Source organism: Cupressus sempervirens, chromosome 2, assembly GCF_028749045.1.
Source record: "Cupressus sempervirens isolate cs-2001-9-10 chromosome 2, ASM2874904v1, whole genome shotgun sequence".
In the NCBI taxonomy this organism is placed as follows: Eukaryota; Viridiplantae; Streptophyta; class Pinopsida; order Cupressales; family Cupressaceae; genus Cupressus; species Cupressus sempervirens.
Genome location: NC_143119.1, coordinates 699485096 through 699773453, shown reverse-complemented (window position 1 = coordinate 699773453; position 288358 = coordinate 699485096). Strand labels below are relative to the sequence as shown.

Below are 288358 nucleotides of genomic sequence, written 5' to 3'. Positions count from 1 at the left end.
CATGAAATCCTAGATTTTTTTGTGCAATAATAGGCTCTCTGATTCCTTGCTCTTGTGGTCCTAAACCTTGACCTTGATAATGCCATCGATTGAGCATTTGAACAAGCTGAGGAAACTTTTTGCTTGCAGAAAATGGTAGAAGTGATTTATTAGGTGTATTGCAATGGGGAGATACTATTCTTAATTCTTCTGCTGAGAGAGGGCCACCATGGATGAATGTAAGTGAACCAAGAGGGTAGATTATAAATGGTGGAATAGCTTGGATAGGTGGTAAGATGGAAGCATGGAGCGGGGGAGATGGAAGGATAGGATCTTGATGTAGCTGGTGGGATGACAAGATATCTTGTAGTGGAGGAGATATGGCTCGAGGTTTTGGAGATGGAGGAGATGGTGACTGCACTATGGATGGAAGACATGGTATGATGATATCTTCATTTATGCTTTGGGGGATGTCAACATGCTTTTGGGCAGGATCTTGATAGGATTGGTTTGGAGTGGATGGTGCGATAGGAGGTGAAGGGATGGATTCTTCAAAGGCAGCGGATGGATAGATGGGAGATTCAGTAGTGGAGATGGGTGAGTAGAAGATGGATGCATAAGGGTCATTACGAGAGATTTGGGAAATGCTTGGAGGCGATGTGGATAGGATTTGGAGGGATTTGATAGGTGGTGGGATTTTGATGCTTGCGGGAAGTGGAAGGATTTTAAGCAATTTGATGGATGGTATGGGGATGATAGCTATGGGAGATGGAGGTGATATTATAGATGGTGAAGCTTCATCACTGACTACTTCACATGGTTGGATTAGATGACATGGTCTATTGACTGCTGGAGGCAACTTTTCTTGTATTTCCTCTAGGAGATTCCTTGGAGACTCGTGTGTTGAAGGTGGAGGTGGATTGACAGGAATAGCTAGTGTGATGGGGGTGGAAGATTGGAAGCTTGGTTGATGGGGTGATGGAGGGGAAGCTGGAATATCAGATGGCATGACTAGATAGTTTGGAATAACTCTTGGATTTTGGGGGATGCTTGGGGTAATGTTTCTAAGGCTTTCAATATACCCGTCATAGTCAACAAGATTTTCATCATCATTGGAATAGGAGGTGGCGGGAGCAAGGACAATGCGACCAAACACATCATGATAGGATTGGTACTTCATGCTTTGATGATGAGTTTGATGGGGATGGGGTCTTGCATATGGATGAACACGGAAGCTCATGGTTGGATTTGGATTAAGCACAAATTTTGGATTGGCTGATGAAAGATTTCCTAGGGAGAGTCAAAGCTGTATGACAGACCTAAGGAGGATTGGTTGGAGATTTTTGTCTTTCTTGTGGGTGGAAGACTTTAAGGGTATGCTATCAAAAAGTGAGAGTTTTGTTTTCCTATGTGCAGGATTCATGGTGATTGTGTCAACTTAAGGATAGACTAGTGATCCTATGGCATGACACGAGATTGACCAATTGTGGATCCCAACCTTTAGCTCAAGGTGATGAGGGATACAAGTGACAAAGCTGGATTACCCTAGACAATGCTCTGTCAAAGGGATAACCTTGGTGAGATTGGTTGATTGGTAGGATTGATTGGATAGCAAAATCTAGCAAAGTGACAACAACTCTTTAAAGGCTTGGGTGATTTTGGATTGGGTTGCTAGCTGGCTGGGGGGATGATTTGGATGGACTTTGGATTTGGGATTGTTCTAAGGCAAAGAACTAGATAGATTCGGTTGCATCGGGGGAACTTGGATGATTTTCTGATAAGGCAGTGACTACACTAAGTATGCCTTGAGTTGGGAGATTTCTGCTTTTTTGAGATTTCGACCAAAATTGGCAAACATTCATTCAAAAGCTATGAACAAACAAGCAGACAAAAGTTTTGGAGCAAGCACATCAAACAAACCAACATCCTAGGAAGCTTTCTACAAGGATGAAATTTGGTTTAGCTAGGGAGTCCTCGATATACACAAGGTACGTGAGGCCCAAATTCGTAGATGAAACCAAAAAGATGTCACACAGCCGAGAGGAGCGGTAACCCACTTCTCCTCTTTCACTTCCCAAGGGTATAAAGTTCCTTGAGGCTTAGCCCAAGTGACAAAATTTTGATCCCAAGAGAGGTGTCTTTGGATTCACCTCCTGATCTTTATACTCTGCCAGAACGCTGGAGTTGAGGTCATCCCAAGGGGTGATGAAATCCCCAACCAGGCCTCCTAAAAAGTGTAAAACAAGACCACATACATGATCTTGGGCTTTAAAAGACACGCGTTCATTCCAATTGATGATTTAGATTTTGTAAGCTATGATTGAAGACACTTGTGATTATGGCATACAATGTTCATTCCAATTTGACAGCGTCGTCAGCATAATGAAAGTCGAGAGATCGTCAATATAAGAAATGCGAGCGTCATTGAAAATGCATCCAAACCATGCAATGTTCATTGATTGTTAGGCATTCAAGATTGAGATTTGTTGTTTTAATCATGCATTCATAAAAATAAAAATAAAAACTTGAGTTTAATCCATGGCATTCAAGAGTGATTTTAGCAACATGCATTCAAAGACAAGTGATTAAACATTCAATTTTTTCTTTTGAGCATTCAAGATTGAGATTTTGTGTGTTGTTTTAAGAACTTTGAAGTGCTTTGTTTTAACCTTAGATCATTCAAGATTGTTTTGGACTCAAAAGTGAAAATGACTCTTTGGACTTTGGTTTTCATTCAAGATTTTGTGTTCTAATTTTCATATTTTAAGCCCAAAAATGATATTCCTAGATTGTTTTGATGCATGAAAATCCTAAGAAACATTCAAGATTTTGCAATAAGACATTTGTTTGGAACAAATAACAAAGCTTTTAGGACAATTTTTTGGCAACCATTTAGGACTCTTAGTTTTCATAAGATTTTTAAAAGAACTTTAAAATATTTGCAAATGAGGTTCATTTTATCCTTGATTGATGCTTTGAGTTTCATTTAGATTTTAGTGTGCAGTTAGTGTTGATTTTGAACCTTTTGAAATGGAAACTTGAAGTTCTTTTTAAATTCCCAAAAATGAAGTGTTTCTAACTTTTCATGAATGCATCTAAAACCTTGATGTTGCAAGGATGCAAATGATTAGATTGGTTTAGTTTCACTTGTTAAAAGATTTTTTCTTTTTTGCAAATTTTTAATTTTTTAATGGATTTGAGTATGATTTGGGGGTTCATTTTAAGCACTAAAAAGAAGTGTGTATGATTTTTCTTCCTTAAAAAAAAAATGGCCAAGATCTCCCACAAGAAGAAGAAGAAGAAGTATATGGAATAAGAAGAATATAGACAAGAAGAGGAAGAAGAATTCCAAGTGCTTTGTCCACCTATAAGCTTGAAAAATCTGCAAATACTATGAGATAGACTATGAGTTCCATTGTCTTCTTCATGCTCATGTGGACCTACAAAACCAATTTATACAATCCTACCAATCGTAAAAACAAGAAAAATTAGCCAAAATCAGCAAATGACATACAAAACTTGACTAAAAAAGCTAATGAAGATGACCCATGCGGGGTTCCACCGGGCATGCCAAAATGTATATGAGAAAATGTTAGTATGCTAATAGAAACTAAATTTAAATAAAGCTTCTACAAACTAAAAAAAATTCATAAACTTCAAGATAGACTAAGATGAACTCTCAATTGAGAATATGAGCCATTAATGGACTCTCTCAATGAGAAGCTCTCTTGTTGAGTGGCTTTGTCTAAATGGATAGGATGTATGCTCAATATGCTTCCAAAAGCTTCAATGGATGATTGTGGATTTTTGGTGTGGATAGATGGCTTTAGTATGGATTTGGCTCTCAAAATAGCATTATAACTTTACTTCATGGATTGTGTTAAAATGGCTTGGGAGAGGATTCCTTAAATAGGCAAAGGGCTTGAGGGATCAAGGGCTAGGATGCAAGGATGGGAAAAAGCTCATGGAGGGCTTAGATTGCATGAGAGGAGAGCACATGGATTGTGCTTCCTTATAGCCAATCAAGGAGTGACACATGTCACATGGTGAGAGGATGGAGGAAAGGGGAAGGATGAGTCAACAAAGGAGGCTCAAGGGATAAAATCTTCATAAAGACCCTCATAATGACTTGTAAGAGCAATAAAAGGGCTTGTAAGAGTCATTTATGACCTAGTGGACTTCATAAAGTTTTATGGTTGAGATATTTTGAGGGTGATGAGAGCAATTTCGACTTGGACTTGATTAGGAAGGTTTTAAGCTTGTTTAGGCTTGTGCAAATGATTAGAGGATGGATTAGGATGGTTTAGGATTAGCTTAGGGATAGGCAAGTGGATGGCATTTAATGAGGGTGGGTGAAGGAGGAGATATTTGTTAACTTTGGCTTGGGCTAGTAAGTTTTAACCCATGTTTAGGGAATGTGACAAGGTTAGGAGGGGATTAGGATTAGGTTTAAAGACATCTTCTAGAAGAGTCTAGATTTTGGATGAGGATAAAGACTTTCTAGAATAGTCTAGAATTTCCTAGGATGAGGATGAAGACTTTCTAGAAGAGTCTAGAACTTCTTAGGATGAGGATAAATTAGATTTTTAGGAAATAAATAAAGTTTTATTTATTTCAAGGGTTTGGGTTGAGGAGATATTTATTAAAACTTTTTTAATAAACATGAGGATTAATATTTAATCTTAATTAAATATTTTGAGTTGGGATTAGGGGTAGGAAATGATGGGATTAGCCTTTAATCGAAATTAAAGAAGGATTAGAAGATTTTGGAAGAGGTTATTGGTCATAAGGAAATTGGCCAAGTTTGGGCAAAAAAAATTTTTTTTATTTATTTTAGGATTTTTGGTCAATTTATTAATTAAATAATTAATAAATAAGGAAATAATGTTTAAATAAGATTTAAACATTTTTGGGAGGGATTCCTTAATTAAATATTTTTAATTAAGATAAAGGGATTTAATGGCATAAAAATTAATTAATAAATAATGATGTCATCGGGACTTTTTCAGAAAATAAAAATACTTTATTTTCTAAAGGTTTTTAGGTGTCTACAACATGTGTATGATTGCTTATGTGTTTACATGATTTAGATGTATATGTTTTACATGTTATTTTAGTTTACCCATTGATGTATGAGATGGATGTGTGGTGAAAGTTTTATGAGTCCAAGTTTAAACTAATAATCCACCCCACCCCCACCCCCCCACCCCCCCCAAGAAGTTTACCTTTCCTATTGTAATTCCAACAATAATTTCAATTTCGTGCAATGCTTATATGGACAATACATGATGCCCTTGGGCTAACACATGTTTGCAATATGCTAAATTGTTAACACATATTTTTGGTATGCAATAGTGCTAACACATTTTTGTTGTATGTTTAAGTTGCACATGATAATTATAAATATCAAAATTAACACAAGTCATCCAATTATACACAATCTTGTAGGTCTTCAGACAAAGGGAAAATTTGCATGGCTAGCCTATGGTCCAAAGATGAAATCTCTATTGGAAATATTTAAGACTATGCTAAGTTACTGAGAGGGGAGGGGTGAATCAGTAACTTCTAAAATTTTAACAATTTCAATTCTAATCCAATAAATCATTTAGCACTTAGTTCATCACGTTTGATCTGATTGCATGCATGAGAAACTGAAAACATGAAAGTATCCATAACACTTGAACACAATGATTTGGTGACCCAGAAACCTTCCAAATAGAAAGTAAAAATGGGGTGGGGATGATACACACAAACTTTAGTACTACAGCATAAGTTGACCTGTTAAGGCTTACATTGACCACTTCTGATGATCTACCCTATTAGGAGCAAATAGGACTGCTAGATCCACCTTGTGAGAGGATTTACAAACACACAATGAAGTATGCACTTGATAAAGAGATTTATAAAATATTGTTAGGTCTACCTTGTTAAAGGATTTTGACTAGTTCACTTGTTAGGATGAAGCAATAGATCTTTGATTTGCAACTGAGTTTGCTGATAGAGATTCCTTAGTGTACTGATCACTTTTCTATGATAGATTTGTCACTGCTGCTCCTTATATTGTTATGGTCTTTATAATTCTTTAGTTTTTGCTATCACAACTTGAACTTTTCACATCCACATTACAGTACATATGCTCACACATTCACATTCACTCTCTTTCTTACTCTTTCTTGCATTGGATATGATATAATACATTATATATATACCTATCCAAATTACAAAATTACAGAGTCATCCATGACACAAGTTAACACAAATATTACAAAGTTATCCCACATGAAGATACTTGAGTTTTGAAGATTGACTTGGTGAGGTTCTGATACTCAACATCCACTGTCACTACTCAGTATCATTATGCTCTTGGTAGATGTAGAAGCTCGGCCCATACTGATCTCTTTCAAGTAGTCTTGAACTCAGTCTGCACTATTGACTCGGTAGATATTGTGCAACTCTGCAAACACTGAATCACTTGGTTGTCATAAATTAACTTAGTTAACACTAGCTTCACATCACCTGAACTAAAAACTTAGTAGACATTGCAATGCTCGGTAACCATTGAAAAACTCAGTGAATACTGAAATACATGGTTTGAACTACTAGACTTCACATTGACTGAATCTACTCAGTAACCACTAGGATTAGTCCAAAAGACTCAGTAGCAACTGTAGAACTTAGTAGCTACTGAATTACATGGAAAATGTTGTAGACTATTAAATGAGCTCAGTAGCTATACATAATCTGAATAAGTGTGTGTCACTAATAAGAAACTTGACTGATATGTCAACAATATTGTCATTCAAACAGTTCAGGAAAGTAGGTGTTCAATAAGCATAGGCACTTTCTCCACAAAAATCATAAGTATCAAATTACCAAAAAATATCTTTTCAATGGGAAAGAAGAGACAACATCAAAGTCACGAAGAATGACACCTCACCTATTGAAGTTGGAATACAATAGAATGAATCGTCAAGGTAATGTGATTCCATATGATGGTTTTTATATGAAATTTATATTTGAATATTGTCTTTTGTTTAGTAATGATGTAATTGATGTTTGTGAAGGTCATCAAGGCATTGATGAGAAACTTTTGAAAGGAAAAAAAAAAGCTCTCCTAGATAATTTAGTAGGTTCTCATACTATGAGAACCTCCCAATCATGCATTTTTTTGATGCTATGTATATTAGAAAGAATGTAATAGGAACAATATGAAAAATATTGGATGGAATGTGTGACAAATAAATAATGGTCAAAATTTGTAATGACATTCATAAACCCAATCATGTATTGAAGTTTTTCATTGAATCAAATTGCAATAGAAACTAGATTAATATGAGTGCCCTTCCTTGGTTAATAATGCATCAACAAGTTGATGTCATAAAGAAAGCCATAGAAAAAACTAAATTTCCACAAGATTTGCTGCAAACATAAGCAGTCTCATATCAAAGACAGGTCATTTTGGAATAGGGTTGTAAATGCATGATTGACATACCTTCATCAAGGTAAGTCATGTTCTTCTATATTTATAATATATTTGTCAACCTTCATGTACTTTTCATTGTATTGTTTTATAATATATTGAAAATATCATTTTATTATTTTTATAGTATGTTCTACCTCTATCTCTCCCACACAACTTTAACAATATGAGTGTCAAACAAGTTGTATATGATCTTGGAAAATACATGAGGTTAGAAGTGTTATTTCTTATATTTGTTGTATAAATTTTCTTTTTGCATCTTATTTTTATTTTTCTTTGATTTATTGTATAATTTTTTTTAGTCTCATTTATATTTTTTTCTTGATGAATATCTTCTAGGTGGTTGTCATTTAAAGAAATTGATAAAAAAGACATAAAACATTGGAAGAGAAAAATTTCTCAGCTTTTGTGTGAAATGCAAAAGTGTCTACCTTCAAATTTTTTCAATGCACAAGAAAACTACCTCATGCATCTAGTTGAGGAGATTGAATTGTGTGGACCTAGACCAACTAGGTCAATGTGGATGGTTGAGAGGAACTTGAAAATTTTGAAGAGCTTGGTTTGACAAAGAGCACATCTTAAGGGTTTCATGGTGGAGGGATATATGATATAATAGACTATGGTGTACATTAGCGAATATCTTCCCAAGTTTGCAGAAAAGATTCATGTAGATCACATTTGGGATCCCAACTCCATTAACAGATTCGAAGGGGAGTACTTGATGGGGAAAGGTAGATTGAGGAAAGTGAGAGATAATAATAAGATTTTATTGTAGTTAATTTGTTCTTGTCCATCATCAATATAAGTTATTTCTAAGTGGTCAATTTATTTTATACAACTTCTCATGAGTGGGATGCACTTCATTTGTATATTGCAAACAATCTTGATTAGATGGTGGTATGGATTGAATGATCTCAACAAAATGGTCACTCATTAACATGGGAAAGTGTTGCTTCATTAGTTAAATAAGCTCATTGCAATGAAGATTCCAATGTTACAACAATGGTAATTGATCTAGAAAATTGTTTAAGAGATAGAAAGGTATGTATAATTTTATTTATCATGACCCACATGTTTAATATCAACTCACAGATGGATGCATAATTTTGACATGTTTGAAAAATAGTAGGTCAAGCACCACAAAGCTATGTACTGATGGCCATAAATTTTGCATAAAAATTTTGTTCACGACATGAAGAGAACTTGTGATTTTGGGGTAACTGTAGCCTTTGAGATCACTAATATTTCATCTAGAAACAACATTCATCCTCAACAATCTAAAAATAGGTAATATGGTATTTTGGATGATATAATTGAGTGTGATTTTAATTCCTTCAAAATAGTTATATTCATCATCAAATGGTATAGGCTATGACTGAATCAAAATAATCCTAATAAAATTATTATTGAACATGGTAATGGATTTACAATGATTAATACAAGGTCATTTGAGCTAGTTGGAAATGAGCCCTTTATTCTTCCAAGCCAATTTGAGCAAGTGTTTTACTTTGGCATTTCACATAGATCTAGTTGGTCATTTTCCATTAGACACGATCCAAGAGGAATACTAGTAAAGTATAATGTGATTGAAGAAGAAGATACGAAGAAGTGAAAGATGAAGTAGATGATGATCACAAATGACAATTAGTGGATGAAGAAGATGATGAGGAAGATGATGATGTTCACGATGATGGTGATGGTGATGGTGATGATGGTGATGATGATGATGGTGGCAGTGGTGGTCATGATGGTGATGATGATGGTGGTGGTGGTGGTGGTCGTGATGATGATGATGGCAATGATGATGATGGCAGTGGTGGTGATGGTGATGATGATGATGGCAAGGATGATGATGATGGTCATAGTGACGATGATGATGATGATGATGGTCATGATGATGAGATGGATGAAGAAGATGATCAATGACATGACCAATGGAAATGAATGAGGCATGATCAATGAAATGTAAGAGGTATTGATATATTCAAACAATTTTTAAAAAAATTGTTATATGTTTTCATGATTAATATATTTCATCTTCAAGTCTAATGGAATTGTATACTTTTTTCATTGTGTTTAATTTTAATGATAATAGCAATGGTGATTTATGATATACATGTTGCAAATATGAGTTATGATGCTTAATTATTGGTTTTGATTACTTATAATATATTTTTTATCAGCATGATTCTCACCCTTTGTGGAAATAGGCTAAGGATTGCAGGCATTGTCATCCCTTTTGTTGAGGATCTTGTGTAGCTAGAACACAAAGTAGAGGTAATGAATTAAAAACTATACAATGATTATGATGTATGCATATTGTTCATGTTATGTTCTATGTAATTTGTAGCATAAGTATCATGTAATTTGTAACTAAATTAAGATAAATGATTTACATATGCAAGAAATGATAGCCCTTTGATGAGGATCCTACACAATGACATGGATCAAGAGGTATAAGTTTATTAAATTCTTTCTTTCTCTTTACCTTCAACATCAACTTTAGGCTGACTTCACTAATATTAACCTCATTTTATAGAAAGTATTTTTCTCCTTCAATTGTATCTCTCATTTGATGGGCTACAGATACCACCAAATAGGTATTTGTCAGATCTATTTCCTTCGAGTGAGGAAAATGTTGGAATATAAGAGGATAGTGAGACATGTAGTAAGTCTACAAAAGAGAGATAAACTAGAGGTCAAAAGATTTATTAATCTCATATTGGTTTTGAGAAGGCAGTAAGAAAACACTTAGTCATTATTTAATTGAATTATAGTGCAAGCTGAGTGTTAGTCATTATTTAATTGAATTATAGTGCAAGCTGAGTGACCAGAGCAAGCTGAACAATCAATGTGAGCTGGGCAATCAAAGCATGTTGAGCATAAGGTGCCAAACAATATGTACCAAGTAATATACGTAGTTAGTATTGATCACTAGTATGTTTCAATCAGATAGTGAATATCGAGTCACTCAGGAGCCAAGTAAATAAAGTATGCTGAGTCATTCAGAAAATGAGTTATAGCATTGAAGATACAATGAATGTCAAGCATCAGAGACTTCAATTACTGAGTGAATAGTTTTGGACATAGTTGTTTGTAATGGCACAAACTTCTATGTAAACTATTTTTGGATCAACTAAATGATTTTTTTATGATTCTAGAATATTTATATTACAAATCCCAATGTAGTACATGCAACCAATCAAATTAAGGGATGTTCTAAGTAGAAAAATGGATCAACCACAGCTGTTGATTCTAACCTAACCCTAGCCAACTTTTATTTACTTAAGGAGACAAACCCTAAATAGTTTGCATTGTGAGAAGGAGATGCAAGAGAGATGAATGCCAAGTATAGAGAGAATTCATGGTGGCTATGGACGTTGTGATAATGTTATGAATTGCACAATCAATTAGAGAAGAACAAAAGAAAGCAGAGAGAGGATAGATGAGACATATTTGATTAGAGGGATAAAGTACACACTAGAAATGAGAAGATCTGACATCTAGTAATAGAGTGGTAACCAAAGGATCATGGTGTTGAATCATTTTAACAAGTGATGTAGAGAAACTCTCCTAACAAAGTAGTCATAACAGCTTGTGTAAATCTCTTAACCGAGTGCTAGTTTTGTTGCAAGTTTAAGTCCTCTAACAAGGTACACTTTTAGCAAGGTGTTGAAATCCTTTAACAGGGTGAGACTTAACAGTCTTTGTAAGCCTTTAACAGGGTAGACCTTTCATAGGGTAGATTATAGTTTATGGTCAAACTTCTTGTAACCTTCATTGGCTACACTTTACAATTGCAACAATAAATATTTATGGGTGTCATCCCCACTCCAATTTTACCTTCTCATTGGAAGGTTTTTGGGTAACAAACTTATTGTGTTATGTGTTATTTGTTTCATGTTATGGATGAACATGTATAGTTAGTTATTTCAATTTACATGCTAAATGATGAGATAGATGTGTGGTGAATGTTTTATGGTTAAAGTTTTAAAGTACTGATTCACAACCACACCCCCCCCCCCTCCCCCCTCCTCGCGCAGAGTTTACTTTCCCATTGTTATTTCCAACAATTGGTATCAAAGCCTTGTTCTCTGCAAAGAAAAGTTTTGCAGCTTTCTTAGAAAGATCTTGAAGATGGAGGTCTACAAGTTGGGAAAAGACTATTGAGAACCAAAAGATTGAAATTCAACTTTCTCTACACCAACTCATGGAAGAAAGAGATGAGTTGCAGTGTTCATTGAAGAGAAGGAAAGAGATAGCTATGGAAAAGAATGGTGTCCTAACTAAAGAGGTCAGAAATCTTAAGATATAACAAGAAGTCTAATCAGTATTGCTATGTGAGGTGATTGAGTAGAAAAAGAAAGATGGGGAGGAAAAGATCATGATTGAAGGTGAAAAAGGGTCACTAACCAATAGACTGGAAGAGAAGACATCATAGGTACAAAGGATTTCTAACACGCAACTAGAAACAATGAATCAAGTGATGATTGTCAATCATGAATTGAATGGAAAGGATATTGAGATCACAACCCTAAAGTTAAAAAAATGAACAAATGAGGAATGAACTGAGAAAAGAAAAGGAATTTTCTGAAAGTTTCAACAAACCTAATGAAGCCATCAAATACTTTGAGAGACTAATTAGATCTCCTAGATCTAACAATGATACTACTGGATTGGGATACACCAGTACCGAGGAAGGAGAATCATCTAAAAGTGGTGAACAAAGAAACAACAAAGGTAAGAACTACAAACCCACATGTCATAATTGTGGAAAGTTAGGTCATACAATAAATGTTTGCAGGAGCAACAATGTGAATTAGAACCTTAAGAAAAAATTCAAGGGGTACTATCATAAGTGCAACAAACAAGGACATTAGGCACATGAATGTAGGACCAATACCTTAAGCACACAGAGATTTTAAGGATATTGCCACAATTGTCAGAAGTATGGGCATAAAGCATATAAATGTAGGTATAATGCCAATTGGACATCAAACAAGTAGACAAAGGTATAACACAATGGAAAATCCTACAATTGGGATTACAACACAAGGTACAGTTGTCACTATTGTCAAGAATGTGGACACATTCCTAAGAATTGCATTAGAACACATTTCAAAGGCAACTACAATAGATGGTTGAGGAAGACTACATGCCTTAGCGATTCGAAGACTAGTCATATTAGCACAAATTGTCCAACCAGATCACCAGTGCCGAGTAATGGAAACAGTAAAGGAAAAGTTAAGGTCAATGTTGAGAAGGTCAAAGTGTAGATGAACAAGACATGGAAGAAGAGGGAAGATTGCAACACAATAAGTTTTGGTGAGGTACTTCATCTAATGGATTAGGTGATCACATCGCCTCCAACTAGGCAATCAAAAGGTATGTGTAGGACTGATATTTCAAAGTTAGATTATACATAAGTTCAAGAATCTACATTCTGAAAAGATTATATCTACATGAATTAAGATGAAATGTATTGGAACTTAGAACCTAGAAGAAATCTATAGTTTTGTTAGTTTTCATGTTGTTTCCAAGCATGAAAGGTTTCACAGTGACTACCAAGCGTGAATGGAATTTCAATTTTTGTCAAGTTATAAAGGTATGGTAGTATTGGTTGAGTTTTCTATGTGAACCAAGCGTAGTGGAAATCATGTGTAAGCTAAGTGAGTTGAAAACCCTATAATGACCGAGCTTACAGTTGTGTAAGCATTAAGAATTTATTACTAAATTCATAGAGCAACTTGGAGATAACTTTGAGTTAGTGATGAGTAGCTATTTTGATGATTTTAGAAAATCCATGAAACAGAGACTAAAGATTCCTGTGTCACTAGTGGAGAAACATTACAATGATGATTTCTTGTTAGTGGATGTAGATTATACATATGTGCAAGAAAATATTCCTAGGGTCAGATGGCTTAAGCCCTTGCCATATGAGACCAATGTTGATGAGGCATTTGCAACTATTACAACTCTATTGGTAGAAGAAATAGATAAAAATGCCACCTCATTTGGGAACTATGAGGAAGCCAAGTCCAGAATTACAATTGACTTGAAGACAGCTTCTATAGTAAGAAATAAGAATAAACTTGTGAAGAAGCTAAAGGAGAGATTTGGTGAAGGGGGAGAAGAAGAAGAAGATGAAGAGGAAGAACAAGTCCAAGCCCCTCTGGCAATCACTTAAGGACAAGGAGAAGACGAAGAAGATGAAGAGGAAGAAAAAGTCCAAGCCCCTTTGGCAATCACTCAAGGACAAGGAGAAGATGAAGAAGTAAATGAAGAAGGTATCAAGGGAGAAGAAGTTGAGCAAGAACCCAAGCTTGTTGATGAGAAGAAGAGAAAGGCTAAGGAGCCTGAAGTGGAGAAACCAAAGAAGAAGCTTATGAAAATTTCACAACAAAATCCAATAGTACCTACTACCAAGTCTAGCACAAGGGCATCCACTAAGAAAGTCAAGGTTGTTGAGAAACCTAAAGGAAAGAGGACTATTGCTTCAATAGAGCCAAGCCAGCTAGCTAAAAAGACATATGCAACCAGGAAATACACTCCAGTGGCCAAATAAGATGAGGAGAAGATTGAATCTAATGACATGAGTCAATTCAAGGTGGTAAGCCATAGTCCCTCCTCTAACTTAGATAATTTGTGTGACAATATAAAATCAAATGCAGATTTATTCTGGTTTTGCACACATAGATTTAGATAAGTTAGGAAAGGTTAAACAAGATACTCTAGATGAAACCATATATGTGATGATGGCTACATTCAAATCAACTCCTATTGAGATTGCCAACTCCCTACGTAAAATTCTATATGACTAAGTTGAGCAAAAATGGCAATATAGTTTACACATAGAAAGAAAAATAAGGGAATCCACTCTGGCCCAAGTAATGCTAGAATTAGATAAGAGGAAGATTACCAAAGCTATGGAAAAGCACAAATCAAAATTTTCCCCAAAATATAGAGCTTTCCATTTACTAAATAAGTACATTGAGGATGTGGTGACCAAGAGTACACAAATCTAGAAAACATTCTATGGGTCATCCACTCTTGCAACAAAAGAGATAGGTGAACAACAATTGCAGGAACCTAAACAAGTTGAGAAGTGCCAATAGAACTAGCACAAGAGGTATTAGTAAAGGATGGTAGTGTGGAAGGCACTAAGGAAGTAGTAGCAATAGAAGAGGTCATAGCTAAAGAAGAGAAACGGGAGGAACATGATGTACAAGTGTCAAATGATATTCCTCCACATGTAGACCAAGTGAGTCAACATGACTCAATACAAATCAAGTATGTTCCTGACAATTTTGCTCAGAACATCAATCCTTTGATTGATGATGACTTAAATAAAATACTAAAGATTCCACCGTGGTAGTATAGTTATGCACAAATCCTATATTGGTGAGAACTGATAAAATTGATAAGGCAGAAGTGGCAATAGTAGGGGAGAGACAAATTGACACATCCAATTTGCCCCCTACATCTATAGAGACAAAGGATCAAAGTGAAAGCACTAAACAACTAAATGTTATTAGTGAAACACCAATACAATTGTCTTTAATGCCACCCATTTAAACTAAGAAAGCCTTAGTTATAGTTGAGAAAGATGGAACATAAATCAAATTAGGTTAGGAATATAGTCCTGCACCTACTCTAGAAATTCAAGGTGAAGGTCAACAGGAAGTGAGTCAAGTTGATAGGATTGAAGTATTGAAGGTGACTACTACTCCAGAGGAACAAATTGCTATCTAAACTCTAGTTACCTTACGAGTTTTAGTGACTCCTACCAGTAGTCAAGTTCTTCAGAGGTCGAGCACTCATGCCACACCATTGTAGATATCAAGGCCTAGTGTAGAAATATCAAGGAGCTCAAAAGAAATATCTTATGGAGATGCTATCCTAGATGAGGTGATTGAACTACCCAAGTTCAAGATCTTAGCACAATCACTACTGAGCAGATGAACATTCTACATGAAGCTCTACATAGGAAGAAACAACAAGAGTTGCTAAGAAGGGAGGATAAGTAGAAGCAAGTGCCTCATGACATCATAGACATATTTCTTGATGCTTTCAATTTCCTAGCTACAAATGAAGATAAACTAATTATTGTGCATAAGATTAGTGACGAAGACCTAGATGCAAATACTAAACTATTAGAATGGTCTAAAAGAAAATTTCACACTAAAATACTTGAAAAGATATCTACTGCCCTTATACTACGATAGGTTGATTTAGCAAGCAAAATGGATGATGTGAAAAAGGTGTTAGAGAATACCTTTTCTCTATACACAAAGGTTTGTGATGTGAATTTATCCACACAAGAAGTACAGAGGTCTATTGACCAACTGCAAGGAGATCTAAAATCCATAGGTACAACATTGAAACTATCTCCTAGTCAAAGCCAGACTCATTTTCAAAAGATTACTATCTACTCAAGGTAAGCTAGCCGCACTATAAGCACAAGATGGTAACATTGATTCTACCTTGATCAACATCCAAGCCTTGTTGACCCACATGGAAGTTTTACACAAGGAACTAGCCTATGTTGAAACATTGACGAAGAACTCGTGATGACTTAGTTAACCTTGTTGTCAAGCTAGACATTCAATATTAATCTCTAGAGGTAGTGTGCAACAATTGGGATGCAACATTAAAAATCATGATGGAGATCCATGAATCATTTTTGGATAAACACTCTATTAGTTTACCACCCATGACATAAGTTTCAAAAAGGGGGATAATGAATATAAGGGGATATAGTGTAGAAACAAGGTACATTAAATATACTCAAAAGGAGTATCAGATTCAAATACAAAAATAGAACATTTACTCGGGGAGAGTAATGGAGTAATGGAGGAATGAGGAATAAAAATTAGTCATCCATTTTACAAAATTTTGAAGTTTTGAAATTTTGTATGAGAACTGAGTCATAGATATATATTGTGTAAGTTATGCTCATAATACAAATTGTATATGTATGACAACATGTTTTTTCCACTCATGTCAAACGGGAAGATTGTTAAGCTCCAATTGGTTTTGACAAGGTAGTGAGAAAACACTTAGTCATTATTTAGCAGAATTACAGTGCAAGCCAAATGACCAAAGGAAGCCAAGCAATTAGTGTGAGCCAAGTGACCAAAACATGTCAAGCATAAGGTGCCAAACAATACATGTTGAGTAATATACATAGTCAGTGTCGAGCACCAGTATGTTTTGAGCAAATAGTGAGTGCTGAGTCACTCAGGAGCCGAGTAAATAGAGTATGAAAAGTCATCCAAGAATTGAGTTATATCATTGAAGATATAGTGAATGACAAGCATCAGAGTCTTCAATTGCCAAGTGAACAATTTCAGACATAGTTGTTTGTGTGAGTCTGAAATGTGGGCCTCAGATCCTCACAAACACTTCAACATGGTCATTACCTACAAGATCATCCTGAAATAAACATTGTATTGTTTATCCAAAAACATGGTCATTACCTGCGAGATCATCTTGAAATAAACATTGTATTGTTTATCCAAAAAGTATAATAGAGGGGCCTATTGCCTTCTAACTAGAAGGATTATGCCTTTACTCTCAAAATGAGAAAAGGGCAACCAAACATCTAGAATGAAGGATTTATGCAGCTAAATGAAAGTGCAATTAATCTAGAGGAGATATGCAATTGTTAATCTAAGAAATGAAGAAGCATAGTATGCTAAATGGATGCATATTTAAAATCTAAATGATATTACAATGAAAGAAATAAAGCTATGCAAATGTGAGAAAAGTGAGTAATAATTTCAACATAAGTTCAATGCAAATTCCAAAATTCATCCTCGGTAATAAGGAATGGAGAGCTTCTTTTATAGAATCCAAGAGGTGATTGACGGTCAAGATTAATCAGAATGGACAGTCACAATTGAAGAGGAGAGCTAGTCATAAAGGAAACTTCCTCATGAAAAGGGAGTTAACTAGTTACTTTTGAGTGATAAAAGGAGTTAATTGGTTCCTTTTTTAGTGATAAAAGGAGTTAACTAGTTCCTTTTTGAGTGATAAAAGGAGTTAACTAATTTTTGAGTGATAAAAGGAGCTAACTGATTCCTTTTCGAGTGATAAAAGGAGCTAATTGATTCCTTTTTGAGTGATAAAAGGAGCTAACTGATTCCTTTTCAAGTGATAAAAGGAGTCAACCGATAACCTTTTTGAGAATATTTAATTTAATAAAATAGAAAATTACCTCATAAATGAATAACTTTAACTAATTCAATAATTAAAAAGAGGAGATATCTTATTAAATTAAATGTATTTAATTCCTTTGTATATTAGCTAAAGAGGTAATTTTAATTTAATTAAAGTAGAACACTTATAATTAAGTTAAATTAAATCAATAGGTTTATGTAGCTAATTTGAGTCGATATTTAGGAATTAAATAAATAATATGATTAATGTAGATTAGAATTTTCTACATTTGACACCTAGGTCAAGTAGTGATTATCAGAATTAGAATTGCCTAGTAAACTAGGACTTAGGAATAATTGAATAAACCAAAGTTGGTTAATATGGTAATGTGCCAATTTTGGGGTATTACAGTTTGTAATGGCACAAACTTCTATGTAAACTATTTTTGGGCCAATTGAACAATTGTTTTATGATTCTAGAAGATGTATATTACGAATCCCTATGTAATACATGCAACCAATCAAATTTAGGGATCTTCTAAGAAAAATAAATGGATCAACCGCAACCATTGATTCTAAACTAACCCTAGCCAATTTTTGTTTACTTAAGGAGATAAACCCTAAGCAATTTGCATTACGAAAAGGAGATGCAAGAGAGACAAATGCTAAGTGTAGAGAGGATTCATGGTGGCTATGGAGGTTGTGATAATTTTATGAATTGCATAATCAGTTAGAGGAGAACATAGGAAAGCAGAGAGAGGATAGAGGAGACATATCTGATCAAAAGGATCGGGTACACACTAGGAAATAGAAGATTTGACATCTAGCAACAAAGTGTTAACCAAAGGATCATGTTGTTGAATCATTCTAACAAGTGATGCAGAGAAAATTTCCTAACATAGTAGTCCTAACAGGCTTGTGTAAATCTCTTAATTGACTTCTTTTTCAATTGCAAGTTTAAGTCCTCTAGCAAGGTACACTTTTAGTGAGGTGTTGAAATCCTTTAATGAGGTGAGACTTAACAGTCTTTGTAAGCCTTTAACAGGGCAAACCTTTCATAGGGTGGATCATAATTAATGGTCAAAATTCTTCTAACCTTCATTGGACACACTTTACAGTTGCAATAGTAAATATCTATGGGTGTCATCTCCACTCCAGTTTTACCTTCTCATTGGAGAGTTTTTGGGTAACAAACTTATTGTGTTATGTGTTATTTTTTTCATGCTATGGATGAACATGTGTAGTTAGCTATTTCAGTTTACATGCTAAATGATGAGATGGATGTGTGGTGAATGTCTTATGGTTGAAGTTTTAAAGTATTGATTCACCCCCACACCGACACACCCACCCCCCCCCCCCCCCCCCCCCCACTTAGAGTTTATTTTCCCATTGTTATTTCTAACAAGATTTGGAGAAAATTCAATAAATGCATGCAATTTTTCCTTGCTCTAGGGGGTTCATGTTCTTATGATGATGAGACAAAAGGTGACATCAAGGTTCCCTTGATGTACACACATCTTCAAAAAGAATGGGTACCCAAGGAATTACCTCCATTTAATATATATTTTTGTGTTAACGAGCAGATATATCACATAGCTCCATCATCATTACATGGTTTGGGCCTATTTTCCATGGATGGCATAAAGGTCAGTTATAAAAAGTTGTTGAATTGATGGAGTATATAGGACCTTGCTACAATTACAATAATTAGATGCAAATAGTTCAATATAAAAAAAGTATGTGTATGTATGCATTGCCAGCAAATTATCTATAATGGAAAGAAAATGATCAAAGGAAAAGACTTTTTATGTACATTGATGGAAGTCCAAAAGCAAAAGGGAACATTACACGTTTTATAGATAGTATGCATCTTGGGTCAACTAATAAGTGACTGAATTGCATTTTCGAGGTGCGTGAGGGAAATTGTGCTTTTGTATGTGTGGTAAAATCAATAAGTGCAAGGGAAGAGTTGCTAATAGATTATAATTTGAATCACATAGATACAAAGAAAGTTGGGACTTGTAAGTACTATATATGTAATATTTAAACTAATTACCTCCAATTAATAATGCCAATATACAATATACCATTTTATTAATACATTTTCATTCTAATGTAATATTTAAACTAATTACCTCTAATTAATAATGCCAATATACAATATACCATTTTATTAATACATTTTTATTCTAAGTTGACTATTGCTTTCATTATGTTGATATTTTTATATTTATTCTTTGTCATAGGGCGGCATGGTTCCATTGGATGACAAAGGGAAGGATATTCCTCCCACCCCTTCCTTAGTGAAGGTAAAAATTATTGTAATTGTAATTATACAAAATTTCCTATTATTATATTATTTTCAACAAGGATTTTGAGTTATTTTGAATGTTTTACTGATATTTCTGTCACAATTTGATGATTAGGGAAAGTGAAAAGAACCAATTACACAAGAGAAATTAGTTGTCAATATGGCGGCCACAGTATTATGCGATGATGATATCGCATATACCATTAACCCTATAAATATGTGTAAAAAAAGCCTAAAAAGCATCAATTTGAAAATTCTTGCACTTGTAATGGATCTAAATCTAACCAAGGAGAAAGAGGCGATGAGAAATTAATTGTGTTGCAAAGCACATTGTGTGGAAGTGAGAAATAATGAATCTTTAGATAGTAAAATAATTCAATAAAGCTTTATGTTCTATACTAATTTATGGATCATGAACTAAAATATGTATGTGATCTTACAAAAAAAATTGAGACCTCACTAGGTTGTTAGACATGATGAGGGTACTAGTGCAGTTCCTACAAGTATGTGATTTCAATTTTAAACCATCACAAGGGACATCATCAAAATCACCATATATCACGATTCTCTATTTTAGTCCATTAATAGTCAAAATTCCACCATTATTTTTTTCATGATTATTATTGACAATTTTATAAGAAAGGTGAACTATATTATTGTTGTCATGTTTTTGTAATCTATATTTTAAAAAGACTATACATTGTATATATGATTATTTTTCAAGTCATGATGAAGCACATACACCTCCTTCAACGAGGTTGGCCACCACTATGAGATTTTCGACTCCAGGATCGATAACAAGGAGCATGCAAACATCCACGTCTATTGTGACTAGAGTTGGTAAATCTTTCTTTTTATATATTTTGTTATGTGTTAAATAAGATTTGGTTTGTACTTTCTTGGGTTCATTTGATCATAGTCATTGATTAACCTTGTGCAGTGACAAGTACACCTTCTCATGATAGAATAGATACCAATACTGGTGATGATTTACCATCCTTTCCTAGATTAGTCTATGTTACTTGTACTAGATTATTGGATGGGTCATCGTTGTTGGCCAAGAAAGATATGATTCCCTTAAAATTTCCTAAGCTTCTAGGTACTTTAAAATTATTATTATTTAGAGTGTAATTATAGTTTACTTATTCATAACTCATTTTTGACTAACAATCCCATGATGATTTTGCAAGAAACGATATCTTTATGAAATTCTTTATGATTTAACATTGAAGCTATTTGGGCCCACATTACGTAAAAAGTATGTAGCTTCATGTAATTGGTGGAATATTTTTCCGTTCATCTATTCATTGTAATATATTCAACGCACATAGCTTGACCTAATTTTTAATCTAACAATTTGTTTTTTGTTAAAAGGCGGAATGACCAAGGTCCTAAATTAAAAGATCAACTCATAAAACCTCTAGAGGATCTCTTTGGTCAAAATATTTTTGACATAGCCAAAATTCTTTAGAAAGCTTCCAAACATCTAAATACTACGAGAGACCAATATAGAAGGGCTCTAAAAGTCAACCCAAAGTATGAGCATCCTCCTAAGATTCTAGAGATGGAATGGAATGAAATCATCAAAGATGCAAAAGAGAAAAGACTCAAAGGTAAAGGAATTCAACCACAACCCAACAAAAATAGGTATGTGATAGTATTAATGTAATAATGCACAAACTAGTGATCTTTATATTTATATAATATATTTCAAAATTTACACATATAGGTTACGTGGCACTTCAAAGGCTACATAGACTAAAAGAGATACAGTTGGGCAACACCATCTTGGCTCTAGTGGATATATGAAACTTCATGCATGACTTGTAAGTAGCAATAAATAAAATTTTATACCAATTTTTAATATAAAATTACAAACAAGCAATACATTCAATATTTATGATATTATGCAAAAAAATGTGAGGCTTTTAATTTAATCCAACACCCATAGAAGAGGAAAAAATTGGCTTCAAGCAAGGCTATAAAATCGTGGTTGCTTGCCACCAAATAGATTCTAGTGGCCAAACAGAAGATGTTGGTGCATCAATTCACACATAGGTAAATGGGGCTAATGTTGGTATGTTTGTTGTTGTGCCAAAAGCTTGAGCTATCAATGAACATCACAAACAAGAGACTTACCTAGATCCACGAGAGGTGGTTAAGCCATGTCATGAATCCCGAAAGAGGTGCTGACCACCAAGCCAACAATCTCCCCCTAAGCACCAACTGAGGGTTTTGCATTGACAGAATGAAGGAGACCTCTCAAGATTTGAACCTGTGACCCAAGGCTCTGATACCAAATGTTGGTATGTTTACCGTTGTACTAAAATCTCAAGCTATCAATGAACGTCACAAACAAGAGACTTACCTAGATCCATGAGAGGTGGTTAAGCAATGTCACAAACCCCAAAAGAGGTGATGACCACCAAGTCAACACCTAATGAATAACTCAAATTGAGTACTTGAGAAATAATCTATTTGATGTTAATTTTGAACAATGATAACAATGTGCATGACATTTCACTACAACCTTCTAATCCTAGCATAGATCCTACACATGACGAAGGCCCTGATGTGCATCACAGTGATAGAGGTATATATTCAATTTGTATTGAAAATTAATTATGTAATTATTAATAAGATTCAACATCTTAAATTGCAATTCGTGTAAGCTTTTTGTGAATATTTTAGACTATACAAAACGTCATGGTGATGCAGTGGAGCATGGTGTTAGTGTTGAGCATGTTGAGGTTGGGGTTGAACAAAATGTGATTGTGGATGTGGTACAATTAGTTAAAGAAAAATCTATGTTATGTTATTTTGATTAATGAAATACTTGTAACATTAATAAAAAAACGTTCTGAATTAAACCCATTTATTTGTTATTGTAGGGGACCCCACTTTGATGCATTAGTCTCATGCTCAAAAAAAGATGAGGAAGCATCATGTCATGAGATCAGAACTACAAGAGCTAGACGAGAATGTCGAAGATAGTCATGATGTTCCTATTAGCCTTTACCTACAAAAATCAAAGAAAAATAAAAAGAAGAAATTATTATTAAAAACCTTGTTTGATGATGCAAGAACATTGTCTTAATGAATGTGTTGATGAATTATTGATAAATGTTGTTTATTAATGAATTTTATATCATGTTATTGAATATTTTTATGTGATTATAATGATTGATATGTTCATGAATTATTGATGAATGTTACGTATTAATGAATCTTATGTCATGTTAATGAATGTTATGTGATTATAATGATTCAATGTTATAGTTCTTAAATGGATGAATGAATGAATGAAATATTTAATTAGATGTTAATGGAGAATTTAGAGTGACTATAGGGGGGGTAGAGACCAAATGAGCTTCCACCTTCATGTGGTTGACCTTGTTAAGTAGATAATATTAAAATATTCTCGAAAACAAGTGGAGCTCAAACTAAACTAGTCAACACCTACCCAAAGAGATATTGTTGTTATAGTTATTAATTATAGCTCATCTTCATCATAGGATGACATCTAAACCCACACTAACTATCTATGTTGTACAATCATTCCTTTGACCATACTCCCCTCACTTTATTGTACAACCATAACCTTGGTCACCATTTTTTACTAGTTTGGTTGCACAACCTTGAATTCCAATTTTTTTGTATCATTGGATTACTGTCGATGCTAGTTAGAATTCCACACTGCTCAGAGCAACATTATAGATTAATATGAAGACATGTGGTGAAATACGTAAGCTACATGTGTCACTCACTCCCAAACATGGGTTGTTGAGTTAAACAACTTTTTGCTTATTGTGCCACCTCTCATAACTATTGTTTTGTCATTTCCTAAGTGGGTTATGTAGCAATTGGGTTTCTCACCCTCTATTTTGGCATTTACCAAGTAGGTAAAACCTCCCACCTTCACTGGGGAATGAGAGTAAATGCATCTCTTGATGTAGATGGATTTTTTTTACATAATAATAACTTTAGACTCACCTTCACTAGTTAAGTGATAGCTTGGTGAGAGTATTAGATTCTCTTTAAATCCATTTTTGGTCTCTATTTTTATCTAATTTCATGTCAACTAAGACCAACATTAGATCTTGGTTTGATTTTTGTTTCTTGCACAATATAACAAAATCATCAAGAAAGGAAACTTAGTATTTTTTTCCTTAATTGGATGTTAATTCCAATGGACAAAAGAGACTCAATTGAATAAACTTCAATGGTGTTGTATTTTCACCATGATTTGTCTTGAAGAAGTTGATCCACCTTTGTTTGTTATTAAAAGTAATGCTCACAAAGCTCCAAACCAACACATTTTAAGCCTAGAAGGTGATCCTTGTTGAGCATAAATCTGAGTCCCTTTTTTCTCATGTGATCAAGTCTCTTATGCCAAAGAGCTCACCCACTCTCTACAACTACCAATGCAACTCCCACTTCACCATTACTCTCTAACATATGCAGATTGTGTAATTTATTTCCTTTTTTAGTTACTATGGCTCTCTTGGTCACCTTCCAAACTCCAGAAGAGGAATTGATGTTATAACATTGAGTATAAAGTTGTCCTATGTATATTAAATTTCTTTTTAACTAAGGAAAATTGAACATCTTTTAAGAGCCACTTATTCCCTTTTAGAATTGTAACATCATGTCCCCTTTGTCAAGTATGTAACATGATTTTTCATCACCAAGATAAACTCTCTCAAGATGATCTTCATAGTTTTTGAATGCCACATTATATGAAGTTGCATGAAAATTGGCACCAAAATATAACACCCCTAAATCTACTGAAGATAAAAACACAAATTGTGCCCTAAGTAATTTAGTTGTCAAAAAGCTACCCACTACATTAGTTTTCATTAGTACGTTACTAAAAATAATTTATTCTAGCATGACCACCTACATACACTTACATATATATTTATTTCCACAATAGATAATTATTCTCAAGTAGAAAGTAGTTATATTCAATTTATTATTTTAAAGCACAGTCTGGTACTCTTAAGGATTTGATATCTGCATATTTAGTGGTATGTGTGTGTAGGAAATATGGATCTTGTAGAAGACCAAAGCACTTTTAAAGAGCTTGGTTCTTATTTGAAATCTAATAATTTTCATGTTGCTAACATGAGACCACAACAATTTTCATCCAAGATTGGTGTTGGAGGCTGTGTTCAGAGCCTACTGGGATAGATGGTTATGACCAGCCCTAATATAAGCCTATTATTTCCTATTCATATTTGCATCCTTTGAATACAACATAGTGTAGGTTTCTAGACAATTATGATCATCACTTGTAAACTTGATGCTTCCTATTTATGTTTATGTAAACATCCTATAAAATTATCATTCTTTATTAACAATTATTACATGTATTTTGGTTCCTTTTTTACAGTTCTTTTTATTTTTGTAACAAAAGCCAGATATGGACATATTGACCTCTTGGTATCAGGAACCAAGTAATAAAAATTATCTTGTTTGCATTATTATTGAGGATGTGGAATGTTGCAATTCCACTATACTATCAGAATTTATCATTATGTTAAGGTATCACAATAAGACTTTTTTAGTTCAAATATGAAATCTTACTTTGGCTAGTTGGAAATAGAATTGCCTCACTTATTAATGATTGGGATGTATAAGGTCCTTGATCCATAATATTTATTAGTCTTAGATACATGAATATGATTGTGTAGACCAAATACATGCATATGCAAAAGTGAATGATACATACATTATTTGTTGGAAATAACCATGGGAAAGTAAACTCTGAGAATCAACAATTTAAAACTTTAACCATAAAACATTCACCACACATCCATCTCACAATTTAGTATGTAAAGTGAAATAACTAACTACACATGTTCATCCATAGCATGAAACAAATAACACATAACACAATAAATTTGTTACCCAGAAACCCTCCAGTGAGAAGGTAAAATTGGGATGGGGATGATTGTTAGGATTAAACCACAAACATAAATAACAATTACATGCAAATATAAACAATATTAGAAAATAATATATCACATAGAAAAGAACACAAGACACCAAGGTTTAATGTTGTTCACCCAATCCCTAGGCTATATCCATCAAATAGCAAGTCCGATATTATTATGATCCAATGATTACAACCTTATTACAATTTGTAATACCTTATAGCTCAATATTGCCGTAAGAACTAATTTTCGCATCACCACAATAATACAATCGCTAACCCTAAGCCCTTTTATACAAGTATTTTTACTGCTTTAGCGTTATAATTAATAATTACATGTTGGCCCAAAATCTTGACAAATAGGACCCATAAAAAAATTCAGGGGCTCTGCCACCAAACCCTTGGACAACTAAGGCCTAGTGGCCCCGACTGTATTGGGGGTAGCCACCCCCAAACCCCTGCTCGAGGCCTAGCCTAGCCCTGAACCCCACCGAGGAATTATGGAGTATGTATAGTACTTCCATGATCAGTCACCACAATCTAAAAATCTCCCACTTGGGGACTAATCATGCTCCACACTAAACAACAATGACACCTATAAATCTTCACTACTGTAGCTATAAAGTGTATCCAATTAAGGTTACAATAAGTTTCACCATAAACTATAATCTACCCTATGAAAGGTCTTCCCTGTTAAAGTCTTACAAAGACTATTAGGTTTCACCTTGTTAAAGGATTTCAACACCCTACTAAAAGTGTGCCTTGTTAGAGGACTTAAACTTACAATAAAGAAAGTACTCGGTTAAGATATTTACACAAGCCTATTAGGACTACTCAGTTAGGAGATTTTCTCTACGTCACATGTTAGAATGATTCAACACCATGATCCTTTGGTTAGCACTCTATTGCTAGATGTTAGATCTTCTCTTTCCTAATGTCTACTTGATCATTCTGATCAGATATGTCTCCTCTGACCTCTCTCTACTTTCCTCTGTTCTCTCTAACTGATTCTGCAATTTATAACCTTATCATAACCTCCATAGTCACCATGAATTCCTTCTTTGTACGTAACATTTGTCTCTTTTGCATCTCCTTCTCTATCTTCATGCACATAAACTATTTAGGTTTTGAGTCCTTAAGTAAAAATAGGTGGGCTAGGGTTAGGTAAGAATCAACTGCTAAGGTTGATCCATTTTTCTGCTTAGAACATCCCTTAATTTGATTGGTTGCATGTACTGCATAGGGATTCATAATATACATACATCCTTATCTTCTAGAATCATAAAACAATCATTAAGTTGACCTAAAGATGGTTTACATAGAAGTTTGTGTCATTACAAACAACTATGTCCAAAGCTATTCACTCGACACTTGAAGTCTCTAATGCTCGGCATCCACTATATCTTCAATGTTGTAACTTGGTTTCTAAATGGCTCGACATCCATTGTTTACTCAGCATCTAAATCACTCAGCATGTATAGAATGCTCAACTCGTGAGTGACTTGGCACTAACTATCTACTCGACACATATTGGTGCTCGATACTAAGTATATTACTCGACATGTATTGTCTAGCAACTTATGCTTAGTATGCTTTGATCACTCAGTTTGCACTGAAATTTTACTGAATAATGACTAAGTTTTTTGTCACTACCTTGTCAAAACCAATATGAGATTAACATTATTTACATCATAATGGTTGGTATGATTGAAACTGGATCCATTCATGTATTAATATTATGTTAATTCATCATGGATGAGTATGTGCCACTAAAGACACTGTCTAGATTTCTTCAACCCTAAATAACTTGGGGCATCATTTGTGGTTATCAAGGTATTATAAAGTTCAATTCTAACACCCAACATGCATTTTGAAAGTTAAATGACTCTATAACACTAGAAGGTGTCTTGGGAGAGTTAACTTTTTGAATTTTTAAATTACACATTTCTTAAGTTGGGGGGCATTGTTAATTATGTATATTTTCATTATGTTACAAATTTGGTTTATGTTTCATAGGTAGAATATGTTGCCAAAATGATCAAGGTCACAGGCGTAGTTGTTGTGCCTAGATGTGGCTTCTTTTATGTTATATGATGTATTAGAATGATAATAATTTGGTTCATGGCAAAGGAATCTACATACCTTCCCTTATGGAGCATGAAGAGAAGAGTTGATATAACATGGACAAGCTTGAAGAGTGAAAGATGGCACTCTACATTGTTTCATTTCATACGGGCGAAATCGTCAATAATGATGAGTAAGTAACTAATGATCTTTCCTTCTGTACACTTGTATTTCTCTATTTTCTATATACTTATCTTGGTTTAGTGACACTTCCTAATTTTTCACTTTATAAATCCATTTTCCTACCATTGTTTAGTGAGGAGCAAAGGGTCATGAAGAATATTGTGAATCATGTGTTGAAAGTAATGAAAATTGCACCTTTTGAGGTGGCAGCACATCCTATGGGTCTTAAAGAAGTTGTAACACACTTTGAAATGACAATTAGTGAAAGGAAAACTCATCCCAATCCAATTTTCTTTTTGATATTAGAAACCCATCAAGAAAAAGTAAATTGTATAAATTGTAGATACAACTCCTTCGAGATTTAGGGTTCAAATTCCATGATCAACAAATTAATAATATAGAGCAAGACAAGAAGGTTATATCTAATTATTTGAGATCTATTCGAGTATTTATAATTAAGGATGATGTGGATCATATAGATCAATTAGAAGCTTTATTGCCCTGAAATGTTAGACTTCCATCTGATTGTTTGATCATTGTTACAATAGGAACATATAAGTGTTCAATGCTTGGAATAATTCTTTCATTTATGAAATGAAATCAATGAATAGGGATCATTCCAAGCAACTTCTTTGTTGGCATGCAATCTTACAACCTTTTCCATTATCAATTTTATTTTCAATACTAGGCACTCATCAAAGTTTTGACATACTCTGGTAGACATTTTTGATGAGGAGTGTTATCGATGGCATGGCATCCTCGTCAATATACTCTTTTTCAATACTGAGAACTCGTCAAAGTTTTAACGCAAACAAGTAGATGTTTTGATAAGGAGTGTTGTTGATGACATAGCATCCTCATCAATAACCTCTTTTTTACATACTAGGTGCTCCTCAAAGTTTTGACAAAATTTGGTAGATGTCTCAACAATAAAGGTCATTGATGATGTGGCATGCATGTTGAATCAAATCATTTTTTATGCATCTCTTGCAAGAGTTTGGGCTATTTTCTGATGAGGATATTCATCAATAAATAGATGCACATAGATTTTGGTCAAAACTTTGACAAAATTTTAACGATAAAGACTTTGGTCAAAATTTTGACCAATTGGCATAGAAAAATTGACCAATCCACATCGAAAATTTAGTCCAAATTTAGTAGTGTACCCATAAAAAAGTGACACAAGATATACCCTTGGAAATCTTCATTGAGGGAAAAAGCCAACCTCCAAAAGCATCCATCATCATGTATTATTTAACAAAATACCATTGCAATACAACCGTGGAAGCCTTCAAATCCATAACGATAACCAAGAAATCCATGTGAACAAGCATGAATCCACACATCCCATGCCATGCTTCCAACCTTCACAAATGCTCCCTTGGCTAACCTTTCAAGCTTTGTCTTGCTTGACTTTCTTTTTTTCCTTTGTCATACAACAACTATCCTTGTGGATCCTTATATAGTAGAAAGCTCCCACAAAACCACCATGTAGTATTACATAAACCATGTGTTAAAAAAATGTGCTACCAAACCCCTATTGACCTATATTAATATTGGACATGTAATTCTTTTTCGCAATATTAAATAATTAGACCATATATTATCACAATGTTATAATACAACTCATCAAGTATATCCCATGGGAATATTTACACGTTGCACGTTCATCTAGGTGCATCATTACATAATAAAATAAAATAAAATAATCTAACAATATTATGCAATGTGTGCAACACCCATAATCTCAACAACATTGCCATCATAAATACTGTAAAGCCTTATGATCAGTGTACAACACAAACTCCTTAGGAATAAAATAATGTCTCCTCTTCTTCAAAGCTTGAACAACAACATAAAAATCCCAAGATCATACAAATAATACTTCATTTTAGCATCATTCAACTTCTCACTAAAGAAAGCAACAGGTTTATCATTCTGATGCAACACAACTCCAATTGCACTACCACTTGCATCACATTCAACTTGAAATACTTTACTAAAATTTGGCAAAGCTAACACGAGCAATTCAATAACCCTTTGTTTCAAAGTCTCAAAACTCTTATCAACACCACATGTCCACTTGAAATCATTTTTATCTCCTCTCATTGTCTCAGTCATAACATTACAAATTGAACTAATTTTTTTGATGAGCTTCCTATAGAAACTTGCTATATCATTAAATGATATTTCCTCATTCACATTCTTATTTGTAGTCCACTCAAGAATTTCTTGAAAATTTTCAAGATTCATTTTGAAACCATCAAAAAAATTACAAATCCTAAATACACAATTTCCTCCTTCATGAATGAACAATTCTTCAAATTAAACAACAACTTCTCCTCTTTTAATCTCTATAACACTTGCCTAATATGCTCAAGATGTTCTTCCTTCAGTCTTACTGAACCTCAAAATATCATCCAAATAGGCAATCACAAACTTACCAAAGAATTTCTTCAAGACTTCATTCATCAATCTCATGAAAGTACTCTATGCATTAGTCAAACCAAAAGGCATAACCAACCATTCATATAAACCTTCTTTTATCTTGAAATAAATCTTCCACTCATCACCTTCTCAAATTCTGATATGATGATACCCACTTTTCAAACCAATCTTTGTAATATATCTTTCTCCACTCAAAAAATCCATTATATTATCCATCCTTTGCATAGGAAACACATATTTCACGATTATCTAGACAATAGCTCTCAAATCAGTACACATTCTCCACTCACCATTCTTCTTAGATGCCAATACACTAGATACGACACATGGAATCAAACTTTCTCTGATCATACCTTTTTGCAACAATTCTTGGACTTTCCTACTAAGTTTTACATTCTTGGTAGGTGTCAATCTATAAGGTGATTTGTTCAACAAACTAGCTCTAGGAATCAGGTCCATAAAATGAGTTATACTCCTTATTGGTGGTAAACCATCAGGTACATTCTCTAAAATAATCCCTTGATACTCAATGAGAAACTTTTGAACTTTTTTTGGAGCTCAATCAACACTAGCATTACTTATTGCACTAGGAATCACAACAAAACAAACTCTCTCTTTCTTCATATCTTTCACAAATTGATTTTCATTAACCATGTAAACCCGTACTATGGTACAATGATTTTCATTAGGTTAATCTATCAAAGGTAACAAGACTTTCTTTTTTTCATTCACCCAAATAGTATATTGATTCAATCTACCATCATGCAATACTTGTCTATCATACTACCGAGGTCTATCCAAAAGTATATCACAACAATCCATAGGAATAATATCACACAAAACTTCATCATAGTAATTCCTAATCTTGTATTTCATAAGGCATTGTTCACTTACCAACAACTTACCCTCATCCTTGATCCAAGCAACTTGATAGGGTTTAGGATGTCTAATCCTTTGCAACTACAATTTGCTAACTAGCTTTTCTAATGTCATTTTTTTAAAGCTACCATTGTCAATAATCACCTTACAATACTTTCTTCCAATCTTGCATCTGGTCTTGAAAATTCTTCTTCTTAGGAGGATTTCTTCATCAGTTTTCTCACTACATAAAGTTCTCCTCACCATCAAATTTTCACCTCTTTTAGGTCCCTTTGGTGGACTTGCATATTCTCCATGGACAACACCATTTCTACTACTACCTTTATTTTTCTTACATTTAAAGGCTTTATGCCCCTCTTCACCCAATTTGAAATAGGTTCCATGAAATCCTCCTCTTTGATAACCACCTTGGTAAGAACTACCACCTTTCCACTCAGTCTTGCCTTTCTCATCACCCTTCCACTCAGTTTTATCCTTATCTTGCACAATATTGTCAAATCTGGCATTTTCTCCATAAGGTCTACCTCTGCCTATTTGAAATCCTCCTCCTCTACCTCTTTGTAAGTTATTCATGCTTCTTTGTTAGGATTTCCTTAGCTTTCAAGGCATATTGGTATGCTTCTTCCACACTATTCAATTTCACAAAACTGATCTCATCTTGAATTGTAGTCCACAAACTATTTAGATACCTAGCTACTTTCTCTACCTCATCATCCACATGTCTAGATCTAATGTCCAATCTATAAAACTCCTCAATATTCTCTTTCACACTCATATCCTTTTGCCTCAAATTCTGCATCTTCCTTATCAAGTTGACTTGGTAATCAACATGGAGGAATTCTTCTTCAATTTGTTTACCATCTTCACCCATGTTTTGATATTCTCTTTCCTTTTCCTTTATCTATTAATTTACAAATGTTCACACCAAAGTGAAGCATGGCCCTTCAACTTGGTGACTACTATTTTCACTTTCCTATTATCAGGGGTGCCTTCAAATTCAAAGCACTTCTCCATCTCAAATATCCAATCCAACAGAGTGTTGGTGTCCAACCTTCCATCATAATTAGTAACCTCAACATCAGGCTTAGAATGTACCCTAAATAAAAATCTTAATAATCTTTCCTCACCATATTCCACCTCAAGTTTAGGGTTTGCATTTGGTGCTCCTTCATCATCACTAGCATCATCAAGATGTACTCCTCTCCTTTGGGTTATATCAATAACATCAAGTCTAGCTGTAATTAGTGTCAACATGTCCATAATCATATTATCAATGTTTTCTCTACCATGAACCATTTTGACAACAGGTTCCTACAAAACTGTGACCCTCTTTAAGTTATAAGTCAAATCTAAGATCTGCTACCCTATAGCAAAATTCACTTAGGGTTCTACACGATCCAATCTCTACGATGATGAAGTCTTACTCTGATACCACTTTTCATATGGAAGTATGGTAACTAGGGCCAAATGCTCACCCAATTACCATTTAACCTCGCTGAGTTCACATAATGGAAGCAATCACAAAGAGACAGTGCTAGAAATGTGAGAGAACCAACAATCTTTCATTAATTCATTGAAATTTCATCATACATACCTAGTTGTGAGGCCTTTCAGGTTACGACCAATTCAAAGATTGAAACACAAAAATATTCTCCATCTTGCAATATCTATTATCTACTATTCAGATTCTAACTCCATACTAACTACTTACTTCTAAACCTAGACTGGGAGACCCTATTTATACTTTCCAAAATGAATTACAAAAGATTCAAAAGATTCTAGATCATTATATGGAGAAGGTTGACCAAATAATGGTCTACACACATCTCAATGATCAATCTAAAATATTAAACCATAACCATGAATTACATACACAAGTTGGCTCACAAATAAGAACCAAAAGTACAACTCAATGAAAGAAGAACAAGACATCATCAAACAACAACAACAAAGAGTCACCAAGGCACTCAACGAACACTGGACGAAAAACCACTCAGTGAAAGAAGAACCTTGAGCCACTTGGTGAACGAAGTCAAAAACACCTTCATCAAGCCAATTAACAATGAAGACACTAAACATGTTCACAATGATAACCAAGAACATATCTATCAAGCAGGATTGTAATGCAACCTAGGATGCTCTTGCATCAGGGTAATACATTTGTGATAGACCTCCATATACAATCACATGACATATCGACCTTATTTGATGGAGTTCTTATGGATTTGATGCAAAGTAGAATGGATAAATGAACCAATGACCATTCACTAACCACCTTGCCAAAGTATGCACATGGAAGCCAACACAAATATGGAAGAAAAAATAGGATATAAATTGATTCCAAATGCAGTCTCATAACATACCAAGCATAAGGCCTACTTGGTTGCAATCATAAATAGCTAAAATATAATATAGAAGCTTAAAATATTAGGCTTACATAGTTATACTTATGAAATCTTTCTTTTACTATCCTCAATACCACCCATTGTAATACTAGATCTCAAATTATATATCCAACAAGACCACAAGTTGACTTGTTAGACAATTTATTACAAAATATAGGTCCTACCCCAAAGGAGAAATTAGAGACCAAGCATTAAAGAAAACTAACTCTAGCAGGGACAAGATAGGTCCATACATGATTCAAGATGAGATCCCCATGGTTTGGAAAGCCTTGATATCATAAAAACCTCACAGAAGCAAATAACCACACATTACTCGATGTGCCAGGAAATAAGCATGCCTTGAGAAAAGAGAAGGATAACTCCTACAAGGAGTAGAATTAATTTTTGCGAACATAGGATAAGGATCCATTATAGGTCTTTATCAAGAATCAAATTGTGCAGAAAGAACACGTACAAAAAGGGCCATTCTACGAACAATATACATGGACAAATAACAAGAAATACTTTTGGTTGATGCAAAATTGTCAAAGGATCCAAGATGCTCATGCATTAGGATTTGGATCTTGACCTATATGTTGTAATACAATTCTTTATTATAGAGATTGGTGATCCAATAAGCCAACTTGTAGTTGTTGATCTTGTATATAACTAGGGTAGCAGTTCTTATTGCTGGAAATATAAGGAAGGCAAGGTTACTGAGAGGGGAGGGGTGAATCAAGAACCAATAAAACTTTATCTTACTTCACCAATTAATCCTTCATATAATATTCTGATCTAATTGCATGCATGAAAGAATGAAAGCAAATAAACATTCATAACAATTTGACACAAGATATGGTGACCCAGAAAACTTCCAATTAGAAAGTAAAACTAGGGTGGGGATGATACCCACAAGCTTTAGTATTTCAATATAAAGTTAACCTGTTAAGGCTTACAATTGACTACTTTTGGTGAGCTGCCCTGTTAGGAGCAATAAGGACTGTGAGGTCCACCTTCCAAAATGATTTACAAACATACAATGAAGTATGCACTTGGTTAAGAAATTTAGCAAAGACTGTTAAGTCTACCTCATTAAAGCATTTGGTTGATGCACCTTTTAGGATGAACTAGTGGCTTATCTCAAATCAACAGCTCTGATTTGCTAGTTGAGATTCCTTGTATTGCAATAATCACCTGACTATGATAGATAAAACTATGTTGTCCCTTATACTGCTTGTAGCCTTCTTTAATCTGTACTTTTGTTTTTTATATTCTCTTCTCATACATTTTATGGATATGATACAATACATTACATACGCACCAATCTAAATTACAACTTACTGGAGCTAGCTATAATACCAATTTCATCATAATTCACAAAGTTGGCCCAACTGCTATAACTTGGGTTCTTAAGACAAACTTGGCAATGCTCTGATACATGACAAATATTGTCAATTCTCGACAATCTTTGGCACTCAGTTGAACTTGAAGCTCGGTCCATACTACTAACTTCCAAGTAGCTTGAACTCGATTAGCACTATGTGACTTGGTAGCAACTGGATCACTAGGTTGACACTACATGACTTGGTCAACACTAGATCCACTTCGTTAACCCTATGAGTTTGGTAGATATTGTTGGACTTGGTTAACACTACAATCTTCTTCACTTCCACTAACTAGCTCAGTATCCTCTGCTACGTTCAGTTTGCACTGAACTTCATCTCTAAAGATGGGTAAAAAATGTGCAGCTTGACAAACACTCAAGACTGACTCAGGTTCTCGGTAGACATTGTATTCTAACTACTTAGCTCGAGAACAACTAAATCACTTGGTTAACACTGCAAATTGAATGATAAGCTTGGTAGCAACTGTAGAGCTTAGTAGCAATGTAACCAATTTGACTAAGTGTTGAGTCATTGATAGACAAATTGACCTTAATGTCAACAATTTGATCAAAACACTTATCAAAAAAAAAATTTGATCAGTCAAAAATGTAAGTCAAAACTTCCTTTGCCATCATTCTGTGTCTTCAACTTGGTTTTGACTTCCATTTGCTGTGTCTCAGTAACATACTCTATTTTTCTAATTTTTCAAAATTACTTTTGTAAAAGTATTTTCTGCTTATTCATACTACACTATACTGCTCCCCCATACATATATCTCCCTTATGTACATATACATGCATTATAGTATACTTCTCCTTTTTTACATATTACTTCTTCTCATTCTTATTCATATAATATACACTTCTCATTTCTCCCCCTTTTTGACATAAATGTCAAAGGTGTATAATATCTATATGTTAATACCAAAATGTGACAAGAACTCAGAATGTACCTTTAGAATAAGTACCATTGTCTTGTCCCAATTTTCTTGTAGCACATTACTTGCATGCAATACAATTTGAACTTCTACTGATAATTATATCATGTGATCAGCTATGGAGAAGTTTTATCATAGATGAGTGTCTTTGCATATGTAATGTGCTTCTACAATGCATCCATGTTTGGAAGAATCATGCCTTGGATTTTTGTAAGTGTGGCCCTGATCCTGGCTTCTTCCTTCAATAATTCTACCTGTAGATCTGTTATATATCTAATCTTTGAATAATTTGTAGAACTATGGCTTGGGTCAAGTGATAGTTGGTGTGCACTTGCCTTCATGTCTTTATCTATCTTGGACAATTTATCCTTTATCTCCTTTGTGAAGATAGACATGTCACTCGACAAATAATGATACAACATTGTTAACAGATGTTTCTAGTGTACCAAGAATAGTAGCTAACTCTACTTGATCTATTGCAATTATTTGTGCAACTTTTTCTTATACTTTGTTCTCAAATTTCCTTTCTACTCTCTAAAGTAGCTTCTCCTGTCCATCCAAGGCTTCATTGAATGTTTGGACGATTGCTACTAATTGATCAAGAATAGGTTGAGTTCCATCAACCTCAATACTCAGAGCATCAACAAATATGCTCTTTATGTCTTTAAAAATTTGATTTTCTTTCTTCTTTTCTTCTCTAAGCTTTTGCTGCTTAGCTCTCTTCTTCAGTAGTTCTCTCGTGGTATTCATTTGATTAGGGGTGAGGGTAGAGATATCCCAATTTGGAATAACTATATCCTCATCCATCTCAATGGCTTCTACTTCTTTGCTCTTTCCCTTCAAAATGGTGGAAACAATTTGTTTTCCCTTATCTAAGACTTCAGTACTCGATTGAGACTGTTTCTCAACCATCATTATATTAGCTATAGATACGTGTGGAACGGAAATAATTGTGGAAACTAGTGGACTAGCAACAAATGTTGAAAAATCACTAACAACAAAAATACCTTGTTGCTACTCAACATATGAAGTGTTGGGCAATTTTGTCAATGTGACATTTAGCTGAAAAGATTTAGAGCTTGGTTGGATGCTTGGTATAGCAGTTGTATCTACAACCAACTTGGTAGAAGCTATCTTTGACCTAGATTGAACTAAGGTTGTGCTTGGAGAGTGATGAAATGAGGCCATAATTGCTACTACATTTTTCTTTGCATAAGTCTCCTCAATACCTTGTATCTCTGAAAGACTTCCTCTAGTAGCTTCCTATTCTTCCTCCTCATCATCCAGATTGACATCATCAATTTCATCATCTTTTATTTCTATGTTCTCGTCCTCATCTTCATCATTTTTGACATCAACATGAACAAGAAAGTCACTAGGTTGATGCAACTTGTAAATGTTCTTCCATGTTGTTGTAGGTGCCTTCGAGTAAAAGTACAAAGTTGTGTCACCTTTCAGGCAGACTTATCAAAACGACTCAATTTGAGTATTTATACCTAAAAAAAAATTTTGTTCAAACATATGATCTAGATAAATTCATTCTAGCTAAGTTATATATGGTCTCACACTTATCCAATTAGAAATGTCTATTAAATGCATGTTTTATACTAGTTTGTATTCAATTATTCAATTACTAGAGAAAGAAAATTATTTATGAAAAATGATGTTTCAATAACTCTTAATATATTTTTATGGTATTTTTTAAAAAACATATAAACACTATTTTATAGAGATCAAAGTCAAGAATATTCTCATATAGAGTTTATAGTGTTTTAATTAAATATAGAATATTGTGGTTAAAAATTTCTACAAGCACGTATCTTAACACTTGACAATATGTTGATTTTGAGAAGGAGAAAAATATTAAATGATATTAAAAAAATTTGAAAATTATATGATGTTGTAGAGGAGAGAGTCCTCTTCCAGGATATATAATTTTTCTTCTGGTTAGAATACATTTGTTTTCAAAAATGTGATGGGAGATGAAAACTGTTGATATTAGGTGAGTTGAAATTTGAATCATTATAAAAGAGAAAATATAGGTCTACGGACAATTTTTATTTTTGATTGTTCTAGCTATATATGTTATCTATAACATAGTCTGAGATCAAAGGGAAATAAGCTTATTTGCACATAGTTTTGTGGTGGGAACTAGACCCCTAATTTTTAGTGCTTTTCAGAAACTAAAAAATCATCTATAAAAATTAGGAAAATGTATCAATTCTTATTCCAAATAATTATTAAAAATTGTAATTCTAAACTTCATCCATTTCTACACTTTTCATCAGTTCACTTTATTTTTTAATTCTAAATAATAATACCAGTATTATGTCATTGAACATGAACAATTATACTTTTGTTAGCCTTTTCCTTTACAAAAGGGTGACACAGGTTTGTGCTTTTACCCCTTCACTACATATTCAATGTCCTTAAGAAGTATCATACAAGTGTTCAACTTGACAGTGAACTTCTTTTCATTCTGCTTCAAGGAATCTTTGGCTTCCTTCTTACTAAGATTAGGCATGAGTTGCTTCAAGGTTTTCTCAAAGATTTCCTTGGTTGTCTTCTTTGCATGCTCCCATCTAGGCATTATTTCTTGCATAAGCTCAGTAGGAATCTGTTGTGCAAGCTCATCAGGTGAGTACTTCTATTTACCTAGCTTGGTCATAACAACATCCTCAATCTGCCTTTTCTCATCTGCATTCTTTGTCTCATACTTAAGGAATTTAAAACATGCCATACCAATTCCTTCTTCCATCCTCTTTAATATTTCCTGAAGTGTAGGTGCAATTCTCTTGAAGATTATCTTCTCGGCTTCATCTTCACCTAACTTCAATTTCTTCCTTGACTTGGCTACCCTTCTTGTGAATACAATAGGGGATGACTTGGCAAGTCTGGTTAAGATAACCTTTCCTTTCTTCTTTTGAGGCTCTTCTTCCTTAGATTTTTCTTCTTCTTCTCCATCCTTTGCATCATCATCTTCAATATCATCACCTTTTCCCTCGGTAATCATTAGAGGGGAACATGCTTTCTTTGTGCCTTTTAGTAGCTTTTCTACTCTTTTTCTTCCTTTATTTACTGCTTGAGATTTTAAGCTCTATTCTTGCCTTAGCTTCATCATATGTATCAAAGTATGTAGCTTTGTGATCCACAAGCTCATTTAGTAGAGCCACTATGATATCCTTGGTGTCATCAATGTTAACCTCATACTCTATAGGCTTAACCCATGCCACTCTAGGTCTGACTACTTGAATATATACTTTATCATAGTCCACCATGAAACATATATCCTCTTTGTAATCTTCTACAAGTTTCTTGGGGATCCTATATCTATTGTTCATCTTCTCCTTGAATGTTTCAAAATAGTTATCCATGATGCTATCAAAATTTTCACCCATCTATGCTATATACTCATTAATCTGATATAAAATAGGAACATCTTTCCTCCATACTGTTGTACCTTTGGAAGGGAAGAATTTCTTAACAAAGAAGAATAAACATGTTAGAAAAGATCCAAACTTGCACGGATTATTCTTTGATCCTCTGATGTTCTCCATGTTTTTGTTGAATTGGTTCAACAACAACCCGACAAGGTTGAAGGATAGGTTATTCTTCACAAACTTGTAAGCAAGATCAATAGCTTGACATGACACGTTGTTTAATATGCTATAACTATATATCTTGTGTACAATAACATGAATGCCAAACTTCAATTCCATGTTAGTTACACTGCTTATCTTCATTCCTCTTTCATCCCACTTGGCAAGAGTTCACTTTTCTAGTTTGACCCGACTTAGGGTTTTGGTTGTCTTAGCTTTATTAAGCATTGGGAGCCCAATTATTCTATGAATCATTTTAATAGTTATCTAAATAGGCTGCTCCAACCATAACTACCCATTGTGTACATAGCTCAGAATATATCTCATCCACTTGACCTGGAAGTCTCTTGGCATATGAGAGATAGGTGTCAAGCCCTTGGTTTCCAAATGCTGATGTTCAGGTTTCAATGCACCATCCACACACAATTCCCTGAATGCCTCATTCACTTCTAGGGTTCTAAGTTCTTGGATTGAGTAGTGATAAAAGGAACAAATGTCATGCATGAGTAATACCTTAGGCAAAATTTGTGACTGTGCACCAACTGGGTTGAGTGCCTCTATAATTGTTGGACTTAACTTGAAATTTGGTGCCTTGCAGTCGACTCCATAGACTAACATTTCAAAACCTTTTTTATTTTTGTTGTTGGAAGATGCCATTTCTTAGTAGGATTACTGAAAACTCAAGAAATCTTCAACAAAAAATAGTCAAATCACTCGCGGGTTCTGAATTCTCTCTTCACAAATAGCTTTAGAAATTCGTGGTTAAACAATGTCTTCAATTTATTCCTTTTAATGAATTTTGTCACCATTAATGCTTCATACTTCATACTCACTTGGTGAAAAGTTGTCTTCCACTTAGTTTACTCTTTAATGCTTGGAAGACATTTATAGCTTGATAGAGTCATAATCACTCGACAGGAACTACCAACTTGAGTCTACAATAATATGTAACCCGACCTTGCTCAATAAGGTCTTGCAACCCGACCTTGCTTGGTAAGGTCTCCTATTTTTCATTATGCTTGGTGATCCTTGTGCATCTTGAATGCTAATTGAATCATTTTGCTTGCTAGTTGGAACTGGTGTTGGATCACTTCTTTTAAATCACAGTTCTAGTGATCTCCGCAAGGAACTAAGTTGAAGTGTTTGGACCACCCAACTCATTGACTTGGGTGTCATTCACTTCATGATCTTGGTTTGCATTCTCTGGAGATTTTGGTACCCATTGCTACCTCATTTGCTTTCTGATATTGTCAGCTTTGGCTTTCTTTTCATCTTCAATTCTACCTATGCTCATATAGTTCTTGACAAGATGTCCAAGTTCTATACAAATAAAACATCTTTTTGTAGTATATCTTTTTCTCATGTGATGTTTCACATAGTTTTCTCCAATGTGCCCAAATTCACCACAGTAGTGACATCTGCACCACTTATTGTAATCCCATCCAAATATTGCTTTCATAATTTGTTCTGTTGGGTTCCATTGCTTGGTTTTGCACTTTGAAGATTTGTGTCCTTGTTTCTTGCAATTGTGACATTTACCTTCAAACTTAGGTTTCTCTTTACATTCACTTGCTCTATGACCATGCTTATTGCAATTGTAACACTTTTCATTGAATTTTGCTTTACCATTACTCCAACATTTGTTTGATGTATGGCCTGTCCTACCATAATAATTGCAAGTAGGTCTTTCATTCTCTTGAGCTCCTTACTGAGAAGATTCACCTTCTTCTGTGTATTCTATTCCAACTTTGCCTTTGTGGACTTTGTTCATTCAATTGATTCACGCTTTCCTAAGGTTTCATAATTCTTTCATAGGTTTGCTTTTCAATGTTGAGATCATTCAACAATCTTTCATTCTTTGATCTTAGATTCATAAGTTCTTCATGGGTGAGTTGATCAATGCAGTCTGCTTGTTGAAGGGATAGTTGCTAGATTTCATTGTTCTTTTCTTCTATATCTTCTTTGGCTTTGCCTTTTTCTTCCACGACTTCACATAATTTGACTGATTGAATTTCTTGTTCTCTTTTCAACTTTCTGACATCTTCTTTAAGATTGGAATTCTTTTCTAATAGATCTTTGATTGTTTCATCAAATTCATCTGAATTTCTTTCAGGATAAATATCTTCAATTCTTTCTTCAGTGTAGAGATTGTCATTCATTCGTATTGCAAGATCTTTCCTTCTTTTCAATGATTGAGTGAATTGCTCCTTTGCTTTCTTGAGTTGTCCAATAGCCAATTCAAGATCTTACTTTTCATTGTCAATAGCCTCATCTAGCTCATATACCTCCATTGCCTTTGATCTTTTCTCAAGTTGTTAAACTTCTAATGTGAGAACCAAATAAGCTCCAATACCAATTATTGGAAATATAAGGTAGGCAAGGTTATTGAGAGGGGAGGGTGAATCGAGAACCAATAAAACTTTATCTTACTTCACCAATTAATCATTCATATAATATTCTAATCTGATTGCATGTATGAAAGAATGAAAGCAAATAAACATTCATAACAATTTGACACAAGATATGGTGACTTAGAAACCTTCCAATTAGAAAGTAAAACTGGGATGAGGATGATACCCACAAGCTTTAGTACTGTAGTATAAAGTTAACCTGTTAAAGCTTACAATTGACCACTTCTAGTGATCTACCCTGTTAGGAGCAATAGGGACTGTGAGGTCCACCTTGCAAAAGGATTTACAAACATACAATTAAGTATGCACTCGGTTAAGAGATTTAGCAAAGATGAGTGCATCACTTTATGGATTTAATGATGAAGACTTTGTATTTTTGGAGGAGAGACAACACTTCAATATGAATTGAAAGTAATTAATAAATAACATATATTAGAATAGAAGAATACAAGATCTTAGCATTTATTAGGTGCATCATACCTTACTATTTTTTCTTTGTGAATTGTTAATCCTCTTCTATTCAAATGATAATGACCTCTTCCATTCACTTAACCATCTCCTTGCTAAATAAATTTTGAGGAAAGTTTATTTTTAAATTACTTATTTAAAATTAGATGTCTTTATAAGCTTTACAAATATTGAAGTATTCTTTTTGAAAAAAATTAAAATGTTCTAGTTCCAAGTGCACACCTACACTTCCCATACTTCTTTATATTTTCCATCAACCTATTTCATAATAGACACGATACAAATTACCTCTCCATAAACCAATAAAAAAAATGTATGATCTCTTAGAAACATTATCTCATAAATAAACCAACCTTTTATTAATAACTCAAAATAAAATTAAACTTCAAAATTAAAAAAAATAAAAATAAAATAAAAATAAATAAATAAAAATAAAATAAATAAATAAATAAATAAATAAATATATATATATATATATATATATATATATATTTTTTTTTTTTTAAAAAATTTTTTTCTCTCCTTAATAACACATTCAGTACACCTATACCAATAATAATCCTACACTCAAAATTACTGCGGGAGATTTAGGTTAGGATATAATGGCTCCGGCCAGCGGTGAACCAGTTGTTTCTGGTGTTCACGCTGCTACTTCGGACTGCCATGGCACCACCACCGAACAAACGCCCGTGCAAGTTTGTCTCGAAGGTTTTCCATGAGGTAATCCTGATATAGTCCTTCCTTTGCAAGAATTTGATGCTGCATGTGACTGGTTAGAACAACATACCTTGATAGGGTATTTTGTTGGTAGGACTCTCCCTGAAGCTATGCTCAGAGAATGGGTCAACAAAAGCTGGACTCCTCATGGAGTCCGCCTTGACGCTGTGCAAAACCTTACCAAAGGTTTTTTTTAATTTTGCTTTGCTAACCCGTCACAAGCAGACGTGGTTTTTACCAACGACCCTTGGTTTGTGTGTTCCTCTCTACTTGTTTTTTAGAAATGGTCCCGAGACTTCTCTGTCTTGGACGATAAAAAGCTTAGGGTTCCTGTTTGGGTCGAATTCCCAGGTCTACCCTTGCCCTGCTGGCCTTTTATTGAGTCTATTGCCCAAGCCCTTGGCAAAGTTGTTACCAAGGAGCCAGAGAAATTTTTTAATGCTCGCCCTCAGCGGCGTGTTTGCATTGAAGTTGATCTTTCTAAAGATCTCAAGGATTCTGTGGAAATCCAGATTGGCACTCAAACTTTCGCACAAAAGGTGCTTTACTTGAACCTACCTAACACCTGTTATAGGTGTCAGTCTATGGAACAGAAGATCAGGGATTGCCCTTTGGCCACACCTAGGGTCAAACCCCAGCCTAAAGTGACGCCTGTCAAGTAGGTCGAAGGAAAAAAAAGAAGAATGGGTTACTGTTGGGTGCAAAGGCAAGCCTGCCTTGAATCCTTTGGCCCCCAAGCCATCCTATGTGGCAGTTACCACAATTCCTCCTGCTTCCACCGAAGTGTCAGCACCTACTAGCGTGGAGACGCCAGCGGCTTCTATTGCACTTGTTTCGGTTTCGCAGGTTTCAATCCCTGCTGGTTCGCAGGGGATTAAGGTAGCCGCTAGGACCTCGTCCTTGGCTGGGGCTCGTTCTCCTCTTGCAGCCTCTTCCATAGTACCACCAACAACAAGGCGTTCTCGCAGTCATCTTGGACGTGCGAAGATATCAGGGGTCAAACGACAGGCTGTAAGTCCAGAGGATTTCCCATCTGACTTTCACCCGGTTTCGACTTTTTTGCAAAATAGTTACTCCTCTCTCAAGGACGAGGATGATATGGAAGAGTTTTCATGAACTTCCTCTCTTGGAATGTTCGAGGTCTTAAAGACCTCTCCAAAAAATTCTATGTCCGAGATACCCGTCATAGACTTGGGAATTTAGATTTTCTTTGCCTACAAGAAGTTAAGATTTCTGGTTTCATGCTTTCTACTACATGCCGCGTCATTTGGCAGGATAGCGTCATGTTTTCTTCTCAGCATGAAGCTGGCCGAGGTGGTGTAGTTACTCTCCTGTCACCTCACCTTCATTCCGCTATTATTTCGCACGATTTTTGACCCCACACACCGTATTATTTGGCTTTTGCTTTCCATTAACAATCATTCTTTTGGAGTCATTAATGTTTATGCCTCCAATGATGTTGTGGAAAGGGCACAAATGTGGGTTTGGCTTGTTGACAACTTGCCGCCAGCTACTTGGGTCCTGTGTGGGGACTTCAATATGGTTGAAGTGGCCTCTGATAAAGATGGCATTCTGCCTTTCTGTTGGACAACTGGGGAAAGAGAAGCCTGGTTTAACATGCGTCATAAATTGGGCCTTTTTGATCCCAATACTAGCCGCCGTCATGATAATGGGGCTTGGCACACTTGGTCCAATTTTCGAGCTGGTCCTGACCGCATATTGAAACGTCTTGATCGTGCTATGATCTCGGTGCAATCTTTTTTTTACTTTTCTGAAGATCGTGATCTACCTATCATTCCCCTGACAGATGTGACGTTGTTAGACCACTATCCCATTTATTTTGGCATTTCTTGGCAAACAGTTGTTCCCAAAGTGGTCAAGTCTCAATTCTTCCTCAACACGTCTATGCTATTGCATGCCTCCACCATCTCCCACATACAACGTGTCTGAATTTTGGAACCACGTCCACATTCCCATCGAGGTTGGATTCAATGGTGGAATGACGCCATTACTAGAACGGCTCATTTTTTGCGCATCTACGGGCGTCAGCTGGCAATTTTCAGAAAACGGTCTTATGAAGCCAACACCCTTGCCCTCAAAAAAACCTCAGAAGCGCTCACCTTCAACCCCTTTGATGTGGATCGTCAATTTCAGCTTGCCAAGCTTCGCCATGAAAAGCAAATTGCTGATAACTATGCTGCTCAAGGAGCTCAAATCAAAGCCCGTCTCCACTGGCTAGAGGTGGGCGACAAAGCCTCGAAGGAGTTCTTCCAAGCTCTCCGAGCCCGTCATACTAATGTTGGGATTAAAAAGATAAAACAGGAAACTAATGTTCTTTCCAGTCTGCCAGACATCCTGCAAGCTTTTGTTCTTCACTATGAGAACGTTTTTGCTTCGCAGGGCCATTCAATTGCTCAGGAGGAGGCTCTCAGAAAGTGTATTACTGTTACTCCAAACTGCCTCACGGTTGAGCAACGCGCTTTCTGTGAGCAACTTCTTTCCCTCCGAGATCTTAAAGAGGTAGTTTACTCCATGGCAGATGACAAATCCCTTGGGTGTGATGGATTTCCTTGTGAATTTTACAAACATCTTTGGGAGCAAATTGGTCCTGATCTGCACAAAGTCTATCTTGAAGCATACCATTCTAAAAGCTTAGGAGTGATCATAAATAAAGGCAATATTAAATTCATACCTAAAGCTGGTGATCCCGAGGACATCTGCAACTGGAGGCCCATCACCCTCCTGAATGTGTCTTATAAGATCATTGCTAAGGCGCTCTCTCTCAAAATTCGCCATATGCTTCCTCTAATTGTGCGGCCTGAACAAACTGGCTTCATCAAATCCAGGTATATTCTTAACAACATCATTGCTGTCTGGGAAGGTATGGAATGGGCCCGTAAGTCCCAGCAACAGGCTATCTTTTTAAAAATAGATTTTGCTAAAGCCTATGATCGCATTGAATGGCCTTTCATTTTGGCTATGCTTCAGGCTCTAGGTTTTGGTCCCAATTTCCTTCAGTCTGTAGAGATGCTCTTTGGTGACGCTAATGCTTGCATCACCATCAATAATTCGCAATCTAAAGCTTTTGGACTTTTTCGTTCCATCAGACAAGGTTGTCCGTTAGCTCCAGCGCTTTATGTCCTTATTGCTGAAGGTTTTGGTTATTTACTTGCTCACTCTGTCTCTTCAGGACTGGTCCGTGGCATTTCCTTGCTTGATTCTTCCTCCCAGTTAGTCAATGGTCATTTTGCTGATGATTCTTTTCTTACTCTTCTTGAAGATGAAGAAAACATAAAAAAATATTTTAAATTGTCTTGACACTTTTTGTCAAGCCTCTAGCTCTGCCATTCAATGGCATAAAACGCTCTGCTACCGACAGTCTTTTTTGCCAGTTCCACCTTGGCTCAACCAATTCCAATGGAAATGGGTTACTCATGGAGAATTTTTTCGCTTTCTTGGCATTCCCTTTGCTTTCCAGGCTTCCCCTGTGGAACTTTGGAATGCTATGCTTACAAAGATTAGCAAAAAGCTTGATTATTGGATCACTAAGCCGCTTTCTCTTGCTAGTAAATTCCAGATTTGTTCTAAGATTTTGGCTGCCACCCATGTGTATTACTCTTCTTGTTGGGCTCCCTCAAAAGCTTCCTATCTCAAATTAGAACATTTACTCAGAGATTTTCTTTGGGCCTCTGGTTCTGACCATCATGGTTTTCACAGAGTTGCTTGGGATTTCTGTTGTCTCCCAAGGGAATCTGGGGGTCTCGGCCTGCTTTCCACTCGAAAGCAAGGCCTTGCCCTCTGTACTAAATGGATTATCAGAGCTATTTCTAGAGATGAAGCCTGAAAAATTCTTGTCAGGCATTGCATCTCTTCAGGCTTCCCTGCTAATAGACCGGCGTGGAAGGGGATTAGTTTTCAGACCCTTCTCACTATGCATGAACTAGTGGTCATACAGGGCTCTTTTGTTATAAAGAGCATCTGGAAAGCTTGGGAAGCTGTTAAACCTTGGCTTCGTTGGGCTGGTGATGAGTTTCGCAATGGGCTGTCCTTAAATCAACAGAACATTTGGTGGTCTCCCCTGTTTGCCTTCCAGGGTATTCCTCTTGCCAAGACTCAAGGTGCCAGTGCTCTGCGTTTCTTTAAACGTGGCATTCGCACTACTAAGGACATTTTTTCAAGAGTCACCATGAATTTCAGGTCATGGGAGGATATGCAAGTTCAATACCGCCTTGTTCGTGCCGATCGCCAGACTTATGACCTTCTGTTGTCTTCAATCCTTGTGCACTTACTTCATAAAGTGGAGATTCAGTCTGTTCGACCTTGGTGGTATGATTGGAAGTGGTTTCCTGCCACTCCATTTACCAATTATAAGCCCAATATGGGATACAAATGGCTTTTGCCCCACCTTCCGATGGTGGACACGCTTAATCAACGGTGGCATTTGCATTCTTTTCTTTCTCAATTGAGAAAACGGTTTGACACCATTTGGAGTGCCATTACAGAACCTAAGATTGCTCACTTTGCTTGGTGCCTTGCCTTCCAAGGTCTTCCCTTGGGGCCTCGGCTCAAGCACATTGGGGTTCCTGATCCCAGATGCCCCTTCTGTGGCCAACCTGAGTCCTTTTTGCATATTTTTTGGTTTTGCAAGTGTGCTCAGAATTATTGGCACTGGATTCATGATTTTTTCAAGCTTTTCAAGCCCGAACCTTTTTCATGGCACATGATCCTACTGGGTGATTCCCCTAGATTTCCTCGAAAGTTTTCTCAGATTTGGCATACTTTCAGGATGGAAATTTTGTTTTCTCTATGGAAAGATAGGAATGCAGTTTTATTCACTCATAATTTTTTGGATGTTAACATTGCAATGTACACTAAGGCATGCATTTGTAACAATGTCATTATGCAGATACAGGTGCAAGCTAATAAAGTTGCCCTGGAGGTTGCCCACTTATAGGAATTGTTAAATCACTGGGGTAATGCTCCTTGTACCATTGCCAGAGTTATTGGCACTGGATTCATGATTTTTTCAAGCTTTTCAGGCTCGAACCTTTTTCATGGCACATGATCCTGCTGGGTGATTCCCCTAGATTTCCTCGGAAGTTTTCTCAGATTTGGCATACTTTCAGGATGGAAATTTTGTTTTCTCTATGGAAAGATAGGAATGCAGTTTTATTCACTCATAATTTTTTGGATGTTAACATTGCAATGTACACTAAGGCATTCATTTGTAACAATGTCATTATGCAGATACAGGTGCAAGCTAATAAAGTTGCCCTGGAGGTTGCCCACTTATAGGAATTGTTAAATCACTGGGGTAATGCTCCTTGTACCATTGCCAGAGTGCCTCCGGATGCCTCGGCTAATGCCTCCTCGTCTTGTGGTCGCCGTTTCAGATGCCAGTCCTCTGGCCGCCATTCACATACGCCGCGCTCCCAGGGTCCCTACCACCGCTCTCCCAGTGGTGGTCATGGCGGTTGGAGGCGCCGCTCTGCTTCCCCACCACGTGGTGGTTCTGGCTGGTCCTCGGCTCCCCCCCTGGGCGGGCTTCTGGCCGATCTCCGGCTCCTCCTCCTAGACGGGCGCACTCTGGCAAGTTTCCCCGGCTGGCCTTGGCAATTTCTCCTCCGCGGCCAGACAAGAAGGATGTGGAGACTGCAACTACCCTAGATCTTGCAGATGCTGCTGATGGCTGGACTGTTCCTAGTCCTCCTCACAATCCGACTGATGCGTGGGGATTTCCTGATAAAGATGATCCTTCTCCCTCTGCTAGTACTGCCTTGGCAACATGAGGTTGTTTAAAATGTTTTTTTTTGATCAATAGTTTATAATTTTTGGCTGCGGCCATGTTGTTTTTTTCGGCTTCGGCCGATTGAACTCATTCGCGGGGTGATCTTGTATCCCCCGGCCTTTTTTTGTGAATTGTAATCTTAGTAAATTTTATTAATTGAAAAGGACTATTCATCAAAAAAATTACCCTGCAATTCATGGCCTATTTGTCAATTTGGATTCCACATAATTTATTTAAAAATTAAAAAGTTAATAATAAATAATTATTTGACTGAGCTCACCTACGCAGTGAAATACCTCGGCCCTGAAATCTATATGGTAAATCCATGGATAAACGTATATATATTATATTGTTGTAATTGAATTACCTGTTCGAGTATGATATTATCCCCAACAACCATTCCAATGCTACCATCGAACATGCACAATTCAACGAGATCTTACACCCTTTCCCACCTTAAAGGGAAGATACTTGGACTCTGTTCGTCGGGCTGCTTTGAAATCGGGTATTATTATTATTGTTCTTTCGGCTTCGCTTGGTGACCAGTTTACTTTATTCTTAAGCTTGTAAAGATTTTCCTTGTACTTAGTTTTTGCAATTATGGTTCAGGGCGCCTGACCAGCGAATCCCATTAAGAAAGTTTAATCTTTATTTCTGTTTTAATGGCAGAAATTAATTGATGCGGGACTTAGCATTATTGCTAATGAATTTCTGCATTGCAGCCCGTTCCAGCTATATTAGCTATAATTTATCAAAGTAGGGTTTTTTTGACCTTTCAAAGCTTTAGAGACAGGTATGTTCCCCGACACAGTTAAATCTATAATGCAATTCATTTCAATCGGCGCATTCATTTGTACGTGAAGTGCCAATTTATTTTTACATCATTTGCATGCCAATTTGCAGCCTGTAGATTCTGATGTTTTATGACAATTAGTAGATAACACGTTTTTCACGCCGAATCCAAAGGCTATTCATATTAACTTTCCAATTATGATCTACATATGCATTGTTTGTAGTGAGCTCTTGGATTTTAGTATGTTAATTAGAGTGGCCGTCTGTATAAATGGGCAGAGAACCCGTTTTGACTCTTCAAGTTTTGTGAGACAGTGACACCCTTTGAATAGAACCCTTTATATCTGTGAAGCTTGTGGGTAGTAAAGACCATAATAGATTATGACATGCTGGAATTATCTATATTTAGGCTTGAAAAAGGCAGGTCCTGGTCTTGTGGATTATTTCACACTGTGCATGAATTTCTACTTGTACATTTGTTCTTGAAAGAGTTATTTTCTCCTGGTATCTGTCTCTTTGATCTCATCTCATTTGAATTTTTGGGATGAATTACTTCCAGTTTTATCATTGCTTGCAGTCATGGAAATTTATGTTACTTGATCAACAATTGTTTACAACCGTGTCTTGTAGTCTCGCAGTATGCAGGTGACTTAATAGCGTTAAATTGTCATATATCTCCATAAGGCATTCACAATGTGATTTTATGGTCTCTCAGTATGCAAGTGACTTAATAGTGTTAATTTAAGTGTCATATATCTCCGTAGGGCATTCACAAAATGGTTTTATGGAAATTAACCCTTGAGTAAAATATGTACTTTGTAATAGGTTCTGACTAAGGGTTGATATTTGTTGTATGCAGAAAGAATAAAAGGAGTATACAATGGGGGTAACTTCAAATAGCAGCAGTAGTGAAGGACTTCAACTTTGTGTCTTTGATATGAGAAGAGGGCAGGAGGAGGGTCATGAGCTCGATAAGATTCTTTTTTTCTTCCCTGCCAGCTGTCCTCTTACAAGTCAGCTTTCCGTCATTGGACTCAGTGAGGGACTGATTACATTCACCAGGTTGGTAATTTTTATGGTCCCAATCCAAGCTTTTCTATCCTATGCTATAACATGTAAAGTTTAGAAGAGCTGTGTTGTTGTATCATTCCATTTTAACTTGTAGATGGTTTGATATCTGTTATTGTAGGGAAAATTTAAATAAGATGCTTTGATAAGCTGTTGGGATCAGTTTTTATCATACTTTTAACCAAGGAACTTATAATTTATTTCAATTCTTCCTTTGAACATGAGGAAAGGGTGTAAACCATAAAGGAAAACGCTAAATAGTAAACTCTCCAAAATCGCCTTGTAGAGAGTTAGATACATCATACAACATAGAATACCATGTGGCTTGACTTTGTTAATGTTTTAGCCCAGAAATAGAGATAAACAACAATAAAAGAGCATAAACAATACACAAAACACTCAATACATTTATCCTGGGAAAAACCTTCCACTGGAAGGGAAAAACCCAGCCACACCAGCAAAAATGTCTTTTATTGATCATAAAAATATTAAAGTACATCGCTTTCCACTTGGTCCATTTACAATATGCCAAGCAGTCATATAAATAGATTGCATAAGACTCTTCATCTTACATACGAAGATCGTTTGAGTCCCAAAAATAAGATCCTTCATATTTTCACATATTCAACACTTCACATTTCCATTCGCATGCCTCTTCGCATGATGTATGACTCATGTCTTTTTGCATAATATTAGCTTACATATAATCACAAATATCTCTTTCAGCTGAAGATAACCATAATGGTCATAACAAACATATTTCTATCTCATAAAATCAGAGATAAAGATCTCTATCTCAGCTAAAAACTTCAAGACTCCCTCTTTGCAAGAGAGAAATCTTTAGTCAGGCATGCACACATAGCTGCAACCAAAGATGATAAATTCACGTAACATATATTATCTCAGCATAACATAATCCACCATAGTTACATCATAAACACATACAATAGAGTCACACACATGACTTTCACCATGCTTGCTTGCAGAGGGTAGAACAAAGACTTTTATCTCAAAACTTCTCCTAGAGAAGGATACACTTCCACCACACCTACTCGCAAAGGGTGGAATGAAAACTTTTACTTCAAACTTCTCCTATAGAAGAATGCATTTCCAACATGTCTACTTGCAAAGGGTGGAATGGGAGCTTTCACCTCAAACTTCTCCCAGAGAAGAATGCATTAATCACTGAGATTTTCTCTTAACAGAGACTCTCTTTCAACAGGAACAACTTTACACACCATAAAAAAAGAAGTTGATTCCAAGCATTTTATTGTCACACAAGTTTCACAAAGGGTTGGACATCTCCCTCTATCAAATAACCTCCCTATGAAGCTGAATAGTCTCTCTCTAAACACGATCTTCCTCTTCTAATGAAGATAATGTGCCACCAATTTAGTATCAAGTCTGCAAACAACATTGCAAAATCTCTCACTATCCCATTGCACCTTGCAACCAAGAGAGATTTATAACATTCATAAGATCAACTTATCATAGATATCAAGGCAAAGATATACTCTCTTTCTAGTTAGATACAAAGTTATACAATACTTATCTCTTTGAAGTCTGATCTCAACACACATACATAATAAAGTGTAGCCCAACATTCATATGAACAAAATGTGTTACTCAATAAGTATTACAATAATAGATAATTGTCTATTATTAGTTAATGGTAATCTATTGTAAATATCTAGTTAGCTTTAGTTAGCTTTCGCATTTTTAGCTTTATCTGTTAGAATATAATATTTCTGTTCTTTTTGATAGTTTCCTAAGGAAACATTGCTTTATTCTTTTGTATATATAGACCTCTCAGTCTCTGTTAATAACAAGCAAGTATTTACCAATCACTTCCGAAATATGGTATTAGAGCCTAGACTTCAAATTTTTTCGAACTTTTTATAATTTCTTTCAAAATTATTTGCTCAAAAAAATAAATTTGGAATTCTTTTTAAAGTCTTTTACGTGTTTTGTAATACCTAGTCACGGCTAGGGTTTCAGAGACAAAGATTTGCGAATTTGTCTGAAAAAGAGGTGTATTTTTCTTGGTTTTTTCTAAAAATTGAAAATTTGCAAATTAGTGATTTCTTGGGGCGTTTTTGGTGTTGTTTCCTCAGCCTCTCTACGGTCTCAGTAAAAACGCCTCTGTTTTGAATAAAATCAGTCATTTTTCTACCTGCAAAACACTTTTTTTCTGCAATTTCAACCATTAATAGCCCTTTGTGGGCTCAACAAAAATTTTGATCATAGATTCTTGGTGGGTTTTTCAAGAGCTCAACTGGGTTGTCCAATTTTTTTGGGTGCCTCGTTTTTCATGCCTCAATTTTCGAGCCAGCGGATCTAGAAAACAACAACATATTCCTTTTGGATTTTTCGAGCTCTCATTTGGGTCACCCTTGGAATTTTCTGGGTCTTCCATTTTTTTGTCTCGAAGAACATGCCTTCACAGATTTTCACAATGTTTCATTGAAAACGGTACCATGACATCTTTGACAAACATTCTTCTCGAGCTCAACTCCAAATTCAATGATCGAAATTATGGGACTTGGAAGCAGCAGATTATCGCAATTTTTGAATTTCGGAACACCGATCAACTTGTTTAGGGTGTTGCAAAGCATCCGACTTCTCTTGGTCCCGATCAAGATACATGGGATCTGAATAATCGAGAGGCAGTGATGCTTCTCAAATTATCCATGGCTGATGATCAGCTTTCTCAGATTCCATTCGGCAAGACAGCTGCCGAGATCTGGACACATCTCAAAGGTCTTCATGAGACTTCTAACAAAAGCAGAGCCTTCTTTTTGAAGAACACTCTATTTGCTATTGTCATGGATGAGCGAACCTCGCTCTAGGCACACCTGAATAGGATTTAGGAAATCCATGATCAGTTGCTTGCCATCGATCGCAAGATGGAGGAAGAGGACATTGTGGTTATCACTCTTCGGAGTTTACCAAAATCCTATGAGTATTTTATCGAGACTCTCAACATTACATCTTCAGGTGTTGATTTGAAGTTCACTGATCTTTGCACCCTGCTGCTTCAGCAAAATCAGTGGAAACAACAGTTCGGTAGCATCTCCAATTCCACCTCCATAGAGCAAGCCTTTGCTGCAAAATCCTTTCAAAAGGATAAAGGCTAGTTTCAGTAGCCATCTCAGTAGAAGTCTTTTGCTCCAGCATTAGATGGGTCTCGAAAGAAGAACATTCAATGCAACTACTGCCATAAGTTTGGACACATGAAGGTTGAATGTTGGAAACGCTTAGCTGCACAGTCTAAGCAATTAGGTTCGCAACCCAAAGCGAACAATGCATAGCACATTGAGCAGGAGGGAAACTGAGGCAGAAGCACCCGAAGTAAAGGGGAAGAGGAAGTGAAGGAAGCCGAAGACACTGAGGCAGAAAGAAGTGTCGGAGGACGCTGCACGATGGTGTGGGAAACCTTCCACGATCCAATCCTAGCAGTTCGGGAACACAAGAAGTTGGTTTAGGACAAATAGGAAGAATCATGTTGCAGAAACAAAAACTACCCAAGTTTATTGGTGACGAGAAGGAAGATCCTGTCAGACATTGCCATACGTGCGAAACTATCTAGACGATAAATGGGGTTACTGATTAAGACGAATGAGTTCACCAATTTCTTGCAACCCTATGGGGTGTTGCCATTGACTGGTATTCAGACATGGTCAAAACGAAAATAGGTTCATGGGAAGATTTGATAAAAGAATTCCACGCAGAATTTGAACTGCTCCTGGATGATAATGAGATCGTCACAAAAGTCTACAGTGCTAAACAAGGGAGGAAGGAAATTGTTCGAGCCTACAATAGAAGGTTGAAGGAATTGCTCGGAAGATGGAAACTCAACTGACGAATGAATTGAAGAAGATGGTTCGTTGACGGATTGAACACATCTCTGAGAAGAAAAATGAGGATAGTACTGCCGACGTTGTATAATGATGTGTATGATAGAGCTATGAATTTGGAAAGTGAAAGTAAAACATTAAAGAAGAAGAAGAAAAGTAAGTCATTGCATGAGAGTGATGAATCATCAGATGAGGAGAGTAACAACGATGATGAATCTAGTAAAAAGGTGCAAGCATTACAAAAGGATACGACACACATGATGTTGGAGTTCAAAACGATGAAAAGAGGCACAGGGTGGAGTGACGAAGGAGAATAGTGGAGCACAAAGTGCAGAGAAAGCAAGCATACAAAAGGAGCGTGTTCGAAAAAATCATTATGTGACATCTGCCAGGTGATGGGCCATTCCACCAAGGACTGCCCATATAACTTAAAGATGAGAGAACCACAAGTGCTTTTCACCCAGGAACAACCATCTACCTCTAGGGCAGCCACCACCAATCAACAAACAAACAATGCATCATCTAGTGGGTTTCGAAATAACCAGCGAGGAGGAAGAGGAGGTAATTAGAACAAAAGCCGGATACAATACGACTTGAAGGGTCGGCCGATGATTCAGTGTAGGGTGTGCAACTAGTGGGGCCACTTTGCCCGAGACTGCGAGAACAACACACCATAGAACTTGTGTCAATAGTGTGGCCTCAGAGATCATAAAGAAGCGAATTGCTTGAAGCCTCGTGTCAACCTTCTCAACATTGAAGACAAATAAGTACTTGTAGTCACTGGTAATTAGGTGAAATAAGCTGTGTACCCTGATCCCTGTACAAAGAAGTAGAGAGTACGGGAGGCAAAAGAGGAAATAAAGAATGCAATGAAAGGAAGGGGGATTCACGTGTGGCTATAAGTACCTCCGGACAAACAGAGGCCAAGAATAACATACTAGGGCAGATATTGCAAATGGAGGTTCTAATTAAAATACAAGACCTCCACACCTTACCCTAGTTGAAGATGACATTACTGAATACCTGCACCGGACAACCAAGTACCAGCACCGTGCAACAGTCAAACGTTTTGGGAGGATTAGTGGTAGACCCCATGTTACTTGCATTGAACAATGGACGATACCCCGCCATTGTTGAGATGGGTATCCTCGGGACAATCCTCACCGATACTGTAGTGGATGTTGGGCTGGGGGTAAATGTGCTTCTGGAGTAGACATGGAAGAAACCTGGGAAGCCTACCTTGTGGACCCCACTTTCAACTTACTTGGTGCAGATCAACATGTAATTAAACCTTTGCGAACATTCGTTGTGATTCCGTTGAAAAAGATGGGATATGATGCCATTCTTGGAAGGGGATGGCTAGTAGCAGCAAGGGCAAACCATAATTGGAAGAAAAACACGCTTCCATTAGAGAGCGGCGGAAGGAAGTTTGTTATCGACCTTCGTACACAAATGGTGAGTGAGGAGATGGCTTCAAAATTTGAATCTGACGGAGTCTCGTAGAATGGACGAGGGAAGAGAGCGGATGGAGCCTAATGATGAAGGCATGTTAGAACTTGAAGGATGTTCATAACATGACTTGGATTCCTTGAACGAACTCTTCCATTGGCAAATGGAAGATTACAAGTTATTTTCGAGTTGAAATATGCTAGGAGTGGAAGGAATGGATGGAGAAGATAAGGATGTGTTTCCATCGGAGTTTGGGGAATACAAAGAAGGAAAAGTGCAAGTGAATGAAAGTCTTGCTCACAACTTTGATGCAGGGAAACCAATCAAGTACGAAGAGCCATCCATACAGGTCACGAATCTCAGGGATGAAGAGAATCTACGCAACATCTGGGTTGGTGATGATTGGGATCTTGTGTTGAAAGTGGAAGCATTCAAAATCTTCATAGAGTAAAAAGATGTGTTTGCCTGGAGTTACAAGGACCTGGAGGTTTGTTGCCCAAGTTTCAGTTCATATCTTTTTGCTCTAGGGTTTTGAGTCAAGTCAAGTATCAATATCTTGAGTCTAAGTCTAGATTGCCCACAGGATGGCCTTTCTTCTCATCATTTTTTTGAGCTAACTTGATGCGGGAAACCATATGAGCAATGCACCAGTCCAATGGCTAGGTGATTAGGTTTTGGAGGGTTTGTTATGCGTTTCCCTGATGAGAAGAAGGTTTGGATATCTTAATGATACATCTTTCTTTTTTCTTAATCATGTTGGAGACAACGATTCATGCTATGTTGCAATTTTCATGAAAGACATTGCAGATGATCAAGATAGAATGCAAGAGAAGCAAATAAATCATTAGAAATGGTGAAAGAACCTGGTCGAAGGTCCCTATCAAAAGGAAGGATACATTTAAAAGAGATCATAGGCATATTCAGAGTAAACAGTAGTGGAGAACATCGAAGACCGAAGCTAAAAGATGATATGCAGATCGTGAGAACCAGCTAGAAACAATATTAGTTGAATTCGATGTCTAAATGGCGAAGAACATGGTCAAAGGTGGCGAAAACTAAGTTGAAATCGAATTGATGGTCCAAAACACATCTGAACGTCCATGTCATTGAGTTGAATAGTCAAGTCAACTTGGACATAAGACCTTTTTCACAGCCGTTAGATCTTAAAAGATCTATGCTTGTCGTTATGTCACTATGGAGAGTTGTACGAAGAATAACTAAAGCAACATAACGACGATTGGACACGTGGAACAGATGGACCCATACTGCAAAGGAAATCAGTGAGTTAAGAACTTTAAATTATAGCCGTCAGATCAAAAGAACATCCACGGTCGTTGCTATATCATTATAAAAAGTTGCTCTATCAATAGTCATGGCAAGATAACAACAAGTTGACACCTGTCTGCAGGACCCAATTGAGGTGGGACCTTCTTTGAGTCATAAGCAGTAATCAAAGAACACAATGAAGATCGTCGATTTTAGGAAAGATCTACGGCTGTTGTTATGTCACCATTGAAAGTTGCTTGATCGATAATCATGGCGACGTAGCAACAAAGCAACGTAGCAACAAAGCACCATAATTCAAAATCGTTGTGACTGTTGAGATACAAATTATATGGATTTGGCGCTAACAACAAAATATGAAGGAAAAGAAGAGTTTAACAAGGTTTTCTGAAGCCGCATGAAGATGAACGGTTTCCAGGTGTTCTTAGAGCTGCCATGGGATTAGGACATCGCTAGGAATGACATCACATGTCTATACCATGTTGAAGATTAGATATTTTTCATATTTTCTTTCTATTTTGTGACTGTTGCTCTACCAGAAATGAGGGATGACAGAAAACTATAAATGTAACCTCATTTGACAATATAGAGGTCGACAAACTTGATGGTGAATTGATTTGTATTGCCATTTACCCTATTTGCTTGTCATCTTTTGTGGCACATGCATAGAGTAGTTTTGCATTAAGAATTGAAAGACAATCATGTATGACTCTGTGAATAATCAAATGAATTCCATTTCACTTTGATGTTTGCAATATAGTGATTCCATTTACTTTCTTCATATATGGTTCTGTTTCTTCTCTTGTTAGCTTCATAACATGTTAGATAGTTTCATTGGGAAATGAAAGATAAATGTGTATGAATCTATTAGTTATTGGTTGGATTTCATTTCATTCATGGCTGATAGTGAAAGCAATTCGATTTGCCCTCATGTGCATATCTCCTTCATTCCTCTTCTGCATTTAGATGGTTAATCTGCATTTAGAATAGAAGCAAGGGTTAGAAATATCAAGATAATCTACTACAGTCATTCCATTAAGTGTGATAGGTTATTCAAATCCCTCTTGCTTGAATTGTTTGTGCCTACAAACAATTTGGTTATCCTTTACTGTTCTTAGGTTAAGAGCTTATAATGTTAAAACTTCTGATCTCATAAAAACATATTCATCGCATATCATTACAAATCATAGGGAGTTGTACCTAATAATTCAGAGGGTAGTGATAGAATACATACACTGACCCATTTGTCTCTCCAAACATTGGGTATCAAAGAGTCAGGTTATAAAATCTAATAGGAAGACAAACTGTTAAACAACAAGGTTGTACCACTAGAGTTGTGCGTGCACCATATACCCCTAGTGCTTGGAGCCGTACTTGTGCGGAAGAGACCATATAGGATGAACAAGAATTATGCAGCCAGGGTTGATGAAGAGATCCAACACACGCTTGAGGTAGGAATCATATTTAGAGTTAAGACAAGCAAATGGGTCTCACCCATTGTGGTATCGTTAAAGGAGGTTAACTAGATTAGGATCTGTGTTGATTTCCACTACTTGAATGTTTGCACTACAAAGGACCCCTTCCCTATTCTGTTCATGGATACAATACTTGAAGAAGTTGCTGGACACGAAATGTACTCATTTATGGACAGGTTCTTTGGTTATAACCAGATATCAATCGTGGATGAGGACAAGTTGAAGACCACTTTTGTGGTAGAGGATGACATCTATGCATATAACCAGATGCTGCCCTTCGGTTCGTGCAATACGCCAGCAACCTTCCAAAGAATAATTCTTCATATCTTTGATAAAATGTTCGTAGGAAACTTGTGCACATTCTTGGATGATTGGTCTATTTTCAGTGGACAAGACACATTTGGCAGCACTCGGGGAGTGCATGGAAAGGTATCGTCAGGCCAGGCTGGTGCTGAACCCAAAGAAGTTTAGATTCGTGGTACCCTAGAGTAAGCTATTGGGGCACATTGTATGTAAGATGTGACTCAAAATTGATCCAAACAAGGTATGCATGATAGTAGAGACAGAAGCGCCAACCTACGTTAGTGGAGTCAAATCCTTTTTAGGACACATTGGATATCACAAAAGGTCCATAAAAAACTTTGCTCAAGTTTCATGCCCCCTCGAAAGTCTGACAAGAAAAGGGGAACCCTATGTTTGGGGTACAGAGCAAGAAACCTCCTTTAAGGAATTGAAGATGAAATTGCTAGGGGTACCAATCCTGGCATACACAAACTGGGATAAAGAGTTTCACGTGCATGTGGACGCGTCTAACTTTGCAATTGACACAACACTTGCATAGACGGGTGATCATGGCTTGGATAATCCTATCTATTTTGCTAGTAGATTGTTCTCGAGGGCGAAGAAGCGCCACAACACAATGGAGTGGGAGGCTCTAGGAATGGTGTACACTGTACAAAAGTTCAAACTTAATTTGTTGGCAACGCCCTTAACATTCTACGTAGACGACCAAGCATTGATGTATGTAGTGAACAAACCCAACATTCAGGGGAGGGTGAGTAGATGGTTGTTGCTACTCCAGGAGTTTACATTCACCATTGTGGTGCGACCGAGGAAGAGCCATGTTATAGCCGATCAACTATCTTGGATCAGGTTAGGGGAACCGCCGGAAGGAGTCAATGATGACTTCCTAGATGTGCATTTATTGCGTATAGCCATCCTTCTAGAGTGGTACGAAAGCATTAGTGAATATCTATCCACTTCACAATATCCCAGGAAGATGCCACCAAGCGAACGACGAAAGTTGGTACTGAGGAGTAGAACATTTTCATTGATTAATGGTTTGTTGTATAAGATGGGGCCAGACTTGAGAAGATGTGTCATGGAGGAGGAAGTACAAAGTGTCCTTCAAAAAGCTCACAAAGGTCTGACAAGAGGGCATATGAGACCAGGCACGATGACAAGGGCTATGATGGGCTACATTGTACAATGATGCCAGAGTGGGTGGTTAGCTGTGAACACTTGTTAGTGCATGGGTAAACCCTTGAAACAAGATTTTATGCCGCTCAATCCATCACATGCCCAAGACTTGTTCAAACAATGGGGTATAGATTTCATGGAGCCCCTTAAGCCAAGTAGGGCTTGGAGATGCCGCTATGTTGTGGTAGCAATTGAGTATTTGAGGAAGTGGGTGGAGGCATGAGTGTTGCCCAACAATTTGGCCATAAGCACGACAAAGTTTATTTATGAGCAGATCTTCACACGTTATGACATCCCTATTCAATTGACCAGTGACAGGAGAGGTCACTTCGTCAATCATGTGATTCGACTGCTCACAATCGAGTTCAAAAATTTTCACTCCCTGTTGAGCCTGTATAATCCGAGGGCCAATGGCCAAGGGGAGACAACGAAAAAAATCTTGGTGTTAGTCATCTCCAAGTCATGCGGGGTGGAGCAAGCCATTTGGGAAGAGAATTTGCCATTAACATTTTGGGCGTACCACATAACATACAAAATTAGAACAAGACAAACACCGTTCCAACTAATGCTCGGGCAAGAAGCGGTAGTGCCGGCAGAATTTATGGTTCCAAGCCTTCCGATAACGATTGAAAATAGACTTGGCAACATGCAAAGTCTTCGAGAGAGATTGTATAGGCTGAACAAGCTAGACTAACGAAGGCTAATGGCGCAATGGGCAATGGAAGTAGCACAAACTCGTCGTAAAGCATGGCATGATAAACATCTGAAGTGGACAAGGTTTCAACCTGAATAGTTGGTGCTAAAGTACAATTGGCGTAATGAGAATAAACCTAGGAAGTTTAAGGTGAAATGGTTAGGACCCTACAAAATATAGGTTGGCGAAAATGGAGCCATTAAGCTGTGAACTCTCGATGGATGGGAGATAGTGGATCCAGTTAATGGTTTGAAATTGAAGATCTACCATAAGAGGAACGAGGGTTGTAGAGTTAACATTAGTCACCTAGAAGAGGGGAGTACTTAGATTCAAAAAGAATAAAATAAAAAATATTAAAATAATAAATAAATAAAAAATAATTTGAAAAAAAAGAGAGGTAGAGTCACTGAATGGTGATTGTTACTAGACGGTGAAGTCACCTCATTGGTGATTGTCACTAGATGGTGATTGTCATTGTCGGCAAAGACCACCCATGGATACCAAATAAAAACACGTAGAGGAGGGAAGGAGTTCACCACAGGGGACATAGTTGGGGCATGAAAGGCCTACAAACATATTTCGATAGGCCGTGGGGGAAGATTGCAGAAACACAAGCACACCGAAGGAAACGTGAAATCCATCCTTCTATGGACAACACAAGTAGAACCCGCAGAGAAGGAAAAATACAAGTACAAGCCGCAAAGAAGGAGCTAGCTATCAGGCATCAAGGCCTGTGGAGGAGTTAGCTGTCGGAGAAGGAACAGGTTGCATTCAAAGAAACCAAACCCCACAACAGGAAAGCAAAGCTATACAACCATTGAAAGAATCAGTTATTGCAAGAAACAACCAAAGAAAGACGGTTATGGATTTAGCCAGAAAGTGAACCACTTCTTGGAAAATGAAGTTACATACAGTGTTGCCAAGTTTGAGCTCCAGGATGACCAATAATGCTTAGATTTTGCCTTCAGGCATAAAAGTTCCAGGCAAAATGGACATAGGCAAATAGACGATGAGACCGAGAGTGTCTACAACCCTTGTCGAAGAGCACGTGATGCCATAGACAATAATGTTTGAAGGCTTTAATGGTTTGGATTGCCGGAGATGGTGGTTCGAGAGTGCAGCAACACCAGATAACTAGGTTATTAATTATAACATTAGGCATGTGGCTGATTCAGATGTTGATATTGTGCATCGAGGATTTGAAGGTCCTCTCCAAGCAATGAATGAGACCTTCGATAGCGTCTCCATGAAGAGCACAATATCGTACATGGACCATCGGGTAGTAGTTTCTTTCACACCATCAAAATTTAGGTGAGTTTTTGGCTTACAAACGAAAGGGCATAAAGTGGAATTGAAGTCACAGAAATTGACTCCGAAAGTGAAGGATTTCTACATCCAGCTAATTTGCAGAGATGACCTCACAGAGGTAGAGAGGGAGTTGCTTAACAAGGCTTAACAAAATAGGGGGATAAAGAGTTTGTTTATTAGAGAGGGGCATTGGAGATGCTTGATGGACTTGGTCAAAAGTCGGCTAACAGGCTCCAGCCGTGCATGTGACATTTCCTTTTAGCAGGCCTCCGTCATGAATACCTTGCTAGGAGGAAAGGTTTATGACTGGGGCACATTATTATTGGAGTGCACGTATGAATTTATGACCCTTCAGCACATGACGTTCTATATGCCACACCACGCGATTAGATTGCTTATAGATGCCATGGTTAACCAGGTGCCACATGACATTTTGGCAAGAGAGGTCAAAGTAGTACCTGTGGTACTAGACGAGCCCCTATTATGAGATGGTAACATTTGGACACGCTAGGAGGTCAAAAAGCAACATGTCAGAAGAGGTCCAGATAGGAGATAATAGTCAAGTTAGGTCTTGGGGATACAGATAGGGAGTGCTAGGAGACGTTTGAGGATGAGAATGCCACAAAAGAGGACAAAGATGAGGAGGTGGAGGTGATTTCAGCAACCCCATTGTTATTTCTACGACCTATGTTGGCTACCATGACACATTATACACCCATTGCCACCAATGCCCTTATTTTGGCATTTGGTTAGGTTAGAGAAGCAATAGATATGACTCCACAAACAGTGACAATGGTGAGGGTTCTAAGGGTGGCCAAGACTATAGTGATGGAAGTCACTCTAGTGATAGTATCAACCACGGAGAGCACTTTAGTAGTTGCCGATATGCCTCAGACAGACGTAGATTTGGTCGAAAATGTGACAAAAGAAGTTGGGGAGATTGCAAGTGATGGGTCATAGGAGTAGGTCTGGCTGGAGGTGATTGGGTTGGATGTTATGGTGATTGTGGATGCTGCATTATTGGCTGATCTAGTAGGAGGTAGTCCTGAGGTGAGCATGGATGTAAGTATTCCAAAAAAGGAACGTCATACACCAATAAGACAAAGCAGTTCATCGGGCTGTGCCAGTGCATACTTGGCACGACGGCTACTTCCACTTGTAGCACGAGGACCTTCTATCCAATCCCCTATGAGAGAGGACCTCCATTTAGAGGCAATGTTGTTGGACAATGATGTCCCTGGAGACGTAGAGGCACCTTTGCTAGGAGAGATGGGAGAATAGAGTAGAGTAGCACTAGGAGGGGAAGTAGAGACTATGGTGCAGACAGAGGATGAAATTGTAGTAGAGGATAGGAGGGATAAGGATGTACATGCATACCTCCATGCTATCACTGAGGTAGTGGATAGAGGTAGGTTGCTTGCAGAGATGGTGCTTGCAGTGTGACAAGAGGAGGCTAGGGAGGAGGCTTGGGCACTAGTAGAGAAATCTCAGGAGGAAATAGCTACCCGACTAGCCACTTAACAGACCGCTTGGGAAGCAGTGTGTAGTATTGGTAGCGCAGCTAGAGGCAGCCATGTAGGGTAAGAGTGTGGTGGAACAGTAGCTGATAGAGGCAATGAAGGAAAAGGAGGTAGCAAAGGTAGCATATGATAAAGAGGCTGAATTACAAGAAGTCACATTAATGCTAAAGGATGTAGTCGAGGAGAATTTGCAGATATGAGCAGATCGAAATATTTGCACTAAGCAAGTGTACCAGTTGTAAAGGAAACTGAATGCTTCTATGTCCCAACCAGCAGCTCTAGGGACTCTTCCTTCCAACTCTTCTTAGCTTGTTTTTTCATATATGTATTCAACATTGTCCCTATTTTGTATCTGTTGTCAGGAGATGACTTTCTTTTTGGGGGGGATGATGTTGTCGGGAATAATTGCAAACCTTTGGGAATAGTTATTTGTTAAGCGTGTAAGTTGTCCGGTATTGAATGTAGTTGGAACGCGACGGTTGAGTTGCAACTCTTTGGATACTATATATACATCCACTTGAGCGGCATTAGGGATGAATCAAAAGTACGTTGTCTTATATTGTATGGACATGAACATTAATGGAAGCAGTAGTACAGTTTTATGAAACTTAGTGTTACATTCTTTATTTTTCTATTGTGCACTAAATGCGTGTACTCGTGACGGTAAAAAATCATGTTCAGTAATCTTGAAATCCATTTCTGATTTGCATACACATTGATAAGTGGAAGGTATTTTTCATAGCAAGTCCCGGTGCTTCACCTCTGTGAGCATCAACTAGATGCAATGATTGCTGAGTGTTCCATTCCTTCTTGTGAGAGATGGGCTCTTGTGAACCACTACATGAAACATGGATCAATGAGTGTGACTCAAAAACTACACAATTGAATCCTAATAGCAAGATCAGATTGCATACACAAAAATAAGATTTATATTGCAATAGTTTTGTTTCATTTTCAACATTTGGGGTCATATTTCTGGTTAAAATGGGAACATTTCCATAGGGGTTTTGTAGATTTGTGAATAAGATTGTAAACGTTTCAACCTTGTTTAGATAGTGAGAAATTTAATGGATTTGGGTTGGAAATATTTAATTTGAAAATCTTTCCAATGATGAGATGCCATCCAGAATGTTTGATGAAGATTGATTAAAGCTTGACAAGAAGACACAAGTAATCATTCAGTTATAACTTGCGGATTTCACCCTCTATAATTTTCATACAAGTTATGGAAGAGGATGGATGATATTTAAAAAACCAAAAGTTAGTCTAATAAGTTGTATCTAAAAAGATGGTTGTATTCATAAAAAATGAAGGACGATGATTATGTTGCAGATAATTTGAACACTTAAAATTTGCTTTTAAATCAGTTTACAACTGTAGATGTCAAACTAGAAGAGAAAAACAAAGCATCTCATTACTTTTTTCACTACCAAAATCTTGAGAAGATATAATTGTTGTCATCAGTGGTAGTGGTATAAATACCAAGACAGATAACATCATTGCTAAATGTGTCTCAAAAGAAATGGAAAGGAAGTCCATGAATGTTGGATCCCAAGATCCCTTGTATGTTTGTGGAAGCTCCAAATAGAGAGGGCCTAAAGGGGACAAGAAAAAGGACAATTCTAAAGAATGTTTTAAAACCACTAGGAGGAGCAACGTGTTGAAATTGTGGTAAGAGAGGGCATGTGAAGAAGGCATGTAAAAACAAGAAAGAGTTCAAATCCCCCTGTAGAAAAGTCCTTGGATTATATCGATCTAACATTTTTAGTAATAATGTTTGGCTTATTGATTCATGTTGCTCCTACTACATTAATCCTTAGAAGGAAATGTGTTTTACATATTCAACTTACAATGGAGGAGACATTTTCTTTGGTGATATCAACATTAAGTATAACATATCATTGGTAAGAGAATGATAAACTTGTTTTTCAAATTCCAAACCGTTAAAAAACTAGATGATGTTTTGCATATTTTAGGACTTGCAATAACTTTTTTTTTGTATCCAAGTTGAGTGATTTTGTAATGCTTGTGACTTTTGAGAAGTCTGGTTGCAGCATTGTAAGAGAGAATTTGGTGGATGCTAAACGATCTCAAATTGGGAGTTTTTTAGTGCTAATGCCTCCACTTTATGTAATCCTACCAATGTGAATGGCATTGAAAATGCATGCATATTGTGGTACAATAGATTGGGTCACATAAGTGAAGGTGGTCTTAGGACCATTCTCAATGAAAGTTGGTTGACTGTCTTTTTGGTTATTTTCTTGGTATTGAGTTTTTCATCATCATTGTATGTTTGGAAAACAAAATAGATCATCATTTCCTAAAAAATTATTGGAGACCATTCATTTAGATGTGTCAGACTTTTGGATGTTGACTCTTTGGATTTATTTTCATGTATGTTAAATCTAAGGTTTTTACAAAGTCTAAAAAATCTAAAGTCTTAGCAGAAAAACAAATAGATTTTAAGATAAGGATATTGAGACCTATTGATCCTGGTCAATATTCTGGTGGGACACAAGGTGAATACAGCTTTTAATATTGACTTTCTTATGCAATTACAAATTTGAAAAGATTACCAAATCTGAAATAAACATGTGATTGCACCATTCAACATGAATACAAAATTATGATATCAAAAGAGACACCAGATTTACATGGACAAACCCTTTCAGGAGAAAACTCCACTAGAGAACAAGGGCAAGTATATTATTAATCTTCAAAAAAGAGATTAGAGCAATTTACATGTCACTTCACTCCTCTGACTAGCCCCAGAACTAGTTGGAAACATCAAAGAGACTGTGATGAAACAATTGTTAAGGAATGTTAGATCAGAGGTAGAAGATTACCTTAAGTAATTGCCAGACAATGACATATCTGATTGCTCTAATTCTGATATCAATCACAGCAGAGGTATACATTAAATGTTTTGTATAAATTCCTGATATCTTACTTGTCTCTTGCTCTTTCAATGAATATTACTGATGCTACTTTAGTATTTGCAGGTTGACATATATATGTGCAGATTGATAGTAGTAACATTTATTGTGTGATGTGTTTCCAAACGATCATATCACTTAATATATATAAATATTGAATGGTTGTGTCTCATGTAGAGACATCAAAGGGCATGTAGGGTCATGTCTCTTCATGAGACTACTCTTAGCCATTAGTTATTATCCTTAACCACATCCGGCAGTTATGTGCTTCAAAGAGTCCGATCATTATCGGCATATGATATTTCTCAATAGCCGATCTCAGTCAGTGATATGTCACGATGAAGTAGTTCATGACAACAGTAAATAACCAAATCATATTCACAGTATGATTGCTGCTTTATTACAGAGATTTGAATAAGATTGAATCAGTTTGTACAGTTAATTCAGATACATATATGTGTATATAAAAATATGTGTGTGTGTGTGTGTGTGTGTGTGTGAGAGCAATAATCAGATACATGATATCCGAACGATGCTACAAATTCAACACTCCCTCTTAGCGAGGGAGGATATGATTATCTCACAAAATGATGATCTAGATTCTATCAATCTAAAATTCAAATGCTCATCAACACAATTATCTGATATTCGGCACATTCTGGGACAATAACTAGGCATAGTCTATCAGATGTTTCTCTTGATCTTAAGATAACATAGAATCATGATCTCTGGCTCATTCTGGGACTAAGGTAGTCTATTACGATTCTTTTCATTGTAATGAATCCTAGCATGGTATAGGACAACAAGTCCTCATAGTCTTATTATGACAATGGATAAAGAACTTAACAAAAAAACACAAGACAAGTAGTACCATGACTTCCGGCTCATCCCTAGGACAACAATAGAAGTCAATTATGATACTTTTGTTATCACACTATCTGGCACATTTTGGGACAACAATTTAATGAAGTCTATGATAACAGGTCAATCTATTGTTAAGGTCGTCACCTTCCAATAGAGATCTAACATCTCATAAAATGAAAGATCGTCACCTTTCATAAACAACCACATGTGCACAATAGTAACTCTTTAAACAACAATAAAAGTTATATATATTACACAAAACTGAGAGATTATCTCAGGAGTTACAATTATAGTTTTGTCATACCGAGTTTTCTTTTGAAGTATTCCACTTTCAACTTTGCAAGAGGTTTGGTGAATATGTCAGCAGACTGGTCTTCAGTGCTGATGTATTCCAACTTGATGACACCTCTATCTACCGATGTAGTGGATTGACATCTCTATATGCTTTGATCTTGAAATATCCCAAACAGATATTGACCCAATTTTGTACTCAAGATAACATTCAGATCATAAACATATGCAATCGCATTATAAATAAACCAGCAATGTAAACCATAAGAAATATCCCCAATAGATATTTATCCAGCTTCTTCTTGAATATAATATTCATAATTCAAACATATGGAATTTCGTTACAAACCAACAGTATAAAAAACCTAGTAAATTCTCATAAAACTCCCTAAAACATGTTATTGCATTATACAACAGCAATACAATAACCAACATTCAAAATCCAATCTTAAACACAGTTTTACAGCCAGACTGGAACACTAAGAGAGGAACCTTTAAGCACACACGAGACAACTGAAGTGACGTCTCCACGGACAATGGGTTTGCATCCACTATCTGCTAGCATGAGGGGCTACATCCTCACATTGGCTAAAAGTTGAAGCTTTCCGAATAACTCTCGCAAGAGAGAAATTGAAATCTGAATCATAAATCAAGCATACAAATGAAAAAGTCTCTGCTCCTTCTATCCTCACAGCTGTGATTCTTTGACTCCCCTCCTGGCTTTTCGTCTTATCTCTCCTTGTCCTTTTTTTTGCCCACTTTATAATATTAAATTGACCTTCTATATTTTGAGTCCATGCTCTCCAAGTCAATTTTAATATTATATATAATATGTCTTTACTTTTCTAATGTCCCAAAAAGGGGACATTATAGATTTGTTACAGAAGATTGGATTCACTGAGAGTTTGATACAACTTTGATTATCACAATGTATAACTATAGGTTTTAGAGGCTTCCCATAAAGCTCAACCAGTAACTTCGTTAACCATACAGCTTCTCGAGCTCTCATGGATGCTGCTATGTACTTTGCTTCGATGGAACTTAAGGTAACAAAAGATTGCTTCTTACTAAACCGGGATATCATTGTAGATCCAAGAGTAAAACAACATCATGTAGCGCTCTTTGATTAGTAGAACATCCGGCCAAGCTGTAACTCAACTTTGTCATATTTTAGACCAAGTCCAATAGTGCCTCGCAAGTACCTCAAAATGTGCTTTGATGCCATGAGATGAATCTTCTTAGGTTCACACATAAACTGACTTGTGCATTTGTGGCACAACAAATATCAGGACAAGTATTCACTAAGTACATTAATGATCCAATTATCTGTCTATAATATGTAGGATCAATGGCCTCAGACTCATGTGCCTCATCTTTGAGTTTATGAAGATTTGTCTCCATAGGTGTGGATAACAGTTTGTACTCCATCATGCCAAATTTATTCAATATGTCAGCGGTATACTTCCTTTGGTTTAGGAAAATGTATTCTTCCTTTTTGTCTTACTTCTAATCCCAAGAAGTAGTGTAGAAGACCTAAATCTTTCATTTCAAGTTTAGATATAAGGTCTTGCTTACAATTAACAATAAGATGGTCTTCGCTGGTAATCAGAAGATCATCAACATAGAGAACTAGTATTAACATGTCTCCCTCTAATTTCTTGAAGTATATGTTAGGATTTGCTTCATTTCTTGAGTACCCTTATTTGACAAGATAGCTATCCATTCTCTCACACCATGCCCAAGGGGCTTGCTTAAGACCATATAGAGCTTTCTTTAGTTTGCAACTTTGCACACATGTGACTTCTTGTCATGAATAACAAACCATTCTGGCTATTCCAGGTATACTTCTTCATTAATGACTTCGTTTAGGAATTCTGTCTTTACATCTATTTGATGTACCTTCTAACCTTTGGATGCAACTATTGCAATTATGGTTCTGATAGATGTGTAACGAGCAACATGAGGAAATGTTTCATTACAATTAATTCCTTCCTTCTATGAAAATCCTCTTGCCACAAACTTGACCTTGTATTTTTCAATGTTGCCGTTAGGTGCCTATTTTATTTTGAATAACCATCTTGAGGAAACGACTAATTTTTCTTTGGGTTTTGGTACAATGTCCCACACATCATTTTTCAATATAGATTGATATTCCTTAATCATGGCATCCTTCTAGGCTTGGGATTTTAGGGCTTCTTCAATATTAGAAGGTTTAGAATTTGAGGACTCATTTGTGTAACATAACATGAATGATTTCTAGTCTTCTTGGTTTCTCTAAGGATATCATCAGGGGCCACATTGTTTTCTTCTATCATTCTTCTTGCCCATAAGGGCCTTTTCTTATTAAGTGAGTTATCCTTAAGATTAGGTGTTGTGGGTTCATTATCTTCTGTGCAATTCTCCCTCTCAATCATAGTGTTTTCATTATCCTCAGAAATGGGATCATTATTAGGTTCTTCTATATCTTCAGAAGTTTTGTATGCAATATCTTTGTCAAACTTGACATCTCTACTGATTTCAATTCTCCTTGACCCTAGCACGTATACTTTGTAGGCTTTGGAAGAATCACCATAGTCGATAAATATGCCTTTCTATCCTGAGTGTTCTAGTTTAGTTCTCTTCTCCTTAGGAATATGAATATATACAGGACAATCGAAAATTTGTAGGTGACTTAAATTAGGTTTGTTCCCTGAGAAGACTTCTTCAGGTGTTGTGTTTTTTAGAATTGCATGAGGGCATTTGTTTTGAATATATATAGCTGTATTGGATGCTTCGGCCCAGAATTTTGTATGCATATTTTGATCATGCATCATAGCCTTAGCTGCTTCAATAATAGTTCTATTCTTCCTTTCTGCTACTCCATTCTGTTGAGGATTATACGGTACAATATACTCCCTCTTAATCCCAACAGATATGCATAATTCTTTAAAATTCTCAGAGATATATTCTCCTCCATTATCAGTCCTTAGAGTTTTGCTCTTCTTGCCAATTTGATTTTCAAATAAGGCTTTGAATTCTTTGAATTTGGACAGAACCTCATTTGGCTCTTTTAGTTTAAGGAAATATAACCAGATTTTTCTAGAATAATCATCCACAAATATGATGCAGTAAGAGTATCCTCCTAATGAAGGTACTGACATGGGTCTACATAGGTCAGTATGCATGAGTTCAAGGATGCTCTTTGATTTATATTCACTACGATGAAAAGGAGGTTTAGGGTTCTTTCCTAGTGCACATCCTTTACATATTCCTTAATGTTCAGGTTCAATGTTAGGTAAGCCTTTTACAATTTTCTCTATAGAAGGTAAAGCTTGGAAATTTAAGTGCCCCAATCTTCTATGCCAAATCTCATTTGTTTTCCCAATTTCATGGTTTAGGGCTAGATTTGGGGAGTTACAAAGTTTGAATAGGCTCCCTTCTCTAACTCCAATAGGAATAGCATTTTTAATGTTTGAATATTTTGACCAGCGCAAAAGTTTGTTTTCGTGAAACACAATTCGATATCCTTGATCTGCTAGACCGGAAATAGAGATAAGGTTTCTTTTGATTCCAGGAACAAATAGGATGTCTTTTAAGTGCAAGTCAACTCTGGAATTCAGATGTATTGAGCAGGTCCCAATTCCTTTCACAAGATAAGTGGAATTGTCTCCTATAGTTCTTCGGTTGAATGTCCTTCAAGTGTTTCAAACTGATCTCTAAATCTGGTGTATGCCTAGAGGCTCCATTGTCTGGAATCTAGGTGTTTCTATTAGTGTTCAACTCACTTGATAAGGCAAGGAAGAATAATGAGTTTTCCCTTTCTTTGACTTCAACTGTGTTGATCGGATTTTTCTTTCTTTCCAGACAATACATGTGAGTATGTTCAAATTTTTCACATTTGTAACATTGAAGTTTGGATAGGTCTCTTTTCTTATAGTTTGTATTTTTCTTTCCTCTCTTCCTTTTGAATTTACCCTTCTTATTATTTGATTTTGCATGTAATGCTTGAATCTCTTCTTTAAAGTTTATTACTAGATTTGATTGATTGCATAATTTGTTGCAATTACAATCAATATCACCAATGTTTTAATTGCTTCCAAAATCTGCAAGTGTTAGTGTAGTAATAACAGAATTGAATTATATGAAACTTTCAGAATTATCTTCGATCCTTTATGGAGCGCTTGCATTAATAGATTACAATGCCAAGATTACATTGGGCAGATTGGATAAATACCCACGAAAGAGGTGTGGGGATGAATGGCCATGTCTCCCACGGGAGACATGGACATTCATTCACACACCCGTTCGTGGGTAACTAATCGCATAATTAGTTACTGTCATTACCAATCATTTAAATGGTTAACACAGTGTATAAACCAATCATTACATCGGCAACCCAATATAAAGGGTAGATCGACCAAGATCTAAACATCCAAGGAACCAAAGATAATCTTGATCATGCCTTAATGATCTCGAAACTTATATATGTCTTATCGGTTGCAGACTGTGTAAAGTGCAACAACACATACGTATACATATATGCATAACAACATGTGCATCATACTGTTTTGCGTATATACATAAGTATGTGCTTCCTAGTAATATTAGACCGAAGCTACATGCATTAACACTCCCTCTTAGCTAGGGAAGACAAAGTGCATATATATAAGTTCCTTTTATATGAAAAGTAATATCCTCAAGATATATATAAGAAAATCAAGTCTCATGACATTCTTTCTAATGATGGTGTGTATATAGATATCAAGTCACATGAAATCCACCATAAAAGATCATGGTATATCCATAGATATTAAGTCATATAATATCCACCATGAATTTGAACATATTGATCTTCAACAGATATCAAGTCACATGATATCCATCAACATGCTCTTTTAACTATCATGATTTTTTTTTCTTGAATATCAAGTCACATGATATTCATCATGATAGTAATCTAATAATAATAAAGTCGTCACCTTATCTTATTTGAATCAATATTTCATTATAAAAGATTATCTCCTTAAATAATGAACATAGGGTAGGCCCATGAGTCATAGAGTCACACATATGACAAAAGAGTTTACACTTTAAACATCTTTATATAAATAATACAAATTTACAAAGTTGAGACTCAATCTCATAGACTTACATTTCCATCAAGCCAAGTTTCTTTTTGAAATGATCAATTTTCACTTTAGGGAGAGCCCTGGTGAGAATGTTAGCTGTTTGATCACCTGTATTAATATATTCTAATAGCTCTTCTTTCCACCATGTCTCTTATGTAGTGTTAATAAATTTCTATATGCCTGGATCTATCATGAAATACTAGATTTGTAAATAACTTGATACAACTTTGGTTATTACAGTGAATAGTGGTAGGTTTCATAAGTTCACCAAACAAGTTAGAAAGCAACTTCCGAAGCCACACTGCTTCTCTAGCTCCCATAGCTGCTACAATATACTCTGCGTCAATAGAACTTTGAGCAACATAAGCTTGCTTTTTGTAGGTCCAAGAGATCATGGCTGATCCTAAATTGAAGCAGCATCCTGATGTGCTTTTTCGGTCTTTTACACTTCCGGCCCAATCGGAATCAATATATCCATGTAACTCCAAGCTGATATTCTCATATTTAAGTTCATACACAATAGTACCTTGAAAAAACCTCAATATATGCTTCAAAGCAACAGATGAATCTCACGAGGTTCACACATGAACTGACTTAATGCATTCACTGCATAGCAGATATCAGGTCGAGTATTTACAAGATACATTAAGGACCCAATTATCTATCTGTATAAGGTGGGATCAACTAGTCTGGATTCAACACTTGCTTCCTTTAGCTTGTGAAGGTTGGTTTCCATAGATGTAGACATAGGTCGACAGTCCTACATTCCAAATCTTTTCAAAATATCAATAGTATATTTCTTTTGATGTAGAAAGATATTACTAGACTTTTGACGTACTTCCAAACCAAGAAAGTGATGAAGAATTTCTAAATCCTTCATTTTGAATTCATAAGCCAAATCTTTCTTACACTGATTAATGAGATGTTCTTCCCTTGTAATTAGAAGATCATCAACATAAAGAATTAGAATTAGCATATCACCTTTAGTTACCTTAAGTATAGATTTGGATCAACCACGTTCTTGGTGAATCCAGGACTCAAAAGGTACTTGTCAATCCTTTCATACCAGGGCCGAGAAGCCTATTTAATTGCATATAGAGCGTTCTTCAATTTAGAAACATAAGAAGCAACATTGTGAGTTACAAATCCTTCTGGTTGTTCCAAGTATAGTTCTTCCTCTATTTTCCCATTAAGAAAAGTAGTTTTTACATCCATTTTTATGGATTTTCCAACCTTCGGTTGCAGCGATGGCTATTATAGCTCTAATAGAAGTGTACCTGGTAACTGGTGCAAAGGTTTCTTCAAAGTTAATTCCTTCCTTTTGAGAAAAACCTCTAGCCACAAAACGAGCTTTATGTTTTTCAATGTTGCCATCTACAACATACTTAACTTTGAAGAACCATTTTGAAGATGCAATAGATTTTTCCTTAGGTCTTGAAACTATGTCCCAAACATCATTTTTTAGTATAGATTGGTGTTCTGCCACCATGGCGTCTTTCCAAGCTTGATGTTTAAGTGCTTCAGAAGTACTAGAAGGTTTAGAATTCAAGCTCTCACACATGAAAGCGTTATATGTCAATTTTCTAGGTCTCTTGCTTTCTCGGAAGGTTCCTGAAGGGGCTGCGAATCCATCTCCTTCCTGTATTATTTTTCTTGCCCAAAGTGGCCTTTTAGAGTGATCAAGACTCTCTTCTTGTGTCTTTGGAAGGATTTCAGTTTCAGTTGAAGTCTCTTCAGGAAACTCCCTCTGAATCTGAGGAGTAGGAGTCTCTTTTGGAGATACATCAAATGTATCTAGTTCATCAGAGGTTTTGGCTCTTCTGAAAGCAATGTCTTCCTCAAAGATGACATCTCTGCTTAGTTCTATTTATTTTTGTTTAGGAATGTAGACTCGGCATCCTTTTACTGTTTCACTAAAACCAATGAGAATACCCTTTCTTCCAGAAGGTTCTAACTTAGTCCTCTTTTCCTTAGGTACATGAACATATACAGGACATCCAAATATCCTTAGGTGACTGATGTTAGGTTTCTTTCCAGAAAATGCTTCTTCAAGAGTCTTATTGTCCAAATGTGAGTGAGGACATCTATTTTGAATATAGACCGCTGTGTTGGATGCTTCAGCCCAGAAGGACATACTCAAATTTTGATAAAAAAATGATAGCCCGAGTAGCTTCTACGATAGTTCTGCTCTTCCTTTCAGCAACCCCATTTTGTTGAGGATTGTACGGGATTGTGAACTCCCTCTTAATCCTAGTGAGTTTGCAGAACTCTATAAATATTTCAAAAGGATACTCCTTCCCATTAGCTGTTCTTAGAATTTTAATGTTCTTACTGGAAGAGTTCTCAATGATAGTTTTGAATTCTTTAAACTTAGAGAGAATCTCGTCAAATTCTTTGCACTTAAGGAAGTATATCCACGTCTTCCTTGAAAAATCATCAACAAATATCAAATAGTACAAGAATCCTCCTATAGATGGTATAAACATGGGCCCACATAGATCAGAATGTACTAGTTTCAACACCTGTTTAGTTTTGCTCAAACTATGAGGAAATGGCTTTTTAGTGTTTTTCCCTAAGGCACAACCTTTACATGATTCATTGTGAATATGTTTTAACTTGGGCATTCCAGTTACTACCTTCTCCATTGATATTAGGGCACGAAAGTTGATATGACCTAGTCTTCTATGCCATATTTCATTTGAATCAGAGGTCTCATGTATAAGTGCAAGGTTTGTCTTAGCACATAGCTCATATAAGAGTCCTTTTCGTACTCATATTGTTAGAGCCTTCTTAATGGCTGAATTTTTAGGCCATGCTAGTACTGCCCCTTCCATGAATGCAATTTTATAACCATCATCTTCAAGTGTGGATATAGATATTGAATTCCTCTTAATACCTGGTACATAGAGAACTCTAGAAAGTTGAATAGAATTTCCAGATTTCAATTTTATGGTGCATGTCCCAATTCCTTTCACAGAGTGTGCAGAGTCATCACCAACTATAACTTCTTTATCCGTTTCTATTTGCATGCTTTCTAGGTTATCCTAATATCCAGTGATGTGTCTAGAAGACTCGCTATCAACTATTTTATGTATTCCTTTTGGTTGATATCTGGTTGGATAATGCTGAATAGAAGGCATATTTCTCATATTCATTGTCTTCATTTGACTTCTCAGATTTTGCAAAAGATGCTTGAGGTTTAGATCTATTGGGACAATTTATTGCATAATGTCCATATAGATCAAATCTGAAGCATTGGATTGAGACAAGTCTTTCCTCTGTTTGGATTTTCCTTTTTCCATGAAAATTTCTTTTCCTTTTGTTGTTTTTCTTCTTTCCCTTTTTATGAGTATTTGTATTAAGAACTTGAACATCTTCATCTAGGGTTTTGTGTTTTCCATTAATCATTAATCTCGATTCTTTTTGAAGACAATCTAATCTTGAACAATCTAGTTTAGGGATTTTAGACCTAGCACTTACACCTTGTACAAAGGATTCCCAGGATTTTGGAAGTCCTCCTAATGCTATTAAGGATAATTCTTGGTTTTCAATCTCATAACCAAGTGCAGATAATTGATCTCTCAAATCCGTGATTCTTCTCCTTTATTCATGCTTACGCTATTCATTTACCTTTTAAGAGCAAGTTTTCTGCCTGTATTATTAATTATAAATGCATCCTCAAGAGTTCGAAACATATGATATGCTGTGGTATGTTTTGCCACAATAGGTACCATGTGGTCTCGAACAATATCTACAATTATCTTCATAGCCTTTTCATTTTTCTCAATCCATTCTGATTTCTTAGGGTCATCTTTAGGTTCCTCTTTTTCTTCTCTTACAAATGATTCTAATTTGTTTTCTTTTAACATCATTACTCGAAGTTTCCAAGATTCGAAGTTATCAGCTCTTACAAGGTGATGTTTGAATCTCATTGTGTTTTTCATCTTTGTAGAGAGAGAGAGGACTGTTATTTGAAGTAAAATCTGATCCCTAATAAACTTAGTGTGATCTTTCCTTAGCCAAGCTCCGATACCATGTAAAGTTTATTACCAGATTTGATTGATTACTGAATTTGTTGTAGGTACAATCAATATCACCAATGTTTTAATTGCTTCCAGAATCTGCAAGTGTTAGTGCAGTAACAATAGAATTGAATTATATGAAACTTTCAGAATTATCTTTTATCCTTTATGGCGCACTTGCATTAATAGATTACAATACCAAGACTACATCGGGCAGATTGGAGAAATACCCACGGAAGAGGTGTGGGGATGAATGGCCATGTCTCCCACATGAGACATGGACATTCATTCACACACCTGTTTGTGGGTAACTAATCACATAATTAGTTACTGTCATTACCAATCATTTAAATGGTTAACACAGTGTATAAACCAATCATTACATTGGTGGCCCAATATAAAGGGTAGATCGACCAAGATCTAAACATCCAAGGAACCAAAAATAATCTTGATCATGCCTTAATGATCTCGGAATATATATATGTCTTATCGGTTGCAGACTGTGTAAAGTGCAACATCACATATGTATGCATATATGCATAACAGCGTGTGCATCATGCTGTTGTGCATATATACATAAGTATGTGCTTCACAGTAATGTCAGACCGAAGCTACATGTATTAACATCTTCCTCCTTATTGGAGATGATACCTCTTGAGATTAATTGTGACTTTGCTTGAGTGCAATCATTTTTGAGTTGATCAAATTTGGGTAAGAGGGATGACTGATGCATTGGATAAAAGATTCCCATGATAATGGTAGTCTTCTAAGGGCTATTAGAGATAGTTCCACATCATCTACATTATTTCCAATGGTAAAGAGTTGATCCCTTAAGTCAGTTATTTTTGACAAATATGATGAGATTCTATCTCCTTTATCCATTTTGATATTGATGAGTTGCTGTTTTAATGTAAACAATCTGCTGGCATTGTTTATTTCGAATGTATCTTTAATTGTTTTGAACACCTCATAAGTGGTAGTTAATTTTGCTATTGATGGAAGAATATGATCTTTAACCCCATCAATGATAATTTTCTTAGTTTTATTGTTATGCCTTTTCCATGTTGTCTTTTTTGTTATAGGCATTTTATTATTTTCTTCTATAAATGATTGCAATTCGAGTTCTTTAAGTATTGCTATGATTCGAATTTTCTCTCGGACAAAATTAGAAGTGCCTTCCAGTCTATCCTCAACTCTAATATTATTCACCATGATTGATATGTTCAAATGATGTTAGTGATCTTTAAGAGAATTATCACTGTCAGTTTTATAAATGCTTTCTCTACCAACCTGGCTCTGATACCATGTTAAGGAATGGTAGATCAGAGGTAGAAGATTACCTTATAAGTAACTGCCAGACAATGACAGATCTGATTGCTTTAATTCTGATAACAATCACAACAGATGTATAGATTAAATGCTTTGTATAAATTCCTGATATCTTACTTGTCTTTTACTCTTTCAATGAATATTACTGATGCTACTTTAGTATTTGCAGGTTGACATATATATGTGAAGATTGCTGGTAGTAACATGTATTGTGTGATGTGTTTCCAAACAGTCATGTCACTTAATATATATAAATATTGAATGGTTGTGTCTCTACATGAGACTACTCTTAACCATTAGTTATTATTGTTAACCACATTTGGTGGTTATGTGCTTCAAAGAGTCCGATCATTATCGGCATATGATATTTCACAATACCCGATCTCAGTTGGTGATGTGGCACAATGAAGTAGTTCATGATAACAGTAAATAACCGAATCATATTCACAATATGATCACTGCTTTATAACAGAGATTTGAATAAGATCGAATCAGTTTGTACAGTCAATTAAGATACATATGTGTATATATTAATGTGTATATCTATATATATATATATATCTTTCCATATACATATACATGTATATGTATGAGAGCAATAATCAGATACAAGATGTCCGAACGATGCTACAAATTCACCAACAATTATGCCTTGGCTTCAATATATAGCCAAATGGGAGAGGAACATTTGCTGCTGTTTTCCTAAAACAAGGGGTCAAAACCACTTGCGTAAAACCAACGCCTTGTAGAATAAATAGCCAGACATGGTAAAATAATAAAACTTTTTAAGTGACTCCTCCTTGGGCATAAAACCCAAAGTCACTAAGACCATTGACGTTTTGAGTGCTCTATAACTCTCAATGACCATTAAGATCTCCAAATAGGCACCTTTTCTCTATCCAAACTTGGGTGCCTAATGCACGATTCTTCACATCTCAATAAGGACATGGGAAAGGGTGTGCTTTGTCCATTTCAATTTATCTCTATCACCTCTTCATTACCATATCTGGAAAATACAATTATAATTAGCCATAAAGTACAATATATAGTGCTTTTCTCATATGTCCAAGGGAACAATTTCCGAGGAACATGGAGACATGTGAATGGCTTAGGATTGCAAGGTTAATGTCATCTTATCCTAGCATTCGTCGACTTGACATTAATATTGCAATTACATCCAATAGATACATAGAATAAAATCAAGTATAGTGATCAAGGTTGGTGACCTTCCTACATCGAGAGAAGTTTCCCACAGTAATTGGCCTCATAAGAGAATCTGCAACATTGTACAAAGTGTCAACTTTCTCTATCAAGACTCTATCATTCTCAACCATCATTCTTCCACATGGGATAGGGGGAGTCTGGACCTTGTGAGTTTGTGGCTACCATAGGAAGCTCTTGCTAGTAAAACCTTATCTGGAGGTTTTAAATAGATATAGTTTCTGTTATTAGCAATTGGTTGGCTACATGGCCAAATGGAAAAGACAATTGTAGATATTAAATTTCCAGTCCATGTACATAAACTAGAATGCATGCTTCTAGTAAAAATTGAGGATTTTTGGATCAACATTTTAGTTTATCTCTCATATACCATCATTAGGATGAGGATTAAACTGCTATATATTGCAGACTTAGACTCTTTGAAAGGATGAAAAAGAGGGAGAAGTGCAGAAAACAAGAGGTCAAGGAGAGGAAAATGAAAACACTGAAAGCTAAGTTACTGGTTTGAGTTCAGGTTTGAAGAACTAGTTCACTGGTACATCAAAATCTTGAAATGGGGTTTGGGTTTGTTAGTACAAAAAAATGTAATATATATGTATGTATATATATATACACACAGTGTAACCTGGGTGCGCGCACCCAGGTCAAAAACTTGAAGCACTTGGTGCGCGCACGCACCCGAGTACCCCCGCTGGCCAAAAATGCACCGCCGCACCTCGGCTGCACTGGTCGAGCACCTGAATGGTTTGTGGGTGCTCAGGTGCATCATGGGTGCTTGGGTGCTCCCAGGGTGCTCGCGGGGTGCGGCCAGTGGAATGGCCCAAATAGTTTAAAAAAAAAATTCTTTTCTTTTCTTTTTCAATTTTTTTTTTATGCATGCTTAGAGAGCACTTGGGATGATTTCATTCTTATTATTGACATTTGTCATTTTGATGATTGTACTCACTTTGATATGGCTACGATACATTATTTCATTTCACTGTTTCATGCTACTCAGCTCATTGTCATCATGAGCATCTTTATGATATATCATATATGATATTCATATTTGAACAATGAATTTTGAATCTTGCATCTTGAACTAAGTTAATTTGTTAAATGGTCATTGGTATTGGTTATGAAGTTTCAAGTTTCAAGTTTGAACTTATGGTTTGTGAATCACATTTCAATTTTCTTTATTCAACTATATTTGGTATGTTATATAATATATTGAAGTATCATTTCATAATTAGCATTTTCAGTCATATATATTATATATTATGCAACCACCTCCCTCTCCTTCCCCCTGCTCCCCCCCTTCCGCACCTTGCTGCCACACCCCCGTTGTCCCCCCAGCATCCCCAAATTGAGGCCATTTTTTTCCTGCACCCGAAACTCATCCCGACGTCCCCTCGCACCGCTGCACCCCCGCGCCGGGGTAACACTATATGTGTGTGTGTACGTACGTACGTATGCAGCCTAGAAAATTTAATTAAGATTAGAATGCCACACAGTATCATAAAAACAACAAAAACACTATAAACTTGTAATCTTAGCATCATATCCATTAGCAACATCAAAATATTAAAATAATATCGAGTTCAAGTATCATTGTGTAGACTTTCAACAATTAGAACTTCATGCTAAGCTTCAATCATCTAATTGAGTAATATGGAGATGCCTATCTTGTTTTTGTATTATAATACACACACAATTTTGATGGTGTTGTGGATTTGACTTGGTTCTTGAAGGCACAACTGGCAACTCAATGCTTAATATATTTGGTTCAACATTTTAGATTTCTAACTGCATTGATTTGCATCTTTTGCATCCACTTCATATTTTCTTATTTTCCATATAAGTTGGCTTGAATAGTTCATCGGAACATACTCGAATTCAGAGTTTCTAGACTGCCATTTTGTAGGAAATTATTTGGAAAGTAGAGATAAACAGTTTTACTGCTTTGAATACAGGATCTTCTCCCCAGAGGCTCCTTGTGAAGTAATTGATACTGATAAACATTCACATGTACTTTATCAGCCAGAAGCTGACATTTGGATGATATTGGTTAGTGAAAATCATGCACTTCATTTTTTATTTTATTCTTCATTTTCACAAATTCTTAAAGATAGTTTAGATCTATGTATCTATAGAAATTGTTCTTTTTGTCCATTTGTTAACAATTTTGATGTAAGGTTCACTTCTTAGTTCTCTTCATTTAATTTTCTGAAGGCAAAATTTGTTATTTATGCTTATAGATAATCTACTATTTATTGTTATTGGTAGATGAATATAAATTCAATGCTATCAGAGATACGGTTTTGTTACCTGAACTTGAAATTTAGCTTGCAGTAAAAGATACCTCAAATGCTTAAAAATCTGGTCCTCTGTCTTAGGCATTTGAAAATCATGGCAACTATTTGATCAATTTGTCCTAATGCATGAGGTTCCATTGATAATGTAAATATCAATTGCACTACTTATGAATTAATCTTTGGTGGTCTGATGTTCTAGGCATTCATCTATTATAGCAATTGTTAATTGATTTGTGATAATGCATGAAGTTCTATTTACGATGTACATATAAATTGCCAACTTCTGAAATATTTTTACTCTTTGAACAATCCAGATCCCGGTGGTGTGGAGGGCACAACATTGTAAATTGCCGCAATATATTGTGTTATAAGCAGAAACAAGTCATGATAATAACCATGACAATAATAAAATTGCAGAACTAAACAATGGGAGATTGAACATATTACTAGACAAGAATATACAGCATAATATGTATGGGGAGACTATTTATGGTATTTTCTTTCACATAAGAATGCAATGTCACAATTCACTATGTATGTGCCAAAGAGTATCTTGGAATCTGTTTACTCCACTGTTGTGACATATCTTATGGTTTATGAATTAATGATTTAGAATGTATGACTGATTTCCATACGTGATGTCATCTCGTATATTGACATCTTTTCTTAAGGAGGGGGAAGAGGTTTATGGATCTAGAATATGGAGGAAAATTCATTTTGAACTAACTCATCGCTTTTTGCTCCCATACTCTGTCAGAAGAGATCCATTTTTTGAGATGATTATCGTAATGTTGTATAAAAAAAAGGAGAGCATACTCCTTATATAAGCAATTAGAGAAGATCTTTCCATTGAAGCAATGATCGAAAACTATGGACAAAATAAAAAGATACAATCTTAATTAAACAACTTACAAGATAGTTACTGAAAACTAATTAAATGACTGAATTGACCATTATAAGCTAAATATTACAATATTATTTTAATACCCTCAATTAATGGTCATTCTACTAACTATACCAAGTTTATCCAAAAAAATTACATATTTGTGATGATAGATGAACTCTTTGCAGCTAATTCAAGATCTTGAGACTCAAAAATGGTGAGAATGCGATGGTTGCCTTCCATCACGATGTTGGATAACAAAGGCATCCCTCCCATTATCTAGAGACACAAAACATGAGATGAAAATCAACTTCTCAAATACCTTAAGTTGTTATCAATAAAAAATTGGGAAAAACCTTGAAACCTACAATTTATTTTAAAAAAAACATACAAAAATTCTGAATGCCCATGATTTGCTTGAAAGTCTCTCTAAAATCTTCATCGTTTGGAAATTCCACAATTTTTGTGGATATTCAAAATTGCTGTTTGTTGCACCTACAAGTATGGAATTTGCTGTCTTGGGAAGATTATTTCAGTGTATTAGGAGAAAATTGCTTTGTTACCAGAGATACATCTGCTTCACATGTGATGTTGAAATGGTTTCCCCTCCTCTCCTTAAATAGGTGATTGCCAACTTGAAAGGACAGGTCCTTGCAAAGAGACCGACTTGCTTGGGGATTAAAAGCATGTTTTGTTCATCATCCATTAATTAAATTGTGGCCCCTTTATCTCTGATTGGGCTTGGTCTACCAAAAGATGGGAATCACTTGTACGAGTGGATTATTAATCCTAGGAGGATGGTGGATTCAAGGAATTTTCTTGATTTTACTCAAACACCAATCTGGATTTTTGCTCTAGTACTCTATCTCTGTCATTCTTCTCTTTCATTTTCATGTGATTTGGAGGTCTAAAAACAAGTATTGAGCCTTATCTACCTAAGGCACCATCCCTCAACGAATTTTCTCTATGTTTCTCCAAAGTTTAGTCTCAACTTTCTTATTGCATTCGGCTCAATTAATCTCAATCCTCACTATTCAAATCATTTGTCATAATGTTTTAACCTTCATGACCCTTTGGTCTCTATCCCTTCAGTTTAGTTCATGTTTTCACCCTCATAAAGAAAATGGGGAAATAAAGGTGGAGAGAGTATTTCCAATCCTTTACTTGGTTTCAAACTTGGCTTTAACTTAAATTTCAATGTATGCCAAACTGATTTCACCTCAACTGATTTCAACTGTCATTTCAAGTTCTTGTTTATCATCTTCATGTTATTGTTATATGTTGCCTTTCTTATTGCAAATTTTAAAGATCGAATTTTGTATTTCAATCCTAACGAGGACAAGGCGAAAATCATGAGGGTATGAGGATTTTCGTTCTCTCAAATTCACATCTTCATGTAAGTTAATCAACAACTTTATCTCCACTATTGCTTTTATGCTGCTTGTGCTTGCGTTCCCTTCTCTAGTTTCACCTTAGTTTGGTTACCATAATTTCAAGGCGGATTTTGATTATGTTTGAGGATTGTGGAATGTACCAACGCCTAAGGATTTTTTCCTTTCTTACCATCTTATCCAACTCATTATTTTTCTTCATTGGACTTGGCCAGAATTTAATTTTGATCATTATTTCCATGCTTTGATCTCCATTTCAGTTCATTTTATAAGCTTGGAGGATTCAATTTGTGCTTTAATCTCCAGATAGACAAGGGCTGAAATCAATGTTAGGGGAGAACTAATATTTTCTCTCAAACTCAATCTCCACCTCCTCACTTCTCCATTTTTCCACTCTTATTGACCTTTAATGCAAATTTGGGGGCTTAGTTGTGTTTTCGTTACTTTTATACACAAGGTAGAAATTGAGAGGGTGAGAGGATCATCAATACTTGGAGGGTGGCAGAATCTTCCACCTCCAAAGGATTTTTCACTTTGTTTCAAATCTTCCCTCAAAACTGATCTCACTCTTTCATTCACTTTCTCATTTGCAATCTCATTTTCAAAGTTTTGATTCAACCCTATTTGCCTTTAAAATTCATCACATTACCCCTTGATTGAGCTTGTTTTCATTTGATCGAATTGCTCCTTCTTAAAGGTGGAAATTCTATGCTTCAAAGGAATTTTCTCTCATTTTTCTTGCTAGCTTCATTTTAGTTCCTTATTGTTAATGTGTTAGTTCAATCAGGATAAATAATTATTGAAAATAACTGTGTAATATATTTCAATATATTATTGTATAATATATTATTATGTGTTTGATTAGAGTATTTTATTATATATATATAAAATAAAATACTCTAAAACAATATACTAAAATATAATACAATAACAATAATAAATCTGAAGAAAGTCTGATTGAAACTAATTAACTCTGACCGACTACTTGTAATTTGTTTGGTTGTTGGGCATATTAGTTCGTATGTTTGTAAAACATAACACCGGGAGCCACGTCACTGATGGAACGTGACTCCACTGTGTAGTCCCTCCCCATTGGGGATGTGACTCCCCATCAAACTATATGTCCACTGTCAGAGACTCTGCAAAGTATATCGAATGCATCATTATTTTCAGTCTTCAGTGTTTTCTGCAGAGATTGACGAAGTCTAAGTCCACAGTAAAATCATTACTTCAATTAAATTGGATCAGAGTCATCGTAGATAGTCTGCTGAATATATAAATCAGTTTTTACCCTGTTTATCATCAGCATTCACTATTATCATTTAATTGCATAAATATTTCTTATATCAGGAAGTAAGATAAGAATATATTTCACAGATAAGTCTGATAATAATAACATGGTATCAGAGCAGATACATTCCTGAGCCTGTGTTGGGTGTTAAAGCAATTGGATTGCACTGGGCATTTTGGATGAGTTAAGTTCCTTTATGTTGTGCTGGAAGACAAGGGTTCCATTTTGAACACTTCTTTGGCAGTGAAGACTTATTATACATGGAAGATTTGGACGATATTTATGATTGGATACTACAGATCTGTCATTTCTGTGGAATACTCGGAAAAAAAATTAGTGATGAAGGAAAGCTAACGAACTAGGAAGAAAACCTGGCTAAGAAAAATATGCCTGCCATTTTTTGCATTAAAAGTTCACACCTTTAATTCTTATCAACTTTATTATTGATATATATTTTGGTGATTCGGTTATCTTGTCACTATATGCTGAATTAAGGAATGGAAATGAAAGAGAGAAATCTGGGGAAGTGAAACATATATTCGTGTAGATTAGAAGGGGGAACATAGACAAATCTGGGATTGTTCTTACCTTGAGTTACACACGATTCATATTGGTATCATTTTTCATGGTCAAGTATTCATTCCTAGAGGAATTATATTGAATTGTTATTCTTGTACCATGGATTATTGTCTGATATTTGTGGCTCAAATATAAGATCCAGAATAACAATCTCCAGTATGTGATAGTGTGTATCTTTCAATCTATTTCCAATATTGAGATTGACTTGAATTATATTGGTGTTAATTTTTGGAGCCTCTCTCTCTCTCTCTCTCTCTCTCTCTCTGTCTGCTACTAGCAGAATATGCTAACCATCGGGTAGATTAAAAGTCTTCCATGTGGTGGTCATCGGGGATTAAGTAGCAGAATTCATATACTGACATTACATGTTGATTTATACTTTGGAAGAAATGCTAAAGGAAAACCATATACACCTGAACTATATCTCGAGCATGTTTTTGGGTTTTGATGAAATTATATTATTTATCAATGGAATCCTTCGTCAAGGGAAGTATCATCTAAGCATAACAAGTCAAAATAAAAATCCAACTTTATTATTGAAATGGGGATTATTGATAGTGGTTGGCATCTAAGAGTGGAGCAGAGGATATATTCTTTAAAATTATATTTACAATCTGCAAAATTCACATGGTGCACAATTGCGATAGTGATCGGAGATATTGACTTAATTGTTTGAATGGCTTGAGTCAAAAATAACAATAAAAAATTGCATTGATAGATTAAAGATTTCAATTATTTGTGAGCACCTATTTTGATTATGACACTATATTGCGATAATACTAAGTCCCAGGAGGAGCTAGTTCGATATTTGTCAAGGGAAAGATTTGGAGCCAAATTAAGATTTTCTAAAGTTGGACAAGACCCATGTTGGATCCTTTTTTGACATCCAGTGCTATAAGGAGACTACTGTGTGATGATAGAATTGATTTGGAATATTGGAGGATGTACTTCTTCTGAGATTGATGTACATATGTTGACAATAACCAATTAGAAGAAATACTGTGATTTCTTGCATATTTCTCAGGTCTCTTGTTCATTTGAGCCATTTATGGCCTACCTCTGTGATGACTAACGGAAGACTGCTAATGTCTATCTTGATGGTGGCTGTCATTACAATCTACTCTTCAACTCATTAAACTATTGACAATGTATCATAGTATCTTGCCTAGCAGAATATCAAGGCAAGATATTCACCAAATACCTATCATATAACTATACAAACAACATATAGACCGTCAATTTAATGACATCTAACACTTAGTTGTTGATTTGCAAGACAATGTATCAGAATATCAAGGGCAAGATATTCACCAAATACCTATCATATAACTATACAAACAACATATAGACCGTCAATTTAATGACATCTAACACTTAGTTGATTTGCAAGACAATGTATCAGAATATCGAGGGCAAGATATTCACCAAATATTCTAAACACCACAAAAAATATCCATTGCTAAAACAATGATCTCCACAACACCTTCTGGTTACCAAGTTCTTGTCCAGTATGCCCATTAACTTATTACATATCTGGGTATGCTCTACCAGATATAGCACAGCGTCAGCTATCAGCTGAGGGTTGATAAAAAGAATTGGCTGAACTTCACTCTTCCTTGAAACTATATTATCATCAATCATTTTTTTTTTCCTTCTATAACTTGGAGGCCTTGTCTGTGTCATATCTTTCCTTTAAGTTGTTTTTATTCTTCGGATGGAAAATTGATGTACACGGTCGACCATGTACAAACTTTGCATCTCTACATTTTTCTTCATGGTCCAAGTTATTATTCTATTCAGCATTGGACTTTTCATTTCTATTATAAACTACATTGGTGATCAGTTACAAGGTCTATTTATAAGTCATTTTCCTTTTTATAATATCTCTGCATGTTAGTGTTGTCATTAGATAATTGTTACATTTCCTTTTTCCCTATCAATAATATCCAAAATGTTGAAATTTCTATTTTATCTTTACATGCATATTATTCTGAAACAATTGCCATTAAAATCAGCTGCGGATTGTTTCTGCAATCTGGGAAATATTATTAAGTCTGAATAGATATTGTGTTGATTTGGCAGGTGGTTGAAAAGAGTAAAGAATATAAGGAAGTAAGTCGACCCAATGCGCTTAAGTCTGTTCTTAAGGAAGCACATTGCCTTTTTACTATGTTTTTTGGTTCCATAAGGGCATTGCTTGAAAAGCAGCCTAACGGGGCAACTGTAAGGAGCTGCTTACATGCATTTTATACCGATTATTTGTCAGGTGTTTACTCCAAACTTATGACTTCAGTTGTAGTTTTCTTCACTTTTTATTGTCTTTTTTTTTGTATCCACTTTACTAGCTTTCATGGTTAGTTATCAAAGACAAAATAAATGCAGTAATATTTTCTATGCAAAAGTCCAATTTGCATGAACATTTTCTCACTTGAACCATATTTTCAGTGTAATATTACTGCTCTTGCATTGCCTATTGCGCAGTAGGTTAAAAGACATGAGAATGCTGAGTGCGAACCTTGGCTCCTTGTTATTTGTTTAATGAGAAAGTCTTGTGAACCAGATCTTACGATGAGAAAGAAGACTGAGTGAAAACTTTAGCTCGTCACTTATTACATGGGAATTTCTTGTGACTCAGATTTTATAGTTGGGAAGAAATTTCAAATGCCCTCCTTCCGTGAATCATTGGTAGAACGAGGCACTATTCAGATGCTTTCAATCGGAAGAGAGACGGCTCTTGAAGTTCAGGTAATGCTGCATTATAATGATGGATAATTGGTTTAATTTGACATTATTATGATTTAATGTGAATGAATTTGTCATCTAAAAAGGCTAAGTAACAATGTATTATTATGTTTTTATCTTTTTCACTTTGGAATATTTACAATAAAATTTCTTTAACTTTAGTCAATCACAGTACAGATTCACAACACTTTACCATAATTGACAAGAAAACGTAAAACATCAAATGGGACTACAAATCGTCACAGCAGAGATCAAAGCAATACATAAAACACAAGACTTAAGACGACATTTTCAACAGGATAAATCACAAAAACAATATATACAATAGTTATTAGAGTGACTGACTCCAACGACCAATTACACCAGTTCAAATCACACAAACCATGCTCAATGATTGATCCAAGAAATATTGAATCCAGTCACTGCTAGAGCACACCCATTACCAACAAGGGCTCATTATTAGTTCCCCTTCCATACGTTGTCAATCAACACAGTTACATCAACACAGTTACATTTTAAATTTAGACTAATCTGGATAACTATCCCAACAAGCCACACCAAACCAGGTGCAATGATTATTAGCACACTCGTTTTCTCTACAGAGCACCCCTATCTTATTAGATAAAACCTTATTCTTTTGAATAGACACTGTTGATACCCTACTCTTTCTAGTAGACACCATACTTATTGTTAGGAATCATGGTATAAAGTTTAAACTTTCCATGAAACCATATTCTTTTGGATAGAACCTTGCTTTTTGGTAGAGCTTTTAAATAAGCCTTTCATGAAATCTATCATTTTGGACAGACAACATGGAATGAATTTGTTGTGTTGGGAGTAGGGGTGATATTCACATTGCAATCCTTCCAGGCTATTGCGATTGTGGTCTGGTGAAATAGGGCTCACTAGGATAAACTAGAAATTAATCCGATTCACATATGCCCACATTGGAAGATAAAGTCAATTGGCTAAACTTCAGACCTATAGGAAAGAGTTGGGCTCAAATTGGGTGGCAATTATCCTCCCTTTGTGTGGATTGAATTGAATTGACTGATACAACAAAAACTAGGTAAAAGGTATGAAATTGCACATTAATCAATAGAAGAAAGAAAGCTACAGGTCTGATCAAACAATACTGAATACATATTTGGAAGCTAGAGTCAGAAGAATTTGTCACTGAAACTCAGGCTCAAAATAGCAAGACTTATTTGGTTAGCTACATTGTCCTAGCAATGTCCAAATATGATATTGCTCACAGGTTCAGAATCAAATGTTGCTGTGAAGCTTCCACTAAAAAATGTCAGAAAATGTGTTGGGATGATTTGCTAACTGCAGACCAATATCAGTAATTGACAACATGCCAGTCATTTTTTCAGAACCTGGATCTTCCTGCCTTAGTTCCTAGATCTGCAATACTTCACTCATAGATCTGAAAACTGGCACACAAGAGGGAGAAAAATGGCATTTGTGTTGTATAGGGCTTGCCTTAGTTAAGCTCAGAGAGGATTTGACCTTCCCTACATCAATGATGATTAGGAAATAAGATTAATCTAAAATACAATGCTGAATATCAAGATTATGCCTCAAGCTTGATGGTGTTGATGAATGTTAATGCTTTTTGGACAAGATCTTGAAGTGTTGATCAAGAACATGACTATTCAAAACATGAAAGCTCCTTAACATGATGATTATTGCAACTTGCTGCTCCTTTCTGCACAGATATGAAGAATTTTGTCGATAATGCTTGCTCTTAGAAGATTCTTGGATGTATTATGATGAAAATGAATGAGGAGAGGATGCTCTTATTTAGTGTTTTCAAACTATTCAATAAATAATGCTAACCTCCAAGGGTCATATGCAAACATTGAGATCGAATAACAATTGTCTCTCACTGTCTTCAGGCCTAGATCAACCACCATATGGATAGAGATGACCGGATCTGTCGAGTGTGTACTTTAGCAGAGGTTGAGACAGAGACTCACTTTATTTTCCGTTGCCCTATCTATTATGAGATCAGAGGGAGATTTTATTGCCTATTTAGAGATTGTTTCTCTTTCAGCATTCTTCAGTTACATTGATCAGCGGTGCCTTGCACTTGACCTCCGGGAGGCCACCCTACTCCGTGATCATACTCTGTAGTCACTACTTCCTCAGTGTCATACCTCTGATCAGCTCATCATTGCCTTTTTTTCACCCTTGTCAATGCCACGGGGTGTGAAAAAGGCAGTGATTAGCTGATTAGAGGTATGTACCACCATCACCTATCTATCCAGTACCACCACCACCGGTCACTCTAGATATGTGAGACCTCACAACAGTCTTTGTCGGCAGTGACACTCCTCTAGTGGTTCTTAGAGACAGTCCAGGGCTCTTGATCACCTGCAATTATACCGTTCTATGACCAATTTCTTTTTGCCAAGGAAGGATCCCCAGTCCTTGCCTTGGCATTTCTCTTCTTACTTCTTGCTTTCTTTTTTTCAGACATCGTTTGGTGCTCCTGCTTCTGCCAGATCTCTTGGTTGTAAGCTCTCAGTCCCACAGATCCTTTTGTGGTCTTTTGTTGGACATTAATATTATTATCTTATCTTATCTCTCAACCAAAACGGGCACTGGTAGGAAAAAATGGAGTCAAGAAAACCTCCAGCCTTTTTACATTACTGAAATTCTGCTTTATTCTCATTATTAAACTTCTTTTTGAAGCTTGATTGCTTTTTAGATTTACCGCTTTATTATGTCCTCATGATTCCAAAGTTCGAAATCCAAGTCATTAGATGTTTCTTCCTGCATACTTTCTTTAGGCTAAGATCCTTGTAGTAGTAGTGAATCATAAAAATCACATTGAATCAAAAATATTCTTGTAAATAGCTTTTTTCTTAATAAATAGAGAGTATTTTTTTTCTTTAACCACTTTTGAAATTTGAATTTATTTCTTGATAGAGTAAAAATTTAATTCTTAGAAAATTTACTTTTAGCAATGTTTAATACTAAGAGGCACTAAGATTCCTACATAGGCTAAATTTAGAAGAGGAAATACACATCTATGCAATATGATAATATAGAATCAAATTACACTGAAATTAATAGTGAGTGGCTATTTAAAGAGAAGGCCTAAAAGAAAAATGGAAAAACACACCATAACTGAAGACATAAAAAAACCTACTTATCGCGTAGTTCCTACGATAGGATTGTTAATAGTGAGTGGCTATTTAAAGAGAAGGCCTAAAAGAAAAACGGAAAAACACACCATAATTGAAGACATAAAAAAACCTACTTATCGCGTAGTTCCTATGATAGGATTGTTGATCCTTGAGTGATAAGTAAACTAATTGAATATTAACACACCCTATTGTCAATTCCAAAGTGAAATATATTTGATCCCAAAGCTTTTATCTTATATTATTGTGCCGAGGACTTTTACAATTATTGGATTATTGGCTAATTTGGTTGTTCTTTATTAGAGAATCTTCACCTTCTACTCCTTTGTTTGCTAATGTATTTGCTTCCTTATTTCTTTTACTAATGTATTTGCTTCCTTATTTCCTTCTCGATTTATGTGTTTGATGCTCATTTCTTCAAATTTGTCAACTATCTTTAACACTTATTCAAGTTTAGAGTTTAATATCCAATTTGGCGTACTTCTTTTCCTTAGTGCATTTAAAATGATTTGTGAAGCTCCTTCGATAACTAGCTTTCTTATACCCAATTGTAAACTAAGGATTAATCCTTTGATCAGAGCCTCTAAGTTTGCTAGATTATTTGATAGCACCCCTAGAGGCTTGGATCGTTTTATTATCCACAAGTCTTTATTGGAGTGGATAATACAACCTAGTCCTATAGGGCCTGGTTCGCCTCTTAAGGCTCCATCAAAATTTAGTTTAGCCCATCCTTTTGGAGGAGGTTCCCATTTACGTACACCCCTAACTTGTTTATTAGCTTTTTAATAGGTCATAGGTGGGTTAATGAACTTAAACCATTTTTTGCGCATTTTTGTGTCCCACTCAAAAAAAGAGCTTTCTTTGTTATAATTTCTCAAGTTATTGTTTTCTACTTCAATAATGCTTGCTTCTACTTTATTGAGAAACGAAGTTACGTCCATACTTTCATTTGTAAATATTCTTCTATTTCTTTCCTTCCAAATTTCTCATAAAGGTATAGATGGAGATATTTTCCGAAAGTTATTGTAGACCCTACAATGTCCATATTTAGGCCAACTATTTAGAATATTTCTTAAATTATTCAGGAATTCTGTTGACCAATTAAGTTTTTGGCATAACCATTGCCAACACTTCCTAGAAAAGGGACATTGAAACAACAAATTTTCAACCGTCTCAAATTTGTTTTCACATAAAGAGCATCTTGAGGGTCCCTCGAACCCCATCATGGCGAATCTGTCTACTGTTAGAATTCTCTCTTGCTGCAAAGAAAAAATCCAGCCTTGGGTAGACATGATGCATCCCGACAAAGATTTAGAGGCATATCTATCTTTTCCCATTGTTGGGAGTTAATCATTTCATATCCTCTTTTAACACTATAAATCCTACTTTTTGAAGCGCCCCAAATTAATGCAGCCTTCCTATCTTTATGATTAGCTTGTCTATTTTTCAGAAATTGCTCAAAAATTTGTTTATCATGATTTGACAAATTAGTTTCTTCAATGGATTTCCACTTCTAGTCTCTATATTGGTCAGCATTGCTTACTTGTTTATAATCGCTTAGATGACGACCCCACAAGTCAATTAAAGTATTTTTAATTTTAGTTGGGAGATTATAGCTATCAGGTGGAGGAAGTCCATCCCATGAATCTTCCCAGAATAGAGCCTTCTGACCTTGTCCAATATCCCAAGTCAGATTGTTGGTTATAAGAGGACAACATTGCATCATGAAGTGCTGGGTTCTAGATCTTTTTGGCAGATTTCTGGTTCTAAATAATGATAATGGATGTACACTATTTAAATACTTATGGTATAAAATTTTCGCCCATTTGCTTTCATGTTCTTGATACATTATCCAAATTAATTTTGCTCCTAAAGCTTCATTTTTCTAACTCTAGTTCTTCATTCCAAGATCTCCGGACTCTTTAGGCTGGCATATTCTATCCCTTTTTATTAAGGCTTGTTTCTTTTTCCCTTCCATTCCTTGCCAGAAGAAATTCCCTAATTTACTATCTAGATGCCTTTTTACTCCTTTTGGGAGTCATAGACACGACATCAATAAGTAGAGATGGTTGATAAGACTGATTTAATCATAGTCATTCTTCCAGCGTTAGCCATTTTTCTTTCCAACTTTCCAATTTTTTATCTATTTTTTTTTATATGAGTTTCCATTTTTTACTTTCTCTTACACCTTTTCCCATAGTAACAAGGGGATATCCCCCCCTCCCCCCCCCTTTTGCCCCACGTCTATGAGACGGGGACGCATTAGGGACTTGGGTACTCTGTTCTCATGTCACCAGCAACACCACCAGATTCCACCACCTCCACCGAGGATGGGGGGACATCTTAGTGTTGACTATTTGCTGATTCACTATTTATGTTCAATGTTCAATGTTCCAATTTAATGCAATGTTTAAGCATTTACTCTTTTGCATCTTTATATCTTATATTACAATACATCTTTTCATAACTAGCATTTTAACTACCATATTTATAGTATATACAACACCTCCTGTCCCTTGTCACCATCCCTCGTTGTGCCCCCACTGTCCCCAAATTAAGGCCCCTTTGTTCCCTTGTCACAGAAACTTGTCCCCCTCTTTTGCTGAACCCCTCGTCCCCCTAGGGCAGTGTAACTATGCCTTTTTCCAATTGGATACCAAGATATTTACAAGGGAAATTTCCTTTCCTATACCCCATTGTATTGCAGATATTTCTTCCTGATTCAGGAGTGGTGTTAATAAAACAGATCTCTGACTTATTAAGATTTACTTTTTGACTTGACGCTTCCATGTAGGTATTAATAATTTGTTTGAAGTTTTGAGCCTCCTCCATTGTGCTTTCTTCGGGAAGGATTGTATCATCTACAAATTGTTGGTGAGTTATTTTAGGAACTTCCTCTGTTACTGTGATCTTTAATTTTCCCATCCAATTGAGCCTTTTTTATTGCTCTACCAAATGCTTCTTCCATTGTGATAACTAGGAAAGAGGAGATTGGATCTCCCTATCTAATACCTCTAGATATGCTGATGAAACCTTCATGCGTGTCATTAATAAGAAGGGATATTTTGGCAGTTGAAATACAATTATATATCAAGTTAATCCATTGATGAGAAAAATCGAAGGCTTCCATAATCTTGCTTAAAAAACGCCAGTCAACCTTATCATAAGCTTTTTGCATGTCTAGCTTCATTAAATACAAGGTTCCTCATTAATTTGAGCCGAATGTATAAGTTCTTGGATTATTATTGTACCATCAAAGATTGACCTACTTGGGAGGAAGCTGGTTTGTTCTTCTGAGATCAATTTTGATAGGACTCTTTCATCTAGTTAGCTAATGCTGTAGATATTACATAATACTATAGGTTTGAAATCCCCTAGTTTCTCATTATTTTCTTTTTTTTCTATTAATGCTAGAAATGTATTATTGATGTTTAAGAGAGTTCCCAAATTTTTGGTTGCCTCAACGGCCTCCCATAAGTCGTATACTAGAATATTCCAACATTTTTGAAATAAAAATGCTTGGAAGCCATCCAGTCCTGGAGACTTGTCTAGATTGAGACTAAACAATGCCTCTTTAATTTCTTCTAAGGAGAATTTTTTATTTAAATATTTTTTATCTTCTATGGTTAGTAATTTGGGAATAGTACTTGTCATCTTATTCTAAGCTATTAGATTAGAGGAATCATAATTATTTAAAATGTTAGCGTAATAATCAACGGAAGTATTTGCAATTTGACTTGTGTTATCTGTTTTATTTCCAATGTTGTCCTTAATTTTCACTATTCTATTAATATTACTTCTTTTAAGAGTGCTATTATGGAAATTTTTTGTGTTTCTATCCCCTTTTATTAACCATGATTCATGTGATTTATGTTTCCAATATATTTCTTCTTTGGATAAAATGCTTTCATGTTTTGCTAGTAGTTCTTTTTCCTTTATATATGTATCATTATCCATTCCATCATTTATTACTTCTTCATTAAGCTTTTATAGTTTTTCTTCGTTATCTAATTTTTCTTTGAAAATATTGTTAAAATGTTCTTTATTCCATTTTATTCCTTTTCTTTTATTAACTTCAATTTTGCAACAAAACAAAACATTTTAGAACCTTCAAATTTATCCTTAAGCCACCATTGTTCTATAATTTTTTAGGAAACTATCATTTAAGAACGACATTTTCTCGCATTTAAAGGGATTCCTAGCTAGTTTATGTTGTTGTACTAGTTCTAACCTAACTAGGAAATGGTCAAATTCTGCATTAGAGGTATAGTTGTGTTGAAAGAGAAGTTGAATGTGCTTAGATCTCTTTTATGAATAAATCTGTCTAGTCTTTCTGCTATATGGCAGAAACCTATTCTTCTATTGTTCCATGTATATATCCCATTGGAGGCAAGGATGTCAATTAGATTATCTTTTGAAAACCATTCTCTAAAGTCTGTCATAACCTGTGTTACTAAATAAACACCACCATGTTTTTCGTCTAAGTTTAAAATGACTTTGAAATCTTCTCCTATGAAGATATTTTCTGTATTACTTGAATTTATTTGCTGTTTGTATTGGTCCATACACATTTATAAGTATTACTTGAATTTTATTTTTGAAACTTCTGATTTCCCCCCATCCAGTTATTACTAGTTACCAATGTCATGTAATCAATCTTCCTCAGATCCCAAATGATTCCAATTCCTTTAGAGACCCCAACTGATCCTATCATTTCTGTTTTTTGAATTCCCACTTTCTTACCAAATTTCTCTCCCTCTTCTTTATTTAGTTTGGTTTCTTGTATTAGGATGATTTCTGATTCAAATGATGATAAATTGCGCTTTACCAAGTGCTTCTTGTTTAAGAGCATTTAGACCCTTAACATTCCATGATGTAATTTTTAGGGCTCCGTGGGAAGGAACTTCTCCTTCCCTACATTAAATAAATCATTAATCTTTTTTTGATTCCCAGCCATGTCTATGGTTGTTTTGAGCTCCACATGACATTTCCTTTCACGTTTTTTGCTTTGTTTACCGCACTTTGGATGGTCTATACCTTCTATATTTACTGTAATATCTAAATTTTCTATATTAGTACTCACATTTTGTACACTATTTGCTATTGTTACATCTATTTCTTCCTTATGTTCTTGTAGCTCTTGCATTATTTTATCACTTATTACAGATTTTAGAGTTTTAACCTTCAAATTATTAGTGGTATCATTCACATGCTTTTTTGATCCCCACTTCTTTTACCATCAGTATAATCCTTTATTTTTTTGGTGTTAAATGGACTCCAAACTCTTCCCACCACTAGCATGTGTCAACTAAATTCTTCTCCATTTTATCTTTATGCCATCCATTGCATATTTCATCCTGACTCGTTTCCTCATTGATCCTTCTAAAAGTCTCTACTTCTATTGGTACTTGGTTCTGATTTTGCTCCTTTTCTCCTACCATCTCTTGATGCTCGCTTGATTTTTTCTCATCCTCGAATAGTTTTCTTCCTCCTATTGGAGTTTGCCAAACTTAGTATAATTTTTTTTAATTCTTTTTAGCTTTTCCCCTTATCTCATTAGATTCAGTATTGTCCAGTTGTCAATCTATTGCCGTTGTTGGAGGACTTCTCTCATTTATGTTTTCTCCTATTATGCCTACCTTGTTCAATCTCTTTTTGCATTTGCTGGGTCTAGTAGTTTGTTTTCCTTTTTCTTATAAATTGTGACTCTTATTTTCCTCTTTATTGCTGATCGTTTTTGTGTTAAATCATTTTGGGCTGCTGTACTGATCCTTGATTGGTAATAAATCCGGTAAAGGATCCTTATTGTTTTCCTTTATGGTTGCTATTTCATTTTCTACATTGTTCTCTTCATCATCAATAGCCTGAATTATGGGTAATGCACTTTGTTCCATTTCAGTATTGTTTTGATCATAATCAATATCTTGATTTTGCACTATGTTACTAACCATTTTGTCCATGTTCCTTAGATTGTTACTAGTCTCTGTTATAGTAGATTGAATCATATGTACTTTATGCTCCTCTTTCAATAAGATTAATTGATCGCTTATATCATTGTGAATTAAGATATGTCTATATTTATTCACGTTTTCTTTGATATCTTCAATATACATATTTTCTGCAATTCTCACATTGTTGTAATCTACTAATATTCTCCTCAACGTTGTTTTCCTCATTGGCATTTCTTTCATCCCCACTTAAATTATTATGAATATTATCTCTTAGATCTCTATTCGTAGAGTGTTCCTGTCTTGGGTTCTCAGCACTATAATGACAAGGGTTGTTATCATGACATGTATTCAGATCTTCCTCCACTATTTTGCCTTCCTCAATATCCTCTTTTGGAAGGCACATTTTACTCGCTAAATTGGGTTTCAGTAAATTAAGGTGATGCTGATGTGATAGTCCAACTATGGGTTTAACTTGTAGGTACATTTTCCTGAGCAAAGTTTATTTCCTTATCTTTTATCATGCTATCTATTTTTGAGATGATCCAATTTCGGTTAGAGTTTCTGCTAAATTTTTCAAAGCTTAAGTTCTTTTGATCCCTATTAGATTCTAATTCTAGAAGGGTTATGTTGTGGATGTGTCCTTCAAGTTTTGAATATCTTATGTTGTAAAATGATATATTTGTTATAATTTTGATCGGTTTTGCCTCTTGTAAATTAGGTTTCATATTTATTAAAATCTTAACTTCATTTGTTTTCTTAAAATTATCTTCAAAACCTATAAATTCACCAATTGAAAAACTGATGCGCTTCAATATATGAAAATGTAAAAGTTCTACTGGTAATGATCTAATTGTTATCCATGTTAGAAGACATAAATTTTTAATAGAATTTTCGTTGTAGTTAGGACTCCACTTAATAAAACTAACACTATAACCTTTATAAAAACACAGAGGCCTTGAAAGAAATTTATCTTGAACACTCTTACATTTGCAATGGAGGTAAACCAAGCACTTAGATAGGGAAGATATACTTGCCTGCTTGTGGCAAAATTCTTTTATCCATTTTGCTTGATTTGCTTCCTTTGTTTCTGGACCCTTCCAAAATGCAATAACTCCCAAATGCTTTGCGCTTAAACCATCGATCTTCGCTATGCTTGTTGCTAATGATTAGGATATTATCCATATCCCCTTGGTTAAATGCTCGAATGCTCTATCTTACAAATTGTTTTACTAATTCCTTTAGGATGTTGTCTTGCATCAATACTGTTTTTTACTTGGCCCTTATTTCTTTATGGTTTTGCCACTGTTCCTGTGGTTTTGTTGTTAATCTTTTCTTTGTTATGTAGTAATTTTCCTTTTTCATTTGAATACCATTTTTGAACTACCAACTTATAATTTGGTTATGCATCCCATCCATTTTTTCCGTATTTAGTTTTTACAAAGTGGGCTTTCTTTTTTTCAACCTAGGCATCCTTCTCTTGCTTTTGAATGTCATTAATTTTGCCGAATTTTGGTGATTCCTCTTTTATTTGCACTTCCTTACTCGTTGTCAGGTCTTCAGTAATTGTTTGCAAAATATCAAATTTGTTTGCTACTGAAATCGTGTTCTGGAGTGCATATTTTGTTTTGTCGAAGTAACTGGGCTTGTTGTTCGTATTGAAGTTCGCACTTTTTCTTGGTAGAGCCATTTTTTGTTTTTCTTGCTTTTTGCGAATATTGATTGGATATGTGTTGCAAAAATAAATTCCCTTTGTTTTGCAAATTTTGTGGTATTTCACTTCCTAATTTTCTTATTGTTATTTCCAATCATAATAAAATTACTGGTCACTTTTATTCCTTTAGAGAAATACTCAGGGCGAAAAAAATATTGCTTTTGATTGTATTGTTCAATAGTGTCAAATTCTGTGATGGAAAGCTTTTAGCGTCTGAAACCTTAGCTAGCTCTTGTTTCTAATTTTTGAAGGAAATTTGTTACATATGAATATAATCGCTGCCGATAATATTCGTTGCCAAGAGTCGTATAGGTAAAGGTAACTGTCTTGCTTTTTGATTGCTTTGCAAAGTTGCAACTGCAGCTGGGAAATAATTTTTTATTATATCTCCTACTTTGAATGTAGGAAACTTTTACCTTTATCGACAGAAAAATAGAAAATTCACCGCTCGTTTCTAAAATGTTCAAAAAGAATCTCGTAGGAGAGTGGTAACCGATGCAGTGGTTAGTAGAAATGAAGTCTTCAAAACGATGACTATGCGATTTTGTGAAGAGAATATGATGCAATTCATCAAATTTTTCTTCCCATAAGGTTTTTAATCGCAATGGAAGTCTTCAAATTCGGTTTTCTTGCATAAGGTGAGATGTCTTTTTTCTAGTGACCTTTCTCCTCAGATCTTCAATGTGGAAGTTGGGGCTTCTGTTGTGGGAGGAAGATCGATAGACAGATCCAATGAGTGTTATGACTACAGGTCCACGTACCCTCTTTGACTGTGCGACAAAAAAAATTCCCTTCTAAACAAAAAATGAACACTCACTGTGAATGTTGGTAGGCTCGGTTGTCTGTTGTGCTGAACCAATGTTTATGTAGGTCGGGGATTTGGAGCTCTACGAATCGTTGCTGGGGGGTCTTGATTGGGCCTCCAATGTCAGAGATTGTTGATGCGATAGGCAATGTGGAACTTTGCAATATCCACGTGGTTGTGATGGACGACAAGGGATCAAAGGATGGCGAGCAGACAATAGGTACATGCAATATAAAAATGCTAAGGAATTTGGATGATTGGATCTGGACCTAAATTAGCGACTGTGTGACCAGAGGGTTGGGTGAGAGCCTCTACAGTATACCAATTACAATTATATATTTTATGATTATTTTAATAATATTATTATATTAATAATAGATTATCTTATTATTGTTTATTATTATTTATTTAATAAATTCCAATAAATTATTATTATTTTTTGTAAAATTCTATTTTAAAATTGGTACATCGCAATTCATCCTTCCTAAAAATTGTGCCCTCAAGCAATGCTGATTTCATATGATATTTTTTCAATGAGAGTGGCTTCTCTATCCAACTTTAATTTTATTTGAACTTGTAAATTTTGAGTCCAATAACTAAGATTTATGAATTGCAAGGTTTGCAATCTTAGACTAGTTTTCTCTTTTCATCTTGAAAAAATGAACAAGGTCCTATCATTGTTGAGTAACAGGGATTGTTTAATCATCATTTCATTAATAATAACATATTAACAAAAATAATATGTAGACCAATATATATATATTATATACAATAATATATATTATTTAACATGGATAAGTATATATAGGAAATGATGATTTACCAATAACAATAATGTATCTCAGATCGAATCAATCCCACTGAAGCTACAATCTGAACACTCCCTCTTAGCTAGGGAGGATTTGTAGAACACATTATGCTCTCAAGTATATGAAGAGATATCATCTCAACATGATATTCTTGGAATGACATATTTAAGGATATCAACATAAATCCATCAACTTAGATGTTATCTTTCAATATACTCCGAAGTATGATTTAACAAGAAATATCAATCATATGATATTCATCATATGTATATTCTTTTGGTATGTGCATTGGCATCAAATCCTTGATGCCTACCAAAAGAATATGTTATCTCCTAGAAGGATATGAATTATCTGATTTTCGGCACTCTAGGATAACAACTTAACAAGAAATCACATTGTCATGGTCTCTATCATGATAAGTATCATGATCTCCAACACTTCGGGACAACAACTTAATGAAGTCTGTCATGATAACAGGTCTACCATTTATAAGATCATCGCCTTACAATGGTTACCTTCTATTTATATATGCCAATGAAAGATCGCCACCTTTCATTACATATCATATGCGAAATAGTAACCACCATGAACCAAGTTAGAGAGTGGTACAAGAACTTTCACCTCAATTCTCTTTCACAGAGAAGAATACATTATAAGGAATTTCACTTCGAACTTTTCCCTTATAGAGAAGAGATCACAATTCAAATTTCTCCCTTTGAACAACAATCTTGGGAAGTCAAGTCCTCTAGTTACTCCCTTAGAGCTCTCTTCACCTAAGGAAGCCTGTCGAACTCCCTCTGAATCTGATATCAATCTTCTTGACTTTCTGGTGATAAGTCATTACTTCCTCATGATGTATGCAGGGGTATGCCCATCAAAATCATGCAATCACACACATGTATTTTTAGACTCTTAATATCATAGATATTTGCTTCAAGAGCCTCACTTTATCCAGCTTGATCATTGGATGATTTAATGAATTCTAGATAAAAAACTTCTTTGGATCTAGTGTCATATGATCAAGTTTGCACAATAATTGGTAGCATGTGTATAGAATCAACCTCCTTTTCCTGAAAGAACATCCCTAGACACAAAGGAAAAGATCAAGGAAAATGATTCTTATAGTATGTACATAGAATTACCAATAGGAGAGAGACTAAAATGAGTAGATAAATGTAAAAATAAGAATACTTATCTGCACATGAGGGTCCATAGACATTTGAGAATGGAACATCTCCTTCGTAAAGATAGTTCAAATGGGAATGGAACATTTTTATTATTCCCCCCCCCACAATATAAATTCCCACTTATTCCATTGTTTATAAAATTTCGAGTCACTTATGCACCTTCCCCTTTACTTCTATTCGATGGTATTCCATATGGACTTGTAGATTCATCTGATATTATTTTCACTTAACATCATTGTTGATTGTTTAGCTCTATCAGGGGCCTGTTCAACTCTACTGCTGATGTCTACTTGCAAGAAGAGTAAGGTGATGAGTTGAGTTGACTTGTAGACATTCAGGATAATGCTAACCGCATGAGTAATTTCTAATTTACTACACACATTTCTCAAATAAGGTGATTCCAATACGTCACCCACTGCATGTCTTTGTCAGTCTCTATGTAACATTCCATCATGTAAGAGTTGATGTACCCTCAGTGCATTATCGCTTATTTGGAATAATAATGTTTTATTCTTATCTATTAATGATGCACACAACTATATATGCTCACAAACATACCCATTGAAAGTTGATTGCATGATTTGAAAGTTATCAGAGAACATATATTACTCTCATGATATTATATGGATGAAGTAATTTTCCAGACTACTTTAATTTCTTCAATCTTTACACAAATTTATCAAAGGCTTGCCATTTTAGATTTTGTCTTTCACTGCTACATGCATCTTATATTCTTTCTTTCTTAAGTGGACCATAATATATATTTGTTCCATTAAACTCTACTTTCTGCCAAAGCATCTCACAGTGAATTTCCTCTGTAACTAGTCTATCAATGACGTTAGAATTATAGATTATAGATCTTAGGATTTGGTCAGGACACGAGTCCCACTCACTTTCATTTGTCGTATTTTGCAATGAAAATAATAAAGTTTCCAGGTTCAAATCTCATTATAGTAAGTACACGTGAACTGTTTATTTGGTGATAATTTCTTCATATGCATCATGCATCTTCAGCTTCAATGATTTGGTACATTCGTCCCAATTTATAGTGTATTGTTTCACTTATTATATATGTGCGCTTTATAAAATCAACTGCTTCAATCTAACACTCACTGCTGAATGTCTTATTGAAGGGCCCATTAAAGATATTTAAACCTCTGCCTTGATTCCTCAGGAATTAAAATAATCTTTACTGTTCTCTTATATTGATAAGAACAGGGGTCTGAATTATTGTTGTGTTATAATAGTCTCTTCTTATTATTACTTGGGAGTCTGCTTCAAATGGAGGATATATATATATATATATATATTATACATACATACATACATATATGTACATACATAGATACATACATATATGTACATATAGATATATCTATATATATGTATATATGTACTTGTTTGATGCTCTGTATATGCAATCAATTATTAGATGTTCTCTGTAGGTGTTGTGACTGGTTTAAGTCATGTTTTTAAGAGAACTGGTGTTTCACATAAAACCTCTATCTTTATTATTGCCAACTGGATGGAGGAGAGCATGGGAAATATGTTCAGAGGATCAAGCCTTGACAGCGCATGTGGCAGGCATATTGGGACACAATCCATTCAAAATGATACAAGGTAGAGTCAGGAACCCTCGATGGGCAAAAAGATAATATAATTGAATGAAAATAGAAGCTGATATGTAAATATTGATAATGTCATTTATATCAGATAAAATAATCATATACCAGTGCATAATCAAAATTGATTAAGGTAGAAATGGCAGAGTAGTCAACCATCTTGAAGGACAGGATAAGCGACAACAACATACTTTCTAAGCAAACACTCATAAGGCATCAAGCCTTAGATCCCCATGTCAGCTGAGGGAAGGATAATAGTCAGCAGATAAAGATCAATAAACAAGAGCATGCTCAGTCTTGCTCGACGACAAGGGAAGACTGGAGCCAGCCTGTGGGATTAAATAGAGGAGGTTTCTACCACAGGAACAAACATATCATCTTGTCCTTATTGCAACAATCTCACAGTTGACAAAATACAGGTCAGCGACGAAGGACGAGGGTGGAAAGATTCAACACAAGGAATCCATACAAGTAATTAACAGATTGAGAACCACATCCAATCGCAAATAGATGAACAATAAAGAAACTGGTTTTCAACATCAATGGAGGAACATTGAGATGAGATGCAAGGCAATCTCAATCAGTATTAGGAAGGGGAGAACCAGCTAATAAGAGGAAAACTCGAGCATTCAATCTATGAAAAATATATTTAGGCATTACAATTAGGGACTGGGACACTCAATAAACTCTAGACCGCTTTCATTCCAAATTGGCATGATAATATATTTTTCGTGACTGCAGTCCATGTGAGAGTGTTTATTATGAGTGGAGTTGATTGTTTCCCGCCTTCGATGACCAATGCCAAGTGTAGGTAGCATAGAGTATTGGGTCTAACGTATGAATTTGTCCCTCCCTATTTGATTTCTTTTTCTGGTTATTCTTGAGTCCCATAAATAGTTTAACATATTGCAGGTAGCACAACCTGTTATCATTGTCAGGACAATCATATTATGGTCACTGTAGACAAGTCTATGCAGATAGGCACAGCTACCAGTCAAGCCTTTGTACTTCTTACTTGGTTATACGTTGACTATCACTATTTGTGTGTACGCAATGATCTTTCCTACAATGCTCATACTTCCATCTTTGCAATTACGACTTATTAACACAATCTCCTTTGTTTGGTGTGAAAAGTCTCTGAAATCTGAATCTATCTATCACGTCTTTAATTATTTTCTTATATTTGCAGCCTGGCTCTGATACCATGTTGAGTAACAGGGATCGTTTTCTGCTAATGTAATAACACTGCCATTGTTATAGGTGTATTCCAAATGCAGATTTGAATCTTATATAAATGAAGAGACATGTGTTTATGGTTTAATCATCGTTTAATTAATAATAATAAATTAACAAAAATAATAATATGTATAACAATATATATATATATATATTATAATTTATATTATTTAACATGGATAAGTATATATAGGAAATGATGATTTACCAATAACAATAATGTATCTCAGATCGAATCAATCCGATTGAAGCCACAACCTTCAACAATCATCATAGTGATTTGGATTGACCCGATGTACGCAAGTACGCAATAGCTTGTCTCATTGTATGATTTTCAATATAAAACCAAAGTGGAATCACACATACACTTGGAAATATGAAATATACACGAGTATGTAAATACACAAAGCATATACATTGATGTCTGAAGACATGAAGCATACACGGCAGAACATGAATGCATGAAGACACATAGCTTGCACAAAGTATACATATAAATACATGAAGACAAGGAATATACACCCAATGTAACTTTTGTTAGATTTCTTGATTAAACCCTGCAATTTACCATTTGCAATAAGCCATGGTTAGAGAAATGTTTTTAACTTTTATAAAATTTGCTTCTTCATTATGCTTTTGACTATGAACCTTGCAACCACATAGTGAACACAAATGTACATATATCCATATAGACTCATGATACTGGCTAGCTAGATGCAATCCCCTATGCTATTATCATCCTTAATCAATTTGATTCACAGAGATTGAGTTACTATAAGTTAGTTGAAGCCAATCCCATACTTAGCCCAAGAGCGGAACTTTGGCCCACTTGGCCTCTGTGGCAGTTAGTAGACATCCATGCAGGGTGGTCATATTCCAATTCCAAGGCTAGATTTGGGAATGTCAAGGCCTCCACCTTATCCACCCTTTATTTTTGCTCATAAAAAGGTGGTTGGACACTTTTGATTTCCGCACATAATACGTGGAACCAAATTAGTTTTACTCTTTTTGGCTCAAATTTCAGGGTGATTAGATAATGTGGTGTAGTTATTAGAACTAAAATCCATAGGGCCTTAATTACATTGAACTTAATAATCAGATAGGACCCCTATAAGATTAAAATGATACAAGATAAACATAACATTTAAGTACCTAAAGAGGAGTTTGAGATTTAAATTTGGTTGGGACTCATGTTCTTGATTTAAATATTTAATGTAAATACAGAAATGGTTCTAAAAGTGCTTATAGGAAAGGAAAGTCAAAATGAGTGCTAGGAGAGTGTGAAATTGGACTTGTTAATTAATGGAGCACAATTTACTACACTATAGTATGGAATTGAAGTGCATGATCTATATATTGTAGAAATGATTGCAAATATGAATCAATTAAATGGGTACAAATCAGATCTGAAAATGTAAAGTAGAAGATATAATAGGATACATCATGTTCACCAAAATGAAAAGGATAGAAATAGGGACCACCAGGATAAATGTGCAAGGTAGCAATCAAACCTACTCCCATTAACCTTTTCATCAATGAGTAACTCAATTGGCCCAACTTTAAACCAATTGAGTTATTGAGACCTGGGCACAAATGAATAATGTGTACTATTGAGTTATTCCTTTTGATTGAAAGGTTGATAAATGTGATTGGATAAGATTGAACAAGAACTAGGTCTAAAGATGTGAAAGTGAGCAATAATTAGCATAGACAATAAGTTACAGATATTATGCAAACTTTGAATGCAGAACTGTAAAGAAGAAAGAGAAGAATTTGTCATTCAGGTGTAAAAGTGTGAGACACTATCAATAGGCGACATAGTCCAAATCGTGTTTGAAGTAGATATCACAAATGGATTCCAATTCAAGATGTCACTCTGATCCTTCCGTTTAAGTTTTGCTAATATGTGCTGGACTATTTTGGTAATCACAAACTATATTGATAATTGACAGTGTCCAGGCTGCTTTTTCGGGATTTGATTCTCCTTGTCTCATCTCAGCTGCTCTTCCTAGATCTGCAACTCTTTTCTCCTAGATCTGAGAACCTACACACAATAAGAAGAAAAGTTGTGTTTGGATTTATAGGGACTTGTCTTAGTCACGCCCTGGGAGGATTCAACCTTTCCTACAATAATTATGTCTAAGATAAACCTTGAACCTAAGCAAAGAATGTTCCAGTAATTGAACAAAATATAATTTAACAGGAGTGAAAACATTCCAAGATTATATCATAGGCAAATTATGGTTGTAACATAAATAGATATGTCAGGTATAAGAGATTCTAATAGACAAGTTCTAAGTAGTGATGAATATTGAGAAAAATACACAAAAATAAAGCAATAAAACTCAACAACACCATGAAAGAGAATAAATTGCTAATACGATAATACCCGATGATACAATATCAAATATACCATATAAAATCTTAGGGGCTAAGCAAAAATGAGCATTTGATATTATCATAAGTTCATAACACGCTATCATTAAAATCAAATTGTCATGCCATCAGACTTGACAATTCAAGGAGCAATAGGAAGAGAAAAACCATCAGTTTGACACCATTTGTCAAGATTTCCAAGATACATCACCAACTAAAGTTGCAGTGTTAAATATTTCTGTGCCAACTACCAACAAACTCAATGCTAAGAATTTTACCTCTAAATTTTCTTGAATATGTTATAAGATTCACAAGTATCCAGGAAAAAAATCCATTTTGTTAAATATAAATTATTTGACTGTATGAGTTTTATTAAACACAATTGCTACAAAACATAGATCCATGATGTTTTAAGTATTTCTTGAAAAAGAAAAGTTCAGGTTTGGAGGAAGATCAATCATGCTTGAGGAGATTTGACTGAACTGCCTCTTGTTAGTGATAAACCACCATATGTAGTAAAAGATTTACAAAATGAAATGAATTTAAAATGTTTGTTATTTTGTATAAGGCATTTAGATAAGGTGAAAGTGAGGACCAACAAAGGTTATGTCAACTGCATACAAATATCAGAGATGTGCATCCACCAATTGACTAGTGGGAATAATTGATGTGAAAAATCAAATTTTCTTTAGATAAATATCATATTGTTCCTTATTTTAAAGGAAAATATTGTTTATAGCAACACATCAAACAGATAGATGCTAAATTAATAGTTTACTTGCTGCACATGTCATTTCTACCGGCATCGATATTTAAATATGCTATCTAGATTCTAAATGATATTTAAAGATATCTATGCCGGACTTATAACACAATTCTAATTTTTGTTTTCAATTATCCCACGGGAACTTTATCTAGGAATAACAAATTGACAGCCCACGAGTAACCTCAACTGAGCCTCCTATTGACCAATGGCTAATGTGTAACCTCAATTGAGCATTGCATAATCAGCAGCCAATGTGTTTTCTTAAGTGAGCCTTCAATCATTCAATGTTTCATGACCGGCCTCAATTGATTTTTTGGTCATTTAATTGTCCATGAGTATCCTTTGCTGAACTTTATTTGCACTTTACTATAACATTGACAGGATGTCATCAATTAGAAGAGTCACATAGTCTATTTAGTCAAAGAGCTATTGGTCACATATGGGCTTCAATAGAAGAAATGACACTCAAGTACGAGAAATTTAGCACAAACTCCTTTGCCTAACATCACCTTCACGTTGGATGCATTGTTTATTGAGCGATTCCAACAATCCACTTTGTGATGATAGGTCACATAGTGCGATATGACACATTGATACAAATGTAGACACAGACTTGCCATAATCTTTTCAATCGATCTTGTGGAATGTGAGAACCCCATGTTCAATAACAGTACAAGAGAACAGTACAAACACCATGTTTATCACCATCTTTGGTGATACTTTGAAAATTAAGAGATATGATGGCATGACAATTTTTTTAAAGGACATTCTTGTTCTAGGTAGGCATCATTAGATAGAAACCTGTATTTGTGCCTCACGGTGTTTGTAAAACAGTTGGAAAACGCAAATTCAATAACCCAAAATTTTGAGTAGACTCTGGATTTGGCAAAAATGCGCTCAAAGACTCAAATGTAAAATATAATAATATGAAAAATACAGAAATTAATACACTTAGATTAGAGGAAGCAAGTCCATTTTTTATCATCAGTTTGTCATAATTTAAAAGTTACTTCTCATTTGACAGTCTTCCTCCAATACATCCACTTCTACTACTGCTATTGCTCTCTGCAATCCTGCAAGATCTTAAATATGTCTGTGTTACTCCAATGCATCCACCTCTACTGTTCTTGCTCTCATCAGTTCTGCAAGATCTTCATTAGTAAACATGATTATTTTTTGTTATTCAGCAGTCCAATTAAAAGGTGGTTCGATGTTATCCAAGTCGGTGGCATCATGAGCGGAACCCTCCAGCAGTTTGGTTCAAATTCAAAAGTTGTACAAGACAGACAAGATCATTGATGTGCTAAAAGTCAACTGGTTTATATCCTTACTGTGAATACTCACAAATTGGTTGTAACTGTGTTCACACCTAGAAGAAATATAGAGTTGGGACAAAACATAAATCGTTGGCTTCTAACTATTTAGTGTGCTACCACCATGATCGTCCCACCTTAAATATATGAACAGAACATTTAAAAGAATATAGGAGTTAACAACAAGAGTAGAACTTAAAACTTTGAAGTGTAAGCTAAAATTTAATGCAAAAAACGTATAACTCATCAAGGATCTTTTAGATCTCTACATCTGGTGCTAGCCACTCTACACACGAGGTAAGGACTTCCATGATCGCCTTTTCAGTTGTAAATTTATCAAAGGAGTAAATTTTGGGTTTAGGTAGTATGTTAGGGCATGTATGTTTTGGTGGAGATATAGGTATGCATATGTGTATGACTGTGTATACAATGGTGTGGAAACCATCTTCGAATTTAGGGCATGCGAACATGTGGCTCTAGGGCACTTCTGACCGACACACCTTTGTATCAGTTCAAGTGTACATAATTAGTAATATTGAATTGTAAGGAAAATAATCTATGCTGTTGAAAGCTGCTATTTTGTTGTAAGCTTGCTAGCTCTTTTTCTTCAAACAGTCTCACTGATGCGTTTTTTATACTTGCAAACATTTCTGTTTTATTTATTTTTTGTGTGAGTGAAGGACAAAAGGCTTGGGCCATGCCCTTTGATCTTTTAGGGCTTTGGATACTACATTTATTATCTGTTATGTAAAGTTGCTAGTTTTTGCAGTAGGAAACATCCATGAGGTATCATGAGATGTCAGGGAATGCTCCTTTTCTGATTGAAATTCTCTTGCTTGTTTTTTCTTTAAAATGATATGTACTCTACTCCAAGTTCTGGGTTCTCTAGTTCTAGTGACCGAAATGAACTCATAGTGCAGTGTAAAACAATTCCAACAGAATAACACTCAAGCATAAGAACAGTATGAAAATAAAATACATTTAAGGAATTACTTATCAAATGTAAGAGAGAAGCAGAATTTTTTTAGATGTATGCAGTGAGGTGCCGGGTCTTGAGAGTCAGTTTCTGTTATGAATACCTAATTTCTTATTAATTGTATCACAGTAATAGTTTTGTGCTGAGTGAAGTATTATGCTATACAGTTGTATATTCCTTTTCAGTAATTTGACTTTTGGCCTTTTTCATTTTTTCTCAGTCACTTGTCAGGTTTTTGGAATCCTCATCCACTGGAAGTATTGCTCGACACTCGTTAATACTTTTTAATGATTTTCTGGTTTCAACAACTCTTCCTTCGGTATGTTAATGAATTTGCCTACTCTTTCTTATAAGTTTTAACTTTAATTTCACTTTTATGACAGAATGCAACTTTAAGGGCATGCATTATTAAGTGTGAAATGTGATGATATTTGAAGGAATTAACTGAAATCTCCACGAGTACTTGAATGTATTATAGCTTTTTTCAGACTGCATGTTCCTGTGGAATCTTACTTATCTGGAAGGCTGTTAAAATTTTGTATTATAGGGGGACACAACAAATCTGTACACTTATGCAGTATTACGGTTGACTCCAAATGCAATTGCTTCTGGTGCTAGTTCCCGTTCCTATTTGAAGAAAGGAAATCTTGGAGTTCCTGATCCTGTAAGACCCGTGTTTAGTAATGTTGCAACTGTGTCAGAGGAAGTCAGTCCCACCTCCCGTGATACTTCTCCAGTTAGACAAGATCGCAAATTTCAAGTTCCAAGGCCTCTGCAACATGAGAGGTGGTCAAGAGAAAAGGATGGCTTCCTTATGACAGACATTTGGGGTACAGAGATAGGTGGAAGGAGTGCTCTAAGCCCAACTGTTTGGTTACAACAAACAGAGGAACGGATGCATTTGTGTGCATATCAATACAAGAGTCTGACAATCCTCCTCCTAATTCCAGCTGGTTCCTCAGCCAATGGTATGCAGGGTATCTCCATATTGAAGCAGCAACTTCTTGAAAATGTAAGTTCTTATCTAAAATACAAACACAAATTCTGAACGTTAGTATTTAATAAAAAATATCTAAAATACAAACACAAATTGTATTGTAGCTTTACAAGCTGCTTTATCTACATTTTTGTTGATAAAACCTGATACGTGAATAGGGATAGTAAGTAGTGTCTTGCTTCACTTCTGTTGTTGTGTACTATTAAATTAGTAATGTGTCATATTCACAGAGTATTGCCTTTGATGCTTTTTCTGAGTAAAATACAGAAGCTCAAATTTTAATAACATTAATGATTACAGTAGTCATGAACATCTGATTTAATTTTGGCATCCAAATTTTGTGAATTCAAAGAACAGAAATAAACTAACATGGCACACAATATGATATAATCTGAATCATTAGTGAACGAGGATACAGTCATGGTTGCAAATCATAAATATGTTTTTTGTATAAAAATTACATTTGTTCTATGTCGCATGGAATTTTTTTCTCCTTGTAATTACTTAATTGCATTTTGAAAATATAATATGCTAATGCCTATTTATCACAGAGTCTCAAGAGGGGGATGAGGGCACCAGGGTGTAGATTTTGGAATGAGAATGGGATGCTGGTGGGTGTAGGTTTTTGGCTAGATTCCCTAGCAGGGTTGAGAGCTAGTGTGTCACATTCCCTACCATGATATATGGTGGAGACTCACAACCAGGCACAAATTAAGGTCTTCAAAACCACACAAACCCTCATGTGCATTTTTATCAGTGTTTTATGGAAAAACAAGCCATTACTCTTTCTAGAACATGGGAGCGATTTGGAATGAGGCTTAGATGCCTATTTATGAGTTTTTCAGAGTGCTTAAGGTTTGAGTGGGATCCATAGGGACTCCTAGAAGTCTTAGGGATGATTAGGAGACTGTTGGGAGTACCTTAGACACTTGGGAGACGTCTCCAAACCAAGAGGATGTCCCAAAAATGCCCTTGGGTCACCAGTGGAGGTGGTGGAACAATAGGGGGATGTTCCCCCCATGTCCCAAAAAATCCTTATCTCTGGAATGCAATTTTTTTTGGTGGTGGGTTGGGGTGTGGTGGCTGTGTTGCCATGGAGCAAGGATTAAAACTACAATTTAGTACATTCAATTAATTAAAAATGAAAAACTATTATAATCCACTTAGGTAATCAACTACTCCTAGATTAATATTTTGGAAGGGGAACATTTAACTTTTGTTGATATTTTTAGTGCAGGATATTATTTTTCTTATGTTAGTAAGGGAATGTTTATCTTCCAACACATATTTTGAAGCATTCTTAGTTTATATTAGAATGGTTGGGAGGACAAATGACATAATCCTACATATTGCATGTGGCATTCACACCCATCTTTGGGTTGTTCAATATCTCACCCTCTTTTTGGATTATTTGCAGCCTCCTATAACCATTTATTTGTCTTTACCTAAGTTGGCATAACCATGTGTCTGGTATTTACCAAGCAGGCAAAGTTTCTCCCTATTTTGGGCTGTTGGGAGTTATTGTTCCACTTGGAACTATATGCCTCTTGTTTTCTATATGAACAACCCTTACCTTTTCCTATGCTAAGTTCACTAGCTTACTTATTTCCGAGTCCAAGTTCATTGCTAAGAGAGTGTTGAGTTTTGTTGATCTTTGGATCTAGTCTTGCTTTCTTTTAGTCATTTTTTATCTTTGGATGGCTTCACAACTTAATCTAACATGGTATTGGAGCTACCTGTGCGTTGTGGGTTAGCTTTTTTTTGGATTTTGGAGTGATTTTGCCTTTGAGGGCCTGTTTGGCTACTGGGATTTGTTATTCTGGAACTTGTTATTCCAGACCCGTTTGATTCACAAAACTAAAATTGGAATTTGAGTTGAAACTGAAATTTGGATTTTTTTTGATTTGGTCGCAGTTGAATGGTCATGAGAGAGATGGGATTGCCTCATGTTGAGATGCTGATTGAATACTGAGCGATGTTCAAACAACATTTCTTTTGCTTGGAGTAATTTCAACGAAAGGTTCAGACTGAGCTTTTTTTCAGCTTTTGTTTGCTAATCACCTCCATATTGTTGCAAAAATGGCCGACACAGGGTGATAATCCCAAAATCTACTCTTTCTGCTCTCATACGACAATTGCTTCATCCCTTTCCCATACCAAGTACCTGATCACACTTGTAGAAGTTAAATGAAACAAATGAGTCAAAAGCAGGAATCTAATAAGTGTGAAGACATCTATTTAAACTTACTCATGTCCTTGAATAGTCTGTGACAACTCCAAGCTAGCTTTGGCATCTTGAGGAAATGGGTTCTCTTTAGGATCTCTGCAACATTGGATTTTTGCCGGATCTCATCGCATCGGGTGTCTCCAAACAAAGCAGAAGCTCATCTGATGAAATGCAACCTAACCAAAACAGTCCGATCTATTTAAACTTACTCATGTCCTTGAATAGTCTGTGACAACTCCAAGCTAGCTTTGGCATCTCGAGGAAATGGGTTCTCTTTAGGATCTCTGCAACATTGGATTTTTGCCGGATCTCATCGCATCGGGTGTGTCCAAACAAAGCAGAAGCTCATCTGATGAAATGCAACCTAACCAAAACAGTCCGATCTGCTTCTCTCACATTTATAAAACACTGCGTAATTGCTTTGCTCGCATGGGAGGGAGGGGGAAGCCATACACAAATTCCATCCATTGTACGGTAGAAGGTTGGAAACCCACAAGTGGACTTGAAAGTTTGATCAAATATTAAAAAGGGAAATGGGAAGTAGAATTACCAATTCCAATTCCACCTATTTTGGTGAAATATCAAATTCTCATTTTGGGTCTAAAATGGGAATATGAATTCCAATTCCCTATTTTGATTGGTGCACCCAAATTGAGAATTAGAAATTTTAGGAATTTGTTGATTCCTATTCTAGTTCAATTCCCGCAAACAAACGGGGCTTGAAAGAAATCCTAATACTCTCTTGCATCCTATGATGCCTTGAAGAATGAAAAAAGCTTGAAGAAATTATGGGCTCTCAGGGGTGGGGGGTTCCTGTCTCTTGCTTTTAGTAGAGGTATTTTGTGAGCTTCCTAGAGCAAATATGAACTCACTATTGAGTTCACAGAAGATGGGAAAGTCAGAATTACTTGTTTTGTTAACATTGGACACCAGATGCAAATTTTATAGAGGTGTGAACCAAATCTTTTGCCATTAGATCCAGAGGCTAACTTTTCTTTGAGGTATTTTGAGACCAAACAAATTGTTCCATTATGTCTAGAAGGTCCAAAAACCATAAATTCAACTATCAATTTGTTGATTTCAGAGAGAAACAAACTCAGGGCAAAAAAATTCTTAACAGGCAAACCTTTGGCCCACCTGCAATAATAGGTACAGTTATTTAAAAATAAATTAATTTTTTGCATTAAAAAGTATTATTATTCAAAAAAGGGCAGTATTCACATATTTAAAAAATAGTTTGTTAAAAAAATAACGGAAAATAAAAGGACCTGCATTTTGTAGGTCTGTACCCAAAGTTAATGTGGGCCCCTGCATAGCATGCATAGGCCTTGAACCCAAACGTACCCGTGAGTCCCTTTTCATGGGCGTGGGGTGCAGCTTCACCCCCCCCAAACCCAATGCAATTTTAAAACATATTAATACATTTATTTAATTGCCTTTGTCCCTTTGAAGTGCGTGATCTGTACTTGCGACTTGGTCCAACCTTTATGCCCAGATTTTGGTGGTTTTGTCAAATATTGTTCAACTTCTAAACTTGGCAAGAGCTAATTTAAATTTGGTGTTTCCAAAATTTAGTTGTGAACATGGCAGTATTTATATGTAAAATCCCAATCCGTCAGAATTGAAGTTTTCAATTTTGCAACCCCTTGCCATTGAAGTTTGCAATTTTGCAAATCAGATTCTTTACCAAATACCTTTGCAATAATATCCTCCCTTAACTACAAATATAATGTGCAAAATTTCAAAAGGCTTGTTCTTACCCATACAGATGTGTTTTCCCAAGCAACTTTTTTTGTTTGGGGCAGAATTTTGCACTCTTCACAATTGTGGAATCAGATTTTGCTAAGTATTGCCATTTTTCCAGAAAAGTCATTTTCTCATGAGATCTAAAAGACAATCCTTGTATTTTGCAACTTCAAATGGATGTATCTTTCACATACAACCTCAGATCAAGGTGCCTTTCTTTTGAAAGTTGATATTTTTCCATGTGCTACATATTGGTGCTAGTTTGAAATTCTGATTCTGAGATTTTATTAAACTTTCAGTTTTTGAGTCCATATTTAGATATTGTAAGACTCTTTAAAACAATTCCAGCATTGTAAATGCAGTGATTTTTAAAGTGCCACAATTATTTTTTGTTCGTGTGTGTGTGTGTGTGTTTCTCTTGGTGTGTATGTACTACGTGCTTCTGATTTTCTCTCTCGTGCTCATTTATTTTGAATTATGGGTTCTCCTAAATTTCCATTCTCAACCGTACTTAATTATGCTGTTTGGAAAGTTGATACATGGAATAAACTAATGGAAGAGGTTTAAATCATTATGCTGATGGCACAGTTTCACAACCAAGATATTTTAATGATCATAATTTGAAAGTGGAATTGCTTATCAAAAGTTCTATGCCTTTTGGAATGTTCAGAAAGTATATATCTCCTGACCTTATCTTTCGCATTGAAAAGCTTAGTTACCAATTCGGATGTGGATGCGGATATATCTATATATATATACACACACACACATATGTATGTATATATATGTACATATGTATATATATATATACACACACATATATGTACACACACATACTATGTATTTGCAAAGAAATGAAATAAATATACAAAATAAAAACATTTGATAGCTTGAGACTTCACCAATACATATTCAAACACATGGATGTCGGCTGTATAAACACTAGGACACAATTTCCTTGAACTACAGGAGATTGAGCTTATAAAACTAATTCAAATTCCCTAGTCAAACACCAGTGGACTTTGAGGAATACATGTGGGTAACTGGTGGACATTGGGTAATAATCATGTGAGTGGAAATCTGCCAAGAGTGATGATCGCTATGACTTTGGATAGACCAAATCAAATGAAGGCAATTTAAACTTGTGATAGCACATTCCTTATTTTCCCAAACAGCCTTCTTTTTCCGACTGAAAGGTCTGTTGCCAGCAGGAAAGTGGTGGACAGCTCACGCAGTTTGAGCAATGCAAGGAAACCCCAAAACAAGAAATTTCCCATGGTGCAATAGTCTATACAAGAACATAAAGCAGTCAGAATATTGAGTGAATCCCATGCCGTATGCATATATATATTCGCAGAGGCAAACTGAACATTTTGTTGCGGATGCCCCATTCTTTTTTCACCTGATCCATAGACCTCCCATGTACATGCGTATACCAAATCCACACGTACTCAGACATAACAATCCCAGCTGGCTGGGAATGGCTTCCGGCCAGCTTCCCCTCACATCAGCACCCGCCTCTGCTTCCACCAGCACCGGGTTCTGTCTCTGGGGCTACTGCTGACGAATTGGTATCCAAGTTGAAAAGTGTAAGACAATCAAGGAAACTTGGGATAAACTTCACAAATTATATGGTCAAGCTGATAAGTTTATAGGTAACACATACGAAAGTTATCTTCTAAATTTGGATCCTAAATTTTTTAATACAATTCAAGACTATCACTAGAGAAAATGAGCTAAGACCACAATGTGAAGAATGTGGCATTGAGAAGGACACACAGTTTTCAACTTGTTGGGCAAGCTTGATTCTTGTAACATCCATAATTCTATGAAGAAAATAAATAATTTTTTATTACAATTTGCGGAAAATAAAAACTGGCTTATAACTACTTCTCATTTCACAAGAGCATGAATACGTGACAGTTAACTGCCATTTGCAGCTACTAACTACTTTCGCATGAAACTGAAAATTAAGTGATTCAAAATAGTGTACAAGAAACAATTAATTATTTAACAGATAACTGAAACGGACTAGAACCTGCTCATGCTGATCATAACACTTGATCTTTTCCGGATCATTGAAACATCAAGGGTGAAAGGGCATCATTAAGAGTTTTTACCACTCAACCATGGATCTTTTGATTGTGACCGTCACCCGTACAACTTCCAAAGGAAGAAGTCCAACCCTTTCCAGGAGTACATGACTATGGTATCCATTTTCTTGCCATATGAGTCCTGGTGTAGGACCTGCAATTGTCATAGCCAGTCAACCTAATACATTCTTGCCTACTAGGTGACCTTCCTAACTTCATATTGCACTATTGGTCCTAGTGACAAATGTATATTACTTGTAGCGTAGTATCACTTGGACAAGGTTTTGTATGTACAAACAATTACCTTGTGCAACCAATGTCACCACCAATCTTGTTCTGTGGACCTCCAGGTCCGTTTCATCAATAATACAATCAAGATGACAATCAAGATGACTTAAATCTCTATGCTGGTAAGTCTCCAAGAAGAAAATGTTCTACCCATCCCAGGGATGGAATTGGACCAATATGGATAAGAGTTCAGAGATTCAGCCTATTTCAAGTTGCTGTTTCTCATAGCAATTACATTAGATCCAGAGGAACAATATAAAAGGATCGAAGGAGACCCAACAGGGTGGGCCCTATCTAGACTGTATGCATTTTATTTTAATCCTTCAGAATCTGTCCCAACAGAAGTTTTACATCTAACCCATAATTTCTTTAATGAGTACAACTTGGATACTGTTTTTACATGATCCAAAATCCAATAATATTGAATATAAAAAAATAGTTTTTGAACAAACAGTGGTATTGAGATATAATGCCATTATTCAGGAAGCAATTATATGATGACATGCAACAGAGGTATGCATTACTAATGCAAAAACAAACTGTTATGTTCCAGTTATGATTGCATTATGCAGCTAATAGGAAACTCAATGATGAGAGAGATGTCATAATGCAACTAATTAAAAGATATTGATGCAGAGCGAAAAGCTAGAATGTAACTGCTATAACCATAATATAGAATGAAGCCGTCATGCATCTAAACTAAATCTGGAGGCGGAGGATTTGGTATTAGAGTTAAATCTCTCTATTTTTGTTTTTCTCCCTTCCATAGATTTACATCTATTTCTAATGGCCACTCCTCTTCTTTGCTTCCATATTCTCTTTCTGTTCAATATGGAAACTTTCTCTCTCTCTTCAGAATGTTTCTATTTCTCTCTCTTTGTTCATTATAGAAACATTCTTGTGTATACTTGTATATAGATCATTTATGATCTCTGTTTAATAACACATTCGTTATTTTACCATAATATGATATTAGAGCTATTTTAAAAAAAAATAATAGTTTCATTATTGAAATTTCCTGAGTTATGTTTCAAAATAGGTTTTGAAAGTCTTAAATTTTTTCATGAAATTTTAGACTTAAGATTTTCAACATCCTTTTCTTGTGTGTGTTCAATTTTTTTTCTTTGCAGGATTTAAAAAAAAAAACTTGACTAGGTTTTCTGTACTAAGATTGGGCGCCATTTTTGGTTGATTTTTCTGATTTGGTTGAGTGCTTTTTGCAGACATCTTTCTATTTTATGTCTTCCTATAACTGTGCGTGGTTTTTGGTCATGGATTTTGTAACAAATGAATTTTCTTAACCAATTCTGAACTCCTAATGACCTATTGAATAAGTAACTGATTCTATTTCACAAGACGATGACTTCTACTAACCAAATATAACTATGATAAAAGTAACTGTTTCTAGTCTAACTATATTTCATTTTCAGCTGATATAACAAGAATAAAAGGAAATAATAAATTTATATACATTGCTATCAATTTAACCATTTCTAACTGATAACATATTCAACTGAGAATAAAGTAACGACTAACTTTCTTAACTGAATTATATCAACTGAAATATTTATTCAATGTAAATATCAGTATTTACTTTATCTAGAAAACTAAACTGTCTAATTATTCTTCTAAGGGTTAAAAGTAAAAGTGTAAAAGAAACATACAATAATAACGGAAGAATCCCTTTATCTTGTTGTTCAAGCCTCAGCATTGGTGAAAGGAGAAGCAGTGACATAGGCTTAACCTCCCAACCTTGGACCATACTTACCCCCACACATCCTAACTTATTAGAATGGCCCTCCCTACCTCGAGATGGGGCTTGGGATGTTCTTCGGTCCAGTCATCCAAGCTACCAGGTGGTTGAGTGCCCCATCAGTTATACCTATATAACTGACATTTATGGACAAACAAGAGATCTCAAGATTGGCACACATGCTTGAAACTACCTTGGCCAAGGATTTCAGTTGGGTTCGTGAATCCGATCTCCACCACTTGACTTGACAATAGATTCCATTACCGAGACATGCATGAGCTATTAATTATTCAATATTCAAATTTGATTTCATTATTGATTTTTGCAAGTTAATTTCACCTGTTCATCATTCTGTGGCTTCTATGCCTAGGTGAATCCTAGGTGTCTAAAAGATTATGATCACCTTGTTATTATATACATCTTTTCATCATTCCATGGCTTCTTTTCCGGTGAATTCCTCAGTGTTCGTAAGATTATGAGCATTCTGATATTATCTACACCTCTCCATCAATTCTATGGCATCTTTTCGGTGAATTCCTTGGTGTTTCAAGTATTTTGAAATTGTGATAGCATGTGCATTGTTGTGGTTCACACAATCAATCAAGTTTCCTACAGCTATTATTGAAATCATAAATGTTGTATTCACAAGGATATTCAATGAAGATCTTCAAGGTTCTCAATGTAATGCGGGGGACAAACATCAAAATACCATAAACTTATCTCAGTCAGCTAAGGATGGATACTCAAATCGGATTAGAATGGAGTTATGCCCTTGAAAACATATTTGTTTTAATCTCAGCCTATCATTTTATACTGACTATCAACAGACATTATATTCAATGGAAAACGAACTAAGAAATTCAATGACTATGGTATTTCGCTCAACACTGGAAAGAGTAATCTGACTACAGTCGGGCTTGTACTTAGCAGAAACAAAAAAAATAGAATGAGTCATGTGACTTGTGATTTGAATATGGCTTTCTTGCCCTCGGCCAAAACTCGTGTTCACCCGCTAATTGATAATACAGTCACCAATAGAACTAAAGAAAAGTTGGGAAGTCGGGGGTGAGAGAAATACTGAAGGTATCTGGTTGCGAACGTCGAACCTGGCCTAGAATGATTCACAATAGATAGAGAAAAGGAGAGGATAGCAGAATGGAAAGAGGAATTATCCTCTAATCGATTCATGGCTTCTTTAATGGTTGGTCGAGACTCCTTGGATACCATCAGTTTTCAAGATAACCATTTGAATACAACATATTCAAATTTGAAAAGGAGAGAGTTCAAGGGGGAAAAGAAATAAGGAGTTGAAGAGTTATAAACTTATTTTATTATTATAATATGCTCTTATACATGTTCACATAAGCATATTGATGAGGTGACATCATTAGATTATATTATCCAGTTAGTCTTGAAATATGCTGTTCATTAAGTTCATAAAGGCTGCTGGGGCATTGGTTAAACCAAATGGTAATACTGTAAACTCGTAATGTCCTAAGACTTCCTTGGAAAGGATACAAAGACTAGTCCACAGGTTACATTTTGGGACCGCATGAGCTATTAGGGAAACAATATAATTTAAAAAAAAAAAACATAAAATAATCTAAATTAAAATTTAACACATACCTTTAGAGATTGATTATTAAATTTTCTTATCATTATAATAAACACTTAAATACGAACACATAAATATAAAAATGAAATGGCACCAAAAAATTATAAGAATATAAACTAATGATGTCACCTCATCAATATACTTATGTGAACGTGTATAAGAGCATATTATAATAATAAAATAAGTTTATAACTCTTCAACTCCTTATTTCTTTTCCCCCTTTAATTCTCTCCTTTTCAAATTCAATTTTATGTTGTATTCGAATGGTCATCTTGAAAACTGATGGTAGCCGAGGAGTCTCGACCAACCATTAAAGAAGCCATGAATCGATTAGAGGATTATTCCTCTTTCCATTTTTCTATCCTCTCCTTTTCTCTGTTTGCCGTGAATCATTCTAGGCTGGGTTGGATGTTCACAGCCATACCTATAGTATTTCTCTCACCCCCGACTTCCCAACTTTTCTTTAGTTCTACCGGCGATTGTATTATCAATTAGCAGGTGAACAGGAGTTCCGACCGAGGGCAAGAAAGCCATATTCAAATCACAGGTCGCATGACTCATTCTATTTTTTTTTTTCTGCTAAGTACAAGCCCAACTATAGTCGGATTACTCTTTCCAGTGTTGAGCGAAATACCATAGAGTCATTGAATTTCTTAGTTCATTTTCCATTGAATACAATGTCTATTGACAGTCAGTATAAAATGATAGGCTGAGATTAAAACAAATATGTTTTCAAGGGCATAACTCCATTCTAATCCGATTTGAGTGTCCATCCTTAGCCGATTGAGATAAGTTTATGTTATTTTGATGTTTATCCCCTGCATTACATTGAGAACCTTGAAGATCTTCATTGAATATCCTTGTGAATACAACATTTATGATTTCAATAATAGCTGTAGGAAACTTGATTGATTGTGTGAATCAACAACAATGCACATGCTATCACAATTTCAAATACTTGAAACACCAAGGAATTCACCAACAAGATGCCATTGAATTGGTGGAGAGGTGTAGATAATATCAGAATGCTCATAATCTTACGAACACTGAGGAATTCATCCTCAAAGAAGCTATGGAATGGTGAAGAGGTGTATATAATAACAAGGTGATCATAATCTTTCAGACACCTAGGATTCACCTGGGCATAGAAGCCACAAAATGGTGAAGAGGTGGAATTAACTTGCAAAAATCAATAATGAAATCAGATTTGAATATTGAATAAGTAATAGCTCATGCATGTCTCGGTAATAGAATCTGTTGTCAACTCGAGTGGTGGAGATTGGGTTCACCAACCCAACTAAAATCGTTGACGAAGGTAGTTTCAGGCATATGTGCCAATCTTGAAATCTCTTGTTTCTCCGTAGATGTCAGTTATATAGTTATAACTGATGGGGCACTCAACCACCTAGTAGCTTGGATGGCTGGCCTGAAGAACATCCCAAACCCATCTCGAGGTAGGGAGGGCCATTATAATAAGTTAGGATTTGTGGAGATAAGTATGGTCCGAGGTTGGGAGGTTAAGCTTATGTTAATGCTTCTCCTCTCACCAATGTCGAGGCTTGAACAACAAGATAAAGAGATTCTTTTGTTATTACTGTATGTTTCTTTTACACTTTTACTTTTAATCCTTAGAAGAATAATTAGATAGTTTAGTTTTCTAGATAAAGTAAATACTGATATTTACATTGAATAAATATTTCAGTTGATATAATTTAGTTAAGAAAGTTAGTCGTTACTTTATTCTCAGTTGAGTATGTTATCAGTTAGAAATGGTTAAATTGATAGCAATGTATATAAATAACTAACTCATTTCCCATGATCATGAAAAGAAATAATTCGTTAAACTAACAATTATAATCAAATTAAAAATTAGGGCAAAATTTGGGATGTAACAGATTTGGATGGAATTTGCAGAACTTTGTGGCTCTATTCCTACAGACAATGGGATTTTCTGTTTGTCATTTTTTTTCTTGCAAAACTGTGGCCATTTTAATTTGTTTTTCGACCATTTCTGGATGTGTTTTTACAACTTTATTTGGGTGCAATTTTGATTTTCTGCAACCTATGTGTCTTTCTGCAGTGTTAATTTGCGCCATTTTTTGGTTGCCCTTCATAAGAGACCCTCTCCTTGGTCATTTTGACCTTCTTGCTGCTCTACTTCCACCCTTCTACACTCTTTGTCATAGTTTTTTGCCATTATTTCTCTGATTTTGTTTTCTTTTTCAAGCTGGTCAGGGTTTTGTTCGAACCACTTAGTTGTTTTGCTGGAATTGAAATTTGTTTGTAAATTTGTGGTGGGCTTTTCAAGATCTCAACTGGGTCAGTCTCTGTTTTTTCTGGGTGCATCATTTTTCTGTGCCTCAATTTTCAAGCTAGCAGATTCAAAATCTAATTTTAGATTCTTTCTGGGCTTTTCAAGCTCTTTTCTGGATGTGCTTTCATCTTTTAGGGTCTTTGATCAATCTACCTTGAAGTTCGTGCCTTTACAAATATTCACGTTTTTGTGTGTCAAAAACATGTCATGACATCTCTCACCAATCTTCTCCTGCATTGCACTGCATTGCAGTCAATGATTCAATCGGAAGAACTACAACACCTGGAATTAGAGAATGATGATGATCTTTGAGTATAGTCGCCTTGAGGTGCTTGTTTTGCATGTCGAGACTTGTCCTACCACAATCGATGTTACTTAGGAGAAGTTTGATGAGCGTAATTGTGAAGCGGTTATGCTCATTAAGCTTTCAATTACTGATGGTCGATTGACTCAAGTGTCGTCCGACAAGACAACTGTAGAGTTCTAGAATATATTGAAGGATCTCCACAAGACATCAGATAAAAGCAAAGCTTTCTTTATGAAGAATCAACTATTCTCTATTATTATGGATGAACACATGTCCTTATATTCGAGATACAATGGCAGTGCTTAGTACAATTGCACCGATCCTCCATGAAATTCAACATGGTATCAGAGCCTAGTTTATGTACCTGAAAATAACATTGCTATGTAATATCTTGATATTGATTTGGCACGCAATTTTATAAATGCTCAAATGTCCGCCTTCAGGGATACATATTGTTAATATCTATGATGCCTACATTTGGAATCATCTACCCTAAATTATATTTGGGTCTGCACTTAATTTTTTTGGTCATCTTAAGTCTATCCAAAATTTATTGGAAGTATCATGACTGTAATTATGTATTTAAGTGGACGTATGTAATTTGACAATCATTTGACACAATAAAACACATGAAGATATTCAGAACACAATCGGAGAAATTACAGAGATGGGTTCTAATCATTCTACCATTGTCTATAGTGAAAGAATCACTAGTTTCCTAAACCAAGGCATTTGATCATTGTTGCGCTGAATTTTTTGTCTTGTTATATTCAGACCTGGTTGTATTTATTTTGTCTTGCAATGGATCTTCAATATTATTCACAGTTGGTCATATTCATTTGCTTTGGAATTATCGAAATTGTAACTTGATTAAAAATTTGAAAGTGCCTTTATATTCTATTGTAGAAGCATTGTTGGGTATGAAGAAGAAGGTAGTTTGTATAAAGGTGTGATAAAAGCCATGATGAGCAATAGTTTGTGTGGTAGTTTAAATAATAGTTGGTGATTAGAGAATGGTTATATATTCTTCAACTTCCTAATCTGGTAAATTTTTTTTGACTCTTTCTATATGAGGTTGCAGGCTCATTGAAAGTGTGTGTGAGGAGAGTATGAGATTCGTTGGATAGATTTGGATCAAGTAGTTTGTAAGCTTGATGAGAGTGTTGTAAATACACAAAGAGCAACTCCTTATTGGACATTACATGGACGATCTAGAAAGAAGAAAATATTAAAAGATAAGGAACGTAATGCGAACAATGAATTTTAAAATCAGTCTATTAACAAAGGACAACTGGCAATCGATGGATTAGAATCTGGATGTCGAGCTTTAAAGAAGATGGCAAAAATAAATATAAACCCTGCTCAAATGAAGTACTAAAGCTAAAGCCAATAACCATAACTAAAGAAGAAATACGTCAGATCATGTGGCAGATGGGGGTCCAATGTCATCAAAATATTTGATCTTGTGCAGCGGTAAATATTGCCACTCAAAAGCCTACAAAGGAAACACCTTTCCACATTTGCAAAGGCCTTTGATTTATGGTGTATTACCACAATTATCTATAAGAAGAAAACACATGACAAAGTATAGAGCCAAACACCTGAAACATGATTAGATTATTATCATGATGATATGTTATATTCATGACTGTGTTTGTCATTGATGTCAATATAGCAGTTTTCTGTGGTGTCTGATAGAAGAACAACGGAAAGATCAAGTTGGTATGGACAAATTGTTGAGTACTTTCAATAGCGAGGTTAAAGGGAGACACTACTAAGTGTCTAGTATATGTAGCTAACCTCGGAAGCATAAGATATTAAGTCGGGAAGAAGTTATGCAAGTTTCGGTGAAGACTGTTCTGAGATAGAGTTTACAGATGCATGTTCTAGTAAACTTGTTATATCTCTTAGCAGAGTTGTTATTCTAAGAAGCTGAAGTTGAAGATGTGAAGAAGACATTCTGGAGATGATGTAGCTAAGCTCGCTCGTCATAATGATACGTGTACGAAAAGTTATTCAAGTTACAAGGCGGAAGATTAATGTTATCGCTAAGTATAATGTGTTCTAAATATGGTCCTATAATAATTAATTGAGAAGGTGTAATAGCTGACTTAGGGAATTGTTTTATGGATTCGGTATAAAGGAAGGACATATTCTTTTATCACAGCATGGAGAAAGTAAATGATTGTAAGTAGTATGGAGAGCGGAATGCGAAGTTAAGCAAAGCAGAGTGAAGATAAAGGAAACTTCGTTGCCGAGGTTTTATTGTGTGATTCAAAGTTCAATACTTGGATTTGAGGCTCGTGACCTGGTCTACAAGGTTAGACAGTGATTGGTCCGGTTGACAAGACAGAGGAAAGAAGTTAAAGTACAGTACATACAATTATTCTGCAAGGAATAGTTGAGAGATCAATTGGACAGTGAATTCGGTGATCTTGCCCCAAAAGCTGTTTGGACAGTGGGTCCTTCTATCTTCTACAACTCCTAACAGACTTGGAATCTTCTAACAAGGATTCAAAGTCTCCTAATAGGGACTCATATGTACTAAATGTTGTAATAGACTCCTAATAGGGTCCATCCTCTAATAAGGAATATTTATATTAGTACATCATCTTGTGGGCATCATTCCCATTGGGGTTTTTCCTTTGATCAAGGGTTTCCCTAGTTAACATATTTGGTGTAATTGTGTATGTGCATCTTTGTATGGTTGTTGTTTACTTTGGTTGAATGGTTAAGATTATTTAAGGTGGATAAATGTTTTAATTATTGGATAATTGGTCCACCTTCCCCCCTTTCAGTTATCTTGGTGGACTATTGTTTCTAACAATTGGTATCAGAGGGTCAGGTCCTTGAAGGATAAGCTTAATAGCTTTGGGAGATTAGTAGCAAGTTATTTCAGAAAAAATAGTCCTGAGTTTGATGGAGGAAATTTCAACACCTAGAAGGTGGAGCTTCTTGGTAAGAAATCAGAATTGTGTACAGATTTGAGCACTGAGTTTCTGAATAGAGGCACAAGTAAAGACAGATCCAGATCTGAAGAAGACATGGAGATCAAAGAAGGTATTGATCTGCTTATGAAAAGAGAGAAAGAAGGTATGAAATTTTTGCTTGTTGGACATGTAAAGAGTTTGGTCATTTCTCATCTACATGCCCTAAGAGAGTAAGAAAATATAGAAAAAGTTTTCCTTTTGATGAAGATGAAGAATTTAAAGCAAGTATGGAAAGATTCTTGAATGATTGTGATAAAGATAATGAGCTTGAATTGGTTAGGGAAAAGAAAGTAGTAGAAGAGATAGATTTGGTAACTATTATTGATGATGATGAAGAAGAGGATAATTCTGGAATTGATAGACAAAATAACAAAGTATTCTTTGAGACTAACAATGATTTGTAGAATGAGGAGAGCCAAGGTGGGAACAAAGCTCGAAACCTTCAACAGAGCTAAGAGTTGAGATAACAACTCCTACTTCGGGTAAGAATATGACAAAAAATCATCCACCCAAGCAAATCATCGGAAGCAGAGATAAAGGTGTGATGACAAGAAGTAGAATCAATGAAGAACTATGTTTGATATCCCAAGTTGAACCAAAGAATGCAGATGAAGCATGTAAAGATGACTAGTGGGAACAAGCTATGAAAGAGGAATTGGATCAGATAGTAAAGATTGAGACATGGGAGTTGGTCCCCAGACCAGTAGACAAGAATTTGATAGGAACAAAATGGGTATTTAGGAACAAGATGAATGAACAAGGTGAAGTTGTAAGGAACAAAGCAAGATTGGTATGTAAAGGTTACTCATAGCAAGAAGGAATAGACTACGATGAGATCTATGCTCCTATGGCAAGAATAGAAGCAGTAAGGTTATTCTTAGCATATGCAACATATAAAAAATTTAAAGTATATCAGATCGATGTCAAGTCAACATTTCTGAATAGAGAACTTGAAGAAGAGGTATACATAGAACAACCTGAAGGTTGCCTTTTGACAAATGACAAGGACAGTATGCAGATTGAAGAAAACATTGTATGGCTTGAAGCAAGCACCCAGAACTTGGTATGCAAGGTTGGACAAGCATTTATAAAGCTTGGATATAACAAAGGTATGACAGATAGTAATCTATATTGGAAAGAAATTGATGATGGATTGATGATCTTGGTAATGTTTGTTGATGATATCATATTTGGAGGAAATGATGATGATGAAAGTGACAAGTTTGCAGAAGAAATGAAGAAGGAATTTGAAACGAGCATAATAGGATAAATGAAATATTTTCTAGGATTACAAATTGTGCAGGACAAAGAAGGAATCTTTATTTCTCAGGCTAAGTATTTGAAAGATTTATCGAAAAGGTTTGGTTTGGAAACATGTAAGCCTGTTGGAACACTTATGGTAACTGGACACAAGTTATCTACAAAGGATAAGACACCTACTATTGAACTGAAGAAGTACAGATCTATGATTGGAGAATTGTAATATTTGACTCACACAAGGCCGGATATAGCAAATGCAGTTGGAATTGTTGCAAGATTTCAAGCTAACCCCAGAGAAGCACATTATGCAGCAGTCAAAAGGATATTTAGATACCTAAAAGGAACACCAGAGTTCGGATTATGGTATGATAAATTTAATGATTTCACTCTATATGCTTATACTGATGCTAATTGGGCAGGATGTATGGATGTGTAACAACCAGTCTTCCTAGGTTTTAATTAACAACTAACATATTCAAAGAATACAGTTATTTAACCGATAGGCTATTTGTGGGAACTTTGTTCTCAAAAATTAATTTTTTGATGAAAAATTTGCAAGTTGGCCGGGAAAGTTGTCAGTTTGGTCAGAAAATTGAAAATCCTTCAAGTTAATTATTTATCAGCCAGTTTTTATCTCCCTCCACTTTTAACTCTTGTTTTGATATTTATTAGTTGTTATCTCCACTTTTAACTATTGTTTTTCTTTATCTATTTATTAGTTGTGATCTTTTAACTTTTGATTTTTAAAATTGATTTAGATTTTAGTTTTTAAATTTTTTTTTTATATTAGTTTAAGTGTTTCTTTAAATATTATTTTTTAGTTTCTATAATTTATTTAGTCAATAGAATATTTGTTAGACATTTTTTTTTGTAATTCTCTTATTAATTTTTCATAATAGATATATTATGGGTTTTTTTAAATGACTATTTTTTCATATTTGATAAATTTAATTTAAATAAATAATATTTATTAATCTATGATTTTAGTAAATATTTTGTTATTTAAATTAAAAATTATTAATATTCTAATTTGTTCACATAAATTATATTTTAAATATCCACTTTTAACTATTGTTTTTATTTTCTTATTTATTTAAAAAATAATTACTTGCGATCTCGACATTAGATTATGTTATGATCTCTATTTATTAAACTTTTGATTTTTTAAATTGATTTAGGTTTTAGTTTTTAAATTACTTTAAATTATTATTTTTATATTAGTTTAGTTTTTTCTTTAAATATTGTTTTTTCAGTTTCTATAATTTATTTAGTCAATAGAATATTTGTTAGAGATGTCGCTATTTTTCATTTTTAAATTTTTTTTTTATTTCTCTTATTAATTTTTTGTAATAAATTTTTTGATGGGTTTTATTTTTAAATGATTATTTTTTTCATATTTGATAAATTGAATTTAATTGTACAATCTTGAAATTATTGAACAAGTTTTTTAAGCAATATTCAAATTTCCTAAATATTGTAAATTTTATATCTTTTTTTAATCTTCAACTTTTTAATTTTTGTATTTGCATTTAAAACAAACTTATATTTACATTATTTAATATTCATTCTACATTTTTCTGTTAAATCTCATCTCTTATCAGCGCACTCGTTGCATGTACAAAAGCATGCGACTGCTAGTTACTTCAATTTCATAGGAAGATTGTTATATCAGTCATGTTCATGTGAAGAGATTTACCGTTAAAATTAGTTAAACAAAATTTCATAACTAAGAATTGAAATACCATAAATGAATTTACTATGGAAATTAAAATCTACATACAATGGAATTTGAATTGCTTCTACAATCACCTAGATTAGTCCAGAAATACCACTATAACAATATCATATAACAACTAACATCCAATGCCGTTATATCAAAATCAAATGATGATTACCATTAAATACCACTATATAAAATTGGGGCATCACATACCACTGTATCAATTAGGGCATCGATTACCATTGGATCATTTAGGGCTTCAGATACCATTGTATCACTTAGGGTTTCAGTTACCATTGAATCATTTAGGGCATCAGATACCACTGTATCAATTAGGGCTTCAGATACCATTGTATCATTCATTTCCTTCCGATTGCTTAACTGTGGCAATAACATAAGATTAGAAGATATGTACATATTTATTATTCACGTAAATGAAAGATTGATATATCAATCCATCAGATAAATCTATCTCTTGCATCTAAATATAAAATAACTGTAACGATGAAATAACTCAATTAATCTTACCTTAGTGTTGCATATTTATCATAAAAGTAAAAATACTTGTTCTCGACAAACAATTGAATGCATATCTTATCTTTGTCTATTGTACGTTTGACAACTTGGGGAGAGGTGAAACATTGTCAGAGGCTTAACCACCCAACCTCGGACCTTAACTTTTTCCCCACAAAATCTCTAACGAGAAAGGCCCTCCCTACTCGGAATAGACAAGGATCATCTTGTTATCTGTTGAGCATCCTAGTATCCAACCACACCACTCGACTTGACAACAGGAGATAATAACATGATTATGTATGAGATATTAAATGATATTATTCTAGAATTAATGTATCATATCTAATTTTTATTTTCTAAGTCATTGCAGACTCTATCTCACCTCTTCACCCTTTCCATGGCTTTACAACCGGTGCATCCTAGGTGCTCGGATCTCAGAGCAATCAACTCTCTTTGTTGATCCTCAACTAAATTATAAAAATATATATATTTTCCAGCTTATCACAATCTGTGATTTGAAAAAGATATTCTTTAAAACTAGTAGAAATATCATTGATTCATTTTTCCAAATTGTATATTTAAATCGTGATTTTATTGTATCTTCAATAACTCTTTCTTAAGAGGATTCTATCCGATAATTATAACTACAGTTTAGCTGTTATGGAAATCGGAAACCAGTAGGAAATGTTAATAAGTATACAACTATGCTTGGAACATGATTGATTTTGTACTTCTAGCTTTTACAACCTATGATTTGAAAGATTATATTCTTTAATGATTGCAGAATTGTTTGTTTAATTCTAATATCCCTTGGCATAATGGTTTATGGAACCATACTATGGTTACTTGGCTATCACTTGCCATGAACAAGGCTAAATTAAAAGAAGTTCAATCTGTAAAAATCAAACGAGATATTATCATGATAAATGTTGAAACTTGTTGCTATGAAATTCGATGTTTGAAACTTGTTGCTATGAAACTTGTTGAAAGTACAACAGAAGCAGAATATGTTGTAGCAACAAACAATTGTAATCAAGTTGTTTGGATAAAGTAGATGCTGAAGGATATAAGGATAGAATTTAGTGAACCTATTGTCATACATTGTGACAACACAAGCACAGTAAATATGTCTAAAAATCCAATGTTACATTCTAAGACTAAGCAAATTTCTATCAAGTATCACACGTTGAGAGAAAAAGTTCTAGAAAAGGAAATTAGATTGGAGTATGTAAGCACTAAAAAGTAGATTGTAGATATTTTCACTAAGTCTCTTCCCAAAGAGACTTTTGAGTATTTACGAGGTATGCTAGGGGTTATGCCCCTTCCTACATCAGAGTAGATGATGCAAGAGTGCATTAGTCCAGTGTAATAGAGTACTATTGTTTGTCTGGATTGAATGCTGGTGCTTCATGTGTGGGGGAGTATCTATGGTGGATAGAGTCATATGGGACTCTTGTTGTTTTAACAGTGTCTTTGGACACTTGAGTAGGTTAGAGACAGTTGTTGGTTGCTGAAACCTTTGACATTGATGTTAACGGGGGTGAAGTTTAGCATGAAAAACAGTTCGGAAATAGTAAAACAGTTCAGAAATAGTTCGGTAGAAGAGAAATAGTTGAGGAAAAGTACAATGAAAGACAGTTTAGCATGGAAAAGAGTTTGAAAAAGTACAGCATGGAAGAATGATTGATGAAGAGGATTTGAAAAGAAAGGTTGATAGTCTTTTGCAGTTGGTATTCTTGGAACTAGATGTTTTTCATCTATGTTGCCATCAATGCCAAAGAGGGAGATTGTTGGAAGCACGAATGCTGATGATATTCCCATCGGGGAGTATTGTAGAAACATGATTAGATCATTATTATGATGATATGTTACATTCATGACTGTGTTTGTCATCGATGTCAACATAGCAGTTTCTGTGGTATTTTGACAGAAGAATAACAGAAAGATCAAGTTGGTACTGATAGATCATTTACTTTTAGTAGTGAGGTTAAAGGGAGATACTACTAAGTGTCTAGTATATGTAACTAACCTCGGAAGCATAAGATATTAAGTTAGGAAGAAGTTATGCAAGTTTCGGTGAAGACTGTTCTAAGATAGAGTTTATAGAGGCATGTTCTGGTCAACTTGTTATATCTCTTAATAGAGTTGTTATTCTGAGAAATCGAAGTTAAAGATGTGAAGAGGACATTCTGGAGATGATGTAGCTAAGGTCGCTCATCATAATGATACGTGTACGAAAAGATATTCAAGTTACAAGGTGGAAGATTAATGTTATTGCTAAGTGTAACGTGTTCTTAATGTGGTCCTATAATAATTAATTGACAAGGTGGAATAGCCGACTCAGGTAATTGTTTTATGGATTCGGTATAAAGGAAGGACATTTTCCTTTATCATAGTATGGAGAAAGTAAATGATTGTAAGCAACACGAAGAGGGGAATGTGAAGTTAAGCAGAGCAGAGTGAAGGTAAAGGAAACTTCGTTGTCGAGGTTTTATTGTGTGATCCGAAGTTTGATACTTGGATCTGAGGTTTGTGACTTGGTGTACAAGGTCAGACAGTGATTGGTCAGGTTGATAGGACAGGGGAAAGAAGTTAAAGTACAGTACATACAATTATTTTGCAAGGAATAGTCGAGATATCAGTTGGATAGTGAGTTCAGTGATCTTGCCCCAAAAGTTGTTTGGACAGTGGGTCCTTCTGTCTTCTACAACTCCTAACATGGATGACACAACTCCTAACAGGGTTGGAATGTTCTAACAAGGATTCATAGTCTCCTAACAGGGATTCATATGTACTAAATGTTGTAATAAACTCTTAATAGGTTCCATCCCCTAACAAGGAATATTTATATTAGTACATCATCTTGTGGGCATCATTCCCACCGGGGTTTTCCCTTTGATCAATGGTTTCCCTAGTTAACATATCTAGTGTAATTGTGTATGTGCATCTTTGTATGCTTGCTGTTTACTTTGGTTTAATGGTTAAGATTATTTAAGGTGGATAAATGTTTTAGTTATTAGATAACTGATTCACTCCCCCGACCTGCCCCCCCATCTTGGTGCTCTATTGTTTCTAACAGAAACATGTTAAGAGGGTAAGAATATTAAGTTGCATATATGATATGATGAAATTATAAAAAGATTAATATATTTGTATGAATTTATACAATTGAGAATTATAATGTGAACCATGATAATACTGAGAAATTTTTTTATCTTATTTTTTCTTGTTAGTAATAGATACTACTAACATTCTTATTTATACTATAAGAGTTATGTGCCTTGATCTTTTCCACTAAGAGTATTATTGCAAGATGAGGGAGATTAAGATTTAGAGGGAGTTTGACATTTTGTTAGAGGCAACCTTGAAAGAGAGGGAGTAGATAGAGGATACGATTCAACCAATCTTCAATGATCTCAATCATGTTGATTTAGAGGGAGTAAACCATGTTGAGATGGATTCTCCAGTGATCAAATACCTTGCGACTATGTGATTTTAATGGGCCTACCCATTGTGTACATCATGAGGAAGCAACGACTTCCAAAGTGATGTCAATTGTATTTGTAGAAGTTACTATAAGGTGACTATCTTACAATAACTTGTATTATGAGATCAAACAAATTGAGTATATGGTGAATATCTTGCATCTCAACATTATGGAAGGCCATTACTCAAATAGTGTTTGGTGAATACCATTGATATTTTGGGAGGCCAATACTCTTGATATCAGATGCGATATGAAACCTTATTTTGAGTACTAGGTGAATATCAACCATTACTCTTGATATTAGGTGTGATATCAAAACCCTTTTGAGTAGTTGGTGAATATCATTGATATTTTGGGAGACCAATACTCTTGATATCAGATATGATATCGAAACCCTTTTGAGTACTTGGTGAATATCATTGATATTCTAGGAGGCCAATAATCTTGATATCAAATGTGATATCGAACCTTATTTTGAGTACTTGGTGAATATCTTGTGTTGGTATTCTGGAAGAACAATACTCATGATATCGAATGTGATATCAAATGGTGGAAATCTTCTGAGATATCAAATGAGATATCCTTGAAATTGTTATTTGTAATATTACGTTGAAGTAATATTTATTTTTATGTGGTTATCCTTCTAAGCTAAGAGGGAGTGTTGATGTTTGATAGCTTCAGTCAGATAAGTCTATTATACATAGGATATAATTTATATATACGTATGCTCTTTATTTATGAGATATAAGGTTATTGTTATAAGAGAAAAATTAATTAATTAATTATATATATATATATATATATATATATATATATAGTAGTTATTATATTAATTATTTGATTAAATAGACATGTCCTATGAAGGGACATGACTATTCATGGCCTATTCTCTATATAAAAATCTAAGAGGATTTTGCTTTTGGAATATACATACCAAATCCAATGGCAGTGCTTAGTACAAATGCATTGACCCTCCATGAAATTCAACAAATAGCATGATTAAAAAAAAAAAAAAAAAAAAAATATATATATATATATATATATATATATAGAGAGAGAGAGAGAGAGAGAGAGAGAGAGAGAGAGAGAGAGAGTTTTATTGAAATTGATCATCATTCATATCAGATCCTAACACCTCTTGAATGCAAGTATATTATCAATCTGCACTTGCAGATTCCATCTATGAAATTTTGTTTTATGTTCTTCAGATTTTGATCGAGCAATGATCAGATATACATGTGTTTCAACACTATTGTGCATGGCTTATATACATGGAATATATTGTAGGGATATTGGAAATAACACAAGATAGAGAGGGAACATCTAATCAATGATCTTAAAACAATAAGATATAAGATTGCATCAATACTAGGGAAGATGATTATTGGGAGTTCAAATTAATGTGAGTATCCATATATTGGCCAAGATCTCCCACCGCTATGCGTGCTTCTGCTGGAAAAACATTTAGTGAATGGAAATATTTGTGTGTCACATTTCTTTCTCTCTGCCATATGACATATAAGAGCAGTGTTGCATTATGATTTGATTTTTGTTTTTAAAAACAAAATCTCTGGCATGTTAACTAATGGCTGGAGCACATCCTGACTTGTATGTCAGCCGGTTTGTGTAATCTTTAGTAACAAAAGAACTTTGAGCCTAACTCAGTATATGATCTGAAATGGGTAAAAAGGCTTCATGATCCCATAAAATTGTTTCCTTGTACCGATGTATTGACAGTGAAGGTCTTGCTAACATATGAAATATGAGCATCATAATATTACTGTGAAGAGCCATTGCAGTATGAGACACCTAGTCATTTGCTTGTGAAGAAAAGAAAAAAGCTAAAGCTATGCACACAGTACCCTCTAGCATGGAGATGTGAAGTTTGAACAAATAGAGGAATGAGATTATTATTTCAAGTGAATATGAGATCCATTCAACTGTTGTATTTCTACATGAATTCAATTGGTGATTGATTTCTCAACATCACAATGTTTTTGTTTCAGCATGGAGTTTGAATATTCAATTTGATACTCTAGGGGTTGAATATTATCACCCATCCATGAAGTGGCTCTGTCAATCCCTCCATAAATAATATCATTCGCTTGCACTTTGAAACAATCATAGACCATGGCTGAAAGCCTTTGGAACTCACTAATATAACTCTTTAATCCTCGAGATTGCTTTAGTTGAGCCAAGTCACGAAAGTACACCTCGAGATCCTTCCTATCAAATCTCTCAATTAGGGGATCTACGAACTCTAAATAGGAAGTGACTTGCTCATGTCGTAGAGAAACTAACCCATGGTACCACCAGTCATGGGCAGCTCCATCCAAATGTAGCACTCCAAATTTGATAGCGTCCACCTCTGACATAGGACGCATAGCTAGATATGTATTGAGCTTATGGATCCAAGCTCGAGTTGTAACCGTCTTGCTACCATCAGAGTGCTCTAATGTCATCTTACTGGCAACTTGTAACTCTATCTGATGGGGCCTCTGTCTCTTAGGTGCCGGTGTCGCCCTCGAATGCTCCTGCTTCTAAGTCAGGAACCTATCAAAATTTAGATGTTTTTTAATCACTTGTGGTAAAGCATTCCACTTTGCAAAGTGTGCCACCACGTCATCAGCAAAAGGAGCAACCTCAGATTTGACATTGACCGCATCAACCTCAAGTCTCATAAACTTGGGCCTGTGTAACCTATCATGAGTGCGAGTATGTATGTCAGCTATGTCAGCTAACTTGTCTCCATCCTCAACTAAAAGCCGATCAGCATCTCTGTACCTATCACCAACTTGGGTTCTATCCTCAACTTGAGATCTATGAGAACCAACAGAAACATCTTGAGCTCTCTCGCTACTCTGTCCTTGAGCAAGTGCTATCTGCTGCAGAGTGTTAGATAATTGCTGCAGTACACTTGCCATTTATTGCTGTCCGACTGCTGGGTTCCTGAATGTCTGCATAGCCTCTCTGTCAATCTCTACATCAACATCTCTAACTCTTGAACCACTTGAACCACCCAGGCTACCAACAGATCCAAACTGTATCTCAGGCTCACCTTCCCTAGGTGGAGTGGTGCAGCCTTTAAGAGCATAGTGTATATCTAGCACAAATCTCCTATCATCTCCCATGACTATTGAATGCCAAACCAAACAAATGCTACCAACTCTTGAACAATTTTGTTCAAATAATTTTGAGCCCAATTCCTACAAGCTGGCAAGAAACCGCTCTAGTACCACTGTTATAACCCTGCCTGACCCGAGCTACCAAATTCATATGACATTACTGAATTTTAATTGCTATATAGAAATGGCATGTGATGCTCACAATCAGTTATGTTAATGAACATAAATTATATGTATAAATCCACCAGCTGGGTATTGCAGATTTATTAATTCACTCACTAAGATTATATACTCCAGCAAGGGGAACTGGTGAACAATTCCAATTCTCAGCTTAATGATTTAATGCTGTACACTTTCTATACAATTTTGATATTCAATAAAACAATATGCATCTCAAACCAGAAATTCACCAACACCTTATGACATTCTACATAACCTGCTACACCAACACCTTATGACATTCTACATAACCTGCTACAACAGCAGATGAATTGACTACAATTTAATATGTGAAATTTAGCGTGCACTTGTAACTGCTCATACCCAGCTGTTGCACAGGAATGTGCTACGAATTGTACCACCTTTTTCACTCCAAGTCTATGTAAAATTAATTCCCAACGCAAGCCTAATTGCAGCCTTCTTGCACACCTGAGATGGTCGAATTTGAATGTAACCAGAAACTCCAGCTATAGGGAATGCAGGCCTGCTGTAGAACGCAGCCCCTGAAACATATCTCACAGCTCCAATAAATAATCGCCTAGCTTCCAATGATGATGTCTGGAATTGTGAGGAATTGCAGACCTCAAAATGTAAATGCAGGTACTGAAATTTGGTGTCCAGCCTCCCAGATTTGACATCACAACCCCAACATTAATTGTAAACTTCTCTAGACTCAAAACGTGGCTTCCCAAACAGTCACAATGTACTGAATTGTATAGATCGACCCTCTAGAATGAAGCCTCAGAATGATGAAAGGAAACACTGATAAATCCCTTCAGAAAAACAAAGTAATCACCAGTAATAATCTTCTCCTTAGTTATAGTAAATATAGTAGGAGAGAATGGCAAACTGATAAATCCCTTCAGAAAAACAAAGTATCACCAGTAATAATCTTCTCCTTAGTTATAGTAAATACAGTAGGAGAGAATGGCAAATTGTTTACCTCATCACAATTTGCAATACAACCTTCAAATAATTTCTGGAACTCAAACCCTTGTACGTCATCAAGGGCAATGAAATTCAGAAGCTCAGAAAAGCCACAAAGGTAACAAATACAATAAATATTCAAGCATGCTTTTTCCAATGAAATGAGCTCATATTTATAATCCCATGTTGACAAAAGTTTCCCAAAAGAACTTAGCTTTTGAAACTTTTCAACACAACTCTTTTAGTAATATCTCTTAATATCATTATTATAATAAAATATTATTATAATAATGCGACTTTTATAATTAATTAATAAGAGCCAAAGTAATGAGACTTAGACCCGGCCTAGACTCGGCAAGGGTAACTCGACTCATGATTTGGCTCAGACTCGGTAGTGACTCGGCAAAGTGACAATACCCTTGAATTTTTGAGATTTTTTAGAATTTAAAGAATTCCATGCACTTGTTATTGAATAAAGCTTAAAGACACAATAACAATATGAAATAAAAGGTAATTTGATCACATACATAACATACATCGATTACATAAGTACAAAGGTAAACTTAAGATGTATTAAGAAAATTTTGAAAAATAAAATAAAAAATCAGATGTGTCAGATGAGTCAGCCGAGTCAGCCAAGCTAGTCAGCGTGTCAGCCTAATTGAGTCAATTGAGTCAACTAGGCGAGTCAATGAGTTAGCCTAGTTGACTCGCTGGGTCAAGGTCGCAGGTCATTTTGACCTGGTTGAGGTAACTCGACTCGCTGACTTAGATGACTTGCCTGACTCGCGTTGAGTCTCGTGACTCTGGTAAGAACTCATGCAATTAATAACCATATCACTACAGGTGACGACCAACTGCTAGAGCCATCCATTGCATGGCCAAAAAAGACACTGCCAAAAATAGACTTACTAAAAATTGTAAGTCCACAACTGGGACCCACAAATTACCTTGTCATTTGATGAGGATTACTATGATGAACTAACTCCCATCAACTGCAGGTAGATTGTCTACATCTAATAATCCACCTAACAAAAAGAGTTTGGACCTGTACTACCGAATTCCAGTTCAACTCAAGTAAAGACTACCCCAAACTGTAGACCATACAACACAGTCAATCTAGTCTAAGTATCCATAAGAGTCAGCTTGGTCTCTATGTACTAGAAATGATATCAGAAACATTGTCTCTCAACAATGGACAAAGAGCCATAGCCCTTGTTGATGCGAGGTTGAACTGCTGGTCTCAAACTGAAGCGAGGTCTCGAGAACCTAACCCCTAGATAAGTTTATGAGGAAGCAATCCCAATTGCCTCACCCTAGAAAGAAAAGCTCAGGTGAGAGGTCTCAAGGCAATTGAAGACCACCACCTTGGTCTTTCTCAAGTTCACTGTCAATTGTTGTAGATCGCAAGAAAAATCAAGATTGTCAAGGAGTCTTTAGAGCCCTTTTGGAGAGGAGGCCATGAGGACCACATCATCAGTGAAGTGCAAGATAGAGATCAACACTTGGTATGGGTAACACCCGCGCCCGAGGAGGGAATGTGCCTATAGGAACTCCTCCAACTCATCAATGTAGAGTCCACACTCCAAACAAAGTGGAGGATAGAAGGCGGCCTTGCTTCACCCCAATGGTGCTATGGATGAAGCCTAACTTCCCATTAGGGGTTTTGATGTGACTTACCACTATCTCTTAAAGTCTCATGATGGCACTCAAGAGAATCGTTGAGATACCAATATCTTGCAGTCTCTGGAATAAAGTTGTCCTAGGCACTGAGTCGAACACTTTTTGAAATCCACGAAGCAACAATAGACCTTCAATGAGTGATGACATGCTTCCTCAATAATAGCTATGTGTAATGTTTCGAACCCCTATACGAGAGGCATAACTAGCATTAAGCGTGTACTGACTTTAGACTGTACGATGGATTGAGTGAATGTGCCAAAAATTGCCTGTATGGGGTGTTGCAGGGAAATGTCTGGTGGCCGTAGGGTATGGTAGACAGAGCCGTATGGGGAGGTAATATGGAGCATATGGTGGAGGAATGATGGATGGCCGTACAAGGGGAAAATGGGACCGTACAGCTAGAGGGATTATGGTCGTACGGTGATGGCTAGGCTACTGTACAGTGTGTTGGAAGCTGACCATATGGTTAGCGGTGAGATGTACGGATGGGAAAAGACGTACGGTGGTGTAGGAAATGCCCATATGGTGGTGTGGGGGGCGAGAATGCCAAAAGGAGAGGAAGGAGACAATACAGTATGGGGAAAAGAAGTCGTACGGATGATGGACCTGGAGTGTGAGTGTGTATGGATGGTTAATGCCATGGGGAATGGAAGATATTGCAGGTTGCTTCGGTTGTGTATTGAGAGTGATCTGTACAAGTGATTGCCTTTGCCAGAGATACTAATAAAAGCCAGTATATAAGTATAGAATAATAATCACAGATTGATATAGATATAAATATTTGCGAATAATGATGGCACTCCAATTTGCCAGATTTGAGTCGAGTAATACATAGATGGAATAGGGTGAGGGTTGAATCCCACCGAAACTGCATGAGCCAAATAGGGAAGATCTTTCACTTCCGAAATGATGAACAATCCAAAACTCCAATAGGAATTCGCAGTACACAGAAATAATTCAAATTGCATACCTAAAGACTACCTACAAGCCGTGCTTAAATACTTGTCAGGAACTTTCCGAGGGTGTGCAAAGATAGCCAACGACGACACAAACTAGGAAAACAAAATAAAAATGGGTTCGAGATATATTAAATCAATCGGCCCATTAACAATAGTTTGATAATTGATTTATTTTATAACGGGAACATTACACTATGAGAGACAAAATGTTGTCCATGGTCTGCAACTCTGGATGGAAGCTCACTTGTCCTCTAGCCCGAGCATGCCTCTGATCAAGTTTGTAGGAAAGAATGTCATAAGAAACTAGGGCTTCAGAAAGAGAGATTCACTACCACAAAACCAAGGGCCAGTCTCACAATGGTATTTTCATTTTCTACTGAATCACAAAGAGCTATAAATAAAACCCATGCACATAGGTATATGGGTAAAACTGCTGAGAAAAAAGTTTTGTAAATCTTTGTGATCTAAGAATAGAGATCTCCAAGACCTGACCAAAATTTCTAGAACTTACAAATAAGCCCCATCTCTGCAAAGTGTTCTTCATATAAAAAAGACTGTCCACATCTCATTAATGTGAGGCTTTACAATCTTCTTCATCAGATCAGGACCCATTGCACCATGACATTTGATACTGCAACTGGCAACAAGAGTGGATGAAGCAACAAAACTCCTCCCCTGCTTAAAAACAGTAGGGGAAGGAACATAAGCTGGTTGGGTAGCATCCAGTGCAGAATACCAACTTGAGCTGAGGTAAGCACCAAAGTTCAACAGAAGGGAAGCTGCATCTGCTAGATCAGCAAGTGGGAAATGGACAAGGGAAAAAACAACAAGGGTACAACAGGAGCTGCAGAGACATGATCTGGCTGTGAATACCTTTGCAGATCAGGACACACTAAGCCAAGCAAAAAGGCATGAAAATGAAGAATGGGTTGGAGCAGGACAAGAGTAGCCCTTGAACAGCCTTGGGGTAGACTTCGGAGAGACAAATGCAGAAGAAGTAGAGGGATTAGCAAGGAAAAAGATGCAACTGTTATGCCAAAATAAATCTCTGTTGAGATAAGCCAGAACCTGCACTACTGTGCACAGGAGTTTTGGAGACATCAGGCCAAAGTGCACACATACATGCGTGATTATTTGTGTATCATGTCGAGGGGTACACTTTTAAGTTTTATTGTATGACCATTTCTGTTTCCAGTAATGTAGGTCATCATGGAATGATGTTTTCAGGAATTAGAAATATAGGCTCACATACATGTAAATAATCTTCTGGCATAATGGTAAGTCTATATTCTTCTTCTTGATCTTCTATCCTCAGTTGACTAGCTTTAAGCCCAATCCCATCTGAAATCAAATGTCAGATTGATGGCAATGGATGGTGAAGATTTTTATTGAGACTCAATGCCATTTGGTCCACTGATTATGCTTTGAAATTTAGAGAGCTTGAGTGGAAGGATCTCTTTTAAACACAAGCTGGGAAAACATAGTGTTGCCAGAATTGGTCTGAATGATGGCCTTTGTGTATTCGTGGTGGTCTTCCGATGGTTAGTAGTTTTATGATCATTTTTGCAAGCCTGTGCATCTGGTATACCTGAGTTTGTCAGATTTTATCATGGTGGTTTCATGTGTTCTCTAGATCCGTATTCTCTTCCCTTAAAACAATAAAGTTGATGTTTTTTTTTGAGGGTGGTGGGAAGGATTTTTGCATTGTGGAATTCATAGAGATGTGCATGTCATAGTGGTTTGTTGGTTAACAGTTTGTTCACCTGTTCGGATATATAACCTGACTCTTTTAATACCCAATGTTTTGGAGAAACAAAAGGATGTCACCAACAAATGGGTCAGTGTATGTGTTCAATCACTGCCCTCTGAATTACAAGGTGCAACTCCCTAGGACTTACAATGATATGCAATGAATATGTCTTTCTTAGATCAGAAGTTTATGACAAAATAAGCTCTTAACTTGAGAGCAGTAAAGGCTAACCAAATTGCTTGTAGACACAAACAATTTAGGCAAAATAGGTTGGGAAAACCTATCACAACCAATGGAATGAGTACAGTAGATTGTCTTGAAATTTTCTGAGCTTTACTCCTATTCTAAATGCAGATTAATTATCTAAATGCAAATGAGGAAAGGAAAAAGAGATGCACATGAGGGCAAATGGATTTGCTTTAACTATTAGACTTAGGTGAAATGGAATCCAACAAGTTACTAATAGATTCATCCACATTTATTCTTCAATTTCCAATGAAACTACTTTTAACATGCCATGGAACAAACAAGAGGAGAAGCAAAATCGCATGTGAAAAAGTAAATGGAATTACCTATACTGTAAATACCATAGTGAAATGAAATCCACGGGGTGATCACAAGAATCACATGTAATCGTCCTTCAACTCTCAACGCAAAACTAATTCTATGAATTGAATGGGCAACAAAACATGAAGAGCAAATTAGGTAAATGGAATTACAGAGCCAATTCACTATCAAGTTTGCTGACCTTTTCATTATCATCAGAAATTACATTTATAGTTTTCTGTCATTCCTCAGTTTTGGTAATGCAACAGTCACATAATAGAAAGAAAATATGAATAAAATATGAAAATATCTAATCTGTGACATGGTATGGACACGTGGCATCTTTCCTAGCGTTAATCCTGATCTCATGGCACCTCTAAGAACACCTAGCTACCATTTATCTTCATCCGGCCTTTGAAACCCTATGAGAATCTTCATTTTCTTCATATTCTGCTATTGGTGCCAAATCCATATAATTCGGCGAGTTTGAATTTTGGCCATCGATTTTAAATCAATGATCATGATTAAAGCCTTATAACCCTCTTTATTTTTCCCTTGTCACTTCTTCGCAACTGTCATTCACACGATACCTTTACCCGATGCGATGATGCGATGATTGGCTACCTTGCATCTTCGCCAAGGTTTGAGATTTAACTTTTCTTTCACTTGCAATGTTGCGATAGCCTAAACTTTAACCATCATGTTGACCCTTCGCACCATCGCGACTTGAATTTCTTTAGGCCAGAACTGAGTCACGATCATGCGATCTTCAACCTTTGCTGTTTCGCAACTTGAAAATCTTCAACTACATTATTACCCGCGATGATGCGATCACTTCACACTTAACCACCAGATCACCTTTCATAGCACAATTTTGCAAGTTAGCCTTGACATCTATGACACTGCAATGACTGCATTGAGGACTGTTACCATCCATCGCAACCTCACAACCTAAAACCTTGACTCATCTCTTAACCCTGCGAAGCTACGAATGCATGCTTTTTCTCTGTCGCAACACTAACTGCTTGTGAGGATGCGATCTTCAGCTTTCCGTTGCTTCGCTGCCTTAACTCATGATTAACTTTAATTACTTGTGATAGTGCGATTTTGAGCTTTTTGCTGTTTCGCAACCTAAATTATAGGTTAGCCTTATCCTCCTGCGAACTTGCGATAACCTTTGATTTGATCTTCAGCTGACGGTCAGGGATCCATCTCCAAGGACAATTGACTTTTCAACCCATGACATGGAGATTCAGATACATTTTGCATTGTTGATTCGATTTCCATTTTCGCTCTTGCCATCTTTGACCCAATCATCTGCCATTAAATTATAGACTAATATGAACCTTCGTCTCCAACATGCTTTAGAATATAGAACAATGGATCAATAGAAATTACAGACCTCTTCTCATCAGGGAAAGCTTGACTCCACCCAAACCTTAATCACCTAGCCACTTGAATAATCTCATGCTTACATGATTTCCCACCTGGTTTGCTTGATGGGTAGATGAGAAGTTCTTCCTAAAGGTAACTTGGACTCAGACTCAAGACATTGACACATTGACTTGACTGCAATCGTAGAGCAAAAGGGAATGGAACTGAAAATTGGGCTACAATTGGCTTTGTCTGGGGATTAAGCGTGATAATGCTTAAGAGGATCCTAGCAATCTCTGGTTTTGCAAAACAAGGTGACAACTTGGCAACTAAAAAGAACAAACTAATCTAGGAAAGCAAAAACAACTAACTAAGAAAGCGAGCAACTAAACTAAAGCAAACTGCATGAAAGAAAAACCTACATAACTAGCTACTATGTAGGGGTTACCCTCTTTCAATTTTGCATTTGATACAACTTCAAATCCTGCTCATTATAAGAACATGGTAGGTTTTCTCCAGTGGGATATGCCAACTTGAAAGAGTTGTTCTGGTTCACTTGCATGATTTGAAATGGCCCTTTCCACAAAGACTGAAACTTTGAGTGCATTCGTTTTGGTTCATGCCTCTTATCCCATAGCAAAACCAAATCACCTTGCATGAATTTCCTTGGTCTTTCTTTTTTATCAAATAACTTTTTAACTCTCCCTTGATGTTTAGTGATTTTATCGACCATTTCTTCTCTTTCCACCTGCAACTTGGTGAGATACAAAATTCTCTAATCCATCTCTGCATATACCATCTTCAATCACAATCTTTAATTTGCAAGTGGCAAGCTCTAGAGAAAATGGCAAGTTAGGTTCTACTCCATAAACTAACTCAAAAGGTGAGATACCAATAGCTCTTTTAGGTGTGGTCCTATCTTTCTATAAAGCATCATGTATCTTCTTGTGCCAACTTCTCTGATTATCTGAGACCAATTTCTTCAAGATATTAATCAGATTCTTATTGCTAGACTCAGCCTGCTCATTTCCTTGAGGAAAATAATCAGAGGATTGACCAACTCGAATACCATTATCATAGCAAAACTCAACAATTTCTGAGGAAGAAAAATAAGATGCATTATCCATTATCAATTTCATAGGAACTCCAAATCTGACCAATATATGTTCTTTAAAGAACTCACATACTACCTTTGATAAAGTCTTCTTCATAGGTTTGGCTTCCACCCATTTACTGAAATAATCTGTGGTAGTTAGGATATAAGAATGTCCTTGACTAGAAGGGGGCTTAATTGGGCGTATAAAATTTAGACCCCATTGATGAAAAGGAGCTTCAATCACCATTGGCCTAAGAGGCAAGGCAGCTGGTTGAGGTTTACTAGTAAACATCCTACATTTCTCACAATTGGCAACCCACATATATGCACCCCTAAACATACCCAACTAATAATAGCATTGCCTTAAGATTTTGAAAGTAGTAACAATAGAAGAGAAGTATGCTCCACATGCTTCATTATGAAAAAACTTTAGAAGCTTCTCTTGCTGCTCCTTATCAACGCATCTTAGAAATGCACCATCAATAGCTCCTTTATACAAAACATCATCATGAATTAAATACTTTAAGACCTTTGTTTTTAGATCCCTCCTCTGCTTAGTAGTCAATCCATCAGGACACTCACCATATGTCAGAAAGTATGCAATATTTGAAAACCAAGGATCTTGTAGACTTACCATGAGGACCTTTGGAATATCTTCTACTTCATCTTGCTGATCTTCTACCAAGGCTTTACAAAGTGCATTTCCTCTTACAAGTTTGGCTGGCTTGATCTCAATATCATACTCTTGAACCTTTGTGATCCAAGCTCCTCTATTATTGCAACCAACATCTTGTTGTGTCAAAATGCTTTTCACTGCAGAATCTAATACATATATCACTGAATGGGAATGCAACACATAGAACTTGAAATTCTTAAGTGCTCTCACCACTGCCTACACATTTTTCTCCATTTGTGAGTATTTCAATTCTTGATTCTTCAATGGCATACTCATAAAAGCTATTGGGGCTTGTATTCCTTCTTTGTTTTCCTGCATCAATATGGTTGACATAGTATGCTGTGATGCATAGCAATATATGATGAACTCCTTAGTATAGTCTACATGAACAAGAATAGGGGCTTTGGCAATAGCACCTTTGATGTCTTCAAAAGCTCTTTTTCCAATATCACTCCATTTGAAAACTTTATTAACCTTCATCATATCTACTATACACCTAACTATTTTAGAGAAATCAGGCACAAACCTCCTTAAGAAATTTACCTAGCCAAAGAAAGACTTTAGTCCAATTTTGCTCAATAGAAGACTTAATTGTTGAATGGCTTTAACTTTGTTTGGATCAATTTTCACCCCTTCTTGAGAGACAATATGACTAAGTAGTTTGCCTTCTATCGCACAAAATACTGATTTCTTGGGATTTAGTGAGACACCATGATCTCTGCACCTTTGTAGCACTCTTTTTAAGTCTTTGATACGATCTTCTCTTTTCTTAGAAAAGACTGCCAAATCATCAAGGTATACAACAATGTTTTTATCCTTCAAATCACCAAAAGCCAAATTTATTGCACGTTGAAATGTTGCACCTGCATTAATAAAGCCAAAAGGCATCCTACTATATGCAAAAGTACCCCAAGGTGTGGTGAAGGCTGTCTTGAACTGATCTGCCTCATCTACTTGAATCTGATTATACCCTGAAAAACCATCTAACACAGAGATCATCTTTGACCTTGCAACAGTCTGCAAAAGATGATCCATGTTGGTGAGTGCAAAGTTATCTTTCAGAGAAGCCTGATTTAGATTTCTAAAATCCATACAAATCCTTGTCTCTCCATTTTTTTTCCTCACTGGCACAATGTTAGCTACCCTAGTAGAGTGGTGAATAGGATATATGATCCTAGCATGCAACATTTTATCAATCTCCTTAAAGATTGCCCCTTCAACTATAAGGTTGTAGTTCTTTTGTATCTCTCTGAATGGTGCTACTCCTGGCTTTACGGGGATTTCATGTTTGAATTTTCCATCCATGAAAATTTTCAGATCTTTATAGCTCCAAGCAAATACATTTTGATATTCAATGAGTAATTTCTTGATTTCTACCCTCTCCTTTTGTGTGCGACACTTCCCTATGTTTATCCTTTTCGGACTGATTTCTATCCCTATATTTATTCCATCATACTCACCACAAGCCTTTCCTTTCTTATCTCTCTCTCTCTCTCTCTCTCTCTCTCTCTTAATGTATGCATCATGTCTATCAAAAAGCTTTTCCAAAGAAATGAGATGAGGTGGGATTTTGATACCTTTAAATTGGATCATATCTGGCTCTAGTTTCTTTTTTCCATTTGTCAATGGATCATCACTTGAATTAGTGCTTCCTTCAAAATACAGGCCTACAAAAGGTTTTTCTTCTTCAATGAATTGTTGTATGTGTTTGTCATCATCAAATACCTGCCAGGAATCTTCATTATCAGGAACATTAGGCTTGAATAGAACTTCTGCTTTATAGATTTGATCTTTGAAGTCAGGATGTGGTAGGAGCAAAGATGCAGAGATTGCCAAAGAATCAACTCTTGAATTGAATTCTCTTGGTACTGCTATAATTGAAAAAGCATCCAAACTTTCAATTTCATCGCACACCTTATTACGATTATTTTTCAATCTTTGGTTCCTTACTGCATATTGGTTCTTCACTTGCCTTACCACCAATTCTGCATCTCCTTGAGCTTTGAGTATCTTGACCCTTTTTTGTTTTGCTACAATTATGCGAAGGAGAAGGGGTTCATACTCTGTAATGTCAAAACCACTCCTGCACCTGAACCAGCAATTGCACAATTGCCATCAAATTCTTAAGTCCACAACTGTCCATCACCAGTCTCCTCTGATTCTTCTTGAATATTAGGGGTATCAAAAAATATCATATAATTACCAAACTGCATTTCTTGATATAATATTTGAGACCTACTATCATCTGATTTTAGGACAATGACTTTGCTTTTCTTGTTCCCAACTGGGATGATAGCATATGACCAATCTAATTTTATCTCTTCCCCCATGTCCTTGCAAAAACTTCTACTTAGGAGCATTCCATAACTTGCAGGGATATCTGCCACTAGGATGGTGAGTTTTAGCCTTTTAGAAGGATAGGCAGCTAGAGCAACTTGAGCATCCTTTATTTGTCCAAGCAAGGGTACTTGTTTTGCATCCATTGAGTAACAACGGCCAAAAGTTTTAGTCAGGGGTAGACCTAGAGCTTTAGCTATAGAGGCAAGCATCACATTATCAGAAGCCCCTAAGTCTATGGTGCAATTACTCAACCAATTTCCATTAAGATAAGATAATATTATTAATGTCCAACAAGAGACCAACAAGGTTTAATGGGACTGAAATATACAATAGTACAATGGAGAAAAGTAAACTAGTAGGAGCACCCAATGGTGATCGAGAAAGAAAAGAGAAGAGATTGCAACAAGAGGAAAAAGAACAAACAGAAGAAAGAGAGAAGGACCATTGGTCCTTTCTCGGTACAAAGAAATCCTGTATAGAGGGATACAAACTAGGACGAGTAAGGGTTTGGGTCTGGCTCTGCCTTTGCCTCTGTCTCTGCATAACTTCGGGGATAGGGCGTCGTTGTCTAAGGAGCCTGAGCCGAGGTCTAACCGATCTGGTGTGTTCGGGGATAGGCAGGTGGGAACGTTTCCTACACTCGGAAGTGGGCGTGGAAGAAAAGAAGTTCATGATGAGCTGATTCGAGGTCTGGTGTTGTGAGAGCTGAAGTTGTAAGGTGTGATCTTTGAGCTGCGAGGCTTCACGGAGAGACAATGCCAAGCACCTATAGTCTGAATAATTGAAAAATGATGAGAGGGATCTGCAGTCTCTGAATAGGCAATGGAATCTCCCCCTAATCTCATAGTAGTAGGACACCTGAAGATAAAATGGGTCTCCGTCTCCGTCCCAGATAAAGTGCAAAGGCGACACACCCGTTCCTCTCTGATCAGGTGGTGATTTGTTTGGCAACGGAGTCGGTGGGCTCCGACCCTAAAAGACCCCAGGGTGATGTAAGGGGCATGACACTAACGACGACTCAAATATGGGGGGCGAACAATGATACTATCTTGGATCACCAGGAAATGATTTTAGTAGAAGACCATTCGAGGGCATAAACCGCCAGGAGGGCTAATCCAAGTTGTGGAGATGTATTGTCTGTAAATATCGAGTCTGACGTGTTCATTCAGCTTCTGCTGCGAGGGGAGGAGTTGGGCGAGAGCGTCCAACGAAAACTGATACGGCGGAAGATGGTCAATGTCAATCTTTATCGAGTTCAGTAAGACAGTAGCTTGGGTATACTAGGAGCGAGCCCCAGTCATACCGGTCGAGCTGGCTATGTCCCGTGAGGAGTAGTAAGCAAGGTAAGAGTATCTGTGTTGGCCCTCAGATGAGTCCGCGAAGCCTCTGAGACTGTGAATGAACCAAATCAAGTCAAACATGGCGCTGAGCCAGAAAGGATGAGCTCCGAACTTGGCAAAAATAATGTTGTGAGTGAACCGGTGGCATTGGATAATTCAATGGATGAGAAGTGTCTGTACCCGCTTGATTGAAGCCCAGTCCAAGTCAAGAAGAGACAGACCCTAGACCACTGCACCGTAAAGAACTGTGGGTTTGATCAGTGAGTCCATGAGAAAGAGCTTGGACTTAGTGTTCTGGAAGTGGTGTCGGAAGCACTATCTCTCTAGGAGGGCAAGGGATCCCATGCCCTTGGCCACTCTAGGAAGGTGGGCCGGTAAAATGCTGAAACAAGGGCCAGAGAACTTGACCCCCAGATAAGTGTAAGAAGATACAATCTCAATTTGCTGACCTTGAAAGCTGAAGTGAAGATGTGAAGTCTTCAAGCAGTTGAAGACCATGACTTGAGTCTTGCTCAAGTTCACCATCAGTTGGCGCTGGACACAAAACAAAGCAAGTCTATCAATAAGTCTTTGTAGTCCCTCAGGAGAGGAGACCATGAGGACCACATCAACTGTGAACAAGAGAATGGAGATTAGAACCTGGTGCAAATAACAACCGTCATCAGGGAGCGAAGCCTCGTGGAGGAAGGACTCAAGGTCATCAATATAGATGCCAAATAGTGTAGGGGAGAGTGGCCAGCCTTGCTTCACCCTGATGGTGCTGTGTATCAGGTCAAAAAACCCCTCTGGAGTCTTGAATCTGCCAATCACAGTCTCATAGAGTCTCATGATTGCCGTCACAAGAATATCGGGAGTACCAATATCTCAGAGTCTCTAGAAGAGAGCATCAGAACCTGGTGCAAATAACAACCGTCATCACAAAGCGAAGCCTCGTGGAGGAAGGACTCAAGGTCTTCAATATAGATGCCAATTAGTGTAGGGGAGAGTGGGCAGCCCTGCTTCACCTCGATGGTGCTGTGTATCGGGTCCAAAAACCCCTCTGGAGTCTTGAATCTGCCAATCACAGTCTCATAGAGTCTCATGATTGCCATCACAAGAATATCAGGAGTACCAATATCTCTGAGTCTCTAGAAGAGAGCATCAGAACTTGGTGCAAATAACAACCATCATTAGGAAGCGAAGCCTCGTGGAGGAAGGACTCAAGGTCATCAATATAGATGCCGAATCGTGTAGGGGAGAGTGGGCAGCCCTGCTTCACCTCGATGGTGTTGTGTATCGGGTCCAAAAACCCCTCTGGAGTCTTGAATCTGCCAATCACAGTCTCATAGAGTCTCATGATTGCCATCACAAGAATATCAGGAGTACCAATATCTCTGAGTCTCTAGAAGAGAGTCCCCTAGGAATCGAGTCAAACACCTTACGAAAGTCCACAAAGCAACAATAGAATTTTGTAGAACGGTGACGGGCCTTCTCAATGATAGCCCGTAAAGTCAAGATATGATCCATGGTCTGGTAGTTTGCACGAAATCTAGCTTGTCCACTTGCACGGCACTGGCGTCTGTCGATCTGTCTACTAAGGATAATGTTCAGTATTGTGGCATAAAGCTTGGCAAAGGTATGCCCAATCATGATGGTCCTGTAGTTATCGGGGTTAAAGGCCAACCTAGATTTATGAATCAGGTAAATCACATGTCTTGACCAAGAAGCAGGGAAGCCCGTACAAACTGCCATGTTAAAGAGCATTGGAAGAATGGGGCACAGGATCAAAGTAGGAAGCTTGAAAAGATCAGCCTAAAAGCCATCCTCATCGGCCACTCTGCTGCATCTCATGAGTCTAATGGCCTCTCTAGCTAGGGAGGGAGTGAAGAGGTGGCAGTGGGCAGGGGAGGTGGCATGAGTGGGAGGTTGACCAGGGATATCATAGATGACAGTGGCATGTGAAACAAGGGCGTGCGAGTCAAGGGTGGAATACGAGGGAGGATGGCAGGGAAACATAGTATGCCAAAAGGACTTTGGATCGCTGGCTAGTGTATCGCAAAGGGATCTAAACTGGGAAGCCACAAACAAGCTCTTCTTTAAGCGAGTAAGGCGGTGGTAAGAGGAGCGCATCTGTATATATAAGGGGGAGTGGGCAGCGAAGGAGGCATGCAAGAAATGATGGAAGGACTTGCACTTAGCATCAAACCAAAGTTTCATCGGGTAGGATTTACAGCTAGTATGGTCAAGGGGGGAGGAGGTGCGGTGGGCGATGGAGAGGAGGACAGATTCCCAGATACCACCGGCAACCATGTCAAACATGGGTGAGACCTGGGAGGGAGAAGTGAAACGATCTAGGGGGGGGCAGTCGTCTGAGGTGGAGGGTGAAGAGGTAGTCATCTCCATCAGTGAAGTGGAAGGTGGTACGAGGGCACCGGGATAAGGCTGGGGGGGTGAAGCTAATACAAAGGCTAAGGATGGAGTGATCAGCTAGGGGAGGATGAGTGATGGTGAAGCTGGAGATGGGAGAAATGACATAAGAAGGTACGAGGACATAGTCCACCACACTCATGCCACTGCAATGGGGCTAGCAAGTGAAGGACTCAGAGCCCAGGAAGCAGGAGAGTCCATTCATGATTAGTAGGTTAGAAGACTCACAAGACTGAAGGAGATGGTGACCGTAGCCCGTGAGAGACCCCAAACTATTTGAGGAGTGGTGCTAAAAACCCATGTTGGTCGGATCTGACTCCCTTGTGTAGATCAAGTCAGAAACGTGGTCGTGCTGAGGGGTCTGTAGGTCTCTGGTCCGAGCATTAAAGTCACCCTTAATGATGATGTCGCCCAAGCTAGATAACTTCGAGATGCACTTGAGAAGGTCAGAGAAGGGATCACTGTCAATAGGGCTATGGATAGTGTATGGTGAGGTGGCCGGTGGGAAGTAACAAACTGTAATGAAGATATCTCTGGGGAGCCTCTTGGCATGGCTAACCTGGATCTATTTCCACATGAAACGAGCAGAGGTATTAGAGTGGACAACCAAAGTAGCACCGAAGAGGTCATCTCTAATCAAACAAGCAACACCACTAGAACCACGAACACCCCCTGAAGTACAAACCTCCTCCCTACAGATAGAGAGCCACCAGAACTTGTCGAACCTTGGGAGAGGGCAAACCGGAGTCTCATGAGTCTCCATGACAACAAGAATATCAGCCAAACCCATAGCGTCCACAAACAAACCCAATAATGACCAAGGAGTGTCATTACCATTCCTGTAGTTGACATGGAGGGAGCCAGAGGAGGAACTACCTCCATGTGACCGCTGGCAGGATCGTCATTTGGCCAGAAGAGCTGGCCTCTGATCCTAGCCGATGGGTGGGGAGTCACGAATAATAGCTCTAAGGTTACGGATCACACGCATTTACCAACACACCTTGCCTTCGCAACCAGAATCCTCAAATGACGCAACTCGGCCACTTGTGCTCTCACGAGGTCCTCATCCAAGAAGATCTTCTTTGGGAGAGGGAATAATCTCCTCTTCAACCTGAGGGCCCGCAATCTGTCTGAAAGTGAGGCGTATCTCAGAAAGAGTGTACCATTCGATCCGACCCAACATCTTTCCAACAAAATATCAGTAATCCCGAGTTGGTCGGCGAGAAAGGATTGTCTAGCTATCATAGGGTCTATAGTAATCATAGGGAGCTGCCGCACTTTGAGGTTGAGCTTGCGGGCCCTCCTCCAACTTTCCTTGGTAATTTGCCCCTGGATGATCTTTTCTACACCAACTAGAGGATTTGGTATGGGCTTCGTGCAAATAGAGGTCCAAGATTTAGCCTTTTCTTCTGTTTCTGAAAGAAGAGTAGTGTGTTTGGTCACAAGATCACATTGTTGCTTTTTGAAGGAGTCCAGGTCTCCTAGCTAATCGATGACTGTGTCAAAGTGTTTCTTGATGTTAGCTGTTCTAGATAGGAGAGTAACCGAGCATGCAGAAATGGCAGATGAATTGGATTTGACCTGGAGTTTGATTGTTGCAATGGTCTGAGACAGTTCAAGAACGGTATCTCTCAGGCACTGGTTATCTTCTTTAGCCTTCAACAATCTATCGAAGAGTCTCTGGTAAGTAAGCGAGGGTGTAGGAGTGGTAGCAGTCGGGATCACTGGTCCAACACCTGGGGAACGCTCAGAGGAGCCCATTGGATGAAGAGCTAAGGTCGGGCAGGGAGCGAGGAGTTGTTAGAGACTGCCGAATAGGTAAAGGGAGCCCGAGCAAAGACGGGGTTGCTGTGTGAAGGCAAGAGCAGTAGCTCCTTCCTACGAACCTAAGAGCTACAACTCGGCTTGATGAACAAAGATCGCCTTCGTAGTAAGAGAACACCAGTAACCCGTAGCATTTAGAGGAAATACACAATACGCACACCAAATCCGCTTAACCAGTATGCAAAAAAAGGAGCAAATCCACAAAACACTGGGCCCAACAAATGATGAAACCTTGTTTGCAACCACACCAATAAACAAAGAAAACCCACTGCACCCGAAATGAACAAGATTTACTTGTTAACGACGTGGGAATGTGAGATGCTAACAACCAGAAACCTTCGAATCTTGAGCAAGGAGAGGGAACTCGTGACCTGTGACCACTAAGAAAGGAAGGAAGGCTGCACGAGAAAAATCGTGGAACAGGTAGACAAAGAATGGACAATGAATGATGAGCAAAAGTAACCTTAGCTAACAAATCGACACCCTCACTCAAAGCCATAGAGAACTGCGGAGGATAGATGGATGTTCGGAAAAATGAGCAGACGGAATGGAAGAATGGTGATCACGCCGCGAGAGGGAGTCAAATCTTTGAAGATCTTTGATGGAGGTCAAACTGATATGTTTCAGTTGATATTTGAAGATCTTGATATCATTGTGGGAGGGAGTGTGATGCATTCGTCTGAAATATGTTTCAGTTGATATTTGAAGATCTTGATCATATTGATCATATTGATCTTGATCTTGATTATATATTAATAAACAAGGAAATGTAAAAAGGATCTGGTCTTTGATTAGGAGAAGTAGCTAAGACAATAGACCCTTCTTCTTGAAACAACTTAGGTAGTGCAAGATCTTCATTAGGCAAAGAGGTTCCACTAGTGCTGGCTTTGTTGTGATGATCAACATTAGCATTCATACTATCATGACCTCCATCTTTATTATTACAGTGCTCAACAAGTCTTTGGAGTTGATCAGGTTTAGACTTCAAATAATCTAGTGGAGATATCTGAATTCTTGACTCTTCACAATATTGTATTATATCAAAGAATTAGATAACTTACCTTTGTGTTCTTTTTGTGAAGTTAAAGGTACTGTGCCACTATCTCTAGTTGCTTTATTTGATGATACATGATTTTTAGCAGGCACTGAATTGGAGGATTGATTCTTATTCTTCTGACTTCTAGTCATGACTGTTAACTGAGGTCCATCTAGAGTTGCAAAGCAGTTCCCTCCAGTTTCTAAATTTGATTCATACTCCAAATAAAAGTTTTTAGAGTCGCCACAAGGAGTATGATCATCTTCACTTTTTGGATATTCCATTGTTTGTTCTTTATTGTCCACCATTTGTTTATATCTGATCATGTTAGCACGTGTATCTCCATCACGATCTGCCCTTAGGTGGAAAGCACACATATTTTGTCTCTATGGAGCAGCCTCAATTGCTAATCTCTGTTGAGAAGGTGGTATTTGTAAAGTCTTACCTTCATTTTGATGTCTAGAACCTTCTTGATAAGGTTGGTGAAAAGAATGAATAGGCCTATTGATTTGTTTCTTCAATGAAATAACCTAATTAGCCAACTTATAGAGCATGACATCTGTATTATTTAAAGTGCTAGTTGCATTACCTATGGTTCCAGATTGAAGTTCTCTTTTCCACTTACTAGAGGCTATCATGTCATCTTCCATCTCTACAACTAGCATTTGGGCAGCTTGTAAATTTGCTACATTTGCTCTTCTAATTTGATATCCCAGATCAGGAGGCATAGAGCTGATGTAGAAGGTCTTCTTATTGTCGTCTACTTGTGCACTTGCAGCAGGTATTCTCTTGATGAGTTTGTTAAACCTTGCATTATAATGCCTCATAGAAATGGGTGGTTCTTTCTTTATTTGTGCCAATTGTAGCAACAACACTTGTGCATCGTTTGTACTTTTATAGCATTTTTCAAACCTTTGCTTCATGTGATTCCAATCTGTGATGCACCATGTAGGTAAATCTTGGAACCAATCAGCAGGATTATCTACAAGAGTATCCACGGACATTCTGACTGCCACATCTTGATGTTGAGGATTCACCACACCACAGGCTTTATGAAAAGCACTTAGGTGTTGTTTTGCAGAGATTGTGCCATCACCTTTGAATCTTGGGAATTTTTTTCTTGACGCTCTTGGCAAATCATTATTAGCTGCAAGGACGAGAGGACCAATTGCATTGTCCCAAGGGACTGCCATAGCTATTGGTACAATGATATGATTTATTTGGAAAGTGACTTAAATAGGGAGTGTTGCACCAATTAACAACAAAGCATCAAAGGTAGGAGGAATAGAAGTTCTAGCGATAGGAGGAGAAGAAGACTTCTCCTTATTCTAGTAGAAATGACTGTAGGCAAGTGAGTTTCTTGGAGTTTCTCAGCAATAGATTTCCTTGCAAGCACTCTTCCCTTTCTGAAAATATATTCTAGAATAGGAAAGTTGGATTTTTCGAGTTCCTCATATATTGAGTCAATCCTTCCTCTTTCCTTGGCACTCCTAGTATACTTGGAATCCAGGATGAATCAACTACTTAGAAAATGTTGTTTTGAGTTTACCTTAACCTTGGTGATCAAGGAAACTTTATCAGTCTTCAACTTTGAATTAACTTTTCCTTTCTAGTAGGTTGAGGCTGTAAACTAGTAATAGGTTCTTATGGAAAACACCTCACCTCCACAAATCCTATCTTGCAACTCAAAATATATAAGGAATTAGAGTGCAGGCTAATTATGAAGAGAAATTCTTCAGAGCTCTTGCATTTTGAATTATCCCCTGCAGATTTGCCAAAAACTGTTGGTTAACAGTTTGTTCTCTTGTTAGGGTTTATAACCTGACTCTTTTAATACCCAATGTTTTGGAGAAACAAAAGGATGTCACCAGCAAATGGGTTAGTGTATGTGTTCTATAACTGCCCTTTGAATTACAAGGTACAACTCCCTTAGGACTTGCAATGATATGCGATGAACATGTCTTTCTTAGATCATAATTTTATGATAGAATAAGCTCTTAGCTTGAGAGCAGTAAAGGCTAACCAAATTTCTTGTAGACACAAACAATTCACGCAAAATGGGTTGGGACAACCTATCATACCCAATGGAATGACTATAGTAGATTGTCTTGAAATTTTCTGACCTTCACTCCTATTCTAAATGCAGATTAATCATTTAAATACAAAAGAGGGAAGGAAGAAGAGATGCATAGGAGGGAAAATGGAATTGCTTTAACTATTAGACTTAGGTGAAATGGAATCCAACAAGTTACTAATAGATTCATCCACATTTATTCTTCAATTTCCAATAAAACTACTTTTAAGATGCCGTGGAACAAACAAGAGGAGAAGCAAAATTGCATGTGAAAAAGTAAATGGAATTACCTATATTGTAAATACCATATTGAAATGGAATCGATGGGGTGATCATAGAATCACATGTAATTGTCCTTCAATTCTCAATGTAGAACTAATTCTATGAATTGAATGGGCAACAAAACATGAAGAGCAAATTAGGTAAATGGAATTACAGAGCCAATTCAATATCAAGTTTGCCAACCTTTTCATTATCATTAGAAATTAAATTTATAGTTTTTTGTCATTCCTCAGCTCTGGTAGTGCAATAGTCACATAATAGAAAGAAAATATAAATAAAACATGAAAATATCTAATCTATAACATGGTATGGACATGTGGCATCTTTCCCAGCGATGACCCTGATCTCATGGAACCTCTGAGAACACCTGACGACCTTTTATCTTCATGCGGCTTCTAAAACCTTGTAAGAATCTTCATTTCCTTCATATTCTGTTGTCGATCCCAAATCCATATAATTCGTATTGCAACGGTCATAGCGAGTTTGAATTCTGGCCATTGATTTTAAATTAATGATCACGATTAAAACCTAATAACCCTCTTTATTTTTTCCTTGTTGCTTCTTCGCAACTGTCATTTATACGATACCTTTACCCGATGCGAAGATGGGATGATTGGCTACCTCGCATCTTCGCCACCCTGAGATTTAACATTTCTTTCACTTGCGATGTTGCTACAGCCTAAACTTTAACTGTCATGTTGACCCTTCGCACCATCACAACTTGAATTTCTTTAGGCTGGAAATGAGTCGCGATCATGTGATCTTCAACCTTCTCTGTTTCGCAACTTGAAAATCTTTAACTGCATTATTACTTGTGATGATGCAATCACTTCACACTTAACTGCCTAGATCACCTTTCGCAACTTCGCAGCCCAAATTTGAAAGTCAGCCTTAACATTTGTGATACTCCAATGACTGCATAGAAGATTGTTACCATCGATTGCAACTATGCAACCTAAACTTTGACTCATCTCTTAACCCTGTGAAGCTGCGAATGCAGGCTTTCGCTCTGTTGCAACACTAACCTCAGTTCAACTCTAACCACTTGCGACGATGCGATCTTCAACTTTTCGCTACTTCACTGCCTTACTCATGATTAACTTTAATTTCTTGTGATGGTGCGATCGTGAGCTCTTCGCTATTTCCCAACCTAAACTATAGCTTAGCCTTATCCTCTTGCGAAGGTGTGATAATGTTTGATTTGATCTTCAACTGATGGTTAGGGATCGATCTCCAAGGACAAATGACTTTTCAACCCGTGAAATGGAGATTCAGATACATTTTGTGCCATTGATTCGATTCCCATTTTCATTCTCGCCATCTTTGACTTGATCGTCCGCTGTTAGACTGTAGACTAATATGAACCTTCATCTCCAACATGCTTTAGAATATAGAACAATGGATCAACAGAAATTGCAAACCTCTTCTCATCAGGGAAAGCTTGACTCCACCCAAACCCTAATCGCCTAGCTACTTGAATAATCTCATGCTTAAATGATTTCCTCCTAGTTTTCTTGATGGGTAGATGAGAAGATCTTCCTAAAGGTAACTTAGACTTAGACTCAAAACATTGACACATTGACTTGACTGCAATCTTAGGGCAAAAGGGAATGGAACTGAAAATTGGGCAATATGGTTCAAGCCTGTTCTTAGATCCATCTACTTGAAAGTACATTTTGTCATTTAATATGAAATCATGTTAGAAATGCTTGCCACTCTTGCGTTGGGGAGGGTAAACATTACATTTTGAAGTCCTCTTATACCTGTATTTTATTTGTGATAAATTAATTGTTCTTTTTTCAACATGTAATTGGTTTTGGAACAAAATGCTTGCAAAGGGTGCATGTGCAATCCAGTAGAAATTCAGATAAGCTTCAGCTTGAAAACATTTATTGAATTTGTGCTGCGGTGTATGTGTTAAAGACTTATATTACAATTTTTTTTCTTGTTCTACATTTTTTCTTGTTGTTCATGAAGAAAATAAATCATGCATTATACCATTGAGCTTAGACCTTCAATAAAGTATTTTCTGCTGTTGAGACATCACATATGGTATTTTCTTCATTTTGATATCAGGCATATTTAAAGATATTAAAGCTGGAGGAGAAGTTAAGTAGAGAGTGGGGGGGTGGCAATACCTACCATGTGGCTGGCTACAGGTACTTGTTTTGTGATAATGATAAAAATGTGTCAAGGGCATCTCCTCCCGGAAAGGTTACAACACTTTCAAAGGTATGCAGCTTCTTCCAAATCCTCATTTTTAAATAGTCTTGTATTAGATTTACTTTCTGCTTTCTATTCTGTAAGATTGCTATATTAGAAAATGAACTTGATAAACACTATTGTATTAATCAGGATAGTACTAACTAATGAGAAAAGGTGTTACGTTCAAAGAATGACAAACTTGATAAACCTTAAAGAATCTGCAGGAAATAGAAACTAGAAACTAAGTGTAAGATACTTTACATTCAGTCTTGCAATGGAGGTGGATATCGGTTTTGTTCTGACCTGTCAACATCTTGCATTTATAAAGAAGCCATCATTATTGAATGAATAAAAATTTACCCAAGTGGGGGGGGGGGGGTGGGGGTGTTGGATGGTATTCATATTTTTCTTAAATTTCCCTACACTAGTCTTGTAGGCTAGGGTATTGTTCTTGTAGGAAGCCACAAGGGTCAGTGGACTCTGTTTTCTATACAAAGATGAAAGTATCCAAGACCTCTAAGTCTCTCTTCTGAGCTTTTTACCTCTATGCTTATAAATATTTCATAGTAAGGAATTGACCAATTCTTTCAGCATTTGTTAACTTTACTTTGATCTTGATAAGCCTCCATCCCCAAAACCTGTCCTTACCTTCCCTCGTTAGAAAAACCAGTGGAACTATGGATGTAATGTTCATTAATCTGTCCACTAAACTGCTTAAGGCTGTAATGTCCCTTATTGGGTCTTCACTTGACTTACCATAAAATTACCAACTAGGGCTCGGTTTGTGCTTGGAAATGACAATTTGTAACATCCCTTCTAGGTGAATGCCAATTTCCAAATACTTACATACATCACTAGGCATTTAAATCAGATAATGAAACAGCCACTAATTTATAATACACACTTACGCCCTAATTCCTTGCTTCTCTTCTAATCAGTAATCTTAAGTGGGGAATTACTTGTCCATGGGCCCTTGGAAACCAATTTACAAGGAAGCTCCCTTAAGGTTTTGTTGAAAACATATGCGCACTTATCTTGGGACTTATCTCTCAAAGGTACATATATGTCTTCACCCCATCTTGGGAGTTTCCTCCTACATCGCAAGGTATTACTCTCTCTCCTGAAAAAAAGAAACCTATCCTCTTAATTGTATTAATGAATGACCTGCTTATAATATTAGTGAGTGATTAAGGAATAGATTGTATATATATAACAGTTCTTTATCCCTAACATGAGTTAGATACAATGTTATGTAATTGCTATTGACACATTGCCTGCTTGCCAACAATACTTATTGTTCATGATTGTAATTGATTGGATGATTCCAATCGATGAAAATAAAAGATTGAATGGCCTATCGGCCTTAAACATTTAATATCTATCCTTTACTATTACTATTGTGGAGCATTATTATATTGACAATATATGTGCGTGTGTGTATAGATATGTATGTCTATATATATATATATATACATATTCTTCTCGGTAATAAGTTTGATTTTATTGAAATAGTAAGAGCATTACATAAAGTAAGTACATCGAAAGAGACTTGAAAATTCTACGATGGGTCAATGAATTGAACAATCCATCCAAAATAAACCTAACTCGTAACTGTCCGTACAGACTCAATTGCGGAGGTATGTTCCTGCCACTATTACATAGGTTTACAAACATTTACAGAATTACAACAATGATAACAGGAAACAAAGAGAAGTGTCCAAAGAGGCTTTAACACTTCTAGACATGTGCAAAAGTAAACCATGGAAGTTTTTTCTCCAAAATGTATTCTGTAACTAAACCAAACTGTCGGCCTTTAATTGCCATCATTTCTCCCATTCTTTTCTAATTATTGATTTGCCATTAAGCTTTAAAAAAAAAACTGTTCCAGGTTGTCTTTTTCATTTTCCATTCTGCCAGGTTATTCGCAATTGATCTTGAATCCTTTTCTAATCTGACCTTCGACCAAGCCATTTCCAAAATCATCATAAAGAAAATTTTGGCATTATAGTTTTGTCAAGAAAGGTCTTCTTCAGAAAACCAAATCCTCTTACGACCAACTTGCAGAAGCATTTACATTGTCAAAATTCTGAACAAGATAAAAAGAGATGAACTGAAATTTTCACTAGGTATGCTTTAAACATTGGCCTCCATGGATTGGCCATAATTTTCCATTACAACACAAACATCTCTCCATTTGTCATAAAAAGAGAAAAGTGGGATCTCTGCTAATTCATTCTTGATCATTTAGGAATTTTGCTATTCCAGACCCCAAAATTGGCAGTTCCACCACCTGCTCTTAAAATGGAATACTCACAAAAGCAATAAAATAGCCATGCATTCCCACCCAAACACTAGAGGCAATAGAAGATTTTGAAATAGAGGATAGCAAACATCACATAAACCCAAAACCCCACCTATAACCAGCACAGAGAAAAAGTAGGGAAAAGGTGAAGCAGAACCTTAATTCATCTAAGGGCCTTTGGGATGAAATTCTAAATCCTTGCTCTCAACATTGCATTGATTTTGGGTTTTGGTCAATCTTCCTTTGCCTTATTTTGCTTCTTCTCTAGCTCTTTGCAACTCAACGAGGCGTTCCTCATCTGCGGCCAGCCAACCAGCCCTAGCTTTCATTTGGATGACGTCTTTGTCATTAATGTGTTGCATTACAAGTAACTTGAGAGAATACCAAGCGTTTCTTGCTTCTTTGAACCTCTTGTGTCTCAGGTTTTCATCAAATCTCCACACGAAGGTTGTGCATTTTGTACCTGGAATTTTTTCAATTCCAATAGGCTTCTCACCCAAATTGGTTCCAATTCTAGGGACTAAGGTCGCTAGAATATCCTCTAAACCTTGTAAGGCATCCCCTAGGACCAATTGAAGCATCATAAAACAAAGGATATCCTTACCTTCTCCCAGTTGTAACGCTCATTCTAAAATCATAGAATAAATGTTTCTGTTGGTGCAGTGCCTGTTCTCTAACTGGTAGAATATTTCCTCCAACGACCAATCTATCATGTCCGCCAATCTGGTTAAGTAAACTCAAAACATTTTATCAACTCTGGTTTTCCTGTTGTGGCCATGAAAAGGGTTTCGTTGCTTTTGGCATTGAAGCGTGATGGCAACCTCTGTTTTGTCCACGCCCAAAGGCAAAGGAGCTCCATTTAAACTTTGCAAATGAGTAAGCTTGCGAACAAAAATAAGGCTCACACTACAAAGAACTAAGGTGGCGAATGATGGCATGCAGTAAAAGCTAGTCACATCCAATGTAGCACAAAATGGGAATGGTAACATCTAAGTGTCCCCCAATTGCATGCCGCATTTATGAGTTTGGAGATGTGTCTTGATGAGGGGCAGAGAGAATAAATGGTAGGAATGTTAAATCATCCCACTTGACATCAGTATAATTTTCCATTACAATCAGAAATATTGAGAGTTAGAGCCCAGTTTGACATTTTGTCTGCATCCTTATTTCCAACGCTGTTTATGTGTGTGATTTACAATACTCCAGAGTTGACAACTCTTTTTTTATTCTGAGGCTGTAATTTTGAAGGTGCCAAGCTTTCGTGTCCCCTTTGATAATGGCGTTAATAATGATTAGTGAATCCCCTTTAACATGTAGTTTTGTCACCCCCAGCTTCTTGGAAGCTCTAATAGCCAAAAGAGTTACTTCAGCTTCACCCACATTGTTAGTTCCATCTTCAAGATGGTTACCACCAATGGCAATAAAGTCTCCACTAGCATCTCTGATCATGAATCCTGCCCAAGACAGTCTCAGATTCCCTTTAGAAGCACCATCAAAGTTGCATTTCCACAACCCTTCTTGGGGTATTTCACATTGGATTGGTCTTGAAATTGAAAGAGAAGTAGGATGAACTCCGGATAAACCATTCGCAGGTATTATATATATATTATTTAATAATTATTATCATATATTATAATCGTGATAATATATTAATCAAATACCATTTGTGATATCAACTGCAATCTCATGTATTGAGTACATAATGTTATCAATGTTAGTGAGTGATAAGCCGATCATGGTTATCGGCTAGGTTCATCATAGTCAATGATATATGTCGAAGCAATAACTAATGTGAGTTATGATATTATCAAGGGACATGTCTCACGTAGAGACATGTGCCTACATGAACTCTTGTTCATGTTGAAACATGTCTCTATGGGAGACATGCCTCTTTATATCATATACCTGTTGATTGAAAGAGTAACTTGAAACATAGAGAAATCAATACAAGTCACATCGGAAACATATCATAGCATCTCAATTGGAAAGCATTACATTATGCATCAGCAAAACAGAAATTAAAATAAAATTTTCGAAATCTAAATTTGACCATAATTTAACATTGTATCATTTCCATGGTTTCAAATTTCTTCATTTTCAGATTAAATTTCATTATACAACGAATTCTGTCTGCACCTTGGCAATGCCTACTGGCACTGTGTGTCTGTGCTATCAATACTTGCGAGAGAGAACCAAGTCTGGTCGCTGCAACAGTGGTGAAAACGGCGAGTTCACAGTGGCTGACTTGGAGATGCCGTGTTGGATCTTCACTGGTTTTGAGATGGTTTCCAGTTTGAAAGAAGGCAGATTTTCCTTTGCTGGCATGACCGCTGATCTGCCACTGTGGAAATGTGTGTATAAAATACTGAAGACATGGCTTGCTGGGTTGAAAATTGTTGAAACTTACCACGTTGAAGGTGGAGATGTCACTATGCTGATGATTTTGTCGAGCCCGTGCAGAAGGTTTAAGTCCTTGTTTCTTGTTTTTTTATTAGAAAAGACTAAAGTCTTGATATATAATTTATGAAGCAAGCAAACTATTAAGAGAAAATACGATTATACTTGAAGAGGTTGTGATAGTGAACAAACACATATACTTTGTTGTATTTGTTAACAAATTGCATGGCAGAAAACCTTACACAAAATGACATAATGTTGTGCCTGAAACCTTGAATGGACAGCAATTATCACATTTTAGAAGCAGCACTCTAAGAAATTACACAATCAAGCACAGCGACTATGTTGAAGCCATAAAATATGTTGATAAATTGTTATTAAGAAATATGATCTGTTAAAGATATATCTATCATTTGGTCTGAACTTAGCAAAGAGAAAGGAAGGAGAGCCTGCTATAGATTATTGCCATGGAATTAGTAGAATGCCTTCACAGGAAGTAAATCTGAGCCTTCAACCATTCTTAGGATTTCAGCAATCTGTGGCCTGCAAATATTGCATCACTTAATTCATGGAAAATGGTAGCGCAACATATTATCTTGAATTGTCGGGAGGAAAACTATATGCTGGCAAAGGCTACAATAAACCATTTGAAGACTACCCAAATTATATATAATTGCAAGCTGTGTAGTGCATATGTTAATGGAAAGGATATAGTTGATACTAAACAGCAATATATATTATTTTTTGAAATTCCACCACATGCTGCCATTTATAGAGAGATACTTAAGCATCGATCTCAATAATGAGAGCTGTAATATATGTTTTGAGATGCATCAACTTTCTTCACTCCCATGCAACCATGTGATGATTGTCCATGTTGGCAAGTTGAATAACATTGATATGGAAAGATGGTGAACATAATATGGTATGGCTTCTATTAAACCACACCCAGCGATACCAATAGAACCAAGAGGTGTGGTTTTTTAAAGCAGATAATATTAAATAAAGGTAGTTGATTACGTGGTGGCAATGCTTGAGAACAAAGATATTGTTTTTCTTTATGTTGTGAATGAATACAAGGTAGCTGCTTCAGCAATATGTGACCATCCACGTTCAGTAAGAAGCAATTAGTTTAATTTTTAGCAGCTTTCCAATGTCGCCAAGGTGGCTTTGATATATATTGGGTACAAGGTGGCATCAATATATATTGTGGGTACAAGGTGGCATGATCAGTACTAAATGGAGGCCACTATTTAATATAAAGTAGCAATGAACCCATGCAATTCACACTATCAAGCAGTATACAATGATATTGGGTATTAATTTTCAATACAAATTCTAAGCTGTTCTGCTGAAAAGGTATTTTCTTCATCCCTCATCCATTTATCGCCCAGTATAGCTGCATAACAGAACAAATGAATATAAATTAATACTACTGTTCAATAGTGTGGAATCATCTCAATTTCCTGGCATTAGCAAACAAATGGCTGTCTGTAGAGAATCATTCTTACATGTTTGTGCAATTCATTAAAAGAAACATCTATTGTGTAGAGCTATGTTTGGGGACCTATTTTATTGTTCCAAAATTCGATGATGAGATTCTACTGGGCCAAGTTTATTTTTCTGTTGAAAATATGGCTTTGCAGTTTGAAGGTATCTGCAGGTCTGAAGAATTTTATATCACATATAGGGGAATTTTTTAAATCTTATTCTGAATATTTGTGGCCCCAATTCATTAAAAGCTTCGTACTTAAGTCTTGATGTGAACTTTAATGAGTTTGATAATACTTTGTTGATTCAAATGAGAAAAACTCCAACTCTCAGTATTCTATCAATATATATTTTGGCTTGAATAATAGTGGATGCCGATTGATATTCTGTAGATGTTTAATCCAATCAAGTGTTTCTCCATTATTATCAGGAATAATAAAGTTTAGTCTGCCTCACCTAATGTAATTCGTTGTATGCAGATGTATTTGAGGCATTTTTTGATTGTAAAAATATATGAACCTCAGCTTCTTCACCTTTTCTGAACATTTTCTCCATTCCTTGGTATGGCGTGCGTTCAAACGGCTGTTCTGGAGCCATTTTTGTGTTCCTTCTTGAAACCCCCATGTACATATTTGACCTTCTTTGTGTGGTTGTTCCATTCCAAATCAAGAGCTAGAGTTTTAGCATGGAAATATTCTTCTTGGTTGTGGTGAAGTTCACTACCTTCTGAACAGTGTTGGAGAGTATCATTTCTAGTAGTTGGTAGGTATCAATACATCTCTGCAACTCAGAGTTATGAGATCTGAGACAGCAGAAAGTTATTCACTAGAGTGGGGTCAAATAAGCCAAATTTGGGAAATTGGCTAATAGCATTCCGTGGGACATTGTTGGAGCTTAGTTCAATTCATATTACTGCTGCATACATAAATTGCTATTGGTAAGCCTTTAATGATTAGTATGGGGAGCACAAAAAGAAAAATCGAGGTCATTGGAGATGACTTACAAAGCAGGCTATTACAAAGTGAACTAGCCTGTGAAGGGTCACTGCAAATAATAAGAACTCACCAGTCCTAGGAATGAGCTTCCGAACCAAATGAAAGTCGAAGATAACTTTGAAGACAAGTCATGGATCCAAGTCAATATACTATTAGAGAGCATTATAGGTTCTAGATTCTTTCATGCACATCGATAAGTAAATCTTCTAGTAGTTGGCAATGACAATGGAATGATTGTCTTTAAATTAGATAGAGGGATACTCAACAAGTGCGCATAAACACAAACTGAGTTTGATAGAGGCTTGTGGCATAGTGAATGTCCTTCATAACTAGGAAAAGAAGAATTATACATTAGGCATGCTACCAAAATATTGTGCAAGACTCAATCTTATTACCAGCTCTAAAGTGGTTTTGGATCTAGGATGCCTCAGTCATATGTTGATCATGCCAGATAAGGTGAGGCTATTGGAGCAAGATATCTTCTATGATTTTGATAATGAGTATCTTTCTATAACAAGAGGGAGCCTGACATTTCATTAGAGGTAACCTTGGATGATTAGATCAGGTGGTTGATGCATGTACCTGAAGCTTCAAAAAGGAAACACGTTATCTCGAATGCCTAGTGTTGCCAAGCCTGAGGATAAATCCATAGTTTATTTCATTCGCTTATGTTACTATGATCCAAGGTACTCTTTCGTGATAGAAGGAGCCGATAGAGGATATGCTTCAGTTGACTTTTGAGGATCTTGGTCGTATAAATTCAGAGGGAGTAGACCATGTTGAGATGAATTCTCTAGTGATTAGGAATTTGTAGTAGTTAGAGTGTAATGTCCCCGTTTTTGGCAAGTCTATGCAGTTGATGGAGTTAGCTCATCATAGCGACACTCATGAGTTGACAAGGTGTTTTGGGGGTCCTAGTTGTGGACTTAATATTTTTAATAAGTGTATTTTTGGTAGTTGCTATTTTTGGCAGTGCAATGGGTCGCTTTGGTAGTTGGTCGTCACCTGCAGTGAATAAGGTTAATAATTGCATGAGCTCTTATTTATTCAATAATTATCAAGTTGCATTATTATAATGATATTTATATTATTATAATAGTGACGTTAAGAGAAATTTCTAAAAAGTATGTTGGAAAGTTTCAAGTGTTGAGTTCTTTTGGGAAACTTCCACAATTTCAAAAGTGGAGATTTTTAGGAAACTTTGTCCAACAAAAGATTATAAGTGTGAGTTTATTTCATTAGGAAAGGGCGCTTGAATATATATTTGCTTTTGTTGCCTTTGTGGCTTTTCTGAGTTTTGAATTGTGTGCCCTTGCTAAAGTATAAGGGTTTCTGAGTTTTTGAAGATTGTTTGAAATCACTGCTAAGATAAAGTGATTTGGTCATTGGTTGGATCTCCTTACTGTATTTATTTGTGGCTGGGAGATATCATTTGTGCAGATTAATCTTGATTAGCATATCTTCTTAATCGGTTGACTGGTTGAGGGTGTGTGAAATTCTGGGATTTATCTCTAAGTATTGCTGCAAATTGCTACTGCTGTATAGCAATTTGTCAACTTCTCCAATTGTTTGATCTATGTCTAAGGAGAATTGTGTGAAGGAAGAATTTAATGAACCATGAAGAGAGATAGGTGTTGAAAATCCGTAATCAATTTACTGTGACAGTAAAGGAAATCGGCATTGAGAATTTGGAAGTTGCATTTGATATCTGGGAGTAGCATTCTTGTTTGTGGTGATCAAATTGGGTGCTTCCTGAGCCGATACCATTTCAATTAGGTACATCACCCCTAATTTGATCAGTTCAAAACTTGCGTAAGACTCTTCCTGAGCCGATATGCAGGTTTTGAACTGATCAAATGTTGAAGGGAAAGACATCTTCACAAATACAACAATCATCAACAGTTTGAACACAACATACAAACCTTAAAAACTAGAAAGAAACATTTAGAACAAGGCAAGATACATGCACGAATCATGAATGGCAAGAAGAGGTAAAGAAGAGCTATTTCATTAATGGGAAGCAAGGAATACAGGTACAGAGCACAAAGCTACTGCAAGTAGACATAACAGAGTAGGGAGGAACCCTCAAAACATATTTACAATTGCCTTTTATGGAGTTCAGGCATAACTTTGATATTACATTGAGTTCAAACCCCAACTAGGTGGAGCTGAGTTGCAGAGGAGAGCAATAACAGAGAATTAGAAAGAAATCTGATCAGATGCACGTCTCCATGCTGAAATCTGATCCTTGTGTGCAAATCGAGCTCTAAAGAGACAAAAGCGGTGGCCATCACTGCTCTGATTGGGTAGATAGATAACCAAGGTGGCAAAATGAAGAAAATTGCGTTTACCAGGCATGGAGAACACCAAAAGGTGGTTGTAGACGATCAATATAATCAATTTGCCATTAAAGAGTCGCTTTTGATTGTATTCTCAACATGCCAAGTCAGCAATGTCATCAAGTCAAATGGATTCGAACATTCAATTTGCTACGTGGCCCTATAATCTTGAAGTATTTTTCCATCCTACTCAGCCTTCTATCTGTTTGTTGACCTATATCTTCATCTGTTAGCGGCTTAGCAACTTGTTTCCTCTGTTAATTGCTTGAACCTATGAAACTGTAACCATCCTTGTTTTATGCTTATCGCTGCTTCAAATCTCGATTTTACTTTAACCCCTCAATTGTTGCGACCTTGCGCTCAACATGAAATTGACCCCTTTGCACCATTGCTGTGGTTTGGACCTAACAATCCTCTAACTGCGCAATGATGCGAAATCAATTTTTGCCTTTTTCGCCCTTTCGCAACCCGAAACTCAGGTTGGCATAAAATGTTTGCGATGCTGCAACAACTATATGACTTAACTGCCATCGCACCTTCGCAACTGAATCATTAATTGTAGTATTTAACTTTGCGAAGATGCGAACAAGTATTGCGTAGCATCGCCACCCTAACTCCAGGTTAATCTTGACTTCATGCGATATTGCAAACAAAGCATTTCGTAGTTTCGCAACATTAACTCTGGGTCAACCTTAATCATCCGCGATGATGCGAAAACATTGAAATTAACTGCAGCTGTTGACTTTTGCAACATCGCAACTTGGAGAATGAAGCTTTTCGAAGGAGTGCATTGACCCAATTTATCTGTCCTCGTTCGACAAGATATTCCTTAAAAATATTTAACATTAAACTATCCTCTGATCCTTGCAACGATGTGATGAAGAGAACTCAAATGCACCTAGCCCACCATGACACACGTCGCACACTTGCTTCCCCGCTTTTGTTAAACTTCAGACACTTTCAAAATGCAGGGATGCGATAAGTGTCGATCCTCTTAGATCTGACGATGTCTATTGATCGTAATCTTCAGTTATTTCATAAGCTAGAACTGGCTGCGAGGTTACGACTAATTGCCTTCTCTGCTTCACAACTTAAACATGAATGTTAGCCCAAACCACCGCGAAGCTGCGCAACTACTATCTTGACTGTTTCGCACCATCACGACCCATTTGAGGGTTAAACGGTTAAGCCATAATTGTAGCGACCAGGCAATGTGGATTTCGCATGATCGAAACTTGAAATATCATAAGACCATACCATGCAATATGAAGAAAATGGTTAAGACTTAGGGATATAAAGAGAAAGTCAAAGTTTTACGTGACCCTAATATCTTGCATGACAATAAATGAATGGGTCAATGAACGTGAACATGGTTGTCACCCTAGATATTTGAATTTTAGGGAGGGGGCAGAAATGGTTAACAATACCATCTACTGTCACTTTTTAATAATTAAATAAATTGGTCAACAATTGTATAGCTGGCAGAATACAAGGAAATAAGAGAAGTGTTCTTTTACATTGATTAGACAAATTCTGGTTGGCTATGTGCATTTAATTGTTATAAGAAATCAAAGGAATTTGTATGTTTCAAGGAACCAAGAAGCAAAGCTGTACTTTTTTTTAAGAAACATAGATGAAATTCTTTACACCCAACTAGTTATCAGATTGAGCCAGGTTAGGCTTTTTACAGAGGACTATGATTCATGAGATGAAATTCCATGTCATAGACAAAAATGTCTTTATGCTAATGCCTAAACGATAGATGGATACTTGAAATGCTATTTACTCAAAGTACATTATCACTGAAGATCTAACAACCGATATTTTCTCTAAGCCTTCTGCCAAAGTGAAGTAGTTAATGTACAAACTTGGAGTTATAGACTGGATTTCTTACTAAGAGGGAGCCTCGACATAATTAGTTACTTCAGATATACCTTAATGCATCCTTCTCTATGAGAGAAGCTTGAGGTGAAAACCCTTATTCCACCCTCTACCCTTTGATATGGTTTATGGTGGATATCATGTGAGTTATTAGATGATCTTGTGAAAACTTCTTGAGAGGTAGCAATCTTTCAATGAAGTTTACTTGTGTTTAGTATGGTAAAGTGATGATTTTAACATAGTTTAACCTACTATCATGATGAATATCTTATGGTTGGTATCCAAGAACATGTCATGATAGTTTATATCTCTTACATAATATTAACTGAGTAGTGTGCAACTATAATGCGCTATATTATTGAGATATGTCATGGTGGATGTTATGAGATATAACATCCGTGGATATGCCATGAGCAGATATCATAGTTACACCGCCCTGGGAGACGGGGGGACAGAGGGGCCTTGATTTGGGGACGGCAGGGGGACGGCGGCGGGGGATGGGGGGTGGCGGAAGGAGTAGGGGTGTATATGGTATAACATATACCATATCAACTGGAATATCGTGATTCATGATCAAATGACAAACAAACAATGAACATTAAACATTGAACATCAACAAATAATAAATATTAGTCTAAACTCTATATATTAGCCTTCAAATCAATAGTATGAGTATCTAGATTCTACTATCTAATAGTAATCAATGATCATATGAGTCATGACATAAAGATGATTACAATAAGTATCATGTGCCATGAATCATTATATCAAAATAAGTATATAATGCAAACAAAAACTACAAGTCTCCTAGAGTCCAAATCAAAATGTCAAATCAATGGAGACTCCTTTACCTCCCCCCACAATGAAGGAGACTTCTTGGCGTCCTCCCTCAATGAAGGAGACTCCTTGGCGTCCCCCTGCACCCCCACACTCGGAGACCTCTAGCCGTCTCGGAGACGTCTCCCCCGTCTCGGAGACCTCTAGTCGTCTCGGAGACGTCTCCCCGTCTCCAGCGGCGGTGGCGCTTTAAGTGGCTCCCCACGAAACGCCGAGACGCCGTCCCCCCGTCCCGAGGACGTCCCCGTGTTACACTGGCAGATATCGTAATTGGTAGACATCATAAGATTTAATGTCAATGTACCTACCAAGAAAAGATACGAGTATGGTGAATATCATATAGTTGATATTCCTGGGCATACCATACTCCTAATGAAACCGTGAGGTAACATCTATTTTTGATTAAGTAAAACAGGTTTTGAAGGGTGCCTGAAACCCTTTACACATCAAATTTTTTTCAATGGAGTCCAAACAAAAAATACAATAGACCAGAGGAGAAATCAGGCACCAACCAAAAAAAGTGACCAGGGTGGCCTCACAGATAATACAATTCAATTCTGCCACCAAATTACAACTTCATAAAACCATTTAGGACCCTTTAGTCCCAAAAGAGTGAGATCGAAGATGCCGATCAGAGGATTGTTGGGATCATTTGTATCTTTTTTCTTTAACCTTTTTCCAACCTTCCTCCACCAAAGAAGCCTCCTTCTCCCAAACCAAAGCATCGACATCAAGCCCATCTGGAGAAACAGGCAATACTATACTAGAAAGATTACTCACAGGATCCCGACCCACAGAGGGAAGAGAAACCACAACATCCATATTCAACAACAGACTAGAAGCCTGGTCAGACGAGGAAGAAACACAGGCCCCCATGAGGTAACATCTGTTATGGTAGATATAATTTTGATATTTGTGTAGACTATAACTTCAAATATTACATTAAGGTAATATTCTACGTACACAATACAATTGTACATTGTGTTATTTATTTGGATAGAAATCATCCTCCTAGCTAAGAGGGAGTGTTAATGATTGTAGCCTCGATCGAATGATTCCAAGTGATGAAATCAAATGTTTGAATGGCCTACCAACCTTAAACATCTGATATGTATCCTTCACTGTTATTATCATGGAGCATTATTATTATTGATAATATTAATTTTTCATATTTTATAATCATGATAATACATTGAACAAATATCATTTGTGATATCAATTGTGCTCTCATGTATTGAGTACATAATGTTATCAATGTTAGTGAGTGATGAGCTGATCGTGGTTATCAGCTACTTTCATCATAGACAATGATATATGTTAAAGCAATAACTAATGCGAGCTAAGATATTAACGAGGGACATGTCTCACATAGAAAAATGTCCCTACATGAACTCTTGTTCATGTAGAGACATGTCTCTACAGGAGACATGCCTCTTTATATATATATACATATTCATTGAAAGACAATTTACGTCAGAATCATATCATACCATCTCAAGTGGAAAGCATTACATTATTCATCTAGGAAACATAAATTATAAAAATATTTCCTAAATCTCAATTTGATCAAAATCCAACACATGATTCAGTTTCCATCTCTTTCTTGTGAAGAGTATCAAATACCTTTTATGATCTCTTATTCTTTCTCTTGATCCAAATCTATCTGATTACTAACTAATATTTTTCTCATCATCTATTCTTCTTCTGTCAATAATAGATCTGATATTATATGTCTTGTGAGACCAAAGGTTACATCTCTTGAATGTCCAAGAGACTTTTTATGTCATTTCCTATCATTAGCAGATCAGTTTGTTTAAGAAAATCATCTGTTCAAGATATATGCAAATGGGTTTGTTATACCAATCACACCTCTTAAAAAATTGGCCTCTTGATATGCCTCTGACTATAATCATTGGTCTTATTGTTGTTAACCCAGAATGAATTTTGGTTATTCTATAAGACTATCAGTTTGGTATTTGGCTAACTTATTTTGGGTATAGGACTTGACTTGGACTAACTTATCATGGCTCAATGTCTATGAACCAAATTAATTAAGAATGATAATAGCCTTGGAAATTGCATTTTCTAGAATTTATATATATATATCTAGTTAGCTAATGTTATTAGTTTGTATCATAGATGGAAAACTTGCGAAGTTTTCCTTGAAAAGCTCGCAACTCAGCAAGGGCAAAACTCGCCAAGTTATTTGCTAAAAACATGCTGAGTAATTGGTGAGTTTTAGCAAAAACTCGGCTAGTTTTTGGAAAATACTTGCCTGTGCAGTGAAATCTGAGGTCAAACACCCAAACATACCTCTTGATATGCCTCTAACTATAATCATTGGTCTTCATTATTGTTAACCCAAAGTGAATTTTGGTTATTCTATAAGACTATCAGTTTGGTGTTTGGCTAACTTATTTTGGGTATAGGACAGGACTGCACTAACTTATCGTGGCTCAATGTCTATGAACCAAAGTAATTAAGAATGATAATAGCCTTGGAAATTGCATTTTTTGAATTTATATATCTAGTTAGCTAATGTTATTAGTTTGTATCATAGATGGAAAACTCACCAAGTTTTTCCTTGAAAAGCTTGCAACTCAACAAGAGCAAAACTCGCCAAGTTTTTTGCTAAAAACATGTCGAGTAATCGACGAGTTTTAGCAAAAACTCGGCTAGTTTTTGGAAAACACTCACCTGTGCAGCGAAATCTGAGGTCAAACGCCCAAACATGTCATGTTTGATGCTAGTTTGCATTTGCAAAGCATTGTTTAGTCATTTTTGCAGCTCAAAGGCAGGGTGTTTAAGATATTTGTATTAAGTTGTATTTAGTTTGTTTCTTATATTTTAAGTTATATTTGTTAAATACTGTCAAGATGTTTGAGATAAGTTTTAGTTTCATAGGAGTTAAAATGCAGATTCTATATTTTGGTGGTTTTAAAAAATTCCAGACTTAGCCAAATTTAAGGTTCAGCCTGCCCTCAACAATGTTATCTCCCACAACCTGTCCTGGCTATTTGAGGCCAAATTGAAGCTAAAATGATGATTTTCTAATGATTCTAAATCATTTTCTAACAAATCACTTTATTCCAATTCTATATTCTTAAGTCCTAAATAACTTAGCTCAACCACTTGCTCACACCGAAGACGAGCATTACTTTTCAAGAGGGTAACATTGATCAAACTCACTTTCAAACTATTTTGCTATGATGCATTTACTTCTATTTTTATAGAAGCTATTTACTATGATGTATTCACTTCTAGTTTCATAGAAATCAACTACAATGATGTATTTACTTCTAGTTTTTTATAGAACCTATTTGCTACTTTGCTTCCCATCATCAGCAATCCGCATGAGAATCCAATTTTGTACCCACTTTGCATTTATATATATCTAAATTCTACTTGTTTCTTTTGTGTTCTTAACTCATTGGATGCATCTTCTCATTGAATTTTGTTTTAAAAAGGTGCTTTTAATTAAATTTAAGTTGTTTTTCGATTCTCGAGTTTTCCTCAAGTTTTGTTTTTTAAATAGCTTACTTTTTCCTGCAATTTTTTTTGTGGGGCTTGGTGAGTTTTTACCGAGTGAGAGTTTTATAACTATGATTTGTATGGATATATGTATGCACTTGTGATTACAAGGTTCTGTTGTTGTGAGGTTTTCACATCATCACCCCATTGCAATTGGGGATCCCCTCTTTTTTCTTTAGCAGTAGGAGTAGTGTTCCTAGGTGGTCTTGGTAGCAATTTTTAATTCTCCAAGCCGAAGAAATAAGTTTAAACAATCTTTGCCTATTAGAGAATCAAGTTTGTCATGGGTCTGAGTGAGTTGGGCTAGGATGTCAAGGACATGGAGTTTAAACCAAGAGATTTGTGATGACATGAGTTAATCATTAGAAATCCTCTTTCCAGTTTCAATTCTGACCATAGAAAGTTAGAAAAGGTTGTGAGAGGTAACAATGTTCTAGGTGTGTTGAACCATGAAATTTGACTTAAGTCTGGAATTTTCTGAAAACTCCCAAAATCTAGAATCTTTATTTTAACTCATGAATTCGATACCTATCTCAAAATCCTGACAATATTTATATAAAATATAACTTAAAGTTTATACTTAAAGGTTATATTTTGCATAAATCCTCTCGCCCTTTGAGATAAAGAAATTGACTTGAAGAGTTGGGGAATTAACTTGCAAATAAAGAATCCTAGCACTAGGTCAGAACCCGACCATGCCTTAGGATTCATAATCCCAATGACTCCTTAAATTCCACCCCTGTTAAAAGTGGGTTTCGAGTCCAAATTGATGAGAAAAGTGAGGAGAAAATGCAAAATGACTATTTTTAGATGAAAATTTCCCAAATTAAAAGAATCTCAAGGAAATGGTGGAATCTGCTCCTTCCTTGGGATTCTTAATCCCAACAGCTATGAAATTTCTGCCTCTTAAGCATGAACAAGTAAAGGCCAAACTTAAGATTATAAGTCAAAGAAAATACAGTCCAAAGATTAGCAGATCAACAAGGCATGAAAAAAATAAGCTTGAAGGCAAATAAGCAAGAGTGAGAGGTAACAAAGGATCCAAGAGGAGTGGAATCCACTGTCTTCTTGGGATTCCTACTCCCATGAGAGGTGAGATTTCCACCTTGCATTGATAAGAAAACGTGAAGGAAAAGCGGGGGTTGAGGTCAAATCCATGATTGGCGAAATGATGAAAGTGAGCAATGATCAACTAAAGCCAAATGTAGGGAGAGAAAGTGTTTTCAAGCCTAAGGTTCATGTCATTGAATGAAAAAGAATTGAGTGGGAAGCCCCAAGGAGAAGGCAGATTCCACCCTCTACTTGGGATTCATAATCCTAAGAGAGGCCAGAATTCTGCCTCTAGCAAATAAGAAACTCTCCCAATCTCAATCAAGTCCAAGACCAAAAGAAAGACAAAACACTTGATCAAAAGCACAAGATTGATAAGAATATAAAGATAAAGTGGTAATCCTAATGAGGCAAAATCTGCCTACCTCTTGGGATTCTTAATCCTAAGAAAGGTGAGAAGTCCGCCTACAATTGAAGGCAAAGTCCCAACAAGACCCTGAATACTTCCCAGACTTAAACACCCCACAAAATCAGAAGTAAGGCTGTGATTGGATGATTATTTGATAAGCAAAAACTTGACTATAATCTTAAATGTTTTTATTGGCCTGCAAGGGTGCAATTCAGCCTAATTTCTGTCATACCTCTTCAAGTTTCAAGTTGCCTATTTAAGAAGGATGTCAAGGTATTTTCACACCAAGACTAGAAGACTTACCTCTCCCTTTAGTAGTGAACTGACTTAAAAAAGCGACAGATTCTTCCTTCATTGGCAGTGATCTCAAAGGGTAAAAATCTCATCCTTGTTAGCAAGGTGATTCAAATGAGGCAGCGATGTAGGACTTATAAGGAAGAACTTTACTCAAAGTCAGAATGGAGGAGTGGTAAGAGAATTAATCTGGACATGTAATAGGCAAATTTAGAAGAAATTTCATTTCCAGTGAAGCCATTTTGTCAAAATCAGAACTTAGGATTTGCAACAAGAAAGAGAAATTTGGTCTTGGACTCAAGAAAATCCATGATCGAATGCCTCTTGCCTCCTTTTCCTGTAGTTGCAGTTTGAATCAAGGAAAACTCTAGATTGCCTATGTTTTGTTTATTTCCTATCAATTTTGTGATCTGCATGCAATTTCTCTTTTTTTTTTGGAAGTTAAATTTCGAAAAGGGAGAATTTGGAGAGCAGGAAGATGATGGCAAGGTCAAATTTAAGACTTTAAGGAAAGAACAAGTAGATGTTACAAGATCAATCTCAAGGACTTCGAATGAGAAGGAAGTTCAAAACTAGATTATCAAAGTGCAAATTCAAGTCAAGATCAAGGTGCAATCCAAGAAATCAAAGAATGAGGAGAACCAAAATCAGAATTTACTAGTGGAAGAACTTGTCAACCAACTTGAATTTCCTCCGAAACTCCAAGCTCATTTTGAAGGATCCAAGTGCATGAAGACTTCATCGCTTCAGGAAGTTCAAGGTTCAAGTTAGCAAGTGTAAGCAAGTTTAAGGTCATGGCAATGAGAAACTTTCCAAGAAAGATGGAGAAAATTTCAGAAGATGAATCAATTTGGGAATATGCCATTGCAATCAAAGGCTTGATAATACTAATTATCAAGAGATATTTTCTAATCACAAAAGAATTGATCAAGTCTACAAAATAAGGATGCCGAGGTGGTGCCTACTTGTCTTCAACCAATCAAGAAATTCCAGTTACACATGTTTCAATCATATTATGCTAAGTGTACTATTTTCTTATTGGTCCTTAAATAACGTCGTAATTTTCTTATTGGCGCATGCGGTAGTGCCTTCATGTAATTGGATGACAGGTTGGCAACCCTAATTATGGCTTGTAGCATGGCCGTTGATCTTGAATTGATCTTGGCCTTTCATTGTAATTGAACAACTATAGAAGGCCAAGGCTTCTCATTTGTAAAAAGATAGACATTAGAAAACGATAATTCTCTGTTATCATACTTTTCCATGCTTAATAATGATTAATATTGAATTGCTGTTTATCACTGTTGATAAATTGCTCCGCATAGCTTGTCTTCAATCTCTAGGATGGAAGTATGCTATTGTCCAACTCATTGCTTATAATGAACGCCCCTCTATCGACTCCATCTAATCTTTTGTAGACTATTTGATACACATTGTAATGTCCTTAATTCTTCCATGAATCTCCTTAGACCATCCAATAAAATAGTCTCCTTGGTCAGTGCCTCTTTCGCAGAAAATAAGTAGCATTATAATAAACTTAATTAGGATTTTATTGTTGTTAGATAGATCTTGATTTGTGAATGGATGTGCAGTGTAACAATTGTCTAACTTGTGTCCTCCATTTGGTTATTGATTCAACAACCAACGATTGCCCCTTCAGATGGCAATGGAGATTGGGTGAAGTTGCAGATGTTTATAATTTCTATCTTTAATGGTGAAGTTGGGTAATGTTTGTGTATTTTTACCTTAGTTACTAGATTCATGCCCTAGAGGTTGGATCTGGATTTGTGCTTGGATTCGTTTGAATTCTTCCAGATTGAATTTTTTTTCGGATTATTTTTTAATAATCGTAATGGCTTTAATTCATAGATTCATACCAAAATCATAGATTTATACTATGAAATGATTTAGTTTTAGAATTATGTATCTTTCTCTCATTTCTTAGTGTGTGTGTGTGTAGACACATGCACAAATCCTCCACGAATCATAATGGAGAAAAAAAAACATCACACAAATCCGATTCACTTGCCCGAATTGGATTTGTTTCACGAATCGGTAACTAAGTTTTTTACTTATTCTCTCACTTCACCAATAAATAATATAATTATACTAATTATCATTTCTATTAATTTTTATTTATATATTATTTATTTTCTCATTATATACTTGAAATTTTTATAATGTAATTCTATCTACTTAATAATTATTATAGTTATGTATTTTTTATCCTTATAATTATTTACTAAGTTGCATGGGTACCTCCCCCCCGGACCTGCAAAAGTTCGAACCGGTTCGAAGTTCTGGTCTGGTTCAATCTTGGTTTGACCAGGGTTCCAATTTTTGTCTGCTGGTTCGATCTAGTTCGAACCCGGGTGAACCAGGCCAAAAAAACTGAACCAAGTTTGAACCCAGTTTGAACCACAGGCTATTTGAGCCCCGTGGACGGCAAAAAAGTGCTTTTTTGGCAAAATAGAATTAAATTTCTCTTGTTTGAAAGTTGTGTTAAAGATTCAAGCATTCCCAACTGAATAATAAAAGAATGCTGACAAGTTACAAATACTCTCAGGCATCCAATTTCAGTTATTTGAAATTTCCAATGCTGGTTAGTGATCTTACCCTATTGATTGTAATGCATGCATGTTTATTTCGTTGAGTAAACTCTAGAATCCTTTTCTTTGTCATCTGCTCTATCCTGGAACTGAAAGCAAACCATCTGTTAAACTTAAAATATGTTATCTTTGTTATATGCTATTTTTGTATGATATTTATAAGTTTGAAGCAAGTCTGTCAAAGAGAGAACTCAGATTTAACTACATTCATTCGAAAGATTAAGGATACTAGTGTGGTTTATCTATTCTCTTTTTGAGGATATTATAGCTTAATTCATCCACAAACCCTCCCATATTAAGACGAGAGACTTTTAATTCTGTTATGCCTAAAAAATAAAATTTATGGTATGAGCACTATGACTATATGATGATAAGATCACTATGATTACAAGTTTATGGTGTTTTTGTTATTTAAATGTGTTTATGCTACTATGCTACATATTAATTCTAACTCCTACCTCATAAATATGTATATATACATATATTTTTTATAATTTTTATACGTTTTGTACTAACGAACCCAAACGAACCCAAACCCCTTTCCAAAATTTTGACGAACTTGCGAACCGGTTCTCAAACTTCGAACTTGGAACTGAACCCGAACCGGTAACTTAGATTATTTATTTATTTATATATAATATTATTCATAATGAATTTATTTATTATTTATTATTTATTTGTTCAATTGACTTATCTTTATTATTTGTTATTATCAAATGTCCTTTTGAAAAGGGGACATTGCATCCATTTGGTGCATAACAATCAGAACGGTAACTTTTTATTATTTTTAACTTTAAACATAAAAATGCTAAAGGCCCTTAAGTGAAGATTCCCTTGCAAATTCATTATATTATATTTATTTTTTAAAATTTCAGATACATTTTGTCTGTTTAAGTTGTATAATGCCATCCCAAAAATTTGTGAAATTTGTTGGCATCCTCATGTCCCCACTCCTGGAAACTCCGAGAAATGCTGCTTTTTAGTAATGTGGGATAGCTTAGTGATATTGTAACAAGTAGACTACCAGGTTTTGTTTCTGATAAAGATTTGTTTCATCTATCTAGAGCTCCTTGGCTGCCTTAGGCAAGATGAGAGCAGAAGTTGATTTGGTAAAGAAAAGGGCAGAAAGAGACAATCAAATTCATGGACAGGATTTGGAAGTTTGCATGAGAGCAAAGAACAATTCATGGATCATTTCTAGGATAAGTGGTGGAAATGAACTTTATATGGTTCTTGAAAAAGCTAGTGAGACACTTCTCTATGCATCTGATGCTGTGGAGAAATTTAGCAAGAGGTATGAAACTTTTTATAGCAGTATTGTACACTTGGGCTTTTATATCATCTTGATGGACGAGAATGTTCTTTGTTCTTTTATTTTATAGCTGTTCATTATGAATGTGTTACTCTCCTTATTTTGTCCACCGTTTCCTTCACATTTCTCCCACATTCAGTATTGGTTAGTAAAATTTATTATAGAACTATTTAAATAAGATTTCGATTCATGTATGCATATTGGTTCCGAATCGAAAATCCCACAATAAAATGGAAACTCTTGTGATTGCATTTCAATTTGTTTTGTAATGACTCTTGTAATGGGATCACTTTAGAATGCTTATATATAATTGTTTTTTTGTAGGTACTGCAATGGTGTATTTTCCTCGGACTAAACTGTTATAGTGTATGTTAGTTATCCAGTTCAGACAGAGCTACCTGTAAAGTCTTTCAATGGTAGTTCTGTAAAATAAAAAAGCTAGCCTTCGAAGTGTATTTTTTGAAGTTCAGGAATTCTACTTAATATAGAGAAGAATTCTTTGTGTTCATTATTTTATTTTACTAACAGACTCCATCATTAGTGCATTCATATGTGCATGTCAGAACTTAACATTTAGAGTTGCATTGCTTAGTCTGATTTTCTTTCCACATCCGTAGTGGTATCTCCGTTCTCCTGAATATGAGCACTGTGTTGAGTTACCCAATGGATTGGATTTTCATTTAGTTATTAAACTTTAAATTACCTTCTCATACATAGTAAGATAATGCCACTTCAGCAAGGATGTTATTGAAAATTCGTAGAAAATAAATATCTATATGGTAGAAAAATGACAGCTGAAGTATATGATATATGCACAATATTAAATAACAGAACATAATGGCAGAGCAATAAAACAGAGAATAGTAAGAGCAGAGCATAGAAGCCGCATACAGAGACAAAAGGAAAATGCACAAAACCCACTAAAAAACTGATTAACTTCTTCATCATTCAATTCATCTTCCGCATCATTTATCAGAAATATATTGAATGTATAAAATACACAAGGAGTGTAAAAAGGGTGCCAAAAACTAACTTGGATGTCCAGACTGAGCGCCAACATTTGGAAGCTTTGTAATTACAAACTTTGTAATAATTATTCAACTACCGTGGACAACTCTCACACCCATAGTTAACATGACTGAAAACTAACCCAACATTTATTGCTGACAACTTCATTTGCTTTACACATGTATAACATTCTCCCACTTGAAGCTAATGAAGAGGAGTCGACTAAAACTGAAGACATCAAATCACCACAAACATTTTAAATCTCTAAACAGCTCATGCTTTGCTCTTGACAATGTTTCCATGAGCATATCAGAGGGTTTTCATATGTATAGATCTTTTCCAAGTATAATTGTCATTCTTCCAACCACTGCCTAATCCAATGGTACCCATGTCAATGTTTTCGGTTTGTGAATGGAATGCTCATTTTTTGGCCAAATGAATGGCACTCTGTCACAATATAACACATTTGTCTTGTTTTACTCCCAACTCTTCAAGGAGTCATTGTATCCACAACATCTCTTTGCAAGCTTCTGTTGTAACTGTGTATTTGGCCTCCGTTGTTGAAAGCTAAGTTAGAAGGTTCAAATTTGAATTCGAGTTAGGCAACCATATAATTCAAATGAAGTTCAGCAAGGGTAAAAATTCAGAAAAAAAAACAAATTAAATTTGCCTATATATAAATTTTATTTATTTTTAAATATTATTCTTCCAATTAATTATTAAATTTTTAAAGATTTTTTATTCTCTCATTTTTATTTTTGCTTTAATTCTCTAGATAAAGTATTGAAGTATATTTTTAATATATAAATATATTAATTTTATAATAAAATAAAATAATTAATTATTTTATTTGTCACATTTGTTAAATTTATTTATTTGCTTTTACATTTGTTTTCTATTAATGGGTGAAAACAGGTTTTGTGGGGACCCGAAACCCCTTCCAATAGACAAAAGATTTCACATTGAGCCCCTAAATACAACTATGTTGAACAAGCCAGCAACACATCCACCACCCCTAAAAACAACATTGCTAGAAAAAAAGACGACAATTCAAGAGAAAACAAGATTAGAGCAAGGAGCTACCCAAGTGAGGACCAAACAAGACTGGTGGAGAACAGAGAAAGTGATAATACTTCCAATTTGCCTAGAGGGGAAAAAATCTAGGAACCCACATCCTGCACAAAACAAGGAAAAAGATAGGATTTACCTTGACCTCCCTTCTTATGGGAGCGTAGAGTCATGTCATAATTAGGAGAAGACTTAATATGATGTCTTCCAATAATTGGGATCCACCCCTCCTCAACCATGGAAGCCTTCTTCTACCAATTCTAAGGAAGAGACCCCAAAATAAGAGAAGAGCCTATTGTCACATAATCAATAGGAGGGTTTTCGACAGACCCAACAATATCTGAACAAGCAAAAGAGGAAATAGCAGTATTAATAGGTCCAATACTACTCGACCCTGCCTCCACCAACAAAGGGGACACAACAGTCACAACATCACAAACAATAGGCCTAGTAGAGCCAACCCCAGAAGCAGAACCAAGAACAATAGACGTAGAACCAATAGGCCCAACACTAGAACAAGCAACACCTCCCTTCTTTTCCTCCACTAATGGAGAAACAACAGTCCCATATTTTCTAGTAGGAACAGCAAAAAAACTAGAATTTACACCAAAAGATTGTAAACAAAACCAGCTGAAGTGACAACCAGAGGACCAATACGCATAATACGTTGGACAAAAGGAAACTCTTGTGCAACAATCTTGGAAAAACACTTCTTAGCAACGACATAGTGTTATGAAGAAAAGCCCTTCCACCAAGAAGAAGACTTTTTTGTCCTAACCCTTATAACCCACATTGGGCCACCAAATGACTTGTTTTAAAGCACTTTCGACATCTGAAGGGGAGCCCTTCATAGCCCAAATTTTGAATCCAATATCCTTCAGAATGTTGTAACATAATCATTCCAGGCAACCCCTTAGAGACATCTATCTCCAGAACGATCCTAACAAAACTAGAATGCATAATATCCAGTGATTCCTCATCTAGAAATCACCAAGAGCATTTTCCATAGCTTCCAAGAGACTCAACCCAAAATTAAAGAGGAAGATGAAAATGATTCAAAAGTAGGGGAGAATTTGGTGTACCACGATTTCACCATCAAAGGATAATGATTCGACCAAGGAAAAGACTGATCACATAGAACAACTTTCTATCCTCAACATTTTCAAATTGAGTAATAAAAAATCCTTAGGCCACAGGGAAAATATCAACATTACCAAATAAAATTAGTTCCCACGTAGAGAATGTCCACTCGTGCAAATTAGGAACACTCGGCCAAAGACCTTGGAACTGACAAATCACAACAAGATTATATGAAAAAGTGGTAGCCTCCACAATGTCTTTCACCACATTCTCTGCCAAATTAGTTCGGATAGGCTTTGAAACAGGGAAATGACCCTTTACTTTGAAACATGAGCCACCACCAATCTAGATCCAGCCAAGCCCTTACCAATAAAACTAGTTGAAACTTTTCCAATTGATCCCTTTGAAACCTTTCGAGGAGACCTAGTTGAAAATTTTCTAGCAAACTGACAAAGCCCAATTAAAGCCTTCCTAGTAGATGACAAAGACCTAGTAGGGAACTTTCTAGCAAATGACAGAGCCCCATTAAATAGAGATGCCCCAACAATGGACAAGTACCCAACAATAGACCAACACTAGTGGACAAAGCCCTAGTTGAAACTTGACCTACAGATGGCAAAACTCTAGCAGATAGCAAATCCCCCACCAAAGCCTCGTCAGAAGACAACTATCCTTCCATAGTCAACAAACCCTTAGCTAAAGAAACATGAACCCTAGTACTAGCACTAGCACCAACACCATCACCTGGGCCAACACCCAAACCATTTGCACCAGAGCTATCGACAACATTAACATACGACTGAACCTTATCACCAACACCCTCGCCAACACTTGAACTAGATGCTCCAGTGCCAACAACAACACCAACCATCATCAAAACCTTTGTGCCAACACCCAAATTGATACCAACCCCAGAGCCCACCATTTATTTTTATATTTGTTGGATATTAGCTTAAAATCTAAATTGATTGCTATAATGTGATATTTCAGTTTATTAAATTGTGATAAGAACTTATAGAATAAAATTAATGTTAACTTTAATATTTATATACTAATATTTCATTTTTGACAAGGCTACAACCTACAACACATTGGTATTTTGGAGCCTGCCCTTTGGGAGGTCTTTGATTAGAGTCTACTCGAACTTAACAAATAATAATTAATGGCTTCGACCCATTACCCATCAAAGAATTAAATATTTTCATAGAGAGAAAATTTAGGAATAGTAATTTAAGTCATTAAAAATAATAATTCTATTATTATATACCAAATTAACTAAAATGAAAATTTATAACATTTTAAAATCTATATCATTCTATTATTAAAACTTTAATATAAGAATTTAAATTATTTGATTCATAGATTACATAGTTGTGCTCGTGTGTGGCACGTGTTGCGCTTGTGTGTTGTAAATTTTTAGAAACTTTTAAAATAACATTTCTAGATGTTTTCTTTGATGAAAAAATATCAATTTTTTAGGATGAATAAAATGGAAAATTCTATGAAAATTCTATCTTCGTTTTAAGAGATATTTGAAATTCAAAAAAGTCTGAATTTCATGTTTCATATTCGTCAAATGTTTTGACTTAGGTTGAAATGGTTACTACTTCATGTAGTCTAGACACCCAGATAGTGTAGCCTTGCAAAAGTGTATAGATAACTAGTGGTGAACTTTTTAGTGTCCATATCTCCAGTGATTTACATTTATGCAACCTTTAAGCACAACATTATTATTACCAAAATATAAATAATGACTAGTACCCTTAAGATACCTCAAAATCCACTTTATTGCTTTCCAATATTGATTTGCACGGAACTATCTCACAACTCCCATGGAATGTGCAACATCTGGTTGAGTACTTACCATGACATACATGATTGCCAACAATAAAAGCATTTGGAATTTTACTTATTTCAATTTGCTATTTTTGTCATTATAAGGACACAAATCTCTACTCAATTTAAAGTGGGACTGAAGAAATGTACTAACTGATTTGGTATTCTGCATATAATTTGTTAAAATTCTATTAATTATATATTCCTTTTATCAACTATATTCTCTTCTCCTCTATTTCAACATAATTTTCATGCCCAATTTATGTTGTGCTCGACACAAATCTTTCATTGCAAATTGTTTGCCCAAATCCTTCTTCAATTGATTAATCATATTCTTATTATTCCAACAAGCAACATATTATCTACATACAATAATAATATAATGTACTTTTCTTTTTCATACCTATTGATATAGACACAATTATCAACTTCTAGCCTTTTAAAGCAATTTTTCAATATGAAATGATCAAATTTTTTATACCATTGGTGAGGTGCTTGTTTCAATCCATATAGACTTTTCTTCAACTTACAAACCAAATTTTTTACATTTTTCTTTGAAACGTTTTGGTTGCCCTATATAAATTTCTTCCTCCATTTCCACATGAAGAAATGTTGTCTCACATCTAATTGTTCACATTTCAAAATCTAGAGCAATGACAAGATCAAGAATAATTCTAATGCATGAAATTTAAACAAGTGAAAAAATTCAATAAAGTTTATACCTTCTTTTTAAGGAAAACCTTTCATCACCAACCTTACTTTGTATCTTTCCTTTTTCTTGTTACTCTCATGCTTGATCTTGTATACCTATGTGTTATGTAGAACCCTGTTTCCTTTTGGAAGCTCTACCAACTCACAAGTTAATATTTTTCAACAAGGAGTTCATTTCTTCTACCGTTGCTTTCTTGCATTCTTTACTATGCTCATCTTCACAAGCTTCCTAAAAACTAACAACTTCACCTTCATTAGTTAACAATATATAGTTTGAGGGCATATAGTTTTGTGAAGGCTTATGAGGCCTAGAAGATATGTGAAGCAATTGTTGTTCAAGTTGAATTGCTTGTAAGGGCTCTGACAAGATTTATTGTTGATCCCTCATTTTTCTCTATTTCATCATACTTTTGATCTTGTTGCCCATTTTCTTGCATCGTTGGGGCATTTTCTTATTTATCTTTAATATTGTGCATGTATGATACACTCCAACTGTCATTTTCTATCATCTGGTATTTGAGCTAGGAAAACTCTCTTTAGCTCCTAATTTCCTATAGCTCTCTTGAACATCTCTAACTCATTAAATATAACATCTATATTTCTAATGATCTTATGTTCGATTGGATCCCATAAATGATAGCCAAATTAACCATCTTCATATCCCAAAATTAGGCATTTAGTAGATTTATTATCTGACTTAGTTCTACTCTCTTTGGTAATATGTGCAAATCCTTCACATCCAATTATTTTCAAGTGAGAATAATTTACATTCTTGCTAATCCAAACTTCCTTAGGGATGCCACCATCCAAGGTTGTAGTAGTAGATCAATTTATGAGGTATCAAGTTCTTATTGCTTCTACCAAGAATGTTTTTCCAATTCAAAGTTTGACAACATATGTCTCACCTTCTCCATCATAGTGTGATTCATTTTTTTCATAGTCACATTTTTTTGATGAGTAAGGGGCATTGTTTCTCATTCTTTATGCCAAACCTATTATAGTAATCCTTTAATTCATTAGAACAATGTTCTCCACCATTTTGTTTTCTCACACTTGAGCAATTTATTAGACTCTCCTACAACATGAAACCTCTAAAATATCTTGAATATCTCATTTTTGTTTTTCATAGGGTAGGCCGAAAATCTTTAAATGAGACATAGTATGAGGTCCCTTCTAATGATCTAATGTTTACTAGCAAAATACATTAGAATGTTTCAACTCTAATTAATTTATTTTCCTTTCATAACCACCTCTAAGAAATGAAACCCTTTGTTGTCTACTATAAATACGATGCTCAAAATGGTGGAGATTATAAGATTTCAAAGTTAGCAACAATTTTTTGTCCATGAGGATTTTTATGCCCTTCTCACTCATATGACCCATGCACTTATGGTACAAATTTGTTGGAATTTTTTCTTTTGCAGCAATAAAAATGTCAGAAATCTTTGATATTGTACTTAATGTACATAGTGTTCCCATCTTAGATTATCTAGCAATGTGTAATGCACCTTCCCTAATTTTCTAGCCACTTTTTCTAAAACTTGTGGAGTAGCCTTCATCATCCAAACATCCCATAGAGATTAGACCTATACGCAACTTTGGAACATGTCTAACCCATCTCAGTAAAATATTTTGTCCATCCTCTGTCTTGATTTAGACATCACCCACTCCAACAAAATTACAAAAATGATTGTCTCTCAAATGCACACTACCATAATTACAACAATTATGTATAATAAAGTTATCTTTATTTGAGGTTATATGGCGAGATGTCCCAGAGTCAAGGATCCAATCAATGCTACAACTCGAAGTGTATAAATATGCATCTTTCATTGAATTCCTAAATAAATTCTCATTATCTTGAACTACAATTATGGTCTCACCTTCTTTTTTGTTGGTTGATTTCTTATTTGCATTGGCTAATTATTTATCCTTTTTCTCTCACTTCAAGACTTGACATTCCTTTTTCACGCGTCCTGGCTTTCCACAACAATAACAAGTTAATCTGCCCCCTTTTTAATTTTGATCTACCTTTTGACCTTGAGCACCCTTAATGGTCATGATCAATTTTTCTAACATGATCAGTTGTAGTTAAGGCTTTTCCTCCTTGGTTTTCTTTGATAGATTTTCGTTGTAGCTCTACATTCATTAAGTCGTTGCAAACATCATCATACATCAAGGTTGATATTGGTGCAAAAGTGCTTATGACTAGAATCAAGCTCTCTGAACTGTTTGGCATGGAGCACATTAGTAGGATGATTATAATCTCACCATCCAAAGCAATTTTAACATAGATAACTTGTCTAGTGATTATATTGAGGTCATTTAAGTGCTCTCCTATAGAAGCACCCTCCATCTAGAGGTTGTATAATTTCTTCATTAGGAAAACGTTGTTGAAGTTGTATTTTTCTTGTACAAATCATATGACATTTTTCATAACTCTTATGTTGTCTTCTCTCCAACAACATTAAAATACACATTTTTAGCCATGTATTGACAGATGGTTGCAATGGTCTTTCTATCCATCTTTTTCCAATCTTTATCTTACATTGTTGTGGGTTTCTTTAATATTCCCTCAATTGGCTAATATCAATCCTTTAGAATCAGTATATCCTCCATTTGATATTCCTATAAGGCAAAGGTAGCCCCATTTAACATCTCCATATCACTGACTATTGCTATCTCCATTCCAGTCACCAAACCACTTCAACTAACTCTTTGCAATCTTCTAGGTACCTCTTACCTAAACTGCTCTCTAGCAATCCTTTGTGTTTTCTTGCTCTTGTCCTCACTTGAAAAAATAACTCACTACTATAAACAGTCTTTTGCCACACACTTCGCCTAGTTCTTTCGACTTTCCTAGATCTTTAACCCAATTTTCTTAATCTACTTAACTGCTAAGAGAGATTTGGATGCACTAAGATATTATTGTTGTAATAGCTTTTGTCTTTGCAAGTGAAACATGACTGATTCATCTTATGTTTCTATGAGGTAAGAACACAACTGGTTTTCTTGACTCAAATACTAGTTGATAGAAAGTGATAGCTAAAGTGTATGATATATGCACAATATTTAATAACAAAACAGAATGGAAGAACAATAAAACAAAGCAAGAGTAAGAACAAAGCATAGAAGAGGCATACTAAGTAAATTTGAGAATGTGCCAAACCCACTCAAAAACTGAGTAACTTCTTCATCATTCAATTAATCTTCAGCATGACCCCTTTATCAAAAATATATTGAATGTATAAAATACAAGAGCAGTGAAGATTGTGCACCAAAAAACAATTTAAAAAATCCAACCTAGGCACCAACATCTAGAAGCTTGATGATTACAAAGTTAGTAATAAATACTTCAACTACTAGTAGACAATTGTCACTCACATGGTTAGCATGAGTGAAAACTAACCCTACATCTATTGTTGACAAGCTCATTTTCTTTGCACATATATATGATGTACCTTCCAAACATATTGTGCAACAATTTATTTTCATTCGAAATCTCAAGTTTTCTTAAACAAAACTTCTATCTAGAATTTGATTTTTAGTGAACCAAAATATAATTATTTGGGAAAAAATCTTTACACAAACGAACCCAAAAGTTCTATTACATTCTAATGTATTGTGGAAATCTTATAGCTCTACTTAACAATTAGCAGATGAGCAAACAAGTGATTAAGCATAATCTAGATAATGTTGAAAATCTAAATGCTAATATTACATGTACATGGTATTGTCAACCTTCCAAATGCTATGTATAGTAGTAAGCATTCATCTTAGTTCTATGTCTTCTTAAAACAAATCTCATGCAAAATTTTAAATAATAACAAAATAACAATTTTCTTCAAGTTTCAAAGATGGGGATGAGGTTGGTGGCTGAGTTTCTAGGATGACAACGTTTTGGCCAAATTTAGGGACAATAAAGGGAATAGCTATAGAAATCTGGGAAATCTTAAAATATATAGAGAAATTTTATCATTAAGATTAGGAGTTCAATGATATATGAAATAAAGATTAAGATGTGTATATTGAACCCCTAATTATAGATGTACATTAAGGAAAGAAAAAGAGGGACCTCCAAATACAACTTTTAAAAATGCCCAAATTAGATTAGCACCACCCAAAGTGGATGCAAGAGGTGTCACTGTTAAAGCTAACTCCTTATCCAAGATGTATACTCAAATGATCTCTTTCTATAGGATGTTATTTTCTTGTAATGGTGTGTTATTAATTGGTTTGGTTAATTTCTTATTAAGTGCAAACTAATTATAACTAAGTATGTGAGAAGATCATATTTGATACATCAAAATAAGTGCTAGAAAATGAAAAATGAGGAATCAAACTCATCTTGAGGGCCAATAGGAATGGCCAATTCAAATCTAAAAAATCATTGTCAGATGGTGATAGGAACTGGAGCAAAGCTAGATCTGGGATCCTAAAATTGAAATATGCTAATCCTAGAAATCTAGAGGCCTCTAGTAAAAGATGACCTAGAGTGTCAAGGTTGAATTGGGACAAGGACGATCTAGGTTGAGGTCAAAGTTGACCTCAACCTACTTTGCACAAAAAAAAAAAGAGATCTAAAATGTTCGAGAAGAGCTTGAAACTGTAGTTTCAAATTTTGAATTTTCTTCTCTAAAAACTTATAGATATACTCCTAGACACGAAATTATGGAATTTTTTGGTGGAGAGGGGTTTGCCTTGGTCAAGCTTCCATTTAGGAATGAAATAATGCATGAGAATCCTGGGTGTAATGGAAATCTTGCATCATCCAAAAATATTTATGTTGTCATTTTTCAATAGGGTTATTTTAGTACAGAGTTACTATTTGTGAAAACATACTATTTTTAGTAAGCAGGTCATACATTCTCAGAATGTTATGTTTTCATAGGTGGAGATTCATCTTAGTCATATTAGTCTTCCATTGGAGTTCCATCGTCATACCATATGTATTGCATAAGTGATTGAGGTTTTTGGGTACAAAACCTTTGAGCTCAAATTTGAAGGCCTCAGAGGATTTGAAACAAGGTCGTAATCGAGTTGATTGGCACTTGTGCATATCAAGCGTTGTAGTACAAGAGCTGACAATTTTGAAAAGTACATATAGTTAAAAATTGGAGCTCATATGCAAAAGTTATGGTCTCCAAAAGTTGGGGTATCTTAAAAAAAATGGTCGACCCTATGTAATAAATTAGAAATAATTTTTAGTTAGGGTTTTGTCAGCCTCAAGGGCTAGGGTTAGAGTTTAGGACCTTCTCAACCTATTAAAAATTTCATATATAGGGAATATCTATAGTGATGTCTAGGCAATTGTGGGTAATAGTCACAACTTTGTCTTCTAGATTGTTGTAAGGAAGGCACCCATGTAGGTTTGCATATTGTAATTTTGAAATCTGTAATTCCACATTTGTGAAGATAATAAGAAGCCCACTTTTTGTTCTTGCAAAAAAAATATTGTTCTCTATTTCTATGTGTATTTGTGGTATTTAGGGGAGCACCATTCATCAAGTGGTATCAGAGTAGGAGTTTCTAAGTGTGTAAACAAATCACCAATTGTGAGGCAGTTTGCACCAACATTGTGGTATGGGCTGAGCATGTAGACAAATCACCAATTGGGAGAAAGTTTACTCTAGGGTCTCAAAAAAGTACAAAAATGACTCCATGAAGAGAGCATTGTGTGAGAGGCTTTACACATGAGAGTTTTAGAGCCCTGCAAAGATAAATGCAAACATTTCAAGAATAGATGCGTAGAGGGAAGAATCTTGTTGTAAGAGATGAAAGTGATGATGAAAGAGAAGCTGGTCAAGAAGAAGAGTAAGTTCTAACCCCAGAAGAGGAATTTTTTTAAGGGTCATTTCAAAGATTAGAAAAGACCTAAGTTTGAGGTTCCCACATTTTTTTGGAAAATATTAACCTAGAGGAAATGATCGATTAGATCGATGAATTAGAGAACTTTGAGTATGAAGATATTGAGATCTTGATAGGATAAAGTTTGTGAAGGCCAAATTGAAGGCTCATGTGAAGTTCCAATGGCAATATTTTCAATTAGAGCCAAATAGAAGAGGGAAGGAAAAAATCACAGGGTGGGATCAAATAATGGCTAAAATGAAGTGAAAATTCATTCCTATGGATTATGAGCTTGAATTGTTGAAGAAAATGCAAGGGTTAAAGCAGTTGGGAAGATTTGTATACATAAGAGTTCTACCGAGTTCTTATCATAGCTATCAATGTGAAAGATGACAAGGAGAAAGTTGCCCCTTATCTTAGTGGATTGAGGCCAAGCATTCAGGAGGAATTAAGTTTGGTCCTAATGAACAATATTGAAGAGGCATACCAATTTTCAATAAGACTTGAGAAAAAGTTGAACAAGAAGTTTAATAACAAGAATATTGGTAGAGGTCATGGTGGAAGATCTAGCGGATAGTCTTATGGAGGCATAAATGAAGATTAGAACACTACTAGATTTGTGCCAAAATTGTGATGCTAGGCCGTCGCAATTGCGACACCCACCTGTCACCCAAGTGACAAAACCATAAATTGACTCTTGTCAAACTTTTGCTAAATAGTGACAACAATGGGTGTCATCACATTTGCGATGGATAGAACTATCATAACTTGGAAGAAGGGGCAAGAGGTCATGTTGACGTCATCGCAATTGTGACACTACACCATTGAAATTATGACATATTAATCTTACAGTCCTTTATTGCAATTGTGATGTTGTGTGATAGTTCTTTTATGGAAGCAACGTCTAAATGTCAACACTATCTGTTATAGTTGCAATAGATGTGCTATGGGAGTGACTACTATCCATTAGAACATGTGGTCACAATTGTGACGGATAATTGAATTATTAAAAAAAATAGCTTCTTGTACATCCCATATAACTGAAATGTCGTATACAAGAAACTTTCTTGCCCCAACATGGTAAAGGTCTTGCAAATTATAGTGAAAAACACAAAGATTTTATCACAATTGAGACGTTATTTCCTCCAGCTGATATACAATATAAGGAGCTTGCAAGGAAGAATTTCAGCTCTTTTGATCCAATATGTTCATGGATTTTTCTTTTCCCCATAAAATACTTAATTTGTTGAACTTGTGTACTCATGCCGATGACCTTCTGCAAGAACAAAGAAGTCTAATTAGGTATTTCTTTTTGAATATTCTATTCATGATATGGAGAAATGAAAATATATGCAATTTTTTATGCTTTGAATTGAACACCATAATCTAAACTTAATTTGTTTATGTGATTTTACTTTATTTAATAGAGGTATTATGAAAATCCAAATTTGGAATGAAAATATAGTGTAGAACTACCTGTCTAGCTCCTGTTGAATACAATAGTCCACTACCAGTTGATGCAAAATTTATACTAGTTGAAAATTTTCCCTTTGGCTTTAGAAAGGAATGAGGGAAGTGAGGTAGCCCCAAGAAAGATTTCGTTGCAATCACAAGTTACAAAAGTCAACATGAAGGAGTAGTATTGACAAGTTACACAAGAACACAGAAACAAAAAAACACCAAACAACATGAAGGATGAGTATTGACAACATTGTTTAGAATTGTACACCATCAATATAAAGAAAAAGCATTGATAAATTTTGTGTCAATATTTCCATCTAAGTATTTGGCCGATACTTAGAGAAGAGAAAATGTTCAATTCAAAATATTGATAACAAGACATAACTAACCAAATTTAGAGAGAAATCTTGACACCATTATGAACTGTAGAATTTCATGAAAATTAATGTCTTTGTCAATATTAACTGAAGAATTCATCATGACATTTAAAAAAAAAATTCTTAATAGAATTTATCATCTATCCTTATTTATTTTATGATATACTCACTGTGATATAAATGGATTTTTCTTTTCAAAGTTGTTTAATCAAAACATCTTTTGATTTAAACATATATAAATTCATGGTATTATAACCTAATCCAGTTACTATGTTTTACAATTATATATACCCAAAATGAAAATAGAAAGACCTTGTAAACTTGAACCTTATTTGGTATAGCATTATGAACTTAGTCAAAGACACAAATCCGCTCTAATATTCTGCCTACTTGGATGAATCGTATTTTGGCATACTAAAAACAATTTATTGTTAAATTCAATTAGAAATGCTGAAGAAAAATCGACCATTGTTGAAGCGACCAGTTGAATAGTGAAAAAAAGAGACACCACATGGTTGAAAGTTTGTTGTCACAGTGCTGTTAGGAATGAAGTTGTCGGTGTTAGCATCTCCTAAAGAGTCCCCAAACATGTACATATTTTTGGGTAAGCCATCACTGTAAGGTGAATGAACTATTTGCAAATCGAGGCCTCATGCTAAGTTCAAGCATAGATTTTGAAAGCTTACTATTATGTATTATTAATTTTTTTGAAAACTTACTATTATGTATTATTAAATATTTACTATTATTTATTCTTAATTATGGTTTAAGATCATTCTTGCCCTTGAGCCATAGACTTTGAGCCATTTAGCCATACATGGAATTTTCTTCAAGTAATTGAAAGCTTCGAAGAAAATAAAGATAACAAAAGCCTTTGGGTATATTTCTCCTTTATTTACTCATAATTTATCAACCAATTTCAAGTCTTTGTATTTTGTTGTCATGTATAGGGATCATGATGCAACAAAGAGAGAAACCAAACATATGTACATATATCAAGGTGTTATGTACACATCTGAATACCCTTAGTATATATACATCCATTTCCAATTCTTATTTATCAAATCAAGTTTAGGCACTTCAAAAGTACCCAAAATATGTCCAAACCCTAAATATAATTTATATTTATTAACTTATTGGATTGGAAATATTTTAGAAAGCTGGGCACTTTACCTTAAGTTCAAGATATGTCACATGTTTTTATTCTCCAAATAGTTAAAATCATTTTTGATAAAGGTAATAATGCATGCACCACGTACATTGATTTTCCTCATAACCATGATATGCATTCGAAGACTACCTCATGCATAGCAAACAATTGATTCCATTGAACCCAAAATATTTGAAATGCATGGTACAAAAAATGTTTGGATGCAAATTGACTACATAGGCTATAATATATGAAAGAATAATGCTACAAGATTTTGAAGAGGAGATAAGTACTTGCTGAGATGCCCAATCATCTTCATTTAGATTAGATCTATTTCTTGCACTTCTTGGAGACCACATGATTCCATCTAGCAAGCCATTGATTTTATTTTGCTTGTAATATTAATATGGATAACTCTCTCCACCCTCTTTCTCCATACATCATCTCATCCATCCTATATACATCATAAACTAAGAAATGAAACATCTAAATTCCCTATTAACATCTAAAATTCATTCATTCTATGAATAACATGTAACATTCATGAGCTACCTTAGTAGATTAAACTCTACCCTCATGTAGTCTACTTGCCAAATAGATCACTAAATTTGAGGCAATCCCATAAAAAGTCATTCTTTCAAATACTTCATACACTGCAAAAAAATTTCATAAATCAATGAGTTTGACTTAAAAATGTACACATGAATTCTAATAGCAATATCATAATTTGACGCAATTCAAAGAATATTGCCTACTTAGCATGAATCTATCAATTAAAACTCCACAAAAGACCTTACAATTAACTACACTTGCTAATGCAAAATTGTACATGTGAATGACATCATACCATTGATTTGATAAGTTTGTGAATGTCACTTTGAATGCTCCACTGATGTCGTATTCATATGAATTGAGATTTCATATTGAATTGTGACATCCTTCTACATTACCTGAAACCAAGAGATTCACACAGTTAGTTGTCATGCAATCAAAGGTTAATATTGAGCTTCATTTGGTTTCAAGAATATTTTAATATTCTCTACTAATAAGGGCCAACCATGTGAAGGTGGAGCTCATTTGCCCCCCCCTCCTCCTCCCAACATCTAAATTCCTCGTTAACAGCTAAAATTTAGTCATTCTATTAATAAAATGTAACATTCATGAATTACCACATGATAACATTCGTTAACACATAAGTTTCATTAGAAGATTCACATTAACATTAAAACATAAGATTCTTTAGAACATTCACATGAACATTCAATAGAACATAAATAAAACATCTAGACATAAACATTAGTCATTATCAAATAAGTTACATAAGTTCACATGAATCATTTTTTTTTCTTTTTCTTTTTCTTTTTTGTCCTTCACTATATTGTTGCAGAGGCATATCCATGTCATCATCGATATTTCTTCTCACCTGTGGATATGCACTCATTGTCCTTTGCAAAGGTGGGTCCTTTGCAATAACAAATAAAAGGGTTAAATTTTAAAAAATTGAGACTTTAAAGATTTTAAAGAACATTGTAGTGCTCTTTACCTTGTCCAACCACATCATCTTGCCTGCCATCTTGGACCTCAACATGCATATCAGGAGCAACCTTTGCATCCCTTGCAAATGCAATACACGATGTTTTCTTAATCCCAACACATATTATAGTTAAATTTGTATTACTGCACCAAATTCAATTTAAAATGTTTACTTGTATTAATAATTCATAAATAAAAAATCAAATAGAAAATATATACCTTGAGTACTACGATCAACATTCAAATTGACACCTCCACTATGCTTGACTGATGTATTAGGATTGGCAGGCTGCAATCCAATGTAAATAATTAGTGCATTTATAAACAATATATACATATAAATACATGAAAAATACAAAGAAATGCTAATCATTAATTTTAATACATATAAATATATTCACTTTAAAGTTTTAAACAAATATATAATCATTGTTTCCTTACTTAAAATAAATATAATGACTTATATTTTTGGACCTTAATATCAAATGCAGTAATTTCTAAAGTATTCAATTTAAAATAAAAATTAATTGACTTATTTACATCATCGATAGATCCAGTAGAAGAACCTTGTACACTCATTTCCCAGAGTCATTCATCCATAGGTGTATAGCCTCATCTGAAGGCTAATTTATTTTCCTCTTTAGAAGTTTTTTTTTAAAACTCCATGGCCTACATTTTTTCTTGGTATCATGAATTTTATGTTGTAATCAATTTAATAAAAGACCAAATTGTTCACAATTTATAAATATTTGCATATAATTTTTTATTTATTTATACTTACAATTTGTGTAGCAAGTTTTGAATATCCACTCGAGCCGATCTTGTGCTGCCCATGCTTCTCTTTTCTTACTTTGGTTGCCTTTAATGTGTCCAGAAACCCATGTGAAGTTTGAAATATGTTAGATCACATAAGTATTAAGAGTAATTATTACATAATTTCATTCTTAATATTATGATATATACTCTCTTTCCTTAGGTGGCATGATTTCTCCATCATTTATTTATTTTTTCCTCTGTGGCATCCTTTTAAAGATTCTCCCACTCAATAATAGGAATATAGGGGGACCACTCATAACAAGGGTTCTTTCTCATTTGGGTCCTATAGTTGTACCTAATATACTTCAAAGCTTTGCCCGCTTTCTCAAGGAGCCTATCTTTAAAAGATGTTGGGTCCAAAAAGTGTTGTCATGACATCAATCAGTTTATCCTTTAACTCTTTCATTTGCATATTCCACCTTTTAAGAAAAGAAAAAAAATGTTAGATTCATAAATGAACTAAAGCTACCTTTTAATTTACTTGAAGACATTGATCAAAGGAAACATGATCAATCAATGAAATCAAAATATGATATCCTGTGCATATGGTTAGCCCAAATATTCACACATTCATCATTAATTTTTTCAAAAAAAAGATCATTCCTTGCAAAATAATAATGAGATTTTTAGTTATTGCAAGGGATTGCACGGGAGGTTAGTGCATTTGATTATGATTATAAGATTGTATTGTAAAAGACATGATCAATCTTTAAAGTACTTGGAAGTTGCGCTACTCTTAAGGGAAGACCAACTTCATTGTTAACGAGAAATTGATCACAAATTTTTATTGTTGTTGTACATCTAACATAGGTACACCCAGGAATGTCCTCATCACCTCCTACATAAAATGAATCCAATATTACAAAATGCTCCCTAAGAAATAATATTTCAAGTGAAATAAAAAAATGAAAAATGAGAGAGAAAAAGAGGAATCTACTTACGAATAGGCATTTCCACCACATCTGTCACCATCCTATGTGTTGCCAAATTTGTAGTCAACATTGCCTCTTTGGTTCTATTCCTTGTAGTAGGTGGTGTAGTGAACATAGGATAAATGGTAGGAGCTCAAAAATGAGATTGTTAGAACACAATAGGATAAGATTGTTGGAGCTATTAAAAATATATTTATCAAGCAAAACACAAGTGTAAGATAAAACATGCGATGTACTTGAACCACTTGAAGTATCATCCTCTAGGGTATCACCCTTGTACATTCTCAACATCCTATGTAAAAATAACACATATGCATTTTATTTAATGACATGAATAAAAGAGTATACTATAAAAATTGTTATTGAACTTTTATTATCATTAAAAACTACATTAATACTTACTGTTTATGTATGAACTAGGTGCATCGACTCATCCTCTGCCTATTGTATTTTAGGAGTCTGAGGTTGAGTTGATGCCAATTTCTTTAACCTTATTGCTAAAGTATGAATCACCTTTTGCACTATAGCCACAAGATCAACACTGACACAAAATCAATAATGAATTCATCATGCTCATCGTGCGACTCCTTGTCGAGTACTTTTTCCTTTTCCTTTTCCTAAATAGCACTTTTTTGTGAGAGAAAAATTATTAGTGCTATATTTAAAATTATATGCATTAACATATTTCTTGTATCTAATTTGTACAACAACAATGAGTTTTACTTGTCAGGAAGAAGAAATCCTGTGAGAACTATTGCCGCCGTGCGTATCCTATGGCTATTGATCCATACTATAGCCTTGTATTTAAAAAAATCATTGAGATATGTTGAAACATGTGTTATTATTCTAAGTTAGCAAAATAAATATAAAAATTTAATGGTATGTTGGATTCATTGATTGGAGTTGATTTTAAATGTGCATAGTACGTACCACCTCACCCATGATAGTGGCTTTGTTTGTATCTATGTGATTCAAATTATAATCAATAAGAAGCTCTTTGCCTCCACATATTGATTTTATCACACATATAAATACATGATTCCCTCGTGCGCCTCAAATATAAAATTGGGTCGCTTCTTAGTTGACATAAGTTCTATACTATTTATTAAACCTGCAATATTCCTTGATGCTTTTGGCCTTCCGTTAATGTATATAACTACTATTTTACTTTATTCATTAACTTTTTATTGTATATAATTTTCTGAGAGTGCATACCTACACATACTTTTTTTTATATCTAACAATCTACATCCAACTATTATAATCATAGAAAGGTCCAACATACTCCATCAATTCAACATCCTTGTTGTAAGAGACCTTTATGCCATCCATGAAAAAATAGGCCCAAACCATGTAATGAGGATAGTGTTATGCGATACATCCTCTCTCGAACACAAAAAATAGTTTTTATTGGAGGAAGTTCATCGGGGACCCATTATTTTTGTAGATGTTTGCACCTAAAGGGCACATCAGAGTCACCTTCACTCTCATCATCATAAGAACATGACTCCCCTTGAGAAAGGAAAAATTTCATGTGCTTATTGAATTTTTTTCTGATATTTTGACCTTGAATCAATCTCCTTGATTTAAACATACTAAATGTCTCACTTTCTTCTTCAATTCCTACATTTTCCTCGCTTGAGGAAGAAAAAATTGAAAAATACCTATTCGCTAGTACTTGCACTCCATAAAATAAGAGAGATATGAATCAATGAGAGATATATTACAAATGGTAAAAGCCATTAATCTATATGGGGTGTACTAACTACATGAAAGGGCTTTAGGTTTCTGCAATAGTAAATCAATTATCTTATGTTAGCTAAAAAATTCATGATACATATACTCAAAATTAAATCAACTATTAGTATCAAATATGAATTATAAATAGTAAAAGGTACATGACAAGTTAATCAAATTAATCATTGATCTATCAAGAACTGAATATTAAATAGCATAGGCATTGATCACATAACTATACATTTCATTCTTCTCATTGATAATCAAACCCCCCTCCAGTGTTAGCTAATCAAAACCCCCCGTCATTGATATTATTCTTCATCCATCTCATCATTAATATCATCATCATTGTCAACATTATCACCACCACTATCATAGTGGTGGTGGTGGTCATCATCATCATCACCATCATCGTCATCATCATCATCATCATCATCATCATCATCATCATCATCATCATCATCATCATCATCATCTTTTTCATCCTCCTCCTCCTCCTCATCATGATCAGTAGAAGCATCATCATCATGATTAGTAGCAACATCGTTTACATTAGGAGCATCATCGACTAACTCCCAATCGTGATCCACTTCTTCCTCTTCCTCGATATCTTCTTCTTCCATCACATTATACTTTATCGACCTTCCTCTTGGATCATGTCTAAAAAAAAATGAACAACCTAGTTTATGTGGAACCTCTGAGTAAATACATGCTCACATTGGCTTAGAAGAACATAGGGCTCATCCCCAACTGGCTTGAACAACCTTGTATTGATCGTTGGAAATTCATTCTCATGCTCAATAATAGTTCTATCAGGATCATTTTGATTGAGTTGTAGTTTGTACCATTTGATGATGAAGATAACTAATTTGGAGGAATTAATGTCACAATCAAGTATATCAATAAAAATTTCACAATATCAATTTTGAGATTCTCGAGGATGTAAGCCTTTTTTAGATAAAATATTGGTCACCTAGAAGACTCCACTTATCCTAGAATCACAAGTTCTCTTCATGTAATCAAAATATTTGATGCAAAATTTATAACCATTTCATAACATAGCCTTGTGGTGTTTCACCTGCAATAATGTCAAACATGTATAAATTATTGCATCACAAGTTAAAAAACATACGATTGATTAAAAAACTTATTGAGTACCTGAAGATATCTTAAACCATATGCTAAATCTATTTCCTTTTGTGTAATATTGGGATCTCCATTACAACGAGCTTGTTTAACCAATGAAGATAGATTCCCATTTTAATCTATGACCAAAATGTTGATATCGTTCAATCCATACCGTCACCCAATATTGATTGTTTGCAATAAAAAAATGTATTGCATCCCACTCTTTAGCAGTTGTACTGAAGTAAATAGATGACTTACAATAGATTTATTTTTAAGATTAAGAATTAATTAACTACAATAACATCTCTTAATTTATTACCTTTCACTTTCCTAAATCTATCATTCCCCATCAAGTACTCCCCTTCAATTTTTTTAATGGAGTCTAGATCTCAAATGCAATGTATATGGGTCTTTGCTACAAGATTAGGAAGACATTGAGTAACGTACACCATCATTTGGTATACCATATATCCCTCAATCATAGAACCGACATGCTCTCTGTCAAACCAAACCCTTAAAATATTTCAAGTGTCTCAGAACCATCCACATTGATCTAGGTTGTATAGGTCCACTCAATTCAATTTCCTCAACTTGGTGTGTGAGGTAGTGTTCTTGTGCATTGAAAAAAGTTGAAGGTAAACAACTTTACATGTCACAAATTAGTAGATGAATTCTTTTCTTCCATTTTTTTATTTTTTCTTTATGAATTTCTTTAGATGACAACACCCTAGAAGGGATTCAAGACACAAAAACCTATAAATACAAAAATCTACAATATATTAATTGTTTGATATATTGAACAAGTATCACTTCTTATCTCATGTGTTTTCCAAGATCATATATCACTTGTTTGATATTATTGTCAAAGTTGTTTGGGAGTGACAGGGGTAGTACATACTACAATAATTGTCAACTAATCATTTCATTTTTTTCTAACGTAATACAATGAAAATTGAATGCTGTTTCACAAATATATTGTAAATTCAAAAGATAGTGACTTACCTTGATGACGGTATGCCAATCATCAATTTTAAGTCCTCAACCAAATTCACTTTTCTTTGATATGAGATTGCTTATATTCACAACAAATCCTATAGGAAATCAAATTTTATGTATGACTTCTTTTACAATATTACTTTGATGCTCTGTTAATAACCAAGGAAGGGCACTTGCATTAGTCTGGTCTCCATTGCCATTTGATTCAATGATATTTTTCATTGCATGATTGGAATCATGAATGTCACTACAAATTTTGGCAAGTTTTTCTTTGTCACACCTTCCATCCAATATTTTCCACAGTGTCTTTGTTACATTCTTTCTAATATGCACAGTATCAAACAAATGCATAATTTGTAGTTGCTCATAGTAGGGCAGCTTACTAAATTCTCTGGGATAACATTTTAGTCCCTTTGGAAGTTGGTTAGTGATGTTTTGATGACCTTCATGATCACCAATTACATAATAAGCCAACAAAATATAATAAAAAAATATAATTTCAAAATATAAACCTTGAATTCTATTATATTCCAACTGCCATAGGTGAGGTGTCATTCTTTGTGGCTTTGATGTAGTCTCTTCTTTCCCATTGAAAAGATGTTTTTTTGCACTTTGAAACTTATAATTTCTATGGAGGAAGTGCCTATTCTTATCAAACACTAGCTTTCTTAAACTTTTGGAATGATGACATCTCATCTTTGGACCATACATTGAACATGCAAATTTTTCCTTTGTTTGAAGACCTACAAGATAACGATACAATTGGATTAAATATGTTCATTTTTGACATTAGTATTATTGCGTACAACTAGATTTCAAAATAACATTCCACAAAAATGTATCAACCCTAGGGCATTATGAGTTGTCCACACAAGCATTGCATGGAACTGATTTTTTTTTTGTCCAATTGGTCTACAAATATCATACATAGTGAAACCATTCCATAACACCAACAAATTGTCAATAAGAGGCACAATATATACATTCATATCTTTCACTTGGTACTTACCTAGTTGAATATACAACATTAGATAATTATTGTGGTCATTTCACTCCAAGAGGTATAATTACATGTAGATAAATCATTGCCAACATATTGTGCTCCCTCTTTATTGAGATCTATGGAGGAATGTTATTGTTGATAACAAAAATAGGCCGCACTAAGTAATAGATCTCATCTCTCCAAATGGATTGACATTGTTAGTTTCCAAAGAAAGCCTAAGATTTCAAGGTTCCTCTTTAAAGTGTGGCCACCTTTCCTCTATGTCCATTAATGCAAAACCATATGCATGTATTCAAATAATGTCATTTGAAATTCTATTGCATGCATGGTAATCCATAAATTGTGCCAAGCTACTGCGCCTAAATAATCTTTTAAGTCATGGAATAATAGGGATGTAACAAAGAACCTTGCAAGACACCTTTTTTGTCACTTTATCATCTTGATATTTGATCAAATGACATTCGGGGCATTCTGTTGCATTTTCATGTTCTTTATGATAAATAACATGATCTTTAGGACAATCATCTATTTCTTGATACTCCATTCCAATATGTTTCATAGTCACACATAATTCTTGGTATGAGTGAGGGAGAACTTTTGATGGTAGTAACAAATAGCCACCTATCAATCTAAAACAAAAAAAATAAGTCATTACTATTAGGATTAAACCATAGACATAAATAACAATCACATGTAAATATAAACAATATCAGAAATTAATAGATCACACAAAAAAAAAAACAAGACAATAAGATTTAATGTGGTTCACCCAATTCTTGGGCTACATCCACCAAACAACAAGTCCAATATTATTATGATCTAGTGATTACAACCTGATTACAATCCATAATCCCTTACAACTCAATACTACTGCAAGAACCAATTTTACATGACAACAATAAAACAATCCCCAACCCTAGGCCCTTTTATACAAGTAATTTTATGCTACTTTAGGGTTACAACATGTCGGCCATACATCGGCCACAACATTGGCCATGACCCAACAATTTTATGAAGTATGTGCTAGTTTGTGGTGACTGGTTAGGAAAGTATTGTACATACTTCATAAATTCTTTGGGGCTCGGGGCATTGGCCCAAAAAAAATTTTGGGCCCTATTTTATCAAGATTTTGGGCCCACATGTAATAATTAATTACAACCCTAAAGTGGTTTAATACTTGTATAAAAGGGCTTAGGGTTAGGGATTGTTTCATAGTTGTGATGCAAAAATTGGTTCTTGTGGTGGTATTGAGCTGTAAGGGATTATAGATTGTAATTAGGTTGTAATCACTAGATCATAATAATATCGAACTTGCTGCTTGGTAGATGTAGTCCAGGGATTGGGTGAACCATGTTGAATTTTGATATTTTGTGTTCTTTTCTATGTGATCTACTATTTTTTGATATTGTTTATATTTGCATGGAATTTTTATTTTTTTCTGTGGTTTATTCCTAACAAGTGGTATTAGAGCAAAGTTGTTTTTCAATTATCCTCTATAGGAATGTTTCACGGTTGAGTGGGAGTCTCATAGTTGAGTGGGAGTGATGGAAGATGAGGGTAAGCTGAGGGTTGATAGGTTTAATGGGTAGAACTTATAGGTATGGAAGATGCAAATAGAAGACTATCTTTATCAGAAGGATTTATGGAAACCGTTGAAAGACAAAGCCAAGAATTAGGGATCTATGTCAAATGATGGATGGGATCTTTTGGACAGAAAGACACTTGGAAGCATTTGATTATGCCTAGCACCATTGGTGGCATTTAATATTACAAAAGCAAAGACAACAGAAGAGTTGATGAAAACCCTAGCAACACTGTATGAAAAATCCTCCACTTCAAACAAGGTATTTCTCATGAAGTGTTTATTTAATATGAAAATGGAAGAAGGTGGATCTGTTACAGATCATTTAAATGAGTTTAATACTATTAATAGTTAGTTATCTTCTATGAAAATTAATTTTGATGAAGAAATAAGGGCTCTGTTGATTTTGTGTTCTTTGCCTGAAAGCTAGAATGGCCTGGTAATAGCAATGAGTAATTTTGTTCTTAGATTTGGTACCCTAAAATATGATGATGTGATTAGTGTTGTTTGACTGAAAAAATTCGTAGGAAATCCTCAAGTGGATCTACATCAAGAAGTGCTTTGAATGCACAAAGTAGGGACAACATGACTAAAAGAGGAAGTAATTTCAAAAATTGTGAAAAATCAAGAAGAAAGTCAAAGGGGAGGAAATCTCAATCAAGAGGATAGAATGAATGTTGGTACTATGGGAAACTAGGTCATGAAAATAAAGATTGTTGGAATCAAAAGAAAAATGAAGGAGATAAACCAGATGGAGACAAGGAGTCAAATGTGGTAAGTAACAAGTCTGAAGAGCATGCTTTATATTTTTTCTTTAGAAAGTGTTGATGATTCATAAGTTTTAGATTCTAGTGCTTCATTTCATGCTACACCTCATAGAGGTTATTTCATTGATTATGTCAAAAGGGATTTTGGACTTGTTTATTTAGGGAATAATGAATCCTATTAGATTGTTGGAAAGATAAAAGTTAAGATTAAGTTGCAAAATGAGAATCATTGGCTACTACATGAGGTAAGACATGTTCGAAGGCTGAGTAGGAATTTAATTTCAGCAAGAGAACTCAGTGATGAGGGTTGTGTAGTTAGTTTTAATGATTTCAAAAGGTTCCCTTGTAGCAGCAAGAGGTGTGAAAGTAGGCACCTTATATCTTTGTACAAGTTATATTGTTCCTTCCACTTTAATTTTTTTAGAGAAAAATGAATGTTCATGAATAGTTGTTGTAGTTGAGCAGGGAGAATAAATAACTATTGTAGATTCTACTACAGCACTGTGGCACAACAGAATTGGGCATATGAGTGAGAAAGGTATGAAAGTACTTCATTCAAAATTGTTTTTACCCGGTCTAAAATATGTTAATATGAATTTTTGTGAAAGTTGTATGTATGGAAAACAAAATAGAGTGAGTTTTGTGAAGTCTAGGAAAGAAAATAAAAAGGAGAAATTAGAGCTTGTGCATACCGATGTATGGGAATCATTAGCTACTACATGAGGTAAAAAAATGTTCCAAGGCTGACTAGGAATTTAATTTCAGCAGGGCAACTCAGTGATGAGGGTTATGTAGTTACTTTTAATGATAAACATTGGAAGGTTTCAAAAGGTTCCCTTATAGCAAAAAGAGGTGTGAAATTAGGAACCTTATATCTTTGTATAGGTCATATTGTTCCTTCCATTTTAATTGTTTTAGAAAAAAATGAATGTTCATGAATAGTTGCTGTAGTTGAGTAGGGAGAATAAATAGCTGCTATAAATTCTGATACAACACTGTGGCACAATAGACTTGGGCACATGAGTGAGAAAGGTATGAAATTACTTCATTCAAAGAAAGTTTTACTAGGTCTAAAATGTGTTAATATCAATTTTTGTCAAAGTTGTGTGTATGGAAAACAAAAGAGAGTGAGTTTTGTGAAGACTGGCAAGGAAAATAAAAAGGAGAAATTACAGCTTGTGCATACTGATATATGGGGACCGGCTCAGGTATCTTCCTTTAGTGGCTCTCATTATTATGTTACATTTATTGATGATACAACTAGAAAAGTATGGGTTTATTTCCTTTGATAAAAATCTAATTTATTTCAAACTTTTAGGAAATGGAAATGCTTAGTTGAATATGAGACTGGTAAGAAATTAAAATGTCTCAAATCTGATAATGGTGGTGAGTATTGTAGTCATGAATTTGAAAATTATTGCTCTACTAATGGTATTCGTAGACTAAAAACTATTCCAAGGACTCCACAGGAAAATGGAGTGGCTGAACGCATGAAGAGAACTATAATGGAGTGTGTAATGAGCATGAGGTTGCATGCTGGGTTGCTCTTATACATGTGGGTGGAGGTTGTCAATACTACTATATATTTAATTAATAGAGGTCCCTCTACTCCTTTGGGTTGTGGTATTCTAGAGGATGCATGGATTGGTAAGAAGGTGAGTTATTCTTTTCTCAAGACCTTCAGTTGTGAAGCATTTGCTCACATAGATTCTAAGAGCAGAACAAAGCTAGAAGCTAAGTCAAAGAAATGTGTATTTGTTGGATATGACATTAATGATTTTGGTTATAGGCTTTGGGATTTTGAAAATCATAAAATTGTAAGAAGCATAGATGTCATATTCAATGAGAAAGTGTTGTACAAAGATCTGTTGCAGCAACATGATAAGAAAGAAGATGATTATGTAGTGCTGGATGATACTTCAATAGATGATGTTCAAGCCATTTCTCATGATGTGCAACAATCGAAACAACAAGCACCACACACGCTAGTGAATGTTAGACAGTCAAAAAGGCAAATTAGACCTCCAAAAAGATTTTCTCCCTCTTTGTATTCTATTTTATTAAAATAGATACCAATGAACCTAAATGTTATGATGAAGCTGTGCAGGTGGATACTAAGATTCCAAGAGAGTCTGCAATGAAAGATAAAATGGAATCTTTGCTGAAGAATAAGATATGAGATTTGTGCAAGTTGCCTGCATGTAAAAGAGCTTTACAGAATAAGTGGATTTACAAGTTAAAAGAAGAGGATGGAGGCAAGGAAAGGTTTAAAGCCAAGTTAATTGTGAAAGAATTTGCATAGAAAAAGGGCATTGATTTTGATGAGATATTTTTTCTTGTTGTTAAGATGACTTCTATTCGTACTGTTTTAAGTATTGTGGCTACTAAAGATTTTTATTTAGAGCAGCTTGATGTTAAAATAACCTTCCTTCATGGTGATTTGGATGAAGAGATATATATGGCTCAGCCATAGGGTTTTGAGGTCAGAGGTAAGAACTTAGTGTGAAAAATGAATAAAAGTTTATATGGCTTGAAGCAAGCACCTCGACAATGGTATCTGAAATTTGATAGCTTTATGCATAAGCATGGATACAATAGATGTCATTTAGATTATTGTGTTTATTTTAAGAGGTTGGATGATGATAGCTACATTATTTTATGTTTATATGTTTATGATATGCTTGTAGCTGGGTCTAACATGGATCATATTAAGGGGTTGAAATGCTAGTTAGCACATGCATTTTCTATGAAGGATTTGAGGGCAGCAAAACAAATTCTTGGTATAAAGATTTGTAGAGATAGGCAGAACAGAACATTGAGACTATCTCAAGCTAATTATGTGGAGAAGTTGTTGCAATGTTTCTCTATGGAGAATGCTAAAGTTGTCAACACACCTTTACTTGGTCACTTGAAGTTGACTAAGGAGATGTCTTTACTATTGGTGGGGCAGTCATGAGCTGGGTTTCTAGGTTATAGAAGATTAATGTTCTATCCACTACAGAGGCATAATATGTTGTTGCTATAAAGGCAACCAAGGAGATGATATGGCTTCAGTTCTTCTTGGCAGAATTGGGACATTCTCAGAAGGATAATAATTTATTTATAGATAGTCAGAGTGCCATTCATCTTGCAGAGAATTTAGCTCTACATTCAAAGACAAAACACATGTAGTTACGGTACCATTTTATTTAGTCAATTTTGAAGGATGGACAGTTACAACTAGATAAGATACATACAAATGACAATCCTACAGATATGTTGACAAAGGTAGTAACAAGGGAGAAGCTGAACTTCTCCTCAACATTAGTTAGTCTTCTATATTGAACATGACTAAAAGAATAATAGAGTCCAGGGCAGTTTGATCCAGTGGGAGCCTCATGGAGTAGCGACATAGCTACATGATCACTCTCCAAGTGGGAGATATATTGTTGTTTAGTGTGGAGCCTAATTAGTCCCCAAGTGGGAGATTGTTAGTTTATGGTAACTTATTAGGAAAGAACTACACATACTTCATTAAAAAAATTGGGCCCTATTTTATCGAGATTTTGGGCTGACATATAATTATTAATTATAACACTAAAGAAGTTTAATACTTGTATAAAAGGGTCTAAGGTTAGAAATTGTTTCATATTTGTGATGCAAAAATTGGTTCTTGCAGTGGTATTGAATTGTAGGGGATTATAGATTGTAATTAGGTTGTAATCACTAGATCATAATAATATCGGACTTGTTGTTTGGTGGACATAGCCTAGGGATTGGATGAACCACATTAAGTCCTTGTGTCTTGTGTTCATTTTTTTGTGATCTATTATTTTCTGATATTGTTTATATTTGCATGGAATTGTTATTTCTGTTCGTGGTTTATTCCTAACAGGATGTACAATACTTCTTTGATCAGTCACCAAAAACTAACAATCTCCCACTTTGGGACTGATCAAACTCCACACTGGACACAAATTTTCCACTTGGAGACTAATCCTATAGCAATACCACTACCACATGGGGCTCCCACTGGATCAAACCACCCTAGACTATCTTTATCAGAAGGATTTATGGAAGCCGTTGGAAGGAAAAACCAAGAATCAGAGATTTATGTCAAATAATGACTGGGATCTTTTAGATAGAAAGACACTTGAAAACATTCAATTATGCCTAGCACCATCGGTGGCATTTAATATTACAAAAGTAAAGATGACAGAAGAGTTGATGCAAACCCTAGTGAAACTGTATGAAAAGCCCTCCACTTCAAACAAGGTATTTCTCATGAAGTGTTTATTTAATATGAAAATAACAGAAGGTGGATCTGTTGTAGATCATTTAAATGATTTTAATACTATTACTAGTTAGTTATCTTTTGTGGGTATCAATTTTGATGAAGAAATTAGGGCTCTCTTGACTTTGTGTTCTTTGTCTGAAAGCTGGAATGGCTTGGTAATGGCTATGAGTAATTTTGTTCCTAGATCTAGTATCTTAATATATGATGATGTGATCAGTGTTATTTTGAGTGAAAAAACTCGTAGGAAATCCTCATGCAGATCTACGTCTAGAAGTGCTTTGGATGCACAAAGTCAAGGCAGAACAACTGAGAGAGGAAGTAATTTTGAAAATCGTGGAAAATCAAGAGGAAAGTCAAAGGGGAAGAGGTCTCAATTGAGAGGACCAAACAACTACTGGTACTATGGGAAACCAGGGCATAAAAAGAAAGATTGTTGGAGTCGAAAGAAAAATGAAGGAGATAAACTAGATGGAAACAAGTAGGCAAATGTGGTAAGTAAAAAATCCAAAGAGGATGCTTTGCTTCTATCTTTAGAAAGTATTTATGATTCATGGGTTTTAGATTTTGATGCTTCATTTCATGCTACACCTCATAGAGGTTATTTCATTGATTGCATCCAAGAGGATTTTAGGCTTGTTTATTTGGGAGATAATGAACCCTATCAGATTTTTGGAAAGGGAAAAGTTAAGATTAAGTTGCAGAATGAGAATCATTAGCTACTACATGAGGTAAGACATGTTCCAAGGCTGAGTAGAAATTTAATTTTAGTAGAAAAAATCGGTGATGAGGGTTGTGTAGTTACTTTTAATGATAAAAATTGGAAGGTTTCAAAAGGTTCCCTTGTAGTAGCAAGAGGTGTGAAAATAGGCACCTTATATCTTTATACAGGTCATATTGTCCCTTCCACTTTAATTGTTTTAGAGAAAAATGAATGTTCAAGAATAGTTGCTGCAGTTGAGCAGGGAGAATAAATAACTGCTGTAGATTCTGCTACAACACTGTGGCACAAAAGACTTGGGAATATGAGTGAGAAAGGTATGAGAGTACTTCATTCAAAGAAATTTTTACCAGGTTTAAAATGTGTTAATATGGATTTATGTGAAAGTTTTGTGTATGGAAAATAAAATAGAGTGAATTTTGTGAAGACTAGGAAGGAAAATAAAAAGGAGAAATTAGAGCTTGTGCATAACAATGTATGGGGACTAGCTCAGGTTTCTTCCCTTGGTGGTTCTCACTATTATGTTACATTTATTGATGACACAACTAGAAAAGTATGGGTTTATTTCCTTAGACAGAAATCTGATGTATTTCAAACTTTTAAGAAATAGAAATGCTTGGTTGAAAATGAGACTAGTAAGAAATTAAAATGTCTCAGATCTGATAATGGTGGTGAGTATTGTAGTCACGAATTTGAAGATTATTTCTCAACTAATGGTATTCATAGATAGAAAAATGTTACAAGGACTCCACAAGAAAATGGAGTGGCTAAATGCATGAACAAGACTATAATAGAGCATGCAAGGAGCATGAGGTTGCATGCTGGGTTACTCTTACACATGTGGACAGAGCTATCAATACTACTGTATATTTGATTAATAGAGGTCCCTCTACTCCTTTGTGTTCTGGTATTCCAGAGGAAGCATGGACTAGTAAGGTGAGTTATTATTTTCTCAAAACCTTCAGTTGTGAAGCATTTGCTCACATAGATTCTGAAAATAGAACCAAGCTGGAAGCTAAGTCAAAGCAATGTATATTTTTTGGATATGAAATTAATGAATTTGGTTATAGGCTTTGGGATTTTGAAAATCATAAAATTGTAAGAAGTAGGGATGTCATATTCAATGAGAAAGTGTTCTACAAAGATTTGTTGCAATAACATGAGAAGAAAGAAGATGATTATGTAGTGCTGGATGATATTCCAAAATATGATGTTCCAACTATTCCTCATGATGTGAAACAAACACAACTACAAATACCACACACACTAGTGAATTTTAGATAGTCAACAAGGAAAATTAGAACTCCAAAAAGATTTTCTCCCTCTTTGTATTCTATTTTATTAATAGATGCTAGTGAAGCTGAATGTTATAATGAAGCTATGCAAGTGGATACTAAGATTTGGTGGGAGTTTGCAATGAAAGATGAAATGGACTCTTTGCTGAAGAATAGGACATGGGATTTATGCAAGCTTCTTGTAGGTAAAAGAGCTTTACAGAATAAGTGGATTTACAAATTAAATAGATTTGTTACTCACCACGTTTGACTCATTTTCTCCATCTGATTTATCTCCTTCATTTTTCTTTTGAGTCCAACAATCTTTCTTTTTATGCCCTAGTTTCCCACAGTACCAGCAGTCATTCAGCCCTCCTCCCCTTTGACTTTCCTCTTGATTCTCCACAATTTCTAGAATTACTTCCTCTCTCAATTGTTCCGCCTTTACTTTGTGCATTCAAAGCACTTCTAAATGTAGATCTGCCTAAGGGTTTCCTATGAGTTTTATCACTCAAAATAACACCGATCACATCATCATATTTTAGGGTACTAGATCTAGGAACATAATTACTCACAACCATTACCAAGCCATTCTATCTTTTAGGCAAAGAACACAAAATCAAGAGAGCCCTAATTTCTTCATCAAATTTATACCCATAGAAGATAAATGACTAGTAATAGTATTAAACTCATTTAAATAATCTGCAATAGATCCAACTTTTTTCATTTTCATGTTAAATAAACACTTCATGAGAAATACCTTGTTTGAAGAGGAGGGCTTTTCATACAATTTCATTAGGGTTTGCATCAACTCTTTGGTCATCTTCGCTTTTGTAATATTAAATGCTACTAATGGTGCTTGCATAATTGAATGTTTCCAAGTGTCTTTCTATCCAAAAGATCCCAATTGTCATTTGACATAGATTCCCGATTCTTGGTTTTGCTTCCCAATGACTTCCATCTTCCAATAAAGATAACCTTCCATTTGCATCTTCCATAATTAAAGGTTCTGCTCATTAAACCTGTCAACCCTCAGCTTACCCTCGTCTGCCATTGCTCCCACTCAATCATGAGACTTTCTTATAGAGGATAACTAAAAGAACAACCTTGCTCTAATACCACTTGTTAAGATTAAACCATAGACATAAATAAAAATTAGATGCAAATATAAACAATATCAAAAAATAATAGATCACATAAAAAAAATGCAAGACACCAAGATTTAACGTAGTTCACCCAATTCCTTGGCTACGTCCACCAAATATCAAGTCCAATATTATTACGATCTAGTGATTACAACCTAATTACAATCTATAATCCCTTATAGCTCAATATTGTCACAAGAACCAATTTCACATCACAACAATAAAACAATCCCTAACCCTAACCCCTTTTATACAATTAATTCTAATGCACTTTAGGTTTACAACATGTCAGCCATACGTCAACCATACAATGGCCACAACATCGGCCACGACCCAAATTTTTTATGAACTATGTATATTACTTCCCTGATTAGTCACCACAAACCAACATTTACTATAAATCTTAATAGTACATATTTCACCTTTTATATACTATAATGACATATATGAATTTTTTTTGCATATGTGACATTGTTATGTTGGATAAACCATTCATAAAATTCAAATTCACCAACAACAATACAACAAGGAGAAGAGTTGATTGGGATCCTTCATAAATGGTTGTGTTTGTCATGCCCAAAATTAAAGGGCAAAAAATAAACACAATTAATTTTTTTTTCTTCTTTTATTATTTTATTATTTATTATTTTTTAAATTTTAATTTTATTTATTGCGATTAAGTATCCCTCACAAGGATGATACATTGCCAACTAGGTCAGTGTTTGGCCAAGAGTACATGATGCTTAGTAGTCATATCTATTGGGTTATTACAGTTACTACATACTTTTCATATCCTAACTACAGTGGTCTTGCTATGATATTCGAACTTGAGCATTGTGGTTCATAATCTAGAAGGATAATTATCCATTCCCATGACTCACTATTTAATTGATCTCATTACTAACTTTTCTATCTCTTATCAATTTTAATTATTAAGGACTCCTAGCATTCGTTTCTATGTTTACATTATCATAATCATGTCTATTATGACACCACTAATCAACCTACCTGCTAGACAATTCCCCCTTTAGTCCTTAATAACGAATCTCATTAAAGTATTTTATTTCATTTTATTCTTACAATTAAGGTTCCAATCCATATCTTTATTTAATAATATTGTATAATATGGATTAAAGGCACATTAAATGACCTTTAGACCCTCCCAAAATGTCACCTATATTAATGTGCTGCATTATGAGTAAGTGTTTGTATAAAGGTTAGGTGCTCAAATATCAAACATATAATATATGTCTATAATACACTTCTTTAAACCCAATATATATGTCATAACATGATGCAATATATATACATTTTAAAACTATACACAATTTGTATAACATTATGCAACATCTATTTCTAATCTATTACTATATACTATCCTAGACTAATTTTTATTAAATTATTAACCAACCATCCTTATTTATATATTTAGTTTACAAAAATTAACCCTATCCACCTTATCCTAACCACTACCCCTCCCTTCTATTACATTACCTAAAATTTACTAACACACATCTTAATTTCCCTTGACTAGATTTTCAAACTATACTTCCAATATGACATACCCAAATTAATTCCAACCCCATAAAACACTAAATATCACCTACATCCCACTTCACACTAACTACTAACTTCTCCCTTCCTCAAATTGCATACCTCTACTTGACCCCATGTGATCCCTCTATACATAGGTGCTAGCTGACCAAAAAAAAATGAAATCTTGTGACTCAAGTGGTGTTTAGGATGGTGTGTTTGGCTGTTCCCTCTAAACTAGAGATGGGTTGTGTTAATAGGAAGGAGGGTCAATTCCCAAGGTAAGTTGATTTGACATGTCAGGTGTTGGGGGTGATGAAAGGAGTGCGTGGAAGAGGCGACTACCAATTCCCATAGCACCCTCCCTTCTCATGCATTTGACAGATTTTAAACATATTTATCTTAATATAAAAAAGCATTTCGCATACACCTAGGCTGATGGGCTATAGAGGTAGGTATGTGTGGGGTATCATTTGTTTAATGGGGAATAATATAGGTACTTTTCTATGCTGATTTAGTTAACTTATTTTATTTTTATTATATATATATTTTTAAAAATCATTTGACTACCTTTATGAAAGTCAATAGACTTGGTCGGGAGACCCTATTAGGTAGAGCTCTTTGTTTTACACCCTTGGCTATACTATCATCTTATTTTTCATGTCTTAAGTTATAATATTACTTAAATGAAAGGATCTTATGGAATATCCCCTATCAATATTGTATTGGACTATAATAGGAGTTGGGTTTATTTTCATTTCCCCATACAAAAGATAGAGAGTTGCACCTACAAAAAATTTCCCTTATGAATATTCTTATGCCAGGTTATCTATTAGTTCTTTCCTTTTACTCAACTATGATATGGTGGGTCTTAGTGTAGTAGCGACATGAAATTAGTGGATATTTAAAAGAAAAGTCAGAATTGTGAAGCCCTTAAAAACATTGAAAGCAATATCATTTACTTGAATAGTACAATGGAAGCATAATCTTGACAACTATTGGATTCACCTTAATATCTGAATAATGGAACCTTTATGTTATTTCCTATTGAACATATGCATAGTGAAGTCTCTTTTCATAATCAATATTAGGAACATTTCCTTGTAATAATTCTTCAGTTAAATGAATAGAATACAAGTGAAACATATACATCACTTAAGTGTTAATGAAAAAGGGTTGCAAGAATTGAATCTCTATCAACTTCCATTCATGACTATTATGGTACCAAAACCATTCTTCCTTTTCAATGCATTAAATGCATGACATTAAATCTTACTAACAATTACCTCTGAATATAGCCAAAAATTTTTACTCTTTTTTTTTTTTTTTTTTTGTAAAAATAAAATCCCTACTATAGAATAGTGTGCATGGCATGATAAAATTCTTACACAATGCAATGCACAAGGAAACAATGGGGATTTGACTTACAAATACAATGATCAAGACATAGAGAAAGATTTATTCCTTCCATTTACATCACATGAATATCATATATGTTTTTTCTTCATCAATGCAAGGGAGAAAAACCCTAATTTCTTCATAAATCTAATGAGCACAAAACTTGCAAACATTTACACAAGAACCGTGGAGGCTCACCTCTGATCCTAGGCTTCTATGAAACTACCCACTGAGCTTGGGGAAACAAGGCACAAACGGTTGCACGCCTCAAACTCACATATCATGCATAACCTTAACAACACAACTCAACACAACACATCACAATACAACCCATCCCAAGGCTTGCACAAGGATTCAACAATATAATAAAAAAATAGGGTGAAGGTGGGCTCTCTCCATGAGGAGAATGTCAAAACCATGAGTCACATATATTCACATTTTCTCATAAGTAACATGCCCTTTCAAGGCTTAACAATTTATTTCCTCTTCATACACCTCCTTATACCTCCAAGAATGCAAGTAACCATGAAGTCCATACTCCATTGAAACAAATTAAAATCATCTTCACACATGGGAGGGTTTCTCAACTATATGGGTGAGCGCAACTAACCCCTTCACCCAAGCATCTATTCCCTCCCAAGGGTGAGTGATGCTTCACACCCATTTACACAACAAACAACATGAACAAAGCAAGATTCAAGGAAGAAATCACATAAAACTTTTCACATTCAACTCACTTACAACAAGATTCTTCACAAAATCACATCTACACCATTTCAAATGTACAATGCAATGAAGAAACATCATGGATCATGGATACCAACCTTACTCTAAGAAATGGAAAATGAAAGTTGTTGTGGAGCTCCTTATCCTCTTCCTCCAAACCCTAAATGTCTCTAAATTTAGAGAGTGGGTAAGTGGGTTTCTAATTTGGCCATTCCTCTATATAAGACTCCCATTTTTGGATTCAATAAAAAAAATTATTTTTGAGGTCTCCTAGGTCTTCTAGGCACCCTAGTGTCACTATTAGTCCCCTAACTTAATGTATTATCATGGGCAGGGTTTATTTTTATCACAAATTCACCTTAGAGCTACTTTTGGCCCTCTTAATGCTAGGTCAAGTCTAATTTTGAATTTCCTATGGTGATAACCTTTGTTTCCCTTACTAATTCAAGGCAATAAGTCCAATTCTTAATTAAGAAATTTAACTTGAGATAAGGTGGCCATATGATCCAACTTCAAAGAACATGTCATTTCAACATAATGAGTATAAGTGTCAAGTGACACACACAAAATTCACTATACATCACACATGACATGTTATGAATCTACTCATGAAATACATACTACACACATACATCTCAAGTTTACAAAATAAACTCATCACAATGAGGTTTAAAAATCTTCTAAAGATTCACCTTGGTAGTATCATATTATCATGTGTTTATACTTTGTTTTGCCGTTATGTTTCCATGGTTCCTTTCCTGCACACTAAACTTGAGCATCAGTAGTCCAATGAAAAGTCACATATAAAATACATATGAAATTAAAGATACATGAAAATTTTGTTATTCTACAATTTTCATATCACACATTTTATAATTAACTTCCTATTCTCCATCATTTACCTATAAAATATTTGATCATTACACCTCAAAAATTTTCATATTACTAACTTCCCAACAAGATCAATTTAAGCATTTTGAATCACATCATAATTCCATTTTCTATCATAGTGATGGAATGTTGAATCTATACTATTAAATCAATCAACATGGAAATTAGTTCCATAAATATATTTTAGGTCAAAGTCATCAAAATGAAAACATCTTAACTAATATCCTTTGATTCAGTTAAATATCATTTGGTTGTTGTCAATATATTGCTATCATTATGAGATAATTATCAATTATTCTAGGTAGATAGGATGTTTGCATAGTCATGTCAAATAGTTTCAGGATCCAATCATATAATAAATCGATTATATTTTATTGGTTCATAAAATTTTTCCTTATTAATATTCAGATATCCACCTAATTAACTCATCAGATTATATCATATCAAGTTCTTTTGTGTAGACCTTCATCCAAATTTGATAACAATTTTCATCTTTTGACTATTAATATTATTCACAAGAGTAGGTGTTGATTCATCTTTCCATACTAGCCATCTAATTTAATTATCCTAATAGGCTATCAAATAGTAGGAACCCATCAACATAGTTTTCCAAGTTATGGCACCTCAATTCTTTATTCCCTAGGGTCTTAGCTTATCAACCTAATGTAATTTGAACATGATACTTAGCACAACAATGACTACAATATACATTAGTCTCAATAAGATTCCAAGTTCATTATAAATCAAGGCATACTTAGATTCCAAGACCTTCTTACCATCATTCTATCATAAGGTGTATGGTATCAGTCTATAATTCAAAAGAGACAAATTATAACATCTTATCTCCTTTATTCCTCCTAGATCTAACCATAATCATATTATTAAGATTTTTAATAAGGTACTAGGGAAGGGGCCTTACAGTGTTTGCCTTCTCAAGAAGAGGTATATCATGGATGACTTCAATATTGTCCTCATCATGATCATCACCACCACTAGCACCAAATGTGTCATGGATCAATGCATTCATACCATCATCTTCAAATGTGTCTTCTAGCACACGATCATCATCTTCCATGGGATCATGATCTTTTCCTTCAATACTCAGACCTCCATATTCCTCAACATTTACACCTCCATGTTCCTTCGAGATGTGGTGGTCCATATCATGTACTACCCTAGGGAGATCGACCTATATAAAAATGATTATGATCAAACCCCCAATCCATGGTTCATAATTGCAAAAAACAATATAACAAACAACTTACCAATGGATCATAATCAAACCCTCTTTCAGTTTGACCATTCTCCCTACAATGTCTCTTAGCTATTTTGATTTTAATTCTTCTTGTCTTTAAGCCATTACAAATCTTGCAAGGACAATAACATTTGTTATCGCCTTCCCTTTGAAAGTCAGGCAACAATCTAGCGATTGTCTCCCTATTTTGATCAAATTCCCTTGTATTATTTGACATGATCCTTCTTCACTAGAATAACTTATTCTTGTACCCTTATTGAGTTGGTTGTACATAATGTTTATATCTGCACATAAGGTTTTGAAAGCAAGATTTGGTGTAATTAATGTGTATATTTGCAATAATATTGGGCATGTTGGACTTAATGTTTATATCTGCACATATGGTTTTGAAAGAAAAATTTGGTGTAATTAATGTGTATATCTGCAAAAATATTGGACATGTTGTACTTCATATTTATATATGCACATATGGTTTTGAAAGAAAAATTTGGTGTAATTAATGTGTATATCTGCAAAAATATTGGACATGTACTTACTATTTATATTTGCACATATGGTTTTGAAAGAAATTTTTTTTGTATTTATGCCTCTTCATTTTGATTTTGTTCAAGGGAATCCTGTCAATGGTAATAGAAAACAAGAATGCATTTGTGAAGAGTTTACAATTGTTCAACAAAATTAATGTTTTACAAGAAAATGCACCTAAAGAACTGTTATCTCAAACTAAAGAATATGGTGTTGAAACAATACAAAAAGTGCTTTACATGAGAGGTCCACAAGTGAGGGTGTTGACGAATCTCAAAAAATTGAATGCTAAAATGAAAGCTATTAAGGATCAAACACCTATGCCAAAGTTACAATAGAAGGTCAAGTTGATTTTAGATATGGTAGATGTAGATATTCATAAGTTTGATCAGAATTTAAGGCATGAGAGAGAGTCTATGACAATATACTAGAAGGAGAAGCAATGAATTTAGAAAGAGGTTGCATAAAAGAAACAACAACTAGACAACATAGAGGATATCATGGGAGCACTGGATAGAATCCAAGAAAGTGTTGTGACATGTATTATGAGATTGGAATTTCTTGCAAGTATCTTTGAGAATTTACAATCCAAATATCGGGAGGACTACAAGTTGTGCGATTTGTCATGTATTTCATTTGAATTTGTTTATTCATTTCTTATAATAGCGTTACAAGGTTGGGAACCACTTCAACATCCTTTGCATGGTCTAGAGGTAATGTCATTGTGGTAGAGGCTTTTACAAGGGAACGAGCCTTGTGATTATGGAATTTACAGTTTCTTCTTCAACTCCTTACACTTAACTCTTCACTGAATTTATTCTTTCGGCAAGAATGCAAATGTAAATGAAAGAAATATAGGTGAGGATGTCTATTTTGTATGAAAGAGATGTTCCAACCCTTTTTTGCGATTGAAAGAAAGATGCCTCAGAAGGCTCAAGTTAAACTCAAGCACTAAATGTAACAATTTTATGATTAGGGATGAAATAGATTGGGGGAATTTAAAATAATAATGCAAGCTAAATGATTCAAATAAACTTAATTAAGCAGTTTTGGAAAATAATCACTAACAAAGAAAAACAAAAACTTGTAATCACCATCGATGAAAAACTGAAAATATTAACCTTTATACTAAATTTGACATTTTCTTAGGTGTAGAAAAATGCCTTACACATTCTATTTTAGGAAACAAAATGGGCTAGGCATTTTGTTCCCTAGGAATTCACCCAAAAAAGTGACTAATTACTATACCGCAAGTCTAACCTTTATGAATCTGTTATGACATTTACACCAACACATAGCAATATGGAAAAGATGGGGGAATAGAACCCTATCTAGGAATGAACCTCAAAAATTAAATAAGATTGCATGAAGAAAGCCAAATCCAAAGGTAAATATTAGATCTACCTTGCTAACTCCTAATGGGTTGTGCTATTATTATTTGTCTCCATCACATTCTCTTTGATATCAATGTTAGGGAGTTGACCTCACCTAGTTCATCCTAATGACTTTGAATTCCTTAATCATGATCTTGGATGCTAAAATTAATGTCCAAGACATTTTTACCTTAGGGCCCTATTTGATCATCATTTGAAAGGGCCTAAATTTTGACCATAAAATGTCTCTCAATATGTTGTTCTTTACTTTTGTTAGAGGGGGAATCTATCCCTTGCATACTTGGAGATAAGGTGAGTACCCTGAAGTCATCTTACCTTTTGACCTTTTATCCCCTTCCTCTTCATTGCTCTTTCTTGTAACTCCTTGTCACTCCCTCCATTCTTCTTCTTGTTTTGGCCTTATTGTTTTCTTGAACATTCAAGGAGTTTACATGATTCCTCATTTGGTTATTCTATATCTTTCATTAGTTCAAATTTCAATGAAATTATTTTTTCCTTAAAATTAACCATCTATTGGTTTATCCATGCGCAAGTGAATGGTGTTAAACATGAATCATTATTGTTTTAGAACTTCATCTTTGTTTGACCAATCTATAACAGTAATTACATTTTTCTTTTTGTGTCATGATCACCTTGGAAATAGCTTCCATCCTCTTGAAACAACTCTAGAATAAGCTATAACCTATTTACTATCAAATCCACTAATATTAATAGGTCTTTACCTTATAGTAAAAAAATGTGTTAATCCAATGATCTTAAATGTGAGCTAGATATGTTTATACTTGACCTCATATGCCCTCTGAATTTGATGATGTGGATTGAAGTTGGGGTGAGTGTTATATAGGCCTAGTGTATAATTATTTCTCATCTGCCCATAGGCTAGGACTAATGGGTAGATCTTGCTTGAATTTCCAATATGAGAAGGGAAAGACACCCCAAAAATGTGCTTGTTCTTTATTGGATCTTTTCATATGCTAGTAATTGTCTTGCTACTCCCATTATGATTGGCCTTTCAAGTTGTACAATTTGTCATATATTGAATCTACATTTGCTCTTCTATTTCTTATAAGAGTGTTTCAAATTTGGGAACCACTTCAACATCCTTTGCATGGTTTAGAGGTAATGTCATTGTGGCAAAGGCTTCTGCAAGGGAATGAGCCTTGTAATTATGGAATTTATGTAGAAGAAAAACTTGCTTCTTCAACTCCTTACACTCAACTCTTCACTGAAGTTATTCTTCCAGTAGTGAGAATAGCTGCTACAAATTGCTGGGAGCCAAGAGACCCTAAACCTATGGTACATTTTTTGTAGACATCGGAGAAATTACTACTAGATTCAGTACTTTATAACATTTTGGATCATATAATGATACCCAAATTAACAAAAGCAATAGATAGTTGGGATCCTCACAGGGAGACTGTGCCAATCCATGCATGGTTACATGCTTGGCTTCCATTGTTGGGCCAACATATGGAGCATTTATATCCAACCATTCATTACAAGTTGGGGAATGTGCTTCATGCTTGACATGTAAGTGATGCATCTGCATATGCAATTTTATGACTTTGGAAAACTATACTTGATCCTACTAGCTGGGAACAACTGATTGTTCATTTTGTTGTACCTAATCTGATGATAGTTCTATAGGAATTTTTAATCAACCCAGCTAATAAGAAACTAGACCAATTCAACTTGATCATGGCTTGTTTCTTTCTAAAAATATCTGCTATGATATGTTCTCATAAAATTTCCTACTAACTCTGCCAATTTTTCCTGGTCTGCATTATTTTTGTGCAGGATCTTGAGCTAAGTCACTTAGCATGGGTTGAGTGAGTTTTATTATTTTATTATTTTAATTTTAGAATATGTATATAGCTGGATCAATTTTTTTGTTGTGCTAATATGTAATAATCACCTTTAACAAGATCTCTTTGTATATATAAAGACTATAATTTGTGCAATTTGTCATGTATTGCATCTGCATTTGCTTTTCCATTTCTTAAGAGTATTTCAAGGTTGGGAACCACTTCAATATCCTTTTCATGGTTTAGACGTAATATTATTGTGGAAGAGGCTTTTGCAAGGGAATGAGCCTCATGATTATGGAATTTACACAGAAGCAAAATATTCTTCTTTAGCACCTTAAACTCAACTCTTCATTGAAATTATTCTTCCAGCAATGAGAATAAATGCTAAAAATCCCTAGGATCCAAGGGAATTTGAACCTATGCTACATTTTTTGGATACATGGGAGAATTTTCTATAGGATTTAGTACTTCGTAAAACTATGGATCATATAGCGATGCCCAAATTAATAACAACAATAGATACTTGGGATCCTCACAAGGAGACTCTACCAATACATGCATGGTTACATCCTTGGCTTGTATTGTTGGCCCAACATATTGAGCTTTTATATACTACTATTCATTATAAGTTGGGGAATGCACTTCATGCCTAGCATGCAAGTGATGCATTTGCATATGCAGTTTTATCACCTTGAAAAACTATATTTGATCTTGCTAGTTGGGAACAACTAATTGTTCATTTTATTGTACCTAATATGATGATAGTTCTGCATGAATTTTTAATCAACCCAACTAATAAGAAACTAGACCAAATTAGTTGGTTATGGCTTATTTTTTTCCAAAAATATCTGTTATGATATGGTTTTGTAAAATTTCCTGTGAACTTTGCCCATTTTTCCTAGTTTGCATTATTTTTGTGCAAGATCTTAAGGTAAGTCACTTAGCATGGGTTGAGCGAGTTTTATTGTTTTATTTTTTGGATTTTGGAATATGTATGTAATTAGATCATTTCTATTGTGAGCTAATATGTAATAAGCACCTTAAAAAAAACTCATTGTATATATAAAGAGATACATGTTTAGAAGGAAATATAAAGAGATACATGTTTAGAAGGAAAATAAAAGAACATTTACATAGGTACCTCTTCTCCCCTTGAAGAAAATCATAGAGCAAGGGCACATAGATCACAAAGGGCATAGCACATCAACAAAATCACATAGCAAGGGCACAACAATGAAATGTAGAGATCAAAAAGGCACAACAATGAGATGCACCACTCACAAGGGCACAACAACATTTAGAGCACTCCACCTCTTTCATGCATAACTCTCCACAATCAAAACAAATGGGGAATGATTTATGTCATATTTTTATTTTATTTTTATTCTCACGTGAGCATCACAATTACAATGCCAATGTTAGTATTGCAATGAGGTCAGGGATAATTGAAAAAAAAAATGAAAATCACCACAAATTATACCACCATTGCAATTTGACCTCAAATTTTGTATTGGAATAAGAAGAAGGATGAGGCCAATAGTAGTAGTCAGTACTAAAGGGAAACCAACTCCAATTGTTTCCATGATTAGAAAAATAGAGGTTAGAGAGGAAGAGGAAGAGGGTAAGGATCTGGAAGAGGAGGTTTTCATGGAACTTATTTTTATTGTGAAGAAGAAGGGCATAGGGAGTTTTAATGTCCCCAGTGCCAAGGAATGAAAGATAGGAGAACCAAAGGTCAGGCCAGAGTTGCACATGTTGTTAAAGATGCTAAATTGATGCATTTTGAAGATGTTGAAAGAGAAGTCCTAGTTAATAGAATGGTCCCACAGAGTGGTGAGAATGAACTTGATCAAAGGAGGAGCTTGTTTCGTACAAGGTGCAAATGTAAAGACAAGTGTTATGGTGTGATCATTGATGGTGGAAGTATTGCCAATCTGGTGTTAGAAAATATGGTTACAAAGTCAAAGCTAAAGAGGTGGAAACACTTGCATCAATACCATATTTCTTGGGTCCAATATGACTACAAGTTCATGATTAATGAGTAGTGCCAAATGAAGTTCAATATTGGAAGCTACTAGGATGAGGTACCATGTGATATCATATATATGGACATATGTCATATGTTTTTGGGTAGGCCATGACAGTTTGATAGGCATGCTATAGATGATGGTCATGCAATTACCTATACTTTGATGAAAGATGGAGTGAAACACAAGTTTAAGTCATTGAAGGATATATATGAAAAATTATGTAGTGTTGCTAGAGTATGTTTTTTTGATGGAAAAAATTCCTAGAGGGTATGAGGCATGAACATTTGTGTTTTTTAATAGTTCTAAAAGATGGTAAAGAAGTAGAAGTGGCACCTGCAAAAGTTAAAAATTTGTTGGTAGATTGTCCATATTGTATCATATAATGTACTTGATGGATTGCCACTAGTGAGTAAGATTAGTCATTAGATGGAATTGATTCCAAGAGTTAGTTTTCCAAACAATGTAGGGTGCATAATGACACTAGTAGAAAGTGAAGAGTTGAACAAACAAGTGCATGAGTTGTTGTAGAAGGGTGTATTTGAGAGAGTCCGAGTCTATGTGCTATACTAATAGTATTAGAACCAAAGAAGAATGGAGAATGAAGAACACATATAGATTCTTAGGCTATTAACAAGATCACGACCAAGTACAAATTTCCATTTCCAAGAATGGATGATATTATGGATTGCATGAGTGGAGCTGAATATTTAACAAAGATAGATCTAAAGAGTGGGTACCATCAACTCCAAATCAAAGAAGGAGATGTGTAGAAGACTGCCTTCAAGAAAAGGGAATGATTGTATGAGTGGTTAGTTATGCCTTTTGGGCTAATTAATGGATTGAGCACTTTAATGCAACTCATGAATGAGGTAATAAAGAAATTTTTGGATAAGTTTGTCATTGTTTATCTAGATGATATTTTGATTTTTAGTAAGACATTGGAGGAGCATGTAATGCATACTCAAAAGGTGTTTGAGAAGCTAAGGAAACAAAAGTTGCTGATTGTTAGAAATATTTTAGAATAATTGAGAGGGGGGCTGAATCAGTTATTTAGGTTCCAAATGTCCAATTCAAACTTTTTCACTAAGTGTAGTTAGCCCATTCAACCATTCATTCATCCAAGCTTTAACTTTCCTATTCAACAAGTTACTGTAAATCAACATACAAGCATAAAACATGAAAATATCAACACATAACATAGTGATTTACGTGGAAATTCAATTTGGGAAAAACCACCAGTAACATGCTACTCCATTCTCACTCTTCTGAAGTGATGCCCTGTGAAAGGCCTACCCTGTTAAACGCTACAACACATTGTTAAATGCAACCTAGTTAGAGGATTTAACCACCCTATTAGAAGTGGGCTTGGTTAGAGGAGTTTAGAACATTCACTTGGAATGCCACCCTATTAAAGGATTTACAAATGGCTATTAAACCAACCTAAGTCCATAGGTTTTTCTTCTACCCTAACTGATACAATTGCTAGAGAGTAAAAATAAGGGGCTTAGACCTGATTATAGAATACAACTCAAATTGTAGATTTTAGATCACTTCTTAGCTCATATTATTGCTTAGCTTTCAGTCCCTGCATCTCTGACAGCTTGCCCTCTTTTCAAGCTTAGTCTCATTGAGTCTCCATGATCAATGTACTAGTGCAATCATTTCTCTCTGACCACTTGTTGAAGTAGAGTCTATGTACTCTATTCTTCCTTCTCCTAGATGTCTTCCCCTTGACACCCTTCTAACCACTTCACAATTTGGCACTCCAATAGCTCTTGCTTCTTGGTCTGTGACTTCTTAAATAGAAATTTGGAACTAATTTTCTCACTCGATTCTTCCCTCCTTTAATTTCAATTTGTATGGATTAGGTAGGATTCATTAAATCCAACCCATATTATGTTTCTTCTAGAAACATCATGAAGAATCCTCTTGAATTTGTTAAAAATGGTTTACATAGAATTTTGTGCCACCAGCTAATCATCCTTATCCTCCAAATGGTCCACAAAATTCAAGGTAACAAATTTTTTAGCTCAGATTTGGCGAATCTTTGTCATTTCCAATAATGCATTAGCTCAGTACTATTGAAATTCTAGTGCTTGACACATACTGTGTTACTGGACATCAACTATGTTTTAGTAATGCTTGACACCTAAGGTTCACTCGACACCTACTAAGATTTTCTAATGCTCGGTACCTGAACTTCACTTGGCACTTGAAGTTTACTCAACACCTACTAAGATTTTTTGATGCTCAGCACCTAAACTTCAGTCAACACTTGAAGTTCACTTGGCACACACTAGATTTTGCATTTTCTTAGCTCCAACTAAGAATTTTCTCGGCTTCAACAAGCTTGCTCAACACCCACTAATGAACTTAGTTTAAGCTTTGCAATCAACCTTGTTCTAACTTATACTTCTAATGTTTCTAAGTGTGACCATCCTCTGTATCTTTGAGTATTTTATCAATACATCATCTCACCATTGTCTTAATTGATCCCTGCACTTCATTACAAAACCATAACTCAACCTTTCCCTTAGGTACTTTTGTTACATCTTGTTGATTAAATCATGTTCATCAATCAACTAAGTGATAGTGCTTGGATCTTATAAGAAATTGTCATTCCTAAAAATAGCAGGTTTGACATCAATGAAAAAAAAATGATTGAAAACATTCTTTTAACAACAATCTCCCTCTTTGATCTTCAACAATGATCTTTTCAATCAGATTTCCAACAGCTGATAAATCTTTAAAAAGTATAGTTTTGTAAAGGAGTTAGTATACTTGAGATTTGTAGTTTTAGAAAAAGCTCAAAAAATAGATTATGAGAAAGTGAAGGCTATCCTTGAATGGCCTACTCCTAGGAGTGCTAAAGAGGCAATACATTTTCATGGAGTGGCTAGTTTTTTCTAAAAATTTATCAGAGGTTTTCATAGTATTCATGGACACTTGACTGAAACGGTGAGAGGAGATAAGAAAGAGCTTAAGTGGACTATAGGATTAGATAAAAATTTCAACTTATTGAAACAAAAAATTAGAGAACAACCTTTTTTAGTACTTTCCAATTTAAATAAGGTGTTTTAATTAGATTGTGATGCTAGTGGTACTACAATAGGATTTTTTTTGAGCCAAGAAGGTAGACCTGTTGCTTATTTCAGTGAGAGGTTGAATGATGCCAAAAGAAAATATTATGTTTATGACCATAAATTTAATTCTATAGTTTAGACATTGAAGAAGTGGAGACACTATCTTCTTGCTAATAATTTTTTTTCTATACTAATCATCAACATTTGCAATATTTGAATAGTCAAGGAAAATTGAACCAAAGGCTTTTGAAATCAGTTGAGTTTTTGTTGAGTTATACATTGTTTTGAAACACATGAGTGGGAAGCCTAAAAGAGTTGTAGATGTTCTTAGTAGAAGACACATTTTTCAAATAGAGATGCAAATTGAGGTGGTTGTATTTAGGGAACTTAAGAATTTGTATTTAGAGGATCTTGATTCAGTGAAGCTCAAAAAGCTTGTATGGAACCTATTTAACTTGATATGGAAAATATGTTGGATTTCATAATCTAGGATGGTATGCTATTGAAAGGAAGTTAGTTGTGCATACCAAGAAATTCTATGAGAAATAATCTCATCAAGGAGAAGTGTAGAGAAGGATTGATTGGACACTTTGGTTGAGATAAAACCATTACTTTGGTTGCTAAGAATCATTACCAGACACAATTGTAAAAAGATGTTAAGAAGTTTGTACAAAGCTATTGCGTATGTCAAATGAAAAAAGGAGTGAAGTATAATATTGGGTTGTATCATCCATTACCCGTATGAGAGAAGTTGTGTGAGGATGTCAACATGAATTTTGTTCTTTGTTTACCAAGAACTCAATGAGGGCATGCTTCAATATTTGTAGTTGTTGATAGGTTTTCAAAGATGGCACATTTATTTTTCTACAAGAAGACTAGTGATGTTGTTCATGTGGAAAATTTATTCTTTAGAGAAGTGGTGAGACTACATGGTCTTCCAAAGAGTGTAGTTTCAGATCGAGATACCATGTTTGTTGGGTATTTTTGACTCACATTTTAGAGCAAGTTGAAGACAAATTTGAGGTTCATTTCATCACATCATCCTGAGACTAATGTGTCACTCCTATGAACATTCATTTTGTAAATTAGTTCCAAAAGTTAGTTAATGAGAACAAAAGGCATTGGTTGATGAAAATTTTCACCAAGTCACACTTTATTGTCCAAGTACAAGAGAAGTCAGAAGTATAACTTTTCTGGTTATACCCGAGCTCAATACATATAGAGTAATCAAATACTTATCAAGCAGAGACATCACTAAGGAATTTAATTATAATCAAGGAAGAAGGTCATTGAGTGACATCATTTCTAATGAGGTGCATAGGAAGCACAAACATGTTTGAAATGGCACATAATTCTATTTGTAATTATCACACTAGGTAGAAAACAAGATTCTCACAATTTGAGAAAAGGTTTTGAAATGATTGATTGGGAAATGTACCTCAATTATGGATGATTCTAATGTAGAAAAGTGACCACGGAAAATAGAGAAAAGAAAAGGAAGAGCTAAAAATTGTTCCAGATTGTTGATTTTGATCAATTATATATTCTAGATGTTCCTAAACCCTAATTAGGTTAAGGATCAAAAAGGAAAAAATATTACTATATAAGGAGCTACAACGAACATTTTAAGATGAGATGTTGTTGTTATTTTTAATGTTATGTTGAGAAGGGGTTATGCCAAAAGAACAAATTGATGAATGTAATAGAGTTTAGAGATTCAAGAAGAATAAGGAAGGATTTGATATCATTCACTAGAGGTGATAAATTATTAATAAGAAGAGAGATCTAAACAAGAAAATTAAGTTGCTACTATAGACACAATTTTATTTCTATTATTTAACAATTATAGCAGACTAAATCCTTTTACAAGGTAGAATTAACAATATGATTGCAAATCTCCTAACTGAGTACACACATTTGTATAGTGTTGTAAAATCCTTAAAAAGTAGATCTTTATAGATCTATTTGTATTATTCCTAGAAGAGTAAGTCATTATAAGTAACATAATATTGTATCCTTAACAAGGCATCATCTTAGTGCAGTAGTGAAGAATTTGTGGGTACCATCCCCACCATAGTTTTCTCTCTAGCCAAGGGTTTCTACATGAGAAAATACATGTGTTATTTGTCATGATTTTATGGTTTATATTTTCATTTTTCATGCAAGTTAGCATAGATATAGTTATTTTAATTTGTAGTATTGTGGTTAATGATATATGCTTACCAAGTTTCAAAAAGAACAAGGCTTTAGCATATTTTGTTTAAAAGTTAAAGTTATAGAAAATACTAATTCACCCCTCCCCCCTCCACCCTCTTAGCATCATAACTTTCCTAAACTATCCAAAAATTGGTATCCAAGCTAGTTCCGTTGTTAAAGGGTTTTACCACCTTAGAGAAAGGATTCAAGATATGGAAATGTATAGGCTTGACAAGACTATTGAGAATCTAAAATTGGAACCAAGAATAACCCTAAATCAAATCAATGAGATGAGGGAGAAACTTAGGAAGCCATTGAATAAAAGGAAGGAAATTTCTCAATAGATGAATGACACAACCTATCAAGAAGAAGTCATTGAAGAACTATTAGATGGAAACATTTTTTTATGAATCTGATGCTTCTACAACTAGTCTGATGGAGAAGAATCATAACCTTACCCAATAGATGAAATTACTGATAGGAGAATAGGAAGTGTAATCTACAAGGATGTGTGAAGTTATGGAACAAAAGAGACAGGTTGAGGATGAGAAAAGGATGATTGAAGAGGATAAGAGATAGATCACTACAAGGGTGGATGCTAAGGATAAAGAAATCATGTGGTTAACTTAGAACTGTTATGATATGTTAAACTAATTACATGGTGCAAATCATGAGATAGCAGAAAGATGGAGGAAATTATTGAATTGAGAACTAAGAATGAAATTATGAAGAGTGAACATACATTAGAGAGAGACACCAATGAAAGGGTGAAGAGATCAGAGGAGAGTCTAAGAAAATTGGATGAACTAAGAGGACAAAGGTGATAGATAGGTGCTTCAGGACTAGGCTATACTCAGAATTCCACTATTGACCAAGGTGAATAGTCTAAGAAAGATGAAAAACAAAGGAATGCCTATACAAATCCCAAGACAAAGAATCCTACATGCTACTATAGTGGAAAACTTGGACACACATCAAATGTTTGTAGGAGAAAAAATAGTAAGACTAATGTTACTCCTAAATTTGATGGTTATTGTTACAATTTCAATAAGTATGATCATCAAGGATTTGAATGTACATCCAAGTTCAACCAGTCTCCTAAGAAATATGAGTTCAACAGTTACTATTATACTTGTAAATAGTTTGGAGACAAGTCATAATACTACAGATCATAGAAGAAGTCCAACTAAAAACTAAGAAAGAAAGGTAATACAATTAGGTGGGATTATAATACATGGATTACTTACACTTCATGTGGTAGATATGGTCACATTGGATAAAATTGAATGAGATCACATTTTGGAAGAAGACATAGTAGTTGGACAAGTATAAGAATGACATATTATCACTACTACAAGGTCAGTCACCTAAGTAAAGACTGTATCTATTGATCATCAACACCTAAGGAGGAAGACATTAAAGGAAAAGGAAAAGTCAATGTTGATGAAGTTCATGATAGATGGGTAAGACATGGAGGAAGAAGAAAGAAGAGAGTGGATCATCAACTGCTATAGTCAACTGCATCTCATCCCATGGATTAAATAAAACCTCTACTTCAAAGTGAACATTATTAGAAGGTATGGGAACCATACTAGCAATGTTATATATTTTATCCATTCGTAGAAAATAATGGTATGGAATCTATATCTACATAATACATGATGCATAATGAGAAATCATGAAGTTTTTGATGTTAGTAAGATTGAGAAGTCACATTGAGATGGTCAGTGATTGGAAGCAAAGAGTAAATTCAGTGCATGATATTGTTGGTATGGTTGATTTTCTAACCAAGCTTGAAGATGAAACTATTGTGTTAATCAAATTAGTGATGGAAATATAGTATGAATGAGTTTCTTATAGTAATGAAGGTCACATTATAAAATATTTAATGTCCTAATAAGCATAAAGGAAACTTTTTCATATAAAGTAGGGAATAAGTTCATTTTTTTACCCCACACATTTGAGTTTCTAGAGAAAATTTGAGTGACAAAGAGATATCAATGTGTATGATTGAATCTTAAGCTTGATATACTACAACAAAGATTTCGTAGCAAGTGAATAAATTTGAAGCACACCAAGCCAATTTTTATGCATTCAGTAAAACCTTAAGTTCATGAAATGGCATCAAGTTTTGCACTTACAAAGATGAGTATGGTTAGTAAGGTCAAATTGATTTCAAATAAAGTATGTGAAGAACCAAAGCACAAGCGTCACCTTGGAGTGGCAACACAAACTAATGAGATGTGATCTTTATCCTCATTTCCACCTAGGGTTTTACTGATGGTAGATATTTTTGCATTTTATCATTACAAAATTAGTGAGGTAAGAGATTATGAGTTGAAGGAGACATATGAGAAATCGTGCATGGATAGAAAATTAAAGGAAGAACATAAGCATCTAGAAGCTAAAGGATTGACACATTTGCTACATTTTTTGAGAGTATTTAAAATAGAGTGGATTTGAATTGTGTTAAGAAAAGTGCATAACATGATAATTTAGCTAGATGAACCTATTATAATTCCCAGAGACATGGTCCATATGGTTATCGGATACCTCATTATGGAAAATGTCAAAATAGTTTTATCTAAATTGAAGGAAGAAATCAAAGGCAATACCAAAGCTGATTGGAATGGAAGAGGTCTGAAGTTTTCTACAATTACTGATTTGGAGACAAGATTTGGCATGTATGTTGTTGATCAAAAATATTGTCAATGTAGTAGAGCTAATAGTGTACCCAATGGAGCTATTTATTTGTCCTAAAAAATTGTGAAGAAGGGACAAAAGCTTGACCTAGCCACGCTATAATTGAAGCAACTTTGAGAGAATATGAAGACTACCCAAGTTGCTAAAACAAACACCTATAGATTCAGGTCACTATTGGTATGTATATTTTTCTAAATGAAAATATAATTTCCTACAATTGGAAATGTTAATTAGAATGTGAATATGCCATTAATCTATCAAATTAATGAATACATTAAAAATTTAGGTGATTTTTTTTAGAGTAAAATGGATGCATATTTGAAAGAAATAAAGTTAATAAAGCATCAATGACCCAAGATTCTAGCCCCACTTGTTCAGAAATACAAGGATACTATTTGTTTACTAGTTGATACTGATGATACTTTGATCTATGATATTGAACCTAGAGTTTCATGGTTGGATCCTATGGGTTATGAGATATGTTACCCACATTTTAATCTTTGTCTCAAAATTCTTCAAGTCTCTAAGATGGTCTTGAACATTGAACTTGAACATTTCAAAGGTTCAAGGTTCAAAAGTTCAAAGCACTTTATGTATGTAGTCACTTTGGTCAATTTTACCTTTCATCAAACTTGAACATGAGAACCATAGGTTCAAAGGTTCAAGATTCAAGGTTCAACCCACTTAGTTCTAGTAAGGTTTGTCATGGTTGGTGGATTTTGATTCTTTTTGAAATTGAATTTGAACCATCATTTATGTTGGTAAAATCTCAATTTTCAAGTATGTAATGGTCATTTTATAGTCAGTTAGTCAAGGTACAAGCATCAGATCTAGATGTTTTATAGTAGAGTGAACTTGAAATTTGAACCAACTTCCCATGGTTCAAGAGTTCAATGTTTGTTAGCTCAGTCCAACCTTCCAAAGGCACATGGATGTATAGATCACGCCGACTTTTCTCAAAAAGAGAAACAAGGAAATGCATTTATGGATGGTTGGTTTGAATGATGACAAGAAAAGATTTGGTACATGCTAGAATAAAGCACTCATTAATAAGTGTGGTGTGCCATATCACATCAGTATTTACCTAGCTTTTTGCATCATGCCTCCTAAAGTTAAAACTTACATAAAAGCCTTTTTGTTTACTCTGCCATAATTATCTGAGGTAAATTCTTTGTCTATATAAGGAGAATAGAAATATAGTGTTCCTAGGAGAGGAATTTTTATACCTTTCAAATGATGATTCCTTCTTTCCCTCTGGTAATGTTTTTTTATTTCCTTTACTGGTGAAGAAGTCTGGTCTAGTTTTTTTCTTTCCTTTTGAAATAACATGAAAACTTGAAAGCCCTTAGCCTCTCATGGATGCATTTTCCCCCAGATTACCTAAGGACAAGAAGACCTCTACCCTTACTAACTTTCTATCTAAGCTAGGAGACACTACTCTAGTAAATGAAGAAATTGATAGGGTGGTGTCCAAGCTCAAAAAAGCTAAGCCAATTTCAATTGCAAAAAAGATATTCATTAGTGGGTAGGTTTAAGCTATACACTCAAATTGTGTCACACTCTAAACCCTTCTATCCAAGTGATTCCATGAGTTCAAAATTCTTGGATGTTTTCTTAGAGCTCCCTATCCACAGAGTGCAAGAGAGTATGATTCGAATATGAAGGCTCTTAGCTGAGCCTTAGAAATACTCTTCTTGCTAGTAAACCATGCAATGAGAGGTTCCAAAGATGAGATGCAAGAATGAAAATGTCCACAAGGAGTTCCTCAAAGATGCAATGCAAATATGAAGTAATCTAATATGAGATGCAAAGTATCTATGTTAACAAGATGAGAGTATTACAATATCCAAGCTAATTATGCTATGTGATCTAGATTATTGCAAAACAAACTAAACTACCATGCAGGATGCTTCTAAACTAATATGCAAGGGTGATGATAGAAAGAGACAAGGAATGAGTTGTTGTCCACAAAGCTTCAAGGAAACCTATTAGAAAACTTGCAACATAACAATACTCAAAAGATGGATGAATCCTTTGACAAAGGGAGAGCTCTTTCTTTTAAAGTCGTAGGGATGGTAGAGATCAAGGTCAAGATAGTAGATGATCAACGATGGAGTTTAAAAATAGGAATGATCCATGTGCAGACACAAGTCAACCAATAAAATAGAAGTTGACTTTGCATATGAGACAAAAAGAGTCTTTTCCTTTAATTTGCAAAATAGAAATAATGTTTTATGTGTGCACTTTAAGTGGGTTAGAAGAATGGGGTCTTTTATTAATTAAAAGGGGACATGTTCTTTTAATCAAATAATGAACTTAGGATAATATAGTCAAACTATAGGTTATAATCAAATTAATTGATTATTAGCAATTTGGTCTAGGTAAATGATTAATTAATTTAGCCAAAATGTTGAGAAAGGGGCCAATAGTCTGGGTGATCATTTTTAGCTGATTAAATTTTCCCCTCTTTGCCTAATGTGTCATCAATCTAGGAACACATTATGTCAAAGAAAATAGAAGCCAAGTAGGCATCAATAGATAGAGGTATTTGATTCTGAAGAATGAAATGCAAAAAGAGATAGCAAATCCTAAATGTACAACCTAATAGCTATAGTACTGAACATTAGGATAGAGACAATGTCAGAATTCAAGAAGAATTCTAACATCAAGCAAAGCAAATAGATTGAGAGAAAATGAAAAGATCAAACATATGCTCCCAAGAAATAGATAGCTCTAACAAGTGATGATATAGTATTTCTGCCTCCTTAGGTTCAAAATCAAAATGAGGCAAGGGAAATGCAAAAATGAGCTAGATATGTGTAAATTGAGATGTAGTAGTGTCCGTGATGATAGATAGATGATAAGAACCAAAGAATGACCATAAGGAAATGATAAAATGCTCCAATTTGACTAGAGTTGACCACGAAGGATAAAGCATGAAATTAGTTCAAACTGAGTAGAAAGGTGATTTTAGACATAAAAATGTGAATTAGAGTAGATATGAAGTGTAGAAATGATGAAGACATGAAGAAATGAAGACACCCCAATGATGATTCAAAGATTAGACCTCAAAAGGTCAGTTAATTGCATAGAAGAAGGTAGAATTTTGAAATGCAATTTTTACTATCAAGATGAACTCAAAATTTGATTTTGATCCTAAAAATGGATACATGATGTTGAAATTAGCTAGGGGTGTAATTTTTGTGGAATTTTGAGGAGTTTGAAAAATGGGTCAAAATTAGGTCGAAAGGCTATATAAGGGGTCCAAGTATCATTTTCAAATCATTTTGTCTTTTGTGATTTTTGAGAGGTTGTGAGTGGTTGAGAGAGCATCATGGCTTTGGCAAACATTCCAACTCATCGATATCATTTCAAGTGTAGCTGGTTACACAACTGGCTAGTCGACTATGAGGCGATGGTAAGTTTTCAACTTTTTGCCACTTTTTTGAGCATTTATTAGCTTTTTTTGTAGGTTTTAGGAGTTTTATAGAGAATATCGTGTGATATTTTAAATGTATCAAATGGCTACTTTAAAAAATATTATGCGATAATTTGTATGGAAAAAGTATCGCACAACTTGTCTATAGTATATCATATGAACCATACCCAAATATCACACAAAATGGTGTGAAATGTTGCCTAAGAAAATTGTATTGCATGGGTATAGTAAAAAATGTCACACAAAATTTGATCAACATATTATGTTGCCTGCTTATAGGGAAAAGTGTCATACAATCTATTTTTTTATGTTTTTTGTTGGATTTTGTGTGTTTACTAATGTTTTCCTATTTTTCATTGTAGATGGTATTTCCAACCCTTCTCATTAGAGCCCCATTAGTTGTGGGGTTATAGGTTTTACAATACCTTGATGATGGTGAGAGGGCAGCCATAGTAAGCATGGGATTGAGGTGGGTCATGCAGATTCCCCACATATGGGTGAACCATAGGTTATTGACTACACTATCCAAATGATGACATAGCAAGCACAACACCTTTCACTTACCTATTGGAGAGGTGGCCATCAGTCTAGAGGATGTGTACTGCATCCTTTGAGTACCTACCATGGTGATCTAGTGAGTTCTAAGTTTGATGGTTGTTTTGAATTTTTAGGTTTTGATATCCATGTGAGGTATGTTGATGCAAGGTTTGGTTATATGTCATAGGTATACTATGATCAGACCTCAACAGAGGGGAGGTAAGTGATGCAGGAGATGTTTTAGGATGTTACCATCCTAGACTGTCATCTAAATTGGGAGTAACTCATTGATGAATATGGTGTTGATTACCCACTATCATACTTTTTATGTTCATTAGTGGCACAAGCTCTAGTTATTGATAGGGGCTAGAAGGGCTTCCCATTGGGATGGGCCATACTGGTCGTAGATTTGATTGCATGATTGTACAGGATGGCATGGAGACCAGCTATACTTGCTGATATGTATCACAAGCTACATGAGGTGGTATATCATAAGGGTCATTCTTGGGAATGTAGAGTAGTACTAGCATAGATATGGGCATGGGAGAACATTGTAGTCATTCAAATACAAGTTTAGCCATAGGAGAACAACCATCCCTACATCTTTAGATATATAAGATTTGTACCATAGACACATAGTGGGGACACCAGATACAATCAATAGATTTTTGATGAGCTGAAAACATTCATGTGGTGACCATATTGGGATTGTCACAAATGGTCTGACTCTTGGGAGCTATATTATATGTGGTATAACAGACCATTGGTGGGCTGACACTTAAAGATAGTGAAGCAGTTTGTGATTAGCTAAGTATGGTGATAGTTTGTAGAGTGAAAAGTAGTCTTAGTAGAGACAATGACCAATTCTCAGTTTGACTCAGATGATGCATGAGGTTGGCTACCTATGTTAGACTATTAGAAAACCATTCGATAGACAACAACCTTAGTTCAGACACCTTGGGATTATCATCTAGATGTCATAGATGCAGGCGCAGACCCAACACATCTATATGAGAGGTAGAGGCATCCATTCCCTTGGTTTGTAGAGCTAGATGCTCTACCCATAGAAATAAGGCACAGAGGAGATGGTAGTAGAGGCAAAGGGGGAAGATGGATGAAGGTCAAGAGTAGTCCCTAGTTAGGGGGGAGATGGAAGTAGGTGCAGGCCATGAGGGAGGAGGAGGAGGAGGAGGTGCCACTAAGGTGACAAAGAGAAAGGTGAGTGGAGGTGCAAGTGGAGCAGCCAACCATAGAAGAGGATGAATGAGATGCTAGGATTTTGGCTTTAGAGGTCGATCTATAGGAAACTCGAGTGATCATTTCTATGTAGGAATAGTAGCTAGTGGATGCATGAGCATAGGTAGATAGATGAGAGTGATCTCTAAGAGATGTTTAGCATAGGCTCAATAAGAGATGGAGAGACAGAAAACCAAGGAAACTTACTATCATGGGGTATACATTGCTATAGTCCTTGTAGATTGATGGGTGCCTATGTACTTAGAGAGAGCTAGGAGATTAGAGGGTGTAGTTTAGGCACTAGATAGGAGACAAGCTCTACCACCAGGGCCACCACCAACTGCAGAGGGTGTGAGTTAGTCATAGGCTAAGATTGATTGTTTTTTTTATTTTTGATTTTATTCCATGTATCTTTGAGATGGATATCTAGATTTTGGATCCCATATTTGTATATGTACTATGACACATTGATGGATGTTTCATTTTGATGGATGTTTTAGCATTTTAAGTTTTCATGTGATGTTTTAGCTTCTCACTCATGTAAGTGTTTCTTTTAAGTTCATATTGATATTATAATGTTAATGTGTTCATGGATATCTCTCATTTATGATGTTTATCTCTCATGTGTATGATAGACTTAAGTTTTTGAAACCTGTAACACTTGGATAGATGAAATGTGACAGGATAACAAAGAGGTGAAGTGAAAGATCAAGAATATGAAAAGACATGATCTAGAAGAAAGCAAAGAAAGATATTAAAGTAGTTAGCCTATATCCTTGCAAAAATATGAAGAGAGAGTTCTCCCTATATGCAGAAATACAAGACTAAGCTAGAGAATGAACCTAAAATACAAGCTAATATGCAAAGTGGTTTATGAGCAAGAAACACATAACATTTAGACTCTTATTTCATCATTGAGCATTTATTAGGGATGCCATGAGATCATTCAATCATCACTAGTGTAACTATGAGGATATTAATGTAATCAATATCAAATAGGAATGTGGAAATCCAATCTAAGCATCAAAGATATGAAAGTCAAGATGGCTACGTGATTAGATTCCCTAGGTTTGATATAGCAAGATTACACCTTTATCAAGGCATAAGCCTCATGATAACCCATGAGTGTGGTCTTGCAAAAAATAGTCAAGGATGATATTTTTGTAAGTCAAACTATCAAATAGGAAAAGCATGAATGCTTTAAACACTATAGACAAACAAAGTATAGCCACAAGCAGAAAGCAAGAAAACATGCCACATGCCCCCAGTCTTCTAGTCCATGACATCCTCAAAAGACTATTAGGGAGGGAACACATAGCAAAGAAATTATCATATAAAACATAAAAAGTAGATAAAGTTCATCATAGCTCATTCATTTCAAAATGTTTAAGTGTGTGAGTATAAGTCACTTGGTCACTTCTTCAAGACTTGATTTTGATAGTGAGAAATTTCATGAGACAACTAAGACTATAGGTAAACTATCTAAAAAGTGTTGAGAAACACTTGATGTTGAGTTGGTTTGGGGGGGAGGGGGGGTAGTGGAGAGAAACACTATTTTGTGAATTGTCAAAGAAACCCTAATGCAAAAGGACACCTCAATAGGCTAAGTAGATGTGCCCTTGAGACGAGGACAAGAGACAATCCCAAGCTAGGAAATGTGTTGAGAAGTGGGTGATTAAGATTGAGAGACATAGGTGCAAGGGTCTCAAGGGTCTTCAAATGAAGGACATTGATAGGCTCTACAAGTTCTTCCCCTTCGGGTAGAGATAGTTGATAAACACTAGACTCAAATATTGTTGTGATAATATACAAGCCTAACCAATTAGGTTCAAACTTTCCCTTTTGCTCTCTATGCTACTGATTTTTTGGATTCTCTCTAAGCACAAGTTCCCCAACTTGAAACTCATGAGGGTGAGCTTTCTTGTAATACTAAGTAGACATGTGCTTTTGATAAGCCCTCATGTGATCAAAAGTAGCCTTGCGACGTTCATCAAGAGTCTCTAGTTCCTATACTCACATAGCTCTATGGTCTTCATCAGTTATCAACCCATGTAAGGAGACTTGTAAGGACAAGATATTAACTTCTAATGGGAGGATAGCCTTAGAGCCATAGACTAGAGAAAAGGGTGTGGCCCCTATAAGAGTACAAATGGTAGTTCTATAGGCCCAATGTGCCATATTTATCTTTAAGTGCCAATCTTTCCCAAACTTGTGAACCATACAATGTAAGGTTTTTAGCAATGTTTTATTGGAGGCCTTAGCTTGGTCATTCCCTTGAGGGTAGTAGATAGAGGACCAATGTTGTTTGATTCTAAATTTCTTGCACAACTATTTGACATCCTTGTTTTTGAATTGTCCTTTGTTGTCAATAACAAACAAGGAAGGAATTCCATAATGAAAAATGATGTGGTTTAGCTTAAATAGGTTAACATATTTGCCTATAGCAGTAGATAGTGACACAACTTCAACCCATTTGGTAAAATACTTAGTTGCTATAATGATGATCTTGTGACCACAAGATGATCTTGGATGAATTTTGCCTACCAAATCAAAGGCCCATTGCTGAAATGACCAATATGGCATAGATGGAATAATCTCACATCCTGGAGCATGAATTAAGTTGCCATGAAGATGACATTTCTTAAAGGACTTGGCATAATGAAAAACATCAACTTGCATGGCTGGCCAATAATAACCCACCCTAAGTAGTTTCTAAGCAAGAGCAAGGCCATTATAATGTGCCCCAGAAATGCCATTGTGGACTTCAGTGAGTGCCTCTTCGGACTCTTATAGCTCTAAATACCTAAGAAATGTTCCATCTAGACTCTTCCTGTAAAAGTCACCAGAGACCAAAGTGTAATGTGAAGCATTGTAGAGGAGTTGCCATTTTTGGTTGTGCATGAAGGGTTTTAGGAATAACTTGATCACATAGGTAAGAGAAGATAGATGCATAGCAGGAGAAATCATGACCTACAATAGTTTAGATCACCTCCTTGTCTAAGGAATCATAGGCAGGATGATGTAGTTCTTCTACTAGGAACTCAAATTGTGATTCATGCTCTTGTAGTTGGAGAATAGATGCTAGAGTGGCCATAGCATCGAAAACCTTGTTTTTCACTCTAGGAATTTGTTGGAATGTAACAAAAGTGAACTAGTTCCTTAGAGCATCAATCTAATTCTTGTAAGGTATCAACTTGTCTTCCTTTGTTTGATTGTCATTGTTTATTTGAATTATAACAAGTTGGGAATCTCCATAGATGTGAAATTTAGTGATTCTTCATTCAAGAGCCATTTTGATCCCATTTGTTAATGCCTCATATTTTGCAATATTATTTATGCAAGGGAATAAGAGTTTTTTATGATATCGGGATTGTATAACCATGAGGATAAATAAACACGATACCTACTCCAGCCCCATTCTGTGTATTAGAACCATCAAAGAAATTTTTCCAACTTCTCTCAGTGATGTACATAATTTAGGCATCTAGACACACAATTTGTATGGGTGTGGTATCCTCTAGTGGAAAATCAGCCAATTGGTTAGCTATGGCCCACCCCTTGATGGCTTTATGTTCAACATATTAAATGATGAATTATGAAAGAATCATCATCCATTTAGCCAAATGATCACTAAGTACAACTTTTCTCAAAAAATATTTTAGGGGATTAATTTTAGCAATCAAGTGAACTGTATGTGCCAACGTGTAATGTCAGAGTTTTTGAGAAGCAAAGATCAATGCAAGGCAAGCCTTCTCAATGTTGGTGTAGTTCATTTCATAAGCTACCAAAATTTGATTGATGTAATAGCTTTTTCTTTAACAATCTCATCGTTTTGTGCTAATAATGCTCCTAGAGAAGAAGTTGTAGTTGAGATGTACAAAATCAAAGGTCTTCCTAGAATGGGTGGCATTAAAATAGGAGGTTTAGCCAAGAACTCTTTGATTTTCTCTAGAATTTGTTGACAATCTTTGTTCCAGATATGAGTAGAGCCTTTATGCAAATTCTTGTTAAAAGATTGAGCTTTTTCAGCCAACTGAGAAATAAATCTTCTAATGGATTGGAGACATCCTTACAGACTTCTAAGTTGATGAATATTTCTAGGAGGAGGCATTTCCATGATAGCTTGGAACTTTTTAGGATCAACCTCAATGCCTTTTACATATAAAGTAGCCTAGCAATTTTCTAGAAGTGACACCAAAGGAAAACTTTTTTGGGTTTAGCCTAAGTTGAAATTTTTCCATACACTCCAATATTAGACTAAGGTCTTCAAGATGTGCGTCTTGTTTTCTAGATTTAGCCAATGTGTCATCAACATAGTCTTCCATATTTTTATGCATCATATCATGGAATATGGTGGTCATTGCTCTTTGGTAGGTAGCACTAGCATTTTTGAGCATGAATCTTGGACACTTGGACCACTCACAAGCTCTCAAAAATCACAAAAGACAAAATAATTTGAAAATTACACCTAGACCTCTTATATAGCCTTTTGATCTAATTTTGACCCATTTTTAAAACTCCTCAAAATTCTGCAAAAATTACACCCATGGCTAATTTCTATGTCCTAGATCCATTGTTAGGATAAAAAAAAAAAATCCAAGTTCATCTTGATAGTCAAAATTGTATTTTAAAATTCTGCTTTCTTCTATGTAGTTAGCTGATCTTTTAAGGTCTAATCTTCAAATCGTCACTGGGGCATCTTCATTTCTTCATGTCTTTATCATTTCTACACTTCAAATCTATTCTAATTCACATTTTCATGTCTAAAATCACCTTTTTAGTCAATTTGACCTAATTTTCATGCTTTATCCTTTGTGGTCAACTCTGGTCAAATTGGGGCATTCTATCATTTCCTTATGCTCACTCTTTGGTTCTAATCATCTATTTACCATCTTGCACACCACTATATCTTGATTTACACATATCTAGCTCATTTATGCAATTCCATTACCTCATTTCAATTTTGATCCTGAGGGGGCAAAAATACTCTATCATTGCTTGTTACAACTATCTATTTCTCGGGAGCATATGTTTGATCTTTTCTTTTGCTCTTGATCTATCTGCTTTGCTTGATGTTAGAATTTTTCTCAAATTCTAACATCATCTCTATCCTAATGTTCAATACTATCACTATCAGATTATATATTTAGGATTTGCTTTCTCTTTCTACATTTTGTTCTTCAGAATCAGATACCTTTGTCTATTACTGCCTACTTGGCTTCTATTTTCTTTGACATAATGTGTTCCTAGATTGATCACACATTAGTCATAGATAAAAAAATGTAATCACCTAAAAATGGTCATCTAGACTATTGGCCCCCTTCTCAGCATTTTGGTTGAATTAATTAATCATTTACCTAGACCAAATTGCTAATAATCAATTAATTTGACTATAACCTATAGTTTGACTATACTATCCTACATTCATTATTTGATTAAAAGAACATGTCCTCTCTTAAGTAAATAAAAGACCCCATTCTTCTAACCCACTTAAAGTGCACACATAAAACATTATTTCTATTTTTCAAATTAAAGGAAAAGACTCTTTTTGTCTCATATGCAAAGTCAACTTCTATATTTTTGGTTGACTTGTGTGTGCATATGGATCACTCATAATTTCAAACTCTACCCTTGATCATCCACCATCTTGACCTTGATCTCTACCTTCCATACAAATTTAAAAGAAAGAGCTCTCCCCTTGTCAAAGGATCCATCCATCTTTTGAGTATTGTTATGTTGTAAGTTTTCTAATAGGTTTCCTTGGAGCTTTATGGAGAAATTATCATTCCTTGTCTCATTCTATCATCACCATTTCATATTAGTTTAGAAGCATCTTGCATGTTAGTTTAGTTCTTTCTGCAATAGTCTAGCTCACATAGCATAATTAGCTTGGATATTGTAATACTTTCATCTTGTTAACATAGCTACACTTTGCATCTCATATTAGATTCCTTTATATTTGCATTGCATCTTTGAGGAACTCCTTGTGGACATTTGTATTCTTGCATCTCATCTTTGGAACCTCCCATTGCATGGTTTACTAGAAAGAAGAGTATTTCTAAGCTCAATTGAGAGCCTTCATATTCGAATCATACTCTCTTGCACTCCATGGATAAGGAACTCTAAGTTGGCATCTACGCATTCCAAACTCATGGAATCACTTGGATAGAAGGGTTTAAAGTGTGACACAAATCGAGTGTACATTTTTCTTCTAATCCACTTAAAGTGAACACATAAAACATTATTTCTATTTTGCAAATTATAAGAAAAGACTCTTTTTGTCTCATATGCAAAGTCAACTTCTATTTTATTGGTTGACTTGTGTGTGCAAATGGATCACTCCTATTTTCAAACTCCACCCTTGATCATCCACCATCTTGACCTTGATCTATACCTTTTGTACAACTTTAAAAGAAAGGGCTCTCCCCTTGTCAAAGGATCCATCTATCTTTTTGAGTATTGTTATGCTATAGGTTTTCTTATAGGTTTCATTGGAGCTTTGTGGATAATTTCTCATTCCTTGTCTCATTCTATCATCACCATTGCATATTAGTTTAGAAGCATCTTGCTTGGTAGTTTAGTTCTTTTTGCAATAGTCTAGCTCACATAGCATAATTAGCTTGGATATTTTAATACTCTCATCTTCTAAAATATAGCTACACTTTGCATCTCATATTAGCTTCTTTCATATTTGCAATGCATCTTTGACAAGCTCTTCGTGGACATTTGCATTCTTGCATCTTGTCTTTGGAACCTCCCACTACATGGTTTACTAGCAAGAAGAGTATTTTTAAGGCTTAGCTAAGAGCCTTCATATTCGAATCATACTCTCTTTTACTCTATGGATAGGGAGCTCTAAGCTGGTTTCCAAGCATTCAAAACTCATGGAATCACTTGGATAGAAGGGTTTAGAGTGTGACATAAATCGAGTATACATTTTTCTTTTAACCCATTTAAAATGCACACATAGATTATTATTTCTATTTTGCAAATTAAAGGAAAATACACTTTTTGTCTCATATGCAAAGTCAACTTCTATTTTATTGATTGACTTTTGTGCACATGGATCACTCCTATTTTCAAACTCCACCCTTGATCATCCACCATCTTGACCTTGATCTCTATTGTCCATATGACTTTAAAAGAAAGAGCTCTCCCCTTGTCAAAGAATCCATCCATCTTTTGAGTATTGTTATGCTGGAGGTTTTCTAACAAGTTTTCTTGGATATTTGTGGAGAACTATTGATTTCTTGTCTCATTCTATCATCACCATTGCATATTAGTTTAGAAGCATCTTGTATGGTAGTTTAGTTTTTTTTGCAATAGTCTAGCTCACATAGCATAATTAGCTTGGATATTGTAATACTCTCATCTTGTTAACATAGCTACACTTTGGATCTCATATTAGCTTACTTCATATTTGCATTGCATCTTTGAGGAACTCCTTGTGGACATTTGCTTTCTTGCATCTCATCTTTGGAACCTTTCATTGCATGGTTTATAAGCAAGAAGAGTATTTCTAAGGCTCATCTAAGAACCTTCATATTCAAATCATACTTTCTTGCACTTTATGGATAGGGAGCTCTAAGCCATCATCCAAACATTTCAAACTCATGGAATCACTTGGATAGAAGGGTTTATAGTGTGGCACAAATTGAGTGTACATTTTTCTTCTAACCCACTTAAAGTGCACACATAAAGCATTATTTCTATTTTAAAAATTAAAGAAAAAGACTCTTTTTGTCTCATATGCAAAGTCAACTTCTATTTTATTGGTTGACTTGTGTGTACACATGGATCACTCCTATTTTCAAACTCCACCCTTGATCATCCACCATCTTCACCTTGATCTCTATCATTTGTATGACTTTAAAAGAAAGAGCTCTCCCCTTGCCAAAGGATTCATCCATCTTTTGAGTATTATTATGCTATAGGTTTTCTAACATGTTTCCTTGGGGTTTGTGGAGAACTGCTCATTCCTTTCCTCATTCTATCATCACCATTTCATATTAGTTTGGAAGCATCTTGCATGGTAGTTTAGTTCTTTCTTCAATAGTCTAGCTCACATAGCATAATTAGCTTGGATATTGTCATACTCTCATCTTGTTAACATAGCTGCACTTTGCATCTCATATTAGCTTACTTCATATTTGCATTGCATCTTTGAGGAACTCTTTTTTCATATTTTCATTCTTGCATCTCATCTTTGGAACCTCTCATTGCATGGTTTATAAGAAAGAAGAGTATTTCTAAGGCTCAACTAAGAGCCTTCAGATTCAAATCATACTCCCTTGCACTTCATGGATAGGGAGCTCTAAGCCAGCATCCAAGCATTCCAAACTCATGGAATCACTTGGATAGAAAGCTTTAGAGTGTGACATAAATTGAGTGTACATTTTTTTCTAACCTACTTAAAGTGCACACATAAAGCATTATTTCTATTTTAAAAATTAAAGGAAAAGATTCTTTTTGTCTTCTATGCAAAGTCATCTTTTATTTTATTGGTTAACTTGTGTGTACACATGGATCAATCCTATTTTCAAACTCCACCCTTGATCATCCACCATATTGACCTTGATCTCTATTGTCCATATGACTTTAAAAGAAAGAGTTCTCTCCTTTTCAAAGGATTCATCCATCTTTTGAGTATTGTTATGCTGCAGGTTTTCTAATAGGTTTCGTTGGAGCTTTATGGAGAATTGCTCATTCCTTGTCTCATTCTATCATCACCATTGCATATTAGTTTAGAAGCATCTTGGATGGTAGTTTAGTTCTTTTTGCAATAGTTTAGCTCACATAGCATAATTAGCTTGGATATTGTAATAATCTCATTTTGTTAACATAACTACACTTTGCATCTCATATTAGCTTAATTCATATTTGCATTGCATCTTTGAGGAACTCCTTGTGGACATTTTCATTCTTGCATCTTGTCTTTGGAACCTCCCATTGCATGGTTTGCTCGCAAGAAGAGTATTTCTAAGGCTCACTGAAGAGCCTTCATATTCAAATCATACTCTCTTGCACTCTATGGATAGGGATCTCTAAGCCAACATCCAAGCTTTTTGAAGTCATGGAATCACTTGGATAGAAGTGTTTAGAGTGTGAAACAAATCAAGTGTACATTTTCAGTACCCATCATGGGGCAAAAATCCTAGTTTTTCTCTTTAGCTCACTACATTTCTTCTATTTTCAGCATTTTTGTTCACATTTTCTTTTTTATAGTTGCAACTTTCAAGCGATACTTTTCTAGCATCGTGCAACATTTGTCTTTACTATAGTGCAACACTTTTTTGGTAAAAGTATCACATGCTCTTAGTGAACTCTATCACCTTGGTATTGTAAGTTCTTTCACCTGAGTTAAGAAGAAATATTCCATAAGAGAAAATTATCACATGAGTATACTGAGAATTATTGTACAATAGTCTTCCAACATAAACTATCACCTAGCTAGAATTTGCTTGTTGTTTGAGTTATTTGGTCAATTTATTTATTGATTTTTGTTGTTTGTTAGATTTCAAAGTGATGGGGACACAACCCAAGCACAAAATGGACACAACAAGAAAGGAAAATTGTATTAATTGTGAAAATAAGCTAGTACAATTAGTACAGAGAAAATAGACTTCAAAACATGCCCTATGGGCTTACAATAGCATAAATCTGGAGATAATTTCTCCTTTTAGTACTTCCTCTCAAACTCCACTCCAAACTGCCTTTTACAATGCCATAAATGTCCTTAAATAGACCCCAAAGGGTTAAGGACTAGGAATACATTCTAGAAAGTGCTAGTTGGCATCCATTGACCAAATAGAAGGCTCCAGAAGCTGCGTTAGAAGTCGACACAAATCTAGAAGAATCCAAAAATGGTAACCGAACTTTCGGGAGGCATAATTTTTGAATCGTAGCTTCGATTGACGAACCATTTATATTTTTGAAAAGCTCTCAAAGTGCTCTATAGCCCTATGGACCAGCTATGCTCATCCCCTATTTTACCCCCCTTTTTGAGGTCATTTAATGCCCCTATCCTGACTTTGAAGCATTATTAGGAGGTCTCCAAAATTTGAAAAACTGCGATAACTTTCAAACCATGGGGCCTTTTGACCTGGTTCTTTTTTTGGAATGCTCTAAATTACAATTACATTCATCTGGCCAATTTACACCTCCTAGTTCACCGAAATGATGGATCAATTACATACTCCTATTTTTTTGGCATTTACACGTATCCCAAGGTGTTTAAATACTCTATCTTAGAACATTGATAGTGGAACTGTAAGAGTTGGAACCTTTATTTGACCCAAATGGATATCCAAAATGAAAACACATGAAATGGAAACTAAGTTTAAGTACATTTTTTTGGGTGACATAGGATTGCCCTTATACTTCTGGACGCTCCTGCATCAGACACCCAGGGTAGATTGAAAAGTGACCTTGTCACTTTATGAATGGTAGAGGAAATCCCAAATGGGAAACCTCAACTTTTGAAATCCAAGTTGAGTCCTCTATCGACCATCCTTTCCACTTGACCAAATACTCTTCATACTGCCTGTTTCTAGTACTCCTACCCACACGATGATCTAGAATGTCTTCTATCTCCTCCTTCTTGGAAGCAGGAATTGGACATGGCTCTAACACTAGCTCCTCATCTGCACCATCATCATGATACTCTGTTAAGTTTGCAATGTTGAAAATAAGAGAAATGTGAATACCATCTGGCAGGTCCACCTCATATGCATTTCCTGAGTCATGTTTCTTCAGAATTTTGCAGGGACCAAATTTCTTCATTTTCAGCTTGTTGTAAGTACCGACTGGAAATCTTTCTTTTCGTAAGTGTACCATGACTAGATCGCCTACTTCGAATTCCTTATGTCTTCTCCTTTGATCAGCCCTAGTTTTATACTCTTGATTCATCTTGGTAATGTGTTCTTGAACTTCCTCATGTAGACGCTTGATATGTTTAACAAATCCCTTAGCTTCAATACTTGTCCTCTCCCCTTGTTCTATCTTCCTCAATTCCGGTGTAGTCCTTGGGCTACTTCCATATACAATTTGGAATGGTGATTTTCTAGTACTCCTATTTATAGAGTTATTGTAAGAAAAATCTACTTGTGGTAAAATCAAATCCCATCCCTTGGGCTTATCCCCAACTAAACATCTCAGCAAATTACCCAAACTTCTGTTTGGCCATCAGTCTGCGGGTGATGTGTGGAACTGAATTTCAAGTCTGTTCTCAACTTCTTCCACAATGTTCTCTAGAAATACCCCACAAATTTAGTATCTCTGTCAGAAACTATACTCCTTGGAAGACCATGTAGTCGTACCATCTCTTTGAAAAACAAGTCTGCAATATGGACAACATCATGAGTTTTGTGGCATAGAATGAAATATGCCATTTTGGAGAGCCTATCAACCACCACAAATACTGAGTCAGTACCCCTTTGTGTCCTTGGAAATCCAAGAACAAAATCCATACTTATGTCCTCCCATGGCTTTGATGGAACAGGCAATGGCTGATATAGTCCAGTATTGTGGCTAAATCCCTTGGCAACTTGACAAACTTGGCAACTCTGTAAAAACTTCTTCACATCCTATGAAATCTAAGGCCAAAAATAATGTTCTCTAAGAATGGCAATGGTCTTATCTTGACCAAAATGTCCTGCCATCCCTCCACTGTGTTTCTCCTTAATCAATTTTTCCCTCATGGAACTCCTTGGAATGCATAATTGACTGCCCTTGAATAACATACCATCCTGAATCAAATAGTCCAACCACTTAGTTCTATCTACAGAAATAGGCTCTTTACAAGCTTTCCATGCTCCAACAAAATCAGGATCATCAGGGTACAGATTCTTGAGTTCATCAAATCCAACTACTTCAACTTGCATTACTGTAAGCAACAACTGTCTCCTGCTTAGTGCATCTGCAACCCTGTTAGATTTTCCACTTCTATGCTTCAACACAAATGTATAGCTCTGCAAGAACTCTACCCACTTCATATGCCTCTGATTCAATTTACCTTGGCTATTTAGGCACTATAATGCTTGGTGATCAGTATACAAAACAAATTCCTTTGGCAATAAATAATGCCTCCATTTCCTTAAGGCTTGAACTATTGCATAGAACTCTTGATCATAAACATAATACTTCTTCTTTGCATCATTCAATATTTCACTAAAATATGCAATAGGCTTACTTTCTTGGCTTAATACAACCCCAATGGCACTGCCACTAGCATCACAATCCGCCTAGAACACCTTTCTAAAATTTGGGAGTGCCAACATAGGCTGTTCTGTCACCTTCTTCTTTAGCAATTCAAAACTTCTTGCAGCTACTGCAGTCTATTCAAATTCTTTTCTATCCCCTCTTATTGTGTCAATTAGGGGTGCACATATGCCACTGAAATTCTTAATAAACTTCCTAAAAAAACAAACCAGACCATCAAATGATCTTACCTCAGTAGCAGACCTTGGAGTAGGCCATTCCAAGATGGCTTTTACCTTCTCTGGATCCATTTTAAGACCTTCAGGTGATATAACAAACCCCAAATAGACTAACTACCTTTTTGCAAAGATACACTTCTTCAAATTAATTAATAGTTTCTCTTCCCTTAACCTTTCAAGGATACTATGAATATGCAATAAATGTTCTTCCAAAGTCTTGCTGAAAATTAAAATATCATCCAAATAGACAATAACAAATTTTCCCAAGAACTTTTTAAGTACCTCATTCATAAGCCGCATGAAGGTGCTCGGGGCATTTGTCAATCCAAAGGGCATGACTAACCACTCATAAAGAGCGTCCTTGGTCTTGAAGGCTATTTTCCACTCATCTCCTTCTCGAATCTATATATGGTGATAACCACTCTTGAGATCTATCTTTGTGAAGTACTAAGCTCCACTCAAGCAGTCCATAAGATCATCCATTCTTGGCAAAGGAAACTGATACTTGATGGTTATCCTATTTATAGCTTGAGAGTTTGTACACATCCTCCACTCTCCATCCTTCTTTGGTGCTAGTACTGTAGGTACTGCACATGGAATCAGGCTCTCTCGAATCAAGCCCTTCCTCAACAGCTCCTGGACCTGTCTGTTTAGTTCCTCAGTTTTTGTAGGAGTCATCCTGTGAGCAACCTTGTTAGGAAAACTAGCTCCTGGGATTAAATCTATCTGATGACTGATTTTCCTTACTAGTGGCAATCCTTCTAGAACATTATCAGAGATAATATCTCCAAACTCACCTAGTAAATATGAAACTTCAAGTGGTATTTCACTACTACCTTCTTTATCTTTCCTAGAAATCAAAGCATAGCACATACGCTGATGTTTCATTCCATCTAAAAGCTTCCTTCCATCAACAAGACAAATCCTAGCACTGCTACATACCTTTTTGCCTTCCTTTTTCATGGGCTTCAATTTGTGGTGAACTCCATCCTTTGTTAGAGAGTATGTGTTTGCATGAGGATCATGTACTGCATACCTATCAAACTACCATGGTCTACGCAAAAATAGATGGCAAACATCCATTGGAATAACATCACAGAGAACTTCATCATGGTAACTCCCAATTTTGAATTTCACTAAACATTGTTCACTTACCAAGACCTTATGATCATCTTTTACCCAAGAAATTTGATAGGGATGGGGATGTTTCTCCCTCTTGAGCTTCATCTTAGAGACCATCTCCTCTGATACCAAGTTATCAGTGCTACCGCCATCAATGATCACATCACAACATTTTTCCTCACATTTGCACCTAGTATGGAATAAACTCCTCCTTTGTCCTAGTTCAATCTCACCACTTAGTAAGACCCTTTCATTTACTAAAGTCTCTCCTCTTTTTGCATCTTCTGAATGTGATGATTGTGCATTCTCATCCACATGAGCAACCCTAGCTTGACCCTCAGCTCTCCTATCTGCCCTTCCTTGTCATTGAGGGAATTCAAAGGCATGATGACCTTCTTCATTACAATGGAAATAGGTACCACGGAAGCCTCCTCTTCCTTATCCACATCCTCTACCTCTTCCTCTCTGATTTCCAAAGTCTTGATCACGGGAGCGGTTGAAACCCTCGTTCTTGCTAGTACCCACATCTTCATTCTTCTTCTGGGTTTCATTGCAGCCTCTAGATGACCTACCACTACCCTTTCCTCCTTGACCATGCCCTATTTGTCTCCATTCAAACCTCTTATTTAGCTTCTCTTCAACTTGTAGGGAAAACTGGTATGCCTCTTCAACGCTGGTCATTCTTACCAGACTTAATTCCTCCTGGATGCTAGGTCACAATCCACTGATATAGCTAGCAACCTTCTCCTTATTTGCTTTTTCATTCCTTGCTCTAATCAAGAGTCAATAAAACTCCTCTATATATTCTTGGATTGATCTTTCTGCTTGCTTTAACCCATGCATCTTCTTAAACAAATCAAGCTCGTAGTCCACAGGAATGAACCGCTTCTTCAATTTTTCCACCACGCGATCCCACCTTGTGATCTTATCCTTTCCTCTTCTATTTTGTTCCAGCTGAACCTCTTGCCACCAAATTTTGGCATGGCCTTTTAGTTTGGCCTTTGCAAACTTAACCCTATCTGGATCCCTGATATCCTCATCTGGTTTCAAATTTCCTAAAAATACACCCACTTCAATTGTAGGTCTTTTCCCAAACTTAGTAATGGCCCTAAAAAGCCTTTCCTTTGCCTGATTCAGAACTTTCCCATCAAATTCCCCTTCTGGTCCAATTTCTTCTTCTTCATTGTCATCCTCACTGTAGTCACCTGTGGCAACATTTGTTCCTCTACGGAGCTCCTCCTGCAATGCTTGTACCTGCCTTTGGAGGGCTCTAACCTCCTCAAGATTAACAGCTCTGGCCCTTCCACCATGCTCTCTTCATGGAGGCATCTTCTTAACTCAAACCCACAACCACACAGTCCTAGTGCAAACTGCCTCACAGTCGGTGCTCTGTCTACACACTTAGGAAAACCAGCTCTGATACCACTTGATGGGGACACAACTCAAGCACAGAATGGACACAAAAGGAAAGGGAAATTCTATTAACTATGAAAATAAGCTAGTAAATTCAGTACAGAGAAAATAGACTTCAAAACATGACCTATGGGCTTATAATAGCATAAATTTGGAGATAATTTCTCTTTTTAGTACCTCCTCTCAAACTCCACTCCGAACTGCCTTTTACAATGCTAGAAATATCCTTAAATAGACCCCAAAGGGTTAAGGACTAGGAATACATTCTAGAAAGTGCTAGTTGGCATCCATCGACCAAATAGAAGGCTCAAGAAGCTGCGTTAGAAGTTGACACAAATCTAGAGGAATCCAAAAATGGTAATCAAACTTTTGGGAGGCATAACTTTTGAACCGTAGCTCTGATTGACAAACCGTTTGCATTTTTGGAAAGCTCTCAAAGCACTCTATAGCCCTATGGACCAGCTGTGCTTGTATCCCATTTTTCCCCTTTTCAAGGTCATTTAATGCCCCTATTCTGACTTTGAAGCATTCTTAGGGGGTCTCCAAAACCCAAAAAATTGCGATAACTTTCAAACCGTGGGGCCTTTTGACCTGATTGTTTTTTTGGAATGCTCTAAATTACAATTACATTTAGCTAGCCAATTTACACCTCCTAGTTCACCAAAATGATGGCTCAATTACATACTCCTATTTTTTTGGCATTTACACATATCCCAAGGTGTTCAAATACTCTATCCTAGAACATTGATAGTGGAACTGTAAGAGTTGGAACCTTTATTTGACCCAAATGGGTATCCATAAATGAAAACACATGAAACATAAAATAATTCTAATTACTTTTTTTTGGGTGACACAGGATTGCCCTTATACCTCTGGATGCTCCTGCATCACACAAGTTGTGGTTGTTTGATAGTAGGCTATTTTTAGAGTTCATGCTATTTGCAGTCTAACTTGTAGGGCTAATGGTTGTGTTTGTAAGTTGTTTGCTTGAGATGCTTGCATAATTGCCTAAAAAGAATACATGTCAAAGCTTCAAATGCTCAAGGGCTACTAAAAATTATTTTCAGGGCTGCCCAAAGCATAAAAACCCAAACTTTCTCATATTTTCTTTATTTTATGTTTGGCAATACTACTAGTTGTTTCATTGTCATAGGCACATTAACCTTGTAATTGAGTGCCTTTGGTGATAGGAGAGTATGCTCTTCACCCTTGTGGTGAATCATAAATCTTGACTTGCCTTTGGATTTTAAAAGTAAGGGGATAATTAGATCTTCTTGGTGTATTTGGGGGAAATGATCAAGATAAGAGGGTATTCCCTTCACCCTTGTGGTGAATCATAAATCTGGAATCTTGAAAGTGGATCCAATCTGTGGTAGTTAGAATCCTTTAGTGGAGCCGCTCTTGTGCAATCAAAAGGAATGATCCAAGTGGAGACAAGTGAACATAGCTATTCCAACCCACTATAAACTCAAGGCTATCAAGGACACCCAACCTTGGTAGATGTATTGTTTGTCTTCACTTAGTGTGATTTCTTGTGGGATTGCAACCATGAGGAGATCACTAAGCAAGAACACTTAAAGTGCTCTACTGACTGCAAGGTTTGTTACCCACTACAAGGTGGGGTGTCTCATAATCGGGTGCAAGAGGAACATTATGAATGGAAGCCTTTTCTAAACATACTAAGTTAGTAGCTACCCTATTTTGTTGCTCTAATTTGTGGTGTCAGGATCAATCCTAGTGGATTACCTAGATCACCCCAAGATTTTACACTTACCATCCGTGTTCTCTTGGTTATACTCATGGTACTTCCATGATTAAGCCAATATCTCTTGTGGGAAACCACTTGGTGTGAGGGAAAGGAGCACTTAACGTGGGCTAAATTGTTGAGTAATGAATCTTAACTCTAAGGTATATTGCTTAGCTAATATTTTTGAATGTGTTGACTTGTGTAAACATTCCTACAAATCAAACATCTCAACAAAATTGGTAGGATGGTTGTTTTGATATCACAAATGTGTATTGGCAAGGTTGTTTTGACCTTTGTTCAATTGTTTGAGACATGCTAAAAACCCCTACTATTTGCAAACCTTGTTGTTATTCAACATGAACTAAAATATGAAATTGTTTGGTCTAAAAATCATCTATCTGTCAAACCGAAACACAACAAATTGGAGTCAAACTTATCTTTTTTACACAAAATTAACACTTTATCACACACTCTGTAGAGAAATATTGTGTGACACCTTTTTTCAAAAATTGTGTTTACCTACTATTATAAAGTCTATCACCTTGCTAAATTAAACTATATTGTCCACCTTGTGCAAACCGTCACCCAAGAGAAAAGTGTCACACTAGTATTATAAACTCTATTGTACAATTTAATTTTATGTCCTATTGTTTCCTAGGTTTTGGAAGAATAACACCTGGGTTATTTTTTTGTGAAAATAGGGTCTACACTCCACTTCATCTGATCTAGGGTCTTGTCACTTCAGTCCTTCCCGGTGCTAGTCACAAATCCATATGTTAGGTGTTGTTCCAAGTTGAAAAGATGAGTTTAGTCTGTTAGATGTAAGCCTCAAAATGTCATTGATGATCACTTATCAAAATTTGGTTATCATTCTATGCTAACTATTCACTATTGAGCTTCTTGCTCACTCGCTCGGCTTGACTCACTAGTACTGTAAATTCTTGAGCACCTTTGACAAGCCATCTATTCTACCTTGACAAGTGATTATTCTTGATTGTACAAGCTTAAAATCTAAAACACTTCTCTCATCCTATTAAGAAAAGACATATTCTTACATGTCGGTCAGACTTAGATACCAAGTTGGTAATGGTAGTCATTCCACATTCATTTTTGCATAGTTAGAGACTCCACCTATGCACCCTCATGGACAACCTTGTGTGGAAGACCCCAACTCTAGTCAAACATAGACAACCAATGTCTGACACAATCCACTTTATAGTTTTAAGAACCCATTTGAAACACCCTTTGACACACCCACGGGTGAAAACACATTGACCAACATGCATCATGATGAAATCAAATGCTGCTTAGAAGGAAAAACATGTGAAATGAAAGACTTATTGAAACTATCTGTGCTAGAGAAAGAGTGAATCAACAAGCTGAAGCTAAACTTCATACACACAATGATGACACTAGAAGAGACTATTATCACAATCATTTTGAACACATTCCCATTCGTGGCAACAATGACAATCACACACCTCCAAGGACTCCTAGAGTCAATGTGAGAGCATTTCCATCACCATCCAAATGATTATAATCACATCAAAAATGTGAGGATGAGATCACTAGTGAAGATGTTGTAAGATTCAACAAGATGAGCTCACTCAAAAACTGATTCTAAAAGCTTTAGAGAAAAATGGGGATCAATATTTCTAGTATATGACAACGAAAGGATGGAAACTCCCCCAAGGTTTTGATGTGCCACAAATAATAAAAATTGAGACCCTACTGAGACTAAAATCTTGATAGAAGAAATGCATGAACTAAGGAAACAACTTTCACAATTGCAAACTTCCAAAGGGCCACCTAAAAATTCATTTATTGAATCAATATGTGCTATTTAATTTGATAGGAGTTTATACATGCCTCCATTTACTAAGGATATAAAGGTTCCTAAGTATGACAAATATGATGGAAATGATGATCCTCACAATCATGTTAGGCATTTCTATGCTATTAGCATGGATTTCATGCATAAAGACTTCTATCTTATGTGTTTGCTTCCTAGAAGTCTAAGAGGGCAAGCTATGGAGTTGTTCACAAAATTGAATTCAACTCTCAAAACATTTGATGAGCTTGCACAACACTTTATCCAACAATACTCTTATAACATTCAACATCCCATAACCATATTGGACTTGTGCCAAATTAAACAAAAAGAGGGAGAAATTTTGGCAACATACCTTCAATAATGGAGACCCTTATACTCTAGGTATCCTCGGCAAGTTCCTAACGCTAAGAAAATTGTTATTTTTGTCAACACACTGGTACTTGAACTATACTTTGACTTAAGAAAATAGTTTTTCACATCCTTTAATGCAAAGATTGAGAGTGCATATCACATTGAGGATGTTTCTATCAAGAAGGGTGACATTATTGTGAACAAGGACAAAAATAACAATGGAAATGGGAAAGACAAGGGAAAACCTTGGAATAAAAACAAATATGTTGTCAATGAAGGAGTAGTGAACACATCTAAGACCAATTAACCTGCATTTAATCTTTCCAATGACATCTATGATAAAAAAAAAACAAGAAGGTTCAAAACATAAAACATCTGACAAAACCTCTAAATTTACTAAAAAATGATGTGTTTATAAACCAATGGTTGAGCCTTATGAAGTGGTCTTAAAAACCTTGATTGAAAGCAAGTTGGTTACACTACTAGATAATTCCTACACCTATGACCCCACTATTAGGCCTCCTTGGTGGTGAGAAGATCATATTTGTAGTTACCATATTTGGTTACTAAACACTATTTTAAGCTCAAAGATGTTATCCAAGATCTCATCGAAGATGCTAAAGTTGTCCTAGATGGTCTTGTTAAAATTTTTGATCATAAAGCTTTCAAGTAACCCTTGCCTGAATATGAGAAAGGTGAAACTTCTAAGGCTCCTAAGAAGATCATGACTCCAAGATCAGCTATGCCTATGTTGACACAGATAACGTTATAGGTATGCATGAGCTCATTGGGTATCTATGCATCACAAGTTCTAATGATGACAACTAACTTGAGGATGAAAGACCCAAAGTTATCCTAAACACTAGAAATGATCCCTAACACCATAATGGCACTAGACCTAAGGTGGCACTCTAAGTGGCTGAATCTTCCTCTTCATAGAGTGAACCACTTAATGTCATCACTAGGGGGCAATCTAAAGTTGTCCTAAAAGTTTCCCATGATCCTAAGAATGCTTCATCTTCTAAACAACCAATTACCTCCAGGATCTCCAACTATGACCTTGTCAGCCAACTGCAATGTACCTAATCTCAAATTTCCATCTTTGAGTTGTTAGAATTATTCCCTTTGCACAAGGATATCCTTAAAAAATATTTGCATTCTACCAAAATTCCCATGAGTATTGATGCAGAATGATTCCAAGCTATGGTGAACCATATCTCTTCACCTCACTACCTCACCTTTTTTGAAGAATATGACCGAGCTCTTAGTTATCCCCACAACCTTGCTCTCCATGTTGAAGTCCAAATCTTTTGTACTCACATTTTCCAAGTCTTGATAGACAATGGTGCAAGGTTGAACATCATTTTACTCAATGTGATCCAACTATTAGGCATGTATGAATTTACTATTGACCTTAGGTGCAAGATCACTATAAAAGCCTATGATGAGATCAAAAGACCTTCCAAAGGTCTAATTGTGCTTCCAATCAAAGTTGGTCCAATTAAGAAGGATGTTGTTTTAAAATTCCTAGAAATACCACTTTCATATAATTTGTTGTTGGGATGATCATGGATTCATGACATGCAAGAAGTACCTTCTATGTACCATCAGTGCATCAAGTTCCCGTTCAATGGTACTAAGGTAGTTGTCCCTGGTGACAACTCAATGTCTATCAATACATTATCTACTGTAGAAACACTAGTTCCACATAATTTCTTTTCTCATGAATTGACATCATCTTTTATAGAGTGTGAATAAAAATTGAAAATGATGAGCCTTAGAATGGGAAAATACACTCTAGACTATATTTCTACTTTACTTATTTCACGTTAGTCTTATGGGAAACCTTCTACCAAAAAGAAGCATTTTGCTTTTTCAATGACTCTTTTTGGCACCTTTGTAAAATCCTTAGTTCCCCTAGAAGTAGAAAAAGGAGAACAAACAATCAAAGATTGGATCTATTGGAAAGAGGAAGATGAGGAGGAAGGCACAGTCACTACTCCCATCTCTCCTAAATGCTATGGCAAAGGATATAAATTTCATGCAAACATGGGCTATCAGGGCCATAGGTCCTTTATTGGTAACAAAAAAGCTCTAGTTGAACCATTAAGTCATACTCAAGGTTGTGACACTCAAGATACTGCTGGCCTAGGTTTTTCACTAGAAGATAAAATACCAACATTTGATAGAAGAGCACCCATGTCTAGAAAATCATAGGATGATGATCCTCCCTTTGTTGTTGCCACTTTACAAGATGAGGACTTTATGCCTCTCACTTATCTCCTTTGGAGAGAAGAGATGCTAACTACTAATAATGATGTTGAAGCTTCCACTTCTCAATAGTAGGAACAAGATGAATCCAAGCATGAAGACATAAATAGTGGATAGATTCGACAAAACATTGCCATTTAATTACTAGAGATTAGAGTACAACCTCTCACAAGTATGAATGGGAAATCTTGTCAAACACATCTTGTGAACTAGGGGTGGATGTCATTCACATCTATACAACCCAACCAAATGTAATTGAAGAGTCTAGTATAGGGTTAGACAAGTTTGGCTTGCAAAATTCTTTAGTGGATCATGTTTGCCCCTCTAGGTCTATTCCTAATTTAGACTCCTTTGCAGTGTTCACTATAGGCTCAACTTCACGTCATTGGAGATGACTTTTTTCATATTAAAAACCTTGAAGCTTCCACATCACTCTGATTGATTCACTTTGATCTCATAGATTGGTTGATTCAAAATCAAAGACCTGAAATACCATCTTTTCAAAATGACTATGAGATTGCTTGTTACCTAAATGCAATTGAACCCATCACTTCTTCCACTAGAGAACTCATGGCTAAAATGATAGAATCAGATATCAAGTACCACAGTCTTAAAATTAAAAGAAAAAACAAGTGGTTAGATGGTAGAAACCAATTTGTGGCAGTATCTAAACCAAAAAAAGTAAAAACAAAGACGTATCTAATCGTGAAAACCTCCTTGAGACACCTACGAATGAGGTACTTGGTAGTTCGATAAGCTATTTTTAGGATCAATCTTAGGTTCTCTTCAAACCTACATAGCCTATCAACTTGGGGATAGAGGAATCTCCTAAAATTATCCATGTGGCTCAATCACTTTAAACTGAAGAAAAGGAGGATTTTTCCAAATTCTTTCAAGACATGAAGATCAATTTTGGATGGACATACTTAGATATGCTAGGGCTTGACACAGATCTTATCAAGCATCATTTATCTATATCTCTTGGTGCAAAACTTGTTAAACAAAAACTAAGAAATATGCATCCACATGTAGCCCTTTTGGTCAAAGTAGAGTTGGAAAAACTCCTGAGTGAAAACTTTATTAGAGCTATTGACTATGCAAAGTGGATCTCTAACATTGTACCTATGTCTAAACATGATAAATCCATTTGAGTTTGTACTAATTTCAGAGATCTAAACAAAGCATGCCCCAACGATGACTTTCCACTACTAAACATAGACATGATAGTGGACATAATGATAGGTTATGAAATGTACTCCTTCATGGATGGCTTTTCTGCATATAACCAAATTAAGATTACTCTAGTTGATCAAGAAAATATAACTTTTAAATTTTCTTGGGTAATTTCTACTATAATTTCATGCCCTTTGGGCTCAAAAATGTTGGTTCTACCTACCAAAGAGCAATGACCACCATATTCCATGATAGAATGCATAAAAATATGGAAGACTATGTTGATGACACATTGGCTAAATCTAGAAAATAAGACACACATCTTGAAGACCTTAGTTTGATATTGGACCATATGGAATAATTTAAACTTAGGCTAAACCCAAAAAAGTTGTCTTAGTGTCACTTCTAGAAAATTGCTAGGATACATTCTATCAACAAAAGACATTAAGGTCAATCTTGAAAAAGCAAAAGCTATCATGGAAATTCCTCCTCCAAGAATTATCTGTCAACTTAGAAGTCTATAGGGACATCTCCAATCCATTAGAAGATTCATTTCTTATTTGGTTCATAAAGCTCAATCTTTTAACAAGAATTTTCATAAAGGCTCTACTTGTATCTAGAACAAAGACTGGCAAAAAAGTCTAGACCAAATCAAAGGGTACTTGGCTAAACTTCTAGTTTTGATGCCACTCATTCTAGGAAGACCTTTGATTTTATACATCTTAGCTACAACTTCTTCTCTAGAAGCATTATTAGCAAAAAGTGATGAGACTAGTAAAGAATAGGTTATATATTACATTAGTCAAACTTTGGTAGCTTACGAAATGAGCTACACCAACATTGAGAAGGCCTACCTTGTAATGGTTTTTGCTTCTCAAAAAATCTAACATTACATGTTGGCACATATAGTTCACCTGATTGCTAAAATTGATTCCCTAAGATATCCGTTGAGCAAAGCTACGCTTACCAATCGTTTGGATAAATGGATGATGATTCTTTCAAAATTTGACATTTAGTATGTTGAATATAAACCCATCAAGGGGTAGGCCATAGTTGACCAATTGGCTGATTTTCCACTAGAGGATACCACACCCATGCAAATTGAGTTTCCAGATGCCTCAATTATGTACATCATTGAGAGAACTTGGAAAATGTTCTTTGATAGTTCTCATAAATAGAATGGGGCTCGAGAAAGTGTCTTGTTTATATCTCCTCATGGTTATACAATCCCTAAATCATACAAACTCTTATTGTCTTGCACAAACAACATTGCAGAATATGAGGCATTAACAAATGGGATCAAAATGGCTCTTGATTGAAGAATCACTGAATTGCATATCTATGGAGATTCCCAACTTGTTATAAATCAAGTGAATAATTAATATCAAACAAAGGAAGTCAAGTTGATACCTTACAAGAAGTTAATCGACGCTCTAAGGAACTATTTCACTTTTGTAACATTCTAAAAATTTCCTAGAGAAGAAAACAAGGTTGTTGATGCTATGACCACTCTAGCATCTATTCTCCAATTACAAGAACATGAATCACGATTTGAGTTCCTAGCAGAAGAACTATGTCATCCTACCTATGATTCCTCATATAACTAGGTGATCTACACTATTGTAGGTCATGATTCCTCCTTGGCTATCTTTTCTTACCTGCACAATCAAGTTATTCCTGAGATCCTCATGCACAACCTAAAATGCCAACTCCTCTACAATGCTTCACATTACACTTTGGTCTCTGACAACTTGTATAGGAAGAGTCTAGAAAAAATGTTGCTTAGGTGTTTAGAGCTAGAAAAGTCCAAAAAGGAACTCGCTACAGTCCATGACAACATTTATGGGGTGCATTCTAATGGCCTTGCACCTGCTTGAAAAATCCTTAGGGTGGTTTATTACTAGCCAACCATGCAAGCTAATGTTGTTCATTATGCCAAGTCCCGTAAGAAATATCAAATTCATGGCAACTTAATTCATGCTCTAGGACATGAGCTTATTCAATCTGTGACATATTGGCCATTTTAGTAATGGGCCTTTGACTTGGTAGGAAAAATTCATTCAAGTTCATCTAGTGGTCACAAGTTCATCATCACAACAATTGAGTATTTTACCAAATGGGTTGAAGGTATGCCACTATCTAGTGCTATAGGAAAATATGTTGCCCTATTTATACTAAACCACATTATTTGTCATTATGGCATTCCTTCCTCCATTTCTATTGATAATGGAGGAAAATTCAAGAACAAGGACCTCAAACAACTGTGCAAGAAATTTAGAATCAAATGAAATTGGTCCTCTATCTATTACCCTCAAGGGAATGGCCAAGTTGAGGCTTCCAACAAAACATTTCTGAAAATCTTACATTGAATAGTTCATAAGTCTAGGAAAGATTGGCAGTTACAGATAAATTTAGAACTGTAGGTCTATAGAACAACTATTCGTACTCCTACAAGAGCCACATCTTTTTCTTTAGTCTATGGCTTTGAGGCTTTCCTCCCATTAGAAGTTGAGATCCCCTCCTTATGAGTCTTACTACATAGGTTGATAACTAATGAAAACCATAGAGCTATGCGAGTATAGGAACTAGAGACTCTTGATGAATGATACAAGGTTTCTTTTGATCACATGAGGGATTATTAGAAGTGCATGGCTACTTAGTATAACAAGAAAGTTGAACCTCATGAGTTTCAAGTAGGGAAACTTGTGCTTAGAGAGAATCTAAAAAATCAGCAACATAGAGAGTAGAAGGGAAATTTTGAACCTAATTGGTTAGGCCCATATATTATCACAATAATATTTAGGTTTGGTGCTTATCAATTGTATACTATTGAAGGGGAAGAACTAGTAGAGCCTATCAATGTCCTACATTTGAAGAAGTTCTACGCTTAGAGGCTTGTAGATCAACTATCTTGTACATATCTATTGATCCTAAAAAAATCCTAAAAATCAGAAAATGTTTGAAAAAATGGTCATCTTAGTGAAAACCTAGCAATAGGCACTTTTTATGTATCACCAAAAATAAAATAAAATTCAGAAATACAATTTAAAAAAGAAAAAGTCTTGAAAAAGTCTGCCAAGTGTTGAAAACCTAGAAAGAAGCACCACTTGAGACCCTTTCACCTATGTCTATCAGTCTCAATCACCACTTCACAACACATTTCCTAGCTTGTGATTGTTTCCTATCCTTTTCTTAGGGGCACAATTTCTTAGCCTATTGAGGTGTCCTTGTAAATTAGGGTTTCTTTGACAACTCAAAAACAATATTTCTCAACACTACCCCCCTCCCCACTAAGAAGACATAAAGTGTTTCTCAACACTTTTTAGATAGTTTACCTAGAGTTTCAAATGTCTCACAATATTTCTCACTATTAGAATCAAGTTTTGAAGAAGTGGCCAAGTGACTTACACACACACACACACACACTTAAACATTTTGAAATGACTAAGCTATGATGAACTTTATCTACTTTGTATGTTATCTATGATGATTTCTTTTCTTTGTGTTACCTCCCTAATAGTCTTTCGAGGATGTTATGGACTAGAAGGTTGGGAGCATGGGGGCATGTTTTCTTGCTATCTACTTGTGGGTATACTTTGTTCATCTAAAACATTTAAAGCATTCATGCTTGTCCTATTTGAAACTTTGACGTACAAACATGTCATCCTTGACTATTTTTTGCAAGACCACACTCAAGGGTTATCATGGTGCTTATGCCTTGATATATGTGTAATCTTTCTATATAAAACCTAGGGAATCTAATTAGGTATCCATGTTGACTTTCATGTCTTTGATCCTTAGATTGGATTTCCACATTCCTATATGATATTAATCATATTCATATCCTCATAGTTACACTAGTGATGGTTGTATTATCTCATGATTTCCCTAGTAAATGATCAATGATGAAATAAGAGTCTAAATGTTATGTGTTTCTTGCTGGTCAACCACTTTACATGTTAGCTTGCATTTTAGGTTCATTCTCTAGCTTAGTCTTGCATTTCTTCATATGGGGAGAGCTCTCTCTTCATCTTTTTGTAGGAATATCGGCTAGCTACTTTCATATATTTATTATCTTTCTTCTGGATCATATCTTTTCATCTTCTTGATCTTTCACTTGTCAATCTCTAAATCACAATTCATCTATCCAAGTGTTACATGTTTCAAAAACTTAAGTCTATATCATAAACATAAGAGCTAAACATCATAAATGAGAGAGATCCATGAACACATTAACATGAGAATATCAAGATGAACATAAAAGCAACACATACATGAGTGGGAAACTAAAACATTACATGAAAACTTAAAATGCTGAAACATCCATCATAATGAGATAAGTACACAAAATCTATAGATCAAATATAATATCTCATATATATCAATGTGTCACAATACATATACAAATTTGGGATCCAAAATTTAGATATCCATCTCAAAAATACATAGAGTACAACCAAAACTATCAAAATTGTCAGTCTTGGCCTATGATAGACTCACACCCTCTGCAGCTGGTGGTGGCCTTGGTGGTAGAGCCTGTCTCCTATCTAGTGTTTGCACTACACCCTCTAATCTCCCAACTCTCTTTGAGTACATAGGTGCCCATTAGTTTGTAGGGACTACAACAATGTATACCCCATGATAGTAATCTACCTTGGATGTCTATCACTCCATCTCTTGTTAGGCCTTTGCTAAATAACCTCTTAGAGAATTCTCTCATCTATTTTCCCCTTCCCACACATCCACTCGCTATTGGTTCCACAAAAAAAAGTCACTCAAGCTACCTATAGCTCAATCTCTATAGCCTGGATCCTAGCATCTCGATCATTCTCTCCACTAGCTAGCTACCCTGCCTACACCTCTACTTGGCCCACTTTTTGTAACCTTAGTGGTAGCTCCTTCTCCTCCTCTTCCTCCTCCTCCCTTGCAGCCTATGCCTGTGTCTGCCTCCTCCCAAATTGGGAACTACTCCTGATCCCCAACATTTCTAACATGTTTCCTTGGAGCTTTGTGGAGAACCAATCATTCCTTATCTCATTGTATCATCACCATTGCATATTAGTTGAGAAGCATCTTGCATGGTACTTTAGTTCCTTTTGCAATAGTCTAGCTCACATAGCATAATTAGCTTGGATATTGTAATACTTTCATCTTGTTAACATAGCTGCATTTTACATCTCTTATTATCTTACTTTATATTTGCATTTCATCTTTTAGGAAATCATTGTGGACATTTGTATTCTTGCATCTCATCTTTGGAACCTCCCATTGCATGGTTGACTAGATAGAAGAGTATTTCTAAGGCGTAGCTGAGAGCCTTTATATTCAAACCATACTCTCTTGCACTCTATGGATAGGGAGCTCTAAGATGACATCAAAGCATTCTAAAGTCATAGATTTACTTGGATAGAAGGGTGGGGGGCCAATAGTCTAGGTGACCAATTTTAGGTGATTACACAAGCCAAATGATTTCCAGAGGCTACTCTTTTCCCAGAATTGGTGTTGGAATGCTGAGATATATATGCCACCATAGAGAGGTACATAAGGACATATAATGATGATTTCTTCATATATGTTTATAGGGTTATCGTAATAGGAGACTCGAGGATTCCACAACAAGAGGTATATGAGGATTGCACAATTAGTTTATCATACTCCCAATTTACCACTAATGCCAAAGACTTCAACTATGTTATATCTAAAAATTTATTAGTGAAGCCAAAAAAGGGAGGGTTCTCTCCTACCACATCCTCTGACCCGTGAACATATGATTCCCAAAATCTATGATACCATCATTCTATTGAATTGGGTCAAATGAAACTATCATGGTTTCTTATGGTAAAATTGGATGTATTTCTTTATCTAGACAATCTTGGATTAGAATAAGTTTATAGTCTAGATAAAGATCATTTCTGATTGACTACACTATGAGTATATATCTGTATACCTATTTTATATATTGGCTTGATACAAAAAGTGGGAAGTCTTACCTCACCAAGTGTGGTCTGATCACATGATCATTTTTTATTACTATTCCATGCTTCAAAAAAAGATGAATTTAGAGGGTTTCAAAAGATTTCAAGCCACATTCTTGACAAGGCTAGTCTTTGAATTACAAGGAAAGGAAAATAGAAGAGTGTCTAAAGGGGCAACCCAAATCATTGATCTTGATGGTAGTTTCTTCATGCAATTATATAAGTTCATCGATCTAAGAGTGGGTGGTTACAAAGAAAAACCTTTGAAATTACCCATGTATTGTCTAGATTGTTATATGCTAATTAAAATTTGTAGGCAAGTAGCATAAATTGACAAAAGATATTAAAAAAGGAGAGGGATAGTTTTTTTTATTTCCTATTGAATTAGGCTATTATAGATCTAAGAATATTCAAGATACTTTAGGTATAAAAGTGAAACTAAAAGAAATAAACCTTACTTCCTACACTGTAAAATCAAATTTTGATAGTAGAGGGTTTGCACAATCCCAGTTTGATTTACAACCTCCTTTCACTCATGTGCCTCATTTAGAATATTTTTGGGTAGACGACAAAGATGACTTTGAATTAAGGAAAAATCTATGGTCTAGGTTCACCCTCCAGAAAATACAATAGTTTAAATTGTTCAATTGAGTAATATAGGCATAGATGAAAAAGATGAAGAAGAGGAGATTGATCCTTCATTTATAGACATAGTTGAACCAACCTAGATTGGGAAAAGAAAGAAAAAGATGACCTTCAAGCTAGGATTGTCCCTTATTTTCATAGAACTAAAAGATGGCTAGAAGGAAAAAGGAAGCTAAAGTTAGAACAAGCCCATCCTAACATATAGAAAGATCTAGCTAGTTCTAGTTCTCCCTTGTTTTTCATACTGATATTGGTAATACATTTCCCCATGCAGATGTTGTCATACCTAAGGTTGAAGTAGAACCTTCTATTTCCAAAAGGGTTCAAGTTCAATCTTCATTGAAAGTCACTCGCTCATGCTCTAATAGAAAGAAAACTCAAGAGGTGATTGTGGTCAACCTTGACCAAGGGTCTGGTGATACTAAGCCAAAAGTAGAATCCATCATAGAAATCTCATCCGGAGTCATGGATCAAAATAGGAAGCAAGTGGTTGATGGTCCCAACACTCTTAGCTCATTAGCTATCAATCCACAAACCCCTTAAGTCAAAGGTAGCCCATCATTTCCTAATATAGGATATGGTGAGAAAATGCCTAGGTAAAATGCCTAGAAGTAAGAAGCCAAAGACTGAAACCATGATGGAGTTAGATGAAAAGATTGGATGTGGGGTTTCTAAAAATAACAAGCTCATAGGAGATAAATGTTGTGATAAAATTATGCCATAGGATTTCATCATGAACAAGATTGATCTTGGCCTAGCTTCTAGAGCAGTGGATATGAAGATCTTCCAAGTAGGTAACACCAAGATTGCAAATAAGATATGGAAGGATTACCAAGACAAGAGCAATTTCAAATAATCCATGCGGTTAATGGTAGAATACATCCACAGTTTGTAGAATCTAGATGCCACCTCTGAAGTGGATGTGACTTCTCCTGCGAACCAAATTTTTTTAGACAGATGAAGAGAGATAGAGTAGTTTCCTATGTTTTCAATGATTGGGTGGAATTTATAACTACAAATGGAGTCATATGTCTCCAATCTCAATGAAACAAAGTTAATGTAGAAAAAATAAGTGCAGAACTTGAGTTAGAATTGAATGCATGAGATGTTGAAAATATAAAATGGGATAAATATATCATCTTCATTAGCGAGGTGCAAACATATGAAGTGGAGAAGTTCCTGATTGAGAAACCTAATGTTACTTTTAGTGCTGGTCTCATGTTCATAACCATGGAAAACCTTGAATGGAGGAATATAGTATTCGAGAAAAGTTTGGAGGAATGCTCTAAACTCATGAAGGAGTTAGAGTGCCACATTCAAATCCTTCACAATAACATTAAATGCATTGATATTTGGATCATGGAAAAAGAGGACTTACTAGATAGAGAATTTAAGGATCTAGTGTTAGTTGGCTTCCAAGATAAGATGAAGGTGATGAAGGAAATTGGAGAAATCTTTGTTAAAGACTTTTCTACCATTTCTTGTGCAAAGTCTATGATGATAATTTTTAGAGACCACTTGAAGGCATTGGAGGGGATGGTCAAACACATTTGAAGGATTAGGACTATATGGAAGCTATGAATAGATCACCTTGGCATGTCTTAATAGAAAGAATTAACTAGGTTCATGGTTGTTCATAAGAAGTAGAAAGAGGGTGGAGGAGATCTTCCTACAAGCCACTTCAAGAACTGAAATGCCACCAACTCATTTGGAAATTAGATAGGCTTAGGGGCCTTGAGCCAGTAGTCCTACTCTTTTTGTTTTTCTATAGTTGATGTTTTTTTTCAAAAAAGAATTTATTTGGTTCAAATAACTTCCAAAGGAAGTTAGTTTTTGAAACTTATTTTGGAGCTCTGTGTAGCTATTTATGTTACTTTGAAAAAAATTTATGGGGTTCGCTTTCATGATATAGGCACTATTTTTTTTAAAAAATTACTTTATAAAACATATGCTATATTTTACTGTCATATTTTCATAAGAAAATATAGAAAGATCTTAGGGTTTTTTGGTTGGTTACTTTGCATATGAATCTTATGGTTCTATTTGGTGTGAGATGAATTTCTTGTGGAATCTAATCTTATACTTGCAATGATCATGATTTATTGTAAAGAGAAACCATTAATATAACCTTTCCTTTATTTGATTTTTTTGATCACACCCTTGCATCTATGTTGAACATAAGTCTAGGTTTGTGTTGGTATTGATATTTTGAAAAATTTGCAAAGTTCTTCTATATTTACGGGAGAATGTTTAAATGCATTTGATACTTTCAGGTTAAAAGTATGTGTATAGTTATTCTTTATTAATAAAGGTTTTAATTGAATAATCATTTAAGAAGGGAGCTACACCTTTAAATGTAGATAGTTCACTTTCCGTGAAATCAATTATTGTAAATTTGTTTTTTCTCTGGGAAATTTTATTTTTTTAAATTAGTCATTTCACGAGAAGGGAAAAACTATCCACCAAGAAATTTTGGCAACTTTTCTAGTGAAGGTCGGTAGTGTTTCAAGACAAGGGTAAAATAGAGTATAATCTAGAATGGTCTGTCATGTCCCCTTTTCAAATAATTAAAAATAATAAACTTTGCTAAGGCAGGCAGGCTCCAAAAAGGTGAAGTTTCGAAAAAAGGGGCTAATATTTGGAAACCAATGGACTAATAAATAAAAATTATTATTAAAGTATATTTTATTAACCCCTCTTGGATGTGAGTTAGGGTTATGCCCTCATGTAAGGGATTTGAAGGCATTTTGGGCTTATTCCAGAACTTGATTTTCGCTCATTGTTTTGTTATTCTTCAGAGGCTGCCAAACCTGTGGAGAAGGAGACCCAAGGATGGGAGTTTGTAGGTTTTCAAGAAGGCTAAGGATGGGAGTTTAAAGCAATTCCATGTGCAAGCTCATGTAGAGTTTTCCCTTGTGCTGAACAGTGCAGATTTTTGAATTTTTTGGGTTTGTTTTTGTAAGAGTTTGGTATTTCTGGTTGAGTATTTCATATTAGTTTGGGTTGCTGCTATATTTCAAAATTTTAGATGTTAAAATAGAGCTAAATATATGTATTGGGTCGTGGTTAAACTTCTGTAATAGATTATTAGTGTTTTGTGGTGATTTCGGGCTATTTTATGCTATTTTTGGGAGCCCGATGAGCATTGTTTTTGTCCTCCGTTTGGGAGCTGTTGTGTAAATATTATAAAAATCTACAAATGTCATTTTGTAAGCTAATATGCTGCTGAAATTTCTGTAAAAATTTCCACTTTTAGATTTATTAATAATATGTGAAGTTGTGAAGTTTTTGACACTATTTCACGCATACCCGATTTGGGGTTTATTGAGAAATTGATGGATCTTTGTAATATTGGTTGTTTGATTTTGAAAATCTGATTAAAGACTTGAAATATCATAAAAAATTAGAAAACGGGACATTTCAATCGTATCAGAGCTATGATCTTGCCAGTCTGAGGGTTTGTAGAAGTTTGCATGCAACCAAGTGAAAGAGAAAAGAGATATTTGCAATGAGAAAAAAATAAAGAAATTTTGATCAAACCTCCAGTTAAAAGTAAAAGTAAAAAATACAAGGAAGGAAAAAGTATGACTGATCAAGATGAGATGGAAAAGAAATTTTTCCAAGACATCCAAAATACTCAGAAGCAAATAGTGGATAGTTTGCCAGAAACTAGAGAGGCTTTGCAGATATTAATAGAAAAACTGCAAGGAGTTGCATCTATTAATGAGAAAGGAAGCACTTTAGAGGAGCCAAGAAATCTAAAAACCACACCATCTAAATCAACAAAAACTAGTTTACTACTTGTAGATGAGCCACCAGTACCAAATCCAGCCTTTAATCCCATGGAAGAGGTTACAGGTAACTTGATTGCATTAAGAGCTAGTTATAATGGCCTAGATGATGACTTTCATAGTTCGGTTCCTTTTAGAGAATATGTGGATATGATGAACACTTTGATGCCCAAGAAAGAGAATATGAGGGAGCATGACATAAGTGGAAGAGAGCTCAAAAATAAAATAAGCAAGTTTACAACACCTACTTTTGATGGAACAAATAAAATTTCAGCTAGAACATGACTACAAAAGTTATAGACTTTCTTCACACTTAACCCCATGAAGGAGAGTGATTTTGTTCAATTTGCAAGTCTACACTTGGAAGATGTAGCCTATGATTGGTGGTATCATGGAATGACTACTCAAGGTCATGATCAGGTAACTACATTTCATGATTTCAGTCAAAGAGTGATAGATAAATTTGACCTCAAGGATGATGAAGAGTATTTTAAAGAATTGTCAAAGTTGAAGCAAACCAAATCAGTTAATGAGTATATAGAAGAGTTTCAAAAAGTGGCTATTATGGTACTAATATGAGTGAAAAGAGGATTGTTTATCTTTTTCTTGATGGTTTAGACAATTCTGTTAAGGGTTTGGTTAAGGCTTTCTCACCCTCAACCTTACAGGAAGCTATCAAAAGAAGCTTGCAACTTGAAACTTGCATGCCTATGAAACCAGTCACTAATCAAAAACCTTCAAATCTTTGGCAAAATAAAGGGAATTTTCAGAAAAAGACTTTCCCAACACTACCACCAAAAGATGTGATAAATGTGGCAAAAAAGAAGGTAGATGAAGAGACTAGGAGTGAATTACGAAGGAAAAAGCTTTGTTTTACTTGTAGAGAACCATGGGTTCCAGGACATAGATGTTTGGGGAAAGGTCAAGTGCACTATATTGAAGTTGCTTCAGAATTTGATTCAAATGAGCATGAGGAATTTCATGACACTAAGGAAGAGGTAGAAGAAGAGAAAGAAAAAGAAATCAGCAAGGATGGCACTTTAGCAGCATTATCAAGAGTCCCAAGATACCATCCCTTTCGAATTTGAGGGGTACTAGCAGGGCAAAGGTTGACAGTTCTTCTTGATAGCGGGGCAACTCACAATTTTATTGATGAGGGATTTGTCAAGAAAAGAGGGCTTAAAGCATAAGATTTTGAGGGATTCAATGTTACTGTAGCTAATGGATTCACCATGCCTTGCACATGGGTGGTGAAACAACTCAAGATGACCTTAGGAGATTATGAGTTATGTGATGACTTCTATGTGGTTGGCATTGGGGAGACAGATCTTGTATTGGGTGTTCAATGGTTGCACTCTATTGAAGGCTATTACATGAACCATCAAACTATGGAGTTTAAATTTCATTCCAATGGGAAAGAAGTCATATTAAGAGGCTTATCAAATGGAGCACCTAAGGTGGTCTGTGCAAAGAGGATGGAGAGGACTTTTCGAAGAGGAAAAGTAGCATGGGTAGCAGGAGTCATAATCCATCCAACAAGCTCTCCAAAGAATCAAGGTAATTTCCATTTTGAAATTCAAAATATTCTTGATAAGCATAGTATAGTTTTCAATGACTTTCCTCCAAGATTACCACCAGATAGAGGTTTTGAGCATGTTATAGAGTTAGAACAGGGTGCCAAACCAGTTATAACAACCCCATACCACCATCCAAGAGGTTATAAGGAAGAAATTGAAAAAAATATTAAAGAACTCCTGGACATGGGATTAATAAGGCCTAGCTTTAGTCCATTTGCATCATCTGTGGTACTTGTCAAGAAAAAGGATGGTACAATGAGAATGTGTATAGACTATAGGGCTCTAAACAAGAAGACCATAAAAAATAAGTATCCCATACCATGCATAGATGAACTCATTAATGAGTTATATGGTGTTGTATACTTCTCAAAAATTGACTTAAGATCAGGGTACCATCAAATTCAAATGAGGAGTAAAGATGTGGAAAAGATTGTTTTCAGATGTCACTATGGGCACTTTGAATTTCTTGTTATGCCATATGGCCTCACTAATGCACCTGCAACATTCCAATCTTGTATGAATAAGGTATTCAGCCAACATCTTCAAAAATTTGTTTTTGTATTTTTTGATGATATCTTGATTTACAATAAAACATGGGAAGAGCATCTAAAGCACATAGACACTATTTTGGGAATCTTGGAGCAGCAATCCTTCTATGCTAAGCTATCTAAATGTGAGTTTGGTTTGATAGAGATCCTATATTTGGGACATATTATAAGTTCTAAAAGAGTACAGGTTGATCAACAAAAAATCTAGGCAATTTTGGATTGGCCTCCACCCACTAATCTTACACAGTTGAGAGGTTTCTTCGGGTTGTATAGCTACTATAGGAGATTTTCCAAGGGATTTTCTTAGCTTGCCACCCCCTTGACTATTTGACAAAGAAAGGAGCTTTTTTTTGGACAGAAGAGGCACAAAAAATATTTGATAAGCTTAAGGAGGGAATGAGTTCATGCCCTGTGCTTGCAATTCTAGATTTCTCTTTACCTTTTGTTGTTGAATGTGATGCTTCTGGAGAAGGTATAGGGGCTGTCCTAACTCAAAGGGGACATCCAATAGAATTTGAGAGTAGAAAATTAAATCAATTAGAGAAAGGTTACTCCATCTATGATAAGGAAATATTGGCAATCATGCATGCACTTCATAAGTTTAGACAATATTTGGTATGTGGGAGATTCATTGTAAAGACAGACCATAATAGTCTCAGGTTCTTCTTGAACCAAAGGGATTTGAATGATCATCAACAAAAATGGGTAAGAAAATTGAAAGCTTATGATTTTGATATTGAATACATGGAAGGAAAGAATAATGTGGTTGCTAATGCTCTCTCAAGAAAGCCCACTTTGTGTTCCTTAACATCTATCTCTGCTGATTGGAAAGTCTCCATAATTTCAGAGTATGTTAAAGATTCCTTTGCCATCAAGTATTTGGATAAGTTAGTGGATGATAACAGGTACAAGGTTGTTGATGAATTGATTTATTACAAGAATAGGATCTTCTTAGTGCCAGGATCAAAAACTAAGGAGAGGATATTGAGGGCCTTTCATGACACAGCTTTGGCTGGTCGTCAAGGATACTTCAAGACATATAAGAAAATTAGAGAGCAGTTTTAATGGAAAGGTATGAAGGAGGATGTCCTTAAACACATTAAGGAATGTATGGTATGCCAACAAAGCAAGAGTGAGTAAAATTTTCCTGCAGGGTTGTTGCAGCCACTTCCTATTCTTGAACAAAAATGGGAAAGTATTTCCATGGACTTCATCACTGGGTTGCCCAAGGTTCAAGGTAATGATTGCATATATGTGGTGGTAGATAGACTAACTAGGTATGCACATTTCTTTCCTATCACATCTAATTTCAAGGTATCACAAGTGGCCGAATTGTTCTTCAAGAAAATTTTTAGATTACATGGCTTGCCTAGAAACATTGTCAGTGACTGGGACAGTAGATTCCTCAGCTCTTTTTGGAAGGAGCTCTTTCATTTGATAGGAACTAAACTCACTCTTAGTACTAGCTATCACCCTCAAATAGATGGACAAACAAAGATAGTTAATAAATGGATAGAGGGATATTTGAGGAACTATGTTTCAAATCAACAACAAGCTTGGGTGAAATGGTTACACCTAGGGGAGTATTGTTACAATACATCTCATCACATGTCTATTGGTATGCCTCTTTTTTGTGCTCTTTATGGTTATAATGCCCTTTCCTTTGTTGATCTAATACTTTTTGATAGCAGAGTACCTGCAACAAGTGATTTCGTTAGGCAAAGCCAAGACATAATAAGGTCCCTCAAGGATAATCTACAACATGCATAGAACCAAAAAAAGTTGTATGCTGATAGGAAAATGATTGAAAGATCTTTTGAGGTGGGAGATTTGGTATTTCTTAGGTTGCAGCCATATAAGCAAAGCACCTTGAAGAGGAGTGGGGCAGAGAAACTCAAGCCAAGGTTCTATGGGCCTTATAAGATCATCAAGAAGGTAGGAGAGGTAGCTTATGAATTGGAGCTCCCACCAAACAATAAAATACATAATATTTTCTATGTATCTTTTCTGAAGAAGGTTCTAGGCCAGAAAACCATAGTATCTACAGAATTACCACCTCTTGATGATGAAAGGAAATCAGTTTTGATACCAGAAAAGATTTTGGATACACGAGAGAAAATATTGAGAAATAGGAGTGTCATAGAGCATTTGGTCAAATGGAAAGGATTACCACTAGAGGATGCAACTTGGGAAGGAGCACATATTCTTGAGACTTCCAACCTTCATTTCTTGATGAAAAGCAATATTTGGGAGGGGAGGACTTGTCATGTCCCCTTTTCAAATAATTAAAAATAATAAACTTTGCTAAGACATGCAGACTCCAAAAAGGTGAAGTTTCGGCAAAAGGGGCTAATCTTTGAAAACCAATAGACCAATAAATAAAAATTATTATTAAATTATATTTTAATAACCCCTCTTGGACGTGAGTTAGGGTTATGCCCTCTTTTAAGGGATTTGGAGGCATTTTGGGCTTATTTCAGAACTTGATTTTCGCTCATTGTTTTGTTATTCTTCAGAGGCTGCCAAACCTATGGAGAAGGAGACCCAAGGATGGGAGTTTGAAATTTTTCAAGAAGGCTAAGGATGGGAGTTTAAACCCATTCCATGTGCAAGCTCATGTAGAGTTTTCCCTTGTGCTGAACAGTGCAAATTTGTAGATTTTTTGGGTGTGTTTTGTAAGAGTTTGGTATTTCCGGTTGAGTATTTCATATCAGTTTGGGTTGTTGCTATATTTTAGAATTTTAGATTTTAAAATAGAGTTGAATGTATATATTGGGTCATGGTTAAACTTCTGTAATAGATTATTAGTGTTTTGTGGTGATTCTGGGCTATTTTGTGCTATTTTCAGGAGCCCAATGAGCATTGTTTTTGTCCTCCATTTGGGAGTTGTTGTGTAAATGTTATACAGATTTGGAAATGTCATTTTTTAGGCTTTTATTCTGCCAAAATTTCTATAAAAATTTCCACTTTCAAATTTATTAATAATATGTGAAGTTGTGAAGTTTTTGGCACTATTCCGGGCATACCCGATTTGGGGTTTATTGAGAAATTGGTGGATCTTTGTAATATTGGTTGTTTGATTTTGAAAATCTGATTAGAGGCTTGAAATATCATATAAAATCAGAAAAAGGGACATTTCATGGTCTTCCCTCACTATGACATATTTCTAGTTCTTCAGCCGGGCTTGGCATTTGGTAATACCCAAGAAGATATTATATCTTGCTTAAACACATTGGCCTGGAAATCTAAGACAAGCCTTGAGAAATATCGACAAGTTAGTAAGGTCATAGAAGAGGAAGAAGAGTATGGTAAGTTGATTAGGGGATTGCTTCTAGTTTAAGAAGAAGCAATATTGGATAGGCTATCCCACCTACCAAGGGAGAATTCCTTGAACCTAGTTCAATAGGATGAAATAAAAAACCTAACTAATTAAACTAGCCAAAAGTAATTACACCAAGAGTGATAAACACAAAGGATTGATTGATTACCAATACGGGTTTGTGAAAAGTTGAAACATTCTCTTGATCTCACTAATAGAAGGAAAAAGATAACTAAGTGTAGAAGTAGGCCACCCTCACCTAAAAAGTCAATCCATATTCCTTCTAGCCTGCAGGCTTTAGTATTACCAGTGACCATGATCACGTCTTTTTTCAACACTCTAGTCCTAAATATCATATTACCTATGGTTGTCAACCAACCATGGTGTGCACAAGTAGGCTCCTTAAACTTGGGAATTAATCGTGACCCATTACCAAAAGGAGAAAAGGGAGGTCCTTTCTTGGTTAAAGAAAGATGGAACAAGATCCATAGACAAACTCCTAAATTGTTTCATTACATCATGAGTGTGTTGGTGGTACCCTCCAAGAATGTGACAGTTGGTTATTTGTTCAACCCTCACTATGGTAGCGGCTGATTGGTCCCATCATTTACCCAATGCCTCTATCACCAATTGGACTAGTATGAAAATTTCTTTTGAAGCTTGTTTCAAAGCATTAGATGATGAAAATTCTATCCTCCTACAATTTACACAACTTAAAAAAGAAGTGGATGAACCTATGAGAGATTTTGTGGCCAAGTACACAAATATCCTCCATAAGATTCCTACTGCCCAAAGGCCTAATGCGAAAAATAGAAAAGGATTTTTTCTTAATTCTATGCCTCTTTACATCAATTTTCATCTAAGGTACAATAGAGTAGTTGATGTTGATACCACCAAAAGATTGGCTATAGAATTGGAGGATGGTCTAATCTCAACAGGAAAATGGAGGAGATGTACATGTACCTAATACACAAGAAACTACCTTAGGTTCAATAGAAATATTGGTTCAAAGGATGATGAATGATGTAATAAAAATTAAAAGGAAAATCCCTAAGGTTGTTGCACCTTATTAAGACATCCCTAGAAGGTACCTAAGTTAGGGAGCAAGAGTATTAGGAAGATAACCAAACATGTTACCTGGTACACAAAGATAATGATTGAAGGTCCCTCTACTAGTAAAGAGAATATGTGCACTTTCCACTTGATAGATGAACATGATGGTGCTTCATGTTTGAAGATAGTTTGCTATAGATAAATGCAAAAAAAAAAGGAAATCATCAAGGAAGTCCCAACTGATGAATGCACATCTAGAGTACCTCACTCTGTAAGTTACTACCTTGAATATGAGTCTAAATCTAACTACAATGGTTATAATATTTATACTCTTGAGGACCCAACTTGTTTTGTGCACACTCAGATCTAATGTAGTGGAAAATATTACATCCATCATACATTCCCCATATCATCAAGTAGGGGAAAGGATCCAATTAGTCAAACAAAAAATAATGATAAAGTTCATAAGAATTCTATACTAGAAGTAAAGGTCATGAAGAAGGTCAAACCTGGACCAACATCTGACATTGTTGAATTATGTATGTTTCTAGAATCCAAATTTCTTCTATAGATTACTCAAGATCTAACCCTAGTGAATTAGATAGATAGATTGAATATGTAAAAAGTGTGTCATCTCCTAATCTTGATCAACAAATGAACTCTGTGTCTACCTCCATGCTCCCTATTGAACCTAGGGAAGTCACATTAGAAGAAGTTGTAGTCATTCTTGTGGAGGCCTCATAAGTCCTACATGTCATTTATAGTGTTAGTTTGTGGTCGACGTATGACCGACATGTTGTAACCCTAAAGTGGCATAAGATACTTGTGTAAAAGGGCTTAGGGTTAGGGATTATTTCATTGTAGGTGATGCGAAATTGGTTCTTGTGGTGGTATTGAGCTGTAAGGGATTACGGATTGTAATTAGGTTGTAATCACTGGATCATAATAATATTGGACTTGTTGTTTGGTAGACATAGCCGATGAATTGGGTGAACCACATCTTGGTGTCTTGTGTTCTTTTCTCTGTGATCTATTATTTTTTGATATTGTTTATATTTGCATGTAATTGTTATTTCTATCTGTGGTTTAATCCTAACAAGTGGTATTAGAGTCAGGTTTTTCTTTTAGTTATCCTCTATAAGAAAGTCTCACAGTTGTTTGGGAGTCTCACAGTTGAGTGGGAGCGATGGAAGATGAGAGTAAGATGAAGGTTGACAAGTTTAATGGGTAGAACTTTTAGTTATGGAAGATGTAAATAGAAGACTATCTGTATCAAAAGGATTTATGGAAGTCGTTGGAAGGAAAAACCAGGAATCATGGATCTATGTCAAATGATGAATGGGATCTTTTGGATAGAAAGACACTTGGAAGCATTCAATTATGCCTAGCACCATCAGTGGCATTTAATATTACAAAAGAAAATATGACAAAAGAGTTGATGCAAACCCTAGCGAAACTATATGAAAAGCCCTCTGCTTCAAAGAAGGTACTTCTCATGAAGCATTTATTTAATATGAAGATGGAAGAAGGTGGATCTATTGTAGATCATTTAAATGAGTTTAATACTATTTCTAGTCAGTTATCTTTTGTAGGTATCAATTTTGATGAAGAAATTAGGGCTCTCTTGATTTTGTATTTTTTGCCTGAAAGCTAGAATGGCTTGGTAATGGTTGTGAGTAATTTTGTTCTTGGAACTAGTACCCTAAAAAATGATGATGTGATCAGTGTTATTTTGAGCGAAGAAACTCATAGGAAATCCTTAGGTAGAACTACATTTGGAAGTGCTTTCAATGCACAAAGTCGAGGCAGAAAAATTGAGAGAGGAAGTAATTTTGGAAATCATGAAAAATCAAGAGGAAAGTCAAAGGGGAGGAGGTCTCAATTGTGAGGAGCGAATGACTATTGGTATTGTGGGAAACTAGGGCATAAAAAGAAAGATTGTTGGATGCAAAAGAAAAATGAAGCAGATAAACCAGATGAAGACAAGGAGGAAAATGTGGTAAGTAAAAAATCCAAAGAGGATGCTTTGCTTCTATCTTAAGAAAGTGTTGATGATTCATGGGTTTTAGATTTTTGTGCTTCATTTCATGCTACACCTCATAGAGGTTATTTCATTGATTACGTCCAAGGGGATTTTGGACTTGCTTATTTGGGGGATAATGAACCTTGTCAGATTGTTGGAAAGGGAAAAGTTAAGATTAAGTTGCACAATGGTAATCATTGGGTATTACATGAGGTAAGACATGTTTCAAGGCTGAGTAGAAATTTAATTTCAGCACGACAACTTGGTGATGAGGGTTGTGTAGTTAATTTTAATGATAAAAATTGGAAGGTTTCAAAGGTTTCCCTTGTAGTAGTAAGAGGTGTGAAAGTAGGCACCTTATATCTTTGTATAGGTCATATTGTTCCTTCTACTTTAATTATTTTAGAGAAAAATGAATGTTCAGAAACAATTGCTATAGTTGAGCAAGGAGAACAAATAGCTATTGTAGATTCTGTTATAGCACTATGGCATAATACACTTGAGCATATGAGTGAGAAAGGTATGAAAGCATTTAATTCAAATAAAGTTTTACCAAGTCTAAAATGTGTTAATATAGATTTATGTGAAAGCTGTTGTAATGACCCCTTTTTGGGAGTCATTTGATTACTTACGACTTCACTTTTATTTGTATCCTTTTGCCATATTTTTCCTGATATGTAGATTATATGTATGCAATTGTCTCCAACATTTCTTGTATACATTTCAATCATATTCAACGGTAGCTATCGATTCTCAAGGCATCTTATTGATTTATATCCATGCTATTGTCCAGAGAATTCCAGTCATGTTCTGCAACCCGTATGTGCCATATATATCCTCAAATGATGGTTGGATCTATTTTCTCTTAATCCTCTTATGCGACATATATTTTGTCACTCTTCTTATGTCCTTATTCTCTGCTATGCCTATCTACATATCTCAAATTATTTGAAACGCTGTGTTGATCTTTCTCCAATTATGTGCAACATTCGATTTGCAAATATGTCTCACCATATTCATATATTATTGTGTAAATGGAAGCCTCACTTTTATATAGTTATTTTGTATCTGAATATATATTTCTCTAATCTTTTGGACTTCTCCCTCCATAGATCCTTTAGTGCAATGTTTTCACCCTTTATTTGTATGGGTGTTTTTACTTGCAAGAGACACGTCTCCTCTTCAATAGTTCATGCCCATTTGTAAGAGAATGGGTGAATGTATATATATTTTTAATCATATCTCTTCGACACCTGAATTTTATTTTATTTAAATGGTAGATAATAACAATCTCGTAAGTGGGCATGAGTTTCTCATATATACAATTTTTTATTAGTTAATTAATCATATTATTTTATTTGTCATATTGATTATGTAATTATAAAATTATAACATATCATATATTTAATAATAATGTTAGTAATATCTTTATTCTAATACTATTACATGGTATATTTTCTTTATATATATTATTTATAATAATATTTAATTATCAATTATATTATAATATTATCCTCGAATATGTCCATTTCATAATCTAACCCATGTAGGTACATTATAAACTTATTATTGGTATTTGATATCATTTATAATCAAAGTATTTATTTGTCATTTAATTTATTTATCTCATTAATATTATAATTATAATATAATATTTTATATTACAATTAGGCTATAATCTTATATATATTAATTTAATAATATATCAACTATATTATTAGATTATAATACTTATTAATATAGTGCGTTGATATATTATATTAAAGATTATTATTATTATAACCTGATATGATATTATTATATAATTAAAATGTAACATCACTTTATAAAAATATTATTATTTTAATATCATAATTAATATTACTTTATATCAAACATTTATTTATTATTTAAATTATATACTAATATGGGGACATCACAGTCCTCCCCTCTCGAATTTGCTTGTCCTCAAGCAAAGACAACTTATAAGACTATCTACTTGTAATGTTAATATCCCTATGATGTAGGAAAATATAAGCATATATTGAATATAAATATTGATGCATAAATACACGAAGCAAACACAAAGTAGACACATGAATGCATGAAAACAAAAAGCATACACGATGTAGACAGATGGTGCATGAAGGCACAAAGTAGACACGATGAAGACAGAAACATGCACGAGGCAGACACATCATACATTCTTTATAACTTTTCACAATGAAGTAGAGTAAAGGGAAGGATTTAAAATATACTTCCCTAATACGCCTTTTGATCATTGACCTGCAATGCAAATAATTATTAGCATATAATAGATCTAAAGAAAGATGAGTTTTGTGATGATTCCTTCTCTTCTTATTATGATCATCTTGAGATGGTAGATTTACGATGCAAAGGGCACGTGAAACAAGCTACAAGCGATTCCCTAGAGGATATCTGTCATGTGCTTGAATTTACTCCGCCTCTCCCTCCACCCACTCCCTATCTTAAGAGATCATAATGTGGATGAGAAAATGAATGTTAATCTAATGAATAGGAATCTTTCTCTCTCCTTATTACGATCATCTTGAGATGGTAGATTGATGGTGCAAAGGGCGCGTGAAACAAGCTACGAGCGGTTCCCTGGAGGATATCTGTTAGGTGCTCGAATTTACTCCGCCTCTCCCTCCACCCACTCCCTATCTTAAGAGATCATAATGTGGATGAGAAATAGACCCCTATGTACTAACAAATCATATGGCTTTCCATTATATCATAATTGGTTAAATTCTTTCTTTTTTGAAATACACACTGCTCTATGGACATGTATTTACTCTTTTATATTCTCAATATATTCCATAACAATATTATAAATTATCATAATATTTGGAATTGGTTATTTCACTTTTGAGTGACCACACATTGGTCTCCATGAATATAGTATCATTCATATAATAGCCATTTATTATTATTATTAAACATATATCTAATGTTTTAAATTATCTAAATTATCATCACGTTTAAATTTCATAAATGTTCATCTCTATATATAAATAAAAGTTAAAATGAAAGTTAAAATGTGAATTAAGCTTTCCTTTGACATACCTTCCTAAGCTCATGAGGTGACCCCAATAAATTCATGGGCCATTCATATAGCCGTGTATTATATAAAAATATTATATTATATTCACCTTACCTTGTTTACCTTATCAGCCAAGGGCGAGCTTGTTTCATAGGTGTTAGGAAGGATACCACGATCCTTGTGACAAGTCACAATTTGAATATTTGATCGTACACAAGATTTCCAATTGTACCAGCTTGATGAAACCTCCTTAGATATCTGACAAACAATGTGGATGCTAGTGAACCATGAATCAAAAGTCGAGCAAATGGAGTTTTTTTCCAGATAGAAAAACTCAAATTGTCAATTCTCAAAGCATGCTATTGTTATACATCCTTCACATTCACAACTGAATCTTTATCTCATCGATCACATAACTAAACAAATGATCTCTTTGTTCGCTTGCATCAATAATCTCCATCGCTTGTTCTGATGTTTATGTGGACTGACTTTACACAGGAGTTGATATCCATCTCATTATTATACAAATGTTATAATTCTTTCTACCTTGGCAGTATTAATCAGTTTCTCCTTTCACCATTTTAGGTTATGAAATTCATAAATTGATTCTATCGTTTCATATATTTTATAATAAACGTAAATATTCTATCATAAAACTTAAATAATATATTTCATCATAAAGCAAAGGAAACTTTAAACAATACAAAATATATGTTTACCTTAAACAAATCAGTACTCTTACCATTCCTCTTAAAAGTGTATCCGCCAGCGTCCTCTTGATGTACTGCGGACAGTTATTTGTCTTGACATATATTTAATCATGATACTGTTTCTAGCAAGGCAGCTTTATATTTGCCAGTGCAAGTTCTAATGCACATATATTTATATAGAAGTAAAAGTTGCTGATGTATAGAATATAGCTATAAGATAGAGTTAAAGCTGGTCTGTTGAGTGCTATCACATAGCGAGAGCATTCATTATTTGATATGGGTAAGAAAAGAAAAATGACATCATGTGCAGTGTGTATAAGTAACAAAACCTGCCTAAAGCAAGACTTCTTAGCATCAACAATCAGAGATCAACAAATTTTGAGGACCTTAGATCAGTGAGCTTGATTAAGTGAAATACTCCAGCTTTAGCAGCAATTAAAGGGACTGAAGAGATCCAAGTGAGGAGATATTTGAGGAATATATTTTTTTCTGTGTCAATCTTCTCAATTGTAGTCTTATCCCTGCAAAGAAGGTTCTCTTAAATCTCTGTACTTAAATTGAGTTAGAGAGGAAACTAAAAAATATGGCAAGCTTTCTAAACAGTGGCAAAACTTCCTTTTTGAGCTTGGGGGGAAGTTCAAATTAAGAGCTTATGCTCTGCAAACTTTTGAGTTGTTTTTTTTTAATAGAGATAGTCATATGACTGAAATCACAAATCCTTTCATTAATCCAGCCTTAGCAGAATAGCCTTGTAGGAGTTCCAAAAGCTTTATTCTTCCATTGTCGATTCCACAAAATGGATCTCAACTACAAATTCTGTCAGAACCATGAATTTTTTTGGTTATCACCTTTAATACCTCTAACCAACCACCAAAAAAAATGTTCAACAGAGTGTGTTTTGGCTGCCCATTTTCCTCCCAATGTTCCAGAGAAGTTCACAATCGTGCACAAAATATTTGGGACCAGCGAGCTCATTAAACTACTTCAGGTATTTCTCTTATTTATTTTTCAAGATTAGGGACGTTGTATATAGTGGTACTTTAGTTCTCATTTCCCAAGCTCGATAGAAAATTGTGCTAAATTATTAATTGTTGAAACACAAATATATAGCCTAAAAGGAGTAACTGTTTTCTTTCCCCCAAACCATAGAAGTATTTAGTACTGTAGTAGTTTCTGAAGCAGTACTAATAATTTGATGTTCTATTGGTTTAGGGTATGAAAGTCGATGAGAAAAGAGCAGCAACAGTGAATAGCATGGTTTATGAAGCGAGTGGAAGAGTAATTGATCCCATTCATGGCTATGCCAAGGAATTTAATTTCATGGAGAAGCAGATTGCTGAGATGGAATCCCAATTGGTAGCCGCACAAGCAGACCTAATTCATTTGTAGCGTTAGTATGATAAGTTGGTAGGGTTTTTCGGCATTGAATCTCCTGATCTTAGTTTGTTGAGAATCCAACAGTTTTTGGCCTCTGGTTCACTTACTATGTTAGATGATGTTTTTGGTGTTAACAGACTTTAGATTCAACTGACCTGCTATCTGTCTTCTCTTGCATTCTATGCATGGTGTGCCATTCGTATGCTAGCTTGGAGCCTCCATTGATGTATTCAAGTTTTTGCGGAGGATGAACTGCGCATATTGTTGCCCTCTCTTGTCTCCCACCTCATATTCTTCCATCTATCTTCTCCGCTCGATATGCAATTGCAAATGTGGAATATGGTATTGTGTTCCCTCTGTTATCTCTCCTTTGCAACTACTGTTACAGAATTCTGCAGAGATTCTGGGAACTGTTCAACTTTGGTCCTCTATTCAATGAATGAGAAAAGAAGGAATGTGTTGTGTAGGCGAATGCTTCAAAATTGTTGGTAATCATGCTCCCAGTTTGTTGCTGAAGTTATTGGCCAGGCTGGAAGGTTGGAGTGTTTGGAACCTGAGTACATCAAGCTTGAAGCAATTGAAAGTCATGGATTGTATAGAAAACCTCACAGGCTAGTAGGCTCTTCTTGATGCAGATATTTGCTAATATTTGATCCCATAGTCTAGCAGAATCATGCTCTGAAAAGCTCTAATTTTAATATAAATGCTTTGTTTTGCTTTACTTTCTTCGCAGTTCCTGATTATGTATTCTTCCTATATTCAGTTGGTTTGAAGATCATCTTTTCTCATTGCGTCACCACACACATCTAAATATCAATTTTTTTTGCAAATTTCTGGATAACTTCATAGGATGGCCAGATCCAGGCTCTGATACCACTTGTAATGACCCCTTTTTGGAAGTCATTCGATTACTTACGACTTCACTTTTATTTGTATCCTTTTGCCATATTTTTCCTGATATGTAGATTATATGTATGCAATTGTCTCCAACATTGCTTGTATCCATTTCAATCATATTCAACGCTAGCTATCGATTCTCAAGGCATCTTATTGATTTATATCCATGCTACTGTCCAGAGAATTCCAGTCATGTTCTGCAACCTGTATGTGCCATATATATTCTCAAATGATAGTTGGATCTATTTTCTCTTAATCCTCTTATGCGACATATATTTTGCCACTCTTCTTATGTCCTTATTCTCTACTATGCCTGTCTACATATCTCAAATTATTTGAAACGTTGTGTTGATCTTTCTCCAATTATGTGCAACATTCGATTTGCAAATATGTCTCACCATATTCATATATTATTGTGTAAATGGAAGCCTCACTTTTATATAGTTATTTTGTATCTGACTATATATTTCTCTAATCTTTTGGACTTCTCCCTCCATAGATCCTTTAGTGCAATGTTTTCACCCTTTATTTGTATGGGTGTTTTTACTTGCAAGAGACACGTCTCCTCTTCAATAGTTCATGCCTATTTGTAAGAGAATGGGTGAATGTATATATATTTTTAATCATATCTCTCTGACACCTGAATTTAATTTAATTTAAATGGTAGATAATAAAAATCTCGTAAGTGGGCATGAGTTTCTCATATATACAATTTTTTATTAATTAATTAATCATATTATTTTATTTGTCATATTAATTATGTAATTGTAAAATTATAACATATCATATATTTAATAATAATACATTATAAACTTATTATTGGTATTTGATATCATTTATAATCAAAGTATTTATTTGTCATTTAATTTATTTATCTCATTAATATTATAATTATAATATAATATTTTATATTACAATTAGGCTATAATCTTATATATATTAATTTAATAATATATCAACTATATTATTAGATTATAATACTTATTAATATAGTGCGTTGATATATTATATTAAAGATTATTATTATTATAACCTGATATGATATTATTATATAATTAAAATGTAACATCACTTTATAAAAATATTATTATTTTAATATCATTATTAATATTACTTTATATCAAACATTTATTTATTATTTAAATTATATACTAATACGGGGACATCATAGTTGTGTGTACGGAAAACATAAGAGAGTGAGTTTTGTGAAGACTGGGAAGGAAAATAAAAAGGAGAAATTAAGGCTTGTGCATACTGATGTATGGGGACTGACTCAGATATCTTCCCTTGGTAGCTCACATTATTATGTTACATTTATTAATGACTCAACTAGAAAAGTATGGTTTTATTTTCTTAGACATAAATCTGATGTATTTCAAACTTTTAGGAAATGGAAATGCTTGGTTGAAAGTGAGAATATTAAGAAATTAAAATGTCTCAGATCTGATAATGATGATGAGTATTAAAGTCATGAATTTGAAGATTATTACTCCACTAATGGTATTCATAGATAGAAAATTGTTCCAACGACTTGAAAAGAAAATGGAGTCGCTAAACGTACAAACATGACTATAATGGAGCATGTAAGGAGCATGAGGTTGCATGCTGGGTTTCCCTTACACATGTGGGTGGAGGCTATTAACACTCCTATATTTTTGATTAATAGAAGTCCATCTACTCCTTTGGGTTGTGGTGTTCCAAAGGTAGCATGGACTAGTAAGAAGGTGAGTTATTCTTTTCTCAAAACCTTCTATTGTGAAGCATTTGCTCACATAGATTTTGAAAATAGAACTAAGCTAGAAGCTAGGTCAAAGAAATTTATATTTGTTGGATATGAAATTAATGAATTTGGTTATAGGATTTGGGATTTTGAAAACCATAAAATTATAAGAAGCAGGGATGTCATATTCAATGAGAAGGTGTTGTACAAAGATTTTTTGTAGCAACATGAGAAGAAGAGAGATGATTATGTAATGCTAGATGATATTCCAAAAGATGATGTTCCAACCATTCCTCATAATGTGCAACAACCACAATAACAAATACCAAACACACCAGTGAATGTTAGACAGTCAAAAAAGAAAATAAGACCTCTAGAAATAATTTTTCCCTCTTTGTATTTTATTTTATTAACAGATGCTAGTGATCCTTACTCTTATGATGAAGCTATGCAGGTGGATACTAAGATTCAATGGGAGTTTGCAATGAAAGAAAAAATGGACTATTTGTTGAAGAATAAGACATGGGATTTATGCAAGTTGCCTATAGGTAAAAGAGATTTACATAATAAATGGGTTTATAGGTTAAAAGAAGAGG

At 35.3% G+C, this 288358-nt stretch overlaps 1 protein-coding gene across 3 annotated transcripts; it reads left to right on the top strand.

The window, feature by feature from the left end:
* Window positions 1–49500: 49500 nt before the first annotated feature.
* Window positions 49501–182276, top strand: LOC149575304 (vacuolar fusion protein CCZ1 homolog B-like). 3 transcript variants are annotated; one of them, XM_089815080.1, is made up of 11 exons: window positions 49501–49636; window positions 49801–49924; window positions 50783–50985; window positions 81781–81874; window positions 88349–88532; window positions 88902–89011; window positions 111136–111234; window positions 111463–111927; window positions 159962–160117; window positions 181290–181519; window positions 181862–182276. In XM_089815080.1, exons 3-11 carry the CDS (start codon window positions 50804–50806, stop codon window positions 181890–181892), a joined length of 1551 nt encoding a protein of 516 aa, XP_089671206.1. In that variant the 5' UTR covers window positions 49501–49636; window positions 49801–49924; window positions 50783–50803; the 3' UTR covers window positions 181893–182276. The 3 variants fall into 3 exon arrangements, with proteins under 3 accessions (XP_089671206.1, XP_089671208.1, XP_089671207.1); XM_089815082.1 differs by having other exon boundaries at window positions 49501–49669; XM_089815081.1 differs by having other exon boundaries at window positions 49501–49697.
* The last annotated feature ends 106082 nt before the right edge of the window (window positions 182277–288358 follow it).

Coding starts and splice junctions, on each gene's coding strand:
- LOC149575304 (XM_089815080.1), top strand. CDS start 50,804: ATGGGGGTAACTTCAAATAGCAGCAGTAGTGAAGGACTTCAACTTTGT. Junction 81,875..88,348: donor CTGACATTTGGATGATATTG/GTTAGTGAAAAT, acceptor TTGATTTGGCAG/GTGGTTGAAAAGAGTAAAGA. Junction 111,235..111,462: donor TTTCAACAACTCTTCCTTCG/GTATGTTAATGA, acceptor TTTGTATTATAG/GGGGACACAACAAATCTGTA.